The following is a 288,358-nucleotide window of genomic DNA, read 5'->3' as shown; positions in this document are numbered from 1 at the left end:
GGGGTCTTCCACGTTCCAACACTGCGCCTTCCGGTGCGAGGTCACCAGTGCAGCACCTTGGGATATTTCGAACTATGTGCCGGGTGCCTGCCCACTACCAGCTTGCAACTCGTTGGCATATGTCGGTTACTCTCATTCTCCTACGTATCCTTGTATTTCTGATTTGATCACATAAATTGCAAGCATAGTTCTCTCCGTCGTTGAATCGCTGAGTGACTCAGAGTTTTGGGCTCGACAGGACGAAAATCGCTTCTTCAATAAAATTAAGAATTGTGTTATATATTTTAGCGTTTAAACTATCGTGAATGATTTCCATTATATAATATCTCTCAACGGCACGCGTCGCGGTTGAGACTGCGCGCCGCGCGTGCCGTTGCCCGCAGAGCCCGTTGAACTGACTCCCTTGACAAAGGACCCCGGATGGGTCGAAACTGGTCGGGTTAACGTCGACTAAATACGTGAGTATAGCCGTTGAGAGATATTATATATTATAATGTGTTAGGTATATATTATCTTTTCGTCATTTTACCTGGTTCTGCTTCCGCTGGTGTTCCGCGAGTGTCATCGGCCGCTGCACCATGTTGATGCAGACGTTGGGCGCCGAGTTGGATCTGTCTTGCTGGTTCAGCGAGCGCGGGTGTTGCTGCCTACAATGTAGATTATGACATTTGTTGAAGTGAAAACTTCATCAGACGCATTGGTCACCGACATGGTAATATTGATTGCCGACAGATGTAAAAACTTATACAAATTGTGAAATTTTAATTTTTGACACTTCAGTTATTTTAAAACCCAAAAAAAAACAATTTTTCCAGTATTCAGATCAGTCGGCAGTCCTCACAGACTGGCAATTTTCTTTAGGTGAGTGTCAAGATGCAATTGGCCGCGAATGAATTCACAGAATGCAATAAGTTCAATGTATACTAGGCTTTTTAGGAAAGGAGATCGCCCGTGAACGGGCCCTCTTTTCGTCGTGTCAAAACTTAAATTAATTTTTTTTTAAATGTGTTATTTTTTTACGATTATGTTTTATTACGACTTTTTTTCACTCTATTATTGAAAATATCCACAATTACTGTTAGAATCGTAGACATGCGTTTATTTTGAAGAAGTATTAATTAAATATAACCTTAATATCAGCAATATAAAAAATAACATTTCTTTATAACCAGGGTGAATAAATAGAAATCGTTTGCAGAATATAAAGAGTTAATTATTTGTCTACAAAATAAAATTAAAACCATGGTGACATAACAATTATATTAGGGGGGGCCCAAAGCTCCTAAGAAAATGGGCAATCTCTTTTATAGTAATTGTTATCTTCTTCTATATTATATTAAAAGTGAAATTTGGCATCCAGATAGCTATTATGCCGCATCCGCTAAGAAAGCATTTTTTTTAATTCAACCTCTAAGGGGGTTAAATAGGGGTTCGGAATTTGTTTAGTCCAAGCGGACGAAGTCGCGGGCATAAGCTAGTATATCAGATAATTTCGGATTCGAGTGGGACAGGTGCCTGGAAGGTGAAAAATCGATCACAACACAGACATGCATTTAACTGGCAACTTGTGAGTTGAGACCAAGCGGAACGTTGGAAAATGACGTCACAGTTCACACGCAGTCACTTGACTGTCAGCGGGCCTCGATATTTATGCGAACTAATGCGTGTAAATTTTTATAATTTTTATGATTGTGTTTTTTTTTACCTACACTTCAAGGAAATTACTAAATAATTTTAAATACATATCAAAAATATTATCATTTCGGTAACTGCAAAGTGTCGCTACTAGATGGCATTAAACAGTCCCTTCAGTACTGAGTGAAAAACGTCACTGGCAGTAAGCGAAACCGTGGCCGAGTGGTCAAGGCATCGGGCGCGAACCCAGCAGATGCAGGTTCGATTCCTGCCGGTTACGCAATTTTTGATAATATGTATTTAAAATTATTTAATGCATGTAAAATCATAACTATGTACTTGGTGTTATAAATAAAGAAAAAACTAGTGTCGTATATACAGGGTGTAACCAGAACGCTGGCAAAAACGAAGACAGGTGATAGTACTGATTACTGACATGATACCACAAAAAAAAACGCGAAAAAAATTATTAAAAAATCCTATAATTTTGTAAAAGTTTACGATATATTGCATATAAAACATCTGACTGACGCTACTGGTCAACGAATGTTGCGTAAGTACGCCACTCGGAGTCAATGCCGCGTCGTAGGCGGGGCATTGACCCGAGTTTTGCACGCTACACATTGCGGGTTTGAAAAATAGTAAATCACTAAAAGTACAAAATGAGGCAAATGGTTATTGGTATTGGATTGTGTTTAGGTAGTATAACAATGGCACCGATTCCGTTGTCTTTCTCTAAACTAAATTTAGAGTATCTGCAACCTTTTCTTTTTAACAATGCTAAAAAGGGACAGAACACGAACTTTACATTTAAAGACTAAATTTTAGTGCACGCTACAAATTTAAACAGTAGGCTCGCGACTGTGCGCTAAAATCAAGGGTTTTACCATCTAAAAATTAAATTTAAAACTGTCAAACTGTGTCTGTCCTTTTCATATTACATTAGTAAGAAGAGGATGTGAATACTCTAAAATTTAGTTGTGCACTGAATCAGTACCAATATCGGTAAGTTTTTGCTACAACCTGGTTACAACCTGTATAAAAGCTTTATTGTAACACAGTTTCAAGTGATTTTACATGCCTATCGACATTCCTAATAGGGAAGACAGTGTTTAGGAGGTAGCATATTATTTTAGGGTAGTGCTTGCTATATACAGTACAGTTGGAATGTTAAGGGGTATACGGATATACACAATATTCACCAGTTAACATCAAACTCCTTCATCTTCTTGGCCGGGGAGGCAGACCTGAACATATTCATTTTTATTTTCTTAATAAATATGTTTTTTCGACATAATGCATATTTGAATAAAATTACGTAATTAAACAAACTAAAAACCTGACTGTCAATAAATCATCATCATGACCAACCCATCACCGGCTCTAAGCCATTTAGAAGATGCCTATTCACTCTTGATTTGACGGAAAAAATATAATAACCGACATTGAAAGTTATCAAGTTACTACTAAGGTAGGCAACTTACTTGTTCTGATGATATCCAAAATGCTGGGGTAGGTATATGAACCCGGGGTGGGTTTCTGGATTTTTGGCGAGCAACGCGGCGTAATACGCATCTGTCATTCTGACCTGTAATCAGTACCCATATTATATCGGTAACCATATTATAAATGCAAAAGTATGTTTGTTTGTTGGTTTGTCCTTCAATCACGTCGCAACGGAGCAACCGATTGACGTGATTTTTTTTCATGGGCATAGTTAAAGACCTGGAGAGTGACATAGGCTTTTTATACTGAAAAATCTAAGAGTTCCCACAGGATTTTAAAAACCTAAACCTAATATAAAATTTAGTATCAAATGAAAGGTCCTATTTACAAGGTTTCCAAGATATGTGTAACTAGATGATGCCCGCGACTTCGTCCACGTGGATTTAGGTTTCCAAAAATTCCGTGGGAACTCTTTGATTTCCCAGGATTAAAAGTAGCCTATGTCCTTCCCTGGGATGCAAGCTATCTCTGTACCAAATTTCATCCAAATCGGTTGAACAGATGGGCCGTGAAAGGCTAGCAGACAGACAGACAGACACTTTCGCATTTATAATATTAGTATGGATATATATTTTGATGTAGATAACGGCTACATACTACAACTAATTTGATTGCTCTACCAACCTGATGGCAAATGCTGGGCACTTTGTCGGCGCATCGCTGGTGGAACTTGAAGTTGCACTGGCTGCAGTAGAAGCCGTTGAACAGCAGGCGCCGGCAACACTCGCAGAAGGCCAGCGTGAAGAATGTTTTGCGTGTGAACTGGTGGGACATGTGCGACATCACTGGCAGCTTGTCCAGGATGCGCACTGTCACCTGCAACATATACGATGGCTCCGCTAAGTACCAACTAGCGGCTCTGGATGCTGTTGATCGTGGAGCTAGGAGACTCATAGGCAATGACTCCCCTTTACTGGCGAAACTACAAAGTCTCGATCACCGCCGCAAGGTCACCGGCTTATCAGTGTTTTATAGGATATATTTCAGAGAGTGTGCTCAGGAACTTTTTGATCTTGTCCCCCCTTCAACATTTTACCACCGAACCACAAGACTTTCGTTGGGCGAGTTTCCATCCTTATGTCGTCGATATTCCATCTACACGCACGAAACGTTTTGCGTCATCATTCCTCATACATATGGCTAAGGTTTGGAATACTCTTCCGCGACATGTGTTTCCTACCAATTACAACTCGGGTTTCTTTAAAACAAGAGTGAATAGGCATCTTCTAGGTAAACGCGTCCCATCTTAGGCCACATCATCACTTTCCATCAGGTGTGATTGTGGTCAAGCATATACCTATAATGAATAAAAAACCGGCCAGGTGCGAGTCAGGCTCGCGCAATGAGGGTTCCGTACTACAGTCGTATTTTTTCGACATTTTACACGATAATTCAAAAACTATGATGCATAAAAATAAATAAAAATCTGTTTTAGATTGTACACGTGAAGACCTTTCATATGATACCCCACTTGATATAGTCACTCACTTCGAAAGTTGAAAATACTAATTATTAGTTCATGACCACAATTTAATTTTTTTTGTGTGATCTAACCCTAAATTCACGGTTTTCAGATTTTTCCCCAAATGTCAGCTATACGATCTACTTACCTGCCAAATTTCATGATTCTAGGTCAACGGGAAGTACCCTGTAGGTTTCTTGACAGACAGACAGACAACAAAGTGATCCTATAAGGGTTCTGTTTTTCCTTTTGTGCTACCAGAATGGTAAATCAAATCAGATAATTTATTCAAAATCAGTACCCTTATTATAAATGCGAAAGTGTGTTTGTTTGTTGGTTTATCCTTCAATTACGTCGCAACGGTGCAACGGATTGACGTGCTTTTTTGCATGGGTATAGATAAAGACCTGGGGAGTGACATAGGCTACTTTTTATCCAGGAAAATCAGAGAGTTCCCACAGGAGTTTTAAAAACCTAATTCCACGCGGACGAAGTCGCTGGCATCAGCTAGTAGGTTATAATAGCAGGAAATGCTTGTCTCTAAACAGAGATTTCTTTCAGCTTCCCATTCAAGGTTGTGAGTAAGACATATTAAAAAGTGAATTATCTTACTCTGTGATTTTGTTAACAAGAAAGTTGTTTAAATTAAATTATAATAATGTCCACAGTTTCAATGGAATTTTTACTGTGAAAGTAATCAATTATTCACTGCTTTCCAAACCAATTTATTCTAAATTTATTATAAGTATTGATATAACAATAAATAAAACTCACCATGAATTGTATCAAGGTTCTATGAATTACCTCTTTAACTCTTTAAACTTCTTCCACAATAAATTCAACAAGTCAATCGCTTATCTTTTAAATGCAACAATACCTGCAAAACTACACAGTATCCTAACAAAGCACGGAAATAAAACACTGACCTCCTCTGCATCAATCATAGTAATGTCGATATCCCATGGTACCACTTCGTTATTGCCTGTCCGAACTACTTCACACATTTCACAAGTCAAGTTCCTCAGTTTGAGCGCCTTCATCAGCGCCTCGCGGAGAGTCACGCCTTCCTTCACCTGCACGCTGGTGCGCTGCTGGTTGGGCAAGTGAGCCCGCAGGAACACCTTCGGCTGCCGTGTGAGCGTATCGTACTTCTTTGACTCATCCTGCCAAGGGTACTCCTCCGACCGGTCCGGCGAGTCGCACTGCAACAATTCACGTAAAGTCTGCTCCCTGAGTTCCAAGGTATGCAACTTGGCAGTCAGCTCCTGGTACTCCGACAAGTACAGCGACGGAGGGTGCTGCAGTCCAGCGAACTTCGCGTTCAAAGCATCAATGTTTTCCCGAGTCACATTTATTATACTTTGAATGTTCCTAATTTCATATGTCGGATCCGCTACGTCGTCACTGTCGGTCGAAGTCGACATATTAGCACTGTTGAGCGATAACGCGGGTATATTTCCATTAATTCTTCTTGTACAATTTTCTTTATCTCTAGTAACTGCCATTTCTTTTCTTTTTTTTAATTTTTTCTTAATTTTCTTCGCGCATACTCGCGCATAGCAGATAGACAATGTTTGTTGCCATTTTATCGCGTAATATGTGCAGATTAAACAAAATTTGTTCTTGCATATAAATGACAATGAAATTAATATTACAAATTAACTAAAAAAATACACAATTTTTAAATAAATATTGTAAAATGAATAAAACTTTACTTCGAAACTTTGGGAATCTCAGGCTTAGGAACTAGGAAGTTCAGGAATGTCGACCAAAGAATTTTTTTTAAACTGGTTTTACGGCTCTGGATTCTAGCTCTTTTGAGCCTCCAAAGAATATAATAAAAATGTCAACACAGACGAATAACACAAAACGATGCCCACAGAATAAACACTACACACACAAAGACACACATTCTCTATGATCGGGCGAGCAAACAGCACTATCAAACAATAACGGTGACTCCAAAACCTATTTTTATCGCTACCTACTTTCAAAAAGGAAGAGGTTTCAGCGCGTTTTTTCTACGTTCAGAATAATCGACCCTATTTGGTCAAAAAGTCTGGAATCCAGAGCTGAAATGTAGTGTGATGTTTTTGCTGGTTCGTACGTTCGTAAACTACCTAATGTGATGATTTGTGGATTAACTTCTTGGTAAATTTTTTTATATACATGGTCTATGATACTAGAACCCAGAGCTATAAAAGCATTTGAAAAAATAGTATCAAAGGTCTATGTCACGGCTGTAAAAAAAATGACAATGTCAATTTGTGGTGTGGGTCTGTGGTGTGCACCACAGATCAACAGACCAACAGACGTGTGAACAGCAAGTGAACAGACCACTAAGCATAGACACTAAGGCACTAACCCTATATTCAATGTACTCTGTGGAACAGACGTAATCTGGAAATGTGTTCTGTGAATCTGGCACGCGGTGTGCTGCTGTTTTGGTGTTATTAAAATAAATAATTTAAAAAGAACTTGCTCGTGTTATTACTATCAAGTATCTAAAATAAAGTGAAGGTTTTTTTTCAGAAAATTAGTTCGACACTTGAACGTTATTGATTTTTTTATTTTTAAGTTACATTTGAAAAGAAAAAATGGTGCGAAAATTAAAGTTTCATGAGCAAAAACTGCTCAAAAAAGTAGACTTTATCTCATGGAAAGTTGATAATAATTTAAATGAGGTCAAAGTTATGAAAAGATTCTACATTCAAAAGCGTGAAGATTATACTAAGTACGTATTTCCTAAGTTTTTATCCAGTTTATCTAAATCGGTCTGGTTATTCTACCCAAATCTTTACCCTATTTACAGATATAATAAATTATCTAGAGAGATCAGAGAGCTTACAAACAAAATAAAAGACCTGGATGCTAACACTGAATTTAGAACTGAAGCAAGTGCACAGCTATTGGAAAAGTTGTATCAAATGGGGCTCATTCCGACCAGATGGGATTTGGCACTTGCGAGCAATGTATCAGCCAGTTCTTTTTGTAGGAGAAGACTGCCAGTTGTTATGCAAAGAAGTATGTTTCACTCAGTTAGTATTTTTGTACAATAGGTACCCACTGAGCACGTGATTCCTCTCAGAATGAGAAAGGTTTAGGCCACTATGTTGGCCCAGTGTCAGTGCAGACTAGATTACCACATTCTAGATTGCACAAACATTTGGGAAACTCGAGGCAGTTATGATATATAAGCACGCACAAGCGAAAGCTGCTTAGTCTATTGTAAATAACTAGCTTATGCCCGCGACTGCATGGACTATACAAATTTCAAACCCCTATAGGGGTTAAATTTTGAAAAATCCTGTCTTAGCAGATGCCTAGGTCATAATAGCCATTTGCATGCCAAATTTCAGCCCGATCCGTTCAGTAGGTTGAGCTGTGACATTGATAGATTAGTCAGTCAGTCACATAATAGTATTAATATTTAATAATAATATTCATGATAATAATCCAAACTTTACCTCTTTATAATATCAGTGTAGATGAAATTGGTTATGGCAAAAAAAAAAAATTGGCAATCAGTACCCTTATTATACATGCGAAAGTGTGTTTGTTTGTTGGTTTGTCCTTCAATCACGTCGCAACGGTACAATGGATTGACGTGATTTTTTGCATGGGTATAAATAAAGACCTGGAGAGTGACGTAGGTTACTTTTTATCCTGGAAAATCATTGAGTTCCAACTGGATTTTTAAAAACCTAAATCCACGCGTACGAAGTCGCGGGCATCAGCTAGTGAAGAGTATGATGATGGAAGTGAGACTATTAAACTTTTTACAATTAATGTTGCAGATAAAATGTCAGAGAACTTGAAAGAAGCGACTAAATTCATTGAACAAGGCCACGTCAGGGTGGGGCCAGAAGTTGTAAAGGATCCTGCGTTCTTGGTGACCAGGTCTCTTGAAGACTTCGTCACTTGGGTAGACGGTTCAGCTATCAAGAAACATGTAATGGAGTACAATGAGATGGTATGCACATTTTTTTAAAACTATAACATTTCATATTATGGACTAAGAGCCAGCGCGTGCCAGACCTTCGTTATTTCATAAAAGCTGAAAGTTTCTGAAACTTTTAAACTCAAAGCAGTCTGACTGGGGGTCACCACGACACAAAGTGTCTGGCAATGCATGACGTGATTTCTAATACTATTCCGAAGAAAATATTAAAACAAGTCTACATTATACTTTGATATAAGATTTTGTACACCTTTATTACCTGCTATCTCCCAAATCCTAACTAAACTATAAAAAACTATTTCTATTTCTATTTCTATTTCAAATCCACCATGATCCAAACTTCATTGTCAGCGATTGTTCCTACCTGTGTTAAATGGACATTATTCACAGAAACATTCAGTTTTTATAAAATAACGGAGGTCTCGCACGCGCTGGCTCTCTCTCTCTCTATTACATTGTGTTATAAAATACAAAAGTTAAGTTTTAGTTAATATTTTAAGTAAAGACAAATTCATATGCTTGGCCATGTGACATGGTTTTCACTACACTTATTAGTGTAAAGTTTTAGACCTGTTAGCAAATCTGCATGGCCTAGGCGATCTGGCCCAGGCATGGATGAAATAATGCTTGAACTCCCTCTAGTACCGTAGAGACATGCTTACAGGACACTTATCTATATAGTACAGGATTCAGGATTGATTGATAGATCCTAGACTTACAAAGTTCCTAGGTCAAGGATTCTTAAGGAAAAAAATAAATTAGCAAATCAAAATGTTTATTTCTCTTGTTCCTTTCTTATTTACAATTAAAAGTATTCCTATAATATAATCTGTAAGTTCACTACTTATAATGTTATATTTCTATTGTTACAGAGAGACGATTTTGATATGCTTTGAGTTTAAAACAAATTGGTGTATGGAAGATTCTATGTACATATTATTATTATTAAGGTATTAAATAAATCTTTCTTAAATGAATGTTTTGTTATTTGTAGTATTCTATTTACAGTTTTTGAATAACAATATACTTGTAAGCTATGCAATAAGTTACAGAAGCTATATCAAAACTCAGTCAGGCTGTTAAGTGGCCATAATTTTTTAAATTATTTATTCAGATACAAATTAACCCTTAACTGCAATCGCACTTGGTGGTAAATGATGATGCAATCTAAGATGGAAGCTGTATGGCAGTTTTTATTAAACCCCTTTGGTTTCTACATGGCATCATATCGGAACTATAAATCGCTTGCCGGTAGGGTGGTAACTAGCCACGGCCGAAGCGTCTCACCAGACCAGACCAGAAATTTAGAAACTATAAAATTCCAAACCCCTACCAGGAATCGAACCCGGGACCTCCCACTAATAAGACCACAGTACTTACCACTGTGCAAGGGAGGTCATCAAATAACTGCCTGTTACCAATCGAGGAAGGTCAATCAAATGGGCAAAACATTTTGCCTCTGTGCCCTGGTCTCCATAAGCCCTGCTATTTTAGCAAGTGCCTCCGCCTGCATGACCGCTGCATCAGCTAACTTCTTCAAAGCCTCCGCCTGGACTATCGCAGCCTCACAATTCTTTGCGGCTATATTAGCTCTCCGTTCCTCGGCCTTTGCGCGAGTCAGGTCCGCTTCGGCGCGTTTTTTCTCTATTTCTATCAACCATTTCGGGTATATACCTGTAATATCAGTACCCTTATTTTAATTAACTAGCTGGTGCCCGCGACTTCGTCCGCGTGGATTTAGGTTTTTTAAAATCCCGTGGGAAGTCATTGATTTTCCGGGATAAAAGTAGCCTATGTCACTCTCTACGTCTTTATCTATACCCATGCAAAAAATCACGTCAATCCGTTGCACCGTTGCGACGTGATTGAAGGACAAACCAACAAACAAACACACTTTGCATTTATAATAAGGGTACTACTGTGAAAATGTGTTTGTTTGTTCGCGGGCATCAGCTAGTAAGAAAATATGACCAGAAAAATAAAACACCTCACGATATTGTGGAAAACCCATGGAACTAATTTAAACAAGACCATATATACTTCGTGATCATAGACCATATATACTAGTGGCGCCCCCAGACCAAGTTTTTTATATTTTTTGTCAGGCTTGAATAGGCCCTCACAACTGCCATATAAGCTTTATCTAACAGATAAAAGCATTTTTACAGATTCCCAATACAAAAGTTATCATAATGTCTTTATTTGTTAGATAAAGTTTATCTGGAAGTTGTGAAACAGGCCCTTTAATGTTGATTTCTGGGATAAAATGAAACGTATTAAAGACCATTTCTAAGATAGCAAGCTATTGCTGTGCCAAATAGTCAGGATTTTAGGGATAACATTTTGAAATAAGTTAAAAAGGATAAAAGTTTTTATGTATAAATACTTACTGTGAAGGATGGGCTCACTATCTTCATCTAAGTCATCATTAAATTCATCGGCATCGTCTTCACTATCATTAGTTTCATCTGTGAAAATCGAAATAAACTGTTTCATAGAATCTCAAAAAAAAAGTATTAAAGAAATAGACATAAAATTAAATTAGCTTATGCTAGCGACTTCGCCCGCGTGGACTACACAAATTTCAAACCCCGATTTCACACCATTAGGGGTTGATTTTTCAAAAATCCTTTCTTAGTGGATGTCTACATCATAATATCTATCTGCATTCTGCATGCTAAACATCAGCCTGATCCATCCAGTAGTTTGAGCTGTGCATTGATAGATAAGTCAGTCAGTTATCTGTCCAGCGGCGGTTCTCAATCAGTGTGTCCTGTAGACACATAGGCCTCCGCCAACCTTTTCTAGTCCCGTCTATTTCTCGCAGTCCCCATCCACAGAGGTCCTGCAACCTCTTTCAAGTCAGACCATCTTTTAAGTTGCCTTGCTCTCTTTCTCTTAGTGTTATATCGTGACATCCATTGTGTAATGTGCCTCTCAATTGGCACTCTTAGCATGTGATCTGTCAGAAAAAAATATAGAACCTAAGTAAGAAATGCTTACCTGATTGTCTGTCGCTACTTTCACTGAGATTGTTGCCAAAAGAATTGTGGCCATTTTCATTGTTACCCTCTAGTTTCACTTCCGGTGGATAGTTCTGCAAAAATATATACAATTAATACATATTTATAGCAGCTGTTCAATTACAAAAAATGGCATAATGAAAAAACTGGCCAAGTGCAAGTCGGGCTCACGCACCGAGTGTTCTGTACTACAGTCGTATTTTTTCGACATTTTGCATGTTAAATCAAAAACTATTATGGAGGAACGGATCGACGTGATTTTTTGCATGGGTATAGTTAACGACCTGGAGAGTGAAATAGGCTACTTTTTATCCTGGGAAATCAAAAAGTTCCCATCTTATAATATCGTGGCATCACCAAGGTCTGCACCCATATATAGTCGAAATTCCAAAGATACGTACGAAACGATATGCCTCCTCATTTCTAATCCAAACCGCTTGGTGATGTGTATATAAAAAAGACTGTAATTACTGGCACTGGTATATTTTAAACTAGAGAATGCCCGCGACTTCGTCCGCGTGGATTTAGTTTTTAAAAATCCCGTGGGAACTCTTTGTTTTTCCGGAATAAAAAGTAGCCTATGTCCTTCCCCGGGATGCAAGCTATCTCTGTAACAAATTTCGTCAAAATAGGTTGAAGGGTTGAGCCGTGAAAAGCTAGCAGACAGACAGACACACTTTCGCATTTATAATATTAGTATGGATAACTATGTACAATTTACACATGATTGACAGTGTTCAATGTGTTCGCCCGATGCACCGCGAATGTTTATCGCAGGTGTCGGCTGGCACCCGCACGCCCTGGTTTAGTGCAGTTGCACTAAACACCGCTAAGATTTTGAACACCCTTCCAGCATCAGTTTTCCCCTCCAATTATAATATGGGTACCTTCAAGTTGAGAGTGAATAGGCATCTTCTAGGCAAGTGCGCTCCATCTTAGGCTGCATCGTCACTTGCCAGGTCTGATTGAAGCCAAGGGCTAATCTGTAAATTAAAAAACTAAAATATTACAGACTCTGAAATAGAATCATTATTTAACTCACTGAAATATTACTAGAGGGGTCTGTAGGGACCTTTGAGATCTTCTTTTCAAAATGCGGGCCCAATATAACCAGGGCCCTCTTCTCCAACCTCGTTAGCGGCTTTATGTTTTTATTTGATGATGATCCAGACCTTTTCTTCTTTTTCAGAACAGTTACTTTATTTTTAAGCTTATTTTTGAAGTCACTCCAGTACTGTAAACAAATTCAGAAATAACATAATCAAAAACAGTATTACGTAACTAAATAGACTTATTTTATAATAATTCATACTAATGTTACAAATGTGAAAGTATGTCTGACTCTGTTACCTTTTCATGGCCACGATTTTGGCAAAGTTTGAAACATCAATAAAATTTTAGAGACACACTTTCGCATTTATAATATTAGTATGGATTGGACAAACCTTACTCCAACCATCCGAAGTCTTCTTAGTCCCTGATCGAGAGTTATTTAGCATCCTAGTCAATTCATTCCACAGAGTTTTAGAAGTATGCCGTGCCTCCAAGGAACGTAAACTGCCGGTTGCAAAGTCTACATGTTGCCCCATGAAATCTATTATTGTTTTCACTTGGTCGTAAGAGACGTGGCGTGAAGAACTATTGTCAGTCATGTTGGAATTTTTCTCTCCGTAAGAACGGTAAGAACCATCCCCGTACCTACTTCAAGAAATATTATGAAAAAAGAATTAGCGAAATCGGTTCAGCTGTTCTTGAGATTTGCGATCAGCAACACATTCAGCGATTCATTTTTATATATAGAGATTTAATGCTTGTAGTACATGTTTTTACATACTATACCTAATAAAAAATATAAAAAAATCTTTTTTATTCAAATAAACTTTTACAAGTACTTTCGAATCGCCGGATGCTTTTTGAGTGTACACCACCGACCAGAAATAAAGGTGTACACCACAGAGTACTTTGGTGTACACACAAAAACACGAATTCACTCCAAATAGACAGGTATACATATTAATCTATGAAATAGACTCTAACAGCAATGAGCAAGAGAAAAGAAAAATTTTAGATACCTATGTATAATGGACATTTAAATAACAAATTGTTCAATTTGTAATACAAAACAACTTCAAGATATTTTGATATTTTTCTGTGTTTACGTTTTTTTTAATGTCAATGTCAGTCCCTTGGTCCCTATATAATATTAGTCTGTGGTCCCTGGACTTACCTTCAGAATAAATACCTGTGATTACCATAGTTGTTCGATTTAGTCGGATTATAAATAGGTCCGTGCCACCAAAATGTCGATAATCACGTTTTTTTAGCTATATAAGTTAGCCCTTGACTGCAATCTCACTTGGTGGTAAGTTTAGTGATGATGCAGTCTAGAAGATGGAAGCGGGCTAACCTGGAAAGGGTATGGCAGTTTGTATAAAACCATGCCCCTTTGGTTACTACACGGCATCGTACTGGAACGCTAAAGCGCTTAGTGGCACGGCTTTGCCAGTAGGGAGGTAACTAGCCACGGCCGAAGCCCACCAGACCAAAATCGTTGCAATCGCGATAGCGATATTAAGGATTCAATTTAATTTTTGTTTTATGGCGTGCGGCTGCACCAAACGGGCGCAATGGATTTCGCCACTCGCTCGCCGTTCGCTTTTGATCGGCTCCACACTATTGGCGTTTGTTGGACTGTTGGCCGACTGTGAGGAGCCGGCTTTAGAAAGCTTTTTAGAAAATAGTATTATGTCTGTGGTCAAGGGCCAAGGCTTTAATCTTTGGTCCCGATATTGATTTTTGTTTCGCGATTTAGAATTTTAGATTCTTGTAAATTCCGGACAAATTTTTCATTCTAGTGGTTGATAATATTGATATTTCTCTGATTAGCTTGTTTAGATTCCAGACAATTGCTGCAAGTGAAAATGAGTGTACACAAAAACAACACCGAAGCATTATCTCAATATCTCCAGTCAATGGTCAAACTGGAGGAGCTTCAAAAAATGACTGAGGATCTGGACAAGGAACTAGAAGACTCCCAGAGGTTGATGTTGGAGATCAAAAGTATTTTCAGCAACATTCCAAACGGGGAGAATCGGGCGCCGGTTAACGTCGAGTTGAGACGGGAGCAATTGGGACAGTATCTTGCTGCGGATGGGCCCCGGCTGTTAATGCCGGATATGGTAGAAGAGGTTAACGTTGACATCGAAGCGGAATTAATCGGTTTAAAAAAGGAGGCGGAAGAGTTAAGAAAAAATATAGCCGCACCCTCAGAAAATCAATATGAGCATTCTGATAGGCGAAATGAGAATTTAAATTTGGAACAGTATGCTGCAAGCTTGGATGAATTCTCAAAGCGTTTGGCGAATATTAAATTAAATAGAGCAAATGGTAATAACAGAAATACAGTATTAGAAATGAAGTTGGCCCAACTATGTGAGGATGTCAATAATTTTACACAGGTAAGTAATTCATTAAATTTTAAAAATAACATTTTAAACAAGACTTATATTGAGATCCTTTGCTATTAATCTGCCCTAAGATTTTGTCCCTTAATTTTTTTTTAAATGTAACTTACTATTTTCCACTATGTGTATAGAAGTTGGGCTATCCCTGCATTCTGCAACAAATTTTTAAAAATCACAAATCCAATCTAAGATCTTTTGCAATCCAGTAATTTATGTTAATATGCAACTTACAATAATTTCATACGAATTCCAAAAATAATCCATACTTTTGTTTTAGGTGGTACAAAGTAAGACAAAGCTGGCAAAGGTAAACAATAAAGGGATGGCAAACCAGTTGGACAACAGCACTGCCATGCTCTATGATAATCTGATCAATAAGTTGATTAGCAGTGTCAATGAAGCTATTTACTTATTACAAAATAGAACTTAAGATGAATCCCGACTAATATTATAAAGGCGAAAGTTTGTATGTGTGTGTGTATGTTTGTTTGTTACTCCTTCACGCAAAAACTACTAGAGGGATTTGGCTGAAATTTGGAATGAAGATAGATTATACCCTGGATTAACACAGAGGCTACTTTTTATCCCGGAAAATTCCCGAAAGAGTTCCCGTGGGATTTTGAAAAACGTAAATCCACGCAGACGAAGTCGCGGGCATCCGCTAGTCTCTTATATTCCTTAACATGTAGGAAATAGTCTGTAATTCAATTAAATATGTGTAGGCTATATTACTATTTCTAAGATTTACCTAAATCTAAATATACCTACCTTACTTAATTCTAAATTTAAATAATACAGTCAGGTGTATATTTTTTGTTCTAGTTAAGGCTGGGGTTTTTTAACTGGTTTTATGGCTCTGGGTTCTAGCCCTTTTGAGCCTGTTAAGTTCCACTAGGATAGCTGAGCAGTCAAATAAATTCACCACCTGTTTATTATAGAACACATTGTGCCTAATTCTGCTGTACATCTAAACTAAATTAATGGGTGTAAATCTTGTGCTAACCCTTTCCCCAGGGAGCATTATGAAAGAGAGCATATTTAGACCTGTCATTTTAGAGATCTTTCTACAACAGAATTAGCCACAAGTTTATAGCATACCTACTGTCTCAATTTAACTAAAATACTAACTTATCAACAGATTACATAAAGATTGAAATTATTTTCGACCATTAGGGAATCCCCTGCTGTGATATTCTCATATTTTGAATTAGCAAGTTGTAATTCATGTTTTATAATAGTATAATTACTTGAATGTTTAAGTAAGATAGAGTAGTACATAATATTTAATTACTTATTATATTAGAAATGTTGAATGGGTAAAATAGGAAATAATAAAGCCAGTTTTAATTTTAAACTATTTTATTTATTTATTACTTACTTATCAATGATTAGTTTAATTACTATGATAAAAATGATAACTTGATGAGATACCTAACAAAAAATCATTAAGAAAAGTTAACATAATGCAATTGGAGAAAACAAAGATAAATAAAGGTGTGAAGTTTTTTTTTAATAAATTATTGAAAACAATTGTAGTCCTGCACACAAGTCTAGTAAACAATTTATTAAGTCTTAAGTCTACTTATAAGATCAAGGGTCTCAGTCATCAAGTTTCATTCGCTTGCTGTCCATATCATAGTCAGTATTCTGGTCACCTGATTCAGCAACCCTCTCGTCTTTCCCTGGCTTTTCATCGGCTTCTATAACTTTTAGTCGAATACCACTCACTATAGCACCGTTTAAGGTATTTATGGCCTCTCGTGCCGATTTCTCTGAAGCATACTTAACAAATCCAAAAGTCTTATTAGGAATGGTGGAAACTTGAATGAGATCTCCAAACCGGCAAAATACATCCTGCAATATGGATATGGGGGGAGGTTGAGGCTTGCAAATAATGAACAACCTTTGAGCAACCTTGCTGTTGAAGTCTGCCATTGGCATAGGTGGGGGCAATGTGACATTGCAGTCCAAGTCATTAGACCGTGCAACATGCGACTCCGAGTGACCTGTGGTCAGAGTCACAGATTTGATCAGAGAAGATGCACGAGCAATGACATTAGCCAACTGCATCAAATCTGGAGTACCAGAATCAACAGCATTTTTAAAGCTATTGACCATATCTGTTAGATCGTCAGCAGCCTTGCTCAAAGGGTTCTTATCTGGCTTTACGGTGATAATCTCCCCAGATGGAAACTCAAAGTTGTTTAATTTTTCCAATGCATAAGCAGCTGAATTGGATGTTTCATATGTGATCAAGGCTTTGGATATCCCATTGTATGTGTCCACCGAGTACTGGCATTGCGCCATTCCTGGCACAATTGAAAATAATTTGCTGATGTACTTCTGTGGCACTTGAGGACTGCACACTACAGCGATGTTGTTAAATTCTTGCAAGTCAGTAGACAGGGAGTTATTTCGAATATCTTGAGCGATACAATCTGTTCTAGACATAATGTTCCTGTCATTATTTTGGGCATACTTAGGTCCATTGAAGTTATTAAAATTGTCATTGTTTTCGTTCCACATTTCAACACTGTTTCGACTACGTTTCAAGTCTTCACGGGGTGTAGCAAATACAGGTTTATATTTTCTATCACATTCTTCAAAAGCTTTGGCAGCATCATAAAATGATGCATACTGCACATAGGCGAACCCTTTGCATGCATCTGTCACCTTGTCTCTCTGCAAGCGAACGTGGTCAACGTGACCAAAAGCTGAAAAGTGTTGTCTCACTTCCGACTCTGTGATGTCTCTGGGAACTTTTATGAAGAGACGTCTGTACTTGTCCTCATTCTCGCTCTGCGAAGGGCTCTCATTCTTATTAACTGCTATCATGACTTTCATGGGCTTGTTATCCGGACTAAACACTTTCTGATGCAAGTCTTGGATAGCTGCAGCTGCTGAAGAGGTTTTAAGATATTTGACGTATGCAACACCTTTGGACTCCCCCGTGTTGCGATCTTTCGGTATATACAGATCTTCGATAGCACCAAAGGTCTCAAATCTTTCTCTCAGGTCGTCTTTTTTCAATTGTTTACTACATACCACGAATAACCTCGAGTATGGGGGTGTTTCTTCCTTGCGTTCGACACCACGCATATTATTCATATTCATCATTTTGCTGTAAATAATTCAGATAAGTTCGGTCTGGTCAGCGTTCTAGTCAAACAACACGGTCAATCGTCACGCTCGTTTCATAATTTCCACCTAGTCCTCTAGTCGTGTACAGTTAAAAATTACAATATTGGTCGATTTTAATTTAGTCTAGTTAAGTATTAGTATTTAATTCTTGTCTTAATATATATGAAATTATCCAATCCGTCGTCCTGAAATACAACATAAATTCCAATTCTTTTTAAAATAATTAAAAACTGCAAACACGGTCACACGATATATTGCACTGCACCACACTGCACCGATATGTTATTGGTCTGTGCACTGCACCACAGATTAATAGGGATACAGGATACCTACTGCACTTGGCAAATGCTTGGTACAGAACACCGACCAGAAATAAAAGGTAGGTACAGAATACATTTGGGCACTTGGCGGCAGCCATTTTTTTGCCAAAGAGCACAGCACAGCAAGAGCCTCAGAGCGTAGATAGAGTAATAAAGGTAGATGCAGGAACGTTTGCTTTCTCATTCGCATTCGCATTTAATTGTATTTCTCGTGAGTTATTTACTTGTTTTTACATAAAAAACGTTTAATACAAATATTGTTGATCGGTTAATACAAATTGACTACTAAACAATGGTAATAATTATTGTCGTGTTATTCATCGTTACGTCGTGCTATCGCTATCTCATACGCGGTTACACAGTACTTACATCTACCTATTATTCTATCTACGCTCACAGCACACTTCAATCTTTTTTTTTTTTTTTTTTTGAACGGCTCTGGCTTTCTTTTCTAGTCGTAACCACAGACTGAAAAGAGTTCGACAAGTATAATTTTATGAATGGCCAAGTTATGACCAGTAAAGCCATAAGAAGAAAAAAAAAAAAAAAAAAAAAAGGTTATGACCAAGTTCTTCATATCCAGCCCAACTCTATCTAACCTTGTCTATGACAGTCTATGTGGAGTCTGTGGTCGGTCTATCTATCACTATCACACGCTATCACATTCACACAAGTCTTTGGTTTATTTTTCCCAGCTGGCACACCTAAAAGCCAATAATTGGGAATTGAATTGGTTTATTTTTTGTAAACAAGGTGCATTGAATTTTAATTTTCTCATTTTCTTGTAAAATAAAGTTTGATAAAACTTGTAAATCAAGTTGAAAACGAAAGAATGATATCAATAACATGTGTGTATTATATTTCTGAAGAATACTTACTAAGTACTAGTGGACAGTGTCAAAAATTTAATTAAAAAAATTAAAACGTAATATTCTTCTCACTCGAGTACTTTTCCGTTTGAAGATGTTTCACAAAACTGAAAGTATGTTTTCCCGTCAAAAGTTCTATAGAAGCGACGAATTCGACGACGAACTAAACGATTTGTTCAATAAAAAATACCAGTTTCGTTTTAACAGCGAATGGAAGATGCCGGATCGGGAGTCGTGGTTTTCCGCACCGCCTTGGAAAGTTAAAGCTTTGGAATCATTAAAAACGAGGCTTAATTTCCACAAGAGTCAATTGAATGATTTCAGTATTGAGGAGTGGAGTAGTCACACCCGTAGACGGAACCCAGCAGGCGAGGTCGGTTGGAAGGTTAGATGTTTAATCAACCCGGAGTTTCTGACGCAGGCATGGACAAAGTTCTACGAATGCGCATGTACATACAGTATAGTGCCAAAAGAAGCGAGTGCTGCAAAGGAGATAGTCTCACTGCACCTTTGTGAAGCACCTGGAGCTTTCATAACATCTCTTAATCATTATTTGAAATTAAATCATCGGGATATACAGGTAAAAATAAACATCATATTTTTTTATTACCTAACCTCCTATTACCTACCTTATAAATTACCTTGACTGCAATCAATTTCACCTGGTGCTAAGTAATGATGCAGTCTAAGATGGAAGCTGCCTTACCGGGACGGGGGTATAGAAATTAAACTCGTACCTCTCTGGTTTCTACACAGTATCATACCTTAACGCTAAATTGCTTGGTGGCACGGCTTTGTCAGTCATGTGGTAACTAGCCACCACGGCCAAAGCCTCCTATGAGACAATATGTTATCATTTTTTATATAAGATGAAGCCTGCAACTTGGTCTCAAGCGGGTTCTCAAGTGATTAACCAAGTTTTACTTAAAGAAGACAAAGACATCAGAAATTCCACACAGACAGAACAAACTAAGATTTATTTTCTAGTGGACATGGCTTGCCAATACGCTGAATCCATATTATGAAGGCAATTCTCCGTCAAACATGATCAGCGATGACCGTTTCATGTACCACACATTGGATAACTGGCACTTTGGTGTGGATAGCACCGGGAATCTGATGGACTGGGAAAATTCACAAGCCATCGTCAATAAAGCCAAGAGCTTGGGAAAGGTATGCGATGAACATTTAGAAAATTTCCTATAAAAATTGAAAGTTAAATGAGTTCACATTTGCTGATAGTCGGAAGACTGATTGCTACAACATTCCGACCCAGTGGTTAATTAACTAGTTGACGATTCAAAAGCCCTTGTAAAAAGTTTACTTGAATAAAAATATATTCTTTACTATTCTATTCTATATGAAAAAAAAAGATAAAAAATGCACTTCACATACAGTATGGGTGAAATGTTCAGAAAACTATACGTAAGAGAATGAGACAAATACTGAGTATCAGAAGAAGGATAATTGTATGGTTTATGTTTCACAATATTGTTATAAAGTTTAAAAAAATATATTTTAAAATTTTGAACCGAACACTTACCGAAAATCTGACTATAGCTACGAAAGATAGCAGATAAATTTATATAGAAAAAGAACCATTTAATTTTACAGTATAATATTTATAGAGACTCCAAGTTTTATATTTCAACAAATGACACGGGAGGCTTATATGTAAAGTATGAAGTAATATTATGATACACCACAAATCACTATATTAATTTTCTAAAGCAATATTAAAAATGTCTCTTCTAAAATGTCCTTTACACCAATTAATAATTGTGTCTATGTCCTTTACATCAATTGTGAATTTTAATTTGCTTTTATTTAGCAGGTAATGCTTGTCACAGCAGATGGATCTATAGATTGTCTTCAGAAGCCTGATGCTCAGGAGGAAGTCACATCTCCATTACACTATTGTGAAATTGTGACCGCATTGCAAACTCTGAGTCCAGGTACAATAACACCAAATATGTATTGTTTTTTTACCATTTTTAAGTGGAGGTTACAGTACAAAAATCTACATGCAAAATCACATGTTTCTAAACCCAGCTAAACTTTGCGCTAAACGTTGATAATTAGGGGTTGAAATTTCAAAAATCCTATCTTAGCGGATGCCTAGTCATAATAGCTATTTGCATGCCACATTCCAGCCCGATCCATTCAGTAGTTTGAGCTCTGCGTTGATAGATCAGTCAGTCACCTTTTCCTTTTATATATTTAGATATTCTCTAGAATAATTTCTAGATCTTTTACTTATAAATTGTATATTACTTATTTGGCAGGTGGAACCTTAATATTCAAGCTATTCACAATATTTGAACACTCAACAGTCAATCTAATGTACCTGCTCAACCACCTATTCAAAGAAGTCAATATATACAAACCTGTGACATCTCGACAAGGAAATTCCGAAGTCTACGCGATATGTCTCCGATACAAAGACAATATCAACTTGGACGAGTATATACCTATCCTCAAATCCACTTATGGTACAGAACTTTATTCCAAAACATCTCTATTTCCACTAGAAGTTATCCCAGAATCTTTCTTAAAGCAAGTAGAGGAATGTGCTTATTACTTTTATTCAATCCAATGTCATGTGATAAACAATAATCTTCAAGCATACTTGATGCAAAATAATATCGCATTGCACAGAGACATGAAGAAAATAAGAGCAATCGTGGCTTCTGAATATATTTGGAAATATGACTTGAAACCCATTGAATATGATCAGGAGATTTTAAAGGGTGCTTTACATGAAGAGAATAAAATTAACACGAATCCACGTTACCATCGCGGCTCATACACGGAGCGGCAGTTGTATTCCAAAATGTCATTGAAAGAAAAATTGAAAAATTTGAATGCTTTTTTGCAAGCTGAACTGTTATCAAATCCTCTAATTTTAATAAATGAACCTATCCGATGGATGTTCAAAGACTATACTTTAAAACTGAACATCGTTTTTACGTATGGGCAGCCTTTACAAAAGGTGAACAGCTCAAAATTCATATTTGTCCCGATTTTTAAGCTGTATCAGCAAATATTAGCTGAAGAGGAGTTCAAAGAAATTATCCTCTACAAACAATCAAGGGGGCAAGTTAATGTAAAGGAGACTGATAGTGAGATTTCAAAGGTTCTTTTACTGCCTGAGTATCAATACAAGGATAGTTACAATGTATATGAGAAAAATTGCTTCAAGACATTGCTCAGCTTATTAAAGCAATTTGAAAAAGGAGAGACTCTTTTACTTAAGAATTTTAACACACTTACTCATTTTAATGTAAGCACTTTATACATTCTTTCTAAGTTGTGTTTTGAGAAGACTGGATTTGCATCATGCGGGAGCATAATTTTAAGTAATTTTCAAGATAAATCTTTGTTACATCATCTAGATATTATAGATGTTGAATGTGATAAAGTCAGATGTGACAAATCAAAGGACGTTTTGAATAATCAACCAGTTCAAGTAACAAACGATGGCGAGTTTTTTAACAACATTGTTTTTTACAATAATACATTCTATCGAAATAAATGCATGGAATATTTGTTTACAATCGAACAGTCTCTTAAATAAGTAAGTATGTTATCAATTTTGAAAATGCATTTGTGGTATCGATAAGATATATTTTTTTAAGTAATTTATTCTTGTGAACAAAATAATTAATGTATCTTGTTGTTCTCTTGTCATCTTGGATTAATAAAATATTTCTGAATGTTGTTTTGAATTTATCTTGCTTGTTACTTTTAATACCTTGCTTTATTACATACTAATGTAAATCTTTTTTAAACTAGAACAATTTTATTTGTATTAACAACAGCAGCTATCCTAAAAATATAGGTAGAGGGAAATAAGTACTATGCTACTACCTACTACATACATAGCTCTTCTCAGTCGAATCTGCTTTCCGAACTGGTGGTAAAGTCTTAACATATTGTGATAAGTAGCATGAGCTTGAATTTTTTTATTAAATAACCGACTTCAAAAACCACTAAAAAGTAAAAAAATAAATTGATTCTACACGTGTATGTATGTATGTTGAATTCGGGCGAGCTTGGAGTCTAAGCATGAAGTCGTTACTATCTACAACATTAACTCACTATGAACACTTCCTGAATCTCGACAACATCGGCAGGCAGTAACCCTGCAGCATTAGAATTAAGGAGTTGGACCCAGAAATTTTTATGGGACCACCATGGAAATTTCTGCTGTTGATTAAAAAAAATTGCAAATCGGTCCAGAAACCTTGAAAAAATCAGTATACATAGGTACATACATAAAAACTTCTTGTACACTACGACTGTAAACACATGAGTCACATCACTAAATCTTAAGCCATAGACAATGTTTTGAATATAGACTTACACAGTACTACCTACCAACTTTCCAATTTCTGAAAGATATTTTTTTTTCTCTATCAAAAATGTGTCAAAGTCGGCGTTCAAAATACTTTGATAATTTTATTCATTTTATTGTTTAAAATCGTATTTTTCACTGTAACGTGGACCTATAATTTTAAGGAAATAATTTTATAGCTGATTTTGTTTCATTTACAATGGATATTAACGAAGGTAAGCGATTATTTACAGTAATTCAGATATAACCTAGCACTTTGGCGGTTACATGTATTTCTTCTTTAATACTAGGCTACAAGACTTGAATTTGTTAGTCAATCAAAAAGCGCCATGAAAAATACGTTTAAATACTATTATAAGAATATAATATTCGCAAAAAAGTGAACAAAAAACTTGCTACCTAAGCTGCATAGGTGACTTATTTAGATGGCCTGGTGCTTCGGATATACGATCATATCAGCCTGTAGATGTCAACTGTTGATCACAGATCTTCCCTAATAAGCGTTGCCACATTTTACCGTACACCTTCATCCAGCTGTCTCCTGCCGCCCTCTTCATATTACCAGTACACCATGACAGTGGAAGCCCAACTTTGTGGCGTCATAAGGTGACACGCTAGTCGATTTAAAGATATATAGCAAGTATTAACCCACTTGACACTGGCAAAGCCTGTGTGCCTGGTACCCCTGAACTATCAAATCTAACCTAACCCTTCTCTTTCTGAGAGAAATCCAGTGCTCAGAAATGGGCTGGCAGTACATTGAGATGATGATAATGATGATGGATATTGATGATTGAGTTTGTTGTGGGCTCTTCTCAGACCTGGGCGCGTTTGGAACCCTCATAGCTTTAGTTTTAAGTGCGCATTAATTCATCTTCTTACAAATTAATAATTTTGACCATCAGTAAGCATAACATTTTACCTATTCTGTATAAATAATTTGAGTTTTGGATAGCAAGTATTTATGTGTGAACATATTTGCAGGGACAACTACAGAAGACCTATGGACCCCCTACAGGGAGCTAGCGGCCGTGGTAGAGAGCTACCTTACAAATGAGAGCAGCGGAGCACCATATGCGGTTCACACATTTGAATCAGTATTGAGAAGACACAAACAGACTTTTTTATCACTTTTGAAGAATCCTGTAAGATTTTATTGAACACAAAAAATTTTTTGAATAAGTTATTTTATTTTACCTTGATTTTTCATGATAAAAAGCCTATGTAGAGTAGAACAGAATAGAAATACATTTATTTAGGTCATCCAACACACGTTAAACACAAATATATGTCAGTCTCCGGAATGTAAGCTAATAATCTGTGTGCCAAATTTTGTCAAAATTAATTTAGCTTATGGGCAGTGAAAAGGTTGTGAACATATAGATACACTTTCACATTTAGCATATTATAGTTGAGCCATTATGAACGTGCGAACTGGGTCATAAATTATTACGATCATAAGGTTGAGAGAATGCTGAAGTTGTTATCAATAAAGGGATATCTTGGACGCAGCTTAGCTAGCTGCGTCCAAGCAAGTAGCTAATTTAATATCTGTTATTAACTATCGTCAAATCCTTTTTCTTACTAATACACAAAACACTAGAGCGTCATGATACAATTCCATAAGGCCTGTAAGTGCAAGTGAGAGGTCTGCCCTCCAATTGTGACAACAAATTCTGCCCTTTGATTGGCTGTGAAAAAATGTAAACAGCGAATCAACCAATCAAAGGGCAGAATTTTTCGACGATTACGATAACGATGAATACGTTTTTCTTACACAATCGGGGGCTGATAAAAATGATTTATGACCCAGTTCGCACGTTTGTAATGGCTCAACTATAATACGGGTGTATGTCTTTGTTATAGGCAAAGAATCCAGCAAGCAGGGAAGAGATAAAAAGAGGTATAACTGAAGGAGTGAACCTGCCCAGTGTGGGACGTACGGTCCTATCCAAAGAACTAGTAGATGAGGCTATCATTATATCAGGTATATGAATACTAACCTGGATAACAAACAGTTTGAGGAATCTGGCTATTTCTTGCTTATCAAAGTTCATCTCTCATTTGTAAAGGTTAAAGTTACAAATACATATAAAGTTATAAGTTAAAGTTAACCTTATATTTGTTAAAAAAAATATATTATATAAGATTCTTTATTCTTCTTTATTCTTATTTCTTTCTTTGTTTGCCTGCATATGCACTCCCTCTTATACAAGGTGTTAGATAATTGTCTGTAACATCAAGATGTTTGATGTCTGTGCCAAAAAAATATAATAGCATGATACCTGTGGGAGATATGAGGACTTAAAAAACTTGTCTAAAACTCCCAAAGTTTTTTAATTCTACCCAGTGGTAACTTTTTCCAGATATGTACAATGCAAATGAATTTGCCTGCCTGGAGTTGCTGCATACAGCTCAAAGACAGAGCTCGCGGCGTCCCGGGCTGGCACGGGGCTTGATTGCTGTGTTCTTGTACTACGACGGCAGGAGGGCCCTAGTGCAGGCCCTACGAGAGCTTATCATGGCTAGAGATGGTGTATCGTGGTAAGTTTAAAGAAAGGACAGAAAAAACGTTTATTTTGTTAACTGTTGAACACATCACATGTACCTAAGGCAGTGGTCTGACCGCCGACGTCGATCAGCGGGAAGCGAGTGTGTAGTTTCGATAGTTTTGTCGCCGGGCTATAAGCGAGTGTCCAAGTGCGACGAGCGATTACTCGCGCCATTCGCCCGCGCTCACTCAGTCCTGCGCGCGCTTTACACGTGTCCAAGCAAGCGAGCATCGCTGAACGAATATCGCTGAGTGACTTTATTTTTGAAAGCTCGTCGCTTAGTGACAAAACTAGTAAAGCGAGTCGTCGCCGGCAGTGTGAACAGTCAGAGAGCAACTTTTGATATATATGCATCTTTTTCGTTTACACGGAATGTACATTTATTGTACGTTTCTTTTTAAAAAAAAACAAATAAACACTTTTTCTTTGTTTCTTTCATTTCATCCCCCAGGTCAATAAACGCTCGCGAGGAAATAGTGTCATATGTGTCCCGCTACGTAGGGCAGTTGATCTCAGACGGGTTGCTGGGCGGAGTTTTAGACGCGTTGCGGCGCTGCGACCTGGACACCGAGCTCGACCTTCTGCGACGCAATAGGGCTCTGCCGCCTAGGAAGTACCACGTCAAGCTCGTCAGCACTATACAGAACACAAGGTATGTGAAGTGGTGTTGTATGAACGTGTGTAACACGCTTTGGTTGTTAAACCCTAATTGTATGTGAGAAAGAGAGAAGAGAACGATATCTATGTACACTACGCGGCAGAAAATAATGTACATCGGCCTTTAGAAAGAGGTAGCGGTTTCGTAGGGCATTGTCTCTGTCATTGAGACCGAAAAAACGTCCCATAGGCATGAGTGATAGAGACAACGCTCTACAAAGCCGAAGAAGCCGAGTAACACATTAGATTGGTTGTTTGAAACGTACATTTCTTAAAAAATTTGTGTAAGAAGTGAGTGTGAGACAGTATGAGTGACTGAGACAACGCTCTACATTGTCATTCTAAAGGCCGATGTACATTACTTTCTGCCGCGTACTGTAATAATTTATTAAATCAGGATATGTATTATACAGACCCAGTAAGAGTGGGAACATACGGGCAATGTCATGCCTGGCTTTTAAATAGCTGCCTCAATTTATTATACAAAATTGTATGTCAGAATTGACATTTTGTTTTATTTTCCTAAACAGAATTTTTAATTTTGCAGAAAACTCCTCGCCGGCGTAGTGTTCGCGGCGTCGGCTCAGCGTGGCTTAGAAAGGGACAGTCTGCTCAGGCTTTTATCTGAGGTATGTTTAATGCTCAATCCATACTGATACTAATATTAGAAACTAGATAATGCCCGCGGTTTCGCCCGCGTTCCGGAGAGCGCGCCACAACACGCGGTCCTCCGCCTTTCTCATCCACACACTAGCCGCAGTGGCGTGCACAGGAGTTCAAGCCAGGGTATGCATTTAGGTATGAACTTATTTTACGGCAGGTTAAAATGAAAAATAAGCATTGATTTATTACAATGAGGGTAAGCAGTGCGTTTATGCCTCTATGAGCTGCACGCCACTGACTAGCCGCCATCTTCTCAGGCCAGGTTTTATATCAAGACATCCGAGGTATCCCACCGCTGCCACCGTGTAATGAAACGAGGCTGATTGACCCACACCTGACTTTATTTTATGAATTTAGTGTTTGTTTGTTGGTTTATTGGTTTGTCCTTCAATCACGTCGCAACGGTGTAACGGATCAACGTAGTTTTTTACAAGGGTATAGTTAAGACCTGGAGAGTGACATAGGCTACTTTTTATCCTGGAAAATCTAAGAGTTCCCACGGGATTTTTGAAAATCTTGATCCACGTGAACGAAGTTGCGGGCATCAGCTAGTATAATATAAAACTTCTAAACAAAAAAACATTATTTTTTGCAGCAAATGATGTCGCCTTCGAAAGGGGCGACCGGTGCTCTAGATGAAATATCACTGGCTTTACAAATGGCTTTATTGTATGCCTTGGATCTGTCTGTCTTGCATAGGTAAGTGGAATTCTTTTGATAATGTCTATAATGTTATGTAATGTAAGGTTTTATCCTAATCCTAATCCATACTAATATCATAAATGCGAAAGTGTATCTGTCTGTCTGCTAGCTTTTCACGGCCCAACGGTTTATCCGATTTTGATTAAATTTGGTACAGAGTTAGCTTACATCCCGGGGAAGGACATAGGCTTCTTTTTATACCGGAAAATTAAAGCGTTCCCACGGGATTTTTAAAAACCTAAATCCACGCGGACGAAGTCGCGGGCATCATCTAGTATCTAGTCTAGTAATATTATAAATGTGAAAGTGTGGATGTTTGGATGTTTGTTACTCAATCACGCAAAAACGGCTGAACGGATTTGAATGAAATTTGGAATGGAGATAGATTATACCCTGGATTAACACATAGGCTAATTTTCATCCCGGAAAATCAAAGAATTCCCGCGGGATTTTGAAAAATGTAAATCCACACGGACGAAGTCGCGGGCATCAGTTAGTAATGTTATAATTCTAATAAATTACTACTTCTGTTGCAACGTTTTTTTAACCCCCATGTAAAAGAAAAATGCTTAAAGATATTTAACTTTAGTTATTTCCTAATTCCTCATTAATCATTTTAGGAGAGAAGACGGCGAAGAACTAGCCAAAAAGCTACCCCTAATCCTGGATCCAGACTTAATATCAGTATTACTTGACCAGCTCTCCCCGCCCTCCCAGCCCAACCAAAGTCAGAACCAGGAAGATAACAAGAACAGTTCGGGGTTGAGAGCTTTATGTCAGTTGTCATTGGGCTTGGCTCTAGCGGCGCTGAAGAGGGCGCCAGTGTCGCTGTTGAGAAGAACCGAGCCGAAGACTGAGCTGCTGGATCAGGATGAGATGTTAGTTGATGCGGCTATTGATGGCGGGGTAAGTTACGCACGTATACAGATTACACACACGCACTCATACTCACACGTACGCACGTATGTAGACACGCACGCACGTATGTAGACACGCACGCACTGATACTTTTACATACACGCAAAAGTCCAAGCAAACAGATTGGGGAATGCACGTAAACTGTGGATATATTTATGATTCGAATATTTAATTTAAAACATTTTTTATAGTGTTGACGAATATCTAAGATGTCATTTTTTCCTTTAGTGTGTATTTGGTTACCTTTTGACATATTTTGTATTAAGTACTATCTTGTTTTTTTATTCTTTTGTGACTAAGAATTAAATTTGGCAAATTTTATCAAAACTATGTACACGTTTGTTAGGAATATCATATTGCATGCTAATAGGCAGAATTTGGCTGTACCTTTTTGTTTTGTAACATCTCCACTGTTTACCCAGATTCGCAATAAAGAAATTTGTATTTGTATTTGTATTTGATGGGATGGGTACTGTATTCTTACACTGCGCGCTTAAAACAGTCAGAACCAGGAAGATATCAGGTACAGTTCTGGGTTGAAGGCACTATGAACTATCTCGAGTGATTTTAAGTTTATATTTGTCGATATTTCAAATATCGGGTTGAAATATCGACAAATAAAAACTTCAAAATAATCGTGGTATCTACATAAAAATATATCTCAAGTAACTAGGTACAACTGGTAATGTGTGGCATAGCTTTAAAAAACAAACGTTTTTCTTTCTTTTCTTTTTAAGCACATGTACAAAATCTGTGAACGAAGTAATTCATGAGTGTGATCTGCATTTCAAAAATATGTTTTGAAAAATGTTTTTGTTTCAGGTGTTTGAATATCTAGATGAGGCCATTCTGTCGACCAACCTGGTGGCTTCGGAGGAATACTACCAGAGGCGCATACATTCCCTTATTACGGACTTCATTGTTCTCATGCATTCCAAACTCATGGAGATGAGGGTCAAGTGAGTCGATTTTATTTTTAGCGATCATTGGATTGAATCATACTTATCAAATTTTTTTTAGTGCACGTTTACATATCCTTTTTATTTATTTACTAGCTTATGCTCGCGACTTCGTCCACGTGGACTACACAAATTTCAAACCCCTACTTCACCCCCTTAGGAGTTGAATTTTCGAAAATCCTTTCTTAGCGGATGCCTACGTCACAATAGCTATCTGCATGCAAAATTTCAGCCCGATCGGTCCAGTAGTTTGAGCTGTGCGTTGATAGATCAGTCAGTCAGTCAGTCAGTCAGTCAGTCAGTCAGTCAGTCAGTCAGTCAGTCACCTTTTCCTTTTATATATTTAGATTACTAGCTTATGCTTGCGACTGACGTGATTTTTTGCATGGGTATAGATAAAGACCTGGAGACTGACATAGGCTACTTTTTATCCCGGACAATCAAAGAGTTCCCACGGGATTTTTAAAAACCTAATTTCACGCAGACGAAGTCGCGGGCATCAGCTAGTAAATAAGTAAAATTGATTTATTTCAGGTTAACATACCCATAATTTCAAGTCAAAATTAATATTTAAAAAATACTAATGCATAAAATAAACGCAAAAACGTGGATTAGATCTCTACCACAAGCATGCTGACTTTCATGGTTTCTTAACGTTTAAACTACCGTGAGTGATTTCCATTATAAATAATATCTGTCCCGGCTGTACTCACGTGTTTAGTCGACGTTAGGCCGACTAGTTTCGAACCCATCCGGGGTCCTTTTTCAAGGGAGTCAGTTCGCTTACGCGCCGCGGTTTTGACTGCGGGCCGCGCGTGCTGCTGCCCGTAGAGTCCGTTGTGAGGGTGGCTGGGGGGGGGAGGCGACAGCTGCCGATCGTCTCCCAACAGTTCTTGCTGATCTTCATCGCAACTCCGAACGAACTGACTCCCTTGAAAAAGGACCCCGGATGGGTTCGAAACTAGTCAGGCTAACGTCGACTAAACACGTGAGTACAGCCGGGACAGATATTATTTTCTTGGTTGTTACATATCCTAACGATAACCTAGTTCAAATCACTTACGCAGCAAACCATCTTTGAAGGCTAAGTCACTAGGTCATAAGTCCAGCGCTCCGTCAGCAAGAAACTACCTCATTGCCATACGTGACTCCGCAACGAATTGGGATTTAGCTATATTTTAACATTAAGGTATTTAAACCAAGTGAGAGATGTGAAGAGGGGCAGTCTGTCGTCACACCTCGACGCAGTCTCTTAGTTAGGTTAGATTAGATTTAGGTCGTCACCATGTAAAACTCTGCATCTAACCTCGGTGCAGAGTGCAGACGTTAGGTTAAGTTAAAATGTAAAGATTTAAGAATATAAATTTAGTAAAAGCCTATCTTCGTTTCCTTCAAAAATCCTTCTGGTTGCCGCTTACGTAACTTGGTTTCTCGCTGAAATGTTTGTTTATTCAGAGCCGAGGAAGCGGCCAGAGCAGCACAGATGTACATGGCCGAAGGACTGACAGCGCCGGGCGGGGCCACGAGATCTCGCCTTGAAGCGTTGCTGCGCTGCGTGGAGCGCTTGTACGCGCGCGACCCGCTGCAGTTGCGGCGCGACTACTGGCTGGCGTGTGACACATCTTCACATAACTACAGGTCGGTAAAGCACTGAAACACTCACAACTTACCTTTTTTTTTTTTTTTTTTTTTAATTGATCACGTAAATTTCAATAATACATTTTAAAATAAACAGTTCGCCATCCTCTAGAAACTATTAAAGTTTATGTGAGGATGGCGAGTTCGCGTTATACAAATTTAATTAAATCTAGGTAAAAAACTGTTATAAAAATTAAAAGCTGTTAATTAGTGCATATTTGTACATATAAAATATCGTTACATGAAACACTTCCTAGACCTAGACTAGGCATCCAAAGAGGCACCTAGATCCAGGAAGTGCCTCTTACAATTTCTTATAAAAATCGCTCTTTTACTGTAGGTATTTTGCAGAGTTAAAGGTAAGTTATTCATTATATTTGCTAAGATATATGAACATGTTCTAGTTCCATGCTTATAATAACTAGCTACTATAAATAACTAGCTTATGCTCCACGTGGACTACACAAATTTCGAACTCTTATTTCACCCCTTAGGGGTTGAATTTTCAAAAATCCTTTCTTAGCGGATGCCTACGTCTTAATAGCTATCGGCATGCCAAACTTCAGCACGATCCGTCTAGTAGTTTGAGCTGTGCGTTAATAGATCAGTCAGTCAGTTAGTCAGTCAGTCACCTTTTCCTTTTATATATTTAGATTTCTGACAGAAACTTGTAGTGCAATTATATTATACAAAATGGTATTCATAAAATAAAGTCCGTTGTGGGTCAACCAGCCTCGTTTCATTTACCGGCCTCAGAAGATGGCGGCTAATGGGTGGATGAGAAAGTTCCGCCTTTCTCATCCACCCGCTAGCCGCCATCTTCTTCTCTTCTTCGAGTTCGCGTGTGGTAGCGTGCGCCCCGAAAGACGAATGACCAGCAGTGGAGACTAACAGGCTGATTGATTGATTGATTGTTTAGTAAAGTCGCGTCATAAAAATATATATGATAGACGCTCCACAGTCCACGTCTATCATATATATATTTTTCCCCCGAGAAACCCCCCGATATTTATACTTCAGGGTCTATATCGTATATGTGATGTGATATCTTTGGAAACCATGTATCATATCTTGTCTTTGGCCCAGGGCTGGCGGTAGGGCAGCCACGTTATACAAGTTCGTGCGTCTGTCGGGCGAGGTGGTAGTGGCAGCACTGTTGCCCGCGTACTTGCGCGCGCTCGCTGCGCTCGCGGTTCCCAAGCACACGTGGGCGTTGCTAGCACGCAGGGACGCACTGTCGGCGCATCATCTGCTCACTGCACTGTCATTGTACCACCGGTAAATACCAGCTTGTATCAGTACAAATTACCAATATCAAAACATAATACAGCCTGTTTGTGAATAAACATAAAATCGGTCAAGTGTGAGTCGGATTCACACACGATGTGTTCCGTACCATCGTGTAGGAAACAACAGTTTTATTTTTTTAAATTTTCATGGGGGCCATTTCGGAATTTTTACTATTTGTTGTAATAGCGGCATTAGAAATACACATTTTGCGAAAATTTCAAATCTCTACCTATTGCTGTTCGTGAGAAACAGCGCGCTGACAGACAGACGAATGGACGGGCAACCAGTGTCTTAGTTATAGGGTCCCGTTGGTACCCTTCGGGTACGGAACCCTAAAAATTTCAAGCCTTTCTACCCTACGTAATACTTGTGGACTCCTTTTAGTAAAATTATTTTCTTTGATCCAGCTCTATCTTTGATCCAGTAACAACTACCAATTGTGTATTTGGATATCGTACACGATTGATTGTTATAGAAATCTTCGAGCCGACCCAGCGCCTTTCTCCGACCACCTGCACTCGTCATCTCTAGGAGCGTCTGCTATAGTGACCCCAGCGGCAAGACCCAGTCGATTACTTGTTAGACAAGAGGAGGTCAGTATTAACTACAATAAATTGTGATATAGAATGCTATGTGTGAAATTAGCTTGTGACTGAGCACATACATTTATCAGAATGGCTGTATCACTCAATATATCAGAATGTCTGTATCGTCCAATATATAACTAGCTGATGCCCGCGACTTCGTCCGCGTGGAATTAGGTTTTTGAAAATCCCGTGGGAACTCTTTGATTTTCCGGGATAAAAAGTAGCCTATGTCACTCTCCATGTCTTTATATATACCCGTGCAAAAAATCACATCAATCCGTTGCACCGTTGCGACGTGATTGAAGGACAAACCAATAAACCAACACACTTTCGCATTTATAATAAGGGTACTGATGGCTGTTTCACGCAATATATCACAATGGCCGTATCGGAAATTAGTCTTCGGTCGTTTTCAGGTAGAAGCAATGATAGCAGCATTAAAACTGATAGCGGCCGTGGCTCACGCAGACGAAGCGGCCTGCATAAGCATATGTGAAAATCTGCAGTGGGATGCGGTTAACTGCATGTTTGGTAAGTAATTCAACTTTTCCAATGTTTTATTATGAATTTTAATGTAAATTCGATTTTAAAAGTATGTTTCTTAGTATCTTTTTACAGAAATTTGGAAAACCAGACATCTATATTAATAATCATAATCGTTTATTTATTTTGTTCAGATATGGTACATGAATATTATTTACATGGTCTCTTAAAAATTAAGTAATCACGTATCCTGCCAAGCAGTGGCGTGCAACTCATAGAGGCATAAAAGCGCTGCTTACCCAAGAAATAGTTAACTCGGTTGAAATTGCTCAATGCTCATTATTCTTTGACTGGCTAACCTAACTACTGCTTACCCTGGCTTTAAACCCTATGCACGCCACTGCTGCCAAGCATGGCGTGCAAAATTATTGAACCCAGCATCTCATCTCACCTTCTAATTTCTAGAATAAATCTATAAAATATAAATAATATAAGTCTTATAAAGTCTATAAAATTTCATTGTCATTCAAAAGAGAACCAAACTATGTATGAGCGCGCCACGAATAAACTATATATATAAATAAATTTCCTAGGACTGATCTGCTGCCACGTACCATTACAACTAAAAGCAGAGTTGTGTTTGACGCTCGCGGCGTTGGGCGGTACACCGGGCACGGCGGGGCGTGTTTGGGCCGCGCTCGAGGCCGCACAGTTGGTTTCCATATCAAAGGATAAAAGGGCACTTAATGTTGAGTTGCAAGAGGTAAGTCAGTTGTTTGTAGGTTTAAAAATGATTTGAGAAATCGCTTATTTTACAGGTCGCAAATGAGGGTATTTGCTGATATTCTTTCACTGAAGTCTAAACTCAAGTATTTTCAAGGGCTGAGAAACAATCAGTTATAAAATTTTCTGATTGAATATTACTTAATTTATTCTTAAAAAAGCCAAAACTTGGTCATTTAATTAAAGGTCCTAAAGACATTGAACATTTACAAACATAGCAGAGTAAAATTGGTGACCCCGAGATCCTCGAAATATTACACAGAATAATGTTACAAAAAACCTGCATAGACAAAAAAACCGTTTTTTACCATTTCACCTGGAGTCTTTCACGCTTTTGAGAGCGTTGTTTTTGAGCGATAGAAAGGGACAGAGATATCTAAAGAAATGTATTTTTCGCCCAGGTGGAATGTCGGGTAGAAGAGTACCCGCTATCCCGCGCATTCCTCACGTTACTAGACTCGTTGTGTGCCGCGGCGCCGCTGCCGCGCACACTGGGCGCCGGTACCAGACCGCCCGGTCTGGATCCGTATGTGGACCACGCGCTCAACCGCCTGGCGCTCCCGGCCCCGCACAGACCTTACTCGAGACCTTACGAGAAGTGGCAGGTATGTACCATGTCGGGTAGAAGAGTACCCGCTATCCCGCGCATTCCTCACGTTACTAGACTCGTTGTGTGCCGCGGCGCCGCTGCCGCGCACACTGGGCGCCGGTACCAGACCGCCCGGTCTGGATCCGTATGTGGACCACGCGCTCAACCGCCTGGCGCTCCCGGCCCCGCACAGACCTTACTCGAGACCTCACGAGAAGTGGCAGGTATGTTAACATTATGACATTATTTGGCTGATGGGACCTCAAAGCTTTACATACTCCTAGTACAAGCTTAATGCTTAGTTGGAGGGAAAAAGGCAGTGATAATTGAAAGGGAATGAGGATCATTCTTCTTTACTAAACTTAAGATACCTGGTTTCCTGGATGGGGGGGGGGGGGGATAGATAGTTCTATGACTCCGGACACCCCCATAGAAGTCGGCCAACGCCGTTCGTCAGCCATGCCATCTCGACCTGTCGCGTACTATATACTATATATTATCTATACATACATACCGATTATTATTTATTCGAAAAACCTTTCTCAGGTGCTATCGACCAGTTTCCGGCTGTTCGCGCGTTGGCTCGACCAGTACGAGCCGTCGTCGTCGGACTTCCCACCACCGAACCGAGAGCCGGACGTGAACCCGCCGCCAGGGTTCCGTCTCTTGCTGCAGCTGCACACCAAGTCGGAGTTCCTGCGGCTGGTGCTCACCACCTTGGACGAGGCCCACGAGTTGATGGACCGACAGACTGCGCCCGAACACGTGAGTGATTACCTTTACGTTTTTGTACTGTAGTTTTTAAACTATAATATATGCATTTGACTGCAATAATATCAGATAAAACATTGCAGTTTTAGTTTTAAGTTCGCGTAAAAATTATTACCTATCATCTTACAACTCCAACAACCGATCAAAAAGTGTAATTTATTACTTATCTTGAATCTTGAATAAATCTAAATATATAAAAGGAAAAGGTGACTGACTGACTGACTGACTGACTGACTGACTGACTGACTGATCTATCAACGCACAGCTCAAACTACTGGACCGATTGGGCTGAAATTTGGCATGCAGATAGCTATTATGACGTAGGCATCCGCTAAGAAAGGATTTTTGAAAATTCAACCCCTAAGGGGGTGAAATAGGGGTTTAAAGTTTGTGTAGTCCACGCGTACGAAGTCGCGAGCATAAGCTAGTTCTAAATAATATCTGTCCCGGCTTTATTCACGGGACAGATATTATTTAGAATGGAAATCACTCACGGTAGTTTAAACGCTTGAATAAATTATTTGACTTTGACTTTGAATGGTAAGTGATGATGCAGCTTAAGCTGAAGCGCTTTTGTATGTACTATTTAGGTTTTGTAGGTGTGGGTTCTTTTGTAGCACCAATGCAATGTCATAATTGTCGTCAAGCGCAAGCTTATCTAAATATATAAAAGGAAAAGGTGACTGACTGACTGATTGACTGATTGACTGACTGACTGACTGACTGACTGACTGATCTATCAACGCACAGCTCAAATTACTGGACGGATCGGGCTGAAATTTGGCATGCAGATAGCTATTATGGCGTAGGCATCCGCTAAGAAAGGGTTTTTGAAAACTCAACCCCTAAGGTGGTAAAATAGGGGTTTGAAATTTGTGTAGTCCACGCGGACGAAGTCGCGAGCATAAGCTAATTTAACGCAATAAAAAAGGTACAAAAATATTTAATAGCTAGCGGGGAAAACACGGGTCGAATACAGAACCTCCTTTTTTTGAAGTCGGTTAAAAAGTGTTTTACATTTCATTCGTACGTGAAAACAGAAATAGTGACTGCGTGTAACGATTCGCATTTCATGAACCCTCTCACACAGGTATTCGTTCAAGAAACGCTCATAAGTTCGCTGAGTATCCTGGAGCGAGCCCTGGCGCTCGAGCGGCCCCTCAACGCGGCCGCGGCCGAGGCGGGCCGGGGCGTGCTGGTAGTTGGACTGTCCAAGCTTATTCTAGGTATGTATGCATCGATATAAATGACAAGATATGCCCAAGCGAACAAATTTTTGACGGTTTTAGAACCAAATTAATCAGCGCCACCTCTTAGATACTAATGAAAAAAAATGAAATGAAAAAATATTTATTTACCATAGTTCAATCAATTATAACATTGTGTCGTGGGTACCTAATAAATTAACCTAAATGAACGACCCGTTTGAAATCCAGACGTCACTGAGGTTGCATTGGTGCTAAAGCACCACTGAGTCGGTGCCATTATATTTGTTCAATAGCCCTGTCCATACGAAGTATAGATAGTTCAACTCAGTTGTGCGCGCGGCCCTATGTGTGCGTGGCCTTGTAAATATACAACTTTCATTCGTGTGGCAGTGACGCGGCAGTCGTCGTCCGAGCAAGACGTGTTCTTATCGCTTTTTCTTACGGGTACAGTCGTTTACGAAAATGTCTAGGTCTTCACGGAGAAAATGTGGCACGGCATGACATCCAAAAACTACAATTTTCCTACCTAAAAAAATTACTCAGATACCGTCAAGAAAATCGGTGAAAATTATACAGATGAGAGCTACATCTTAACTAATCATGTGCAAAACAAAGGATGGGGTAATAAAGATGGACCACCTTTAAAGAGCAATCTCTCTTCGAAAGGACAAAGAATTATCATTGTGCATTGTCGACTTGTACAAAAGAAAGAAGAAGAATATTATAGACATTTTGACATGGAGTCAGAAATCCTATTTAACCTTGGTGAGAGCAGCGAATCCGAAAATTCATCATTTGATTTTTCAAGTAGCGATTCAGAATAATGTTCAATAAATAAACATTAAATTACGAAATAACTGTTTTTTTTTAAAACCCGTGTATAACCCGTAAATAACTATATTTGTATTTGTACCCGACTGTACCTCTTGTCACGCACACAAAGTCACTGTATATGTACAAGGTGTACACACACATAGGGCCGCGCGCACAACTGAGTTGAACTATCTGTAATATATAAGTCAATGTATTATTGTTCTTCTTATTCTTTGGAGCTATGCAAGTTCTTGTATATCCTGTATCACTTCGACCGTCTTCGATCTATTGTGGTGTATGTAATTTATACTTTTACACGCAATCACGCACGCACGTCGCACCCAATCGATTTCCATGTTCTTAACCATACATTCTACTCTTGACACTATAAAAAACACAATTTTGTGAGGCGTATGCTTTAGAAAGTAAATTTTCTAACAGCTCCAGAAGGCCCTGATAACACCGATCGTCTGGTAACATGCTGCAAGGTGCTGGAACACGGCGCGGTGTTGCCAGAGGCTGCAGCGAAGGCCGTCGCTCTGTTGTGCCGGGCCTTACAGTCTCCCTCTTGTGCTCGACATTTGCTCGCCTCGGTGCTACATCGGCATGAACTCTCCGTGGAGATCCGGTTAGTATATGTCGGGATAGGCCTGCTGCCTTCATAAAGATGATGATGATGATGATGATCGGAAAAAGTCAGGATTACAACATTGTAGATTAACGGAGCCTACGTGGACGCACAAATGATATTCTTGCACTACGAGTAAACATGCACACACAGACACACATACACACACACATGCATATGTTGTGAATCACCTATCACAATCTTCACGGTATTTTTACTAGTTAATTGACTTTTATATTTTCATATTATTATATTGTAAAGCTTGCTTAAATTATTTGGTCTCTTTAAACGTACTGTTATAAATTTATAATTAATAACTATTTAAGTAATCTGCAAAACAAAATTGTAATCCTATTTGGCCTTATTTTCAGTCTGTTATTATGTAAAATTATATTGTATGTATCGCTGTTGATTGCAAATAAAATAAAAAAATAAAATAAAACATGAGCTAACTACCCTCAACTACAATCATGGTAACTCTCACTTATCGCACGTAATAAGTACTAGCGAAAGGTAACTAGATAAACCTAATCTACCCCTACCTAGGTCGCCTCCACATCACCCCTTTTAGCGACACCCATTCCGACCAGCTAACCTAGATATTACAACCTCAAGTAGTTCAATCAACATGAACTACAACAATCACGTTTGCCAAATGCAAATTGGAACAATACAGGAGGACTTACCAAATAAACAGCTAGTCGCACACATTATCCACTCACTAAAACAATCACATCACTTTTCACAACTTTCAGACCTTTCTAGTGTTGATAACCAAAAAATGTGGTTTTTGGTGATTGTCAGGCACGGATTCGTGGAGTGCCTGGAAGCGGAAGAGTGGGCAGCGGGGGAGGTGTGTGCGGGAGGGGCGGAGCACGCGCGCGCGGCCAAGGAGGGGGTTGTTTTGCTCCTTTTGCAGCTTTTGCCCACCGCGCCTCACAGCCTCGCGCACTTTCTACTAGGATATAACCTCCACGATGACGTAAGTAGCTAATATTTTACAGTTACTCGTGTTTCATGGTTTAGCGACATAATCAGAGTAAATGAAGTAAGGGAACTCTCGATTTGATCCTGAATCGACGACGTCAAATATTAGGCATAATATCACAGATGTCCAGATATTTTTTTTTTTTTTTTTTTAAAAGAATATTAGCCATTTTCTTAAATGACTAATATTCCCCTTTCCTCTCCAACTAAGCGTCAAGCTTGTGCTAGGAGTAGGTACGACAATAGTGCAACGGGCGGGGTTTGAACCGTCGACCTTTCGGTTTTCAGTCCACTCCTATACCGGTTGAGCTATTGAGGCTCAAATTTTAATCCAGATTGCGCATTAACGCATATGCAACTAGCGTGGCCCCCTCAGTCCCTCTTGCTCAAGCAGAGGTACTTGTGAAATGTTATTCCGTCTATTTTACGTTCGCTTCGGCTATTGTAGCTTAGTGTACTGCAACCCAACATTGTACAATAACTTCAAAAACAACAAAACAAATTAATTATTTCTTTAAAATACTTGAGTCAACATAACCTCACTTCGCGTTGTTTGCTAAAGTCTCACATAAAAATACATTTTGCCAAACAAAAAAAAGTGGCCACGGTGATAAGGACAAAACATAATCATTTTGTCACGTTCTAATAAGAGCTTAAATGCATTTAGCTATCTCGCTCTAACAGTAAGTGTCATAATAAGGCTACTTCTAATAGTCCTTGTTCTGAGCATAATATGGTGACGCGAAATCAAAGAAAATTAACGCTATCTGTGTCAAATGTACTAATATTGTCGCCTGCCAGTGATACGTCTAAGCCTCGACGTTTAGTTAGAAGTTCCCTAACTGTAAATTCCAACTACAATGGCACCGATTCTCTAGTCTCTCTCTAAACTAAATTTAGAGTATCTGCGTCCTTTTCTTTTTACTAATGCTAAAAAAGGAACGGAACATGACTTTCACATTTAAAGATTCTAAATTTTAGTGCACAATACAATTTTAAACAGTAGGTTCGCGACTGCGCGCTAAAATCAAGGGTTTTACCATCTAAAAATTAAATTTAGAACTGTCAAACTGTGTCTGCCCTTTTCATATTACATTTGTAAGAAGAGCATGCGAATACTCTAAAATTAGGTTGTGCTCAGAATCGGTGCCATTATTACTTATGGTTTTTCTGTGGCCAATTAAAAAAAGTGAGATAACGAATTTCGGCATATAGACCCCAAGTCGCAAGAGATAAATAATATTTTGTATTACAGATATCAAAGAGTGTACTCCAAGAAGCGGGTAGTGCGGGCGCGCCTCGAACGTGCTTTCACTCCATACTGGACATACTCGAAGCTTATATAGCACCCAGCGGGAACACACAGAAGTAAGACACAAACTGGCATCTACTCTGTATGAAATGAAATATTTTCACATTGTCTTTTGGGTTTTAATAAATATTTTTTCAAAAATAAAAATCCCGAGGACATCCGATGGAAGCAAAGCGAAGCTGCACTTTGTCCTTCGAAACCTGAAGAGTGTAATAAGAACCGATATTAGGAATGAGATTTTGGAATACATATTAAATCCATACTTAATATTATAAATGCAAAAGTCTGTCTGCTAGCCTTTCACGGCCCATCCGTTCAACCGACTTTGACGAAAAATGGTACAGAGATAGCTTGCATTCTGGGTTTAACAAAGTCGCGGGCATCATCTAGTAATAAATATTTATTAATCTTTGTAAGGAAATGTCTCAAATTCTAATTATTGTACACTAGCTGACCCGCCCCGGCTTCGCTCGGGTGGAGTATTTCGGACTGGGAGTGTCATCGTGAAGCCGTTGCTTGATAGCTAAAATATCAATTCACTATCAGAAATTCTAAAATCCCCATGATTTAGGACTTTAGTACTTTGCAGCATCAGGATTGAGGAGTTAGGATCCGAAGTTCAATGATGTAGCCTATGCTTGGTACCTAAATTAATTTTGCATCATCCGCAGTTACTGAAACATTATAGTTTAGGAGTGCTGTACCCTACATCATCAGGGTTGAGGAGTTGGGACTTGAAGTCTGAGAATAAAGTCGTTGCTTGGTACCTACAATATGAATTCACTATGAACACTTCCTGAATCTTGATAACTCAGGCGGGCAGTAACCCTGCAGCATCAGGATTAAGGAGTTGAATCCAGAATTTTTTATGTGACCACCACGAAAACTTTTTTTGTTGATTTAAAAAAAAAGTTGCAAATCGGTCCAGAAACCTCGAAAAAATCGATGTAGAAAAAAGAACCACCTCCTTTTTGACAGTCGGTTAAAAACCGATGACCTTGAAATATTTACGGAACAATCTTTCAAATATCCCCTTTCTAACAAAAAAAGAATGAATGAAATCGGACTACGCGTTAATGAATTACAACTCAGTAAACATTTTAACTTTCATCCCCTCTCCTACGGGAACCATGCTGAATTTCGGGATAAAAAGTATCCTATATTGTTCCTCATAGTATGACCTCAAATCGTACCAAGTTTCATTGGTATCCATTCAGTAGTTTCAGCGTGATGCGCGGCCGTGATACAGACAGACAGACAGACAGACAGACAAAAATGAAAAAATTTACAGTTTTGGGTTCAGTATCGATTGTAGAGTGCCCTCGAAAAAAAATTTTCAAAATATTTTCAATGTACAGAATTTGACCTGTTACAGTTTTATTATAAGTATTGATGATGATTTCTAATCGCCAGGGAAGCAACAACGTTAATAGAGAGTTGTTACCGACTCCTGTACTGGATCTGCGCTCGCCCAGCCACTTCGCCGCCCGCCCTACGTTTCCTGAGAGCTAGGGACTACTTACTCGCTAGACACGTCAAAGCCACCGTTAATCTTGAGGTAAGTTTGTCTTTTGACCACTAATGTCCAAGAAGAAGGAACACCAGTTCAAGACGAGGAATTATAATACTTTTGAATACCTGAGTATTAGAAAGAAAGAAAAAGTGTATATCTAAATATTTAAAAGGAAAAGCTGACTGACTGGCTGATTGATCTAACGTACAACTCAAACTGACGGTCAGCTCAACAGGACGGATCGGGCTGAAATTTGGTATGCAGATAGCTATTATGACGTAAGAAATGATTTTTGAAAATTAAATTCCTAAGGCCTAATTAAATAGGGCTTTGATATTGGTGTAGTCCACGCGGACGGAGTCGCGGGCATAAGCTATTTTTATAATAAGAAACCTTTTGTTAAGTCATTAGAGCGCGGACCGAAATCCGAAAGGTCGGCAGTTCAAACCCCACCCGTTGCACTATTGTCGTACCTACTCCTAGCACAAGCTTTACGCTTAGTTGGAGGGAAAACGGGAATATTATTCATGATTAGCATGGCTGATATTCTTTTAACTAAAAAAAAATAAAAATTTTAAAATGGACGTCTGGGTGCGTTTAATCAACTCCAGACACCCGTATTTATAAAAATAGTTCAATTTCGCTTCTGAAACAGAAATAAGCTTGCAGCTCCTGCCTTCCGCCTCAGGAAAGTCTAAAAGTCATTTGTGGGTATGGGTATTACCTTTTATAATAAAATCCCGCAAACTATTTTGGACTTACCTTTGCACAAGTTTAAAAATCTATTAAAAATATGCTCCTGAAAAAAGCATATTACACAATTGAAGATCTATATCTAAATGATAAAAGAGCGTGGATTTGACCTGCAGCTCGTTCCAGCAACGCACAAGACTGCAAATACTATTTTATACATGGCATAATCTTGTACCTATATAAAATAATTGAAAAGAGCAACCGCCGAGTTTCTTGCTGGTTCTTCTCGGTAGGAAAGGCATTCCGAACTATCCATCCGACTATTCGAAAGTACTTGTAAAAGTTTATTCGAATAAAACAGATTTTTATTTTATTTTATTTATAACATATCGGCATTGCCCCCAGACCGCAACTCCGGCGACGATATCGTCTCGCTCGTGGGCGATCCGCGCGTGCGCGTGCGAAGCGGGCGCGGCGGGCGCGGGCCGCCACCACGCGGCGCTGCAAGCGCTGCTGACAGCTTTGACGCATTCGCCGCAACGGAACGCACAGGTTCGCATCTTTGATGTCCTCTTTTACATAGTGTTTATATCATGTACGATGGTGCGGAATTTTTTATCCGACCGATCCGAACTTCAGCGAGTCGGACTCGATTTTGACTGGTTTTTTGTCATTTATCTTTTCATCCACACATTTTCTAATGAGTATTGAATATTTGCATGCTAGATATGTAGTAGAATATGAAGGTCGCTTATACTTACATAGTTATAATTTGTTCTAATAATTATGTTTAACTAAGTGGGTATGTTACAATTTACAAAACTAATAATCTATATATATAAAAGGAAAAGGTGACTGACTGACTGACTGACTGACTGATCTATCAACGCACAGCTCAAACTACTGGACGGATCGGGCTGAAATTTGGCATGCAGATAGGTATTATGACGTAGACATCCGCTAAGAAAGGATTTTTGAAAATTCAACTCCTCTAAGGGGGTGAAATAAGGGTTTGAAATTTTGTAGTCCACGCGGACGAAGTCGCGAGCATAAGCTAGTGTGAACATAAAATGTCAGTTCCCATCAAGTGCTCGTTTGATTCACAACATGGTGACAGCGGTGGGATACGAACCCACGCCCTTTCGGGCTGGTTTCGAAATGCATACCTATAACTAATATCAGTCTAATTTATTCAATCGATTAATAATAATATTGTAAGAATATTATGTACTCTTAGCTTTTAAAAATAAGGGGAAAGATGTTGTAATAATTTTATGTTTAACACACACACAGACACACATACACTCACACATACACACACTCATACATATGTTGTGAATCACCTACTAGGTATTTTTACTAGTTAATTGACTTTTATATTTTCATATTATTATATTATTGTAAAGCTTGTTTAAATTATCAAACGTACTGTTATAAATAATTTATATTTCATATCTATTTAAGTAATCTGTAAAAAATTGTAATCCTATTTGGCCTTATTTTCAGTCTGTTATTATGTAAAATTATATTGTATATATCGCTGTTGATTGCAAAAAAACAATAAAATAAATAAATAAATAAAAAAAACTAAGTAGGTATGTTACAAAACTAATAATAAAGTGTCAGTTCCCATCAAGTGCTCGTTTGATTCACAACATAATTTATTGGAAACATCCTGTGTACACATATTCAGCAAATAAATTCTATTCTATTACACTATTAGGTACTCTGAACACTGATTTCTGAAGACCACAGATTATAGACGTCAACTTTCTCCATAGGTGTGGGAGTGGTGCGTGATCCGTCGTTCGCTAGAGTCATTGCCAGTGACGGTGGAGGCTGTGCCAGAGCCGCGCTGGGAGTTGTTCCACGCGCACCAGTTGCGACAAGCCATTGCAGACTGCGATCTCCCTACAGGTGAGACGTTTTGCTAGCCATGACCCGGCGAACTTCGTACCGCCTAACAGTCGATTCTTTTTCAGGCAATTTTTAAATTTTTTCTCTCGTACTTCATTATATTATAAAAAAAGTATTAGCGAAATTGGTTCAGCTGTTCTCAAGATTTGCGATCAGCAACACATTCAGTGATTCATTTTTATGTTCTTCATATTAATGTTTTATTCATAAATTCAACTTAAATATTGTGCTTTTTCGTGTTAAGATTTGCCATCCTATCCCACTTCTGATCTGAAGATGGTAGAGAACATGATAAATGATAAGAAATATATTTTTCTACACTAGAAGGAAGCTAATATAAAATTTTGTGCAGGTCTCGGCGGAAAGCGTATCAGCGTTTCGCGCGTCAACGCGCTGCTGACGCGCGAACTCGCGTCGCTGCGCGCTTCCACTCAAAGGGAACTCGTCGTTTTAGAAATACAAAAGGTATGTTCTAGAAATCGGAAAGCTTTTAAATACCAGCTGTTGCCCGCGACTTCAATCGACCGACCGACTTCGACTGGTCTTAAATTTATACAAAATCCCGTGGGAACTTTTTGACTTCCTGAGATAAAAGTAGTCTATGGTACTGATTCTGAGCACAACCTAATTTTAGATTATTCGCATCCTCTTCTTACTAATGTAATATAAAAAGGACAGATGCAGTTTGACAGTTTTAAATTTAATTTTTGGATGGTAAAACCCGTGATTTTAGCGCACAGTCTCGAGCCTACTGTTTAAATTTGTGGCGTGCACTAAAATTTAGAGTCTTTAAATGTAAAGTTCATGTTCTGTCCATCTTTAGCATTGTTAAAAAGAAAAAGATGCAGATACTCTAAATTTAGTTTAGAGAAAGACAACGGAATCGGTGCCTATGTCACTCTCCAGGTCTTTAATTTTTCTGAAATGCTTCCCTAAGCTGGGGCAGGTCAGCTGATTTAAAATAATTCTGGTTTACTTAATGTTTGTGACTTTTGTCTTTTCCCCTAGGTCCTGGACTACGTAACAGAAGTGAACAAACAACGAAACCTCGCAGCCACACTATCACACTACTACGACTCGTGGCGACAACTCACAGAAATACTATTCTGTGTCGCGCCCCAAGACTTACTCAACGTCGAATCCCGAAAAAATCTTATCCTAAACATACTTCAAGACCTTCTCAACAAAATACCCCCAGCAGAAGTTCTACCGCAAATCGGAAATCTAGCTTCTGGGACAGTTTTACTATTACTAGTCAATCTCCGACATTGCTACATACTCCAAAAACGAGAATCGTCGTTAAAATCCGCTGATTTCGAAACCAGTTTTTTTGGTCCTTCGAACCAGATAATGCAAACGAAGTCCCTAACTTTGAAATTCATATTACACAAAATTTTAAGTTGGATTTTGGTATCAGGTGTTTCGACTCCGAAAATTCGGGTTAACTTATACGGGGCATTGTTAAACTTTTTGAATATTGTGAATTTGAAGCAAAGTCCAGCGGATCCGGAAGAGGAAGGGAATACGACTTATGTTAGTCGATTGGACAGTTCGAAAGCGAGGCCGAGTCGAGAAGAATCGAATTTAAAATCGATGGCAATCGATGTTATAAACGGGTTTGGGGATAATCTGTGCTCGATTGTGTGCAGCGATTGTATCGGAGGGGGGCACGATGTGTGTCGTATGGTTGCGTTATCGTGTCTTGATACGTTGATCGAAATAAATCCGTGCACTGATTGGATGAATACATTGACCAATCAGGGGTATTTGAGAAGCTTGATTGATAGTTTGCTGCAAGATGACGAAGGATTGAGAGAAGTGAGTATATATTGTTAAAAAAATTTATATGTCACTTTGTTTACTCTTCATGCATGCTTAGATCTTCCATACCATACCATAAAAAAAATTACTGAGTTACCCCAAAGCCAAATTCTACAAAATTCTGCCTTAGGTGCACTTGAATTTTCCTAAGATTAATTTTTAATATTAGAAAAATTTGCGCTTTGTACATATCAATTTAACTTCACTGAATTTTCAATCAAAAAGACGTGTAGTATTGACAAGTTTGGAAACAAATTTTACCTGCTTCTTCTGTAAAGTCTGACCAGAAAAATAAAACACCTCACCATATTGCGGAAAACCCGTGGAACTAATTTAAACAAGACCAAACACTTAGCGACCATAGACCATACACTAGTGGCGCCCCCAGACCAAGTTTTTTATATTTCTGGTCAGGCTTTAGTTGCTTTATTTTCAGAGCTTTACTTAGTACATGAAATATTCATTGTTTATATTTTGATTTCAAATAAAATGAATTAATTTCTAAGCTTTTCATCACTATTATAATTTTCATTGCTCATATAATTATACTTTAATTGCAAATTAATTCAAGACACCGTTTTATGCAGGCACTCGAACCGAACCCAAAATCGCTCCGAGTATTATACGTCTACGAATCCAAAATGGCGTTGCTAATCAAAATAGCGGGAACCCGCCTGGGAGCCGAAACTATATTGGCCCAAGGTGCTTTGTCATGTTTGGCCAACATGCGCGTATTGGACTGCCACCCCGATATACACACGGGGTATGGAAACCACCAAGACACGGAATTTGTCCCTTCTGTAGCCAATAGGTAAGTCCAATAGTTTGTGGTGACAAGTGTCATAAGTTTGCTCTTTAATTTCTTAAGTGGGCTCAGTTCGGCGCTTTCTTCATACAAACGTAGGAGGGTAATTACTACATTATTTGATATTGTATGCTCAAAACTAAGTATTATATCGATTAATCTCGTCATTATCTAGGTTTATTGATATATGAAACATTAAAAAAAAATATGTTTTAAAGTTACGAGCCTCAAAAGATTCCTATTTTATGACAAAAATTATGACAACTTTGGGCGTTAATAAATAAGATTAGGGGTATGAAAATTGTAAAGGAATTTAACATTAGACATAGTTTATTTATTCATTAGTTGAAATAACTATACTTTGTAGATATAAAGCTAGTAGTTTTTTCTCAAAAATACTTTTCCTAAACCCTTGATTTCGGTGAAAATCATCGTGCCTCTCACCTTTCTCATACAATGTCAAGTGAAAAGCAAACAGGTTCGGTCGATCGTACTGCGTCACCTTAAGATCAAGTGTTGAATAATTTCTGAGTGTCCTTAATATTTTTGGGACATTTTCGGACCTTCAAACCGGCGGGGTGATTACGTATCTCGCGATCATTGCTGTCAAACGTCACACGTAACAGCGGCTAGAGAGAAACAGCAGTAGCAACAAAGCAAAATAAGAAAAAGAGAGACAGCAAATGAACTGTCGCGTTGCTGTCGCTACTGCAACGTTTTACGTTATCACCCCGCAGAGATGAACCCGCATTAAAACGTTATTTCAAACACTTGCTACGTCCAGAAACTCTTTTTTTATTGAAAAGTAGCTGCCCTGGCGAACTTCGTACCGCCTAACAGTCGATTCAAATTTTTTTAATTTTTTTCTCCGTAAGAACCATGCTCGTACTTCAAGGAATATTATAAAAAAAGAATTAGCGAAATCGGTTCAGCTGTTCTCGAGATTTGTGATGACCAACACATTTAGTGATTCATTTTTATATTATAGATGTTACAGTAAAATTTAAAGCTAGCCTTGTCCTATTACTGTAGAAATCATGCCTGCATGGAATGGTACTGTAGAAATCATGCCTGCATGGAATGGTACTGTAGAAATCATGCCTGCATGGAATGGTACTGTAGAAATCATGCCTGCATGGAATGGTACTGTAGAAATCATGCGTGCATGGAATGGTACCAAAAATACTGGTTGTATTTCCGCGTTAGACAAACAGGGTGATACTTTGTGCAAAACTCAGGGTTGTGGATTTTAAACTAACTCTTGAAACTACGCCACATTGGGTGCAGGCATCGATATAAATGACAAGATATGCCCGAACAAAATTTTTCACGGTTTTGGAACCAATAAATCAGCGCCACTTAGATACTAATGAACGACCCGTTTGAAATCCAGACGTTTATCAGAATCCAGAGGTTTAAAGCACTAAGCTGCTAAAGCACTAATGAGTCGGTGCCATTTTGTTTGTTCAATGGCCCTGTCCATACGAAGTAATATATAAGTCAATGGGTGCAGGTTTCGAGACATATTGGTCCCAGCGTTGGCCCTGTGCGACGCGTTGCTGACCACGCTGGGCGCAGACAACCACAGCTGCGTGCTGCACGTCACACACCTTCTGCTCAGCCATCTCGAGTGCGTCGATATGGTGCTCCGGTAAACCACACTTCAAGTTATTATTTTATATTTGTATTTTACTAACTGACCTGGCGAACTTCGCACCGCCTAACAGTCGATTCTTTAATATATTTTTTTAATACTTACAATTTTTTAAATTCTTCTCCGTAAGAACCATCCTCGTACTTCAAGGAACATTATATAAAAAGAATTAGCGAAATCGCTTTAGCTGTTTTCGAGATTTGCGATCAGCAACACCTTTAGCGATTCATTTTTGTATAAAGAGATTTATCGTTTAAACGAAACGTCAGATTGGTATGAGTGACAGAGACAACGCCCTCCAAAGCCGAATCATTCTAAAGGTCGATTGTACATTATTTTCTGCCGCGTTCTGTACGCGTGCACACACACAAACATAGCCAAACGGTCATAGGGTTTTTTTTTTTTTTTAAGAATATTAGCCATGTTAAATGACTAATATTCCCCTTTCCTCTCCAACTAAGCGTCAGGCTTGTGCTAGGAGTAGGTACGACAATAGTGCAACGGGCGGGGTTTGAACCGTCGACCTATCGGTTTTCAGTCCACTCCTTTACCAGTTGAGCTATTGAGGCTCAAATTAAAACATCTGTACCTACTACCTACATTTTCCTTTGTCCCCAGAGCGGCCCACCCAAACTCCCCGCAAGGATTACTTATAGAACTAGAAGCGTTAACATCAGTGATAGCTCGCACGTCCAACCGGGAGGTATTCGGTTCAGTCGCGGCTGACACAGCGCTGCAGCACAGCGCTGCGGGCGTGCAGAGGGTCCAGTATCTGATGCTGGCTCTGTTGCCGCGGTTCCAACAGCCGCCGCCCGAGTCGCCGGACTACGATGCCAGGATTTACTACAAAGTGAGTTATTTGTATTTGTATTTGTATTTATTTATTTCGATTTAGACTCATTAGAGCCCTCGCCCACGGCGACTTTTTGTAGCGATGCTGTCGCGCGTTTACTAAACGCACGCCAGCATCACTACTAACGCGTGTTAGTCGGATTATCAACGCGCTACTGCATCGCGACTGTATCGATGCAAACGCGCGACCGTGTCGGACGACATCGGGGAAAGAACGGAGGGAGGGTGGCGCATGAATAGAGAACCAAGCATCAGTGCAACATTTTTTTCTCGTTTGCATCGAGACAGAAGCGCGACAGTATCGCGTTTGCAGCGCGACTGAATCTAAGACCGTGGGCGAGGGCACACAGCTAGCGATCGCTTCGCGACTGTATCGATGCGGAAGCGCGACAGCATCGCTACTGTATCGCTACAAAAAGTCGCCGTGGGCGAGGGCCCTTACAAGCGTTTACGAAAGTCACATGAGAACAAAACAATAATAAAATGATTGTACAAAATATGGCATATTATAATCTAGATAATACTAGTTAAAGATGGCATAAAAATTATTAAGTTACTCAAGCACCTTGTCGTATTTTGTAAAAAAATGACATAAATGCACTATAAAAAAAGAAAAAGATAAAGTACTCAAGCAAGTACATAATCTTCATGTCAACATAATCATAAAATGTAATCAAATGTTATATTACAAGTACACAAGTACATATTTATAATCCTAGCTCATTGAATAGCGTGTGCAGTGCTATATTTTTTCCATGCGTTTTTATCATCAATATAATCATTAATTTTGTAATAACTTTTTTAAATTAAAATTTCTTTTATTTTATTTTTAAATTGCCTATCAGAAAGTTCGGTTATATACTAGGAACGGCTTCGCTCGAGTGGAATTTTTGAAAATCGGTGAGGAGGTAGTTTTCAAAAATCCTAAAACACGTACGCTTTTAAACTGAAAGTTCATAGTTCAAGTAACATTGCCACTATCTGATGTATAGTTGCGACTCGTGTGGTGTAGAAAGGTCATTTAAAACAAAGTTGTTACAGTATTTTTTTTTTTTTAAGAATATTAGCCATGTTAAATGACTAATATTCCCCTTTCCTCTCCAATTAAGCGTCAGGCTTGTGCTAGGAGTAGGTACGACAATAGTGCAACGGGCAGGGTTTGAACCGTCGACCTTTCGGTTTTCAGTCCACTCCTATACCGGTTGAGCTATTGAGGCTCCAAATCCATGATTAGAATAGAATAGAATGTTTTTTATTCATGTAAACTTTTTACAAGTGTTTATGAATAGTCAGGTAGTTTTAATTTACCACTTCTTAGTTTCTTAGTTTAACTAATTTTGGATGATAGAGATGTGGCGGCACGAATCCAACCTTGGTTTTGGGATCCCTTGACGTCACATCTGTGTTCGGAATCCTAGTTTGGAAATCGGTAATTCCGTCGTTATAAGACCTAAAGGTTCGCTCGTTCTTGTAATTTGGCTAGAACACAACAACGGTTACTTACGTATTAGTTATCAGGGATGGAGGATAAAGCTTGTATGGCGTATTTCCAGGTGGCTTGCTGGCAAGGCGTCGACGTCGACAGATGGCTGAGTAATTCGGCCGTTGCACTTGATAACACTGCACTGAGCACTTCAACTCTTGGTCACCGCGGTGCCGACTAGTATTAACTAAAGAGATAGAATTAGTTGTCCGGTTGATTTTAACGAAATTGTAGCCCGGTTTTAATGGCGTCGATGGTCGACTGCCAACTCTTCTACTGAACTAAAATTAATTAAACTAAACTCAGACTAAGCTGTTAAATAAACTAAGAATAAAGAATAAATCAATAAACTAAGATCAGAAGTGTCTCACAGATCGTATGGAACCTGCTAATGTTCGCGCGCAACACGCTCGAGGAAGCAGGCGCATCGGGCGCGGTGGGGTCTGAAGGGATAAGACGCGCCGGTCGCGTCGCGTTGGTACTGCTGCAAGTGCTGCTGCGACGGTCGCACACTCACGCCAAGCTGCTGGATACAGTGCATCATCAGCTGCCCAAAGTGCACTCCATGACGCTCAGCGGTAAGTCTTCAATAAAAAAAAACATTGGAAGTCAGTTTTATAAACAAATCAAAATTACAAACAAAAAACACTTTATTCTATTAGAAATATAGTTGAATTTTTTGGTAAGTTATCGAATCATGGATTTTTTAACAGTGTCTTATGCGAACTTAATATTTTTGAACTTTATTTCTCAATAGTTAACATTAATTTTTCATAATGATGGTGATATTTGGACAGATATGAAAAAGCTATTGGGTGAGGACGTAACACCCGCATCTCCAGTGGAGGCGCGCGCAAGCGTGGTGCACACCCTCCGTGCTCGCGCGCGCGCTCGGCGTCTCGAGCTGGAGTGCTGCGAGCAAGCCGCGCACGCCGCTCTGCACCTACTGTGGGCGCACGCCAGGCTGTACCTGCGCGCTGCTGTGCCTGTGACAAACGGGGACACGGGTAAGACGACTGTAACTTATAACGTATTTTTCGTACGGATCTCTTAATTTTTTAAAATTAGAATAGAATAGAATAGAAATCATTTTATTGGTTGATCCAACACACTATAAACACAAACACAAATATTTACAAAAAAAAAAACATTCCTTAAAATCTAATTCAAACAAAATATAGGTACCTAGTGTCTAAAATGTGTCGTGCCAACGAAAAGGCCCGAACTCAGCTGAATGTTGTGGTTACACGATGTAACCACAACGCTGGTTTTCAGTTCGAGCCCAAACGCCCTAAGTCCTAGTTATTAGCAACATTATTTATTATGTACTTAAAATTAAACTTAAAATAAAATAAAAATAATAAAAATAGGTCAAAATTGTGTTCTTTATTTGTATGTTACTGCTATTATAGATTTATCAAGTGAAATAGTTTTTTTAGGTGTGTGGTTTTTTAGGGGTGATGTTGTTGTTTGGACTGCCACAAACTAGCTTACCGACTTTTGACGATTAAATATAGCCTATGTCACTCAGGAATAATGTAGCTCTCTACTGGTGAAAGAATTTCAATAGTTCCAGAGATTAATTCTTACAAACTGACTTACAAACTTTACGAGAGGCGAGAGTCGACTGCTTCTCAGGGTGATGTTCAGTTAGTCCTCTAACTGAAGACTTGTGTTCAGTAGTGGACCGGCGATGGGTTGATCATGATAGGGTTTTAGAAATTAAACGACAATATTCAAAAAATAGGCTACTTGACTCATATCTAATTTCGTCCAATAAATGATTATTTATTATAGTATTTTGCTTAAGACAACGAAATATATCAATAACAATTATTAAAAACGCGGGATGGATATATAAATCCAATTTAAAAAAATACAGTTTTTATTTTTATTTGAAACGCAGAAAACGCTGTCAGCCATGATGTGACGTCATTAAATATGTAAACAAAGAAATGTCATCCCGATGTGACGCGGGGACTAACGTAGTATCCATATATATAAAATTTAGAGTCGTGACTAACTTATATATCAACGCACAGCCTAAACATCTAAACAGCTGATCCTAGATACATGAAATTTGGTGGGTGTGTTCTTTGTAGGTAAAGAGAAGGTATCCACTAGGAAAGGATTTTTTGAAATTCCACCTCTGGGTTAAATGGAGGTTTGAAATTTATGAAGTCCACGCGGGCGAAGTCACGAGCATAAGCTAGTTTTTATATATTTCTAAAAACTCATAGTAAACGTAAAAAATTATCGTTTTCTCTTTATAAATTGAATAAGTTATTAGTAGTATAAGTAAGACTTACAACAAAGTGATCTTTGCAAAAATAAATTTGGGTTGAAGTCGTTAGTCATATAGGATCCCTTTAAGCAAGTCTTCGCGTGTTACGTATATTTATTTCACTGGGCACTCTAATCCACAAATTTCCTGTGGTCTTTATCGATGCGTTTTTTACATTCTCGGATGATACAATAACGATAATTACTATATTTTTCATGTAAACTAGTATAATAGAAGTCATGTTTATTAACTTTGGGAGGTTATGCTGTTGTTTACAAATGCATGACGTCAGAGCACAGATAATCTATCGGCCAAACATGGCCGACAGTGTTTTCACCTGTCTAAGAAAAATATATTTTTAAATTAAAGTTTTATGGTTTTTAGGGCGCAAAAAAATATAGTGTTAATTTTTTTGATATAATAGGACAAATATTAACCATTTAAGACCAACTTTAAAAAAGTGTCAAGTAGCCTATTCAATTGAATCTCAATTTTTTGCCACGTAGCGATATCGCGGTCGGCCGCCATCCACGGCGCGGCGGGCGACGAGCCGACGGAACTCCGCAAGGAGCTACTATCCGTATTCAACGAGCGATTCGTTGACGAGCTGTTAGACACTGCTAAGGTACGTAGGACTTCGCAACGTTTCAGCTTGGAGCGCTGGCTGTAGATGTATATACAAACTTGAGCTTTAAAACAAGGAAGTTAAGATCCAGCTTACGCTGAAGTGTTTCGACACTCGAAAACTATCAATAATGAATATGAGTGTGGTTTTTTTACTTGATTTTTTCTTCCCTGAATCTTTATTGTCCTGACATTAAATCGCAACCATTTTTTTTATTTAGACCATTGTTAATTGCATAAATTATTATTTGAAAAGTGCGCGAAATTTACATTTGCGAAATGCATCACCATTGGTCGAAACGGAACGTGACGTCACGATTCACGTTTTCAAATTTTTCTTTTATAGTAATACTTGTCACTTGTTCTAGAATCAGCCGCCCGTCCAACGCGGCTTCCTCGAGGTACTTGTAAAAGACATCAAGATCATGATCCAGTTTTCGCCGCTCTAGCGTTACGTTAACTATCAATATCATGTACAGTACCTACCACTTTTATAAGGCGCATCGGCGAGATTCGATTGCGCAAGCGCAACCTCGCCGAATAAAACCGAATGTACACCAATGAAATACCGACCTTATTACTTGACGTTAAGATTTTAAACACAAGAACAACAGAGACTCGTGCTATCTCGCTCATAATTCGCGCGTACAAAACATGGCGCGTAAGAAACAACCAATAGCGGACGGACGCGCGCTATGATTGGCTAAGATATTTTCGCGCCATTCAAAACTAATATTTCTGCGCAGGTACATCGGCGTAACTTATAAAAGTGGTAGCATAACGCGTAAAATTTAACTACACACGCGCTATTTTAATTTTTTGTGTCAAATTTCATGTCAAAAGTACGATTTTAGTCCTTATTGTAAAGGTGAACCGTAATTTTGACATGACAGTTGACCCATAGAGTTAAAATGGCGCGTGAAGACTCATTTTTTACGGACTATACTAGAGTCTGTCTAACAAAAGCTGAGAATGAAATTTTAGCGTTTTTAGAAACCTGCGACCTGTGACTTGTTTTTATAACCTCACCTAATTTTGATATTAGATTAATTTAAGATTATATTTTTTATTCAATAAAATTCTGCTGAATTTATATTTATTGTGCTTACCTGATTTTCCAATATAACAATTTTAAATGCAGTATGTAAAATACAATCAAAATAAAAAAAAGTAAAGTATCAAATAATATGTTTATTCCTAGATAAACACAGGCATATACGACCTATAAATCGCAGCGATTTTTCACACAGCTTTTACGAGGCAGACTATTAATGTAACTGTCAAATCACCTATTTTATAAGTTTTTAAATTAATACATATTTTTATAAAGTAAAATGTTGTTATGCTTGAACATCATCATTTCCTTCCTTCCTTATTTTAGGATTCCTTACCTCAAAAGGAAAACAAGGAACCCTTAAGATCATTTTGTTGCCTGTCTGTCAGTCGTGTCTGTCAAGAAAACTTATAGGGTACTTCCCATGGACCTAAAATTTGGCAGGTACCTAGGTCTTATAGCACAAGTAAATGAAAAATCCGGAAACCATGAATTTGTGGTCACATCATTAAAGAAAAATTAAAATGTGTTGGATTTTTAATTTATTTTCCGCACCTCAAAACGAAAAACTTATAGGGATCACTTTGTTGTCTGTCTGTCTGTCAGTCTGTCAAGAAACCTACAGGGTAGGTACTTCACGTTGACCTAGAATCATGAAATTTGGCAGGTAGGTAGGTCTTATAGCAGACATTTGGGGAAAAATCTGAAAACCGTAAATTTGTGGTTACATCACACAAAAAAATTAAATTGTGGTCATGAACTAAAAATTAGTATTTTAAATTCGAAGTAAGATCACTATATCAATTGGGGTATCGTAATATAGGGCTTTACCTGTGCATTCTAAAACAGATTTTTATTTATTTTTATGCATCATAGTTTTTGAATTGTCGTGTAAAATTGTCGAAAAAATACGACTGTAGTACCTACGGAACCCTCGTTGCGCAAGCCTGACTCGCACTTGGCCGATTTTTTTCTGTATAGCCAACGTCACTCGAAATGATGTAAGAACTTTAACGATTGCCTATTGGTATACGATACATCCAATTTTGTTCAAGCATTTTAGAAGTTATGGAAATAAAGAAACTTGCATAGGTACATATCCAGGTGCATCCTGAAAACATTACTCTCCTTTGTTTGGGCAGTCGGGTAAAAATAGCGGCAACATACATAACACAAACACACGCGACGGAAACTGCACTGCATAAGTATTCCCCCTAAAACTGGCTCCGAGTTCAATCCGGTTTTCCTTATCCTAATGAAAAGGTAAAAAGCTGTGATCGGGGGTTCGATCCCGGGCACGCATCTCTAACTTTTCGGAGTTATGTTCCTTTTAAGTAATTAAATATAACTTGCTTTAACGGTGAAGGAAAACATCCAGGAAGGAAGGGAAACCTGCATGCCTGAGAGTTCTCCATAATGTTCTTAAAGGTGTGGGAAGTCTACCAATCTGCATATGGCCGACGTGGTAGACTATGGCCAAGACCCGTGCTCTGTAGTGAGCCGGCGATGGGTTGATCGTGATGATCATGATGAATGAAAAGGTAGGTAAACCAGTAGGTATAGGTGCCATAGGTACGACCTTGTCACCCCGAACTGACAATGATATCATAATAATACGATACGATCTGATACGAGTGAAAAATCTGACTCCAGAAGGTCTAAAGTGCCGGGAAAATCGTGTCGTTTACCTGCGCGTTTCTCCGACTAAGGTTCCTGCGATTTCTTTTCTTTGCAAATTAGGGAAAACAACTATTTAGGTATGGGTAAGTAGGTATTTCTATTACTGTAGATGTGAAAAAAATACGTACCTACTTCAATAGGTACCTAGATATAAGTAGATACATGTCAGGCTACTCACAAAACCAGGAATTTTCGAAGTTATCAACGCAAAAGAGTTAAAGTAGATAACAAATGCAAATGTGTGACTGTTTGTTGGTTTGTCCTTCAATTACGCCGTACCTTAATTCAGCAAGCAACAGTTCCATGTGATATTTTGCATGGATTTTTATGCCGGTAAACGAAATAATTTCCACGGAATTTTTATCATTGTATTGTAACGGGGATTACCGACCTAAGAGTTTTTAAAAATCCCATGGAAAGTGTTTCATTTTCCGGCATAAAAATTAGCCTATGTCAGTCTCCAGGGTTTTAAACTATACTTTTCGGTATCTTTACTTACCTCACGGATACGAACATCAGTTTCCCCGCATTGTGGCGTGATTGAAGGACAAACTAACAAAGAAACTCACTTTTGCATAAACTATAATGTAATAATACTTATTACTTAGTAAGATTTATCTTGCACAAGTACGATATAAGTATAATTGGAGCATAAATAATAAATAATCAATTAATTTGTATGAAGCTTGCCGACACCTTAATTAGATCATTACGGGAGTAATCGAGCGCTTCACTTATAAAGCAGAGCATAAATATTTCCCGCAAAAGAAAAACAAGCAGTAAAGCTATATCAATTGCGAGCTGGCCTCTCGACACGCAACTATCAATTTAATTGGGGATCCGGGCAGCCTCTTTACCTCGCTTAACTTTTCGATTTACATTCAAAACGGTCTTTTAAAAACCAACTCAATAACCATGGCTCTAAACCCTCGATTCAATGCGTACTTTACAAATCATTCGCCTGGAAAACTTTGCGGCTGGTAGCTGATTGGTTAAACCGATATGGGAGGAGTCGCAAGCCCCGCCCACTGAAAGCTGCGCATGCTAAACGCGTTTTAAACCCCGTTTAAGCGGTATTTTGGGTGAAAACCGCAAGAAAATGTACGTAACGTCGGTTAGGGGTAGGGCGTTGCTAAATGAAAAGATTTTCCCGCTCGAGCGATTTGAACATGGCTGACAGGTTGACAGTCATCCCGGATGCGCGGCAAAGTGCAGCTGTCATTAATTTCGCGTTTTTCGAATGACATACTGTCAATCGATTTTTATCGTTTCCCGGCTGAATGTCGTTTAGTAACCCTTTACTAATTAGAATCATTAATAATAATCTAAATCAACTATTTTGAAAACTTACCTAGTTTATCAAATATTTTACGTACCGTTACGTAGTTACCTAAGTACTTTGTTATTGTTAAAAAAAATTTTTTTTTGATTTGGGTTCTTCAAGTTTCGAAATCGTTATCTGATTCAAAAAGTTGTTATGTTCAATCGGTGGGAAAAGTTTTGATGTAATCGAGAATGCAGGACAGTCACAAGTCGTTCCTTATAAAGGACCTCCTGGGCGATGTTTTGAGACCTGGCGTGCGAGTCCCAGGTACGTGCTAGGCACTTAGATATCCACATTTTAATAACACTAATGAATACCTGTAATGAATGTAATGAATACGGGTTGCAAAGCTGAAGTGGCAGAGCACATAGTTCGTACCTACAACCGATAGACGTTGGGGTCCCAAAGTGCTTGAATGGCGACCTCGCACCGGAAGATGCAGCGTTGGAAGACTCCCCACTAGGTGGACGGACGACATCAGACGAGTCGCAGGGAGCCGCTGGATCCACGGAGGAGCAAGACCGTGGCGTATGGAAGTCCCTACAAGACACCTACCTATGTCCAGCAGTGGACGTCTATTGGTTGATGATGATGAATGAATTCCTACTGTTTAAAACTATTAAGCTCTTTGTACATTAGGAGAGGAGCTGCCATCGTCGATAGATATGTATAGTTTTTTTTTAATCTTTATTGCGTGATAGACTTACGCTAGAGCAATGATGAGGTCTATCGTCTATGTAGGTTGCAGTGCGCTTGCCAAGAAGATGCCTATTCACTCTTGCTTTGAAGGAATCGACCACTTATAAGGATGGCATGTCAACGTCAGTTACGTTGGTACATAGGTAGCTACAAGTTTTTCTGTATTGAAAATGAGAAATAACGCTAGAAGCATGCGACGACGTCATCATCATCATCATCATCAACCCATCACCGGCCCGCTACTGAGCACGGATCTCTCCTCAGAATAAGGAGGGTTTAGGCCATAGTCTACCACGCTAGCCAAGTGCGGATTCGCAGGTGATGATGATGATGATTGTGTAGAAATGACAAAAAATATGTTTTAGATAAATTAGCTAAAAGTTCTCGATTAATGCCTTGAAGGTAGAATTCCGACGCATCCTACGCCAAGCGTAGCTGCTACGAGTTAGTTCGTAGAGCCACGCTACAACGCTACAGCCTTCGTAGCATCAGAACCCTTTTTCTGTAATTTTTTTCTTATTTTTTTGGATTTCTATTTTAATTACGATGGATTTGTCCCGTATTCCCCTCCCCCTTTTCCCAGAAATTTAAACCGATTCGTAAAAATTCGTTGACATCAACTTTGTTGAACGGATCATTCTTGTGCAGTGATTTGCGCCTTTGCGCCTGGCAGGTTCCAGTTTCGATTCACGGCTGGCTCAATTTAGTAATCAATTATTTCAAAAACTGATCAAGCGCGAGTCAGACTCGCATACGAAGGGTTCCGTGAGTACAAGAAATAACACTTTTGTTGTGATGTAACCACAAATTCACGGTTTCCGGATTTTTCCCTTTGCTTGAGCTATAACACATTGCTGCCTGCCAAGTTTCCGAAACCTCAATCCATACCGCCCTTAGCGCCCTTCCATTAACTTACGTCCTCTTTCTATTTTCTTTAAAAAAATCTTTTTGGTCTAGTGGAATTAGTCATTTGTGGGTATGGGTATTACCTTTTATAATAAAATCCCGCAAACTATTTTGGACTTACCTTTGCACAGGTTTAAAAAATCTATTAAAAATATGCTCCTGAAAAAAGCATATTACACAATTGAAGATCTATATCTAAATGATAAAAGAGCGTGGATTTGACCCGCAGCTCGTTCCAGCAACGCACAAGACTGCAAATACTATTTTATACATGGCATAATCTTGTACCTACTTATATCAAATATTTGAAAAGAGCAACCGCCGAGTTCTTGCTGGTTCTTCTCGGTAGGAAAGGCATTCCGAACCAGTGGTAGATGCATCCGACTATTCGAAAGTACTTGTAAAAGTTTATTCGAATAAAAAAGATTTTATTTTTATTTTTTATTAGCATATTCGACTACGGATGACGAGATCTTGAGTTTGATTCCTGGGTAGGGGCAAAAATAGTTAAGTATTGGGTTTTTAGGTTAAGAAATTCTAGTACTGGCACGGAGTTGGCAGTGTTTCACACGCGTGTCTCGGAGAGCACATAAAGCCGTCAGTCCAACTCCTGATCCCTCTCCGTTCGTGTCAGATTTCCGTCCCGTCGGGTTATGAGACTGAGGGGATAGAGAGTAGGTATTGTGTTTGCGTACACACTTGTGCCCTAAAATATCTCCCTTGCAGTTGGCTAATTTCCATGGAGATTGGCCATCGCCGTAGCCGAAATTCGGCCGGGAGGGTTTTCACTTTTCTTTAATCTATATTTTATAGGTGAGTGTGCATACTTAAAGCTAGCGCGCACCACGGAAAATTTCCATACGTTTTTTTCCCCGCAGTAAATCATCCAAGATAGAGTTAGATTACCTACCCTTAACAACAAAATTATCATAGTACGCTGTACTCTTTCAAGTCAGTGACCTTTCAACGTACCTAGATTTTTAGGGTTCCGTACCTCAAAAGGAAAAACGGAACCCTTATAGGATCACTTTTTTGTCTGTCTGTCAGAAATCTAGAATCATGAAATTTGGCAGGTAGGTAGGTCTTATAGCAGACATTAGGGGAAAAATCTGAAAACCGTGAATTTGTGGTTACATCACACAAAAATCTCATAAATGCATCATTTAGACTAAGACATGTACCTGAGTTATGGAAAGTTGCTGAAGTTATTATGATCGCTAAACCGGGGAAACCACCCCATGAAACAACATCATACAGACCAATCTCTTTATTACCAGTTATTTCAAAATTATTTGAAAAACTGTTACTCAAGAGAATAAAACCTATACTAGAGGAGAGAAAATTAATACCAGATCACCAATTTGGATTCCGTGAAAAACACTCAACGATAGATCAAGTCCACAGAATTACTGACATAATAGAGAAATCATTAGAAAATAAGAAAGTGTGTTCTACAGTCTTTTTAGACGTAGCGCAAGCTTTCGATAAAGTGTGGCACGAAGGGCTTATCTATAAACTCAGAAATATGCTACCAAAGTCATTTGCAGATATTCTTGTATCATACATCTCAAATAGATGGTTTAGAGTTCGTCAAGAAGATGCGTATTCTGAACTCAAGGAAATTAAAGCTGGGGTACCACAAGGAAGTGTCTTAGGTCCGGTCCTGTACTTATTATACACCTGTGATATTCCAGCACTAGAAAATAACACTATTGCAACATTCGCTGATGATACTGCCATAATAGCAACTGGAGAAAGTCACGAAGAAGCAGTAGAAAAAGTTCAAGCTGCCATAAATAAAGTCAACGATTGGACTATAAAGTGGCGAATTAAGCTAAACGAGTCAAAATCTATGCATATAGATTTTACCAATAAGTTACCAAAATATCACCCAATTTATCTAAATCGGCAACTTATTCCCTACGTAAATACAGCGAAGTACTTGGGTATGACGCTTGACGCAAAGCTTCGATGGAAAGCTCATGTTAAAAAGAAACGTGAGGAGTTAGAATTACGCTACAAAAAAATGTATTGGCTGCTTGGAAGGCATTCCACGCTCTCATTACATAATAAACTTATGCTATACAAGCAAGTTCTGATGCCTGTATGGACGTATGGTATACAACTCTGGGGGTGTACTAAACCGACCAATGTTCAAGTAATACAGAGATTCCAGAACAAAGTACTCAGGGAAATAACAAATGCACCCTGGTATGTAAGAAATCACGATCTCCACAGGGACCTTAAGATAGAGTTCGTAAACGAAATCATCCAAAAGTACGCAGAAGCTCACCAACATCGACTTCGCCATCATGTTAATTTGGAGGCTGTGAAGCTTCTAGATAACATGGATATCAAAAGGAGGCTCAAAAGAACCAAACCGTTCGAATTAGTGTTAAAAAGTACATAAGTGCAGCGTTTGTGTAATAGTGCTTGTGCTACTTTATTTTTCTAGGTCACAAGAACATAGTGAACTGTAAGTACGTGTTAGAATAAACTAAGGACAGTTATTGGACTGTAAATTAGATTTAAAAATTAATCATAAGTAGAAGTTTAAGCTAGAATAATATTACTTATTAGCCCATAGGCTAGATGGTAGTAGTAATAAAGCTGCCATTTTATAATGGTGCTTTATGGTAGAAAAAAAAAAAAAAAAAAAAAAAAACATCACAAAAAAAATTAAATTGTGGTCATGAACTAAAAATAAGTATTTTCCATTTTGAAGTAAGATAACTATATCAAGTGGGGTATCATATGAAAGGGCTTCACTTATGCATTTCAAAACAGATTTTTATTTATTTTTATGCATCATAGTTTTTAAATTATCGTGCAAAATGTCGAAAAATACGACTGTAGTACGGAACGCTCGTTGCGCGAGCCTGACTCGCACTTCGCCACTTTTTTTTCCTGAAAGATACGTTGGCATTTGTGCTGTAGGTACAGCTCTGCATTACCATATTGGATAGGGAATATACTTGAAAACTACTTACTATTTAGCTCTCATCTCATCAGAGGATATTCCATGCGTATTCTCAAAAGAAATTAATGCAATAGGATGCAAATAATTTCAGAGTACACTAACTATCAAGTGTACCATACCTTGATATACCCAATTTTAAAGAAAAAACGCATCTACTAGTTGGTGTACTTACAAATGTATAAATAATTTGTTTAATGAAAAATTCATTAAAACACTTACATAACTAATTAAAATACAAGGTACAAAATTAGGTCCTAATGTATTCACCCGCATGTAAGGGCGGGCACACACTTGCAAATTACCTGCTTATTAGTGTCGCTTGCGGAGGCTCACTTAGGCACGCGCTGGAATGTGTACGAGCCCTAAAACCTTTATTGTTATAAAGTTACAAGGATAAGTACGTGCAAGACACTTTGTGTGCGACATTTGGTCAGAATGAAAAAGGTATGTAGTGTTTTACTAAAAAGTACACCTTACAAATTAAAATAAAAAATACCAGTCAAGTGCAAGTCAAACTCGCGCACCGAGTGTGCCTACCTGTACCTACTATAGTTGTAGTTTTTCGACATTTTGCACGATAAATCAAAAACATGTCATTCAAAACGTCATGTCAAAAGTACTTACGGTTCACCTTTATAGATTAGGGGGTCAAAACTTTGGTAACCATCACCGATATGGATTTTGTTGTGTTCAGAGGATTGAGGGCAACTCTCTGAAGACAAATATGCGACTCTGCCGGCCCCGAGTGGTCGATATAAGTATTTATGGCGCCTGAAACATGCGTGATCGTTACCAAAAATGACATGTAATGGATATGGCTGGTAATGGTATAGAAAGTAAGTACTAGTTGTGCTCATGCAAGGACTGATCACGATTCGGTTGCGTTTTCGAGCTATGCCCTTCCAAAGTACAAACAAAAATAAAAACGACGAGCAAAATGGCTGTTGCTCATGTAGAAAGTAAGTGCTAGCCTTACACAATGCAAATTATGTAAAAACTTACCAAAAATTTGGTTGCGTTTAGGAGCAATGCTGATTCAAAAAATCTACTCATATGGAGCTCAAAAAATGGCTTGAATGGATGTGGCTGTTGATGGTGTTATAAGTAAGCTCTAGTTATGTTAACATAAACCCCGTAAAGGATAGTCTAAGATTTGGTAGCGTTTTGGAGCTATGTCTGTTCAAACATAATTATTGTTAAAATAAAAATTATGAGGAATATGGCTGCTGGTGGTATAGATATAAAGTACTAGCTTTACACATACAAATTGTGTAAAAAGTAATCAGAAATTCGGTTACTGACTCGTATGAGTTCTAAATGAGACATGGCGCGTTTACGCGCCATGTCTCATTTATTACTCATTTAGAGTCATTTAGAACTAATTTTTACGCATTATACATATTTTGACGCTAGGTAGGCTACGAAACGACTAGGTATCTTTATACACTAGGTTATCACCCCTAGCCTAATATTTGACTTAGTATGCTTATGTCGATTCAGGATCAAACACAGGATGTTTACAATCTAAATATATAAAAGAGAAATACCACTCACTGACTGACTGACTGACTAATCACGAAATCTCAGAAACTATAAAGCCTACAAACTTGAAATTTGGAAGGTAGGTTCTTTTTAGGGGGTAAATATCAGATAAGAAAGGATCTTACTAAATCACCCCCCCCCCCCCCCCCCCCCCCCCCAAGGGAGTGAAAGGGAGGGTCGTAGGTTGTATGAAAGTCCTATGTTTTTGGAGTTAGAAACGTGAAAATCGACATTTAGGATATTAGCTTTAAAGAGACTGAGTGAGTAGGTAAGTGAGGCCTTTTGCAGCGGGAAAATTTCAGATCTCATGAGAAACCAGAAATTTTACGCGGACGAAGTCGCGGGCATCTGCTAGTACATTATAACTAAGTATAAGCGACCTTCATATTCTACTATATATCTAGCATGCAAATATTCAATACTCATCGCGTCGAGTAAGTAGATATTTTCACTTTTTTTACGTGCGACGGCAACCGGTTACCGGACCCTTATTTCTTTGAGAGCAATAAAACTTACGGACACTAACAAGGCGCCCGTTTCGTGACCACTTCCAAAACTGCAGTTAGGGAAACGTTCGTTTTGACGATTTATTTGAAAAACTGTGTAACATGTAATAAATAACATGTAATAGCCAAGTTATTTATGAAAGGTGGATTGCGTGTAAGGTGTATTTTAATGTATATAATATAACGGGTACATACCTACCACAATTATTTTTTGTTTTTATATGTCGATATTTCAACCCAATTGCACGGGTCGTGGTCACGACGGCACTGCGGTGCTGCGAGAGATGAATTTCTAGCTGTCAAGGGCAGTAGCGAACTACCCTTTTTCTTGTTCTTTTCACTGGAACTTCACGAGCTGTCTGGCAAAATAGACTCACAACGTCACTATTAACTTTCGATGTCGTATGATGCTGTCTTGGTTTGCATAATTCTACCACTGGATTCCACATACTTGCTAGTTTAAAACCATCCTCACGATTGAAATTCTGATGTTTGCGATTTTCAATCGCTTCGCGCACTAGTCTAGTGGTGGTCTGTGGATTCTCTGGAACTCCAGGATTGTGGAGTTCAATCCAATGTTTTGTGCCTGGCTGTAGAATATGCTCCGCGATCGCAGACTTCTGAGGATCGTAAGGTGGACTATGTTTCTTGCTGATTTTTCTTCTAGCTGAGCTGGGTTGGAGACTTGAGAGCTTGGACTATAATATCATTAATAGCACCATGTCGATATAAGCGGCCTGCACTCCGAATGCAACTGAGTCCATGATGAAGATCAAACTCATCTGTTAATCATCTTATTAAGGTGATAGTGCGTTCGTGCCTAAAATTAGTCTATGGTTAGCGAATAGTATATAAGAAGTGTCAAATAAATCGTTAAACACTCCGCTGCAGAATACGCTTGTTTAATTACCTTCTCCGTACCTGAAAAATAGAAGATCTGCCAATAGGATCTTCGGTGTTAGTTTCTATAACTAACACCATCACCATCACGCGGCTGCCGCAAGGACAATAATATGAGGCTCGGCATACCTTGATTCCCAAGCGTACTGAAGGCTACACGAAGCGCTGTCTGGTCAAGCTATGAGATGGCAGAGCGTGTAGCCAGTGATCTGACTCCTTTTCGGATACCGCGAAAATTCGGGCTTTATCCGTAGCCGAGGTACACTATGCTACTAGGTCCGCTTGTATCAGGATAACACGCGGTTTGTCCCAAAACCCTGACATTTCACAGCCATAGGAACATTTGAAAATTTCCTCAGTTTGATTTTCCTGCCAAATATTTTACAAAGTAGGTAGATAACGCGTTCCATCAAAGGTCAAGACGCGATCGAGCGCTAAACCAATAAACATACAGGAAACAATAAAAACCGCATTCTTTATGAAGTTTTTTATTCACAAGTGATAATTATTCAGCAACACACGCATATGCTCTTCAGAACAGCATGTCGGCCCTTACTCGCGCACGCGGCGTGCACGCGCCATCTTTGATTGACGATTGTCGATGCATTCAATACAGATTATACTAAACTTTTGACTCTGACCATCGACAATCATTTGTTTTTTTTTAGTTATTGAATTGTTACGGGTGGTTAAGGCTTTTGTTTGTAAGAGTTGTTGATTTTGCATAGTTCATTATTATTTTATTTATTTCTTACATTTAAGGGCCGAGTTTAAAGTGAAGGTTGGTACACTTCATACGCGTTTCTCCATATTACCCCTATTATTCTATTATGTGAGGTTTTAGATCTAAACTAAGCAAATTATCGATTTATCTCTTCGTTATTAAGTATGCCCGACAACAATAAATATAGCAAAGTTATTTATATTAATTTTGAAAATTGACCCTTGAAAAATTTTTTTTTCTAGATCTAGTACTTATCTACATACAATTCCGGTGACGTGAATGAAGCAATCAACTAATAAGTAACGTCCGCAACTAGGCCACTCATCCCTCAAAGTACTTTAATCCCAAATTAGACCTCATTCAGCATACAAATCCGGCAAGCATTCCGTATAATCGAGAGATGTCCCGGCATAATGCCAGCGGCGTCCCGCGGCGATCTGAATTGCAAATAACAGCGCTCATTTAGGAGACCCACCCATTGCGAACAAAACACAAAAGTGCCATTTGACCTCGAGCTTGTTTCACTCACTTTTCGATTAAAATTAAAATTTCGATTAAACCCTGACACTGGCGAAGTGAATTGTGCTGGTTTGGCACTACGAAAAGCCACAAAACACGAAAAGAAGAATTTATTTCTGACCGGGTAAAGTACACGACAGGTCGAGATGGCATCGGGGTGGGGACGCCCCGCACACCCGCACAGTCCCGCACTTATCCGATGCGGGATAGCGTGGGTGACGTGCGGCCGCCTCTTGCCCCGATTTCCATCTCGAACTGTCGAGACTTACCCATTGCGAACAAAACACAAAAGTGCCCTTTGACCTCGAGCTTGTTTATCTCACTTTTCGATTAAATTAAAATTTCGATTAAACCCTGACCAGAAATTTAGAAATTATAAATTCCAAATCCTTGCCGGGAATCGAAGCCGGGACCTCCCACTAACAAGACCACAGCGCTTACCTCTGTGCCAGGGAGGTCGTCAAAAATTCAAAACTGAAGCCTCATTCTCTTTTCGTTTTGACCTTAGATGCGGATGACTTTTGTGGATCCTGGATAGGGTAGTTTCGAAGGTACCTACATTGTACCTCTTGGAGGAAGACTTTATCATTTCAAAAAATAAAACCTCAAAATGATTTCTAACGACTAACGAGCGTATAAAAATAGAGTATAATGATGACAAAAAGATTACGCCACCAATCCCGCGAGCTACACAACAAAGTTAAGCATCGCTTCAAACTAAGACTTGACACTTACGCCCACAAACGGGAAGGTGCACAAAAGCCCCGTTCATAAAGACGTCAGTTTTAAAAAAGGAACGGCCATAGAGTTTCTGCTCTAATTAATGCCTCGGGGCGTTCCGTTTCGCTCTCGAGCAATTGAATACGGGGTTTTGAATGGTGTGTTTTAGCGCGCGCGGGAATCTTGTCTATGACTGCGTTTGTGTCTTTTAATTTGCATGAAAATGGTGAAGAGTGGGCATTCAGCTTTCAGTATGCTTAGTATGAGATTTTACATCCCACCAACGATGAAAGAATTCGAGCGCCGAAATGCGTCACAGTAAAATGGACCTGAAAATCTTTGGTCTTAAATTCAAAAATTCAGTAGGTACCACGATTTAATTTTTACAATGGTTCCGCTGGAGCGCTGGTCGTAGATTTATGGACGAACATCAGCTTTACAATAAGGCTGTTATAGTCCATTTTACTTCAAAGCCAAAGTATAGGATTTCAGTATAATAATATTATAGTTCTTGCAATTCACGAGCGCACGTGGCTCATGGTTGTGTCTAAGTCGTATCGGTATAAGACTATAGGCACAGAAGATAATTATAATAGTAGGTACGTTTATTCTTTTTTTTCTTCAGATACAAGTTAGCCCTTGGCGGCACGGCTTTGCCAGACCAGACCAGAAATTTAGAAATTATATAATTCCCCTGCCAGGAATCGAACCCGGGACCTCCCACTAATAAGACCACAGTGCTTACCACTGCGCCAGGGAGGTCGTCAACATCCATGTATACCAACGTAAACAAGTAAAGGTTCACACGAGTTATGTTTAAAAAAAAAAAAGAAGAATATTAGCCATGTTAAATGACTAATATTCCCCTTTCCTCTCCAACTAAGGATCAAGCTTGTGCTAGGAGTAGGTACGACAATAGTGCAACGGGCGGGGTTTGAACCGTCGACCTTTCGGTTTTCAGTCCACTCCTTTACCGGTTGAGCTATTGAGGCTCTATTGCCTCTATTGCCTACTGGCTGAGGATTATACCGGTATCATAAAAATCCAGGCACCACCGGGGGAGCTAGCATGTCTAACACACTATACGTGTGTTATTTTTTTTGTTAAAAAGAATATTAGCCATGTTAAATGACTAATACTCCCCTTTCCTCTCCAACTAAGCATCAAGCCTGTGCTAGGAGTAAGTACGACAATTAAATAGTGCAACGGGCGGGGTTTGAACCGTCGACCTTTCGGTTTTCAGTCCACTCCTTTACCTGTTGAGCTATTGAGGCTCAATTGTAAGAACTAAGTATATATCTACTCGTGTGACTATACTAAGCATACGGAGCTAGTCGCTTTTCATACAGCTCCATGCAGGCTCCACAGACCACAGCTAAACATTCGTAGGCGCATAATGGCGGCTGGCGATTACTCGTTATTTTGCGGGAGGTGAAGAGGCCGGAATTCGAGTGTTTCTCTCGTTATAATTTCTGCATAAATATGCTTTAGCGAGCGATACTCGGCCGGGGCTCGGGGGATGTCGAGAACATCTTAATTTTCGCATGGATTCCTCCAGCCAAAACATCGTTATATTCCATCGTTCTTTATCGTTCCGCCTTTATAACGGTCGCTCGTTCAAAATGGAAACTTTATACTTAGACTAGCTTATGCTCGCGTCTTCGTCCGCGTGGACTACACAAATGTCAAACCCCTGTTTCACCCCGTTAGAGGTTAAATTTTCAAAAATCCTTTCTTAGCGGATGCGTCTCTATGCCGAATTTCAGCCCGATCCGTCCAGTAGTTTGAGCTGTGCGTTGATAGATCAGTCAGTCACCTTTTCCTTTTATATATTTAGATTTCAAATATTATTTTACTTTTTTCACCGTTGCACGACCAACATAATAATTGTATAATTACTAACTAATTAACTATCACTACCAATACCTATTCTAAATGCGAAAGTGTGTTTGTTTGTCGGTTTGTCCTTCAATCATGTTGCAATGGAGCAACGGATCGACGTCATTAGGGTTCCGTACCTCAAAAGGAAAAACGGAACCCTTATAGGATCACTTTGTTGTATGTCTGTCTGTCCGTCTGTCTGTCAAGAAACCTATAGGGTACTTCCCGTTGACCTAGAATCATGAAATTTGGCAGGTAGGTAGATCTTATAGTTGACATTTGAGGAAAAATCTGAAAACCGTGAATTTAGGGTTAGATCACACAAAAAAAAAAATTGTGGTCATGAACTAATAATTAGTATTTTCAACTTTCGAAGTGAGTGACTATATCAAGTGGGGTATCATATGAAAGGTCTTCACCTGTACATGCTAAAACAGATTTTTATTAATTTTTATGCATCATAGTTTTTTAATTATCGTGCAAAATGTCGAAAAAATACGACTGTAGTACGGAACCCTCATTGCGCGAGCCTGACTCGCACTTGGCCGGTTTTTTTTGTATGGGTATAGTTAGACCTGGAGAGTGGACATAGGCTGCCTTTTATCACACGAGTAGATATTTGTGTTTTTATCCCGGAAAATCAAAGGGTTCGCACGGGATTTTGAAAAACCTAAATCCACGCGAATGAAATCGCGGGCATCAGCTAGTCTTTGATAAAGGTACACAATAAGATAGAATATAATAAGCTGATACTCTGTTCTGTGAAAGGAATGATCTCTATTTACATTCATTTCAATGTTTGCAAGCTATTGTACAAGTTGGTATTATAATGCCACAGAAGCACAGAAGTACATTTAGTAAGTAATATTTTCAGAATTAAGTTTTTTTTTTAAATGTATTAGTGTAAGTAGCCGTTAGTTAATTTAATAAATAAAATAAAATAAAAATAAAATGCATACCTACTTACGCTACTTAGTTCTTACCATTGAACTATTATTGCTATTATACTGTACCCACCCAATAGATTATACTTTCATTCAATATCGATTTTATCCATAAAGATGCTCATAATTCAATTACATTCAAATCAAATTAACTCGAGAGGAAAACAATAATTTTATCTGTATAAACATTGAACAGCCTATTGTTTGCGCAATTTTAAAAACTACCGTATCACAATATTATATCATAATTTCTTGTTCGCTAATTTATTACTTAACTAGCTTATGCTCACGACTTCTACCGCGTGGACCACATAAATTTCAAACCCCTATTTCACCCCCTTAGGGGTTGAACTTTCAAAAATCCTTTCTTAGCGGATGCCTACGTCATAATGAAGCCTCAATAGCTCAACCGGTAAAGGAGTGGACTGAAAACCGAAAGGTCGACGGTTCAAACCCCGCCCGTTGCACTATTGTCGTACCTACTCCTAGCACAAGCTTGACGCTTAGTTGGAGAGGTAAAGGGAATATTAGTCATTTAACATGGCTAATATTCTTTATTTAAAAAAAAACTATCTGCATGCCAAATTTCAGTCCGATCCATGCATTAGTTTGAGCCATTGATGTTGGAATCCCATTTATTATTCTAGGGTTTGAGCTGTGCGTTGATAGATTAGTTAGTCAGTCAGTCAGTCACCTTTTCCTCTTTTTATTTATTTTTTTATTTATTATTTAGATACAAGTAAGCCCTTGACTGCAATCTCACCTGGTGGTAAGTGATGATGCAGTCTAAGATGATAGCGGGCTAACCTGGAAGGGGTATGGCAGTTTTTATTAAACCCATACCCCTTTGGTTTCTACACGGCATCGTACCGGAACGCTAAATCGCTTGGCGGCACGGCTTTGCCGGTAGGGTGGTAACTAGCCACGGCCGAAGCCTCCCACCAGACAAATATATTTAGATAATTACTCTTCTGATGTAAAGCTTTTATGATTACGATATTACCTAGTGGTAAGGTAGGTGATAATATTCGAGATGTATTCTTGTCCAAAATTCCTCAGTGCTTGTAGACTAAAATCTTCGAACAGTGCGTGTTGCCAGTGATGACATATGGATCCGAGACATGGTCGCTAACTATGGACCTCATAAGAAAGCTCAGAGTGACTCAGCGGGCGATGGAGAGAGCTATGCTTGGAGTTTCTCTACGTGATCAAATCAGAAATGAGGAGATCCGTAGGAGAACCAGAGTAACCGACATAGGCACATAATTTGAAGAACTGATAGTTGTGACATTTTATTGCTTAAAAGTAAAACACATATTAACTCCGAAAAGTAAGAAGTGCGTGCCCGGGATTAAACCCCCAACCTCCTGAATATAAGGCAGACGTTTAAACCACTAGGCTATTAAGGCTCACTAGGCTATCACGACTTCTCCAAACGGATGTTATGTCATTATCATCATCATCATCAACAACCAATAGACGTCTACAGCTGGACATAGGTCTGTTGTAAAGACTTCCACACGCCACGGTCTTGTGCGGCCTGAATCCAGGCCAGCGGCTCGCAACGCCTGTGCCCTTCAGTGCGAGGTCACCATTTCTAGCATCTTGGGATCCTAATGTCTAACGGTTTTTACAGTTTTGTTTCTAAAGTAATTTTTATCCATAGGAACAGCTCATGAGGCTGAAGAATCAGGAGCCCGATGCGACTCCGCCGCCACCCACAACCCTGAGGATTCGGATATCGAGGATGATATATCGGTGGGCGACAATCGCTCAGACACATCTTCGCCGAAGAAGCTACAAGTTTCTTACGAGAATGACAATGATAATGGAATGTAAGTGTAATATTCATCACTTTATCCATACCTCAAAAGGAAAAACGGAACTCTTATAGGATCACTTTGTTATCTGTCTGTCAAGAAACCTACAGGGTACTTCCCGTTGACCTAGAATCATGAAATTTGGCAAGAAGGTAGGTCTTATAGCAGACATTAGGGGAAAAATCTGATAACCGTGAATTTGTGTTTACATCACAAGAAAAAAATTAAAATGTGTTCATGAACAAATATTGCTATTTTCAACTTAAGGAGTAAGATTAATATACCAAGTGGGGTATCATATAAAAGGCCTTTACTTGTACATTCTAAAACAGTTTTTATTTAGTTTTAGGCATATTAGTTTCTGATTTATCGTGCAAAATGTTGAAAAAATACGATTGTAATACGGAAACCTCAGTGCGCGAGTCTGACTCGCACCTGGCCGGTTTTTATACACCTGTTATGCAACGTGCTTGCGTAGGCAAAGGTACTGGCACTGGTACTGGCAGCGGTACTGGTAGAACGTAGTCTTCTTGTTGAACTTCTAAATATATAAAAGGATTGACTGACTGACTGATCTATCAACGCACAGCTCAAACTACTGGACGGATCGGGCTGTGGCATGCAGGTAGCTATTATAGCATCCGTTAATAAAGGATTTTTGAAAATTCAGCCCCTAAGGGGGTGAAATAGGGGTTTGAAATTTGTGTAGTCCACGCGGACGAAGTCGCGAGCATAAATGTTAGTAATTAAATAATTGTGTCTTTCCAATACATTATTATTAATTTAAAAATATATATTATTACTAGGAAAGCAGATGAGAAAAGAGCAGAGTCTGAGAATGAACGGGCGTCACCGACGGAATTTTCCAACCGAATATCAAATTCTGAATATTCTTCTCCTTTCAAAGAAGATGATCACGAATTCGAGAGGCCAGACGAATCTATGAAGTTGTACGAGGGATCTCTATTTCAATTATACAGGTATATTAAAGAGATATACGAAAATTTGTCTTCCGTGTCCTTTGTTTTTTTTTTCAATAAATCGGCCTTACATAAAAATTACATTAAAATGTAGCTGACATCAAGTTTAGTCTGGTCAACCTAACCGTGTCATATCAGGAAGACAGCATCAAGACCGGGAGCCGCAGCAGAAACAGCTGAAAACGGCAAGCGGCGCAAGTATGCCTCTCTTATAGAGAGTTACATTTTTGTGCCGTTTGCCGTGGAGACCCTGGGGCCATGGAGTCTTAGTGCTAAAAATTTTTTACGAGACATTTCACCGCGATTAATAGCCTCAACTGGTGACAGAAGGGCTGGCTCATTTTTTGCGCAGCGGATCAGCCTGGCTGTCCAGCGCGGAAATGCAGCCAGTATTCTTGGCACCATTCCACGCGGTCATGATTTATATAGTAATTAGATAAGGCTAGCTTTAAATTTTATTGTATTAAAAAAAAAAAAAAAAAAAAAATTAAAAACCTAACCTGAATATTCCTGGAGAAAAATCAGCATATTAGATTTCAATATGACTTTATTCAAGACGAACGCATTGGCTCCTTTGGTTTGGTGCTGCAAATGTTCATCAGGTGATCCGCCTGCTCGTTTGCTCGCTATTTTTATTTTAAAAAAGAATGGTTTCGTGCTGTATAGTATAAACTGTTGTGTACTTTTTATACTTGCATTTATGTGTAGAAGGTACAAATAAAGCAAGATTTTAAATACTCACCTCACTTTATACAGGCACACAGACAGAGAAGGGCACAAAGATGGAGAAGGTGAGAGAAGTGCGTTCGAGATCGCTGGATCTCTGTCTGACAGCATCTATGGGAGGTCGATGGACTTAACCAAGAGCTCGTTCCAGTCGCAGCTGCTGGCTGGCTTCGCGTCTGTCATGGCGGGAGGCTCGCAGAGAGATTCGCAAGACCCAAACGGTATTTATATAAATGGTTTATAAAATGAACCAAAAGCTTAATTTGCTATAATCCGCTGAAACAGGTCGAATCTGTATGGTGCAACATGCAGCATGCGAAATGCACCGCCCGTCCTCCCACTACTAAACATGCAGGAAGAAGCAGCCACCAGGTAAGCAATACGCACCACCACCACGCAGCACCACACAAATCCCAAACACACTCGACGCACGTTTCGCCCCGACAACGGAGAACCCTCAGGAGATGTAGACCTTACAATGCACAATTGCATCTTATGCGCCTGCTTCTATACAACATTTAAATGGTTTATATTATGTATTTTTATTACAGGGTAGGCTTGCGCTTGGCTACAGTCATACCTTAAAAAACAATGCGATGAGTTCTAAGTTGGAGCGCGCTTACCTAGAAAATGCCCATTCACTCTTGTCTTGAAGCTACGCATAAGTGGCAGAAAACATGGGCGGTGTAAGGGCATTCCAAACCTTAACTGTTTGTATCAGAAACGTTGAGCAAAAATGTGTCATGTGAGTAGATTGGATGTCGAACACATGAGTATGCTAACGCTGACGATGTTCTATGATAGAACGGTGAAGAAGGAACAAGTTTGTGAGTTCTTAAGCACACTGTCCAATATGTACGATAGAAGGTCGATAGGCAGGTGTGAGGTGACATTGCGACGGTTTTGTAGAATTCCATTGAGTTTGATTGGTTAATATTCAAATGAGACCCAAACTCATTTGTTTTGGAACGTACATACTACAAAAATAAACTCATCTTAACCAGATCGTCAATCCTCAAATCGCACGGGTGGCACGCCAACCTCTGGTCGCAAGCCTCGCCGTCGCAGAACTGCCTTCACTCACGCGCAGTTGGCATACCTGGAGCGCAAGTTCCGCTGCCAGAAGTACCTGAGCGTGGCTGATAGAGGAGACGTCGCTGATGCGCTCAACCTGAGCGAAACACAGGTCAAGACTTGGTATCAAAATAGAAGGTGACTATCATTACCATAGTATGGTACATAATAATTCGGGTAGAGGTGGGTGCAAAGCTAGCAAACAAATAGTTGTGAAGAAAAAAACGTGTGCAGTTCTCACGGCGCGGTAGAAGTGAAACCTTCAGAAAACTACATTTCGAGAAATGAATCAAATGGAGAGTATCAGGAGTAGGATAGTTGCCTAAACTTTTCTCATTCAGGGAAGACTCGTGCTAAGTTAGGGCCGCAGATGGATTGATCATGATGATGATGATGATGCAAAACTAGCCTGTAGCAGTCAAACCGCTCGTAGGTAGGTATATGGCCGCTCTAAAAATCTAAGACAAAAAAATTTAGTAAGTATCACAAAGTCTTCTTTTCCTCTAGAACAAAATGGAAGCGTCAAAACCAGCTCCGCTTGGAACAGCTACGCGCGCAAGCGGCGAGCGGCGAGCGCGAACTTTCCGCTCATGCGCTTCCACTCGCTTGCGCGTTACTGCCACCATATCCCGCGTACATGCACTGCCATCTATGAAGAGGATAAACAGAGATATACCTGCAGTACGCGTCTCAAAACTAGCTCTGCTTGAAACAGAGCGAGCTGCGAGCGGGAACTCTCCGCCCATGCGTTTCCATTCGTCGTCGTCGTTTAAACAAATAGAGATAGGTAAGTGGGCTCTACACTCGCGGCGCGAACGGCCGCGATAGCCCGCGACAACTGCGAATCACGAGTGTAGATGTTGTTCACGCCTTCGCGTGCGCGCTTCGCGCCTTTCCCCGATCAGTGTCGGTTTTTTGGTCCGCGACAAAGGATTTGCAGCGCGCGAACGTGAACGCATCTATACAAGATGATGAACAAGACTGTGAAGATTTGCGAGTGTGGAGGGACACAGTTCACGCGTGGATCGCGGCATACATTCACGGCGTGAAATAACGGCGCGACTTCACGTGCGAGTGTAGAGCCGGCTTAAGAAAGCTAGGATTTCCTTGGAAAGCGTTGCCGCGGCCGCCATATAGCGGCCGCAATCTAGCATTTATTGCTGGCACTAACTCTGTTTATCTCAAATTGTAAATAATTATTGTATAGAAAACTAGTCACGATTAGCATATAGTTTTGTTATGGTGATTAAAAAAAATTGTCCGTAGAACAAAGAATTAGTATGCACTTTAAAAAAAATTATCAACTGGCCTGTGGTATTAAGGGATAATAATAACCTACTTACCTTTATTATCATTTAATATCATATTTTCTTTTAAATACCTCCTAAACTGTCTATACTAATATAATAAACTAATATCTAAACTTCGATTTAAGGTGGTTTGATAGATCCAGCCGCGAAAATTCAAATTTTAGTTAGTTTTTCGAAAAACTAACTAAAATTTGAATTTTCGCGGCTGGATGTAGAGGTTATTTCTGTTTATACAAAACTAGCTTATGCCCATGACTTTGTCCGCGTGGACAGCCAAATTTCAAACCCTTGTTTTACCCCATTAAGGATTGAATTATCAAAAATCCTTTCTTAGCGGATGTCTACGTTATAAATTATAATAGCTATCTGCATGCTAAATTTCGGACCGATCCGTCCTGTAATTTGAGCTGTGCATTGATAGCTCAGTCAATCAGTCAGTCAGTCAGCTTTTAATTTTATATAATCTTTCTTCAGCCCGATCCGTCCAGTGGTTTGAGCTGTGCGTTAATAGAATCAGTCAGTCAGTCAGCTTTTCCTTTTATACATATATACATAATATATAAAAGATAAGTAGATATTTTATAAATTCAGTTTCCATGATAGATTAGACACATAGATTCTTGTAGATTTTCTTATAAAACGTGCAATAATTAATTAATACTTCGTTAGCAAATAAAATTTCGTTAGTAGTTAACATTATTTACCTACCTACTGTAGACTGTAGAGTAGTGTAGGTAACTGTCGATAGTTACTACGAATCGCATTGTAAATAGTTATGCATTTAGTCAACTTGTACTTACGCTTCTGTAAACTACCTATCGTTTTATATAAATCAGTTACTGTAACTACTATGATTGTACCTAAGTAATAATTATAATACGTAATGACTGTTCTTTTTTGTTTAATAAAATCCACCCAGAGTTTTATTGTTTGGTTTTAGTATAACAATACCGATTGGACATTATTGCAGGTAGGGTTGACAGGTCGCCAAACCTAATAGCCGGACAGACCAGCCAGTTTGGCCGGACATTTGGGTAGAAAGGCCGGACACCCTACATTATTGAGGATTTTGTGTCTTAGTATTAATAGGTACGACAATTTTTTTTAATGTAAAATCAAGCTTTTTTATTATTGTCATAAATCTTGTGGTCGGAAACGACCGGCAGTCGACTCGCCTGCGCTCGGCCACGCGTGTTTGCGAAATGTCAAAAGCCGGACATGCCGGACACCGGTTATTTTGGCCGGACACGCAATCAAAAAGCCTACCTATGTCCGGCTTTATCCGGACGCCTGGCAACCCTAATTGTAGGTATAAGTGCTGGAACCATGTCTTATTAACATCGAAATGACGTCATTTCGACATCAGCCGTAATAAAAATATACCTACCATCAGCTCAAAACTTCAGTCTAGTGCTGACGTCACTATGACGGCCACGCTTATTAGCAATTTGCGGGACTTATAACATAAAACTACACCCTTAACAAGTGATAGGTAGGTACCTAATACGAAAAATCAAAAGCCATTAGAGCCGAATCTCAGCAAAACGCCGCTAGAAAATTACGCAGCGTTCCAATCAACCAGCGATCCTTTGAATTGAAACTGAATATTTCCATTCGCAACAAATTATGCAAATATTTTTGGCGCCATTTCGAATCACCGGCACCGCTGCCAACCGCTGTCAATTTGCATCTTTTAGTGACTTGTTAACATCTGTGACGATCGTGCAGCGCTCGTAGCGCTTTATACTTTTCACCCATTTGTTAGGGTTCCGTACCCAAAGGTAAAACGGAGCCCTCTCAATGTCACTCTGCTGTTTGTCTGTCTGTCTTTTTGTTCGTCCGCGTGTTACGGGTCTCTAGCTCGTAGACGAAATAAGTTACAAACCGAAAGTTTTGTCTAGAACTTATTGAGTAAAGTACGAATATACTTAGTATTTTTTTCATCTCACTCGCTCGGAAAAAATCCGTTGAAATCTGAGTGGAAAGTGGTCATTTTGCTCGCTAGGCTATTTTCAATTTTCAAATATACTAAGTGGGATATCATATTAAAGGGCTTTACATTTAAATTCTGAAACAGATTTTTATTTATTTTTATGCGAAACAGTTTTTGATTTATCGTTCAAAATGTCGAAAAAAATACCCGAGTACGGAACTCTCGGTGCGCGTGTCTGACTCACACTTGGCCGCTTTTTTGTTTACTGAACTTTGAGTTTTTAGTAAGCGATGTTTTGGCTGGGTTGGGGATACATAGCAAAGTTTGTGCGGGTCTCGATGTCAAATTATTATCTGTCAATTTATTCAAAAGAGATGCTAATTTCAGGGCGCTCGCAAATTGTGATTATTTATCCGACTTTATTTCAGTTTTGAGCAAAGGAGGGTTTATTAAAGGGGTCGCTGCGAGGTAATTGGGCTGTTTTGATCGTGTGGGGGCCTAATTGAAGTATTTTCTAGTGTTTGAGGGGTGGTCCGAGTTGAATGGATTAGTTAGATGGAAGATAACGATCTGCGAGGCCGTGGTGGGCGGTTATTCTTCTCTTAAGTCGTGTTATTAAGTTGTTATTGCTGCGTTCTGCACTGATTTAATTTACTTCACTTGTTGTTTGAGTTATTGTTGTTTATTGTAGTCGACGGTGGGTTATATAACTTTGTTATGGCATTAAACTAATTTGCCTATAAAACTTAACTAAAAACTTTTTAAAAACCTGTGGGAACTTTTTGATTTTCTGGGATAAAAAGTAGTCAATCCCTGGAGTGTTGAGTGCTACCTCTGTACGAAATAAATGCACGTGAGTTTGTCCGGGTAGATTTAGGTTTTTTATAATTTCGTGGAAACTTTTTGATTTTCCGTGACAAAAAGTAGCCAATGTCTGTCCATGGGATGCATGCTATCTTTTAAACTGATGAACCGTGAAAAGCTAGCAGACAGACGGACACACTTTCGCATTTATAATATTATTAGTAGGTATGGAAGTATGGTTTAGTATGGATTTATTTACCAATATTTAGTTGGATTACACATAAATATTAAGCTAACCATAATTATAAATCTTTAAATTATGGTAACTTTGTTCTCCGATATGTTTCCCAGCATCGACTCCGTTTTTAATTAATGTTACGTATTTAATTCACGCTTTTTGAACCTTAAATAAACATTTTCTCATTTCGATGATTTGATTTCACTTGAATGCACTGACTGTAAGCTGAAATGTTATTTCGTAACTTAGTTTGCGTTATTTACTTGTTAACAATTTTAATTTTTATGTTAGTTTTAGTACTTGATAATGTGAATGGGGAACCTAAGAATAATGAAAATAAAGACCACATACATGATAACAATGAGGAAATATTTTTAAATGAACATCAACGCAGAGTTCTAGATGCTATAGATGATAAAGAATGGCACGTGTCCCATTTAAAAGACATGGATTTTGAAACAACTTGTGAAACGGAAACTTTTAGTGACAAAGTGAAAAAGTATCGTAACACTCTAAGAAATGATGGCGCATTGGTAAAATTTGTGTCCGCGCAAGCTTTACCTGTTAAAAAACCAGATTTAGAAACAAATAAATGCAAGAGTAATTTAACTCTACGTTTAAAAAGTAAGAAGGAAAGTAAGGCTTATATATTTACTAATATTGGTGGTAAAGAGAAATCTGTTAACGCCCGCGATGATATCAAACCAGCTACCGCAAGCGTTAAAGATAAGGATTCTGGAGATAGGATTGAAAATATGACTAAACAAAGACGAAGCGAGTACCAGTTCAGTTCTGTAGAATACTACGATGAAGTTCAGGACTTCAGTGCTGATATTTGTCCGGATGATGTTGAAGTTATAGAACTAGAATTGGACACTTTACGGTCTTATGACGTTGTGTGTGAAGCCACGTTGGAATGGAGAAGCTTGGAGTGACTAAGTAGGTATACCTATGAAGGTATACCGAGATAGATGAAGAGATAACAATGACTAAAAATAATAATATTTTTTATTTATTTAAACTTTTACAAGTAGGTACCTACTTTTGCATCGTCAACTGCATCTACCACTGGTTCGGAATGATTTTCCTACCGAGAAGAACCAGCAAGAAACTCGGCGGTTGCTCTTTTCAAAGATTTGATATATAACTCTAAGTCTAAATTAAAAATTAAAAAAAACATTAAATTAAAACTAAAATAAATTTAATTAAATCCAAAACCACATCGAGACCACCGCAGCGAGGCATTGTACCCAAGATGCTGGCAGCATTACCCCTTTGGATGGCCAAACTAATTCTTTGACCAAGGTAGCTGCCAGCTCTCGGGTCCCCGATTGACTCGATAACCCTTTTCGAAATATCCTCAAAAAGAGCTCTAACCCCCAGGCTCCACGGCCCCAAGGTCTCCACACCAAAAGGCACTAAGAAAGAATTTTTGAAAATGTAACCTTTAAGGGGGTGAAATAGGGGTTTGAATACATCTTTTCTTTCTATATTTAAAAATGAATCACTGAATGTGTTGCTGATCGCGAATCTCGAGAACAGCTGAACCGATTTCGCTAATTCTTTTTTTATAATATTCCTTGAAGTACGAGGATGGTTCTTACGGAGAGAAAAATTAAAAAAAAGCCTGATAAAGAATCGACTGTTAGGCGATACGAAGCTCGCTGGGTCAGCTAGTAGGTAATTGATAGGAATGGCGCCCGAAATGGGACAAAATGTAAGTTGGCGCCCAAAATTATAAACTGTCTCATATTTTTGAGAGTAACTTAAATACGCCCCGCATACCCGCCCGTCACCCACGCTCACCCCCGATTGCCATCTAGACCTGTCGCGTACTTATATGTGGTATGAACTGAGTATTATGACTACTTACGCCATCTTACGACATTAACTTATACGAATGGTAGTTACAACAGATGGCGTCCTTGTACGATAAGTTCACTCATAAATAAACCCATGGAGGGTGCAGGGTTTTGATATCGCACCCAAGTAGTGCTACAGTTTATTGATAGATGCCGTTTCTTTTGTATTCAGAGGTTTTGTAACAACCTGTAAACTGCGAAGTAATTTTTAAAATCGACGAAAGATGGCACCACTTTAAGAAAATCACATGTAAGTACGTAGGTAGAAATAAAGATGTCGCTTAGTATATTTTTTACAATTTGAAAAATATTCTTGTTACAACTTTCTTATAGTTTTCAACTGCCAGGCCGGTTTCAAGAGTTTTGGACATTTTTTTGCAAATCCTGCATATTCGTATAAAATTCGTATGAAAAAAAAAATATTATACCTAACTGTCTTGCTATGTTGTCCCCAGCTTCTGGAATAGCTGCAACAGGTAGTTTTAGTTGTTCAATCTTCTATGAGGTTTTGTCAGCCTGGTACAGACTTCACGTTATTGTGTCACTTCGATGTTATTGTGTTTCGATTCTCGAATTCTAGCAACGTTTGGTGAGACGTAAAATCTTATGCTTACGGGTACAGGGCGACGTGAAACAGGTGCTATTGTAGCCGAGTTACCAAGAACACATAAAGTTGCAACAGCTATGCAAATTGCACTTGTTGATTCAAAGGTTGCACAGCCATTGATGTTGGAAGAGCCACCCCTTTGCAGCAAAGGAAGGGTTAGTAAACTGCACACAAAATAATGTACCGCCATCGCAAACGTGCTTCGTACTGCAGTGCTATTCTCTAAACGTAGGTGCAGCCTCGTCATCAACGTTGACCTAGCAATGAATTATAGTACGCGGCCGAAAGTAATGTACATCGGCCTTTAGAATGACATTTCGGCTTTGTACAGCGTTGTCTCCGTCACTCATACCTATATGACGTTTTGTCGGTCTCAACCACAGAGACAACGCTCTACAAATCTGCTATCTCCTTCTAAAAGTCGATGTACATTACTTTCGGCCGCGAACTGTAATTAGGTGATTAATTTTTCGAAGCCTTATGAATTTTGAGATTCTAATCCCGTGGGAACTCTGATTTACTGCGATAAAAATTGACATAAATCCGTCTTAGGATGCAAACTATCCCTGTAGGTATCAAATACTATAATACCTGCGACTTCGTCTCCGTAGAATTAGCTAATTTTTGTCTGTACCCAATCCATCTCTACCAAATTTCATCATAATCGAATGTATGATGGATATGTAAATGTAGCGATTTATCTGATGCAATTACACTATACTTTAGTTTTTCTTAGCTGACTTATAAGTTAAAACATAAACAAATAGCAGAAAACTTCTCGGAGAAACGCGTAAACGATCCGATACGTAAACGCGAACGCAGCAGAAAATAATATATATATCGACCTTTAAAAAGAGATAGTGGTTTTGTAGAGCATTGTGTCTGTCGTCGAGACGAGAAATGCGTAAGCAACCCGATTTGTCATGGTTTCATTATCAGTTCGCGGTAACAAGATCGTAATCCGAATAGGCCGCATATAATAGTAAAGACGCGGCAGAAAATAATGTAGATCGACCTTTAGAAAGAGATAGCGATTTTGTAGAGCATTGTCTCTATCATTGAGACTATTGACTGACATACTTAACTATATATTGATGCTACTTGTTTACGTTTTAAGTTACCTAGTTAAGGAAAAATTGATTATAGAAGTATATGCATGAGAAAGAAATGCGGTAGGCTGTCTTTCTTTGTTATTCATTGTTGGTGAGTCTGTCTGTAACACCTATTATTACGATTTAACGCACATCACCGAACACCTTATAAATACGTACCGCTCAATCAGCTGTGTTGATCACCTTCAACGACGAACTCAACGACGAATACAAAGTTAAGAATGACTCCAACGTGCATTAACCAACGTATGCGGTGCACTGTACTCTAAAGTGTAGAGTTTAAAATGTAAGTGCAACCATAAACCTACAGTTTGGTGCATTGCGGTTACTGGCATTAACTATTCACTGTACTGTTTAAGGTGTTACGTTTTAACAAAATATTTGTCTGCCTTTTCCAAGCTAGGTAGGAATCTTAGATCAGGAATCGTGGAATATCTAGGTACGTATTTAAAGATATCTTTAATTTTAATTTTTTTAATTTTATTCGTTTATTTGCAATCAACAGCGATACATACAATATAATTTTACATAATAACAGACTGAAAATAAGGCCAAATAGGATTAATTTTTTTTACAGATTATTAAATAGTTATTAATTATAAATTTATAACAGTACATGTTTTGATAATTTAAACAAGCTTTACAATAATATAATAATATGAAAATATAAAAGTCAATTAACTAGTAAAAATACCTAGTAGGTGATTCACAACATATTATGTATGTGTGTGTATGTGTGAGTGTATGTGTGTATGTATGTTTGTGTGTGTGTGGGTGTGTGTTTGTGTGTGGGAGAGAGAGAATACGTGAGAGAGTTTTTATTTTTATTTTTTTTACTTGCTTATGCCCGCGACTTCGTCCGCGTGGACTACACAAATTTCAACCTTTAGGGATTGAATTTTCAAAAATCGTTTCTTAGCGGATGTCTACGTCAGCGTAGCTATCTGCATGCTAAATTTCAGCCCGATCCATGCAGTAGTTTGAGCTGTGCGTTGATAGATTAGTTAGTCAGTCAGCTTTTCCCTTTATATATATATATAGGTTCCAATACAAGTTTGCCCTTGACTGCGATCTCACGGGCTAACTTAGAAGGGGTACTTTCTTTCTTTCTTTCTTCACTCTGGCTGGTTTCCGCACTTAAACGTTTCCGTCTGTTGTGCGTGCATCGCCTCTCCCCGCCGAAGTCTTCACTCCAGCCATCCAAGCTTGCTCCAGAAACCGAATAGACAGAAGGGGTACTTATTGCAGGTTTATTAAACCCATACCCATCATCGATTTCTACAAGGCGTCGTAGGGACCCAAATGCTTAGTCGCTTGGCCGGCCCAGTTGCAGCTTTGTTGAAGTTTAATAATTCAATGAATAAAATAAAACAGAGACTACAAACCACAGTCTTTTCTATTGTACAGTACCCGTAATACAAGATTTTACGTCTCACCAAACCAAACCAAATTCGAAAGTCGAAATACTTCCGCGTTACAGAAATGGACCTAAACAGCCTTGAATTGAAGTCAAATATTCAATGCCACTGATTTTAATTTCGTCATGTTTCCGCTTGGAGCGCTGGCTGTAGAAGTGTAGACAAACTTGAGCTTTAAAACAAGGCTATTAAGATCCAGTTTACTGTAACGCGGAAGTATTTCGACTCTCGAATTTGGTTTGGTTTGGTGAGACGTAAAATCTTGTACTACGGGTACTGAAGCTATGTAGTTTCACACTTTGACGAGGTAAAAGTCAGACGTATCAGTTTAACAGTAGAGTACAATTTCCATTGTCACGTTTTTCGGTATTCTAGAAAAGCAACAGGTGGGGTTCAATAATTTTTCGCCGAATCTCCTATCTAGTTTTGCATGCCTGGTACGAGGGACACGTGGTTGAATCACAGCTTCACGCACTGAAAAACTGTCGGTGTCCCCCCGAGGTCGTGTGATATGGTAGTAGTCGTGTTGTTCTTGAGACTGACTACTAGTCATTGAACATCTGTGTGCGTATGATCGCCTAGTACGTGTGTCACAAAATACACGTGGTTTTTAGTTAGGTTCTCACGATAGAAATTAACCGTTAAAAACGGCTGTTTTGGACTGTTTTTTTCGACTACTACTAATTTCACACCGTTCACACGTATTTAAAAAAAATATAAAATTCATAATAACATGAAAAATATGTAGCTTGATGTTTATTGACGAATTGTGTAATTGAATTTATTTGATGTGATTTTTTCGTAGATTTAGGTTATAAAAATTCTGTAGAAACCCTTTGATTTTCCGGGATAAAAATCTAAGCTAGTAAGCAGTGTAAGCTATTCCCGTACATTTTGTCAAAAAGTAAAAAAACGGTAACAGACAGACAGACGCACTCTATCTACTGTTTTAGGAGCACTCTAGTTTAAAGCGTCGATTACTGAAGGTCTAAAAAAGTGCCTGTAGCATCTGTAAATTCCGTAGGGTAGAAAATCGCAAAAGCCTACCTATTCTTTCGTCTATTTCGGAGAACAAAAAGCTTCTCTAAGGTGGTGATTGCCTGGTACATGTACCGCAACATACACGTGTCTTAAACAAAGGGGTGCGCTGGTTGGCTGATATTTTGCCCCAAAGCTTTTTTTTTTAAACCATTCCGCCCCATCCGTTCAGCCGATTTTGACTAAATTTAGTACAAAGAGAGCTTGCATACCGGGAACGGACATAGTTTTTATCCCGGAAAATCAATCAACTCACCTAAATCCATGCGGACGAAGTCGCGGGATCATCTGGTAATTCACAATACTTAATCGAAATAGCTCGTAAGGGTCTGTTTCACAATTAACATCCGACAAATAAACTTTATCTGACAAATAAATTTGACATTTTAAAAGGTTCTTAATGCAAAAGAGATGCAAAAAGTGCCAAAATGACAAATTTATTTGTCAGTTTATTTGTCAGATAAAGTTTATTTGGCAGTTGTGAGACAGGTCTTAAAAGTAAATGAAAAAGATGTGGTGGTCCATTTAGCAGTACCTAAGTATAGTCGACGGTAGTAGTATATTGGACGGACGACATCAGACGAGTCGCAGGGAACCGCTGGATTCAGGTGGTGCAAGACCGTGGCGTGTGAATAGATTTAAGTCCAGCAGTGGACGTCTATCGGTTGATGATGATAATGATGATGATGAAATATAGCCGACAAGAGTCGAGACCCATATGCCCCTAAATCTAGTTGCCGAAGCTATAGAATTCAGGCAAATATTAAGATTTTGCCCATGTTGCCCTTTACAAAATACAGATCACAGATACAACAAAATAACAGGACCCAGAGCATACATTAATTGTACCATTTTCAACGGGTTTTAGGCAAATCAGATAATATTTCCTACCCTTTCTACCTACATCAAACTTGTAACAGTCTATCTCTTTTGCGCAAACACATTTCACTTCAACCCCTGGAATTGCCTGGAATGCAATAAAAAATATTTACGTTCAAATAGCATTAAAGAACACGTGATGCGATATTTAAAAAAGATCTCTAAAATTTACTAAATAAGATTGATTTTTCTTAGTAATATAGGGATTGGGGATATAATGTTACCGCCTGTAGAGTGTGGTTACCGCGATCGGATTTTAAATTTGTAGGAGCTGATAGATTAGCCGAATTAGAATCTTAAACATGTACGATAAGGTGTATTTTTCTTTGTAAAATCATGGGTGCAGTATCTTTTTGGCTACCAACTCACGGGAATCTAAGGTCTAACTCTGTTGCATAGGGTTTAGAATACAAAAGAGTGATAAGCAGGTGAACTCTGGCTGACTTCTGCTAGCCTGGTAGCATTTGCCCTTTAACACGTGACGTCACCCTAATTATCCATTGAAAACTTTTTGAAAGCTTTTTTGCGCTGCTTTACTTTTAGGTTAGTTTGTAGATTTGATGAGACGAGTTTTTGAAGCAACTTTGACTGAAGTCTATTTAAATTGGATTGGTCATTGGACCTACTTTTACAAGGCTGCACAAAAAAGGAGTACCTATAATGTTTTCAGGGTTCATGTAACGTAGGTACCTACCTACCTATGTGAGTTTTTTATTCCACCATAACTTTTAAATGCTTTTTTAAAAATTCAATATGACGACGTGTATGGTAATCATTCATCTAAGGTGTATGGCGTCAATAAAAAAAACTTCAATTATTATTATTTATTTGTTTCATCTATTATTACAAAGAGGTAAAGTTTGTAAGTTTGAAAATTCTGTCACCTGTAGAAAGCTACATTAATTCCCGAGTAATTAATGTAACTGCATATAATAACTGTATATGACGGCTGAAGAGTTTCAGAGCCATTTTTTTAAAAGAGTGACGTCAGTATTACTGACGTCACTGTATCTTCATCCATTATGAATGAAACCATAATACTCGTTTGAACTTTACTTTCATTGCAAATCTCGAGAGGTTCGAGCAGCACGACGCGCGACGTCTCAAGCAATAATGTATCCTGAGACGTCGCGTCGCCCGCCTGTATTTATACCAAAACATGCGTAATCACTCGCTTACAATAACAATTCGTCATCACTTTCAATTGTTCACTATGATAATTCAACTTTACAAACTCTGAGGCTATTTTAGTACTTGGTTAACAAGGTAATATTTAACTTTTGATTGACTACGATTAACTATTAACGCCTTCGCGCCGACATATATTATTTTCAAACAATTAGAGACCCCTGCGAAAATTGTAATAAGCTACCCGTGCGAAGCCGGGGCGGGTCACTAGTATTTAATAAACACAATAACATGATACACATTACACATGAACAGCATCAGTGCAAACTGCAAACAGAAGTCAGGTATGTTAACTTGAAATCGAATCCAAGCTCTTTTACCACTGTGCCAGAGGGATCAAACAGCGGACAATAAACTCAGAAGACTCGTGATGCTGGCGTGCCAACTAACAATAGGCATTTCTTCTCGTAATGACGCGTTTCCGTTTAGCTGCGTTCATTTTTGCAATAGCAAGAACTTCACTTATCTTTCACCGGAATACGAAAAACGAGGTTATGATTTTAGCAGTCAGTTTGCAACTTTGCACGTTTATCTATTTCTTTGTATTTTATTACTAGATGATGCCCGCAACTTCGTCCGCGTGGATTTAGGTTTTTTAAAATCCCGAGGGAACTCTTCAATTTTCGGATAATAAGTAGCCTATGTCCTTTCCCGGGATATAAGCTAACTCTGTACCTCATCAAAATCGGTTGAACGGATGGGCCGTGAACGGCTAGCAGACAGACAGACAATCAGACAGACAGACACACTTTCTCATTTAAAATATTACTATGGATAATAATTAGGGTGCCGTACCTACCCGAAGCACACGAGTAGGGTGCCAAACGGGACTCTTGAAGAAAACTGAATGAAGTAAAATCAATGAAAGCCATTAAGAGTTTGATGCTATTGTCTCTTGGCACACGAGTGTTGGCTGCGGAAAGCCGGAGTGGCTTTATATCACCATTATTTATGTGTCTGTCCTTTTTCTTGCCAAAGATTGTACCTCGTAAACTAGTTCCCCAAGAACCAATCAAGTCTGACACATGAATTGACAAAATCCTTGTGAATAATGAAAAGGAACAAATGGACAATAGTTCCATTTTCTGTAAGTGTAATACTGAGAGTTTTTTTTAAACTTTGTATTTAGGTCTCCTCTCAGAGTGAGAAGGGTTTTGGCCATAGTCTACCAGGCTGGCCATGTGCGGATTGGTAGACTTCACACACCTTTGAGAACATTATGAAGAACTCTCAGGCATGCAGGTTTCCTCACGATGTTTTCCTTCACCGTTAAAGCAAGTGATATTAATTAATTAATTAAAATCCCTGACCTTTGATTAGAAGGCGGACGTCCTAACCACTAGGCTATCACAGCTTATTCAAATTTTCATCAAAGGATTCAAATTTTTCAGATTCAAAGAAATAGATTTTTTTAAATAATTTCTTTTTCTTTATTTTCCTGTAAGGAAGTCCAATTATATTTTATTTGCAAAAAAAAAACTAGCTAAGGCTAAAATAAGATATGGGGTACCTGGATTTAATTAAAATGCCTCACCTCTTCCAAGTTAGCTCATTTCAATCTTAAACTGCATCACTTACCATCAGGAGAGACAGCAGTCAAGAGCTTACTTGTATTCGAATAATAAAAAAAGCTTCCCGGTTCTCGTTCACACCTATGCATCCGAAATTCAGAACTTTAGTATTAGTAGACCGTCTAGTACTAGTATGCGTCATCGAATCCTGAACCACCCAACGTGTTGCAATAAGCTATGACCACTTTTTAAGGTCCTCTTTCTTCTATATTGTATGTAAGTCAATATTGCAATTATCACGGACGCAGTAAGTCTAAAGTGAAGGCAAGAAATGGCGGCATTGTCTCCAACTACTGTTGGCGGGACGCCGAGAAGGGAAGAAGCTTTGTCTCAATGTTTCTATAGACCTATTTTATTCTCCCATTCCTCCCTGAAGTGATAAGCTGCTCCTTTATTATTTGAAGACAACAAGACAAACCCTTAACTGCGATCTCGCCTTACTAAGTACCCACTCTTAGTGGTGATACTGATGATGTTAAGTAACTAAGATAGTGGCGGACTAATCTGGTAGGGGTAAGTATAATATATACCTAAACCTCTCTATAAGGCTTTTTATGCACTGCGACCGATCCGAATCCGAGAACATTTGGATCGGATGCAGTGTAAAAAGTCTAATATACGTCCTTTACCTTGGCTAAACCAAATCATACAATGATCAACAGAGACGTGTAGCTAGACATGAGCTAGACAATGCAATTATTCTAAAGGGGTGACCCGAGGAAGGGAACTGAAGTGGGCAGAACTTTGTCGAACAACTACACATTATTTTTCTTAGTTCACGACAGTTAAGAAACTTGTAACAAAACGTCGAGGCTTTGACGTCACTGGCTGGCGTCAAAATATTCCTACATTTCACGCTAGGTAGCCTATATTATTATTAATTATTAAAATAAAAATATTAATAAAGAATGCAAGGTCAACTCGTCCGCAATTCAAAAACTTCATAGTTGTTGTCTTACTGATCGTATTCATGCTGTGGCTCAACTAAGCTTAGCTTCTAAGTTCTGCTGACCTGCCAACTCTACCCCCTGAACTGTCCTCTATCTAGGTATATCTGGTGAAACGACTGAAGGCATACAGTCTATCGTCCAACATGTCCTAACATTTTAATTCATTAAAATTGGACGTAGCGCAAAACTCTTCGAGCCATAAGAAAGTTATGGGTCATACAATACAAATTGTGGCCTATAACAGCATTTCCGGCTCTTAAGTGCTTGCGGCGGTGCACTGCGCGCCAAACTCTTGTGCAGATTCGTATCTTTTCTTAACAACCGTTCCGCTTAACTGTACCCATGCGCTATCCAGTGCAATTGCACTTATTAAGCAAAAACTTGAAGAGCTGTGATAGCCTACTGGTTAAGATGTATTGGTGTGACATTGTCGGTTGATGGTTCGATTTCGGGCACGCACGCACATATCTATCAACGCACAGCTCAAACTACCGGATGGATCGGGCTGAAATTTGGCATGCAGATAGCTAACCAACTCCCATCGGCGGTGTTCCCACTTGATTACAACATGGGGTTATTCAAGGGGCGGACCAACAAATTCCTAAAAGACCGGCAACGCATCGGCCATCGTTCATGGGCGGCGGTAATCACTTAACATCAGGTGACCCGCCTGCTCGTTTGCTTGCTATATCTATTAAAAAAAAAGCGGTGTTTTCAATGGTTGTGCGATGAATCGTTCTACTCTGTATCAGATTACCTCAATTATATACCATGGAAGTCATAGTGATAATTTAAGATGTATAATTAATTAGTTGTAATTTTATAAAATAAGTTTGAATAATATACCCTACATCGTTTGTCATTGTACAAATTACCTTTAGGTGTAGATATATTATTATTAATATTTGCATGCTGAAGTATCAGTAAATATGCGGGGACTATTTAGATTATAAGTAATATATTAAGACCTTTGTAAACTACCCATATTTAGCAAATAAAAATTATTTATTTATTTATTTATTTAAGCTATTATGACTAGCGCTTAGAAAGGATTTCACCCCTAAGGGGTTAAAATAGGGGTTCGTCAATATGCACATAACACCGAATAGGGGGCAGAAGTTACCACTATCACCGCTGTTTTAGAGATAGATATCTTAAATACAGTGCGACAAGGCTCTCTTGGCACTTGAATGACATTGACAGGGGGGCGCTGTTGGAGAACAAAGGCTTAGACAAAGGGGACACTTGACGGTAACGTTAGTTCCGATTTTCACCACGCGCCAATATAGCCTTGTCGCACTGTATGCCGTAGCCCGTAGGTATAGTTCGATGAAGAATGCCAAGTGGATATCTTTTTATTCGAGTGCGTAGCACGGGGCTGCCGTGTGTTGTGTGTTGTGGGAGATTTACGCTCAGCGATAACGCGGCATTGCTCTGCACACTCGCAGGGGATACGAGGGTACCCTTTAAAGGTCATACTTAGTCATAATCCGCCAAGCTGGCCTGGAATCGACAGACACACCTTTTGACACTATGATGGGGAAGTCTCAGCTATACAATTTCCTCACGATTTTCTTGACCATTGAAGTACAGTACGCGGCAGAAAGTAATGTACATCGACCTTTAGAAGGAGATAGCAGATTTGTAGAGCATTGTCTCTGTCGTTGAGAGCGACAAAGCGTCATTGTGACAGAGACAACGCTCTACAAAACCAAAATGTACTTACATAACTTTCTACCGCGTACTGTAAGTTATATTTGATTACTCAAAATGCACATAACTTCAAATAGGAGGCAGACGTTTTAACCACTAGTCTATCACCACTGTTTTAGGGATAGATATTCTAAATATGCCGTTGTATCGTTTGAGGAAGAATGCCAAGTGGATATCTTTTTATTCGAGTGCGTAGCGCGGCTGCCGTGTGTTGTGTGTTGTGGTAAATTTACGCTCAGCGATAACGCGGCATTGCTCTGCACACTCGCAGGGGATACCACTTACGAGGGTACCCGTTAAAAGTCATACTTAGTCATAATCCGCCACGCTCTGGCCCAGTGCTAATTGGTAGACTTCACACATCTTTTGACACAACTAGGTAGAACTCTCAGGTATAGGATTTCCTACGGACGAGAGAAGTAAGGGATTTCCTCACGATTTTCTTGACCGTTGAAGTAAGTTATATTTGACTGCTTACTACGTACATAACTCCAAATAGGAGGCAGACGTCTTAAATCTACTCGTGTCTTAACCACTAGCGCTGTTTTAGAGATAGATTTAGAGGAAGAATGCCAAGTGGATATCTTTTTATTCGAGTGCGTAGCGAGATAAGATAATCACATCACTGGTAGAGCGGCTGCCGTGTGTTGTGTGTTGTGGGAGATTTACGCTCAGCGATAACGCGGCATTGCTCTGCACACTCGCAGGGGATATTTTGAGGGTATACTTTTAAAGGTTCCGTATCTTTTTAATTTTATCGTTGTGTACCTAAATAAATTCGTCATGGAGAAGATAGGAGGAGAAATGGCGGAGGGTTAACAGCTTTTAAATAATAAAGGTACCGTAATACCAGTATTTTTTGTGTAAACGAATCTCTACACATCCACACATATAAATGCGAAAGTGTTGTTTGTTTGTTAGCTTATTAGTTTTTGGTTTTCCCTTCAGTAACCTTACTACCATTGAAATTAGCTACTGGAAAAATTGTTATTATTCGCAGGCTTACATATTAAAAACTAACGGCTTATTTGCGCCACTGGCTTTGGTCACATGATTCGCATAAAATAGTATACCTTTGACCTACCTATTGATTAATTTTACAGTTATAGAGATAGTTAACAAGAAAAAATGTGCTGTAGAATGCTGTAAAAATGGGTAAAAGAAAACTGATGGTGGAATCACATAATTTAAAACCCAAAATATACAAATTCGACGATTTACACTAACTCAAGTATATATAGGTACACTATAGATTTCAAATCTCCCTAAACATTGTTAGGAAATTCCCCTGTGGGTGTACCTACAGACCTACGTCTCAAAGTTCTATAATATATACGTACTATATTCGACAGTAGCTACGTATGCTCGTAAAATGATAGACACATGCGTATATTTATAATAGGTACCTGTGCTACGCGTAACAGATAATATTGAAAAACGTGCCGCCATAACTCTCTGTACAGATAAATAATATCGAATAATATTTGCATATTCTTTGCGCGTTATGATTTATTTGATGGCCTTCATTAATAGTAATGTGGATGTATTATATTATTATTTATTATGGCGTAATTAATTAGCTATGGTGTAAATCATCACTACCCATATTATAAATGAGAAAGTATGTTTGTTTGTTGGTTTTGTTGGTTCTTCAATAACGTCGCAACGGAGCAAGTGATCGACGTGTTATCTTGCACGGATACCTGGATACCATAGTATAATACTTTTGACGATTTAACACCACTTGTAAAAGTTTATTTGAGTAAAAAATCTATTGTATTCTATTATATAAAATATGCGCCATAACATTTCCAGCATGCTTTCAGCAAAAACGACGTGCAAATCACGAGTAATAAAACGAACAATAAAACTCGAACGAAAGACAACGAAATCATGTGTAGGGCGATTTATTAATAGCTGACCTACTATATACTGTCCACCGATTACTACATGATTCGATTTACAAGAAAAACTGTGAAATACGAAAATTCGCAGCGACACCTACACTCCTTCAGTCGCCCTTACAACATTTCGCGCGTTAGTCGGCCTTTACGCGCAGTTCGAACCCGACCTGATTAACAACCTTTTGTTAATCAAATTACCGAACTGAACGAATTAATAACCTAATTAAAAAAGCAAAACATACCTACTAACATAAAATGATTTAAAATTAAAACACCTCTTTACAATGTTGAACAACCTTTTTTAATAATTAAATTAAACAGAACATAAAACGAATCCAATTAAAAAAAATAGTAACCCTACCTAATCTAACACGATAAAAAACCTTTATCAGACTCTTTTTAAACCAACCGACATTGTAATAACCACTGATTAAAAAAAAAACAAAGGCATACGTTCAGGATTTTAGTGATTTGTGTTTCAAGAACAATGCTCACGTGTGAATGGTGTCTACTGAATGGAGGGTTTTGGCGGCAAACTGAGACGTCATCGAAATTGACAGATGAGCTTCGCGCGCTTTCTCTTCAGCAGGTGCGTTCAAGTAACACAGATAACAAACAATTTTGATTAATGACTGCTTCCTTTGTACCTGGGAACTTTAGTTTTTAAAAGTATTTCAACCTTTTCAACTCTGGCATCTTCGAGTTCTCTATTTTCGATGTGCAATAGATTAGCTGATTCGCCCCGGCTTTGCTCAAGTGGAATTTTTGCGAGATTGTTAGAACTTCCAAAAGTCGTGAAACGTGTATCTTTTTATTCATTTTTATCCAACAATTTTCATGGATATAACTTTAAAAATTTACGGACTTTTATATAAATTTTCATTCTAGTGGATAAAGTTTTATTTTTCAGCGTAGGTATATCCTGAACTTGAAAAGCGTGAGTTGAAAAAATTGTTTTTTATTTATCTACCCTTCGATCTCGAACTGCATTCCGAAACGGTGCGCGGTGGTAGTCACAAACGTATAGCATAAGGGACTAGTTGTCCTAGTACAAGTCATGATATAAACATCACTGCTGAAACAATTTTTGGAAAAACTACCAAATAGTGATCGTCAAAGATTTACGCGACTACTCGTAGCACGGTTTCGGTTCTGAAACGTACCCAGTTTTTTAGAGAGAAGGCTCTAACCAGTGGATAGTTAATAGGCTATTGCTTTTTGAACGATGATTGGCATTTCTGAAATCAAAATTGATTGCTAGTTAACGTTGACATCTATGTTAGGCCCCGATCCCACTGCCAGAGGTCTTTCGGCGTTCGGCGTTCGGCATTCACTGTTGTGTGATAGCTTGGTCTTGATGATGATCTTCACCTTTAAACATATTTTAATAGTAGGTACGCGACAGGTTGAAATGGCAACGCGCGCGCGAGCGCGCGTGACGTGCGGCTGCGCGGGGCATCCCCCCGCCTCATACCCTGATTGCCATCTCAACTTGTCGTGGACTATAGGTATAGTAGGCAACCCTGATAATGTGAACCTAGTTAATTTGAATATTTTGTAGTCATAGTTGTTGGTGTAAATAAATAAATAAATAGGTAAAAGGTTGTGAAGTCTGCCACTCCGCACTTGGCGAGCGTGGTGAACAATTGACATTCCTTTCTCATTCTGAGAGGAGACTCTCGCAAAGTGTCCAATACAGTAAATATTAGCTACTTACCGTAAACAGACAGATGTTTATGTGAGATATAGATTTGTCTCGTTTTAACTAAACTTAAGTAACGATTAAGCGACTCTGAGTACGGCTGTTAGTAGTAGGTAGTGCTAATAGTTCTATGGCAACTCCGGAACGTATTTTCACGGATTCGGACCGGATGAGTGCGTAACCGTCGTACCTGTGAAATGGTCCGGCCCTAGTGTAAACGCCAAACACTTACGTTTAATTTACCGTGCCCTTTAGTAGGGGAGCCCAAGATGCTAAATAGGGATTTACTCGAGCGTCTTGGGGACCTATTGGATTGTGAAGATTAGGTGCTAAAAAGAAATAAAGGTCATATTATGATGTAAACCCTTTTACTGGTAGGGAGAGCGCGTACAGGTTTTCAAAAATGAAAAAAAAACACAAAAAAATCTCGAGCGCTTTAGATATTAATAGTATAATATAATGCGCCCCATGTGTTTTTATCGCATAAATATTTATCTGCCGGTTTGCATGGTGGGGGTGGTCGTACGAAGTTGTAGAAGGGGGTGCTCTATCTTAGGCTGAATTATCACTTCCCACCAGGTCTAATTGCAGCCAAGCGCGACTCTATGAATTTAAAAAAAGAAAAGAAAATAGATCCAAAAATATTTATCGTGCGCGCCAGATATTGAGAAGGGATGTTAAGTGAATCTTCAAGTAGCTCCTATTCAAGAAACTGACGATTTGGACGCAACCAAAAGTCATGGCCGATGTTTGAAACTTTGTGACTGCTCATTTCCTTAAGTTACGCTCAAATTGTCAGATCAATGAAATGAACACTTTTCTGCATTTAATTAACTTACCTTATCTGAATCTGACGCGCTCGAGTAAATCCCAAAATCCCCTCTTGGGCTCCCCTACCACATGGAATCCAGGTCGGCGGAGTTTATTTTTTGTAACGACAATGTAACAAAAAACAGACGATGTCATTAATACGTTTTTATTTACTCACTCTGTTGTCGGTATGTTTGTTTGTTTGTCTGTTCGGCACAAATTTTGCAATGGATTTTTTATTGTTATTTTACGTCATTATCATCATCAACCCATCGCCCGGCCTACTAGGTACTGAGAACGGGTTTCTTCTCACAGTATTTGGTTTTGGGCCATAGTCCACCACGCTGGCCAAGTGCAGATTAGCAAACTTCGCTCACTTATGAAAACATGATGGAGAATACTCAAACATATAAGTTTCATAGGCTACTTTTTATCGCGGAAAATCTAAGAGTTCCCACGGGATTTTATAGACCTAAATCTACACAGGCGAAGTCGCGGGCATCAGCTAGTAGGTTACATTGTCACCGCTTTAAAAAATCTATCAATTCGGAATTTACTTTTTTGTTAGAATGTACCATTTAGATATGATGGCGGAACTCGTCAATAGTAAATCACTCGCAAATAGAAATATTGGTACCCGCGACTTACGTACGCGTGGATTTAGGTTTTTAAAATCCCGTGGGAACTCTTTGATTTTCCGGGATAAACAGTAGCCTATGTCACTCTCCAGGTCTTTAATTATACCCATGCAAAAAATCACGTCAATCCGTTGCTCCGTTGCGACGTGATTGAAGGACATACCAACAAACCAATAAACCAACAAACAAACACTTTCGCCTTTATAATATGGATAATGATTGATAACTATATTTTTCAACCATGTATTACTACTACATTATTAGTGGTGATAGCGTGGTGGTTAAGACGTCAATCTCCTATTCGGGAGGTCGGGGGTTCCATCCCGAACACGCACTTCTAACTTTTCTAAGAAATCATATTTTTGCTTTAACGGCAAAGGAAAATATCGTGAGGAAACCTGCATGCCTGAGTGTCTCCATAATGTCCTCAAATGTGTGTGAAGTCTGACCGCAATTGGCTAGCGTGGTGGACTGTGCCCTAAACCATTTTCGTTCTGAGAGGAAACTCGTGCTCAGTAGTGAGCCAGCGATGGATTGATGATGATACTACAGCATTACATAAACATTGAAGTCGGCCTGTCTTGTCAAAAATCGTATTATTTTGTATGGAGTGTTTTTTTTGCGTTAGTTATGATTGGTTTAGTGCCGAGAACACACGTGGCTGACGCTGCTACTGAAATGTGTGTATTTGTGTATTTCTGTGACATCTAATATCGAGGTTTCCTCATGTTACGTGCTTTTATGTGTATTTAATATTTGCGATGAATATATTTATAGCAATGCGCGATACAAAATTTTATACGTTTCGACTTTTGACTACAATTTACCAGTGTTTAATAAATTTTCGACTTTAAATCGCGTAGTTTTAAAACTTTTGCAATGATTTTAGTAAAGAAAGGCACTAGGAAAAGACGTTTGTTAGACCAATTGTAGCGAAAACGGATGGATGACTGAGTTACTGCTATCCTCTAAGATCTGGTAAGTAAGTAATCTGGCAATAGGCTGAATCCATTACGACCTTTGCCCCACTATTTTTCTTAATCAGCACCATAATTTTTTCCAGTTTTTATTCTGAGTAAATATTAAGTAGGTACAAACGTTTGCAAATAGAAATTGTTCATACAATTTGTTGAATGATGGTACCTATTTAAAATTCGTCTTATTAGTAAAAATTTAAACTATAAAGGTTCCAAAAGCGCCCTAGTTTATGAGGAAGCCCACAGAAAACTTAGTTTTTGAATGCAGTAAAGAGGTTTCATAGTAATTTTTTTATACTTATTTATTACCAGACACACGTTCGTAATCGTAGGTCAGCCAATATAATCAAATTACTTATACAAGAATAGTTAATACGTGTGTTCTAGCCATCTATGTGCGTTCTTATTACTATTTACATATGGTTCATTATGCGATACAATATTATGTTACTTTTTAATTAGCATCCACAGACATGCCAACTTCCTACTCCAACGTTTGTCGGCAATCAATATTTTCAAAGATTCAAAGATTCTTTATTTGCGGAAACATTTAACAATGAGATGTTATTACATAAAATTGTCCAGTAGAAATGTTTCGCCTTACATATTAGGCATGCAAAATAATTAGTAAAACCTAGTAAAATAATAACTATAAGTAATTTGACGCATGTTGTCTTTGTGTTTTATACTTACGTCTCTAGATATCAAGTCAGATCAAAGTCGGCCGATTTTATTAGTTGAAGCCTCGCTATAGTTCCTCTTTTAAATTTTATTTAGTACGCGGCACTATTTCAGAACATAAAACTGTTGGAGGCATTATGGTTTTGCCAATAGAGTATTAAAAACCGGCCAAGTGCGAGTCAAACTCGCTCACTGAGGGTTCCGTACTACAATCGTATTGTATCGACATTTTGCACGATAAATCAAAAACTATTATGCCTAAAAATAAATAAAAATCTGTTTTAGAATGTCCAAGCCCTTTCATATGATGCCCCACTTGATATAGTCATATAGTTATCTTACTTCGAAAATTGAAAATATGTACTAATTATTAGATCATGACCACAATTTAATTTTTTTTGTGTGATGTAACCACAAATTCACGGTTTCTAGATTTTTCCCCGAATGTCTGCTATAAGACCTACCTACCTGCCAAATTTCATGATTCTAGGTCAACGGGAAGTACCCTGTAGGTTTCTTGACAGACACTTGTCGAAAAAGTCGACTGTAGTACAGACAGAACCCTCATTGCGCAAGCCTGACTCGCACTTGGCCGTTTTTTTTAATTTGTTTTTAACGGCTGACTAATCTAAATAGGTACGTCAACAGGAACTGAAAAGTTTCGGCAGTCAACCTGCCTCAAGATGCTTAATCTGTAACTTTTTATGATACTGAGGTGTTTGAGGATGTTAACGACTCGCGTGTTGTCACGTTTCATTACAAGTGACGATAAGTCTATCATCTTTTCACTTTCAGTGATGTTTCATCTTCATATCACATCCGGTATAGTGGTGTCTGATTGGGCATTTATTGTTTTTAGGGTTCCGTACCTCAAAAGGAAAAACGGAACCCTTATTTTTTTTTTTTTTTTTTTAGATACAAGTTAGCCCTTGACTGCAATCTCACCTGGTGGTAAGTGATGATGCAGTCTAAGATGATAGCGGGCTAACCTGGAAGGGGTATGGCAGTTTTTATTAAACCCTTTGGTTTCTACACGGCATCGTACCGGAACGCTAAATCGCTTGGCGGCACGGCTTTGCCGGTAGGGTGGTAACTAGCCACGGCCGAAGCCTCCCACCAGACCAGACCAGAAATTTAGAAATTATAAAATTCCAAACCCCTGCCAGGAATCGAACCCGGGACCTCCCACTATTAAGACCACAGCGCTCACCACTGCGCCAGGGAGGTCGTCAACCCTTAGAGGATCACTTTGTTGTCTGTCTGTCTGTCTGTCTGTCAAGAAACCTACAGGGTACTTCCCGTAGACCTAGAATCATGAAATTTGGCAGGTAGGTGGGTCTTATAGCTGGTTTTAGGGGAAAAATCTGAAAACCGTGAATTCAGGGTTAGATCAGGGACAATGTGGCTAATTCCGTTGTACATAATCTCTAAACTAAACTAAAATGATATGTCTAAATCTATTGCTATCCCTTTCATAATGTTGCTTGCAGAAAAGGATAGCACTAGATTTAAACCTGTTAATTTAGTTTAGGTTTAGAAATTGTGTACAGGAGAATTGGCCCCATTGTAGCTGTCATTCTACCACAATCGCGTTGCTGGTTGGACGTGTCGCTGACATGTTCGCACGTCTGTAGACGCTTTATCTGTGGCAATTTTTTTCTATTGGGGTGGGTGGTAACGACCCGCGGTGTTCTCACCTCATTATACGGTTCGTTAGCTCTATCAGCTGTTTCACCGACGTACTGTCTTTATTGATGCCCGTATTCGTTTTTATTGTCACTTATTCTGATGTTAGAGCTAAAGCGCACCACGGTTTTCCGTACCGTGTTTTCGCAAAAGGGCTCGAGTCTTTTTTTACGACTGAACCCTTTTTTAGGAATAAAGGGCTAAAGTGCTCGAGCCCTTTGGATTACTAGCTGGGGCATGGGGATAGCGTATCGTCGTTTTTGAGTTACTCTATAATATTAAATTATGATCTACTAACAACCAGCGTGGACTGCAACAAATTTCAAACCCCTATTTAACCCCCCCCTCACGGATTAAATTTTCAAAAATCCTTTCTTCATAGCTATCTGCATGCCAAATTTCAGCCCGATCCGTACCTACAGTAGTTTGAGCTGTGCGTTGATAGATCTGTCAGTCAATCAGTCAGTCAGTCAGTCACCTTTTCCTTTTATATATTTAGACTAGCTTATGCTCGCGACTTCGTCCGCGTGGACTGCACAAATTTCAAACCGCTATTTCATCCCCTTAGGGGTTGAATTTTCGAAAATCCTTTCTTAGCGGATGCATACGTCATAATAGCTATCTGCATGCCAAATTTCAGCCCGATCCGTCCAGTAGTTTGAGCTGTGCGTTGATAGATCAGTCAGTCAGTCAGTCACCTTTTCCTTTTATATATTTAGATGTAGATTACTTACCTACCCCGTATTCTATCAGCTGTGGACTAATTACCAATCGCATCAGGCTGCCAAACACACCGTTTATGCTTCCCTTATCATCATGAGGCAGTAACGCAAGATCTAGATAAGAAGCCGAACTGGATGAGAAGTTAATATACGGCTTTTACAGACGACCCAACTTGATTGACCCAAATTGGCTGGCTATCCGACCTAACTTTTGAACAAACCTCATCATTCATTCATTTTTTTGCTCAGATATCGTAAGTACATGTATTATTTACATCGGGTCTTAAAAATTAAGTAATCAGTCACATATCCTGCCAAGCATGGCGTGCAAAACTAATTGAACAGCATCTAATTTCACCTTCTTAAAATATTGTTATGTCATCATGTCAAAATTATTAATAACTAGCGTATGCTCGCGACTTCGTCCGCGTGGACTACACAAATTTCAAACCCCTATTTCACCCTCTTAGGGGTTGAATTTTCAAAAATCCTTTCTTAGCGGATAATACGTCATAATAGCTATCTGCATGCCAAATTTCAGCCCAATCCGTCCAGTAGTTTGAGCTGTGCGTTGATAGATCAGTCAGTCAGTCAGTCAGTCACCTTTTCCTTTTATATATTTAGATTCAAATGTCCTCATCTATCCAATGCATCTAGCCTCAATAGCTCAACCGGTATAGGAGTGGACTGAAAACCGAAAGGTCGACGGTTCAAACCCCGCCCGTTGCACTATTGTCGTACCTACTCCAAGCACAAGCCTGACGCTTAATTGGAGAGGAAAGGGGAATATTAGTCATTTAACATGGCTAATATTCTTTAAAAAAAAAATCTAGTGCCAACGCCTCTTACCTACGCAGTTCAACGAGAAGCTACAAACTAAGGAAAACTTAAGTATACGGATCTCTTGTATAGAAACAGGCGTTATTTTGCGGAAATCCATGATATACAATGAACCAGAAGCCTAATTTGCTACAATCCGCTGAAACAGATCAAATCCGTATGGTGCAACATTCAGCAAGCAATATGCACTGCCCGCCCTCCCACTGTTACCCATGAAAGAAAAGCCAGCCACCAAACAAGCTTGCTTTTGATTTGATTTTATGGTCTTGCGAGGTGTGAAAAGTAGAGTATTGAACTTGGGGGTAATACTGTCTTAGTCTTGGGTGCCCCTAAACCCCACGCTTCACTCAAGATTCTAGATGCAACACCCTCGCTACGCTCGGGAGCTACTTTAAATTACCTGGTTACGCTTGGGATTTATTCCGGCACTCGTGACCCCATTACCCCCATGTTGAATAATCTACTATTAATGTCACTCAGTGAAGCAGTAATGTACTGCTTCATAATCATCATCATCATGATCAACTCATTACCGGCTCACTACAGAGCACGGGTCTCCTCTCAGAGTGAGAGGGGTTTTGGCCATAGTCTACCACGCTGGCCATGTACGGATTGGTAGACTTCATACACCTTTAAGAACATTATGTAGAACTCTCAGGCATGCAGGTTTCCTCACGATGTTTTCCTTCACCGTTAAAGCAAGTGATATTTAATTAATTAAAACGCACATAACTCCGAAACGTTAGAGGTGCGTGCCCGGGATCGAACCCCCGACCTGCGATTAGAAGGCGGACGTCCTAACCACTAGGCTAGCACAGCTACTCGTATGTATTGCTTCACTGACATTAAAATATTTTTTCAGTCAGTCAGCGAATCACCCTGCTGATCTACTTACGACTAGTCCAAGTACCCAAGTACATAAGTGGCAGAAAATAATGTACATCGACCTTTAGGAGATAGCGGATTTGTAGAGCATTGTCTCTGTCGTTGAGACCGACAAAACCTCATATAGGTATGAGTGACAGAGACAATGCTCTACAAAGCCGAAATGTCATTCTAAAGGCCGATGTACACCATAATTGTTCAATGGATGTAAAAACCAACCAACCTAAGAACGTGCGAAAATCAGCTGCCGACTTATGGCGGTTATTGTAAACTAGATGATGCCCGCGACTTTGTCCGTGTGGATTTAAGTTTTTTAAAAAGTCCTTCCCCGGGATGTAAGCTACCTCTGTACCAAATTTCATCAGAATCGGTTAAACCGTTGGGCAGTGAAAAGCTAGCAGACAGACAGATAGACAGACAGACAGACACACTTTCGCATTTTTAATATTAGTATGGAGTATGGATTGGCATGTCTATGTAGATGCTATATCACTGTTATGCCTGCAAACTTCCTACACCCCCCTTCATCACCCCCAGCGGAAGATAAACCAAAGACGTTTTGGCTCTACTCCCATAACGCGTAAAGATGAAAAAGTATTACTGAATCTTTAAAATTAACGGCCCATTATGGGATGTGGGCTTTATTTGCAACAACTTAGTTTTTACTAGGTTTTTACCCATTTCACAAAAGTTATGGTCGTTATATTTGGCTTGTGGGTAAATAATTCAACGAAAATTCGTCTCTATATTCGATTTTTTATCAACATTTAACAGTTCGTTTTCAATAGGTAGATTTTAAATACGACTTTGTAGGTAGGTCTTAGTCCCGCAAATTGCTAATGCGCGTGGCCGCCATTTTAGTGACGTCAGCACTAGACTGAAGTTTCGAGCATCGTTTCATGAAATTCAACCAAGGTTGTATAAATTAATCTCTGAAAATTCATTAAACAATAATTTAATATAACTCATGAATATTCCGAGCCAGTGGTTCATTATTTAGCGAAGAACATCTTCAACGTTCGAAATTAGCTTATAAAATGAAAATGAAAACGCTAAGTATTATGAAATGTAAAATGAAATGTATAATTTACTAACTAATGCCCGCGATTTCGTACGCGTGGATTTAGGTTTTTAAAAATCACGTGGGAAATCTTTGATTTCGGGATAAAAAGTGGCCTAATGTCACTCTCCAGGTACCTATAGGTATCTATAGGTACCTATGCAAAAAATATGTCAATCCGTTGCACCGTTGCGACGTGATTGAAAGACAAACCAATAAACCAACAAACAAACACACTTATGCATTTATAGTAAGGGTACTGATGGGTAGTGATTTTAAATGATAAATAATTACCTGTGAAGTTTCTAACACTGAATGATAGCCGCTGAGGTTATTTGATTGGTTGGTTCTACATTGCTGCTTCATTGAGCGATATCAAAATATTTTTTCATAGAAAACCTTCAATGGTTTAAAAATAAATGTCACTGAGTTAGCGAATCAGTAAGTTAGTGCACAAATTCATGTTCGTTAAGCGAAGACATGCGTCCGGGGCGTGAACCCGGGAGAAATCTTAGTTTTCATTATGTCGGGGCACGCGTCAACTTTTTTAGGTTATACGGGCAGACGTGGTTACGTAATGGCTGTATTATGTCAATGAATGACCTGTTGATTGATGACTTCGGTCGCGGGTAGTGCTTAACTCCATTAGACTACTATCAGTATCAATCAGCCTGTTTGCGGTTTTCTTGACGACGGACAGACGGACAGACAGACAGACAACAAAGTGATCCTACAAGGGTTCCTTTTTTCCTTTTGTGGTACGGAACGCTAAAAAACAACAAACAAACACACTTTCGCATTCAAATATGGGTAGTGACAACAGATTCAGGAGCTTAATGAAGACTATTATTTTCACAATGGTGTTCAGACAGAGGTCAGCTCTCTCAGTCACAGCTCGCTAATGAACTATGGCAGAGTGAACTAACTGTGGTGAAACTTCATTGAATAACTACTTTGCATGAATAGTGTCGCAAACTTCATACAATAACTACATTCGCGTGTCTGCTTCACAATGCATTCAATCAAACTTCAGTTGTTTATTTAAAACTTGGCTGACAGATTTGTTTTATTTGATTGATATACATGAAAAGTCGGAAAATTAACATAAACAAAAATCTGCTTTTCCAGGTCAAATGAAATTTTTTATAGTAAAGAAACATGTACCTACCTACTTTAGTTACGAAACGCTTAAATACAACCAAACCTTTAAAGTTTGATAGTAGGTAATAATAGATTCTCATCATCATCAACCCATCGCCGGCCAACTACTGAGAACGGGCCTCCTCTCAGAATGATAAGAGTTCAGGGCGAGGCCACAACACTGCGGTGCGACATCGCATCGCAAAAACGATGCCGCATCACAATGCGATGCGTTGACGCAACGCAAAAAATTCCACCCCTTACGGCATCGTATGAGAAAACTCTGACTCTCTCGAGAAGGTTTCTGCAATTTGTTTATCTTTAAAATTCGGTCAAAGAAAACTAAGGTATAGATGATGACGGGAATTTGTGGAATGTGGCAACCCTAATCGAACGGGAATCACTCGGCTTATATGAACCGAAATTGTAATTAAATAGTACATTTACAGCCTCGTATAACTTTTATGATAAGGAATAAACTTCCTCCCCGGTTATCTTGATGTAGCCGAGAGTGGGGACTTAGTTTGGTATCACTCTTGCAAAGTTTTTGGATGATTATTTTGATATTCATAGGTAAGCAAGCAGTTACACGATTTATAGATTTTTAGACTTAAAAAAAATCAAATTCTAATCTCCAAAAGATTATCTTATCTCTAATTCAATTAGATGCATATGCATATGGCATTATAAAAAGACTTATCTTGACTGATCTGAAAAATACATGTGTTTTCAACTTATCATGTATGAAATTTTCGGGCAAAAACGAGGAAATACCTATTGTGTTTAAGGAGTTTTGGAAATTCTACCCCCTCACTGATTTTCAAAAATTCCACTCGAGAGAAGCCGTGGCGAGCAAGCTAGTTATAAAGAATAATATACCATCTACCAGTTAAATTTAGGTTTTGAAACATGCAAGTTAGACAAGTGACAGTGATTAAATGTGGCCACTGCATACATTAGTATTTCCTTATCTCACGAACGCACCCAATCTGTCAAACTGACGTGACGGGAGCGCGCCAAAATCACCCCGCAAGATGGCCGCCGCAAATCATGTATCCCATTAGTAACGGGATACATGAAGTCGATTTCAGTTGTATTTGGTTACTAGCTGATGCTCGCGACTTCGTACGCGTGGATTTAGGTTTTTAAAATCCCGTGGGAACTCTTTAATTTTCCGGGATAAAAATATAGTAGGGTAGTCTATGTCACTCCAGGTCTTAAACTATACCCATGCAAGAAACCACTATTTAAACTTCAAACTCTTATTTTATCCCCTTGGGGGTGGATTTTTCAAAAATCCAGCAAAGCCGTGCCGCCAAGTGATTTAGCGTTCCGGTACGATGCCGTGTAGAAACCAAAGGGGTATGGGTTTAATAAAAACTGCCATACCCCTTCCAGGTTAGCCCGCTATCATCTTAGGCTGCATCATCACTTACCACAAGGTGAGATTGCAGTCAAGGGCTAACTTGTATCTGAATTTAAAAAAAATCCTTTCTTAGCGGATGTCCACGTCATAATAGCTATCTGCATGCAAAATTTCAGCCCGATCCGTCCAGTAGTTTGAGCTGTGCGTTGATAGATCAGTCAGTCAGTTAGTTAGTCCTAAAGCTTTTCCTTTTATGTATTTAGACTAAGTACGAGTATCTTAATGATATTATAAATGCAAAAGTATGTACGTCTGTTTGCTGGCTTTTCACGGCCCATCCATTTGACTGATTTTGACGTATCAAAAAATAAAAAAATTCCCAGGGGATTTTCAAAAATCATGCTTCAGTAGTGGGCCTGTGATGGGTTGATGAATTATGATCAAGAGACAAAAAATTATAAAAAAAAATTCAAACTCACAATATTTATAAGTTTGAAATAATAAAAATCGTATTCTAAGAAGTTCTCAAAAGGCATTTGGCATTAAGTTGTAAGCAAAAACGAGTTGTACCCGCAAAAACTATTGTTTGGGAATACCTACCCATCTTCAGGAATTTCTAGTACTAGACACATAAAATACAGAACTTAATATTATTTTATCAAAATGAATTTCAGTGGCACTATCAGCACAGTGCACAATGCAAGACGTATGAAGTGAATCGAAATATGAAGCTGTCAGTTTGGTCAACTGTGTTGCTGATAGAGCGGACAGTGTAAGCTGCTGAATATTATGTATTTAACATTTCAAGCATACCTACTTACTTAAATATATTATGAAGGTTGACTTGTTATATTATTGAGTTTAAAAAACCGGCCAAGTGCGTGGCAATTGTAAAATATGATGTTTTAAAATTAGCACTTTAAAACATCAAATTTTACAAACGGATCTAGAAATCGAAAAATGATGTTCCCACACCCACAGTATTTTTAAAAGTAGGTTAGACGAGAAAAAAAATTCATACCCCCTTTACATGTAGGGGAGCTACCTTTAAAAAATATTTATAACAATTTTATTTCACCACTTTGTCGGCGTGATTAATATTTATATCCATGCCAAATTACAGATTTCTAGCATTAATTGTCTCTGAGATTAACCGATGACGGACGGACGAACGGACGGACGGACGGACATGGCGAAACTATAAGGGTTCCTTGTCCACTACGGAACCCTAAAAATGCATTTTATCGTGAATAAAGAAATAGTTCTTCTATAGCTACGCATAACATATTATAGGACATATTTGGTTTAATGGAACTGGGTTTATGCTGGAATTTCCAATTTTAAACCTCTACGTAAAAATCTGAAGTTTTGATATCGGAATTCTGAATCAAACATGACGGACCGGTTTAATGTGTTTTTAAATAATTCAAAGGCGGGTTTTGATAGGTACGGGTCCTAATATCCCTACCTCGTTTAATATTTCACATGGGGCATAGATAGATAGAACAGCGAAGACCAATATTTTATCTATGGTTAGGGGTTATTTTAATTTATAATTTACTCTAAGCTCTTTTTCAATCAAGACCTATAGGGTAGCTACTTCCCGTAGACCCAGAATACTTAAAATTTGGTAGCAGGTAGCAATGTCTTATAGCACAAATAAAGAGGAAAATCTGAAAACAGTGAATTTGTGGTGACATCACAAAAAAAAAATAGGACCAAAAAATTATTTTCATATTTTCAATCATAGATGACGCTGTAAGTCATTAACTTGCAGTGATGTGCAGCACTGCTGTTGGAAAGTGTTATTTTCTTATACGATGGTATGGAACACTTTTTGTGCAAGTCCGACTCCCACTTGACTGATTTTTAGGGTTCCGTACCTCAAAAGGAAAAACGGAACCCTTATAGGATCACTTTGTTGTCTGTCTGTCTGTCGGTCTGTCAAGAAACCTAATACAGGGTACTTCCCGTTGACCTAGAATCATGAAATTTGGCAGGTAGGTAGGTCTTATAGCAGACATTCGGAGAAATCTAAAACTGTAAATTTAGGGTTAGATCACACAAAACAATTAAATTGTGGTCATGAACTAATAATTAGTATTTTCAATTTTCGATGTAAGACAACTATATCAAGTGGGGTATCATATGAAAGGGCTTCACTTGTACATTCTAAAGCAGATTTTTATTTATTTTTATGCATCATAGTTTTTGAATTATCGTGCAAAATGTCAAAAAAATACGACTGTAGTACGGAATCCTCGTTGCGCGAGCCTGACTGGCACTTGGCCGATTTTTCACGGTGTTCACACTGACGCGTTGCAATCGCGCTGTTACCTTTTGTGCTCATCACAACAAAGCGCGCTTGACCAAACTGAAAACTTCATTGTAGCAACCGCATTGTGTGACGTCACAACTTGCTGTGATAAAAATTGTCCCTTGTGTTCTGTTATAAATAACGTTACAAGCAGGTGTTTAAAGGTTCGTACGCACCTGAGCGTCGCGGCGCGGCGCTTCAGTCCGACTGCAGAACGCGTCACCTCAGGCCGCTCGACGGTGCCTACCGCACTACAACTTCAGTACGCGGCACCTCGCGTCACTTGCGCGTCACTTTTATACCCGTTCGCGTACGAGCGCGAAGCGCCGCGCCGCGCCGCTGGGTATGTCGCACTAGCGTCACTGCACTGCGCGTCGCTTCGCTGCGCTTCAAAATATTCTCTCCAGCCGTGCCGCGCGGCAACGCGCGGTGAAGCGCTGTGCAGCGCCGCTCTAGTGCGATATGCGCCATACAAAATGATAGAAATGATATTTTGAAGCTCTGTGCCGCGACGTGCAGCTCGCTGAAGCGCCGCGCCGCGCCGCTCAGGTGCGTACGAACCTTTACGATGCGTGTTTTTTTGTGATCAAACAGATTTTGTGATCAAATAAATAAAGTTTTCTTCTTTTTAATCGACTTCCAAAAAGGAGGTGATTCTCATTTCGGCCCGTTTTTTTTTCCGACTTTTCTTTATGTAGGTACGTACATCGATTTTTTCCAGGTTTCTGGACCGATTTGCAAATTTTTTTTAATCAACAGTAGATGTTTTCGGTGGTGGTCCCATAAAAATTTCTGGATCCAACTCCTCAATCCTGATGCTGCGGGGTTACTGCCTGCCTAAGCTATCAAGATTCAGGAAGTGTTCCTAGTGAATTAATGTTGTAGGTACCAAGCAACGACTTTATACTTGAACTCCAAGTCCCAATTCCTCAACTCTGATGATGTAGGGTACAGCACTCCTAAACTATAGTGATTCAGGAACTGCGGATGACGCAATATTAATTTTGGTGCCAAGCATAGACTACACCATTGAACTTGGTATCCCAACTCTTCAATGCTGATGCTGCAAGTACTTGCCGTGGGTATTCGGGAATTTCTGTACGGTTTTGGAAGTCGGTTTTTTTAATTAATTTTTCTATCTCTACCAAGCTTGCAGGTAAAACATCTTAGGGACCCAGCATAACTTCACATGTTTAGGTAGGTACAAAAGGTTTTTATGTTACGTCCACAGTTTAGCGAAATCTTATGAAAGAAACCCACATTAATGAATGCCTTAATTCCTCTAAATGTTTTTAAAGCCATCTAATTTTTCGTTGGCTTTTCTAATGTATTTTTTACAGGGCATTACACCGGCTTACACACATAAAACAGTAAAATAAAATAAAACCGGTCATGTGCGAGTCAGGCTAGCGCAACGAGGGTTCCGTACTACGGTCGTCGGTCATATTTTTTCGACATTTTGAACGATAATTCAAAAACTATGATGCATAAACATAAATAAAAATCTGTTTTAGGATGCACAGGTGAAGACCTTTCATATGATACCCCACTTGATATAGTTATTCTTACTTCAAAAATTCAAAATACTAATTATTAGTTCATGACCACAATTTAATTTTTTTTGTGTGATGTAACCACAAATTCACGGGTTTCAGATTTTTCCCCAAATGTCAGATATACGACCTACCTACCTGCTAAATTTCATGATTCTAGGTCAACAGGAAGTACCCTGTAGGTTTCTTGACAGACCGACAGACAGACAGACATACAACAAAGTGATCCTATAAGGGTTCCGTTTTTCCTTTTGAGGTACGGAACCCTAAAAAAACCGGTCAAGTGCGAGTCGGACTCGCACATGAGTGATTCCGTACCATTGTACAAGAAATAATACTTTTTTTTGTGATTTAACAACAAATTCACGGTTTTTGGATCTTGTCCTGTACCTACTTGTGCTAAAAGACATTGCTATCAGCTAAATGTTACGATTCTAGGCGTTTGGAACTCCCTACGACAGACCTATGTCCAGCAGTGGGCGTCCATCGGTTGACGGTGATGATGATGATAATGATTCAACGAGAGCAAGAGGGAGCAAATATATTTTTTTCGGTTCTCTATTTTCATGTTTATAAAATCTCTATTTTTGAAAATATTTCTCTATGTCGCGGTATAACAGACTCACAGAGAGACTTCTATAATTATTGTGCTAAACTTTAATTTTACAGCAACTCCTACATTTTTTTTAAAATAACAGACAGACAACCGTCTCTCTGTAACAGACTTACAGAGAGACGAATGAACAAACTATAAAGGTCAAACTCAAACTCAAATTATTTGTTCAGAACAGGTAAAATTTTACGCTTACTGATGGTCAAAATTGTTAATTTGTAAGAAGATATAGTGTTCATAATTAATACGTACTTAAAACTAAAGCTACGAGGGTTCCAAATGCGCCCAGGTCTGAGAAGAGCCCACAACAAACTCAGCCGGGTATTCTTTTTATTATCACCACTTTACAAAATCACTTATTAGAACTAACACAAAGCTGATAAGCAACTCATTCCCAAGCTTTCCTATCATTCCAATAATCCTTTACATTGTAATAGGATTTTTCAATAAGTTTACGTTTTATGAAAACTTTGAACTTATTGAGAGACATCCAAAATGTCCAATATGTCCCTTGTTTTCCTACGGATCTCTAAAAAGACATTCGAAAAAATATGTCCATTTATTTGGAATCTGCGCTGATAGATCAGTCAGTTAAAGAACTCTTTTATTGATATCCTGGGTAGATTTACAGCGGTGGCCAACAATGACAAACAGGCGAGTTTATCCGCCCTCAGCGGTCCGGCTCGCGGAGTCAGCAGGCATAAATTCCGGGATCTTATTTAGAGCTCTCACAGACTACAAAACGTCCCGCGACGTTTTGTCCTCGTTGGTTTCCTCGCAAGGATTAAGACTTTTAAATTTGAATACAATATGTTTTAATCTGTAGGGTAAGTATAAGATTTTTACATGCCGCTGATATTGTTAGAATTGGAGTGCCAAAACACTATCAGTACCCTTATTATAAATGCCAAAGTGTGTTTGTTTGTTGGTTTGTCCTTCAATCACATCGCAACAGAGCAATGGATCGACGTGATTTTTTGCATAGTTAGGTATAGTTAAAGACCTGGAGAGTGACATAGGCTACTTTTTATCCCGGGAAATCAAAGAGTTCCCGCGAGATTTTAAAAAATCTGAATCCACGCGTACGAAGTAGCGGGCATCAGCTAATATGTTAATAAGGAGAAATGGACCTTGATTGCCTCGATTTAAAACTCAAGTTTATCTGTACGTCTACTGCCAGTGTCCAAGAGCGAAAACCTTGCGAAAAAAAAAAACGGTGGTACTGAATGCATCAATTTAAAACGAGAATTTTACGTCAATTTTACTCTGTACTGTACTAAGTCAAATATTCAATGCCACTGATTTTAATTTCGCAATGTTTCCGCTTGGAGCGCTGGCTGTAGAAGTGTAGACAAACTTGAGCTTTAAAACAAGGCTTTTAAGATCCAGTTTACTGTAACACGGAAGTATTTCGACTCTCGATTTTGGTTTGGTTTGGTGAGACGTAAAATCTTGTACTACGGGTACTGATGTTATTGAATTTCGATGCTAAAATATATTATATCGTTGTCGAGATGTAAAACCTTATCTTTTTCTTATACTATACCTTTGCGAATAGGGCCGGTTTGTCAGGACTCAAGTCAGCTTAGCTATAGTCGACGCATTTTAAACTGAGTCGTCGAGTTATCTGTCTGTTTCGCTCGCTCTTACCTACGACCTGTAAGTGCGAGCGAAACAGACAGATAACTCGACGACTCAGTTTAAAATGCGTCGACTATAGTCTGTTTTATCCGCCGGACACGTCCGTAGTGTGTGTGAGGTCTTATAAAGAGAAATGGCCGGCTCACAGGTCCGCGCCTTACAAATGCACTGAGGGAATTAAAATATGCCTGCGAATGGCCGGTCGGACTTTGGAGATCAATGGTATATGGGATATAGGATATAGGGAGCAAATAATGTTTGTGTTTGAGAACGTACCTCCTAGTCAATTTACGAGTATGTTTGTTGAGGGAAACAGGCTTGGAAGTTATGTAAGGCAATTACCATTTCTTAACAATAAAACCATAGATACCATATCTGTTGAGGTACATGGGGGCCAGTGAAAAGGTAGTATAACATAGGTAACCAACCCATATTATAAACCAGCTTATGCTCGCGACAACGTCCGCGTGGAGTACACAAATTTCAAACCCCTATGTCACCCCCTTATGGGTTGAATTTTCAAAAATCCTTTTTTAACGGATGCCTAGCCTAGGTTATATTAGCTATCTGTATGCCAAATTTCAGCCCGATCCGTCGAGTAGTTTGAGCTGTGCGTTGATAGATTAGTCAGTCAGTCACCTTTTCCTTTTATATTTAGATGCACAAGTGTGTCTGCTTGTTGGTTTGTCCTTCAATCACGCTACAACGGAGGAACGGATCAACGTGATTTTTTGCATGGGTATATTTAAAGATTTAGGACTTCCGTCTCCTAATTGGAGGTCGGGAGTTCGATATCAGGCACGCACCTCTAACTTTTTGAAGTTATGTGCGTTTTAAGTTTTAAATATCTATTATTTGCTTTAACGGCGTAGGAAAACATGCATGCCTGAGAGTTTTCTATAATGTTCTCAACGGTGTGTGAAGTCTGCCGATCCGCACTTGGCATGGTATGACCTGGTAGACTACAGCCAAAACCCTTCTCACTCTGAGAGGATACCCGTGCTCTGTAGTGAGCCGGTGATGGGATGATGATTTAAAGATCAGTAGGGCGATTGTCTAAAACGAGCTGCGCGATTGCTGTAGAATGACAGGTTTTAGACAATTGGCCTACTGCATCAATCGTTATTACAATCTCAATTGTTCTGATTGGCTGAATTAGTGCGATTCTTGTTGCAACAATGCATTGTAGCCAATAGTGAGCGAGCGTCAACCAATCAGAGATGATTGCGATCGTGACATTGTAGCTGTCATTCTCAGCTGGAGAGTGATAGAGGCTACTTCCAATCCCGAAAACATGAGGGATTTTTCACGAAAAATTTAAAGTTCCCACAGTATTTTTGAAAAACCTAAATCCACGCGGATGAAGTCCCGGTTATTATTATGTTGTCGCGAGCTATCGATCAGTTTGTATGTCATAGTAACAATAGTACCGGCAAGGGCTTCTCAGGTGGAAAAGGTTTAGCCCAGATACTCGGCGCGCAATCGATCGTGACACTGAACTGATTTATGGTCCGGCTGCTACTCATTAGTTGCTCTACGGAGTTTTGTATCACTGGGATGTTGTGTTCATTTTGTCCTTTCGATTAATCCCACTTCTGATGAGAAAGTTTTGAATGCTTACGAGTAATAGGTACCTACTTGAAATAATATATCTATATATCTTGAATATGAAAGGAAAAGGTGACTAACTGACTGACTGATTGACTGACTGATCTCTCTACCTACAGCTACAGCTCAAACTACTGGACGGATCGGGCTGAAATTTGGCATGCAGATAGCTATTATGACGTAGTACAGTACAGTCGTAGCACTCTGAGAGGAGACCCGTGCTCTGTAGTAAGCCGGCGATGGGTTGATCATGATGATGATGAATTACCTGCTTACCATTCTATCGCACTCAAGTTGAAGTCAATAAGGGGGGGTGTGTTATTTTTTAATTTATGAAATCTAGATCTCCGCCTTATATTTTATTTAGAGCCTTATTATTTAGAGCCTCAATAGCTCAACCGGTATAGGAGTGGACTGAAAACCGAAAGGTCGACGGTTCAAATCCCGCCCGTTACACTATTGTCGTACCTACTCCTAGCACGAGAGGAAAGGGGAATATTAGTCATTTAATATGGCTAATATTATTTAAAAAAAATAAAATGTTTTCATAATTATACGTAAAAATTGGTAGAACGAAATTTAATATTGTAAGAAATCAGTGCGGTCGTAACGTGGGTCGTAAATCGCGCACAGCGTAATGCGCGTGCGCCTCTATTATGATTGTATATGAGAAGGGGCTATAAAACTAGCGGAGAGAAAAAGGACTGGCCATTAATTCTCAAAATCTATTATTCTGTACCCATTTTATGACTGACTGATATCTATCAACGCATACAACTGCTACAGCTACAGCTGAAATTTGGCATGCAACGGCCGGCAACGCATCGGCGGTTCCTCTGGTGCTGCAAATGTTCATGGGCGGCGGTAATCACTTAACATCAGGTGACCCGCCTGCTCGTTTGCTCGCTATCTTTTATATTATATACTAGCTTATGCTCGCGACTTCGTCGGCGTGGACTACAAAATTTCAAAACCCTATTTCACCCCCTTAGGAGTTGAATTTTCAAAAATCCTTTCTTAGCAGATGCCTACGTCATAATAGCTATCTGCATGCCAAATTTCAGCCCGATCCGTCCAGTAGTTTGAGCTGTGCGTTGATAGATCAGTCAGTCAGTCAGTCACCTTTCCCTTTTATATTAAACTAGCTTATGCTCGCGACTTCGTCCGCGTGGACTACACAAATTTCAAACCCCTATTTCACCCCCTTAGGGGTTGAATTTTCAAAAACCCCTAAGGGGGTACAATAGCGATTTGTAAAAGTTTACTTGAATAAAATTCTATTCTTTTCTATTCTTTGAAATTTGTGTAGTCCACACGGACGAAGGTGCGGGCATAAGATAGTTAACCAATAAATTTTGAAATGGAAGACAATTGTGAAATAAGTTTATAATAAACTAGCTTATGCTCGCGACTTTGTCCGCGTGGACTACACAAATTTCAAACCCCTATTTCACCCCCTTAGGGGTTGAATTTTCAAAAATCCTTTCTTAGCGGATGCCTATGTCATGATACCTATCTGCATGCCAAATTTCAGCCCGATCCGTCCAGTAATTCATAATTCATAATTCATAATTTTTTATTGCAAAAAATATACGTGAAATGGTGTTACAATATTTTTTTGGAAACAGTGTATTACCAAGTATGGCGTGCAATGTTATTATATATACCTAATTTAAATAAGTCATCAATAATTAGTATTTAAAGGAGAATACGAAACAAAATAAAATATTACGGTCAGTCAGTCAGTCACCTTTTCATTTTATATATTTAGATATTGATTTCCAGCCGCTTATTGCGTAGCCCTACAAATATGAATATCAAGCCTAACAGCAATTCACGTTTTATAGTCTATAAATCTGGTTTGTCTAATAAAAAGTTATGCGTACACGCACGCGGTACGACGTACCTTCCTACGTGTAACCTTTTTGTCGTATATAGACAAACTAGCGTCCTGGCCCGGCTTCACACTGGTAACTTATTACAATCGTAGGGATCTCAATTTTTTTTGAAAATAAATATAGCCTCATAGTCATAGTCAATCAGTAGGGCGATTGTCTAAAACCTGCATCAATGATTATTACAATCTCAATTGTTCTGATTGGCTGAATTTGTGCGATTCTTGTTGCAACAATGAGCAACAATGCATTGTGGCCAATAGTGAGCGAGCATTAACCAATCAGAGATGATTGCGATCGTGACATTGTAGCTGTCAAACAACCGCGGTAGGGCCACAGGAATTATGTAGCTTTCTAGTGGTGAAAGAATTTTCAAAATCGGTTCAGCAGTTCCAGAGATTACTCCCTATAAACAAACTTACAAACTTTACTTCTTTATAATATTTATAAAATAATAAAACGAGCAAAAAAATCTCGTTTGTTGTATGGTTAAATTTTATTCTGTTTTTTTTTTTTGTATTTGCAGCAACAGAAATACATCATCTGTGAAAATTTCAACTGTCTAACTATCACGGTTCATGAGATACAGTATGGTGACAGATGGACAGACAGACAGACGGACGGACGGACGGACAGAGTCTTAGTAATAGGGTCCCTTTGGCACACTTCGGGTACGGAACCCTAAAACATCCAAAACTTCTCATCAAAAGTGAGATTAATCGATTACCTCTGGGTAGGTACGGTCTACGGAACCCTAAAAATAAAGGAAATGTCCTCTATTCAAGCAGTGCATGTTGAGTATTTCACAAATCTGCATAAGATGATCAGTTGAACAGCCACCAGGCAATCGCAGAGCTAACTTTCAAAGGGAGATCGACCTCAAAGACCTTTGACTCCTTGCAGTTTTCTAGTAGCTGGGCGCTCGCCAAACATAGGGAATAACCGACGATATATAGATGTTCCACTAGATGTGGCACTTCGTACTTTTATGAATTAAAACTCAGAGACATCACATTACTAAGACTTTATTGCTTATCTAACTTAATTTGCTTATGATACTAACATCATCATCATGATCAACCCATCGCCGGCTCACTACAGAGCACGGGTCTCCTCTCAGAGTGAGAAGGGTTTGGCCATAGTCTACCACGCTGGCCAAGTGCAGATTGGTAGACTTCACACACCTTTGAGAACATTATGAAGAACTCTCTGGCATGCAGGTTTCCTCACGATGTTTTCCTTCACCGTTAAAGCAAGTGATCTATTCATAAGCACTTTTAAAAAGTTTACATGAATAAAAAAACATTCTATTCTATTCTATTCTATTCTTAGACTTAAGACAGAGTTAAAACGAGACAGAGCTATATCTCTCACTTAAATCTGTCTCGTTTTAACTCAATCTTAAGTCTGAGCAAAATCAAAGTGCGCTCTATAGATCTCAACCTTAGAAACGGACTGTGTCGCGGATTACGATTGACCTAGGAGTGCGGATACCGATGTACGTTGGAACATGTTGTTACTAAGAAGCGGCGCATCCAGTGGAACATTTATATATCGCTGGTAATATCAAATTTGCATATTGTATGCCCCCTTCTTTGCCCGGCTCGACGAAACGCCGAATATAATATTAAACTGGCTTTCAAATACGTTTATTGTGCTGTAGATTGCACGTTTTCAACATTCGGGAATGGCAAAGAGAATTTTTGGTTTAATATGTAAATCGGAGTGGTTTCCTAGTTTTGTAAAGCGAGAGCTTGCAATCAAAGAGGTTATAGCTAGTAGGCAGTGGCTAGTAGTGAAGTGGTGATAGCCCAGTGGTTAAGATGTCGGCTTCCTAGTCGGAGATCCCTTTACTTGTATAAATATGAACCGACCAAGTGCGAGTCAGACTCACGTACCGAGGGTTCCGTACTACAGTCGTATTTTTTCGACATTTTGCACGATAAATCAAAACTATTAGATAAGCATAAAAATAAATAAAAATTTGTTTTAGAATGTACAAGTAAAGATCTTTCATATGATACCCCATTTGGTATAATCTTACTTCGAAAATTGAAAATACTAATTATTAGTTCATGACCACAATTTAATTTTTTTTGTGTGATGTAACCACAAATTCACGGTTTTCAGATTTTTCCCCACATGTCAGCTATAAGATCTACCTACCTGCCAAATTTCATGATTCTAGGTCAACGGGAAGTACCCTGTAGGTTTCTTGACAGACCGACAGACAGACAGACAGACAAACAGACAGATAGACAGACAGACAGAAACAAAGTGATCCACATTTTAATTTTTTTACTTTTCAACAAGTTAAAAGCGAGTTTTGGAGAGTGGGCTCGAATTTTGAATTAATCATTATTCTTACAAAACTTATTAATAATGCGAGTTTGAAATAAAAAGTCGTCTGATTTCAAGGCTATTTATTATTAACAATACCTAGCCAAGTAGGTGGACAGGTGTCCTTAAATGCTGGACTGGAATGTGCTAAATGTATGTCCAGCAGTTCGGCGACCGGCAGCAGTCTGGACGCCAAGGCTTTCAGCATGTCGATGACTTGAGGACCAACCATTTGCGGTTTAGTGGCCAGCACTTCTAGTGCTTTTGCTCGGATTGCAAAGTTAGCTGTGTTTCGCAGGTGATACTGTAAATTGAAAATTAAAAATTACAAACTACAAGCATCGATATTTAAATGACAAGATATGGTCAAGAGAACAAAATTTTTCACGGTTTTGGAACCAAATAAATCAGCGCCACCTCTTAGACACTAATGAACGACCCGTTTGAAATCCAGACGTCACTGATGTTGCATTGGTGCTAAAGCACCACTGAGTCGGTGCCTTGTTTGTTCAATGGCCCTGTCCGAAGTCCGAACGAAAGAATTACTAGCTGCCCTGGCGAACTTCGTTCCGCCTAACAGTCGATTCAAATTTTTAAAGTTTTTCTCTCCGTAAGAACTAGCCTCGTACTTCAAGGAGTATTATAAAAAAAAATTAGTGAAATTGGTTCAGCTGTTCTCGAGATTTGCGATAACCAACACATTTAGTGATTTATTTTTATATTATAGATATTCAAAGTGTAAATTCGTATGCAAAAAAATTGCAAGCAGCTAAATGTACCCAATCGTATACATGCATGATGCATCTTAACTAAGATGCACCTTTACTTTGATGTAATGATTAACATAATATATGGGAAGAATATGCAAGAAAATTAACATAAGAGCAAAGTAGAGTGCAATTGAAAGTGTTTCTAGGAAGAGGGCATAATATTTAAATTAATTATTCTGTGTACTGATTATGGCCTGGTCCACATACATTTGGGACTGGTCCACATAATTCCTAAATTAGCTTTGGTCTGGTTTGGTTTTACTTTAGCCGTGGCTCGTTACAACCCACCTGCAAATTACCACCAAGTGCCACCAAGCGATTAGGTGTTCCGGTTGAGGTGATTCTCTAACTCAGTGTCTAACACTAAATGATAGCCACCGAGTTTGTTTACAGTTCTACATTGCTGCTTCACTGGGTGATATTAAAATATTGTTTCGTAGAAAACCTTCAACGGATTAAAAAATGAGCTCTGTTGCTATCATTTAGTGTTAGAAACTGAGTTAGCGAATCACCCTACAGCACGGCTAGCATGGGCCGAAGATAAAAATTATATCCCCCGATTTTATCCACTGGACAGGAGACAACATTAACTTCTCCACCCCTCAGAGCACGGCAACAGGGGAGAGGAGAAGTTTATCCCCGTTTGACATTTCACGGGGACTCGGGGGACTATTTATCCACCGTCTATAGCATGGGGCCAAATAAAAGAAGATAAACTGTCCTTTTTTGACATTTGAGAGGGATAATTTTATCATCGAGATTAGAGGTGGGTATAATGCTCATAGAACTTTAACTCAATTATTAAAAGATCAAAAAACATGTTTCGCGCTTTCTTTATTAGTTTGAAATAGAGAATTTAGAACGAAAATAACATGAGCACGTAATTAGTGATGGAAGTAATCCCTTTGAATTTCCCGACGCTGAGTTCCGACACTTGTTTCGGATGGACAAATATTATGTGCTGTACTTATGCGAGCAGCTTAATGAAGCACTAAAGCCGATTAATTCGGTGGATGGATTCATAAAAGTAAGTAAGTACTTACCTATTACCTAAAACCATCTTGTGCAAACGAATAGGTACCTAATTTAGGATACCTACTTAGGTAGGTAGTAGGTACCTACAAATAGGTCCTACATGCGGCTATTATCTATTTATTCTACGTCCTCACATCTATAAGACTCTTGGCAGATGGTAGTTACCAGTGAGATACAAGTCAAGATCATGGGATGACTATTGCCCGCGACTTCATCTGTGTGGATTTAGGTTTTGAAAATCCTGTGAGAACTATTTGATTTTCCAGAATAAAAAGTAGCCTGTGTCCATCCTCGGGATGTAAGCTAACTCTGTAGGTACTAAATTTCATCTAAATCGGTTAGACTGTTGGGCTGTGAAAAGCTAGCAGACAGACAGGCAGACGCACTTTCGCATTTATAATATTAGTATGGATTATTGGAAATATAAAATAACACAATGTCTCATTAGGTATAATAAAATCATTTATTTGAACAAAATAGGCAGGAGTCTAATTTAACAAAACAATTCTTAAATTAAAATACCTAACATATTAACTGAAACAAGTTACACACCTATATCATAGTTCAATACATATTGATACACAAACACAATAACACTTTACAAATTATAATGGTTCATCATAAGTGTTTTGTAAGAGTAAATATGTTAGCCTATTATACTTTATAGACCATTTCAGTATATCCTCTTACTTTTAATTTATTTTTATTGAAAATCATTAATGTATAAATTGTATATTTCAGAATTCCAATGGAACAACCAAAGGACAGACTAGAAAATGTAACAAATAAAGAAGTCTCACATATCTATGGATCAAACCAGACTGCTAACTGTTGCCCGACAATAAAAGGGAAAAAGGGATGGAATAATAAATACATATTTGCATTAAAATATATTTCTTTAACTACCTATTACCTAAAACCACCTTGTGCAAACCCATCCTTATATCTACTACTACTACTAGGGTTCTGAAGGTACCAATGGGACCCTATTACAGTCTCAGCTCTCCGTCTGTCTGTCTCTCCTGAAACGGAACAGGTTAAAGTTGAAATTTTGTATTTCTATTGCTGCTATAACAAAAAATAACAGTTTCAAAATGAACCCTACAAATTTTGCTTTAAGTACTCTTTCTGTGTGATTGAGTAACAAACACAAACTTTTAGGCATAATATTAGGAATACCAATTAAAACAATGCTTATTTGGGTGTACACAAATCTCTGATGTTAACTTAACAGATCTAAAAGTAGTGCTATTATCCTTAAGAAAAGGAAGTAACAAGTTTAATGTTCAATCAAACCACACTGCCATAGAATAACTTCCTATATTCATAACTATTTACAAATTACAAAAATGTACTTATGCTCTACTTTTTATTCATTTATTGGCATTTATAGGCAAACAACTCGGGGCTATTGGTTTTATAAAGTACCCACTGTGTACAAAGTGGGTAAAAGGACAGTCTCACCATAGTCCACCACCGACACTTCAAAGATTTCCTGCCATAAGATAAAAAACATGATCTTGACATGCTTATAAAGAAATTAGGTTAGTTTAATAGCTCAAACTATACTAGCTTAGCCAATTTTAAGTGATATTGAACTCTTCTCAGTGCAGTGTGCAGAACTGTTAGTTTTATCATCATCTCAAACAAAAATGAAAATATTTTATGTTGATAAGATGTGTACCTAACTTACCTATTCCAATAGGCACCTAAAGTTATTTTGATTTTGTTATACAAGACACACATTTAATAGAACTAAATTAATACACGCATCTCTCTGGCTGGCCCATTATGAAGTCTTCAGGTCCAATTCCTGTTGAGCATTCATGCCCAACAGTGATAATTATGTGCTCATATATGTGCCCGACGGCACTATTGAGACATTCCCGGTGGGCTTACATCCCGAGCTGCCTCATCATACTTAGTATGTGTCAGTCAGTGCCCTTCTTCAAGTACATATTTCCATGTCTGCAAATAAAACAACAATTTATGCATTTCTTTGTCGCTAACAATATCAATATATTATCATTTCAATTTTGTGTACTGACTAACACAAATTGTCTTTGTGATACTTACTGTGATAACTAAGAATTTCAACTATTCGATTATTTTTTAATTTGGATAATTTAAAAGTGGAGTTAGGTTAAGTAAACACAATAACAATACAATTGTACATGCATAATCTTCTGTGAATGTTTTTTAAACTATTTTACGGCTCCGGGTTCTAGCTCTTTTAAAATAAAAAGCAGCCACAGACGAGTTACGAGTTGGTTACGAGTAACGAAAACGCGCAAAATCAAAAGCACAGATAAAAAATAATAACACTTTGACATTAGCCGAGGACTAGTCTTTCCCCGCCTTATCACCGGGGATAATTATATCCAACCCTGTGCCCATGCTCGGAGAGTGGAAATAACTATCGGAGGGGATAAAATTTTTATCCTTTCCTCGGGGAGAAAATTTCCCGGCCCATGCTAGGCCTGCAGGGGTAGCTATATGGGTATGAAACTGCCATACCTCTTTCAAATTCATTTATTATTCATGCATTCCAATATAAATTATATATAAATTATTAAACAATTATTTTTATAATTACAATATTGAAACCCCCTTGGGGCACAGCAAGTTTAGCAGGGAGACGGCGTTTATTAATCGTCAAGTAGATAGTCATTTATTTTGTAGTAGGCTTTTTCGATTAGGATTTTTTTAATGCATCGATGAACGCTATATTATTCTCAATTATTTGATATGGTCAGGAATTTTATTATAAATTTTCGAACACATCGAGTTGGAACACCCGTGTATCGGAATGAAAAAAAAGGGTTTACCTGAATAAGTAAGGCAACACCAAGATGCACAGGTTTGATTTCCATGACTTTCAGTTTCTTCACAAGAATTCTTGGCGTTAAGTCGTCTAAGTTGCCTAGATCTGATATTATTCGCGGAGCCTGAAATCAAAACACAAGTAATGCACACTAATATTATAGTTATAATATAATATTATTATATATAATATAATATTATAGTTATAATATTAGTATTATAGTATTAGTACCTATGTCGCTTTGCCTGTTACGACGAAATCTGATACAGAGATAGCTTGCATTCCAAGGTAAGGAAATCGGCAATTTGTTTTCTTTTTATTTATTATCCTTACCTGTTTCTTTTCTTGGGTCAACCTGGGACTCGAATACGAAACGAAATTTATGAATTCAAGATGCCCAGTAAAATAAGCCACTAGACCAATGGGTAACGACCTTTATGTAATGTATAAATGACAAGATATGTCCAAGCCAACAAAATTTTTCACGGTTTTGGAACCAAATAAATCAGCGCCACCTCTTAGATACTAATGAACGACCCGTTTGAAATCCAGACGTCATTGAGGTTGCATTGGTGCTATTAGCACCCCTAAGTCGGTGCCATTTCGTTTGTTCAATGGCCCTGTCCATACGAAGTAATATATAAGTCAATGGTGAGTAGGCATTTGTTTGGTGCGCTGTACCTGTGTACATAGAGATCAGCAGGGCGATTGTCTAAAACCTGCATCAATCATTATTACAATCTCAATTGTTCTGATTGGCTGAATTTGTGCGATTCTTGTTGCAACAATGCATTGTGGCCAATAGTGAGCGAGCATTAACCAATCAGAGATGATTGCGATCGTGACATTGTAGCTGTCAAACAACCGCGGTAGAGCCACAGTGTACAAGACAGTCAAAGGATTATTATTAAATGTCTTTAGTCAAAGGCTTATGAATAGACGTTTAGTTGTCTATGACTTAACCAATAGGTTATGTTAGGCTAGGATTGACTAGTTAACCCAAACCCTCAGCACTGACAAGAGCTCTAGTCTAGCTTTTAGGTTCAGTTGCATATCAAGCGGCTAAAGATAGGTCGCATAACGAAATCTGGTTTGTTGTTGTGCTGGGTTTGTTAACTTCTGACTCTTTCTTTAATCATGGATGTACGAAGCCTTATGCATTTGTTGTCAAACACTGATAACCCTATCATAAATTGTTGTATAATAAACTTCCTAAAAATATTAAAGATTGCAAAAGTGTAAACATTTTTAAAAAACTACTCAAAGCCCATTTTAGCAGTAAAACTTAAACATAAATAATCTTATGAAATTAATTGCTAACTTATCAAGTACAAACAATATTTTTTGTTGCCACATCTAGTAACTAGTTTTGAATGAATCTATGTAATCTTTGCAGTGAATCAGCCGTGGCTCGCGTCGTCCGTCGATCGACCCGCGATGCGTCGGTATAATTTTGTTATGATGGTGCTTTAAAATTTTAACACTACCTACTACTGTAATTATTATAAAATAATATCATACTTAACATGTACCTACTAGAAATTAGAAATGTATATAACCTATGATTACCTACTTAACCTAATTTAATTCGGTACCTAGTACCTACCATGTATTCACTGTGCGCTTTAAGATACAATTTTGTAACCCACTTTTTAATAGCCTGTAAGTTCCATGTAAGTGGAAATTTCTTTATGGAACAATAAATGTCTTAAACCATATAAATTTAACCTACAATCACCTAAGCAATTAATCCGTTGTCAATCTTAGGCTCTTTACGCACTGCATCTGATCCGAATCCGAGAAGTCCGCTTAGAATTACTATAATATTCGATGTTATAGAGGCGTGCACACGCGTGGAAGATCTGCACGTCGTCGGTCGGCCATTTGGCCGTCAATGTCGCGTGTCCCTACCGACATGACGTAGTAGCAATACGCGCTAGTACGCGTCTACGCGTAGTATTCTTATCACTCGGTGGTCTTATATCTTACAGTGTACATGACGTCATAGAGGCGTGCACACGCGTGGAAGACTTGCACGTCTGCCATTTGGTCGTGCATGTCGCGTGACTCCACCGACATGTAGTAGCGGTGCGCTGTGTCGATGCGACTCGCTGCGGTGGAGTTGCGGGGTAGATCCTGTAAAAAATTTTTTTTTTTTTAAAAGAACAATAATTTGGGATACATTTTGTAGTGTTACGTCACTCTGTTCTTCCCTTTCTACTAGTCCAGCCAATGCAATGTCAAGAAAAACTTACGTAAAAAAAAATAAGGAACACAGCAGAACAAAAGAACACGAATTCATTCGCGTGGATTAAGCTTTTAGGAATCCCGTGATAACTCTTTGATTTTCAGAGATAAAAAGTAGCCTGTCACTTTCCAGGTCTTTAATTATATCCAATATCCATGCCAAAAATTACGTCGATCTACCACACCTTGTACCACACACATTTTCGCATTTATAATGTGTTTTTTTTTTAAATCGATCGCTATGTTGATCTCTGACATGGTAATCAGAGTCTTTGGTATTGAGTTTTAATTGTTTTTAAATGAAATAAAATCTAAGATTTAGTTCTTATGATTCTTTATTCGTTATATGTAGTTGGTCTTTTTACTTTCATATTATTATAACATGAAGTAATGAGCCTTTGCTTAATAAAAAGGTACAAATATTTATGTATGTTATATTTTATTTTATATATTAAAAAAATATACAAATATTATAATGTGGTTAGGTAGTGTATTCACTAAATGAAATGTATTAAAAATTTGAAATAGTTGCCGTTATGCAGTTAAAAATTCATACCTTGGCTATGTCTATCAATTTCATGATGAGTGAGGAGTAGACGCGGCGGCTGATCGCGTCAGTACGTCTTGACCGGTAATTGTCTACTTCCCTGGAAATATGTAATTGTAGACCATGAGAAATATAATGAAAATATGTAATTGAAGAGCATGAGAAATAAGCCTTAATAGCTCGACGGCTAAAGGAGTGGACTGAAAACCGAAAGGTCGACGGTTCAAATGCCGCCCGTTGCACTATTGTCGTACCTACTCCTAGCACGAGCTTGACGCTTAGTTGGAGAGGAAAAGGGAATATTAGTCATTTAACATGGCTAATATTCCTTATAAAAATAATAATAATAGAAGATATAAATAAAAAAAAAAAAAAAAAAAAAAAGATATCTATTCTGCCTGCTGGTCGATTCCGGAAAACCTGCATCAATCGTTATTACAATCGTAGTATACAAAGAATCATAATCTTAATTTGCTATAACCCACTGAAACAGACTTTGTATTGTGCAAAATGCAGCATGCGATACGCATTGCCCACCCTCCCACTGCTAAATATGCAGGAAAAGCCAGCCAGCCACCAAGCACCACGCAAATTCACGAATTTGTGAATGACTGATCAACACTCAGCTCAAACTACAGGATAGATCGGGCTGGCCATGAAGATAGCTATTATAACGTAGATATCTGCCAAGAAAGGATTTTTGGAAATTCAACCCTTAAGGGGGTAAAATAGGGGTTTTTAATTTGTGTAATCCACACGCACGCAGTCGCGCGCTTAAGCTAGTAAGTACTCTTAATTATTTAAATCGCTTTAAAAAATTCCTTAAACGGGTCGGTAGATAATACCGGCATTTACCTTATTTAATAAAAACAAAACAAATAAAAAATGTAAGGGCCGATAAAAAAGTTCCAACTGTTCAATATACTCGTACGAAGCGATTCACTTCCTCGTTCCTAATATGCACTGCTAGAATATGGAATACCTTACGTTTTTACCGCTAGCTATAACAAAAGTTACCACGATGGTGTTTTATCCCACTGAAATAATTTGGATCTTTCATTATCATCATCTATGTCCAGCAGTGAACGTCTATCGGTTGATGATGATGATCATCAGCATTGTCAACCGATAGACGTCCACTGGTCTCTTGTAGGGACTTCCATACGCCATGATCTTGCCCCATCTGAATCCAGCCCCTTCCTGCGACTCGTTGGATGTCGTCTGTTTACCTTGTGGGAGGTCTTCCAACGCTGCGCTATCCGGTGCGAAGTCGCCATTCTAGCACCTTGGGACCCTAACGTCTAACGGTTTTTCGAACTATGTGCCCTACCCATTGCTACTTCAGCTTCGCAACCCATTGAGCTATGTCGGCTACTCTGGTTCTCCCGCGAATCTCCTCATTTTCGATTTGATCACGTAGAGAAACTCCAAGCATAGCTCGCTCCATCGCCCACTGGATGACTCTGAGCCTTTTTAGTTAGCGACCATACTGCAACTTCTGCGGGGAGGAAGATACCCCGAGACATGCAATCTTTGAATGTCCTGGTTGTGCCGACCTTAGGTCAGAAGCGCAAGGATCGCGCAAGGAGAGTGTGAATGACCAAAATTTTATAGCGCGAATGCTGTGAAGCGAAGATGCCTGGCCAAGATATAGCCAAATGTTGAGGGCTATAACAATAAGACGAGAAGAGTGAAAAAAGAAGAAGATAGAGATTTAGAATGTCAGCTGAAGTAATGCCACACAGTTCCATGCTCATATTGGAAGACACGGGGAGGTTATTTTAGTCCATGCGAGTCAGACACACCCTGCCAGCAGGCAGAAGTCCGTAGGGAGCTTTTCCTCCCCCGAAGTTAGCTAATAAAAAGTTAGCGACCATGTCTCGGATGCATATGTGGCAACACGCACTGTTCGAAGACTTTGGTCTTCAAAACTGAGATATTTACCGTTTCACAATATACTTGATGAGCAGTGACATGGTGCGATTGAGGTACACCTGGTTCTCCTTCTTCAGCTCGAAGAGCAGTTCCTGATCAAAGTTGGTATCTTGCAACGCCTCTACGATAGCTTTTGATAGGCGGCGGTTTTCTTGGAAGATATTCTTAAAACAAATGTAACTTAAGATTGGTAAAAGTAACGAAATAAATTACTTATCATTATCATTATCATTTTTAGGGTTCCGTACCTCTATAGGAAAAACGGAACCCTTATAGGATCACTTTGTTGTCTGTCTGTCGGTCTGTAAAGAAACCTACAGGGTAGTTCCCGTTGACCTAGAATCATGAGATTTGGTAGGTACGTAGGTATTATAGCAGACATTCGGAGAAAAATCTGAAAACCGTGAATTTAGGGTTACATCACACAAAAAAAAAATGTGGTCATGAACTAATAATTAGTATTTTCAATTTTCGAAGTAAGATATGATATACATATGAAGTGGGGTATCATACGAAAGGCTTTACTTGTACATTCTAAAAAATATTTTTATTTAATTTTATACACCGTAGTTTTTGAATTATCGTGCAAAATGTCGAAAAAATACGACTGTAGTACGGAACTCTCGTTGCGCGAGCCTGGCTCGTACTTGGCCGGTTTTTTTACGATAGTGTGCCCTTAGGACTATTATTAGGTCGTGGTATGTCGTATCCACCCTCACAGTCACATGTCATAGTACTCGCAGCGCATTGTGAACGTGGCCCGAAGTGGCCCGTCAGCCACTCGTGCCCCATTGACACTTCGAGACGCCGCTCAGTGCCTCAGACACCACTACTTACAGTGACGGTTATTTCTGCCACGCGTTTCTTTCACTTGCGAAAATAATATGTTGAGGACACAGGAGGATATCATCATCATCATCATCATCAGCCGATAGACGTCCACTGCTGGATATAGGTCTCTTGTAGGGACTTCCATACACCACGGACTTGCGCCGCCTGAATCCAGCGGCTCCCTACGATTCGTCTGATGTCGTCCGTCCACCTAGTGGGGGGTCTTCCAACGCTGCGTCTTCCGGTGCGAGGTCGCCATTCTAGCACCTTGGGACCCCAACGTCTATCGGTTGACGGTTGTACGAACTATGTGCCCTGCCCATTGCCACTTCAGCTTCGCAACCCGTTGAGCTATGTCGGTTACCTACTCTATTTCTCCTACGGATCTCCTCATTTCTGATTTGATCACGTAGAGAACTCCAAGCATACTCCATCGCCCGCTGAGTGACTCTGAGCTTTCTTATGGGGCCCATAGTTGCCCATAGATAAGGGGTATGGGTTTAATCAAACTGCCATAGTTACCGACTCCAAGTTTATCCGCTTTTATCTTACATCATCACTTACCAGCAGGTAATATCGCAGTCAAGTGCTAACAACAACAAGTATTGTAAATTGGAATAAAAAAATGTCAGGGGTCATTTAAAAGTTTTGTAACTTACATTTGCTCGAATGTTTATGAAATGGAGTAAAATTAAAAGGACATTTTACGCAGATTGTACAAAAAAATATACCTGGAAGCCAAAACCGTAATTACCTCATCTCCGTATGCAAAAATTACACAAAAAACACAAAGTGTCAACACCTTTTTGAACACACTCATTTTGCAAAATGTCCACATTAACTGCCTATATCCATGTCATTTCCGTAACACGTATACCTACTTAAAGCGTCTATAGACGTGCCAATAGGTCTGTTTCTGACACCTTAGAAATCATTTGATCCTCTCTAGGTACTACATTTTATAAAGCTTCGTTAAATTTCAGTACATGTAATATTTATTAAAGTAATTTATATTTGTAAGTTACCTCGAAATAGTTGAGTATAGAATCACAAATCACAATACATACTATAAACGCGAAAGTGTTTGTTAGTTTGTCCTTCAATCACGTCGCAACGGAGCAACGTGACGTGATTTTTGCATAGGTAGTTAAAGACATGGAGATGATAGGTTACTTTTTATCCCGGAAAATCAAAGAGTTCTCACGGGATTTTTAAAATTCACGAAATACTTGGGTGATCGACTCGAATTTTACGGGAATAGACTAGCGACTAGCGTTTATCTAAAAAAAGTGTCCGACTAAAAACGTACCTAAGTGAGACTGCCTATTATGTACTAAATAATTATTAATTAACTTTATTAGTTAAGTTAGGGCTGACTTATTTTTCACACTAAAGATGTGCTCAAAAGGCTGTCACTTGATATAAAATATTTACATTTCAATGCGTTTTTTAAATTCAGCTATATTCAGCTGTAGGAGCCTAGATGAAAATATACGTAGGCAGTTGCACAAAAAGGTCAGTTGCCAATTTACATTGAAATTTGAAGTTGGCACGTCTATAGACGCTTTACAGCAGTTCCAACAAATTCCACTTTAAAATTCCACTCGGATAGCTCTTACACGTAAATGGAGCCAAAAATTTGAAAACGTGTTTCAGTTACCTCTCGTTTCGAAATAGTTTCCGAAACTACACTACTATTCTACATTCTATAAATTGAATGTTTGAATTTAATAATGCAGACTTTACTACTTATACAGAAAATCTGAACTTGTGTTCGACGTCTGTGCATTAAAGTTTTTTTTTTTAGTAAACGCAATGATTTTTGTTCTAACTTTTTAAACTCTACAATTTTTTAATCGTTTGGTCGATGGAAAGCTCGCGACGAAAGAAAATATATATAAACAAATACAGAATATAGAGATTAAAAAAATATACATATATTTAAACTAGCTGACCCGGCAAACTTCGTACCGCCAGTCGATTCTTTTTCAGGCAATTTTTTAATTTTTCTCTCCGTAAGAACCATCTCCGTACTTCAAGGAATATTATAAAAAAAGAATTAGCGAAATCGGTTCAGCTGTACTCGAGATTTGCGATCAGCAACACATTCAGCGATTCATTTGTATATATAGAGATTAGAGATACATAGGGGATAATAATTTTCTCTACAACTACTCTACGTTGAATTTTACAGTAGATTGTATCTTTGAAAATTACTAGTTTTCTGTACTATGAACCGCTGAGATCTATAGTGCAGTTTTTAAACGTAGCTTGAATTTTCTTTGCAATGATATGGACCCCTCTATGCAAGCCTGGTCCAACACACGCGCCTTCACACACGTCAAACACAGCCTTAGAATAAAACTAGTATAATCTTATATATATAAAATTCAAAGTCCAGACTGACTGACTGATTGACTGACAGACTGACTTATATATCAACGCACAGCCTAAACCACTTGTCCTAGAGAAATGAAATTTGGAGGGTGTGTTCTTTGTAAAGAAAAGGAAGACCACTAAGAAAGCTTCATTAGAAAGTCCACCCTTAAGTGGGTGAAATAGAGTATGAAAGTTTGTACGAAAGTCTGTCATTTTTCAAGTTATTTGTATGCAAATTGGTATTGGTATTGGGGTTTCGGTCACAAATGAAGAAATACGTGTTCCAGGATTTTTGGAAATTCAATCCCCGGCTCGATTTTCTAAATTCCACCTGAGCGAAGCCGGGGCGGGTCAGCTAGTAAATATTAAAACAAAATTTCAGGTTAGCTCTGCGAGTAATAAAACGAGATTGTTTGATGTCGCCATTTTGTTTCGCGGCCGTGTTATGACGGTTTCGATGGAGCAGTTTATGTTTCCGCGGCGCGGGAAATCTGTTTGTTTTATTGTACAAATATTTCCCTTTTTTGTAAACTTTAGACTTTACACTTTGGTGTAAATATAATATGCAGTATATTTATTCCATAATATTATGTTTTGGACAAAATTATCTGAGAAGAAAAATGAAACACTTAAGTTTTTTGTGCATAGAGAGTTATTTAACTAACAAAAAAACTTACAACGATACTATCATCGATGATTTTGCCAATAAAAATAGCTATCTATTACAAGAAACTTCCAAAGCCAGTGTTTAAGAACTCTATTATTATTATTATTATTAGCACCTAGAAGATAAAAAAATCAGACAAAAGAAAACTTAGGTAAAAATCATCTTCAACCGCAGTCGTTGCTAATGCCTTGATGCTTCTATGAATCCAGCTCGCCCTACATTACTTGGGAATAAAAAGATAATCTCTTTGCCTTTCAATTCTTTAAATGCAATAATACAGCATGGTAACAGCATAACTATTAGAATTCTATTTCTGGTAAAAAAGCTTAATTGGACAGCTAAAATTAGCCCACTGTGTCAATTTCCCAATCCGCGAATTTGAAATTTGCCTTTACCGTTGCAACTACCCATTATACTTAGACAGTTTGACTAAATATATTATTGTACACAATTTCTAAACTAAATTAAGAGGTCTGAATGTATTGCTATCTCTTTCCTAACGCCTCTTGCAGAAAAGGACGTTTCCTGGGCGTTCAGCTTTTCCGGAAATAAATGCGTTGGGTCAAAAGGTATAAGATGGTAATTAACCACAGCCAAAGCCAAGCCAGGCCGGGAATCGAACTCAGAACCTCGGACTTATGGGTTGATGAGCATGAGCACTTATGGGTTGATGAGGATGAGCACTTATGGGTTGATGAGGATGAGCACTTATGGGTTGATGTTGATAATAATGATCCGATTAGTTATAAACAACTTTTGCTAAGTACCTATAGGTACAAACAATCTGGTTTTATTTTCAAAAGAATTTAAGTCAATTATAATCCGGGTATCTTTAAAACAAGAGTGAATAGGCACCTTCTAGGCAAATGCGTCCTATGTTAGGCCACATCATCACTTCCCATCAGGTGTGATCGTAGTCAAGCGTGCGCCTATAATGAATAAAAAAAACAAGTCAAATGTAAATAGGTAGACATCTTGTAGCCAAGCGCGCTCCATAAACTTTCTTCATAAACTCCATCATGATCACCATCATCATCATGATCATGAGTAAAAAGCAAATATGTCATTTCTCGTTCGAAGAGCTTCATAGTAATATGGGCCTTTGAAAGTAGTTTCGATAACTGCAAAGTATCGCTACTAGATGGCATTAACAGTTGCTTCAGTACTGAGTGAACATACATATATCACTAATTTCAGTGGCAGCAAGCGAGCTGTAGCTTAGTGGTTAGAACGTCGGGCGCGATCCCAGGAGACGTAGGTTCGGCCGGTCCGCAATTTTTGATATGACGTATTTAAAATTATTTAGATATTTCCTTGAAGTGTAGGTAAAAACACTATAAAATTACAAAAATCATCATCACAATCATCATCATGATGCTAAACTCTATAAAGTTTATATGAAAAAAAAAAAATTAAAAAATTTAGAAATACCTATTGCATTTCAAAAATAACAAGAAACGAAAGCATAGAGCTATAATGAGATATTTTAACAGAACTTTTTTTCGCCTTTTTCCGCGTCAACATATAAACTGGTGGAAACGAAATCGTTGTGGCGGAAAAGAGGCGGAAATTGAATCGAGTTCGTTGCGGAGATGCGATACCATGCGTCGATTGTGGATACTGTTATTTTTTATTGATACATGAAAACCCCTTTTTTACCCCGCTATCATCATCATCATCATCAACTCGTCGCCAGCTCACTGATAAACACGGGTTTCTTCTCAGAATGAGAGGAGTTGACTATATAGTCTACCACGCTGGCCAAGTGCGGATTGGCACAAGAGAGGAGCTACGATGAGTTGTTGTGGATGATGATGATGATATTTTGTTCATGATAATTTGTAGCCGGTCAAGTGTGACTCAGACTCGCACACAAAGGTTCCGTACAAATATCAAGAAATCACACTTCTTTCTTTGGGTATACGGAACCTTAAAAACTAGTCTCCATAGTTCAAACGTGAACAAATTAAAAAAACCGGCCAAGTGCGAGTCAGGCTCGCGCACCGAGGGTTCCGTAGTACAATCGTATTTTTTCGACATTTTGCACGATAAATCATAAATTATGATTCATGAAAAGAAATAAAAATCTGTTTTAGAATTCACAGGTGAAGCCCTTTCATAGGATACCCCACTTGATACAGTTATCTTACTTTGATAAATACTAATTATTTCATGACCACAATTTAATTTTTTTTGTGTGATGTGACCACAAATTCACGGTTTTCAGATTTTTCCCCTAAAGCCAGCTATAAGACCTGCCAAATTTCATGATTCTAGGTCAACGGGAAGTATCCTGTAGGTTTCTTGACAGACAGACAGACAGGACAGACAGACAACAAAGTGATCCTATAAGGGTTCCGTTTTTCCTTTTGAGGTACGGAACCCTAAAGAAGTCGGTTAAAAACAGTATTTACCAAAAAATCAATCATTCCCAAACTGGGTCAGATACAGCTAATCTGATTCAATATTTGATAGCATGAATTATTGTGGAACAAATAAAATATAGATCATTCGTATTGAAAGTTTTGTGCTCGTAAAAACTATGTTATAGGTACCCCAAGTACGTGATAACTGTGCCATCAAATATCAAGTTTTACTACTTTACAAACACCAAGTATATCCGTATGCTAATCTAAATATATAAAAGAGAAATACCACTCACTCACTGACTGACTAATCACGAAATCTCAGAAACTATAAAGCCTACAAACTTGAAATTTGGAAGGTAGGTTCTTTCTAGGACGTAGGTGTCAGCTAAGAAACGGTATTGAAAAATTCCCCCCCTAAGGGTGCGAAAGGGGGGGTCGAAGGTTGTATGAAAGTCCTATGTTTTTGGAGTTAGAGACGTGAAAATCGACATTTAGGTTATTAGCTTAAAATAATAAAAATCTGTATAATTCAATTTGGGAAATTCCCCCTTTAAGGGTGGTAAAATAGGGGGGGGGGGGGGGGGGCAATGTTTTTATAGAAAAGTTTTAACAAATGTTATTTTTACTTGAAATTTGAAATGTAGGCTATTTCTAGGGGGTAGGTACCTATCAGATAAAAAAGGATCTAACTAAAGGGAGTAAAATGGGAGTGGAAGGGTTATATGAAAATCCTATTATTCCTATGTTTTTGAAGTTAGAGATATGAAAATTGGCATTTAGGTATTCCGGGTTCCGTGTCTTAAGGTGGACTGAGTGAGTAGGTAAGTGAGGCCTTTTCTTTTTTTTTTTCTCTTTCCTTAATGTTGAGTGCCAATAAGCTACTCAATTATATTACGATCTAGCCTAATATATTATCCCTCTAACAAATAAACCTGGAATAGCGGTGGAATAGTTATACTCTGTTTTGTCTTTTTCCTTCAAATGTCAAATTACTGATGACAGAGAAAGACAAAACAGAGTATAACTATTCCACCGCTATTCCAGGTTTATTTGTTAGAGGGTATGACTAATAAGTAATTTTATTTTAACCTAAACTTATAAATTATCTTATGTACTAAGAAATTGTCCACTGACGCATCTTAGTCTTTCTTGATTAGAGATACACTTTGTTCACGTGTTCTTTCAGCACATTACACTATGTACACTATCACTTATCACTATACACTAACTCAAAAGGTTTGGTCCTTTTTGGTGAGGCCTTTTGCAGCGGGAAAATTTCAGATCTCATGAGAAACCAGTACGCGGACGAAGTCGCGGGCATCTGCTAGTTCACTATAAGATTATGAAAATAATTTATGACTATACAGGGTGTAACCAGAACGCTGGCAAAAACGAAGACAGGTGATACTACTGATTATTATTAATCAGTACCCTTATTATAAATGCGAAAGTGTGTTTGGTTGTTGGTTTGTTGGTTTGTCCTTCAATCGCGTCGCAACGGTGCAACGGATTGACGTGATTTTTTGCATGGGTATAGAGAAAGACGGAGAGTGACAAAGGCTACTTTTTATCTTGTAAAATTAAAGAGTTACCACGGGATTTTTAAAAAACCTAATTCAACGCGGACGAAGGCGCGGGCATCAGCTAGTAAATACCAAGTGGGATATCATACGAAAGGGCTTTACCTGTACATTCTAAAATAGATTTTATTTATTTTAAGCATAACAGTTTTTGATTTAGCGTGAAAAATGTCGAAAAATACGATTGTTGTACGGAACCCTCGGTGCGTGAGTCCACCTCGCACTTGACCGGGATTTTTTAGGGTTCCGTACCTCAAAAGGAAAAACGGAACCCTTATAGGATCACTTTGTTGTCTGTCTGTCTGTCTGTCTGTCTGTCTGTCCGTCTGTCTGTCAAGAAACCTACAGGGTACCTACTTCCCGTTGACCTAGAATCATGAAATTTGGCAGGTAGGTAGATCTTATAGCTGACATTTAGGGAAAAATCTGAAAACCGTGAATTTAGGGTTAGATCACACAAACAAAATTAAATTGTGGTCATGAACTAATAATTAGTATTTTCAACTTTCGAAGTGAGTGACTATATCAAGTGGGGGTATCATATGAAAGGTCTTTATCTGTGCATTCTAAAACAGATTTTTATTTATTTTTATATATCATAGTTTTTGAATTATCCTGCAAAATGTCGAGAAAATACGACTGTAGTACGGAACCCTCATTGCGCGAGCCTGACTCGCACTTGGCCGGTTTTTATTTTGATAAAGATAGAAGATAGACAATAATAGCACCCAATATTACCTTTGAATTTTCCTGCCCACTTTATGTACTTGGCTTATGACCTTTTGACACTTATACCATATTGAGGCTTCAAGTTATCCTATGTAACGCAATGTAGAGGTTACCTACTTACTGTAAATGTACAACTACAGTAGTTATAATACTCGCAAGTAAATCCGCATACCTAATGTTCTTACACGGCCGTAGGTACTAGATTTTTCAATCGATAGCTGTATACTAGTTACCGCGTGTCGGTCAGTTGGCCGTGTCGGTGTGTCGGGACAATGATGCGAATAATATTTGGTGTGAGCGATGTGTGTTGGTGTGTGTGTTTGTGTGCGCTAGTGCGACATGTTGGTGTGGGCAATGGTGCTGTTCCTGCTGTTTCTGTTTCTTTCCGGACATATTCAGGGGCTTGCATGGAGACATAGCTTCAGGTACTTACTAGCCTTTTAAAAATAAAATTTATTGATTTCCTGTATAGGACAACTAGTGTATCGTAGGGCTTATGCTACGTATCCGATAGGAGGCTTCAGCCGTGGCTAGTTACCACCCTACCGACAAAGTCGTGCCGCCAAGCGATTCAATACGTCGTTGCCCCCGCATTAGCCCGCTTCTATCTTAGACTAACTACATCATCAATTACCACCAGGTGAGATTGTAGTCAATGGAATAAAAAAAAGTCTGTGACTCTACCACCGGTTCGGAATGTAGATTCTACTGAGAAGAACCGGCAAGAAACTCAACAGTTGCAGTAGGTGTAAGATTTTTCAATCGATAGCTGTATATTAGTTACCGCGTGTCAGTCAGTCGACCGTGTCGGTGTGTTGGAATACTTCACGTACCTTTCAGAACATTATGGAGAATTTTCAGGCATGCAAGTTTCCTCACGATATTTTCCTTCACCGATAAAGCAAGTGATATAAAATGCTTGAAATGCCCATAACTCCGAAAAGTTAGAGGAATATGCCCGGGATAAAACCCGCGACCTCCCGAATATGAGGCGAGCGTCTTAACCACTAGGCTATCACGACTCTGGCAAATGATATTGCCCTAATATTAATGGTTTCTTAAACGTCGTATTGGATCACCATTGCTAATATTTAGTATATTCGGAGACGATTGTTCGGTCTAATTGTTGTTATTTATAAGGCCATTAACCCAATTGGAAGACACGACTTACTCAACGCTTTAATTCTCTGCCAGAACGCGGCGAAATCTTTTGCACATTTTGTGTAAAATGTGTCATTTTGTCATTTGCTTGCTTATACCCGCGACTTTCAAACCCCTATAAGTGTTGAATTTTCAAAAATCCTTTCTTAGCGGATGCCTACGTCATAATAACTATCTGCTTGCCAAATTTTAGCCCGATCCGTCCAGTAGTTTGAGCTGGGCGATGATAGTTTTACTCCTTACTAGGCCTCAATCATCATCATCATCATGATCAACCCATCACCGGCTCACTACAGAGCGCGGGTCTCCTCTCAGAGTGAGAAGGGTTTTGGCCATAGTCTACCACGCTGGCCATGTGCGGATTGGTAGACACACCTTTGAGAACATTATTAAGAACTCTCAGGCATGCAGGTTTCCTCACGATGTTTTCCTTCACCGTTAAAGCAAGTGATATTTAATTACTTAATCAAAACGCACATAATTCCGAAAAGTTAGAGGTGCGTGCCCGGGATCGAACCCCCGACCTCCGGACGGAAGGCGGACGTCCTAACCACTAGGCTATCACTGCTTAGGCCTCAATAGTCATAAGAAAATCTTTTCATTACTTAGCCTGTAACTTAGTCAGTATGATATCATTGGCTGCAATGGTCAGTGGTAACCGCGCCGGCTAAGCTAATTGTGCAACCGTCATTTCTACAGCTTCAACCATAGACGATACGCTAAATGTATCTAAGGCACTTGTCCCACCGCCGATGAGGAAGCGACTATAGCTTTCGAGTATTTTCTCGCTCAAGAAACGCACAATCACTAAGTACCTATATCCATATTATAAATGCGATAGTGTGTTTGTTGGTTTGACCTTCAATTCAACAACGCCGCGTTCAACGCATTACAGTAAACTGGATCTTAACTGCCTTGTTTTAAAGCTCAAGTTTGTTTACACTTCTACAGCCAGCGCTCCAAGCGGAAACATTACATTGCGAAATTAAAATCAGTGGCATTGAATATTTGACTTCAATTCAAGGCTGTTTAGGTCCATTTTACTGTAACGCGGAAGTATTTCGACTCTCGAATTTGGTTTGGTTTGGTGAGACGTAAAATCTTGTACTACGGGTACTGATCAGCGTGTTTTGTTTCATGGATAAAGTTTTAAACCTGCCATCTGGAAAGTGACACAGGCTACTTTTTATCCTGGAAAATCAAAGAGTTCCCATGGGATTTTGAATACCTAAATTTGAGAGCCTCAATAGCTCAACGGGTAAAGGAGTGGACTGAAAACCGAAAGGTTGACGGTTCAAACCCCGCCCGTTGCACTATTGTCGTACCTACTCGTAGCACAAGCCTGACGCTTAGTTGGAGAGGGAAGGGGAATATTAGTCATCTAACATGGCTTTAAAAAAATTAAAAAAAAAAAAAAAAAAAAAAAAAAAAAAAAAAAAAAAAAAAAAAAAAAAAACCTAAATCCACGCGGTCGAAGTCGCGGGCATCAACTTGTCGATGTATAATTCCATGTCAATGAAAGATATAAAGTGTTGACTCTGCACACTGTCACCAAGATATGTAATCGCCCTTCACACTCACACTGCTCATAGGTCAGTGACAAAGTCAAAGTCAAATAGTTTTAAGAAAAACTTCTCTCTAAACCTCTAAAAACCTCTAATAATTTGTATGATGGTACTTATAGTGGTGATAATTTTTACGCGAACTTAAAACTAAAGCTACGAGGGTTCCAAACGCGCCCAAGTCTGAGAAAGCCCACAACAAACTCAGCCGGGTATTCTTTTTAGTATCACCACATTCAAAATCACTTAAACTTATTAGAACTATCATAAATCTGTTAAGCAACTCATTCCCAAGCTTTCTTATCCATACTTCCATACTTAATATTATAAATGCGAAAGTGTGTCTATCTGTCTTCACGGTTTTTAGATTTTTCCCCTCATGTCTGCTATAAGACCTAACTTCCTGCCAAATTTCATGGTTCTAGCTCAACGGAAAGTACCCTATAGGTTTCTTGACAGACAGACAGACAACAAAGTGATCCTAAAAGGGTTCCGTTTTTCCTTTTGAGGTACGGAACCCTAAAAATAAAACGTGATCTATGTGAAGCCACGTGCAGCGACTATGTGACGTAATTGGCTTATATCTAGCGCAGTCATTCAGTGGGACAAGTTCACAGGAATTACCTATTTGCTCCACAGGTTCCTATTTTAACCACATTATTGATGTTAACAATCATTTCTCCCTTTTAGGGTTCCGTAACTCAAAAGGAAAAAAGGAATCCTTATAGTATCACTTCGTTGTCTGTCTGTCCTTAACCTGTAGAGGGCTTAACTTGTACATTCTAAAACAGATTTTTATTTATTTTTATGCATAAACGCATTATATTTATGCATTATATTTATCGTGCAAAATGTCGAAAAAAACAACTGTAGTACAGAATTCTCGGTGCGCGAGTCTGACGCGCACTTCGCCGGTTTTTTTTGAAATCGATAATTTATAAAGAAACTAGGTAGATGATGTCCGTTTCGTCTAAGAGTTTTTAGTAATCCTCTGGTTACCTTTTGATTTGATGATGATGGTAAATGATGCAGTCTAAGATAAAGGGCTAACTTTGAAAGAGTATTGCAGTTTTATTCAACTCAGACTAAAAAAAAATCAATCAGTGGAAATGTAGAAAATGTATGGAAAAATCCAAGGACTGTTCTAGTAGTACCATCTGTAAGAAACTTTATACCTACGACGATTCGTGAATAAAAGATAGATATCCTTTGGCAGGGTCAGTCCTTTTTTATGCACTATAGGCACACGTTTGACCACGATCATATCTGATGGGAAGTGATAATGTGGCCTAAAATCATTTAACTATTACGTACTATGCCTAAGATGGGACGCGTTTGCCTAGAAGATGCCTATTGAGATATCCGGATTATAATTGGTAGGAAACACTGCACCCAAGAATCTTTTACCTTTATCTACTTACTTATCTACCCGTAGGAAGCTTGTAAGATTACCCTCAAATTGACCGATATCTCTTGTCCAGTTGTCGTAGGTTCACGTTAGATGGCGCTGTCCGGATAACGTAGGTAGGCGCTAAGCTGACAGTAGTGCGACGACCGTCCGATGGGAAAGACGTCTGGTGGTCGGCCCGAGCCAGCAGTACGCTCACACTCTCACAGAACAAATAATCGCAGGTGATTTCGATGATTATAAAAGGGCATGACGCATAAAAGCTAATAAACCATTATTATGTAAAATAAAATATTGGCAGCTTTCTGTACTGCACGCATGACGTATCGCTTTCCAGCTGCATCTAATTTTTGCATAATACTTACCTACCTGTTTGTAAGGAAAAATGCAAATCGTAGGTATATCTACTGATTTCAACTCTTAGGGCCGATTTCACCAACGTCCAGTGACGTTTAACCGAGAAATAAATTGGACGTAATGACAGCTTTTGTATAGAAAACCTGCCAAAATGTCAAATTTACTCTCGGATGAGACATATCTTACGTTGGTGAAATTGGCCCTTAATATATATTTCTTTTGTTTTTTACTAATAAACGTACTTTATAATGCTGCCATTACGCTTTCAATTCTACTTTATTAAAATTGCTGGCAAATTCTTTTGATGATTCAGAAGCACTTGTAAAAGTTTATTTGAATAAACACAATGAGCTTTCGAGTAACTTTTTTTTGATACAGTAATTTGACAGGCTTGCGCTTGAAGACATTAAAGCAAGGACGAGATCTAGGTTGCCTTATATCTTGCCAAGTAAAGGACGAGCGGATATTTTCAAATGTTTTCAACAAAATGATTCTTTAGTTAAACAATAAACAAATCCAATTCATTTGTAGAGGTGGATCGTAAACATAATTATACGCTTTTTAATTAAAATCTCACAGCTAATGAAATGTACTGGAGGGCGGTAATTGCGACTTTATATACGCTGATTACAACATGGCGGAAAATTAAATTAATGGGCAAGTATGTAGACTACAATACCTGCCCCCCAATTGTGTAAGAATAACCATTTCATGGCTATCGCAATCGTCAAGAAATTCTGCCCTTTGATTGGTTGATTCGCTGTTTACATTTTTTCACAGCCAATCAAAGGGCAGAATTCTTGACGATTGCGATAGCCATGAAATGGTTATTCTTACACAATTGGGGGGCTGATCGTTTGTTGAATAAAGATTGTAACAAACAGAGCGCGTGACGCCAGCGTACCCGACGTGGCTCCTGAAACTAAGTAAGTAATACAAAGAACTGGATGATCGGGCTGACATTGGTTTTTTTTATTCGATGTCAAGTTAGTCCTTGACTAACTTGGGAAGGAACTGAAACTTTCTAGAGTTCTTTAGGTACCTCAAAAGGAAAATAAGTAAGCCTCATAAAATTACTTCATTGTTTTGTCTGTGTATCTGTCAAGACTCTCGTTCTCAAGAACGCGTGGAAAGTTTTTTTATTCCATTGCAAGCTAGCCCTTCACTGCGATCTCACTTGGCAGTAAGTGATGATGCAGTCTAAGATGGAAGCGGACTAACTTGGTTATCGGGTAGGTATACGGAAATGGGACGGCAAGTTTTCCCTCCCTTTCCCGTCCTTACTAAATGACAGATCTACACAAAGGTGAAAAAAAAATCACTAAGGCCTCTGTTACTCGTATTACAAACCATGTTTATAGTAATACGTACTACGTGACCGTGCTGTTCCCTTCGATACCACAGCCGCTACGCGTTGTGTGTGTTCGCTGTTATACTTAATGTGAAAATTTTATTATAAAATTATGTATGCTGTTAACCGGCTTCAAAGTCCACCAAATGGTTTGCAATTATCAGAAACTAGCTGATACCCGCGACGACCGTTGCGACGTGATTGAAGGACAAACCAACAAACAAACACACTTTCGCACTAACAATAAGGGTACTGATTGATTCACACTTGAATCTATTTACGGTGAACAATTAATTAAAAGAAAGATTTGTCTATGGAATAGGTATCCGATCCCCGTGTAAAGCTGGGACGGGTCAACTAATTTAAATATACACTAGCCGGCAAGATATACATATTGTACATCGGCCTTTAGAATGAAATTTCGGCTATGTAGAGCGTTGTCTCTGTTACTCATACCTATGTGACGTTTTGTCGGTCTCTACGACATAGACAACGCTCTACGAAACCGCCGCTCTTTTTAAAGGTCGATGTACAATATTTTCTGCCACGTCCTGTACCTATATGTAAGACTGGCTAAACTCACTTCTTTGTCGGAGTATGCCCGACTAGTGTCGAACCCATGCGAACTCCTTATTCCTACTTTTATGATTTTAGAATAATTTACACAGAGGTAAAATACACTTGATACTTGATCTTACAGTACGCTGCAGGAAATAATTGCACATCGAGTTTTAGAAAGAGATTTCGGCTTCGTAGAGCGCCGTCTCTGTAACTCATACCTGTGTGACGTTTTGACGGTCTCAAAGACGGAGACAACGCTGTACGAAATCGTTATCTCATTCGAATTTTCGATGTGCTATATTTCCTGCCGGTTACGGTACAATAGTACCTAATTACCTAAGAACTTCTATGATTTCGCTTGATCTTGAAAATGATCTATAATGCGTACAAAGTAACAATGGAATCGCCATATTTGCTCTATCTGTTAACACTGTTATTACTATAATATGTTACTGAAAAATACGGTTTGCAAGAAAATTATTTGGCTTACAAAACTTTTTAAAACAGTATTTAATTATATTATATTAATAATAGCCTCAATAGGTCAACCGTTAATGAGCGAACTGAATTCCGAAAGATCGGTGGTTCAAATCTCACCCGTTGCACTATTGTTGTACCTACTCCTAGCACAAGATTTTTGCTAAGTTGGAGGAGAAAGGGGAATATTAGTCATGTAGCCAATAGTGAGCGATAATCAACCAATCAGAGGTGATTGCGATCGTGACATTGTAGCTGTCATTCTACCGCAATCGAGCTATAATGTCACAATATGGCGGCCACGGTAGTCCTTTCTTACATTGTACGCGTTATAAGCATTTTTAAAATCAATACAATAAGCCTGTCAAGGATATTATGAACACATTTCTTATATAAAAGAGGTAACTAGCTAAGATTGTTATGACGTAGATAATGCTGTTAGTTCCTATGACTGAAATAGAGTTACTTTTTAGGGTTCCGTACCTCAAAAGGAAAAACGCATTCCTTATAGGATCACTTTGACAGAACAGATCTGTCTGTCTGTATTTCAAGAAACGAGATAGGCACGTCCCGTTGACCAAGAATCATGAAATTCGGCAAGAAGGTAGGTCTTATAGCAGACATGAGGGAAAAAATCTGAGAACCGTAAATTTGTGGTAACATCACAAGAAAAAAATTAAAATGTGTTCATGAACAAATATTGCTATTTTCAACTTTCAAAATAAGATAACTATACCAAGTGGGGTATCATATGAAAGGGCTTTACTTGTACATTTTAAAACAGATTTTTAATTATTTAGGCATAATAGTTTTTGATTTATCGTGAAAAATGTAGATAAAAATAGATTGTAGTACGGAACTCTCAGTGCGCGAGTCTGACTCGTACTTGGCCGGTTTTATTTTTAGCACATTATTCATTAGTGAATTATTTCTAGTTCAAGGCCTAGTATAAGTTGACGAGTGTTTACTTTAAACTAAATCTATTCAGGGTGAATCTGGTATAACTATGTATAAATAGAATTATGAGATTACAATATCGTCTAAAATGTAACGACGACGTCGAATAGAAAAAGAAATCTAGCTGGCTTTGCAGACAAACAGATTAAAAATTAAAAAATACAGTTTTGGGTTCTATATCGATAATAATGCTTGCTCTGATTAAAATTTTCAATTTTCAACATATATTATTTACTGTACAAAAATTGTCCAGTTAGTTTTTTTATAAGTATTATATGATTTCTTACTTAAGAAATAAGTAGTTATTTTTTGTGTTAAAATAAAATAGATAAAAATATGACAAAATTAAGTATGCTGAATTTTTAAATTATAATACGTCTTCATAATAAGTACTTACTTAAATATTTTTAGTTTTTAGTTTTTGGAATATAGGACATCTTAGCTGAATTTTTTTCTCTAGTTACGTACATCAATGACGTAACTCTATCCATACTAATATTATAAATGCGAAAGTGGGTCTGTCTGCTAGCCTTTCATAGCCCATCCGTTCAACTGATTTTGATGAAATTTGGTACAGAGATATGCTTGCATCCCGAGGAAGGACATAGGCTACTTTTTATCCCGGAAAATCAAAGAATACCCAAGGGATTTTTCAAAACCTAATTCCACGCGGCGATGTCGCGGAAATCATCTAATATAAGGTCCATTTGACTCTCACGTTATTTTGTTTTGACGTTCGAATTCTATCAGCGTTGGTGAGATGTAAAATCTCATACTAAGCTTACTGATTTATATTATTGTCGCAAACAACGACTTGCCTGAACAACGACCACAGTTGCTAGACAACATACCTAATTACTGTACGCCGTCAATCTTATTCATTCGCTGACATGTTGGCAGCGTTTGACAGAGTCAATCATCTGTTTTATACCTACTAGCTACTATAGGTATATCTCTGAATAATGAATGGTGCAAGGAGTGATTTTAGGTCCCTGTGTGTAAATCATTTTGCTTCTATATTTTTAGTACCTCAAAAGGAAAAACGGAACCCTTATAGGATCACTTTGTTGTCTGTCGGTCTTTCAAGAAACCTACAGGATACTTCCCGTTGACTTAGAAGAAATTTGGCCGGTAGTTAGGTCTTATAGCAGACATAAGGGGAGAAATCTGAAAACCGTGAATTTAGGGTTACATCACACAAAAAAAATTAAATTGTGCTCATGAACTAATAATTAGTATTTTCAATGTTCGAAATAAGATAACTATATCAAGTCGGGTATCACATGAAAGGTCTTCACCTGTGCATTCTAAAACAGATTTTTATTTATTTTTATGCATATTAGTTTTTAATTTATCGTGCAAAATGACGAAAAAATACGACTGTAATACGGAACTCTCGGTGCGCGAGTCTGACTCGCATTTGGTCGGTTTTTTATCAACATTTTCATCATCTAGTTATGTATAGAATATGAATGAGGTAAAGAGAGATCTCGCCTCAATGACGTACTATAATACGACCACGATGTTTATTTATTGTTGTATGCAAGCATAATAGTAAATTACGTAGATAGAAAGATTTTTTGTGAGTTTTAATTTTCCTGAAATTTGACGTAAGATACATACAAAATCAAAGCTGTGATAGCCTAATGGTTAGGACGTCCGCCTTCTAATCGGAGGTCGGGGGTTCGATCCTGGGCATGCACCTCTAACTTTTTCGGAGTTATGTGCGTTTTAATTAATTAAATATCACTTGTTTTAACGGTGAAGGAAAACATCGTGAGGAAACCTGCAAGCGTGAGAGTTCTCCATAATGTTCTCAAAGGTGTGTGAAGTCTACCAATTCGCACATGACCAGCGTGGTAGACTAATGGCCAAAAGCCTTCTCAAACTGAGAGGAGACCCGTGCTCTATAGTGAGCCGGTGATGGGTTGGCCATGATGACCAGTGGCGTGCACAGCGTTTGAAGCCAGGGTAGGCATTAGTTAGGTAGGAACCTGTTTACTGGCAGATCATAATGAAAAATATGCATTGAGCTATTACAACTGGGGTAAGCAGTGCATTTATACCTCTATGACCTGCACGCCACTGATGATGACATATAAAATGGTGCTCAGTTTCCATCGTGTTAATATTTTAAAACAATTGGACGGTTAGGTGAATTTATTTTTAATTGCATGATTTATGTTAACTAGGATTATGTGTAGGACCACTCAAAAGTCCATTTATCAACGCTCAACGGACCATTTGGAGGGTGTCCAAATTTAATTTTTGCTCGTTTTTCGTTTAAATGAGGACCAATGCGACTTGGGGTTTAGGTTCGTCGCATTTATCATTTCTTGAAGTCAGTTAACGAGACAAAACTCAATAAGTTACGACGGCAAATTTATGGTTATCTGACATGAAAGTTTCATTTCCATAAATCATACGTAATTTGCAGATTTACATCGATTTCATGTTTAAAGTTTAGGAACAGTGAATTATCGGTTTCTATAAAAAGTAATTTCTTGAAATGAACGATTATAATCAGTTAGAAGTTTAGCTGCAATTTTTGTTTAACCGAGTTAACGTGGTGTGTATGTCTGTCTGTCTGTTTGTAAATCATAAGTCATAATTTTACAAAATTGTGTGACTGCAAGTACTGTAATAGTTAGACCCGAACACAACCTATTGCCGCAGACAGTGTGTGATGTGTCTGTCAGTTGTCTGGCCGTCTGTCAAAAATAGGGAATTTGTCTGTCTGTGAGATATGTTGTGACCGTATGGTAATAATTAAATGCGGCAACGGTGGAAGATGTTTACTGAGAGCCGGCTTATGATCTACTCCCGCTTATGGACTAACAATACTAATAAAGAAATCTTACATACTATTGTTTAAATCTTATTGCTTAACTACCTAACCTACATAATTTTGCATCACCTCTCTTTCAATCCGATGTGCAGGCAACCTAATTCGATATATTGAGGAGTTGCATTTTTATGTTACTTAAACTGACAATTCGTACATATTACAACTCCCCTGAAAATGTATGCGGTTACCCCTCCCCTTAAAAGAAAAAAAATGTTAGACGCTACATCGAATCAGAAGAAAAGATGATGACAATCACAAAAATAAAATCTAATGCTAAATAAAATTAAAATTATGTAAGGAAACATTTTTTTTTAATCGTTACTTCCTGTGCTTAAAGTGCAATTTATCTTATCTCTTACTTCGTATGGGCATACTTTCAACCTTACTTATAAATAGAAAAATCGTAATCTATTAAGTGCACAGTCAAGGATTTAACTTTTACAAAAGTTTCGAAAAATCTCATCATAATTAAATAATCTCAAAATACCATCATAGGTATTAGATATTATGTATAAGCTGAGGTACCGATTTCACTAATCGACTTAGTTGTCTCAAAAGATTCTTTGACCTATCAAATCGTCCTCATCATCAGTATACAGCTGTCGTATAGCATCGTCGTAAGACGGTAAATATAAGGTTTCTATTCTAAAACCCATAATAATACCTATTATTAAGTAAACATCTCAGGTATTCATATTTCCTGGACAGTCAAAATAAACCTCTCCTAGTCTTCATCTTCCTTTCAAGTTACTTCTTCACATAATACAAATAAATAAACAAATCAACAAACGCGGCGCGTACTCTCCTAATAAATATTTAACATAACATGCTTGCGAGCATTTTTCATAACACTTATAATCTTCATCAAACTTATTTCTTTCAATAAGTATTTCAATAACATTCAACTTTTCATAAAAATTCTAGGTCTTTCACTAACACCAGCGCGGTAGATAATGATCAAGAGTCTAGACAAATATATAGTTGAATGAGGAGGTACTAAATATGCGCAAAACATCGCGTCCAAATAAATAAATAATAATCATCTTCCTACGTCAGTATGTCTCAATCCCAAAATAAATATTGTATATTTTATACCTATAGCACTTCTACAGCCGAAGGGTGATCAAGCCTTTGGTTTGCAGAGTCCTAATTTGTCAAAGCCGGGTATAGTCTTACATCGTCAAAACTTGCACGAAACTAGACGAAAAACGTCTGTAGGGGAAAAAATTCTCCTTATTTCATATTCATTTCCTTGTATTTGCAAATTGCATCTCGAGCAAAACCATTGTCTCGTATAACAATACAAAATGTTCGGGTACGCGTGTGTCGTTGACCACGCGATGACACCGTTATAATTCTCTGAATTATTATACCTATTTCGATTTTAAGACCGAATATTTACGAAATAATTAAGGACCTATTCATTTATTAATTATCTATTATTATTTTAAACTATCCTACACACTATATAAAATCTTACAAATAAAGCACGAATGGAACTTATTAGTAGATAGTGGAGCAAGTATTATTTGTTATTAAAAAACCAATATTCACCTAACCTACGTACAAAATTAAATTATTTATCCAAAAAAAAATTACAATTCCTACACATTCTACCTATTTGCCCATTACGAGAGATAAATTGCACTTACTTTAACTGTTAGCGACGCATTTCAATAGTCAATTTCGTGACCGCCGTGTAGTCGCCGTCGTCATCAGGACAGGTTTTGGTCATCAGGTCCGGAGGTCTGGAGTCTGCGCCTCTTCTTTACTGCATCTTAATGGGCCGGGATAACCCTGGACTCCTCGAACTGGGCCGGGAATACCCTGGACACCTCCTAGTTTTGGCCGGGATAACCCTGGACGCACGATGATGCTGGGCCGATCAATGAAGCTTGAGATGTCTTCTGTTCATAAGCGATTCATTTTTGAACTTATTTCTTGATGTTAGTGTTTTTTGATTTTTAATACAGGACGTGGAATTATTTTCTTCTTTTTTTTCTAATTGAGTCTTGAATCTTGATATTCTTTAGAAAATTGTGTAGTCTTCTTCTTGATCGGTGCCCAGCCGGTGCACGCACTTAGATTAGGCATGCACCGACTGGCAAGGGTCGCCATGAGATATGTTGTGGCCGTATGGTAATAATTAAATGCGGCAACGGTGGAAGATGTTTACTGAGAGCCGGCTTATGATCTACTCCCGCTTATGGACTAACAATACTAATAAAGAAATCTTACATACTATTGTTTAAATCTTATTGCTTAACTACCTAACCTACATAATTTTGCATCACCTCTCTTTCAATCCGATGTGCAGGCAACCTAATTCGATATATTGAGGAGTTGCATTTTTATGTTACTTAAACTGACAATTCGTACATATTACATCTGTTTGTCAAGAAAAGGAAATCAAAACCAATAGGGTACTTCCTGTTTACCTAGAATCATGAAATGTTGCAGGTCTTATAGCAAAAGTAAATGAAAAAATCTGAAAACCGTGAATTTGTTGGTTACATCACAAAAAATTTTTAATGTGTCCATGAACAAATAAATAATTTTTTGCTCCAGTTAAAACAATTTTTATTTTATTTTATAGACCTACCAGTTGAGCGTGTTTCCATCCTAAGTCCTAACACTATGTCATCAAGTAATAGTTCTATCAATAGCTTCATAAACATTTATGTATTTGGTGACACAAACGGTTTTTTATCACGTGTTTTTTCTCGTAAAACTAGTTGACGACCATCAACATTTCACTGTCAGTGATTACTGAAAATTTATACGTCTTCGATCTTTTATGCGTCATAGCGTTTTTCGTTTTCATTCAAAATTAGTAGACAGAGAGCCAGCGCGTGCCAGACCTTCGTTATTGTGTAAAGAGCCTCGATAGCTCAACGGTTAAAGGAGCAGACTGTAAACCGAATGGTCGCCGGTTCAAATCCCACCCGTTGCACTATTGTCGTACCTACTCCTAGCATAAGCTTTACGCTTAATTGGAGGGGAAAGGTTAGGTTTAGTCAGCAATTAACTTGGCTAATATTCTTAAAAAAACAGACACCCTTAAACTTAAAGGGTGTCTGGCAGAAATACGCAAGAAACTTTAAGGGCGTCTGGCAGAGGGTTGCTACGATACTAAGTGTCTGGCAATGCATAACGTGATTTCTAATTTTATTCCGAGGAAAATATAAAAAAAAATCTTATACCCGCAACTTCGTTCACGTGGAATTAGGTTTTTAAAAACGGGCCAAATTAAGAACCACCTCCTTTTTTGAAGTCGGTCAAAAATTCCGCGAGAACTCTTTGATTTTCCGGGAAAAGTAGCGTAGTCACTCTCCAGGTCTTCAAAGCTATACCCATTCAAAAAAAACTGTCAGACTCGCGCACTGAGGGTTCCGTAGTACAGTCGTATTTTGCGACATTTTGCACGATAATTCAAAAACTATGATGCTTTATGCATCATAGTTTTAAATAAATACATATAAATAAAAATCTGTTTTAGAATGCGCAGGTGAAGACCTTTCATATGATACCCCACTTGATATAGTTATCTTACTTTGATAATTGAAAATACTAATTATTAGTTCATGACCACAATTTAACTTTTTTGTGTGATGTGACCACAAATTCACGGTTTTCAGATTGTTCCCCTAAAGCCAGCTATAAGACCTACCTACCTGCCAAATTTCATGATTCTAGGTCAACGGGAAGTACCCTGTAGGTTTCTTGACAGACAGACGGACAGACGAATAGACAGAGAGACAGACAACAAAGTGATAGTCTTTATAAAGCCACCATAATCCAAACTTCATAGTCGCTGATCGTTCCTCCCCGTGTTGGGGACAATACACAGAGAAACTTTCAGCTTTTATAAAATAACGAAGGTCTGGCACGCGCTGGCTCTCTCTATTAGGTTTAGTTAATAGCAAGCTGTAAAAGCACCGCTGCGGACGTTGGATGCGTAAATTTATTTTCGGTTTCCAACTTCCCACGGGCGCTGTCTAGTGTACATTTGGCGGTTTGCTAGTAAACGTAGATTTTCTCTTTATTGGTAAGTTTCTGTCTTTAATATTGCTTGGTTTTGTATTGCTGTTTTATTATTTACTTGCTTTATCTATTGTTTTATGCTGCTGGCTATGATTTTCTTTATAATTGCAACGATTTTGCTATCAAATTTTTATGCTTCGCTTTAGAAGGACGTCTGAATTATTCTTATATTTTGTAATGATGAATAATGAAAAGGAATGTTTTTTTGAAGTTCGTAACTATAGGTTTGACCGTATCTGCTCTGATCATGAACCTCTCCTATAAATTGTAAATCAATTAATTGATTATATTGAAGAAATTATACTAGGCTATATTTCAGCGTTCTCATGAAAAAATGTACTACATAATCTGCGGGGACATTCGCTAACTCAGTGTCTAACACTGACTAATAGCTACTGAGATCATTTGACATTGGTTGGCTCTACATTACTGCTTCATTGAGTGATATCAAAATATGTAACTAGCTTTTGCTATGCCGCGACCAGAATCTCATTGTGAATAGGCATAGGCAAATTTTCGGCATAGTCACGAAATTTATGTATTTAAAAAAAAAAACCGACCAAGTGCGAGTCAGGCAAGCGCACCGAGGGTTCCGAAGTAAAGTAGTTTTTTTCAACACTTTGCACGATACATCAAAAACTATGATTCATAAGAATAAATGAAAATCTGTTTTAGAATCCACAGGTGAAGCTCTTTCATATAATACCAAACTTGATATAGTTATCTTACTTTGATAATTGAAAATACTAATTATTAGTTCCTGACCAAAAATTTTTTTTCGTGTGATGTAACCACAAATACACGGTTTTCAGATTTTTCCCCTAATGTCTGCTATAAGACCTACCTACCTGCCAAATTTCATGATTCTAAGTCAACAGGAAGTACCCTGTAGGTTTCTTGATAGACCGACAGTCAGACAGACAGACAATAAAGTGATCCTATAAGGGTTCCGTTTTTCCTTTTGAGGTACGGAACCCTAAAAACAAATAATTTTCACTTTGTCACTGAGTAACAAACAATATTCACCACAAAGTATTATATAGGTACATAGGAAATTCACAGAGTACAGTGTTGCTAACTTTTAAAATTCATTTTCGTATTTTTCATGAGATTCTGCTCTACATATACCATGTCTCAAAATAAGGATGTAGTCTGCCAGCACGCACTGGACCATCCTATTGGGCCTATTGAAAGATACAGCCCATAAACGGTCTATGCTCCGTATATTACCCAGTAGTCAGTAAGGCAGACGGATGATGATGATGATGATGGTGATGGTGATGTCGTGTGTTGTCAGGGAGTCGGGCGTGTCGTGGGGTCGCCGCGGGCGCGGGGTCGGCGGGGGGCGCGGCGCGAGCGGCGCGAGCGCGTGGCGGCGGCGCGAGCGCCTCGCGCAGTCTCGAAGGCCCATGGAGATCCTCACCAGCCTCTATGCGCTGCTTTCTGGCGGGGTAAGTCACATGACATGGTCGCTTATAACAAAGCTCAGAGTCACTCAGCGGGCGATCGGGAGGGCTATGCTTGGAGTTTCTCTACGTGATCAAATCAGAAATGAGGAGATCCGACTAGGAGAACTATATAGAGTAACCGACATAGCTTAGCGGGTTGCGAAGCTGATGTGGCAATGGGCTCATAGTTCTTAAAATCGGTAGACGTTGGGGTCCCAAGGTGCTAAAATGGCGACCTCGCACCAGAAGACGCAGCGCTGGAAGACCCCCCACTAGGTGGACAGACGACATCAGACGAGTCGCAGGGAGCCGCTGGATTCAGGCGGCGCAAGACCGTGGCGTGTGGAAGTCCCTACAAGAGACCTATGTCCAGCAGTGGACGTCTATCGGCTGATGATAATAATGACGATGAAGTCACATCATCACAAGTTTCATTGAACTTGACGATTTAACTTGAGTTCTCCACAGGGACGATGCGCGTCCAATGTTGCCAACCTAATGCGATTAATAGCCTCATCTGATGACAGTAGGGCTGGCTCATTTTTTGCGCTACGGATCAGCCTGGCTGTCCAGCGCGGAAATGCAGCCAGTATTCTTGGCACCATTCCACGCGGGCATGATTTGTATAGTAATTAAATAAGACCATCGATCTCCTGTGGATCTCGAATCTTGAGATTTTCCATGTAGGTTAGACTAAGAAAGGATTTTGAAAGATCCTTAAAAAATTTACCCACGTGAAAGAAGACGCGGGAAAACTAGTATAGAGAATCAGTACCCTTATTATAAATGCGAAAGTGTGTTTGTTTTTGTTTGTTGCTTTATTGGTTTGTTGGTTTGTCCTTCAATCACGACGCAACGGAGCAACGGATGGACGTGATTTTTTGCATGGGTATAGTTTAAGACCTCGAGAGTGAAAAAGGCTACTTTTTATCCCGGAAAATCAAGGAGTTCCCACGGGATTTTTAAAAACCTAAATCCACGCGGACGCATCTAAAGCAGAAATTTTCAACAGCAAGGTGTTAACCCGAAGATAGACTCCGTCGCTTTCCGGCTGCACTGCGGGGCCACGACTGCGGCGCTCCTGGCGGCGAGCGCGGCGCTCACCACGCGCCACCTGGTGGGCAACCCGATAGACTGTATACACACCAGGTGGGTGGCTGCTTGCTGTTGCTTCTTTTGGCTGACCTAGTGCGACAGTTTTTACATAGATGGCGCTAAAACGGTCCGCCATATTTCCACTCAATGCTTCAACTCTTATGAGAAAAGTTAGGCACCTTTTTCATGGCGCTGAAAAATTTAGAGGATTTTTGTTTCGTTTTTAAAATTATAGGTATTAAAAAATTTAAATACAGGCAATATTTTTGAGGAGTTTATTAATATAAAGTAGGATCAAAAAGAAGAGCGATTCCAGTCATTGAATAATAATACCTAATTATAGAACGCGACAGGTCGAGATAGCAATCGGGGAGGGAACGCCCTGCACACCCGCATAGCCCCCGCGCTAACCGGGTGCGGGCGAGCGTGGGTGACGTGCGGGTGTCCCCCCCGCCTTAAACCCCGATTGCCATCTCAACCTGCTACGTACAATACAGTACCTTGTGATGCAATCGATGTATTTTGTACACAATCAATCAATCAATCTTTGATATAATTTAATATTAAGTACCTACTCAGTACCCGTAGTACAAGATTTTACGTCTCACCAAACCAAACCAAATTCGACAGTCGAAATACTTCCGCGTTACAGTAAACTGGATCTTCAATGCCTTGTTTTAAAGCTCAAGTTTGTCTACACTTCTACAGCCAGCGCTCCAAGCGGAAACATTGCGAAATTAAAATCAGTGGCATTGAATATTTGACTTCAATTCAAGGCTGTTTAGGTCCATTTTACTGTAACGCGTAAATATTTCGACTCTCGAGTTTGGTTTCGTTTGGTGAGACGTAAAATCTTGTACTACGGGTACAGGTAGTATTTTCTACTAGTCTACCGTAATAGCCTAATAGCTACGACGTCCGCCCCCTATTCACGAGGTCGGGAGTTCGATCCCGGGCACGCACCTCTAATAACTTTTCGGAGTTATGTGCGTTTTAAGACAACATCGTGAGGAAACCTGCATGCTTGAGAGTTCTCCATAATGTTCTCAGCCAATCTAAACTTTACCAGCGTGGTGGACAACACATCGTGTAGCTTTACTCTAATTCCTGTACTTGTACCCCAGGGACATTCCAGAAGACGTCCTGAACACCTACTGCTGGATTCACTCCACGTTCACCGTGGCAGGCGAAGCGGGCGCCTACCCAGGCGTGCGCGGCGCCGGCACCTCCCCGCGCCGCTACGGCAAGTACTACCAGTGGGTCGCCTTCATGCTGTTCCTGCAGGTCAGTCAGTCAGTCAGCTTATTTTACTTTTCCCCACCAGGATCTCGTTGGCTCGGCAGAAAGCTTCGGGAAGCTACAGGAGTTCGTGCGTTTTTAAAAAAACATGTGAAAGTTGTTTCAATTTGTAATTTTACCTACATTACCTCTTTCTTATTATTTTATTCCAGCACTCTTTTTAAGATCATCTTTGCGTTCAATTACCTACTGACAAAAAGGGATACATTTCTGAAGTGTTCTAGTGCGGGATTATCAGTTAAGTTCCTAGCTAAAAATACAATTATATGAAACTAGCTGATGCCCGCGACTTCGTCCGCGTGGAATTAGGTTTTTAAAAATCCCGTGGGAACTCTTTGATTTTCCGGGATAAAAAGTATGTCACTCTCCAGGTCTTTATCTATACCCATGCAAAAAATCATGTCAATCTGTTGCACCGTTGCGACGTGATTGAAGGACAAACCAACAAACCAACAAACAAACACACTTTTGCATTTATAATAAGGGTACTGATTTTGACATCATAAAAAAATGTAGCGAAAGAAATGAAAAACTTAACTTTAGTCGCATAGTGTGGCTAATTCCGTTGTACACAATCTCTAAACTAAACTAAAAAGGGCACGTATAAATCTATTGCTATCCCTTTCATAATGTTGCTTGCGGAAAAGGATAGCACTAAATTTAGACCTGTTCATTTAGTTTAGTTTAAAGATTGTACATTAGCCTAACTAATTAGAATTTTTAGTGTAATTAGAAGATTTAACATTAGCCTAAGCTCAACACAAGCTACCATCTTAAACTGCATCATCACTTATTGCATTCAAGAGCTACTTAACCAGTAAGTATCTAAATAAAAAAAATCATTGCCGTAATTTGTAATAATACTCTGTCGAACTACTGAGAATTTTGCACCTTTAATTCCATCCGATTACCTCCAAGAAACTATCGTGAACTAACGACATCCATGCGGGCGTTGTCTTCAGCGCTAATTTCGATGTTTACTAAAAAAATCTTCACTGATTGGGCTCTCATATTTTCCCCTTCAAAAATAGATTGTTTTACGGGTATAATATTATATAATATATCCATTTAAGACGAAGGATACTTTTGATTGGTAACAGAACTACTACTATCACTTACCAGTAACACGTTATATCCGGTTGCGAGGCAGTGCATCCTATACATATCCTATACAACCGCTCCTCGACCGAGGCAAAATAACTATCGATTCACGCATTCGAGGCAGAGCGGCAGCACGTTTGCTAAGACGTCAGCCTCGGGCCTCCTAGTCGGAGGATCTGGAGTTCGATTATGGGAACTAATAATAATCTAATACTAATAATCCTGAAATTTTTCGGTGTCATGTGCGTTGTAACAAATTAATTAAGTTTTTTTTTTCCCACCATAAAGCACCATTAAAAAAAATTGTTAGCTTTTTTTTTTTTTTTAATTTATTCAGATACAAGTTAGCCCTTGACTGCAATCTCACCTGGTGGTAAGTGATGATGCAGTCTAAGATGATAGCGGGCTAACCTGGAAGGGGTATGGCAGTTTTTATTAAACCCATACCCCTTTATTGCTACTACCATCTAGCCTATGGGCTAATAAGTAATATTATTCTAGCTTAAACTTCTACTTATGATTAATTTTTAAAAACTTATTAACAGTCCAATAACTGTCCTTAGTTTATTCTAGCACGTACTTACAGTTCACTATGTTCTTGTGACCTAAATTAATTAAGTAATATCATTGGCTTTAACGGTAAAGGAAAACATCGTAAGAAACCTGCATGCTTGAGGGTTTATTATTGACATTTATATCATTGACACAATATTATATACCTATCTAATCTATTAGCTTTATGGAAAATGTACTACCGACTTTGTCAAAAAAAGCTTAACTCTATATTGTAAACACCTTGTCTTCCCATATTCATACAAATAAATTGTTTCATTTCATTTCATGTCATAACGCTCTCAGAGACGTGTGAAGTCTGGCAATCCACATTTGACCAGCGTGGTAGACATTCTGAGAGGTGCCCGTCTCAGTGGTGAGTCAGCGATGAGTTGAGGCGTTGTTAATGATGATGAGAGTAAATAAATATCTTATTAATTTCTGTTTAGGAATTAAATCTGTACATTTTGGTGTGTAAACAAACAATCAAATAATGCGATATAGCTCTTCTAAACCACATTTGATTATGATTCATTTACCGCTATTGATGATTGATACTACTATTTGCTGATAAGTAATCACTTACCCCTTTAATCTTATACCATAAACTAGCCATATTAGCTCTACGTTCAATTTTAACTTCTATTGCAAGGGAATAGATGATAATTTCGATTGAGACTGAACGTGGCATAATAAAAATGGCATTATTACCGTGCGTTTGCGGAATACACGTCCTTTGATTGGCCTCTTGGTTATAGATAGATCACGCTACTGAAGGTATAGTGAGACTCTCTTGTATTGGTACTGATTCTGAGCGCATCTTTAGAGTATTCGCATCTTTTTCTTACGAATGATGGATTAAGAAAAGACAAACCTAATTTAATTTAGAACTGTCAAACCTCGTGACTTAGGTGCCGCAGTATTGTGAGTCTAGGTCTATTGTTTTGTAGAGTGCACTAAAATTCAGAGTGTTTAGGCGTATGAGGCGTCCTTCCGCCTCATACCCCGATTGCCATCTCGACCTGTCACCAACTAAACATGTATGAACCGTGAAAACATAAATTTTTGGGCCAGTCGTGTAGAAACAAATGTGGATAGTATGAATTAAACAAATACAAAACAAATACAAGTGTCTACATTCTACAGTGACCGTCTACGTTGACGGCTACGTGCTACGGCGTAGCGATACGACCACGGACGTTGTAATTTAAATGTGGAATAATAAGTCAATGGCACGAATGGTGGAAAAATGTTATTTTTATCAATTACTAGATGATGCCCGCGACTTCGCCTGCGTGGGTTTAGGTTTTTAAAAATCCCGTGGGAACTGTTCGATTTTCCGGGATCTTCTAGTCTTTATGTCCTTCCCCAGGATACAAGCTATCTCTGTACTAATTTTGTTGAAATCGGTTGAATGGATTGACCGTGAAAGGCTAGCAGACAGATGGACTGACAGACAGACACACTTTCGCATTTATCTAAATATATAAGAAAAGGTGACTGACTGACTGACTGACTGATCTATCAACACATAGCTCAAACTACTGGACGGATCGGGCTGAAATTTGGCAGGCAGATAACCATCATGACGTTGGCAGCCGCTAAGAAAGGATTTATGAAAAATCAACCCCTAAGGGGGTGAAATAGGGGTTTAAAATTCGTGTAGTCCACGCGGACGAAGTCGTGGGGATAAGCTAGTAATAATATAAAGTATGGATTGTTCTGCAAACGAGGAAAGATAAAGTTACAACAACCAACACTAACTGCTACGACTATACCGTTCCTGATAGATAAGTGGCAAATGGCAGATGATAGCAAAATCACTTGGCTTCCAGTGAACCACACTACCTGGCTTCCCCTGCACGTAAACCTCTCAGCCCTACAAAATCCGTACTCTAAATATATAAAAGGAAAAGGTGACTGACTGACTGACAGACTGACTGATCTATCACACACTCAAACTACTGGACGGATCGGGCTAAAATTTGGCATGCAGATAGCTATTATGACTTGGCAGATTTCGTCACAATATTTTTCTTCACCGTTAAAGCAAGGTATATTAATGCTTAAATCGCACGTTACTACAAAAACTTATATGTGCATGCCCGGGATTGAACCTCCGACCTCTCGAACAGGAGGCGAACGTCTTAACCTCTATCACGGCTCTTAACTTCTCAAAACTTGATTCTCTTTAAAAGTAAAATTCCTTTAGTTACCTACCTAAACAAGCCTCAATAGCTCAACGGGTGAAGGAGTGGACTGAAAACCGAAAGGTTGACGGTTCAAACCCCGCCCGTTGCACTATTGTCGTGCACTCCTAGCACAAGCTTGACGCTTAGTTGGAGAGGAAAGGGGAATATTAGTCATTTAATCAGTGATATTTAACATGGCCAATATTCTTTAAAAAAAATTGACGATTGACACATCAGACCTTTTTAAACTAATTTTAAAGATCCTTATTAGAAAATGTGTGTCGCAAAGAAAAAACATGCTGAAGCCGCATCATCAGAGTTCTGAGGACAGGTGGAGAGTGGAGACTCTCGATACCGGATGAGGTCGTGACCTATTTGACTGTGCATTATTATGCAGCAACATCTTGCTCAATCAGCTTCGGGCCTTAACCTACCTTAGGGACTAACTACACTTATTCAGCTAAATTCGGCTTGAGCCCACAGAGAACACAAGTTTTGTATGGAGATGCATACGCATTCGTTCAGCTTACCGCGTCTATTCAGCTTTCGCAGCAAACAGGCATGAAATGAGGACAAGTGTATTTTTATCATGCGCATGCTAACGCCAGTGTTAAGCGCCGTTTCTGCAGTTGCAGCGCTGTTCTGCCGCATTCAGTACTATCTAGTCTACTACTAGATAGTCCGCGTACAGCGCTGAATGCGACAGAACAGCGCTGAACACTGGTGTTAGCATACTAGCAGGCGTATGATGACATATGCGTAATGTGACTGATAGAAGCGAAACTGTATAAGTGTGTGGCGGTTGCCACTATAGAAACTAGATGGCGCTGTTCAATCGATGACATAGTCCCGAACAAATGTACCGCCGACAGTACTCGCACTAACAGAGTGTTCTGCAATCTGGACTATATATAGCAGTTTCAAGATACAACCGTCGGCCCAGCTGGCGCTACCGAGCACAACCAACCGCTCGCGCGGTGGGAGATCTCCCCTTTGGTACGGTCGAGCCTGCACACCGCTCCCGTACAAGTGTAACTAAAATCGTACAGCGAAACGCGAATGGATCTGAATAAATGTAGTGAGTCTCTTAGTAGCCTTTTGTTGGCTTTCTATTTTAGATCTAAGAGGGATTCTTACATCCTTGCAACAAAGTAAAAGTCTGTAGAGTTCTTTAGAATCTTGGTTACATTGCAAATAAGAAGCACTACTTAACTTGAACGGAACAGATTTATCTGTGTAATTCATTTTGTGTAATTAATAAGCTGTGATAGCCTAGTAGTTAAGACGTCCGCCTTCTAATCGGAGGTCGGGGGTTCGATCCCGGGCACGCACCTCTAACTTTTCGGAGTTATAAGCGTTTTAATTAATTAAATATCACTTGCTTTAACGGTGAAGGAAAACATCGTGAGGAAACCTGCATGCCTGAGAGTTCTCCATAATGTTCATAAAGGTGTGTGAAGTCTAACAAACCGCACATGGCCAGCGTGGTAGACTATGGCCAAACCCTTCTCACTCTGAGAGGAGACCCGTGCTCTGTAGTGAGCCGGTGATGGGTCTATCGTGATGATGAATCAATTTTGGAAGGTTCTTTAAAGGTTAGTTACGAAAACTTAAAAAAAAAATTATACTTATATTTAGATATCGTCGATTCAGGATCAAACCGAGAGTTTTCTCACTCTAGTTCACTATACCACGTCGTCACAAATTGATGAAAATCTGGCTACAGTTTTCATGATAATTAATTTGAGCGCTATAAATACAGTAAACACGTAATGGCCACTGCAAATCGTTATGATGTGCGTAAGGCGCGGAAACGTAACTATGTTAATGGTTTACGTTAGCGACTCTGTCACAGCTGACTACAAGTTTATAGTCTTCGCACATGTGCTGACAATTGGGAGAGGACAGGGTTCAAGAGATAGACTGGAAGAGATATCCGTGATTCCAAGATTCTTAATTCCATCTCTATTCCGTGATTGTGACACCACATGACTCATGACATGACCTCATGACATGATTGTGACCTCGCCTCTCCGCTCCGCATAGGTGGATACCAGGCATAACCAGCGGGCCAATTTAGAACACTTGGACCGATAACGCTTAACGTTGCATAATATACAGGGTGTAACCAGAACGCTAGCAAAAACTTAGCGTTATTGTTATATCTATTACCTAAACACAATCCAATACCAATAACCATTTGCCTCATTTTGTAGTTTTAGTGATTTAGTATTTTTCAAACCCGCAATGTATAGCGTGCAAAACTCGGGTCAATGCCCCACCTACGATGCGGCATTGACTCCGAGTGGCCTACTTACGCAAGGTTCGTTTACAAAATTATAGGATTTTAATTATTTTTTCGCGTTTTTTTGGTGGTATCATATCAGTAATCATCAGTAGGTAGTGTCACCTGTCTTTGTTTTTGCCAGCGTTCTAGTTACACTCTGTATAGATAGGTATATACACATTATCGTAAGCGCATGTCATACGCACAATACCTACGCGATACTTGATACAGATATATTATTAACAATGTCGGTGACGCGACCTTAAATTTTTTAGCCATCCCAAAATCGCCCAACGCGCTTAAAAACTTCACTTCAAAGTTCAAACAAGTACAGCTACTTGTTGACAAAATTACGGGTGCTTACAGCTTACATACAAAATTTCATTCCTATAGACTGCCGGAATCCCGATGGGTTTCAAATCCACGGCCCTTTATCATTGAAATGGCACCCAATTCACCTTTCTTTTAAGTTTAAGCTCCCAAGGTGCCGGGATTTACCACCACTTGGACTTAAGCTCTCTGAAGTTAAAAGAAAAGAAGTTGCCCTAGATATCTATTCATAGATTTCTATATCGACGTTACTTGTTTAAAAAGTAAAAATCTGCCTATGGAGGAGTATAGACTGAGGTCATCGCAAATCTATTTAAATGTAGGAAGTGTCTAGACGGGCACAAGCGGTCGTTCGATAATCCATACTAATCCATAGTCAAAGTCAAAGTCAAATGATTTATTCAAAATAGATGGTCTTGGATAATATATGGATTCAAAATAGATGGATTTTGATGGTCAGATGTTGGATTTCTAAGATATATTGGTGATAATCTACTCATAATCTTACTATCCATACTAATATTATAAATGCGAAAGTGTGTCTGTCTGTCTGTCTGCTAGCCTATCACGGTCTATCCATTCAACCGCTTTTGACGAAATTTGGTACAGAGATAGCTTGCATCCCGGGGCATAGGCTACTTTTCATCATCTATTTAGTACAAAGATATCTTGCACCATAGAGACGGACATATGCTACTTTAATCTCAAAAATCAATCAGTTTTTTCGGGATTTTGAAAAAACCGAAATCTACGCAGACGAAATCACGGGCGGTTTCAAACCACGGAGTTTCTTGCTGGTTCTTCTCGGTAGGTATGGCATTCCGAACCCGTGGTAAATTATTTTGACGATTCAAACTAAGTAGTAAAAGTTTATTTGAATAAAATCTATTCTATTCTATTATATTCTAAAACTAGCATATGCTTGAGACTTCATCCGCGTGGACTACACAAATTTCAAAACCCTGTTTTCACCCCCTTAGGGGTTGAATTTTCAAAAATCCTTTCTTAGCGGATGCCTACGTAATAATAACTATCTGCATGCCAAATTTCAGGCCGATCCGTTCGGTAGTTTGAGCTGAGCGTTGATAGATCAGTCAATCAGTCAGTCAGTCACCTTTTTATTTTATATATTTAGACATGAAACTGTGCTAAGGACACTGATTGCATTGACTTTTACAAAAAAAGAAGAAATAAATTAATTCGTGTTGTGGGATAACCTTTCTGATGTAACTCATGTAAAATTACTGAAACAATTTGCAGTCAACATTGCGACCCGTTCTGTCCAGTTGTAGTAAATAAAATACTAACTATAGTTCCTTTAGGGTTGTCCGCATATTTTTTTAAATAATTTACTAGCTTTTCCTCGCGACTGCAGCACACTATTTAATTTATAGCTTCTTGGTAAAAGAATTTTTTAATGGTGAAGAAATTATTAAAATCGGTTCTCTAGTTTCAGAGTTTATCGATTATAAATAAACCAATCTTTCCTCTTTAAGATATTGTAGCATAGTTAAAAAAAGTCTTTTATTACCCAAAAGTATAAGAGTGTTTTCCGTTTTTTCCCGCGATTTCAACTGCGTGATTTCAGGTTTTCAAAGATTTCCGGAAGCTCAAATTTCTAAGCTCAGTATTTTATGCTGTATGTTAATTATGTTAGTAATTCTGTCTAAGTATCCTTCTTTTAAATAAATATTAATTTAGATTTAACCTGCAATACAGTTTACTTCCGCTATTTTAGGCAAGCCAAGAATAACTTGAATTGCTTCTTTAAACGATTACTTTATAAAAAGCAAAATGTATGAAAATTAAAACATCAAAATCGTTGCAATTGGCTGCTTTTGTCGAGCTTTTTATCACAGCCCTGCTTATAACTGGTAGGTCCCGGGTTCGATTCCGTAGTGTGAATTTTACGCTCATCAGTTTGTTTCTTGCTCCAAGACCATTTTACCAAAAAGTCCACCTGAGTATTTAGGTCGATTACCGTGAATATGACGTATTTGCAGATGGCAATGGGCAGAGCACATAAAATAAAAAATAAAATAAAAATATTTTTTATTTAATTAAACTTTTTGAAGTACTTTTGAATCGTCAAATGTCAAAATCAAACCACTGGTTCGGAATGCTTTTCCTACCGAGAAGAACCAGCAGGAAACTCGGCGGTTGCTCTTTTCAAAGATAGCTCGAAAAACCGACAGACGTTGGGGTCCCTAGGGGAATGGCGACCTCCCACCATGGAAGACCTCCCACTAGGTGCACAGACGACATCATACAAGTCTTAGGAAGCCGCTGGATGGCGCTGCAAGACCCTGGGTGTGGAAGTCTCCACAAGAGACTATGTCCCGCTGTGGACGTCTATCGGCTGATAATGATGATGTGTGCACTCGCCTCTATTGTTAGACTAGCTGATGCCCGCGACTGCGTCCGCGTGGAATTAGGTTTTTAAAAATCCCATGGGAAATCTTTGATTTTCCGGGATAAAAAGTAGCCTATGTCACTCTCCAGGTCTTCATCTCTACCCATGCAAAAAATCACGTCAATCCGTTGCACCGTTGCGACGTGATTGAAGGACAAACCAACAAACCAACAAACCAATAAACCAACAAGCCAACAAACAAACACACTTTCGCATTTAATAAGGGTACTGATGATGAAACCATGTGTGAACGCGGCCTTATGCGAACAGGCCTTGAGTGCTTACGGACTTCCGATGATTCACTTGTGGGAATGAGAATTCATCATACACAGAGATTTTAGCCAATTAGCGTCAATCCTCGGAAATACTTATTTAGATCATCGAGAGTAACTTTTGTGCAATGCATTAGATATCAGATTCAGATCGCTGATATTAAATTACATTTAAATATTATAAGTCTCGCAAATTGCTATTGCGCTGGAACCATGTCTCATTAACATCGAAATGATGTCATTTGGGCGTCAGCCGAAATAAAAAATAATAAAAAATCAGCTCATCATCAGCTCGAAACTTCAGTCAAGCAGACTTTGCGGGACCTACACATAGATGTATTATAATTTATACTATATACTAGTAAGTGAATATGTTATATACTAGTGAGTGAATAATTTACTTAAAGCAAAAGTTTTGCTTAATTTACATAAAGATTCATTCTTTTTAAAAAAAATTACACGAAAAAATTCGCACAATACAAATTATTTCTTTGAAACTATTAAATAGAGGGTCTTACAAAATTTGTAAAATCCACGTCCGCAGGACACAGGTACATTTTCGTGATTATAATAAATGATATAATAAGTATCCTCATTGGAAGAAAATTAGTTCGTAAATAGAAGGCGATGCAAAAATATAATGCAAGTCGAGTCTGGCAAAGTTAAAAATACCTTTAGGCATTTCATTAAGTGCTCTTTCCTCTCGGGATGCACTGAGATCGATGCTCTATGTAGGTATTCCAAGTGAACTGTGTGCTTAGTATGAGATCTTACATCTCACCCAATGTTGATAGAAATCGAACGAAGAAACAACAACGTCGTCAAATTTTTTTTTTTCACATGAAAGTGGTCATGAAATACATCTGCCATGTTGAATTTTTCCAAAAATATTATAGCCAGTGCCACTCGGGATGATGTAAAGATTCTCTGTTCTATTCAGGCATTTAGAAGTTATGGTGGAGTAAAGAACCTCACATACATACATACATACATCCATGAACCCTGAAAGCATTACACTTCTTCACTACTACCGATTTTACTTTCACGAAACAACGTTTCCGCTTGGAGTGCTGGCTATAAATGTATGGATAAGTTTTAGCTTTAAACAAGACTATTAAGCTCTATTTTACTTTAACGCTGAAGTGTTTAGATGCTCGAATGCGATCAACGTTGGTGTGATGTAAAATCTCATACTAAGCATACTGAAATACAGACGAATTCAATACTCTAATGCACCTTGTAAATATTTCTGTGTCAAAGTATTAGGCTGGCCAGAGTTTCTGAAAATTTACGGTTTTCTAAACAACAAATTTACTTAGTTTTCAAATTATCGGAAAAAACATGGGATTAACAAAAAAAACTAAGGTTTCTACTTTCTACAAAAATAAAAGCTAACTAAGAGGTAACTAACGTCGTTCCTATGCGGTAGGTACCTTGGTTCTACGTAGCATAGCATATTACTTTATAGAATTTCGTAACCGAAGAGTGCCAATGGGACCCTATTACTAGCCTCCGCTGTCCGTCTGGCTGTCAGCGGTCTGTATCTCAAGAACCGTAATGGGTACTTGAAATTTTCACCGAGTGTTGTATTGCCGCTATAACAAACAAAAATTAAATTTTTTAAAATGGCCGCCATGCAAATTAAATAATATAATTCACAGTGTTATAATCTCGTACCTTGGTACGGAACCCTTCGTGTGCGAGTCCGACTTGCACTTGACCGGTTTTTTACTATTTAAATATAATTTTTTGTGCCAATAATTGTCAGTCATATTATTATGTTTCTATAAATTATTATTCGAAGAATAAAATAATGAAAAAAAGTGATCCTATAAGGGTCCCGTTTTTCCTTTTGAGGTACGGAACCATAAAAAGACCAGCATCTACTAGTTAGTGGATGATGCCCGCGAATCCGTCCGCTTGGATTTCAGTTTTTTAAAAATCCTTTGGGAAATATTCGATTTTCCGGCATAAAAAGTAGCCTATGTCACTCTCCAGGTCTTCAACTATACCCATACAAAAAATAACGTCAGCCCGTTGCTCCGTTGCAACGTGATTGGAGAACAAACCAACAAAAAACACATTTTTGTACCGTAAAATGCTGCAACTTTGCCTGGATTTTGCCGTTTTTGGTTTGTGTCTCTGAACCTATTTATTTTTATTGCTATTAATGAGTTTTAGAAGAAAAATAGATCTTATACCTTGCCAGATAAGACCCAAATCTTTTTAAATTATGCAGTTTTTACAAATTACAAGCACTCAAAGTCATAGGCAAAGATGTAGGTTAAAGACTCAACTTTGCCTAGAAGGATATCTCAATAAATAAAATGTTGATCCTTTCAATACTTTTTTCCCATATGTATGAGATACCGCGCTTGTCCCTGGCAGTCAAATTATTGCTATTAAAGTGATATTTTTTTATTCACAGCGAATAGGCAAAGTTGTAGGTGGTACCATAAGCATTCCATACAAAAATATGGTTAACACCAGGGCTGGGCCAAAAAAAATACAGATTAAACAAATAAACTTTTATTGACTTTTCAAATAATGTTGTGTTAGAAAAATGTTTTAAGTACCTAGGTACTTGTTTCGAAGACAAAATACTATCTTTAAATAAGATTATAAAACAAAAATATCGTTAATTATAAAGGTAATATGTAATTCAACAACACAACATAGTAACTTAAAAAAACTTATATAACGTCAAGAACTGTAGGAACAAAATACAAAATTTTGGTATTAAAAACATCAATATAAAAATAAATTATGTAACAAAAAATACTAATACTCGTTTATCTTAAATCATGTCCTCCGTTTCTAGAGACAATGTAAAAAAAAAGAAATACGTATAAAACTACACATTTTTTTGTTACAAAAAATATGATTTGGTAGGTATACCTATTCATCCTGTTAGGTTTCATATAATTTTTTTTTTTTTATTTTTTTATTTTATTAGATATGCCAACGATAAATTGTAACAACATTCACAAATATTAAAAACATGTCACAAACAATTCCAGTCCTACTACAATCATCAATTATAGGCATATACAGCATTACATAAGTCTCCGATTGTGTTAACAATAAGCTACCTACATTACAAACTTTTAACATTAACCACTAATTAATAAATATAATCTACAGCTAAATTAATAGATACAATTGCTTAATTAATTAAATTAGATAAGAGTCAGATAACGATAACAATTTAAGGATTAAAGATTACGACAATGTCAGCTCATTCATGGAGTACAATTTTTTCTTAAATTTAATTAGAGAATCGTGGAAGATATCAATGTCAGTGTATGTTAAGTTATTGTAAGAGTTCATTAATCGATTTGAAGGGGCAAATTTTCCTAGATTACTTTTGGAAAAATGGGGCAAGAAAGTTTTATTTACAGGAAGTCTAGGAGGTCGTCGTGGGACATGGATGTTTATCAGGTTCAATAGGTCAGGGGAATCCAGAGTGTTGTGGACAATTTTGTGCAGAGTTATTAAGTCCGACATAAGCCTGCGTTTTTCCAGGGATTGGATTTTAAAGTGTTTCATTCGTATTTCGTAATCGGCGCGATATGGACATGACTTATCTTTGAAGGCCAGGTACCTTGTGAAGGAACGCTGAATTCGCTCTATTCTTGCCGTATGAGTTTTGTAATGCGGATTCCATGCTGGGACTGCATATTCTAAGATACTGCGGGTCAGTGCATTAAATATTTTTATAATGCAATTGGTACTTCTGAGATCGTTGGTATTGCGTTTAATGAAACCCAGCAACTTCCACGCTCGGGTTGTTATGCGGTCAAAATGTTCTTTGAGTGTAAGCTTACTATCGATCATGACACCGAGATCACGGATGACTGCAACCTCTTCAAGCTGTTGCTTATGGATAAAATAATGAGTTCTTACAGTGTTCTTTTTGCGCGTGAATTTAATGTGTGCGCATTTTGAGACGTTTAGAGTCATTCTATTCTTAGTACACCAGTCCTCAATAGAGTTCAGATCCTTTTGTAGTAGGTGACTATCTTCGATAGAGTAGATTTCTCGATAAAGCTTAAGATCATCGGCAAATATAGAGCACTTACTATAGCGTATAATATTGGTTATATCGTTAATAAATAACAAAAACAGTAATGGTCCCAAGTGTGAACCTTGGGGCACTCCGGATGTTGCAGTGAAGGGATCAGAGGTGAAACCCTTCACTACTACCCTCAAGACTCTATTAGCAAGGTAAGATCTAAACCAAGATAGCAAGGGGTCGTGGATCCCGTACCCACATAGTTTTAAAATAAGGATGTTGTGGTCTACTTTATCAAATGCACTGCTGAAATCGGTATATATTGAGTCGACTTGTTGTTTGTTATCCACACACTTGGAAATGTACGAAATATAACCGACCAGATTGGAAACTGTGGACCTGTTTCGGCTAATTATGGCTTTAATCTACTGACTGACTGACTGATCTATCAACGCAAGTTTTCTCCTGCTTCGTTTTTCAGTGTTTCCCATATTTTTAAATAGCTGCAATAGAATTAAGATTACTTAAATACATTGACAAAATTACTAAGTTGGCTATGAAAATGCTTATGAACTGTCCTAACGTCTGGAAGGCATATTAAATAAGAAGAAAACAGGCTCTATTCTATTAAATAATATTTTAAAAACTGGTCAAGTTCGCATTAGACTCGCGTATCAAGGTGCTGGAATGGCGACTTCGGACCAGAAGACGCTGTGTTGGAAGACCCCCACTAGGTGGACGGACGACATCAGACGAGTCGCAGGGAGCCACTGGATTCAGGCAGCGCAAGACCGTGGCGTGTGGAAGTCCCTACAAGAGACCTATGTCCAGCAGTGGTCGTCTATCGGTCGATGATGATGATGATTAAGGGTTTCACCACCAAAGCTGTTAGTTTATCTTCTTGAGCTGTTAAAGTTGATAGTTTATCTTCTTGCTATTATTTGACATGATAGTAAGTAGCACATATTCTGTGAATATTTCAATATAAACTATGTAAGTATTATATGGTACACAAGATTCAGCTTGTGACAGACAGACAGGCAGCTAGACAGCATGTTGGAGACGTCTTTTAAATTAATAAAAATGCGACTAGTGACAACCCTAGACCCAGGCAAAGTTGTGTCACTCAAGTTTCCATAACACTGTGCAACATTGCCTACTAATTTATTTTAACGAAGTCGGCTCCTTTTCATAAAAATATCAAACCGTGCGGAAAATAAACAGTATTTTCTTACCCTGGGACGTTATCACTGCACGAAAACACCTTATTTCTGGATAAAAATGTAAAAGTTGTAGGACACTAAAAATTAACGCACGCTCGCGCTGACTGTGTTTGCTCTACTGACGGAGCCACCATAGAGCTACCATTTTAAAAAATAAAAAATATGTTGCTATAATGATGTAAAATACTACCAAAGGGTAGAAAATAAGACAAAAACTAAACAAATGGGAGATATCGTAATTGAAAAGAAATAGGCAAATTTGAGCTTAGTTTGCAAAGTTGCAGCAGTTTACGGTATTTATAATATGGGTATAATGATAATATGGGTAATGATTACAGAGTTAATTATAGACCGATTTAAAAAAAAAAATTCACGTTAAAAATGAACAAAGAATGAAATGTTCTGCAATCTACAATCTCGTACAAATGAAATCAAATACTTTTATACTTTTAACTTTGCTGAGTCGTTGGCTCAAAAGTTGGGGCCAGTATTTGCATTGGCAACTTTTCCGCTAAGCTATGACGATTGATCGAGTTTCGTTTCAGGCTACTGTGTTAACCCGAGTGCCCGACAGTAAAGAAAGGTTATGTTTTAATTTTTTTTTAATAATGTCTATAATCCTATCTACCATCGGCTTTCTAGCCATAATAACATTTTGGGTAAGTGTGTAAAACTTGTAAAAAAAATAGAAATATTTTTATTTTTAGGGTTCCGTATCTCAAGGGGGTAAAATAAGAGTTTGGTGTAGTCCACGCGGACGAAGTCGCGGGAATAAGCTAGTAAAGACTAAAATCGTACTTTTGACATGAAATTTGACACAAAAAGTTAAAATGGCGCGTGAGGGGTTAAATTTTACGCGTTATAAGCGCTTTCATGTCAGCTTAGTGTCAGCTAGTATAGAAATGAAAATATGACAGCTTTTGACAGACGGCCATGATTAACAGAGGCGGCATTTAGTGAAAACACTCCACACATAAAAACTGTTAACTTTTATTGGCCATACATCAAACAATCCATAAATTCAGTCCCTGGCGGCTCCAATAGTAGGGGAGTCCAAGAGGCTAAATAGGGATTTACTCGAGCGTCGTGGGGACCTATTGGATTGTGAAGATTTGGTGCTAAAAAAAGAAAGCTTATATGATATAACCCCTTTCACTGAAGGGGAGAGCGCGTGCAGGTTTTCAAAAATGTAAAAAAACATATTCAAAAAGAAATACTCGAGCGCTTTAGATATTAATAGTAGTAGTAAAAAATATGTATATGCCAGTTTGCTGGTGGGGGTGGTCGTACGAAGGTGTAGAAGGGGGCGCTCCATCTTAGACTGCATTATCACTTCCCACCAGGTCTAATTGCAGCCAAGCGTGAGTCTATAAATTTGAAAAAAAAGAAAAGGAAAAAATATTTATCGAGCGCGTCAGATATTGAGAAGAGATGTTAAGTGAATCCTCAAGTAGCTCCTATTAAAAAAACTGCCACTCTAATTAACTTACCTTGTCTTAATCTGACGCGCTCGAGTAAATCCCAAAATCCCCTCTTGGGCTCCCCTACCACAATATTTATCGACGCTATGATAGGCGCAGGGTTTCATGGCTGTTATTTTTGGTGTCAAAACTGTTCGCGATCATAATAAAGTTAACACCTTTAGTTACTGGTATTACTGGTAGGTATCTAGATTATCTTTATCTTATCTTTCTATCTTTATCTTTATTATTATCTTTGGAGTACTTTCAAAAGAAGCATTCAAGATAAACTTGAAAACTAAAACCCGACTATTATAATGATCGTCTTAATTAAATGAACGCTGAAATATAATAGTAAAATTGGTTATTAATGTAATGTTGTAGTACTTATAATTATATTTTATATTTATGATATCAGAATTTTCTCCTCTTCCATATTTTGTACCCACCTATTGTACCTGCATTTTATTGAACAATTAAATCATTCATTTATTCATTCATTCACCCTCGATACGATAGCAAAAAAATTCAAATACCCCTACTTTTTCGGGTGCCACTTACGCCATATTGATTTTGTTCATTTAAAATGTAGCCTTTGTCACCCGGACCATAATAACGATTGCTAACGAACGATATAACACCTCATTTCTAATACTTAACGTACCCAAAAAGGTGTGTTTAGTCAGTAGACTAAACCACCGAACTTAGCCAGCGTGGTGGACTATGGCCTAAATAGTTCGACCCGGGATCGAACTATCACCACTTTATTATGATTATGTTCTCAGAGGTGTGTGAAGTCTTCCTATCCGCACTTGGCCAGTGTGGTAGTCTATGGTCAAACCCATGGCCAGGGATTTGATAGGATAGGTTTATCATGATGGTATATAATAGAGAACGGGAGCCATTGAGCGGTGCTGCACCCACTGAGGTAGATTAGTACATAATACTTAATTCAATGGCTGCCCGCTGTACCCAGGCCTCCGACGAGCTTAGTCCGCAGCTGGTATAAGACCATGCTACATCTTAAGGTAGTATACTAGTACCTAACTGAACATCACGAAGCATCGACCTCCTTATCAAGTCGCTAGCGCGAGGGCCGACGAAGGATTTAGGGAGGCGATTGCAATTATCTTTATTGTACAGAATATAAACAGCGCATGTTTCACCAGCGGCCGACCCAATAACTTCAAATATTATGATGTTAATGTTTCAGGCGACGTGTACTGCACGCGCCGCACTCCAACTTAACTTTATAAATAGATTGCACATCGCTTCTCTATGTGTTTAGTGTAAGGAGCTTTTTCAGTGAAGCCGGCGATCGGCCAGTCGACGCGAACGCTTCGCCGCGCCGCCCGGCCGCTCGCGCTCTCCCGCCCAAGCGAGCCGTGAAACTTTTTTTTCGATTCAACTTTTTGATACGCGAAAGTTTTCGACGAATCGCATCCGATCCGACAGTGGGCCAGAGCTCGGGCCGGCGACGCACGCGACCCTAGTGAGTGCAGTCAAAACCGAACGTGTTTAAACGTCCAGTAATCGCCGCGGCGCGTAACCGAGTTTCAAAAATAAAACGTTGCCGATTCGAAACCGGAGCACCTCGAAGGTTAATGACAAAATAAAAAGCGTGCATTAAATTGTGTGTTGGAGTCGTCGTCACTAGATGTGCGTCGGACTCGTGGCCACGTGAGTGTATTGTCAGGCGTATTTCTGTAGGTTACCTACTACTAGAGGTTTGTTGTGATGTTTCGGTTCAAATATGTGAAATTAACAGCCCATAACCTATATATCGGTCAGTCGTAAAGGAGTTATTCGAATCGAATACCGAAATCTCGAAATCATAGCGATTCCGTTCGGTAGCATCGAGTCACGTAAACTCGTCTATGGGCCATAAAACAGAGTAAAGCACCTACTTTGAACAATGAAAACATATTTTATAACCCTATTCCTTAACCGTCATATAATCTGTCTTTACGGTTGCGTGGAGAAAAGTTCTGATTTCGGCGGACGCGGGAGTCAGGTTGGTAATTTACGCGGTGTTGCGAAACGTACATCGTCGTACTGCGATAATTCTCATAGTTCATCGCACGGGGCGTTTGGACAATGTCGACCCATATCGGCGGAGTAGGACGGCCGAATTACAATGTACTACATTAAACACTCACTAATCATGTTTTTCAGGCTACGTCGACGTCCGGCCGTCCGAATTGTCTTTGCATATGAAAATAAACAGGGCTTATTGCACGATAGAGCGGTTTATAGCCTAGTGATTAACACTGGAGTTCGCAGTCAAGATAGGGACTTATTTAGCTTTTTTGTCGACCTTACTGGCGCAGTGGTAAGCGCTGTGGTCTTATTAGTAAGAGCTCACTACAGAGTACGGGTCCCCTCTCAGAGTGAGAAAGGTTTTGGCCTCTACCGCGCTGGCCATGTATTGGTAGACTTCACACACCTTTGAGAACATTATGGAGAACTCTCAGGCATGCAGGTTTCCTCACGATGTTTTTCTTCACCGTTAAAGCAAGTAATATTAAATTAATAAAAACGTACATAACTCCAAAAAGTTAGAGGTGCGTGCCCGGGATCGAACCCCCGACCTCCGATTAGAAGGCGGACGTCCTAACCACTAAACTGTCACGGCTATGTGCCTTTTAAGCAAATAGATATCACTGGCTTTAACAGTGAAAGTAACATCGTGGAAACCGGCATGCTGGAGATAGCATAATGATCTCAAAGGTGTGTGAAGTCTGCCCAACTCTGGACCAACGTTAAGGACAATGACCTAAACCCTTCTTATTCTGAAAGGAGACCATTCATCTGGAGGTCTCAATGGGTTGATCATGATGATGATGATTGCCTGATAACATCTACACTTAAATGCGAAAGTGTATCTATCTATTAACTACCATTTTACAATTTTCCGGGTGATCCCTTGTTTTGGCATAAGGACACATTTCCATATTAATTTTTTTCAAAACTAAACTTTCGTTTGTGCCCTCATCCGTATTCGGTTCGTGTCCGTGATTCTTCGAAGTGCCCGTCATACAAATACGTACTCATTCGCTTCGTATTTTTACGGAATCCGTTATTTCATTGATGAGTGCACAAACCCCCACTGCTGAGTTTTACTTTTACTTTTTTGTTATTTTTTTTTATTCAGATACAAGTTAGCCCTTGACTGCAATTTCACCTGGTGGTAAGTGACGATGCAGTCTAAGATGATAGCGGGCTAACCTGGAAGGGGTATGGCAGTTTTTATTAAACCCATACCCCTTTGGTTTCTACACGTGGTTTCTATGTAACATAATATTAATAATATGTGCAGCTTTCTTACGATAGTCAACTATAAACAACTGGACATTTCATAAGACCCAAGGCTTTCCCGAAAAACAAGTTAATTTTTAATTTAGAGAAGGGTATAGGGCTACTTGTACCCGCGGGAAAATACCTTAGTCTTAGGAAAACTGAATTTCCACGCATGATATCGCAGGAAACAGCTAGTCGCGGTTGTAGTAAATAACTCGACGCGTTTATTAGACTTTATTATAATGCATCAAACCCATTCTTCCTGACATTAAAGACTACTAAAAGAAATATACTATTATATCTACTCTATACCACTATCTACTTATATTGGTAGAGTATAGGTATAATATATCTTAAAAGGCATTCCGAACCAGTGGTAGATGCATCTAACGATTCAAAAATACTTGTAAAAGTTTAATTCAATAAAAAATATTTTTATTTTATTTATTTACTAGCTGATGCCCGCGACTTCGCACGCGTGGATTTAGGTTTTTAAAAACTCTTTGATTTCCCGGGATAAAGAGTAGCGTCACTCTCCCAGGTCTTTATCTATACCTATGCCAAAAATCACGTCGATCCGTTGCTCTGTTGCGACATGATTGAAGGACAAACCAACAAACAAACAAACTTTCGCGTTTATAATATGGGTCCTGATTTATTTACTTACCTATCTATACCTATGTACATTCACGCATTGTTCATCCAGGGATTTTTTTAAATTTTTCAATTAATAATCATCTTTCTAAGCGTATAAAGTTTCTGCTAAGAGTAGGTTCGACAATTAGTGCAACGGGTGGGGTTTGAACCGCCAACTTTTCGGAATTCAGTCCGCTCCTTAACCTTAAGCTATTGAGGGTTTTGGAGTTGAAACTTGTACAGTTGTTGTCGGCGCTGGCGTGAAGATTTCTGACATATCATATTGTATGCATGATGCGTTAGAAAATGTTTCAATTTCACCGTAAAAGGACAAAGGCATATTTATGTCTTTTTAAACTTCAGCGTAGGGAAAGTCGCTGAAAGTACTTATTTTAAATCATATATACCTCAACGTGTTTATAAAACTTTATTATAATGTATCTAGCCATTCTTACTGACGTTAAAGACTGTTATCCGAAATGTTTTATTGCGAAGTCACTCGTAGGAACTGTTTCCTCACAATTTTTCACGCGCGGTGGGGAAATGTGGACGAAATTAGTCACTAATATTTTCTCTCGTAATTTATTTATGGGGACATACAATTGTTTGTATGCCTGTTCATTATCTGTGCGTTCGTGCAAGGTTCATCCCTTTAGTTTCTCTAAACTGTGGTTCATCCGAACTGAAACTTTGAACAGTTGTTGTTCAGCACTTGCGTGAAGGTTTCAGATGTAGTAGCACCAATATACACATTAGTTGCACAGCAAAGCATGTCGGATATTAACATAATTTTATATTATACAACATAAAAATATATTATTATGATATTATCTAACAGCAGTGGCGTGCAGCTCATAGAGGCATAAACACACTGCTTACCCTCATTGTAAGAAATCAATGCTTATTTTTTCATTATAACCTGCCGTAAAATAAGTTTATACCGAAATGCATACCCTGGCTTGAACTCCTGTGCACGCCACTGTCTAACAGTCATATTATATCTACAGATATTACAGCGCCCAATATAGAGACAAGATTTCATAATTATATTATACGATTTATACATATATACCTTAACGTATTTATAAAACTTTATTCTAATGTATCTAGCCATTCTTCCTGACGTGAAAGACTGCTAAATGATATATTTTATTGCGGAGTCACTCATGGGAACTGTTTCCTCACTATTTTTCACGCACGATGGGGAAATGTGGACGGAATTAGTCACTAATCTTTTCTCTCGTATTTTATTTATGGGGATATAAAATTGTTTAAAATGTCGTTAAGGACCTCCTTGATGTGATCTGTCGACGTTATGCCCTCGTTTGGCTGTTTGCGGACGCGGTATTCGAGGATATTTCTGTCAAATAGATATCCATACTGATATTATAAAATAATGTGAAAGTGTGTCTGTGTGTCTACAAGCTTTACATACATACACGGACAAAGGACATACATAGGCTACTTTTGGTCCCGAAAATCAAAGTAATTTTCGGAGGTAACGTGTGTTTTAATTAATTAAATATCACTTGCTTTAACGGTGAAGGAAAACATCGTGAGGAAACCTGCATGTCTGAGAGTTCTCCATAATGTTCTCAAAGGTGTATGAAGTCTACCAATCCGCACATGGCCAGCGTAGTAGACTACGGCCAAAACCCTTCTCACCCTGAGAAGTGAGCCAGCGATGGGTTGATCATGATAATGATGACTATTACTATTCTATTATAAATTAACAAAAATATCATCATCATCATCATCATCAACCCTTCGACAGCTCACTACTGAGCACGGGTCTCTTTTCATTATGATGATGATGCAAAAACATCTCGTTGATCAGTTGCTCTATGCGGTATGATTTTTTAAAAAGAATATTAGCCAAGTTTATTATGCTGACTAATATTCCCCTTTCCCCTCCAACTAAGAGTAAAGCTTGTGCTAGGAGTAGGTACGACAATAGTGCAACGGGTGGGGCTTGAACCGGCGACCTTTCGGTTTTCAGTCCACTCCTTTAACCGTTGAGCTATCGAGGCTCTTTAAAGTATATTCCTCATGATTGAAGTATATTCCGTAGTCGAGCAGTAACATATCTAACATAGTTACATAGTTAATAATAATTTGAACATATTTAAAAAACATATTTATCAACATTTTGCATCTTCTCCACTTTAAGTATATTTTTCATAGTTAATTTTCTTGTATTTCTTTTTTCTGTGTTTTTATAAATTGTATCTTATCAGTTAGTTAGTGCATTTATTTATTTAAGAATTGTTGTGTACACATATTAAGGGTTACCGCTTAGATCTTAATCTATTGTTTTTTATTTTTATTTGGACCATTTATAGCTGAAACCTGTTTTGTGTGCCTTTATAATAAAACTAGCTTATGCTCGCGACTTTGTCCGCGTGGACTACAAAATTTCAAAACCCTATTTCACCCCCTTAGGAGTTGAATTTTCAAAAATCCTTTCTTAGCGGATGCCTACGTCATAATAGCTATCTGCATGCCAAATTTCAGCCCGATCCGTCCAGTAGTTTGAGCTGTGCGTTGATAGATCAGTCAGTCAGTCAGTCAGTCATTCAGTCAGTCAGTCAGTCAGTCACCTTTTCCTTTTATATATATAGATAAAATAAAATAAAATAAACATATCAATGCCCCAAAGATTCGGTTCAATTAGGCGGAAGCAGGCCGCCCCGGCCAGCGGTACTTACAGATTACTTAGCGCTCCTGCATTTGAATTATTGCCAATAATTTAGCTCCGATTCAATTCCTTGCCCTGGGAATTAGTTTGCTGCTGTCAGGGAGACTGTGCATAATTTACTTTACTGCATCGTCGCGCCGGGATAAGGAACTATGAACCCATTGTTAATATCACTAATCATATTATTAATTTCAAACCCCTATTTCACCCCCTTAGGGGTTGAATTTTTCAAAAATCCTTTCTTAGCGGATGCCTATGTCATAATAGCTATCTGCATGCCTTTCCTTCTTTTGCCTTTTGATCCGTCCAGTAGTTTGAGCTGTACATTGATAGATAAGTCAGTCAGCCAGTCACCTTTTCCTTTTATATGATTCTCTTATTTATTAACATGTCTCACTGTTATCATATTTCTAACAAAGGTTTACAAAAATTACATAACAGGAATAACAAAAGCAAACAATAAAAATTAACAGAAATAACAGAAAAATAAACTAACAGAAACAACAGTAAAATAAAATAACAGAAACAACAGAAAAACAAAATAACAGAAACAACAGAAAAATAAAGTAACACCATCAAAAAAAACATTAACTATAAATAATACTATAAAATGGGTTATTATCTTAATATATAAAACGAAAAGGTGACTGACTGACTGACTAACTGATCTATCAATGCACATCATCACCCAGTCTAATTATTATTTCTAATGATGATTGTAGAAAAAAATATCTTAATGCTTGGTCATCAGATAAATATGAAAACATATGCACCAGTCTTGGTCTTTGTTTTTACAAGTCCCGAACGTTATCCCGATATATGATTCGTAAATACCATCAATATTTTCCCGTCTCGTCCAGCTTGTTAGAGCTTGCAACAATGTATCGATATATTGTGAAAACACCGAAGAAAAAAGTGGGTATATCGATATATTTTGTATCGATAAAAAATTCAACTTTAAAAATTCAATAAATACAAATTATGTAATTATTTACCTTCGTACGTGTAGTTCTGTTGGTGGTTCTAATAATAAAATTAAAATATTTGTATGCTCCAATTTATAACGGCCAAAGTGTTTAGGTACTTTAATGTGTCTAGAGATTTTATACTAGCGTCATCTTTGATTTGGATTAGTAATACAAAATTATCTGAAAATATTATTCAAAATACTTCTCATTCTGAGAGGAGACCTGTGCTCACCTGGAAGTCTTAACCACTAGACTAATCCATGTAACTGGATCGAAATATCGATTTCAACAAACATTGTATATTTATCAAACGTACGTACTCGGTATTTACATTATTATGTATTTGAACTACGAAATAAGCCTCAAATCATTATTAATGTATTATGTAATTTTTATTTTTTACTTACATATTTACTTAAATACAGAGTTATTTCAGCTTTCCATAGCACGTTATTAATAAATAAAATAAATAAAATATTTTTTACTTAAACTTTTGCAAGTATGTATTTTGGAATCATCAGATGCATCTGCCACTGAACGATATTATTATTAGAATAGTATAACAATTATCGATACACTGCATAGCTCAGATAAGTACATCACTAGACATAATGTTCTGAGAACGGGTTGATACAACGGAATGAATCGGTTATCTAGCGGATTTTATTACAGTTTGGTTTTTTATAACGTTTCCTACAACTGGGCCTCGGGAACTTTATTGTCCATGTTTTGGTCATTTGAAACAAAAATAGAAGATGGGGGAAATTGATTTAACTGGAGAAAAATGGAAATTTTGAACACAATAGGATATTTTTTTATAAGTAGGTAGGACCTCCACAAAACTTAAAAATATATTTTTGTTTACTGACAGGCTATTTTTATCCCGGAAAACCAAAGAGTTTCCACGGGATTTTTAAAAACCTAAATCCACGCGGACGAAGTCGCGGGCATCAGCTACTTTATTAATAAAATTTAAAGCAGTAATTATCTACTTTTGAAGCACGTGCAAGCTAAGGGGGGGGGGGGGGGGTTTGGGGGACATTAGTGAATTTTTGTATGAGTGAGCATTTCATTAAAGTGAAAGCGAGCAATTATTTAAATAAAGGTCTCTAATGAATACCTATAGTTTGATAAAAAGTATCGATAACTATATATTTTTACAAATTAAATTTTATTTTGTCACGTTATTAAAATAATCTGCAAATAGTACAGTAACAATAATTAGTTTATTAGATAAGGATAACTATTATATTAACATACCTAATATTACTATTTATTAACAAAGAAGAAACTTATTGACATTATAAGAGATAAGAGTTACGCGAATTTTCAAAGCGAAAAGACTTTTCATCCAACTTCAGAACTATTTTACTAATTTTTTAAATAGATATACGATTTGAAATACTTAATTCGATTTGGCTTTATCTAGTAGATTAATTTGACTAGATCTATAGGTACTATAATAAATAAAATCGGAGTGTCTTTCTGTAATTTCGAAATAACTACCTTATTATTAGAACTGTACCGTACATAACAAAATCACACGTTTTGAATTTTTTGTCTGTCTATTTAAACGGACTAATCTTCAGAACGGCTGAACCTATTTAGTCCATGCGGACGAAGTCGTGGGAAAAAGCTAGTAGATTTATAAATTCACCCATAAAAACATTTACAACTACGAAATTTTGAGGAAAATATGACAGTGTTCTAGATCCTATGAAATAAATAATATCTCATTTACTACCATCGAAATATAAATTGTTTCAATGACTTATACCTAGTAGTAAGGTAATTAAATATAAACTAAAATATTTTCATTAATTCATTCATTCATGATCAACCCATCGCCGGCTCACTAAGAGCACGGGTCTCCTCTCAGAAAGAGAAGGGCTTGGCCATAAGCTGTGATAGCCTAGTGGTTAGGACGTCCGCCTTCTAATCGGAGGTCGGGGGTTCGATCCCGGGCACGCACCTCTAACTTTTTGGAGTTATGTGCGTTTTAATTAAATAAATATCACTTGCTTTTAACGGTGATGGAAAACATCGTGAGGAAACCTGCATGCCTGAGAGTTCTCTATAAATGTTCTCAAAGCCCAAAGGTGTGTGAAATCTGCCAATCCGTACTTGGCCAGCGTGGTAGACTATGGCCAAAACAAGTTTCGCATTCTGAGAGGAGACTGCTCTGTAGTGAGATCTTACTTTGAAAATTGAAAATATTAATTATTAGTTCATGACCACAATTTAATTTTTTTTTGTGTGATGTAACCACAAATTCACGGTTTTCTGATTTTTTCCCTCATGTCTGCTATAACATCTATCTTCCTGGCAAATTACATGATTCTAGGTCAAAGGGAAGTACCCTGTAGGTTTCTTGACGGACAGACAGACAACAAAGTGATCCTATAAGGGTTCCGTTTTTCCTTTTGAGGTACGAACCCTAAAAATGTTTGTCTTTGAGAACAAAGTATCTGTAGAAAAGAGTACCTACCTAGATAGCACCTGAGCTTACGTCACACGGGTCATAAAATCCGTCCCGAGCATAGAGCAGAAACAAAGAGGAGTTGGCCTAAGCAACTGTGCACTGTGATTTTCAACTAGGTCCTGACGTCATCACTGTGGGCGGGGCCTTAGTTAGTATGCTGTCTGCGTTCGTCAGGTTCACATATATTGAGACTCGTATTATCGGTGTGTTTTCGCGTTTTTAAGAACAAAAGGATGAAGTGTTGTGTTTTATCGTGTCAAAGTTATTCAGACAGACGTTCTGATGCTATGAATGGTATCACATTTCATTTGTAAGTAATTTTATACGTAATTATTAAATTGTTTCTACACTTATTGACATCTAGTGTGAGATAGCTGAACTATGTAGTGACATCAATATATCGATGTTAGGTCGCTAAGCGAGTAGTTTTGCTACTAACCCGCAGATGGAAAATTGAGAAGTGGGCGGCGTTCCACAACCCCTCACCCCGCAAAATGTCACTCGATATTTCATAGGGAAATCTTAATACAACATCTCCTCTTTGTTTCTGCTCTATGGTCCCGAGCCTTTACTGCCGATACATCGATTGATTTATAGGATTCCAATCGCATCTTTACCTACCGCGGTATTTTTGTTACCTTGGTTGAAGCATTGTGTTACAAATATAGAGTTCGGGTCTAGGTAGTTACATATTTTAACGTATGTACTTAACGGGTACAAACCACGATTAATTTTTGTTTTTATTTGTCGATATTTCAACCCAATTGTTAAGAGAAAGAGGGTAGTTCGTTACTGCCCTTGACAGCTCGAACTTCATCTCTCGCAGCACCGCAGTGCCGTCGTGACCACGACCCGTGCAATCGGGTTGAAATATCGACAAATAAAAACAATAATTTAATTGTGGTATGTACCCATTATAAAGATTAAAAACCGGCCAAGTGCGAGTCAGGCGCGCGCCATGAGGGTTCCGTACTACAGTCGTATTTTTTCGACATTTTGCACGATAATTCAAAAACTATGATGCATAAAAATAAATAAAAATCTGTTTTAGAATATACAAGTGAAGACCTTTCATATGATACCCTACTTGATATAGTCACTCACTTCGAAAGTTGAAAATACTAATTATTAGTTCATGACCACAATTAAATTTTTTTTGTGTGTACTAACCCTAAATTCACGGTTTTCAGATTTCCCCCCAAATGTCAGCTATAAGATCTACCTACCTGCCAAATTTCATGATTCTAGGTCAACGGGAAGTACCCTGTAGGTTTCTTGACAGACAGACAGACAGACAACAAAGTGATCCTATAAGGGTTCCGTTTTTCCTTTTGAGGGACGGAACCCTAAAAACCACGAAATAAGCTTAAAATCACTAGGTAGGTACATATAGTTGCGTTGTAGATTCATAATCCTACTTAGACGAGACTGTTATCCGACTCTTTCCGATTCCGATATCGATTGACAGTGTCAATGTGATCGATTCAGAGTTCCAGATTTTTAGATGATTCCAGAACAGGTGTTCCTAAGTGTATGGAAGCAACAATAGCTCAACCTCGATACCTCAACGGTTAAAGGAGCGAACTGAAATCCGGAAGGTCGCCGGTTCAAATCCCATCCGTTGATCGTCGTATATACCTACTTCTAGTACAAGCTTTACGCTTAGTAGGATAAACTTGGCTTATCTTTTTTTTAACTACAATTTTACATAGCATACTGTAAGTACTGGACCTCTATTTCCACAACATATTTTGTTACTTGGATTCGCTTGAACTCTTTGTAAATCAACCCTTAGATTACTATGAATTGATGTGGATGTGTGTCAAATGACCTATCTACCAGGGATATAGACGAGACAATTTCCTATTCAGCACACCCTTGAATAAGTTATAGCTGGGGCACTCCAGGGAAATCCCTGGGGTCTTGGGTCCAATCCTGTATTTACTCTATACAACTGTACTTCTCATAAAAAGAAATCTTAGCCATCTCTAAACAAAAGTAATAAAATATTTTTGAATAGACAAATGGCCTATCTACCAGGGATATAGACGAGACGGTTCCCAATATTATATACTAGCTGATGCCCGCGACTTCGTCCACGTGGAATTAGGTTTTTTAAAAATCGCGTGGGAAATCTTTGATTTTCCGGGTTGAAAAGTATATATGTCACTCTCCAGGTCTTTATCTATACCCATGCAAAAAATCACGTCACTACGTTGCACCGTTGCGACGTGATTGAAGGACAAACCAACAAACAAACACACTTTCGCATTTATAATAAGGTTACTGATCTTTTAATATTATATATCTTTCAATAAATTATAGCTGAAGGAAGCCAGGGAATTGTCTTCGACCGGTTCTGTACTAACTCTATACAATAATTGTACCTACTTCTCATAAAAAGATATCTTGGCTATTTCTAAAAAAAGAAATAAAATATTTCTGAATAGTCAAATGACCTACCTACCAAGTACATTCTCTATTCAGACCCTTGAATAAATTTTAGATGGGATACCCCATGGAATTGTCTTAGGTCCAATCCTGTACTAACTCTATACTACTGTACTTCTAATAAAAAGAAATCTTGGCTATCTCTAAACAAAAGAAATAAAATATTAATATGTTTAGAGGAACATAAAAGCAATCCCAGACGTTTACAGCGCGGTACATCAGCTGATTTATGTGCTTCTAATCGCATCTACGCGGACCGTGGGCCGTACGCCCTGTACGCTGTGGGATTGAGCTATTTCGAGAGTTGTGCTCGTATTTTATGCTCTTAGGAGTTTGCTCGTAAATATTGATACATATCTATATTCATCTATAAATTATATATTTAAAAATATAAGTAAATAATATAATCGTTCAAATGAAAATATTTTAAGCTGTGGTAGCCTAGTGGTAAAGACGTCGACGGGGGTTCGATACTCGGCACGCACCTCTAACTTTTCGGAGTTATGTGCGTTTTTAAGTAATTAAAATATCACTTGCTTTAACGGTGAAGGAAAACATCGTGAGGAAACCTGCCTGAGAGTTTTTCATAATGTTCTCAAAGGTGTGTGAAGTCTGCCAATCCGCACTTGACCAGCGAGCGTGGTAGAGTATGGCCAAAACCCTTCTCACTCTGAGAGGAGACCCGTACTCTGCAGTGAGCCGGCGATGCGTTGATCATGATGAAACAATACTTCATATTTAAGTTCGAGTTAGGTTCATGTAACAGACATGTTACACCAATGGAAATACCAAAATAATTATTTATAACTTATGCAAGCACGGAGAAAAATAGTACGCAGGGTAGTAATCACGTAAATATTTTAGAATGCAGCAAACGGATGTTACGCATAAAATTACATGTAGAGCAAATTGAGAGGAAATGTTAGATTAAACAACGCACGGAAATAAAACGTGTGATAGTAATTAGATTTCTTGTGATTTTTAGTTCATCTGATATTTGTCTGTTTTACATTAGAACACTATTGAAGGCCGTCACGCATTGCCGTCGTAATATTATGATGCGGCAAAATGTAGACACATCTTGCGATGAATCTAAATTTATAAAAGGAAAAGGTGACTGACTGACTGACTGATCTATCAACAGGCAACAGGCATGTAGATAACTAGATAGCTATTATGACGTAGGCATCCGCTAAGAAAGGATTTTTGAAATTTATGTAGCCCACGCGGATGAAGTCGCGGGAATAAGCTAGTTAATAATAATAGAACAAGCTATTTTCTAGTTATGCATGCCTATCTCTGTATCTTTCATCAAAAGTCATTGTAATAGATATGGCCTCAAAAGTCCCGTGGGAACTCTTCGATTTTCCGAGATAAAATTAAACAGGGGTGGATACCTCACTTGGTATAATAATCTTACTTTGAAAGTGGAAAATAAAGATTAGAAAATACTAATTATTTGACCATGAACACAATTAAATTTTTTTTTGTGATGTAACCACAAATTGTGCTAGGTAGGTGCCTGCCAAACTTCATGATTCTAGGTCAATGAGAAGAACCCTATAGGTTTCTTGGCAGACACGACAGACAGACAGACAATGAAGTGATCCTATAAGAGTTCCTTTTTCCTTTTGAGGTACGTAACCCTAAAAAGTACAAATATTATGTAGAAAGGTGTAGTGTTTTGATTAAAAATTTATTTAGGAATTTCCTGGTAAATACAGGTAAATATGTACTTTTAAAACAATTACCTACTTGAGGCTTTTTTTTTTATTCAGATACAAATTAACCCTTGACTGCAATCTCACCTGGTGGTAAGTGATGATGCAGTCTAAGATGATAGCGGGCTAACCTGGAAGGGGTATGGCAGTTTTTATTAAACCCATACCCCTTTGGTTTCTACACGGCAGCGTACCGGAACGCTAAATCGCTTGGCGGCACGGCTTTGCCGGTAGGGTGGGAACTAGCCACGGCCGAAGCCTCCCACCAGACCAGATCAGAAATTTAGAAATTATAAAATTCCAAACCCCTCCCAGGAATCGAACCCGGGACCTCCCACTTTAAGACCACAGCGCTCACCACTGCGCCAGGGAGGTCGTCAGGGAGGCTTCAGGAATTGTGACTTTGAAAAGGCTTTACAACATGCAAATAGAATAAACGTTTCCAAAATAGACTAAGGCAAGAGGGCCAAGTGTTGCCTGGTGGAATTTGTCGATAAGGAGCGGGACTGCGATGCGGTTTGGCGCCGCGGCCTAGCTCCTACATATTTAAGCTTCTTCGTGATGTTTTCTGCGAGACATTAAATATTAAGCCCGCAGGCTCAAAGGAGGACTCCTGTTTGAACAAACTGGAAGTCGGTAACCTCTGACTTGCATAGTAATACCACTTGAACTTGTAGTTTGTAATCAGTACCTTCATTATAAATGCTAAAGTGTGTTTGTTTGTTGGTTTGTACTTTAATCACGTCGCAACGGTCCAACGGATTGACGTGATTTTTTGCTTAAGTATAGATGAAGACCTGGAGAGTAACAGAGCCTACTTTTTATCCCGGAAAATCATAGAGTTGAAACGGGATTTTAAAAACCTAAATCCACGCGTACGAAGTCGCGGGCATCAGCTAGTAACAATATAAACCTACTCACTATAAAGACAAGTTCAGAATAAAAATATATACACACATAGTATACCTATTTAAAACAGTGTAGGTAGTGTTTTGATTAAAAATTTAATTCGGAATTTTCTTTTACTAAAGGTAGGTAAATACTTTAAAAACATTAGGTACCAGGAATTGTGACTTTGAAAAGGCTTTACAACATGCAAATAGAATAAACGTTTCCAAAATAGACTAAGGCAAGAGGGCCAAGTGCTGCCTGGTGGAATTTGTCGATAAGGAGCGGGACTGCGATGCGGTTTGGCCCGCGCCGCCGCCGCGGCCCAGCTCCTACATATTTAAGCTTGCTCGTGATGTTTTCTGCGAGACATTAAATATTAAGCCCACAGGCTCAAAGAAGGACTCCTGTTTGAACAAACTGGAAGTCGGTAACCTCTGACTTGCATAGTAATACCACTTGAACTTGTAGTTTGTAATTTTTAGGGTTCCGTACCTCAAAAGGAAAAACGGAACCCTTATAGGATCACTTTGTTGTCTGTCTGTCTATCTGTTTGTCTGTCAAGAAACCTACAGGGTACTTCCCGTTGACCTAGAATCATGAAATTTGGCAGGTAGGTAGATCTTATAGCTGACATTTGGGGAAAAATCTGAAAAACGTGAATTTAGGGTTAGATCACACAAAAAAAAAATTAAAATATCTCGAACTAATAATTAATATTTTCAACTTTCAAAGTGAGTGACTATATCAAGTGGGGTATCATATGTAAGGTCTTCACCTGTATATTCTAAAACAGATTTTTATTTATTTTTATGCATCATAGTTTTTTAATTATCGTGCAAAATGTCGAAAAAGTACGACTGTAGTACGGAACCCTCATTGCGCGAGCCTGACTCGCACTTGGCCGGTTTTTAAATTTTTTGATAAATGTGCTTTTTAACCGACTTCAAAAAAGGAGGAGGTTCTCATTAAACTAAAAGTACTTAGGCGTGTTTGTTGTTATACTCGAACTGGCTTTTGAAGATTTTTTGAAGTACGTGCAGGCTGACTGACTAAGCGATCAATTTCAATTTCAATTTAATTTTCATTTCAATTATTCCAACTAGACTATCGCTTCCCGACCAAAGAATTATATAAGAAAACTGATCAACTATCTATTAGTCAATCATACAAATACAAAACATGCATACTAGTTAGAAAAATACTCTTAGAGTCCGTACATACACAAATCACTTTCTCATAGACATGGTACACGAAACAAACATAAACTACAATTAACTAAAGCTAGGACTAATTGTGGGGTGAAAACTATACAGTTTGAGGGAGTGCTACTATATAATGACTTGCCGAAAGACATATTTCACGAAAAATCTTTTCCAAAATTTAAAGAAAAATTAAAAAAACATTGTCAAACACTATAGTTTTAAAATATATATACGTTTTATTATTGTATAAATTCACCGCATCTTAAATAATGTTTTCTTCTATATTTGTGTTTAAAATTGTTCTCATGTAAGTGAACTTTTGTTCTTTTTTGAGAAAATAAAGTCTTTAAACCTAATTTATTGCAATTCCATAAACTATGTACAAGGTAGGATTATGGATACCCAGTTTGGGTGTTGAAATTTGGCCTCAACAATCAACGCACAGCTCAAACTACTGGACGGATCATCCGCTAATAAAGGATTTTCGATAATTCCACCCATGAGGGGGTAATATAGGGATTTGAAATTTGTGTAGTCCACGCGGAAGAAGTCGCGAGCATAAGCTAGCCTCTAATAATTATTATAAAGTCTCCCAAAAAACACTCAGTACTTATAGGAAATGGTCAGAAAAACTGACCATGCAATGAATTTTCCTTCATTTAAATTTACCTGAATTATCTTTGAGGATAAATATATACTTTTGTTCACCAGTTCAACTTGTCTAGTTTAGATAACTCCTATTTAGGTAAACTTGGCAATGTTTCCCCCTCTATCTTGTGTTGATTTGTAATAGCTACTCGTATCTTACATTGTGTTTGATCTTCCTGGCGCAGTGATTAGCACTGCAGTCTTGTAAATAGGAGATCCCGGGTTCGTCCCGGTACGGCGGGATCAATTTGTTCAACCTTTTTCAAACCTCTCGGTTATATGGGCCGAATCGCGGGAGGGCGCCCGTTCGGTACTTGCTCTTGGCATTTCCCGGGGCGCCTTCTTGACTCCCTACAAATTATTTTTGTCTCTTCCTTGTCCCTTATGGTCACTCTCCCCCCTTGGGGGCTAGACGTCACTAACACAGCTGTGATCTCCGCTGCTGCTCCTCCGTGGTGCCGGCCTGGCACCTGTACGCTCCGAGCTGCTTCGCCTCTTATGCCATCAATTTGGAAAGTTTCAATTTACAAATTGTCGCTGGTCTTGTCTGGTGAAAGGCTGCAGCCGTGGCTAGTGTCCACCCTACTAGCGAGGATATGCCGCCAGGAAATTTAGCGTTCCGGCACGATGCTGCATAGAAAATAGGTACTCCCTACAATATTGTCGAATCTATTCGATATAGATTCGACACATAAATCGATTCACAAGTTACGAGTAATGAATCGACTTCAGTAATGTGGTTTTGATGGTGCTTATGTTGGTATACTGCCGCGGAACGTCCCGTCGTTTGACTAATGTGCGCATATTTTGGCACAAATTAGCTTCGTGAAAACCATTTTAAACGATTTGATATTTAAATAAATTAAATGTGAAAAAATCAGTATCCTTATAATAAATGCGAAAGTGTGTTTGTTTGTTGGTTTGTCCTTCAATCACGTCGCAACGGTGCAACGGATTGACGTGACTTTTTGCATGGGTATAGATAAAGACCTGGAGAGTGACATAGACTACTTTTTATCCCGAAAAATCAAAAAGTTCCCACGGGATGCCGGGATGACGGGTAGAAACCTAATTCCACGCGGACGAAGTCGCGGGCATCAACTAGTATCTATATAAAAGTCCTGACTGACTGACTGACTCATATATCAACACTCAGCACAAACCGCTGGTCCTAGAGATATGAAATTTGGAGCGTGTGTTCTTTCTAAAGAGTAGGTATCCAGTAAGAAAAGATTTTTCGAAATTTCACCACTAAGTGAGTCAAATGAAGTTTAAAATGTACTTACTTACCTAGTCGACGCGGACGAAGTTGCGAGCATAAGCTAGTAATTAAAATCATTTTTTTTAAATCAATAGTGACATGAGGTACTTTTTATCCCAGACTGTCCAAAAGTTCCCACGGGATTTCTAAAAACCTAAATCCACGCGGACGAAGTCACGAGCATCAGCTAACATTATAAATACGAAAGTGTGTTTGCTTGTTGGTTTGTCCTTCATTCATGTCGCAACGAAGCAAGGGATAGACGTGAATTTTACCATGGGTATACCTATTTAAAGGCATGGACAGTGATATAGGTTACTTTTTTTATTTTTTTTTATTTTGTTTATTTGAAAGTAATCAACAGCGTAAATACATAATTATTATTTAAATTTAAATCTAGGTATAACAGAAGGCCAAAAGAGATTACTTAAAATTATAATTAAAACTATTTTAACACAATAGATTTAGAATAAATGTAGGTATATACAATAATTAAATTACAACAGTGTGTGTATGCTTGTGTGTATGCGTGTGTGAGTGTGCGTGTGTATTATCCCGGAAAATCAAAGAGTTCACACTCAATTGAAAAACAAGCCAACAAATAAACACATTTTCGCATTTATATTAAGGGAAAGTGATGCAAGAACAAGACAAAAAAGAGAATATTGGCTAATGTGTAAAAATATCTCTAGCTTAGTAGAAATAGTAACCAATTTCGCGGTAGAAATAGCTAAGTCATGAATATTCGTAGCTGGTGACCCGTGGTGGATAGGTCAAATATTTTATGCTAATCCAGCCCTCGTGGTCGTCTCCGGGCAATTTGCATATGCCAATGGGGCAGAAATTTTTTAGCCTACAGATAAGCGTAAAATGAAGTACCGCCAGCTTCGGCAGATTTGATCTCCGCAGTGCTCGTAGTAAAAGGGTCCAGTTGCACTTATTCGCTAGTGCCACCCGGCATAAGGAACGGAACGTTCCGGCTAGTCGGAATCCATATGCCGGTGACAAAGAAAAAAAACCCGCCAAGTGCGAATCAGGCTCGCGCGACGAGAGTTTCGTACTACAGTCCTGTTTTTTCGACATTTTGCACGACAATTCAAAAACTAAAAAATGAATAAAAATAAATAAAAATCTGTTTTAGAATGTACAGGTGAAGACTTTTCAAATGATACCCCACTTGATATAGTTATCTTACTTCCAAAATTGAAAATACTAATTATTAGTTCATGACTTTTTTTGTGTAATGTAACCACAAATTCACGGTTTTCAGATTTTTCCCCGAATGTCTGCTATAAGATCTACCTACCTGCCAAATTTCATTATTCTAGATCAACGGGAAGTACCCTGTAGGTTTCTTGACAGACCAACAGACAGACAGACAACAAAGTGATCCTATAAGGGTTCCGTTTTTCCTTTACGGAACCCTAAAAATATTAATAGAAAAGAAAAAAAATTAATAGTAGGTAAGTATTATAAGGTCAGCCTGTAGTACAAAACCCGGAATGTCTGATAACTATTCTAGAGGTAAAATAGATACAATTACTATGTAGCCCAAAACTTTCTTTAATGCCACAATTTGAGCCTAATCGTTCACACCGAGTTGCTTGCCTAATTCTATTATATAAACATCTTAAATAGTATCCTTAAATTATCCTAAATTACTACAGGATTCTCCTTTAATATCACAATTGGTAAGATTTTACTTTTTTTTTAGTCGTAGAGTTGAGGTTCATAGAAAACGGATAATACTGGATAATTGGTTGACACATTTAGGGTTTTGTCAGAGTGCGCTAGAGTGAGGGAGCTCTCGGTTTGACCCTAAATCGACATATCTGTCAAATATTAGGTACTAGATTATGTTTTTTGAAAATCCCGTGGTAACTCTTTGATTTTCCGGGATAAAAATTAGCCTATGTCCTTCCCCGAGATGCAAGATATCTCTGTACCAAATTTCGTCAAAATCGGTTAAACGGATGGGCTGTGAAAGGCTAGCAGACAGACAGACAGACAGATAGACAGACAGACAGACTATAGCATTTATAATATTAGTATGGATGTGAGCATTAGGTGGCGTGAAATCAAAGATTAAAAATATTATAACTCTTTGTCACACTACCACGACGGCCCATGTCACATACCTAGACGTTCTTTCGGGTAAAATAAAGAAGTACATATAATGCGTAAAAAGTGACTCCTCACGCGCCATTTTAACATGTGTCAAATTACATGTCAAAAGTAAGATTTTAATCCTTATTTTTAAGATGAACCGTACCTTTGACACGCGTAGAGTTGAAATGGCGCGTGAGGAGTCATTTTGTACCTACGGACTGAATTTCAGAATTTTTGTGAAATTCCACACCCTCACCGATTTTCTAAGAGTTCATTCGAGCTGAACCGGGCCGGGTCAGCTAGTAAAGTATAATTACGGAATGATTCTGACAAGTGTGAAGAGCCCCAAAGCAGTTATAGTGCCTTTTGGCGAAGCGACTGGGGTTTGATTTATCGTAACTGCTACACAGGAGCGGAATAATAATTACGTGTGCTATGAATTATACCGTTTGGCATACTTTCAACGTTTTACGCGAAAAACTTCATTCCCAGTCCTTTAATCTATTTTACGAATTTTTGAGTTTAAGTGCATAATTGATGATTTATCTTTTTAAGGTTCCGTACTCGAAGAGTGCCAACGGAACCCTATTACCCTATTTTGTCAACCTTAGCTTAGAGGTTAGCGCAGTAATAATCGCTGTGGTCTTGTTAGTGGGAGGTTCCGAGTTCGGTTCCCGGCAGGGGTTTGGAATTTTATTATTTCTAAATTTCTGGTCTGGTGGGAGGCTTCGGCCGTGGCTAGTTACCACATTACCAGCTAAGCCGCGCCGCCAAGCGATTTAGCGCTCCGGTACGATGCCACGTAGAAACCAAAGGGGGGTTTCGACTTTAGTACAAATTGCCTAACACTAAATGATAGCCACCGAGGTTGATTGGTTCTACATTGCTGCTTCACTGAGCGATAATAAAATATTTTTTGTAGAAAACCTTCAACGGATTAAAAATGAAAAGAAACTGAGTTAGCGAATCACACCGCAGGTTATCCCGCTTCATCTTAGTTAGACGGCATCATCACTTACCACCAGGGGAGATTGGTGACTAACTTGTACATGAATAAAAAAAATACTAAGCGACCGCTGTCCGTCCGTCTGTCCGCCTGTCTGACAAGCGGGATGTATCTCATGAACCGTAATAGGTAGAGGGTTGAATTTTTCATAGTGTGTATTTCTACTGATTTTTGAAAACGCAAACCCTAAGGTGGCATAATAGGAGTTTGAAATTTGTATAGTCCACGCGGACGAAGTCGCGAGCAGAATCTAGTCACAGTATAAAATTAATTAATTATAATATTTATCAGCATACAAAAGCCAAAGTGACAACTTTTGGAGACAATAAAACAAAAATAGACACCCGTTTGTGAACAGCGCGAAGCTACAACTTTGTCCCGAACATGCTGCAGCTTAACAGCTTACATTTTAATCCACTGCTTGCCTTGCCGTGGGACGTCAGCTGCCATAAAATCAATATAATATTATAGCTAACTTTTTATGATTTTATAAGTCTACTTTGATTACTATTCCGTGAAACACGTGCCATTTCTCTCAACATCTTTTTTTATTTTTATTCCGATACAAGTTAGCCCTTGACTGCAATCTCACCTGGTGGTAAGTGGTGATGCAGTCTAAGATGGAAGCGGGCTAACCTGAAAGGGGTATGGTTTTAATAAACCCATGCCCCTTTGGTTTTTACACGGCATCGTACCGAAATGCTAAATCGCTTGGCGGCACGGTTTGCTGGTAGGGTAACAACTAGCCACGACCAAAACCTCCCACCAGACCACACCAGAAATTTAGAAATTATGAAATTCCAAATGCCTGCCAGGAATCGAACCCGGGACCTCCCACTAATAAGACCACAGCGTTTACCACTGCGCCAGGGAGGTCGTCGGATCTTTTAAAGCTTCAACAAATGAAATATTTGTATAATTTACACGAAATTAAATATCACTCGCTTTAACGGTGAAGGAAAACATCGTGAGGAAACCTACATGCCTGAGAGTTCTTCATAATGTTCTCAAAGGTGCGTGAAGTCTGCCTATCCGCACTTGGTTAGAGCTTAAAAAATTTAGCTATAAATTTAAAAAAAATCGGCGGTGGCGGCTGTAGGTATGGCGCCATTTTCAAATGTGATTTTTTTACTTCTTTAATTCTTTTATTAATTTTTTACCTACGACTTTTTAAAGTTAACAAAACATCACATCATTTTATTACTACAGTCGAAGACCCTATTAAATCGTCTCATTTCATTCAATATTTTTTTTATTCATTCACTCCAATATTGATTATACAAATTCTTAAAAAAAAAATTTTTTGTGTTTGTAGTAAAAATATTATATTCAAATTAAAAGTTAATTAATTAATAATTTAAACTAAAACTAAAACCTTAAAAAATATAATATAATAACTAAAATATATTATTAAAAGGAGTCCCTTTAGGCAAGGTTCCGAAGACACTGGCAGCGTTCCCCCTTTGGATAGCTAGGCTAATTCTTTGTCCGAGGTAGCTGCCAGCTCTTCGGTCTCCTGTGATGTCGACTAACTTTTTGCTATTTTTTATTTTAAACAATTATTTTTATAATTACAATATTGAAACCCCGTTGGGGCACCGCAATTTTAGCAGGAAGACGGCGCTTATTAATCGTCAAGTAGATAGCCTATTAGGATTTTTTTTAAAGCATCGATGCACGCTATATTATTCTCAATTTTTTTTGATATGGTTTGTAATTTTATTATTTTTCGAACACATCGAGTTGGGACCCGTACTGCGTATTTTTAGTTTCTTTCATACTTTACATAACGTGTCGTCGTATTTTAATACCGACCTAATCGTCGCGCCATTGATTTAGTCTTTTGTTGGAAGATACAGCCACAAAAGGGAAACGCCAAGTAATTGACTCTACAATTAAGATGAAGGGCACTTCGGCCGGATCAAAACGGCGACCGGGGAGCCATCAACCGGCTCAAACTCAACACTGTACCAGATATTGTACGGATTTTGTGTATTTTACGTCTCTTATATTAGGCATGCCGTGATAGCCTAGTGGTTAGGACGTCCGCCTTCTATTCGGGGGTCAGGGGTTCGATCCCGGGCACGCACCTCTAACTTTTCGTACCTATGTGCGTTTAAAGAAATTAAATATAACTCGCTTTAACGGCAAAGGAAACATCGTGCATCGTGAGGAAAGCACGCCTGAGAGTTCTCTATAATGTTCGCGTGTGAAGTCTACCAATCCACACTGGGCAAGTGTGGTGGATTATGGCTAAAACCTTCTCATACTGAGAGGAGACCCGTGTTCTGTAATGAGCTGGCGACGGGGTGATCATGATGATGATGACGATGATATTAGGTAAGTATATACAAATATTTGAAAAGAGCAACCGCCGAGTTTCTTGCTGGTTCTTCTCGGTAGGAAAGCAATTCCGAACCAGTGGTAGATGCATTATGCAAATATGACGACTATTTGTAAGTGCTTGTAAAAGTTTATACGAATAAAAAAGATTTTTATCTTTTTATTTTATTTTAGAAGCAGAGTAACGTTCATTTTTGATATTATTTGCATTAATTTGAAAATCCACAAAAACACTGTTATTGTATAGTTATAAGTTTTCACCTTATCGGCGGTCCCCACTGACTGCCAGAGTTTTTTTTTTGTTTTTGCACGACGTTTATAAAGTTGATAAAGAGCTGCAATAGATAAAAATGTGTTAACGCAGTCCTACTCCACGACTTTTATTGATCGACTAAATATGACCTAAAGTCTCAGGCTGAGATCTATAGAGCGCACTTTGACTTTGCTCAGACTTAAGATTGAGTTAAGACGAGACAGATTTATGTGAGAGATATAGCTCTGTCTCGTTTTAACTCTGTCTTAAGTCTAAGCAAAGTCAGAGTGCGCTCTATAGATCTCACCATCAGACTATCAATAACGAAGTATCAATTCTTACACAATCGGCGCTCTATCGATTTGGTCTTTTGGTCGAAGATTCTATAAAGGGAAACGACGAAGTAATTGACTCTTGCACAATTAAGGCGGAGAATGCCCCAGCCGGCTCAGGGCGGGCGGGCGGCGTCGGGTATTAGCCGGATTTTGTATCTTTTATAGCTCGACAGCTGAATTATGAGCTTGAACAATGCTATAAGATCTCCGGGGAAGACTTTCCGCAACTACGAGTGAAATTTTCACAATCTATAGTAAATCTCTTGTAAAAGTAAGTAGTAATATTGAAAATCATGTAACTATTCACACTTTAGATAGGTTTTTCAAAATCGTTTGAAGAAATCAAATGAATATCCATAGTAATATTATAAATGCGAAAGTGTGACTGTCTGTCTGTCTGTCTGCTAGCTTTTCACGGGCCATCCGTTCAACCGATTTTGACGAAATTTGGCACAGAGATAGCTTGCATCCCGGGGAAGGACATATGCTACTTTTTATCCCGGAAAATCAAAGAGTTCCCACGGGATTTTTAAAAACCTAAATCCACGCGGACGAAGTCGCGGGCATCATCTAGTATGTAATATTTATTTCATGTAATAGGTACTTCGTCCTCGTGCATTTAGGGATTATAAAATATTTTGATTTTTCATACTCAAAAATTAATTTTTCATCATTGCCAAAGGCTTTTATGTGAAAGGACTCGCCATATTTGCTCCTTGCTTTATGTGTCAACTGCCATGTCAAAATTACAATTTAGTACGGTAAACCCCCGTCGTAAACCGTACTTTTGACATGACAGTTTATACAAAAAGGAAACATGGCGAGTCTTTTCTCAAAATTTACATATTATTTACATTTACATACTAATTTACATTTTCCTATTTGTTTATTTTCTTTGTGAGCATTGGTTTATATATTACTTGGTATAGACACGAATGGCACCGACTCGGTGGTGCTTTAGCACCAATGCAACCTCAGTGACGTCTGGATTTCAAACGGGTCGTTCATTAGTATCTAAGAGGTGGCGCTGATTTATTTGGTCCCAAAACCGTGAAAATTTTTGTTTGCTTGGGCATATCTTGTCATTTATATCGATGTTTGTAACCAATGTTTTGTGTTGGCAATCTATTTATCCAATATTTGTCGCGTAAAACATTGTTAAAATGTCTCCGTCAGTTTAACAATTTGCGCTATATTTTAGCTGCAACGTCGGAACTATCTGGAAACCGCAGTTATGGTGTCTTTTTGGCGCGCTGACCACCAGCTGATTTATGTGCCGTTTCGCCACTGAGCAGGATACGATGAAAAATAGAATCACTAAAGCCACATGTACCGTGAAATCTTTAGACATTTTTATTTATTTAATCAGACAACAATAGATCCATAAATAAATACTTAATAACTATGTTAATACTTAAACACTAAGGAGTTAGTAACAAAATACTTAATAACTAAAAGGGATTTAGTCCTCTGCACGAGTTTCTCCATCAGAGGACTATCCATTTTGTCCGCTATCATGCGCAGGATTCTGTTGCTGCTTCCTGGGACTCTGGACAATAGTGAGGCTGTTTTCTTGCGCCAGATGGCATCGAAGCCATCTGTCCAAGCCACAGTAAACATAGCTGATGCACTATAGAACCGAGGTTGCCGCAACAAAATCCTGAACGCATTATTACATTGGACTCGCAGCGCAATGTTATCCCTTTGCACAGTGTTTCATTTGACCAAAAAAATTTCCCTCTTCTGTTTTCAGTATTAATCGATTAAGGGATGCATTTTAAATGCACGAGTAGAACACCCACGTGTCAATTTCAAATACTTTTTTTTATAAAAAATGTTAAAGTTTGAGTGACCTTTTCATGAAAAAAAATTAAAAATATTCCTGAAACTTAACTATCCAAGATATTTATTTCCGATGATTTTAGGCTGATGAAACATCTTTAGGCGCATGTTTTCCACTTTTTAATTTTGGAAAATCACCTCTGGATACCGAGTAATTAATTTTTTTCAGATTTTCGTTTTCATTTTTTTTCTCCTTAAAAACTCAAAAGTGGGACTTGTGACTAGCACTGTAAGATAGCTCTTAATAAGGCCTATCACTGATAAAAAAACCACGTTCCACTATTGCGGCCCTTGGGAGGAATATATCATTTTATTCTAAGGTCAAATAATACAACATAGGGTTGTCGCTAAAGGTTAACTTCTTTTTGTATGAATAAATATTGATATTAATAAATAAGCTGTCGAGAAATAACGGGCAGTCTTCATCATCATACGATGGATCATCATCATCATCATCATTGATAATATAAGTAGGTAAAATTAAATTTTTTCTTCAGATATTCTAGAGGAAACTTGTGATGTTTGAAATTTAACATTAATTTGTAGGTTGAAAATGCTATCTCTACCTCAACTGACGTTACTGGACCTCTATATGCACAGTTTAACCGGTGATGTTGTAAATGCGTTAAGTTACTTTATTCCTTCAAGACCTGGACCTTTTTATATGGAACAGCATTTAATTTTCCACGGACCTTTTCCGATATAATATGATACTGAAATATGCACTATCAATGAAAAAGCACTAAAATATGCAATAACGCTATGAAAATAGCTTTATATGCATTTGCATATGCAAACATGCAAATGCATATATTTCGATGTTTAGTAGTTAGGTTCTAAATGAGATAAAATATTGTAATATCGGAAAAATATAGTCCAAAAATAAAGCGAGAAAAGGTCAAATAGAGTGACAACCCTAACACAATTTTTTGAAGTGTAATTACTCCCAAAGGCCGCAATAGTGGAACGTGGGTTTTTTATCAGTGATAGGCCTTATTAAGAGCTATCTTTTAGTGCTAGTCACAAGTCCCACTTTTGAGTTTTTAAGGAGAAAAAAAATGAAAACGAAAATCTGAAAAAAATTAATTACTCGGTATCCAGAGGTGATTTTCCAAAATTAAAAAGTGGAAAACATGCGCCTAAAGATGTTTCATCAGCCTAAAATCATCGGAAATAAATATCTTGGATAGTTAAGTTTCAGGAATATTTTTAATTTTTTTTCATGAAAAGGTCACTCAAACTTTAACATTTTTTATAAAAAAAAGTATTTGAAATTGACACGTGGGTGTTCTACTCGTGCATTTAAAATGCATCCCTTAATCGATTAATACTGAAAACAGAAGAGGGAAATTTTTTTGGTCAAATGAAACACTGTGCTTTGCGTGTAATGAAACCACAAGCAAGGATGTACAGTATGCTTTGAACAGTGTGACTTTCACAGCATCTTGGAAATGTAAATAATAATACCTAATACAATAAATTTTTCCCAAATTCCTAGACTAGACAAATACCCAATTAGAACCCAAACGAATATATACACTAAAAATAAAGCTTTCGAATACCTAATTGGAATCACGCATACAGTTTTGCCCACGAGGCACGTTTCAGTACGGTGGGCGCATACCACCCCCCATTGCATTCTCACCCTTACCTAGTACGTAATAAGGGTGACATCTAATAAGGGACGGTGTAAGATCTGGAGGGTGCTTGTGTTATCGAAGTGAACGGTATCACGGTTTGAGAGCCACTGGATTTCCTTGAATGTCAAGATGTATACTTGCAGTTTTAGAACCTGTTTCGTGGGCGGGCGGCTTTGAGGCGGTATTAGCATATATAGTACGCGACAGGTTGAGATGGCAATCGGGGAGGGAACGCCCCGCACACCCGCTCAACCTCCGCGGTAACCCGGTGCGGGCGAGCGCGGGTGACGTGTGGATATGCGGGGCGTCCCTCCCGCCTCATACCCCGATTGCCATCTCAACTTGTCATGGACTATACTTTGTACTGTCGTGACGATAGATAGTCGTCCAGTTTAAAGCGTCATGGTTTGTAAATATATTTGAATGGAAGTGTTTATCTGTAGGACGGCTTGATTAACTTGTCGTCTACAACTTTTTTTGCAGTGACGACAGATTGTCAAGACAATGAGTACGGCTAGCACGACAGTCATAAAATGGTAAAAAATAATGTAAATTCTATTCTACTCCCTCTGCAACCTCTCGCACTGCCTAGGGTCACTGGTGGAGATCTCTCATAGAGATAAGAGTATTCGCATCCTCTTCTTACTAATGTAATTAAGGCATTCCGAACCAGTGGTAGATGCATCCGACTATTCGTAAGTACTTGTAAAAGTTTATACGAATAACTATGACTGGTTAAAAGTCTACTGTTTACTAAGCTATTACACTGATCGCGAGCAATTTACTCTTATCCGTTGAGGAGTTCAATGTTTTGTGTATCAGTATCTATCTTCGAAGATGTTCATCAGATCTTCACCAAATTGAAATGGGACCAACTTTGAAGTATACCCTTTCAAACAAAAAAAGAATTTTCAAAATCGGTCTAGGCGTTTTCGAGTAATCGGGGAACATACATAAAAAATAAAAAAAAATAAAAAAAAAGATCCTCCTTTTTTTGAAGTCGGTTAAAAAAGATTTTTATTTTTATTTTATTTTAATATGAAAAGGACAGACGCAGTAAAACATTTTTAAATTTAATTTTTAGATGGTAAAACCCGTGATTTTAGCGCACAGTCGCGAGCCTACTGTTTAAATTTGTAGCGTGCACTAAAATTTAGAGTCTTTAAATGTAAAGTTCTGTCCCTTTTTAGCATTGTTAAAAAGAAAAGGATGCAGGTACTCTAAATTTAGTTTAGAGAAAGACAACGGAATCGGTGCCATTCTCTTTCTCAAAGTTAAAATTGCTAAAGCCTAGTAACATGATGCATAAGGATGGAAAATGTAAACGGGGTCACGTCGTAGGAGGCAATATTCCGTGTCCTATCTCATACTGTCCGTGAGCGTCTTTTGTTTGCAGGCACACGGTCAAATTAGCTTGCCTAGGCTTTGACGACCCGGCGACGAAGGACTACACCATTGAAGTCTTGAAGTACTTCGATCCGTTAATTATTGCACCGTCCTTTGTTTTACCATGTGCTTAGAAAACTATGTAGTTTATCATTGAAGCGTTCAACTTACGCTAGAAATAGAGTTTTATTCAATTCTACCTATTATGTAGATCGCTCCAGCAACCCTGCAATTTCTTATATAATACTTTGTAATTTTTTTTATAGACTTAATGAAAAGTGAACAATTTACATCACACTTTTAGACTAAATGACTAGATAAAAAATGGAGACTGGTGTTTGCAATTTGCAGCCCAAATAGACCGCAGTCTGTGCTAGGGCTGACTTTACAAGATTTATAGATTTTTAGACGAAAAATATTTAAAAAACCCACTTCCAAAACCATTACAAACTAGAAAAAAACTTTTGTTTCTACACGTGTATGTATGTTGAAGTCGGGCGAGCATAATAAAAGAAACTAGAATTCAAAGCTCGCAAGTATTAAAAAAAAAGTTAATATGTAAATGTTAATCTTTGTTATTTGCTTTGCTATAATGGTGCTATAATTATAAATACAAAAATAAATTTAATCAACAGTATTAGTGCATACTGAGTTTCAATATAATTTAAAGACATAGGATAAATTGTATTAAAATAAATCATTCGTTTGTTTCAACAGATCTTGTCATAAAGACGTTTAAAATTTTCAAAAGAGGATTCTAGGAGAAATTTCTTTAAATAAATAAATAAATAAATAAATAAAAGTTTATTCAGCTCACAAAACAAGAAAATACAAAAAACATACAAACCAAATGTTACAAATTAAAAGAATTAAAACTAGGTAAGCTTAAAACTACGAGCTCGACAGTACTAAAAAGAAAAATGATGTCTTGTTTGAGCTGAAAAGGCTACTGCCTCAGCATGATGCTGCAGTATTTGACTACTGCAGCGCTGATTTTCAGGCAGAGCCCTAGTGTCACGACCCGACAACGAAAGTGTTCTCTATAATATAAAAATCAACTAAAATAAAAAAAAAAAAGACTTCATTATTAGTGGAGTAATAAATATAATATATATATATATACATATAGGATATTACATATATACTTAAACACATGTAAACTTATACACATACAAAATGTAGGTACGACATGTTTTTGATGTATGGAATGCCATTATTCTGTTTGTGTAGACTACCTGCAGGGAACTAAAAAATCTTTTGGTTGACCACTTGACCACCATAATATAGAATAAGTAGTATATTATAATATGACATAGTATAGTATAGTCAGAGATAAGTATCGTGTGTTGTAGTGCGTGTAAGATCTGGAATAGTCGTTTAACCCTGTGATTTTTGGCTTTCTAAAACATATTTTTTAAAGTTTTTTTAAAAGAAATTGTAGATTTTAGCATTCTGATGGGGGGGTGGGAGATCATTCCAGATCTTACAGGCTGCGTGTTTAAATGTACCTCGAAATGCAGCAGTTTTATGCCTTGCCATAGCGATTCGGGGTACAGCCCTCACAGTCCTCACACTATATTTACTTCTTTCAGGTACCCATTTTATTTTAGCGTGCAAATAAGCTGGTTTTCCTGTAGAAATGATGCCAAACAACAAAGTGGCTAAGTGGAGCTTACGCCGCGATTCCATATTTAGCATGTTTGCGTTATTGATATGTGGGCTGACATGTGATCGAGGCGCTATGGAGAGACAAAATCTTGCACAGGCGTTCTGAACCCTCTGTACTAACTTTGCTAACCTGGCTAGCAAACACGGCCCATATACAGTGTCGGCATAGTTCAATTTTGACAAGATCAAAGCTTCACATAAACGTATTCTAACCTCAGTGCTAAGATAGGGGCGCATTTTATAAATGACTTTCAACCTATAGAAACAATTTTTAACAATGTTTCGGAGGTGTTTTTCAAAACGTAAGTTAGGGTCAAAAATAACTCCTAAATTACGTGCTTCATAAACTCTTTCCACCGCATCATTTCCAATTCGAATGGTGGGGCTATAAGATTCAATTTTCGCGATAGTTCCTTTTGTACCTAGAATCATTAGTTTTGTTTTTTGAGGATTAAGATTGAGAGAGTTTAAGTCTGACCAGTGTGCTATGCTTGCGAGATCCTGACTAATTTTTGTAACAGCTTCAGTTGTGTCCGGTGGCTGGAAGGAAAAATAAAGTTGGACGTCATCCGCGTATAGGTGATAAGTGCAATGTTTGATACAGTGAATCATATCTGCAGTGTATAATGCGAACAGTATGGGGCTTAAAATTGACCCCTGAGGAACTCCCTTAGGGACTGGCAAGGTCGGAGAGGCTAACAGGCTGCCATTCGTTTGGCTTATTTGGACTAACTGTTCTCTGTTTTTAAAATAGCTGTCAAACCACTTAACAGTGTTGTAAGTGAAACCATAATAGGATAGTTTGGAAAGGAGTAAGGAAGTATTAATGGAGTCGAATGCCCTAGAATAGTCTAGCAGGACTAATATAGTCCCCATGCCCTGATCTTGTGCTGTAAGTATATTATCTACTACATCCATGATTGCTGTCGTTGTGCTGTGACTTTTACGAAAGCCAGATTGAAAAATGGGTAGTATATTTTTTTCCTCAATGTATTTGGTCACTTGACTACATATCACCTTTTCTAAAATTTTCGAGATACATGGGAGGATACTAATTGGTCTGAGGTCTTTTAAGTTTGTAGGGTTGTCAACTTTAGGGAGAGGCTTAACAACGGCTGTTTTCCATGATTGAAATTGAGTTTTTTTTTTGTCAAGAGCAGACTAAGTATTTGAAAAGAGCAACCCCTAAGTTTCTTGCTGGTTATTCTTGGGAGGAAGTTCATTCCGAGCCAGCGGTAGATTCACTTGACGATTCAAAAGCAATTGTAAAAGTTTATTTGAAGGAAATTTTTGTCTATTTTTAGTATTTCCATTCTGTCGGTGTGCACTGCGCCCAACCACTGCGCCTAGCATAGGGCTGCCATACGTCCATATGCATAAAAATAGATAAAAAAATATCGTGCAAAAGTCGAAAAAATACGACTGTGGTACGGAACCCTCGTTGCGTGAGCCTGGCTCGCACTTGGCCGGTTTTTTTTATTGTTATATTCTATCTCGTTACAAGACGAGCAAAAGTTTTTTTCTCATAAGAAATCAATTCCTGACTTACAGCCTTGCGTGAAAACGTAACAAACAGACAGACTGACACTTTCGAACTTACAGTATCAGTATCAGTATGCATATGGACGGATGTCCCGGTCGTCCTTTCAGCATTTATGGCAGCCCTAGCCTAGCATTAAGTCCAGTCTTATACACAATGCGTGAATTCGCAAACACTGAGCTCTAGTTTTAAATTTCGTCCGAATGACGTAAACTGGAGCTTAAATGTTTAAAAAAGGACGAAAATACTCCATTACAGTCGACACTGTTTATTCAAACTCGAAACAAAGAGAAATTGTACTTCCGTTATGTTTATTTTTAGTTGCTGAGGTCCTGAACTGTTGCCTGAAACTTTATTATGTGACTGCGACTTTATTAATATGTATTACTAGCTTATGCTCGCGACTTCGTCCGCGTGGACTATTTGGCATGCAGATAGCTATTATGACGTAGGCATCCGGCTAAGAAAGGATTTTTGAAAATTTAACCCCTAAGGAGTTTGAAATTTGTGTAGTCCACGCGGACGAAGTTGCGAGCATAAGTTAGTCAACCCATAAAATTACGATTGAAGACCTTGAATTTCCCGAAAGCCTTGGTAGTAACAGAAACCTGTTGTGCGTATCACAATTATTTACAATCGTAAATCGCCCCAACATTTGCCGGGCGGTGTTTATTCTTACAGCGAGTAACATTGATCAAGTTCTGAATTAAATGGAGAGAATATGTGGTCTCTGTTGATGAAAACATATCGCCAGACCGTCTATTTGCAGTCTAGGAAGTGTCGGGAAGTATCGATGATTCGAATCGAATGAAGATTCGATATTGAATATTGAAGGTTATTTCTGAAATGGGGGTAGGGTTCTCGACTTCTCGATGTATTTTGGGAATATATTTATTTAGATCGCTGATAAGGGTGGTTTGAAGTTATCTGAGGAACACTTGACTCTGCTTTAGTGTTAGATTTCGTTACATCGAAGTTGTAGTGACAAGTGCTTAAGTTATCATCGTCATCGTCAAACTATGGACGTCCACTGCTGGACATAGGTAAGGATTTCCACACGCCACGGTCCTGCGCCTCCTGAATCTAGCGGCTTTCTGCGACTCGTTTGATGTCGTCTGTCCACCTAGTGGGGGGGGGGGGGGGGGGGGGGGGGGTTAGGGGATGGGGTGAGGTCTACCAAAACTGTGCCTTCCGGTGCGAAGTTGTCATTCCAGCACCCCCAACTTCTATCGGTTTTTCGAACTACCTATGTGCCTTGTCATTGCCACTACAACTTCGCAACCCGTTGAGCTATGTGGGAACTACTCTGGTTCTCCTACGTATCTCCTCATTTCTGATTAGATCACGTAGAGAGACTCCAATCATAGCTCTCTCCATCGCTCGCTGAGTGACTCTGAGCCGGTTTGTTATTGATACCTTAGAGCTTTCTTATAAGGCCCATAGTTAGCAACCATGTATCAGATCTATGCCAACTAAAATGTCACGGTTACTTTATCCTACTGTACCTACTGTACTCCAGAAATAAGTTCTAGAAGAAGTTAGAGACCCTCGCAGTGACAAACGTGGCTTTAGCACTGCAAAAACGTGACTTCTTCATAGTCCTACTATTTGAAATCTAGCCCGCCCTTTCTATTTACCTTTGCACCATTGAAGCTGTGCAAATGTTTGATTTTCGATATAAGTTATTACCTCCATGTTACGGCTATTCAGAGCGGACGTTAAAAAGTATTTTTGTGTGAAATTCAAAATGTTAGAACAAAAAGTGATGCATAAAATTTGAGATTTAGGTTGATTTTAACATGAAATATCACTATTCTGATTGTGCAAATGAAAATTCGGATGAAAATCGTTCACATCCGCATCTTTGTTACAATGGAACCTTTCTATTTGACGAACATTTTTTTGTTCGATTGTTTACACAAAAATATTTATTGTTAAAGCTTGTATTTCTTTCCATTGTCAGCGAAAATATTTTTTTCGATTTATATATACCTACATACTGATACAGTGTTCGATACAGCTTTCAATTTTTCTGTTCTATTTGGAGTTACACATTCATCATTATCATCATCTACTGAGTACGGGTTCTCAGATTGAGAAGGGTTTTGGCTATAGTCTACCACGCTGGCCAGGATTGAACTCTGGACCTCCGATTACGGGCGGACGTCTTAACCACTAGGCTATCACAGCTATACGATAGGCATTTTAAAGATATTGTGTTCATCTTAATAAGGTTACTGGTAGAGGTTTCTATGGCATCAATAAGTTAACAAAATTATGCCAAAGTATATGTCTATTATTTATGTCAATTATTTTCGATCTTTATTTTCGCAATACTTGTAGAGAAATCTTGCCTGATTTATTTTTAAACCATAGTAGAAAATGATTAATACTTAATTAATTATCCGAATTATACTAATTACAAATATACTGCCCGCAATATAGAATCATAATGCTATATGTACCTATTATAAATACAGATAGGTCCTGATGATACGCCGAATTGACAATGAAGATGCCAACTCTAAGATTAGCGCACTAAAATTAGTGTATTGTCTAAATTTAGTGAATTATACTTAGCTTTGACATTTGTACCGCGGTTAGTGTCTGGCATGAGTGATAATAATTAATTGACTGTGATAGTTATTTTTTTTTAAATTTGTTTATTTGGACCAAATAATAAGTGTACATTGGTGCTGTTCTGAGCACACCTAAAATTTAGAGTATTTGCGTCCTCTTCTTAATAATGCAATATGATAAGGACGGACACAGTTTGACAGTTTTAAATTTAATTTAGAGCCTTCAAACCTCGTGACTTTAGCTGCCAGTCGCGAGCCTATGGTTTAAATTCGTAGCGTGCACTAAAATTTAGAGTCTTTAAATGAAAAGAAAAAGATCCAGATACCTACTCTAAATTTAGTTTAGAAAAAGACAAGAGAATCGGTGCCATTGATCAACTTAACATTCTGAAACTCTCTTGAGTTTATGTGGATGATGCACATTCATGCAGATAGCTATTATGTCATAGTAGAATACACGCTTAGAAAGGATTTCAGAAAATTCTACCCCTAATGGGGTTAAATTAGGGGGTTGAAATTTGTGTAGTCCACGCGGACGAAGTCGTGGGATTAAGGTAGTATTATAAGTTGAATCATGCAGTATTGTATGTATTGCATTGAATAAAGATTTTTCTTTCTTTCTCTCTTAGTTTTTAATTAAATCTTAGTTTTAAAGGAAAAATCTTACAGCTCTACATTTTTGTTTAGTTACAAGATTTATTTAGCCTTTTTATGCCCCAGGGCCAACTTTACTATAAATCTTTTATCTTCTGCAATACATTTAAATTAAAAATCTAAAACGAGTAACAAATTTATTAGCCTTAAAGAATCCAAGAGATTTATCCACGATGCATAGAACGATTTCTTTCAATTTTGCTTTTTTCCTGGAGTTTTTTGGTTTAATTAGGCAAAATAGAAGTCACTGTGATTGGACATGTACATTGTACATCTATTCTGAAAATCTATTTATAATAAATTTGATACATATACCTAGCCATATTATACATACCCGTGTTATAAATGCGAAAGTGTATTTGTTTGTTGGTTTGTCCTTCAATCACGCCACGGATCGACGTGTTTTTTTGCATGGATATACCTAGTTAATAACCTGGAGAGTGACACAGGCTACTTTTATCCTGAGAAATCCATCCCATACAAATCCTATGGGGGGCGCCACCATGATGTTCTAGTGAGATATTGACCTAATGCTGCGTTACACACGGGAAAAATTAACATTGCCCACGTTTCGAAGTTTACCTACAACAGACTCACCGAGTTTATAAATATAGCGGAAAATAAATCGGGAAACGTTTGTTTCCATTATTTTAAATATAGAAACACCATTTTTCCGTTAAACCGTTCAAACAAGTTGAGAATAGCCACTACCAAATAAATAATGATAAATATAGGAATCGAGTGTAAATAAATAAGTGCTTAACATTGAATAGAACACGTCAGTGTACCAGAGATACTCGTATATGTCCAGATCGAACTTGAGCTTACCGCATTCGATGTTGTAACAGTTTACAATTTTATAAACTGTTTTTATTCCAGTGTGCTAACCATCAACTGTGAGTCAATTTAACACCTAATTTAATTATTTTTTTCAACACAGTTTTCGTCGGTTGGTTCGGTATGTAGGTCGAGTTTGCTTACAGTTTTCGGCACTTATAATAATGATGTTGCTTAGTAACTCAATTTGGTAGTGTTAGAGTGCATAAAAACCAACTCAGTGTTGTAATGCGCTGAATTTAGCGGATAGCAAATTAAGTTTTGTAAAGTAACCTATATGTTAATTCAGGATTACATAATATACTCAAGCTATTTATGCTAAATTCCAGCAAAATTAAATCATTGTGCTCGAAGGAGTAACAAACACCCAAACATCCAAACTTTCATATAAATATTATTACTAGATCAGGATTAATAAGAAATCCATTTTGGCTTTATTTTGTAACTAAGAAAACTCTTATTAATTAAATTACTCTTTTATATGCTGTTAATTACAAATAAATAAATAAAGGCCTGTTTCAAGCTCCTCCTGATAAACTTTATCTAACAAATAAATTTGATGTTATGACAGTATTGGGAATCGGTCAAAATGACAAATTTATTCGTCAGATAACGTTTATTTGGCGGTTGTGTATCAGCCCGTATCAATACAGTTGCCGGCAGGAAATATTGTACATCGAACTTTAGTAAGAGATTTCGGTTTCGTAGTGTTGTCTGTGTTATTCATAACTATAGGACGTTTTGTCGGTCTCAACGACAGAGACAACGCTCTACGAAACCGCTTACTCTTTCTAAAGGCCGATGTTATATATTTCTTGCCGGGTACTGTACTTAATTTTTATATTAACAGTTCGGGTTGCACCTTTCTTTCTGTATTTTTTTTTGCAAATTTTCGCATTGACAAAAGTGGTCCGTGTGCGCCCACCCTAAAAAATATTAAGGCTTTCAGGGTCAAATGGAAGCAATATAAATGAAAATTCTTTGTCCTCGAACAATATTGGCGTGTTAAAAGAATTGATTAAATTCGCTGATTTATGCCAATTAAACGATTAAAACAAAACGAGAATGCGGCGCCGCCATGAGTTATCGAAGGCATTCAAATGACGGTGCAATGCAAATCTCTGAAATATTGGAATCATTAAAGGCAGGGACGAATTATTATTATGCATAAAGAATTTCATAATAAGAATCCAAATCCATACTAATATTACAAATTCGAAAGTGTGTCTGTCTGCCTGTCTGTCTGTCTGCTAGCCTTTCACGGCTCATCCGCTCAACCGATTTTGACGAAATTTGGTACAGCGATAGCTTGCATCCCGGGGAAGGACATAGGCTACTTTTAATCCCGGGAAATCAAAGAGTTCCCGCGGGATTTTCAAAAACCTAAAACCACGCGGACGAAGTCGCGAGCATCATCTAGTATATTATAAAAGGAAAAGGTGACTGACTGACTGATCTATCAACGCACAGCTCAAACTACTAAATGGATCGGGCTGAAATTTGGCATGCAGATAGCTATTATGACGTAGAAGAAAGGAGTCTTGAAAATTCAATCGCTGAGAGTGAAATATTGGTTTGAAAATTGTGTAGTCCACGCGGATGAAGTCGCGAGTATAAGCTAGTATAATATTTGTCTGTTATTATTACCCGAAAATTATACCAACCAAAGTGTTACCTAGTTATCTTACCAAACTGAATAGCCAAGCATTTTTCAATTTTCGAAGTAAGTTAACTATACCAAGTGGGGTATCATATGAAAGGGGTATATTCTAAAACAGATTTTCATTTATTTTCATGCATAATAGTTTTTGATTTATCGTGCAAAATGTCGAAAAATACGAATGTAGTACGGAATCCTCGGTGCGCGAGCCTGACTCGCACTTGGCCGGTTTTTTTCTCATCTTTAGAATCTTTTTAGATTCTTAGTTGTCTCAATTTCCATACACTTTCAATCTTCTATTCCCGAGTCCCGTTCAATTTGCGATAGAACAAGTGATACTAATTTACATTAAACTAATTTTATCGCTAATAATCGAAATACTAATCGAGACATTACTCGATTCTAAGTAATAAAATAAATATAAACGTATTATGAAATGTGTACATCGGCTATTGGTCCGACGGTCTCGACGCACGTATGACCGCGCGTTTATTATTATTCATAGAGCACTCGGAATCCAGGCAATATAGATTTATAACGTAAACTGTTAGCTTATACATAAACTATTTAGTGGCAATTGAGTCGTATTAAATCGAGTTTATAGAAAAAACATAGCTTTTATTACGGTTTCGAACAAAAAATGATGCATCCAAACCTTACTTTTTTGTTTGAAGTCTTTTAGACTGAAGTATAAAATTATTCTAAAATTTTACAGAATTATCTAGACTTTGAATATCTAGGTTTTATAGATGTCTAAAGTAAACTGTTAGACGAACCAAAATATATATAGTGGAAATTCTTAGAAAAATTAATTAATAAAGAAGTTTTAAACATACCTAAAAGCTAATCTCTATATTCTAGTTTTTAATGTTATAGCAGTCTTTTTATTTCAAATACATTATTATTAGGTATACCTATATATTTTATATTAGAATATGATGCCCCGTGCCCGCGATTTCATCTGATCTGTCTTGGATTTAAGTTTATATAAACCCGTTTTCGGTTTTCAGTCCACTCCTTTACCCGTTGAGCTATTGAGGCTCTAAACACACACTTGTACACTTCTCCACCTTATCATAACCACAGTAAATATAAAAATAACTACAGGAAATGCTTTCGTAAAACCATCATCCAAACACGATTTATCGATTCATATATCGATTTCCTTATTCCCGCAACGCATAAAGGGCTAAAAACTCTTCATCGCTTCACTCTCAGCCAAAGTTGTCGGAAACATCCGAAACCAGACATCGTCCGCAATAAAACGATCGATTTATTCCATCGAGATAAAACCGAGCGATCCATTTGCGATACATCGATACAAACGATGATGTATCGGGATCGCATTATGCGCGTGAGCATAAATAGCTATCTGGGTTAATACCCGACGGCTTTTTTTGCGCCACGCCAGACTTGTAGTGTTTTTGTGTTATGTACAGTCATGAAGGTGGGCGATCCCAGTTTCCTAATATTAGTACATGTAGTTTTATAATACGCCTCATAAAGAAGAAGGCATCGAAAAAAAACCGGCCAAGTGCGAGTCAGGCTCGCGCAATGAGGGTTCCGTACTACAGTCGTATTTTTTCGACATTTTGCACGATAATTCAAAAACTATGATGCATAAAAATAAATAAAAATCTGTTTGAGAATGCACAAGTGAAGACCTCTTATATGATACCCCACTTGATATAGTCACTCACTTCGAAAGTTGAAAATACTATATTGAATATACAAAATCAATTGTAGTGATTACATTTAATCACTCTTGAATTTGACACTGATGAGTTAATTATATTTCATGAGAAAATAAAACGCCATCAATATAAACTGCCGCCTTTATTTCATCTCAGACAGACAGATGTTAGATAGCCTCATTTAGTTCAATATGACTAGGAATAAGCTGTGGTAGCCTAGTGGTTAGGACGTCCGCCTTCCAATCGGAGGTCGGGGGTTCGATCCCGGGTACGCACCTCTAACTTTTCGGAGTAATGTGCGTTTTTAAGTAATTAAAATATCACTTACTTTAACGGTGAAGGAAAACATCGTGAGGAAACCTGCATGCCTGAGAGTTCTCCATAATGTTCTCAAAGGTGTGTGAACTCTGCTAATCCGCACTTGGCCAGCGTGGTAGACTATGGCCAAAACCCTTCTCACTCTGAGAGGAGACCCGTGCTCTGTAGTGAGCCGGCGATGGGTTGATCATGATGATGATGGCTAGGTAGAAAGTAAATACAACCTCAACTGGATGTACGTCTCGGCGTCAGTGCAGATCCGTGTCAGCTGCGTGTGCGCATCTTGGCAAACGATCTGACGAGAGCATCTGCCAAATCCGTCATAAGCTGTCGGATCGCCTTTGTTGTCCATCTCACTGATAAGCGGCTCCTTTTGTACCTATTTTGCGCAAATTCAATATTGATTTTGATTATGCCTATTTAGAAATATTGGATGGACGACCTTCCTGGCGCAGTGGTAAGCGCTGTGGTCTTATTAGTGGGAGGTACCGGGTTCCATTCCTGACAGGGATTAAGAATCCAATACCACCCTACCGATAAAGCCGTGCCGCCAAGCGATTTAGCGTTCCGGTACGATGCCGTGTAGAAACCAAAGGGGCATGGGTTTATGAAAAAAAACTGCCATACCCCTTCCAGGTTAGTCCGCTTCGATCTTAGACTGCATCGTCACTTACCACCAGGTGAGATTGCAGTCAAGGGCTAACTTGTATCTGAGTAAAAAAAAATACTTATAATTTAATATCACGGATATTGAACTAAAAAGTAAAAGTAGGGTTATTTCAAACAAACATCGTGTTCTATAAAGCTGTATTTTTCAAGGCAACTAAAATAGATTATTGCAACAATTAAGTATAACCTTTTTAGATTAGGTTAGGTAATCAAGATTAGGTTACCCGACATCTATTTATTGTAATTTTCAATTAATAGTATATAATACGTATGGGTAGGTACCTTTTTTTTATCGCTCGGAATTACGTTTTCGCATCCTTTAAGCCAGGGAGCTACCCAACCAGCCAGCCAACTGGAAGGAAGGTATGTGGGACTCGCCGGCCGAGAGCTCCGGAATACCTACTAAAACCCAGCGGCGCTCCTGCGCGTCGTCTGGCGGTTACGGGAACACCGAAGCAATCAACCGCGACCCAGCCAGCAACGTCCGCCGAGGCGGACCCTGTACCGGGGACCCACTCACGAGATCCCCCACCACACGTCCGAGGCGCACCAACGATGTGTGCCCACCTCCGTGGACCCAACGGGCGACAACGCGATCCCGCGCACGTTGCCCGCGTCCCATCCTTCGCCTCGTCCACTAGTGTCCTCTGCTAGTCAGAGGAAGACGCGGAGAAACCTCCTCCGTGCCAGGTCATTAGCCATAGCCAACAATATCGCCGACAATAAATTATTGGCCATGTTACCGGGGTGCACTGCACCGGTCCGAATACTGCTTTTCCGCTCTGACGTATCCAAAAGGGACCAGCAGCACCCAGGCATACTGGGAGGTTACCTGGCTGGCAGGCCTACGTATAGGTACCTACTTAACCGTGACCCTTTCTAGTCAAGGCTCTAGCACTATATATCCCCTAACTGCGACGAGAGTTAAAAAGATATGTACTAAATGGCTTTTAACTCTTTCTTACGATCAATCAGAACAACTTATAAAGTATTGGCATTGTAATTAAATCTAATTACATAATATAACATTTCCACACACACACACACACACACACACACACGCGCGCGCGCGCGCACTCAATTGTCATATTGTATGAGGAGGGGGAAGATCACTGCAACACAGTATACTTCTGCAGGATCATCGTTCCCATCTGTTATTGTTTGTGAAATTATGTGTGAAAAATAAAGATTATTATTTATTTATTTATTTACTTCTAACAAGCGACCTTTAGAACACGTACATTAAAATTAAATACCATTCGATAAAATTCACGTCATTTCTCATCCGCTTATTCTAGTATCTAGAACTCTAGAAGGTAATCTAAAGTTAAGGTAATCCAGGGTCTCGCAGCTCGCTGAGCTGTCAGTAGGTACGATTATTGTCAATTAATCCTTTAGACCCTGAGTTTCAAGATGAAGGAGCACTGTCATTGACAAGCAACCGATACTAAGCCGCACTGGTAGGGCATCTTAGGTATTACAAGAAAATACTAACTATACCTAAGTACTTAGTAGGTAGGTATGCACAAACAAAGATCACCGATGCAAGCAGAAAGTCGCAAGTTTGATTTATATAGGAAGTAATATTATGATCCCGCGCAATTCGACATTTTTGTTAAGAAGTTTTGATTAAAAAAGGTTCTTAATAAAACCTGTCAAGAGCGTGAGCGCGTGCATTTTTCAAAAATAGCAGTTTTTAGTTATGCCTTTTTTTAAATCATATTATATAGGACTAGCTTATGCTCGCGACTTCGTCCGCGTGGACTACACAAATTTGAAACCCCTATTTCACCCCCTTAGGAGTTAAATTTTCAAAAATCCTTTCTTAGCGGATGCCTACGTCATAATACCTATCTGCATGCCAAATTTCAGCCCGATACGTCCAATAGTTTGAGCTGTGCGTTGATAGATCAGTCAGTCAGTCAGTCACCTTTTCCTTTTATATTATGTAGGACTAGCTTATGCTCGCGACTTCGTTCGCGTGGACTACACAAACTTCAAACCCCTATTTTACCCCCTTAGGGGTTGAATTTTCAAAAATCCTTTCTTAGCGGATGCCTACGTCATAATACCTATCTGCATGCCAAGTTTCAGCCCGATACGTCCAATAGTTTGAGCTGTGCGTTGATAGACCAGTCAGTCAGTCAGTCACCTTTTCCTTTTATATTATGTAGGTATTCATTCGTAATAGGAGTTCTATACAACCGACACGACAAACGCGCAACATTTGAGCGTTCGTCGTGCCGATCGCGAGCATCGGACGTTGCTAGATTGTGGGGAGTCTTTCTATCTTGGAGTGCCGCCTCTTCTTTAAAATGGCAAAGTGTCAAGTGATGTTTTTCACTCGTTCACATAATGGTATCATACCAACTACCAGCTATGCCTCGTTTTTTCGTACTTTGTATTTTTAGGGTTCCGTACCTCAAAAGGAAAAAAGGAACCCTTATAGGATCACTTTGTTGTCTGTCTGTCTGTCGGTCTGTCAAGAAACCTACGGGGTACTTTCCGTTGACCTAAAATCATGAAATTTGGCAGGTAGGTAGGTCTTATAGCAGACATTCGGGGAAAAATCTGAAAAAAAAACTAAATTGTGGTCATGAATTAATAATTAGTATTTTGAATTTTCAATTATCAAAGTAAGATAACTATATCAAGTGGGGTATCATATGAAAGGTCTTCACCTGTACATTCTAAAACAGATTTTTATTTATTTTTATGGATCATAGTTTTTGAATTATCGTGCAAAATGTCGAAAAAATACGACTGTAGTACGGAACCCTCATTGCGCGGACCTGACTCGCACTTGGCCAGTTTTTTTTTAATATGGCTGCTAGAGGGGTGCCTGTATGAGGTGCTTGCTTAGGGCGCTCTCGACATTTAATCCGCCTTTGCCTTTGACTTAACAATCCGCCCTTTCTAACCATTGAACCATTGAGGCATAAAGACACATGTTTCTCCATAATTACACACAAAGCAACACAATGTTCAAGACCTGTAATGCTATTAGTGTCTTCCGGTAGAACATTCTAAGCGGACATGCGATATGACTTTTTATCCTTCCGGGTGTTGGGACTTAGGGCTTATACAATATCTAACAAAGGTCTTGCACTCCAAGGCATGATTTATGCTAGAGTCTAGCTAATGAGAGACTGACTAGATAAACTAACTGGAAGTATGGCCTAATGTCTTCATTTGTCTGTTAAAGTTTATAATGGATAAGGAAGATTTCATACGATTTATGACATTTTAGCCTTTATAGTGGTTTTTAAATGTTGATTTCTCGATTGTCGTAGCCTCACGGGAATGCCCTTCTTGGACCCTGACCTTTACAAACCCTGAATACAGCTAGCCGAGGTCTGGTTTTGGCAGAGTTCCGGTACAAAATTAGTAAAAAACTCTCCTGGCGCCTAAAATCTAGGATAAGACTTAGCCTAAGTGCATGCTTGTGTAATAAATAATTAGTTTAAACAGTTTTGTGTAGCATTATTGAAGGCAACCCGTAACAAGTTATAGTCAAAATTAATATTTTGAGATGGAAAAATCAGGCCCAGCTAAATATTTATGTAGGTTTTCTTGTTTTCAGATTCCGCGAATTTTGCCAGTGTGTGTAATATACAAACATTCAGATTCTGATCCATTTTTACTCTCATAACTGACTCGCTGTCCAAACTTCAAGACTTCAGCTCCGTTTGTTCCGTTTTATTACAAACAATGCGACTTCACTCAGTACGCTTAGTATAAGATTGTACGTCTCACCAAACGTTGCTAGAATTCGAGAGTCGAAACACAATACCGTCAAAGTAAAATGGACCTAAAGAGCCTTGAATTGAAGTCAAAAATTCAATACCACTGATTTTAATTTCGCAACTTTTCCGCTTGGACCGCTGGCTGTAGATGTGTGAACAAACTTTGAGCTTTAAAACAAGGCAGTTATGATCCAGTGTACTGTAATGCGGAAGATTTTCGACACTTGAATACTATCAACGTTGGTGTAACATAAAATCTCGTACTAAGCGTACAGAACATCATCGCCCACGTAGCGTGAACGTCTTTGTCTAACAGCCACCGAGTTTCGTGCTGGTTCTTCTCGGTAGGAACGGCATTCCGAACCAGTGGTAGATTATATTCACGATTCAAAAGCACTTGTAAAAGTTTACTAGAATAAAAATATATTCTACTAGATGATGCCCGCAACGCCATCCGCGTGGATTTAGGTTTTTAAAAATCCCGTGGAAACTCTGATTTTCCAGGATCAACAATAGCTATGCCCTTTTTTTCTTTACCAATTTTCATCAAAATTGGTTATGCTCGCGACTTCGTCCGCGTGGACTCCACAAATTTCAGACCCCTATTTCACCCTCTTAGGTGTTGAATTTTCAAAAATCCTTTCTTAGCGGATGCCTTCGTCATAATAGCTATCTGCATGCCAAATTTCAGCCCGATCCGTCCAGTAGTTTGAGCTGTGCACTCTGCACTTAGCCAGCATGGCGAGCTATGGCCAAATCCTTCTCATTCTGAGAGTAGACAATGGTCTCAGGCTGGGCTGATGATGGGTTAATCATGATAGTTACACTGGTAAGGTACAAAGCTACAAAGCACCATAATAGAGAGAAATAAAGCTATGTTTGTATATAGTTGAAAGGAAACCATGATCACACATAGATGTCCGCTTTAAGACCAACATAGTGTTTTATGTGGACATTTCGAACGCTTCTTAACATATTGCTATCTACAGAATGCGGTGACTACTAGTTGTTCCGGAAGTCAAGGTATTTAGGAGACAAGATGGAAATAGATCAGTGAATATTTGAGTTGGTTTTAGTCTTTTGATCTAATTATACATTGAAATTCTTTTAGCTACAGAAAAATTCGCGATTTTATCCCGGAAAATCAAAGAGTTCCCACGGGATTTTTAAAAAACCAAATTGGACGCGGACGAAGTCGCGGGCAGCAGCTAGTCAATGGCGTGCACAGGGTTTGAAGCCAGGGTAGGCATTAGTTAGGTAGGAACCTGTTTACTGGCAGGTCATAATGAAAAATATGGTCATAATGATAAATAGCTTACAACTGGGGTAAGCAGTGCATTTATGCCTCTATGACCTGCACGCCACTGCAGCTAGTAGTCTCATAATTCATCATCATCATGATCAACCATCACCGGCTCACTACAGAGCACGGGTCTCCTCTCATAGTGAGAAGGGTTTTGGCCATAGTCTACCACGCTGGCCATGTGCGGATTGGTAGACTTCACACACCTTTGAGAACATTATGGAGAACTCTCAGACATGCAGGTTTCCTCACGATGTTTTCCTTCACCGTTAAAGCAAGTGATATTTAATTAATTAAAACGCACATAACTCCGAAAAGTTAGAGGGCGGACGATTAGAAGGCGGACGTCCTAACCACTAGGCTATCACAGCTTATAATTAGAGTCATTTAGTCTCATGATTAGATGATATGAAATGATCTAATAAAACTAGGTAAGTTTATCTGTTTTGGAACCGAAACGCAGGCTATCTCTCGTCGATGGAAGCACATCACAGATTGCAATAATCGAGATATCTACTGTTTACAATTATCCTATATCTTGGCTCTTTTATCTCGCGCCCGATGCTAAATAAATGGTTGTAAATTATTATAATCATCTTTGAACTCAAAATATTATGGTCTATTCATATAAATACAGAGCTTGACGTCAAGCACGTAGATTTTTAGGGTTCCGTACCTAAAAAGGAAAAACGGAACCCTTATAGGATCACTTTGTTGTCTGTCTGTCTGTCTGTCAAGAAACCTACAGGGTACTTCCCGTTGACCTAGAATCATGAAATTTGTCAGGTAGGTAGATCTTATGGCTGACATTTGGGAAAAAATCTGAAAACCGTGAATTTAGGGTTAGATCACACAAAAAAAATTAAATAGTGGTCATGAACTAATAATTAGTATTTCCAACTTTCGAAGTGAGTGACTATATCAAGTGGGGTATCATATGAAAGGTACCTGTACATTCTAAAACAGATTTTTATTTATTTTTATGCGTCATAGTTTTTGAATTATCGTGAAAAATGTCGAAAAAATACGACTGTAGTACGGAACCCTTATTGCGCGAGCCTGACTCGCACTTGGCCGGTTTTTATTGTAGAAGCATGTTGACCGTTTACACTGTTTACTTGATGCTTGAGTCAAGCATTTACTTTGCATTCCTTGACGCGTGATTGACGCCAATTTTATTTATATTTTTGCTTGACCCGAGCGACGGACAGTTAAGTTTAGTTTGCTTTATCAAGCCGCTTGTCAAGCCTGATTGACGTCAAGTTAATTCAAATGAGAATCAAACTACGATTGTATGGAGTAAATGACGGAGAGACTCCAATTAAGAAAAGAAAAGAAGACGTATCACTTTTAAAAAACGGGGTAATTATTGCTATTGCTTAAAACACTTTATAACGTAAGTTAAATGTAATTTTTCATTATAAAAATTCTACACAGATTTTAGAAGTCAAAACAAATAAAATAGGTATAATTGTAAAATCCAAGATTTATGTCGTCATATAGATTTCCGGTACACTGGGCATTCGCATGAATTTTGCGTTTTCATTGCAAAATGCAGTGTAGATAAATTTTCCATATTTTCATGTGATTTTTCTATTATTGTTTTTTATTGCTCACTCGTTATCTTATGTAAAATATTATGACTTTTTTAACAAAATATATATGCCTATCAAAAGCCGTGATAGCCTAGTGGTTAGGACGTACACCTTCTAATTGGAGGTCGGGGATTCGATTCCGGGCATGCACCTCTAACTTTTCGGATTTATGTGCGTTTCAAGTAATTAAATATCACTAGCTTTAACGGTGAAGGAAAACATCTTGATGAAACCTGCATGCCTAAGAGTTCTCCATAATATTTTCAAAGGTATGCAAAGTCTACAAATCTGGCCTGCGTGGTAGACTATGGCCAAACCCCCTTCTCTCTGAGAGGAGACCCGTGCTCCGTACTGAGCCGGTGAAGGGTTGATCATGATGATGATATGCCTATTGCAAAGAATATTACTAGATAATACCGCGACTTCATCCGCGTGGATTAATTTTTTTAATCCCGTGGCAACTCTTCGATTTTTCGGGACAAAAAGTATTTAGCCTATATTTTAGGGATATAAAGTAGCCTGTATCCGTCCCCGGATGCAACTTTCTCTGTACCTACCAAATTTCGTCAAAATTAATTAAGCGGATGGGCCGTGAAAGGTAGCAGACAGACAGAGAAACAAACAGCCAGACACACTTTCGTATTTATAATATGGGTTCATGGACAAATCTGAGAACCCCTCCCCCCCCCCCTCCCGGATGGGTTCGAAACTAGTCGGGCTAACGTCGACTAAACACGTGAGTAAAGCCGGGGCAGAAATTATGTATAATGAAAATCACTCACGGTAGTTTAAACGCTAAAATAATCTGAGAAAAACTGTACAACATCAGGTATCGATTTGTAATCAATTGATGGTGGCACTAAATCTAAAGTTCCGAAGGTCGTAGGGCCAATTGAGTTAATTTAGCTACAGAGATATGTAAACAGTGCTATCTACCAACTATTTAAAGTGCTTGATCCATAGTTCTGTTCTATATAATAATATAAAATGTGAAAGTGTGTCTGTCTGCTCGCTTTTCATGGCCAATCCGTTAAATCGATTTTACGAAATTCGATACAGAGATAGGGATAGGATACATATACTATTTTGGTCCCGGAAAATTAAAGAGTTCCCATGGTCGGAAACTATGTACCTCAAGTCATAAGAAAGCTCAGAGTCACTGAACGGGCGATGGAGAGTTTCTCTACGTAATCAAATCAAAAATTTGGAGATCCGTAGAAGAGCTAGTGTAGCCGACATAGCTCAATGGGTTGTGAAGCTGAAGAGACAATGGACAGGGCACATAGTTCGAAATAAACCGGCCAAGTGCGAGTCAGGCTCGCGCACCGAGGGTTCCGTACTACAGTCGTATTTTTTCGACATTTTGCACGATAATTGCAACATCCATACAAACTCAACTGAGTTTTAGGATGTCAAGCGTAAAATTGTATAATTATTATTTGGCTAAATAAAGAAAAAAAAAAAAAAGAAAAAAAAATCAAAACTATGATGCATAAAAATAAATAATAGAATGCACAGGTAAAGCCCTTTCATATGATACTCCACTTGATATAGTTATCTTTCTTCGAAAATTGAAAATACTAATTAATTAGTTTATGACCACAATTTAATTTTTTTTTGTGTGATGTAACCTTAAATTCACGGTTTTCAGATTTTTCCCAAATGTCAGCTATAAGATCTACCTACTTGCCAACATTCATGATTCTAGGTCAACGGGAAGTACCCTGTAGGTTTCTTGACAGACAGACAGACAGACAGACAAACAGACAGACAACAAAGCGATCCTATAAGGGTTCCGTTTTTCCTTTTGAGGTACGGAACCCTAAAAACTGATAGACGCTAGGGTCCTAACTCCTAAGGCGCTAGAATGGCAACCTTGCACCAGAAAGCACAGCGTTGGAAGACCACCCCTCCAGGTAGGTGAACAGATGACATCAAACAAGTTGCAGTCAGCCGCAGTCCCTACAAGAGACTTATGTCCAGCAGTGGACTTCCATTGCGAATTAACGAATGATTCCACGCGAATGAAGTCGTGGGAATCATGTAGGTCGTAATATTTTAAAACATTATCGAAAGTCCGTCTCAATTGGCCCGCGAAGGTTATCCCGACAGAAAACAGTTGCGTTGCACGTACTAGTAATGGCGGCATTATTTCATTTATCAATTAAATCTGTATCTCTCCGCAATACATAAAACAGACGCTTGTATATCTGTTACAACCGCCCGTGAAGTTTGGCGGCGTGACGAGCGAAGCGGCAAGCGGAGTTTAGCGACACGCAAAGTCACTATACATTACAACAGTAAAAGCTTTGCAAAAAAACTGTGAAAATCGGTTCAGAGATCTTATCATTTAAAAATTTTGATCCCGTATACCGAATTATCCTTATTGTTTTTCGGCATAAATACTATCCCGCAATATTAACTATAAGTATGTCAATTTTTATTCAAATATGTGTAACAGTTTCAGCGTGAAGCGTGCACAACAGACAAACAATGAATAATTAAAAAAAAAAAATTAGACTCTATAAATATCGAACTAGCTTATCCTTGTGCGTCTATGCTATCTGCGTGGACTACATACATTTCAAACCCCTATTTCACCCCCTTAGGGATTGAATTTTCAAAAATCCTTTCTTAGCGGATGCCTACGTCATAATAGCTATCTCCATGACAAATTTCAGCCGGATCCTTAAAGCAGTTTGAGCTGTGCGTTGATAGATCAGTCAGTCAGTTAGTCAGTCATTCAGTCAGTCATTCACCTTTTCCTTTTATATATTTAGATGAAAAGCTTCCTCCGACTATATTTTTCACAGGAATCGTCCAATCACAGTTTTATTATAAGTAGGTACATTTAGCTGAACAAAGTATTATGTATAGTCAACATTTGTTCAGGCGTTCCTAACATTCATTCCTCATTTTAATAGACACGAGAATTAAGGATAAAAATACCATTACTCCGAATCGCAGATGATAAAGCATGCTTTAAACACGATTAGCATCTCCTCATGTGGGCCAAGGCCGGTGAAAACAATAGTGTTGTATCTTTTAACAAATAACACAGTAAATCACCGTTATTATGAGGGGTTCATTCGAAGCGCGCCCCAAACAAACTTACTTTGGCTTTCACTTACGGGAAACTCTCCTAATTCGTACCCCCCTAAGAACAAAGGCATGTATTTTAAATACATTAAAATAAAGTCATTTTGTGTTTGGGTAAATAAACTTTATTCTATGACTAATTAAAAAGTAAAACAATTTAAATGCAAACATTATAAACTTCAGAAAAAAATTAAATAAAAAAAAGTACAATTTAAGACCAATGATCCGTACTATCTCATGCCTAAATCGTACTTTGAGATTTTAGGTTAGGAAGAAAGCCATGCCCTAGTAATATTAAATATGCATGTGGAAGCAAAAAAGAGGAGAGGACGACCAAAAAAAGGTGGATAAGATTGCGTGAAAGAGGATATGCGTGTAAAAGGGGTGAATAATACGTTGACGGATGACAGAAGTGAGTGGAAGAAAAATACATGTTGTGCCGACCCCACGTAGCGTGGGATAAGGTACGGAAGAAGAATTAAGATCGTGTCTATAAAATGACATCGACTTTGATTGGTAAATATTAGAAAAGAATAGAATATATTTTTATTCAAGTAAACTTGGTTCAGAATCTCATCATCTCAGTTCAGAAAACACTGGTTCAGAATGCCCTTCCTACCGAGAAGAACCAGCAAGAAACTCTGTTCAAATGAGAACCATAACTACGTTTGTATGGTGCGAGTGACGGTGGAGTCCCCTGTTAAATAATTTTTCGGCTGTCACCCGTTCGGCCAAGTTGGCATCCTCCCGAAAATCTTTAATTAGCACAGTTATTCATTCACAAAGTTCGTCACTGGGCCTTTTCGCGTGGCGCGGTGGGTGTCGCCCGGTCGGCCGGTTAATTTTGTTTACGATATATTTGCCACAAACATTTGCCACTATCTGTGAGAAATGGGCTTTTTATAAAAGCTCATTTATTAAATTAGATAGGTAGCTATATTTTTATGTGTGAAACAATGAGTTAAGAAAATCTGCCAAGTGCGAGTCAGCCTCGCGCACCGAGGGTTCCGTACAACAGTCATATTTTTTCGATATTTTGATATGCATAAAAATAAATAAAAATCTGTTTTAGAATGTACATGAAGCCCTTTCATATGATATCCCACTTGTACTTAGTTATTTTACTTTGAAAATTGAAAGAACTATTTGTTCATGAACACATTTTAAATTTTTTTTGGTGACTTAAAACAAATTTAGGGTTTTCAGATTTATTTATTTACTTGTGCTATAAGACCTACCTACCAAGTTTCATGATTCTAGGTCAACGGGAAATACCCTTTAGGTTTTCTTGACAGAAGCGACGGACAGACGGACAGACAGACAGACATACATACAACCAAAGTGATCCTATAAGGGTTCCTTTTTCCTTTTGAGGTACGGAACCCTAAAAACTAATAATTTGTCCTGTTCATCATTATAGTCCGTACAAAATGACTTTTCATGCGCCATTATAACTCTACGGGTCAACTGTCATGTCAAAAGTACGGTTCACCTTTAAAATTAGGACTAAAATCGCCGACATGAACATGAACTAAAGAATTTACTTATTAGTTACTAGTTGTTTTGTATATTGTGCTATGTAGGTACCTATATGTAGTAAGATACCTACACACCACAATGTAACAAAAATGCATCAGATTAAGAATGATACATTGTACCTACAAATGAGTATTCCAGAAGAGGTGATTACCCTCTGCTCTCTAATACACAATCTAATTAAAACTCTAAAGCTGTACAATAAAGTTCAATTTCGTGTAAAATATTACAAATTAAATTATTATGTATTATGGTTTAGCATAAATTGTGTAATTTCCTTTGGTGAAATAATTAGTTTGGCGTTCTTCTCGCTTGGTGCGTGTAATGGGATTATAAATAAACTCTTGCGAGTTATGTTACCTTAGTAGGTACGTAGTAGGTACTCACAATTCGCGGACTTAAAATATATTAGGAAAAATGAATCTGCCCCCCAATTGTGTAAGAATAACCATTTCATGGCTATCGCAATCGTCAAGAAATTTTGCCCTTTGAATGGCTGTGAAAAAATGTAAACAGCGAATCAACCAATCAAAGGGCAGAATTTCTTGACGATTGCGATAGCCATGAAATGGTTATTCTTACACAATCGGGGGGCAGAATACCATTAATTCTAATTTTTTAGGGAATCACAAACTTACAATAGGTAACACCCACTGTTCAGTTGCCCACAAGAAATGGGCAACTGAAAGCTTCCAAACAGTTTTGTCACTAAACAATTCATCAATAATCTTAATCTAAATATATAAAAGGCAAAGGTGACTGACTGATCTATCAACGCACAGCTCAAACTACTGGACGGATCGGGCTTAAATTTGGCATGCAGATAGCTATTTATGGCGTACGCATCCGCTAAGAAAGGATTTTTGAAAATTCAACCCCTAAGGGGGTGAAATAGGGGTTTGAAATTTGTGTAGTCCACGCGGACGAAGTCGCAAGCATAAGCTAGTCCTTTTATATATTTAAAGAAGATTATGTCCATTTCAGTGCACCGCATGAAATTCTTGTAGCTTTGTATAATTTTATTGGTATAAATATATTATATTGAATGAATGAATGAATGAATGAATGAATTACTTATTCAATAAAAGTTTATATTCAGGTTTATACAACGACTGGTTAGGTATATATACAACGACCTCTATGTATATAGGTACTATTTTATTATTTTACTATAGCTATCTGCATGCAAAATTTCAGCCCGATCTGTCCAGTATTTTGAGCTGTGCGTTGATAGATCAGTCAGTCAGTCACCTTTTCCTTTTATATATTTAGATAGTAGTACAGAAGCCCACCCGTATAGCTTCCAAGTTTGCCCGAGTGCCAAAAGTTTGTCGGAGGTGGACTTAACAACTTTTTGCGGTAGTATTCGTTTTAAGGCTGTTTGGCCGTTTGGCGCGCCGCCACCGCCTGTACTAAAGTCCACCGTTTCTCGTTCTTTTTACGGTGATTTATTTCTAAATAGCACTTATATTATTTATATCTCTGGCTTATGCCCGTCGCACTTCCTGTTGAACTACAATTTTGAAAGGCACGAAAGAAGCCTTGTGGCACAGTAAAATAACAAGTTAAGTAAAGGAAAAAAGTTAAAAGAATTCACGCGACAAAATTATATAATATGCCGTATTGACAGTAATATAATTATGACAATATTTGCACTCACGCCCTGAGTTCCAATTTGAATAATAAACTTATGTATTAATAATATAATATAATACAGGCTTAACATTTCCCAATTTAATTTGTAAACTGACATATTGTACTCGTAAATGCCACAGTTTACAAATTAAATTAAAAAATGTCGCATTTATGTCGTTTTTATTAAAACATGAGATAGGTTATAGGTACGTTTATATATATACGTAATAAACAATAACCATCGTATTAATGATGATACACTGGTGTTGAATGAGGCGTTATTAGTCTATTTTATCATTCGGACTTCAAAGAAAAAGCAAAAATCGAGCGAAACGATTCGAGAAATTGTTCGAGCAAAAGAAATTACCGCTAATATATTAGCGTTATATCGTGAAAAAAATTGCCAACCAAACTAAGAATGTCGAACACTTTCCGACTCGTCATTTTATTTGTGTTCAAACTTCAAAGTGGACGTCGTAACACAACTGGACGGGGGCAGGTGACTTGCATCTCTTCTGTGAAACGCTTCGAATAGCTCAAAGAGCTTGTTCAACACGTAAATAATATGATAAATCGGCGCTGTCATAATACCATGAATCACACCGTGATTGCCGACTGTCAAAATCTTCAAAAAATATTTCATTTCAGCAATCGTTTTCTAACAAGTTTATAGCTACTCTGGGGTCAAGGTTTTTTGACGCAAAGTAGAAGCGATGCGTATCTCTTTAGTAGCCATTATACAAAGGAAAGACGGGTAAATGGGCGAACAGCTTATGAGTCAAATGTAATTAGTGATTTTTAATTAATTTTTATGTTAAAACCAAGAAGAGTAAGTACCTAGTATTGCTAGGGTATTTTGATGTAGGATAGCTCAAAGAGTTTGTTGAACACATAAATAATATGATAAATCGGCGCTGTCATAATACCATGAATCACACCGTGATTGCCGACTGTCAAAAACTTCAAAAAATATTTCATTTCAGCAATCGTTTTCTAACAAGTTTATAGCTACTCTTGGGTCAAGGTTTTTTGACGTAAAGTAGAAGCGATGCGTCTCTCTTTAGTAGCCATTATACAAAGGAAAGACGGGTAAATGGGCGAACAGCTTTTGAGTCAAATGTAATTTTTTTTTAATGAATGTTAGCCATGTTAAATGACTAATATTCCCTTTTCCTCTCCAATTAAGCGTCAGGCTTGTGCTAGGAGTAGGTACGACAATAGTGCAACGGGCGGGGTTTGAACCGTCGACCTTTCGGTTTTCAGTCCACTCCTATACCGGTTGAGCTATGGAGGCTCTAAAAAAATTAGTGATTTTCAATTCATTTTTTTTACAACTGGTATGTTAAAAGAAAACCAAGAAACGTAAGTAGTAGTATTGCTAGGGTTTTTTGATGTAGGATAGCTCGAAGAGTTTGTTGAACACGTAAATAATATGACAACTCGGCCCTGTTTAATAGTTTTTCATTTAGCGTGCAAAATGTCGATAAAATACGATTATAGTACGGAACCTTCAGTGCACGAGTCTGACTTGCACTTGGCGGTTTTTCCATTTGAGGTATGGAACCGAAAAAAACAGCTAAATGAGCGTGAAAAATAAAAAAAATATTTGCCTAATACCTACTTACATAAAAAAATGTTGAAAAATTTGCTCTAAAACGCCATGAAAACGCCGTCATATTTTCCATAGTCGGCAACCTCTATAAAATCAAAGGAGATTCGTGTCTAAAGTGAGTTGTGACTCTCATCATGGCTACCATAATGCGTCCTCGTTAAGTAGCGTTCCTAACCACTCATATTTTATAAGGGCCCTCTTAAATAAAGGATAAATTTCGCAAGCGTTTTATGAAAAAATCCTATGGGAATATTTCAATAAAGCTGAAAGGTAGAGTTAGCTACTACTTAGATTTATTTTATTGGAACCGCCAGTAGAATTAGGCACACATAATATTATTATGATCGTTTCGATCGATGCTTCTGGTGGGAGCCTTCGGTCGTGGCTAGTTAATAGTAGTAGCAAAGCCGTGCCGCCAAGCGATTTAGCGTTCCGGTACGATGCCGTGTAGAAACCAAAGGGGAATGTGGGTTTAATAAAACTGCCATACTCCTTCCAGGTTAGCCCGCATCCATCTTAGATTGAATCATCACTTACCACTTACCACCAGATGAGATTGCAGTCAAGAGCTTGTATCTGAATAATTTTTTTTTTTTAAAAATCGACATCAAACGAGTCGCAGGGAGCCGCTGGATTCAGGCGGCGCAAGACCGTGGCGTGTGGAAGTCCCTACAAAGAGACCTATCTATGTCCAGCAGTGGAGGTCTATCGGTTGATGAGGATGATGATGATGATTATTATTATGATTATGAAGCGGTGGTCGTCTAGTGGTGGTTCGATCCCGAACGTGCACCTCACGCGGACGAAGTTATGAGCATAAGCTAGTTATTAATAAAAAATCTAAATATTGTTTTTTCAAAAGTATGATTTTGTAAAATTCTATTTAAATTTTTGACGCGGTAGACAAAGTCGCGGTATACTAGCAGTTGTAGTGTTGAAATAAATTCCAACAATTAAGTCCCTGACACATACAGCCATTGGCCACTTTATTTTATTTACAAAACGACACATTTCTTTGATCTTTTGTCTGAACCATTATAATCCGTCTGAGGATTTTCCGAGACGGACGTACGACCTGAAATTCTGACCTTTTCATTTTTTTTTGTGTGAGATCGTTCATAACTTTGTTGACCTCCCGGGGTACTCGTAAGTATGTGCTATTAATTTTTATACTAAAAGTCTTATTTATATAAATAATCTAAGTATATTTAGAAAATAATAAGTCGTAGTTTTGTAAATAAGCATTTGTTTTGAAAACTTAAGAAAGAATTATTTATTCTATTAATTTATTTTATAATTTATTATTATTTTTAATCCAATAAAAAATAATGGAAAAATGATAGGTGGAAAATAAAAAAGATTAACTTTAAAAATCCATTTAAATAAAATTGATTGTTAAAGTTGCGCGCGGGACAGAGAGGGAACAAATCTGTTTACCGCGCAGAATTGAACCGAATGATTGGGCCGAATATTTCGGTTCTGTACATTTTGGACCGAATATTCGGCCGAATATTCGTATTCGGTTGAACCTACATTCGGCGCATCTCTAATAGAAATACTTAACGTTACCCGAACGGGAAGTAGGTAACTGAAGTCTGTACGTTCAAGTGGTACTTTACATCGTGAATAAAGCCAAGCTGGGCTTATATTTATTTATTCACAGACCTGAATAGCTCACTCGTATGATTGTACTGCTTACTGCTCAGTTGGGGGAAGATTTTTGAATAAGTAATAGTGACGATGAAGTAAATGGACCATACATTATTTTTTATTTTAAGGGATCCGTATCTCAAACGGAAAAAAGGAACTCTCATAGGATTACTTTGTTATTTGTCTGTCTGCCCGTCGCGTCGTCAAGAAAACCTATAGGGTACTTCCAGTTAACCTAGAGTCTTGAAATTTGGGAGATAAGTAGGTCTTATGGTACACTTATTCAAAAACCGTGAAAAATCACAAAATATGTGTTTATAATTAGAATTTTCAATTTTTAAAGTAAGCTTGCTATACCAAGTGGGGTATCATAAATGAAAGGGACCTGTACATTCTAAAATAAAGCAAATTTTCATTTATTTTTATGCATAATAGTTTTTGATTTATCGTACAAAATGTCGAAAAATATGACTGTAGTACGGAACTCTCGGTGCGCATTACCATTTTAGATTTAGCGGGACATAATTTAACAAACAAGCATATAAACAATAGCTAGTAGACTAATCTCTGCTAAATTAATCCGAGTAATCGAGGTTTTAGGTCATTTAGATTCGATAGTCTGGATGAATAAACACGAGAAATATCCTAGAATAGCACCGTTTGTGGGAAATTATTGTGTGTTGATAGACAAAATACAAACAAGGATTATTATGATAAAATTTAACGCAAGTATTTATTAAGTCTTCTAAATAAGCTGACGGTATTATACCATAGAAATGCATTAATTTAGACCGTTATTGGCCCCGATTCTCTAGTCTCTCTCTAAACTAAATTTAAAGTATCTGCATCCTTTTCTTTGTACTAATGCTAAAAAAGGAACGGAACATGACTTTCACATTTAAAGACTCTAAATTTTAGTGCACAATACAAATTTAAACAGTAGGTTCGCGAGTGCGTGCTAAAATCACGGGTTTTACCATCTAAAAATTAAATTTAGAAATGTCAAACTGCTTCTGTCCTTTTCATATTACAATAGTAAGAAGAGGGTGCGAATACTCTAAAATTAGGTTGTGCTTAGAATCGGTGCCATTAAGAGCCCATAAATCAAAGAATCTTGCTTTTATACAATTTTAAAAAGCACCCAAAATAGCATAGTTCAAAATAGCCTTATTCATCATAATATTTTAATACCAGAGCTGCATACTTTGTAAAATGTAGGTCATTCTTTATAAGCTTACTAATATTAAAATTTTGACAAACATAACCTTAATAATAATAATAATAATAATAAATATGCTTTATTGTTTACATTATTGCTAGTAACTAGTATGTAGGTACAATGTTATATCTAATATACTATCTAAACTAAAAACTAACAATAAACAACCTTATGATATGTAACTATAGGTAGGTGTAATGATACTTAGCTCTTCACGACTGACCAATATATTCGCTTAAACCACTTTCCAGATTAGCCCGCTACCATCTTAGACTGCATCATCACTTACCACCAGGTTAGATCGAAGCCAAGGGCTAACTTGTGTTTGAATTAAAAAAAAAAAAAAGTATCAAAAAATTTTACGTTCAACATTGCCTCCCGTGCTCCGGTGAACGATTGGTTCCAAATATATTATAACAGAGACTTAAGAAAAAGTTGTACTTTAGGTAAACATTTTTCTTCAAGTCTTACGTTCAGTATTATTTTACAGTTTGAATAAAATCAACATAAGATCGTCCGATGAATAAGCACTGTTCGTCGAGATAAAATCAAAATGCACACGTCCGACTTGAATCAAAAACAATAACAATTATGAAACGTAGAAAATATGACACAATGGTATCGTTTCTCAAGTTCATAAAAATACCAAAAAAAGTACACCAGCACAAACGAGGCGTATGATGTACGAACGTCTCACTGCCATTAAAAGTGCCTTACAAACAACGAACTGAAAAACTTAAAAAAATCAAACAAATGTGACCTAAAAAATGTTAATTAATTAAAAAATAACTGGTGCTTCAAAACAATAAATAGACTATCGAAATAATGTTAGTGAAGGAGACTGAACAAAAACTGTGCGAGTTCGGACCGAAACGTTTAAGATGTTAGACGTTTTTCGTGGGTTAAAGAATCTTATCAAAGTGAACTATGTACACATTGATTCTCCAGTGTTTAGGCTGCACTACTCTATAACGGTTATCCTGCTGATAGCATTTAGTTTGATTGTGACCACGAGGCAATACGTCGGGAACCCGATAGACTGTATCCACACTAAAGACATCCCCGAGGACGTGTTGAACACGTATTGCTGGATCCACTCCACGTACACCCTGAAGAGCTTCTTCACCAAGAAGGTGGGTGTCGAGGTGCCGTACCCTGGGATCGGGAACAGCCGGGAGAAAGGGAAGGAAGATATGAGTGACAGGAAGATTTACAAGTACTACCAATGGGTCTGCTTCTGCCTGTTCTTTCAGGTAAGTCCTTTTATTATCTCTTGTAGTATTTACGGTCTCTATTTCTTTCTAGTACAAGCGATGTAAGACGTCTACGATTTATTTTGTATCATATTTTAGCCGATGTTTTAATCCTACTGAGTCTAAAAATGATTTCCACACAGATTACCTATGTAACTAAGTATTATATCGGGTTGCCTTGCCATTATCTCGGTTTAATGATATACATAATATAAAACATTGAATAAAATATATATTTAAAAGTTACGAGCCTCGAAGTATTTCTATTTTAACTCTAAATTTATGACAACTTTGGGCGTAAATAAAAGATTAGGAGTGTGAAAATTTTAAAACAATTTAACGTTAGACATATTTTGTAAACATACATTTAAGTAGTATTTTTTTCTCTATAACACTTTTCCTAGACCTTTTTCGCGCGCTTGATTTCGGTGGAAATCATCGTGCCTCTCACCTTTCTCATACAATGTGAGGTGAAAAGCAAATAGGTTACCCACGTGCATTGGCAATAGGCTACTTGACAATTTTTTTAAGTTGGTCTTAAATGGTTAATATTTGTCCTATTATATCAAAAAAATTAACACTATATTTTTTTGCGCCCTAAAAACCGTAAAACTTTAATTTAAAAATATATTTTTCTTAGACAGGTGAAAACACTGTCGGCCAAACATGGCCGACAGTGTTTTCACCTGTCTAAGAAAAATATTTTTTTAAATTAAAGTTTTACGGTTTTTAGGGCGCAAAAAAATATAGTGTTAATTTTTTTGATATAATAGGACAAATATTAACCATTTAAGACCAACTTAAAAAAATTGTCAAGTAGCCTATTTCGATCGATCGTACTGCGTCATCTTAAGTACTAGACTCAATCAATTGTCTTCTAATACATTGAGCATTTCCGCCGGTTTTCCATGGAAATGGCTCAGTTCGGTTTGCTTTATCGGATCAATGAATAAACAGAGGCGATTCGTGTCCGTAATGTTCGCGGAGATCCATTAAGATGACGTATCAATTCCGTTAAGCACCTGCGTGTAATCTCTGTTCGAACAGAAATAACTTATTGGAATTCAACTCTGTCCGATTCATGACTAATGCAAATATGATTTAAGGGAATCTATATTAAATTCTCTATAGCCACAGAGCTCCCTTAGGTATAACTAGCTTTTTTTTCTTTTTTTTAAAAGAATATTAGCTATGTTAAATGACTAATATTCCCCTTTCCTCTCCAACTAAGCGTCAGGTTTGTGCTAGGAGTAGGTACGACAATAGTGCAACGGGCGAGGTTTGAACCGTCGTCGACCTTTCGGTTTTCAGTCCACTCCTTTACCGGTTGAGCTATTGAGGCTCTGAGCTTATTCTCACGACTTCGTCCGCGTGGACTACACAAATTTCAAACCCCTATTTCACCCCCTTAGGAGTTGAATTTTCAAAAATCCTTTCTTAGCGGATGCCTACGTCATGATAGCTATCTGCATGCCAAATTTAAGCCCGATTCGTCCAGTAGTTTGAGCTGTGCGTTGATAGATCATTCAGTCAGTCAGTCACCTTTTCCTTTTATATATATAGATATTTCTTTTTTCTTTTACTCCATTCACTCTATCTACGCACCATTTCTATAACTCTGGCGCTATTACTTACCAAAGGTTAACTATCTTATCTAAATATATAAAAGGAAAAGGTGACTGACTGATCTATCAACGCACTGCTCAAACTACTGGACGGATCGGGCTGGAATTTGGCAGGCTGATAGGTATTATGACGTAGGCATCCGCTAAGAAAGGATTTTTGAAAATTCAACCCCTAAGGGGGTGAAATAGGGGGTTGGAATTTGTGTAGTCCACGTTCACGAAGTTGCGAGCAATGCTATCTCTTTATAATACTAGAGATGACGTTTGCTTCATCCGCGTGGATTTACGTTTTTAAAAATCTTGTTGGAACTTTTTAATTTTCCCAGATGAAAAGTAGCCTTATGTTATTCTCCAGGTCTTTAACTATATCCATGCGAAAATTCACGTCGACCCGTTGTATCGTTGTAGCGTGAATGAAGGACAAACCAAGAAACAACAGACTTTCCTATTGATTATATGGGTAGTGATTAGATAAATCTATTTTCAAACACGTACCCAGATATAGGGAAAGGAGAAATTCAGGTCAACACGAAATGAGCTCGATAAGGCAGGTAGCTGATGTCGCAAGCTCACCAGACGGCTTCAACTATAACAAAGGCTGGACTGTTTACATCAAAACCGGCTCAAATATTTTTATTATCCGTTCAACTTTCAGTAGCATTCTAAACTAGGACGTTAAGATTGCGACTCATCGATATAAATGACAAGATATGCCCAAGCGAACAAAATTTTTCACGGTTTTGGAACCAAATAAACCAGCGCCTCCTCTTAGATACTAATGAACGACCCGTTTGAATTCCAGACGTCACTGAGGTTGCATTGGTGCTAAGGCACCACTGAGTCGGTGCCATTTTGTTTGTTCAATAGCCCTGTCTATACGAAGTAATATATAAGTCAATGTTGCGAGTATAATTATGTAACAGACAGACAGACAGACAACAAAGTGATCCTATAAGGGTTCCGTTTTTCCTTTTGAGGTACGGAACCCTAAAAATAGACTATAGTTTAAATTATTTATAGTAGCGCAGTGTGTACGCGCACTTAACTTTTTGTCTTTGTCATTTGTATGGGATTACGTAGAGAGAGTCCTATATAACTTCTCTATGCGAATAGAGTATATCTCCGCAGCAACACCACGTGGTGTCTACGTGATGCATCATAGAAGATAACTCTCGGATTAGTTCAAAACCAGGTCGCTCTCATTAGAGTGAGGTGGTAAGCACACTTAAGGATTTGCTTATCAATGTATTGTGCTAATTAAATCACACTGACCTGCCGGCTGCCGCGGCCGGTTCTTGAACTATGGGTTTTCTAAGTAGGTCATACCTTGTGACCAAAAAAAAAAATTTTTATGAAAAAATAGTTTAAAAATAAAATTGTCCTTCTCGCGCGTCTTCATTTGCTCGGCTGCTCGGTACATTCGTATAATGATATATTAATAATTTCTTATCCTACTAAAACCTGATTTTTCACAGATTTCCAATAAAAAAATTGACGTTTGGCAATTAAAAATTTTACGTACCCACTCCTTTAGGCTTCCATGTAAAATTATGATTATTTTTTATTTCATTTCTATGTCATTTCTGTCTGTCCATAGTCATGTCCCCATCTGTCTGTGCGTCACAAACATATTTTTATTTTTACTTAATTGTACAAAATATAAATAAATCATACATTCATTCATTCATTCAAAAATAAAAAATACAAAAGAAATCTTAATGATCTAGAAAACCATCTTAAAAATATTTAAACTCATTTGTATTTTATTTACCAAATTGACAGTAATATTTTAGTAAGCACTTACTATTATCGTTAACTTCAAGAGCAAAATGGAGCATAAAAGACATTAACTAATTTGAACTGTAGCATAGGAATTCGGGTTAAGCGAATGCCACCTTAAGCGAACGACCATCAGTATAAAAATGTGCGTAAACGAAGCGAAAATCACCTTAATACCGCGCTTTGCATTCGACCGACAGACGCCGCCGCCCGCCCCTGAACAAATACAATGCACAGAGAGCTGCTAACAAAAAGCCATAAGTAAAAAAAAAACAATGAAGTATATCATTTTTACTTCATAAAAAGAGAAAACTTTGTCCATACTTTTCTAGTAGTTCAGGCATTTCTAGAGTCTTTAATAAGTTTGAAAAATCTAGGCAAATCCTAATTTCTCCTTTTACGTTTCTTTTTTGTAAGAAAAGAGATGACGACTACTAGTCAAATCAGCGACTTTTCATCAAACGTCAAAACGCTTGCTTGGTATGAATACATGAATACATAGATGTGACGTCATAAACAATTGACGTAATTTGACGAACTTATTTAGTTAAATTAGTAATTTAAAATGGTTAGCAAACTTAAAACTAACAGCAGACGTGAATTTTACGAATAGTGGAAGACCCTTTTAGGAATCATAAAATAGAATTCAATGAATCCTTAGAAATAATTTATTTTTGAGATAAGCATCATCCCAATTATAAAAATAGATAGTGCAAATAAAGCAGATATTTCAGAGATTTTTTTAAAATTTAGTTAATTAAATTAAATTTTACAAGGGAAGCAAAATACTGCAAGAAAGCTCCTGAAACATTGCTGTAATTATTATGCTGAGGTTTGATTGAAATCAAAACTTTGGTCTCAATTTCAGCACAGTTTTAAGTTTCGTTTGGAAATGACTTTAAAGTTGTATTCTATGATTGAACTTACGAATATTGGAAGTTTAGCACAGTCTTAGGCCATTTTGCTTGTATTCAGTGAGCCAGTAACATCCGTATAAAAATAATTTTGATCACAGTTAATTACACCGTTTTATTCGCTAGCTCCTCAATTAATATGTCGTTAAAGCACGAAAAAAGTCTAAATTTATTTATTTATTTTTAGGTATTGTTATAGTTAGCACTACCAAGCTCAAGCCCGTTTTTAGGGTTCCGTACCTCAAAAGGAAAAACGGAACCCTTATAGGATCACTTTGTTGTCTGTCTGTCTGTCTAACTGTCTGTCTGTATGTCTGTCTGTCTGTCTGTCTGTCTGTCCGTCTGTCTGTCAAGAAACCTACAGGGTACTTCCCGTTGACCTAGAATCATGAAATTTGGCAGGTAGGTAGATCTTATAGCTGACATTTAGGGAAAATTCTGAAAACCGTGAATTTAGGGTTAGATCACACAAAAAAAATTAAATTGTGGTCATGAACTAATAATTAGTATTTTCAACTTTCGAAGTGAGTGACTATATCAAGTGGGGTATCATATGAAAGGCTTCACCTGTACATTCTAAAACAGATTTTTATTTATTTTTATGCATCATAGTTTTTGAATTATCGTGCAAAATGTCGAAAAAATACGACTGTAGTACGGAACCCTCATTGCGCGAGCCTGACTCGCACTTGGCCAGTTTTTCACTTATTAATATAAATAAATCTTATATTACAATTATTATCTTAAAAAACTTGGTTTAATTTTTTATAAGAAAAACCTTAGGTAAGTAATCATTTAGCTCCTTGACTACGGGTGCGACCTAATTTTCGCATTATTCCTTCCCATAATAAGCTCCTTTATTTTTAAACTTCCGAAAGGAGGGTTTTGAACTGCAAGACCAACAATGGCATGTGATTATTTTTACTGTTCCGTTAGAAATGGTAACGTTTTGAATTTTAATGCTCTTTGTTAATCTGTCTGTCCGCCTAGTCAATGTCATCATCAGCAGCATTGGAAGACCTCTCACTAGGCCCTAGTGAGAGGTCTTCCAATGCAGCTGATGATGATTATTAGCTATTATGGTTTTTTTTTTTTTTTATTTTTTATTCAGATACAAGTTAGCCCTTGACTGCAATCTCACCTGGTGGTAAGTGATGATGCAGTCTAAGATGATAGCGGGCTAACCTGGAAGGGGTATGGCAGTTTTTGTTAAACCCATACCCCTTTGGTTTCTACACGGCATCGTACCGGAACGCTAAATCGCTTGGCGGCACGGCTTTGCCGGTAGGGTGGTAACTAGCCACGGCCGAAGCCTCCCACCAGACCAGACCAGAAATTTAGAAATTATAAAATTCCAAACCCCTGCCAGGAATCGAACCCGGGACCTCCCACTATTAAGACCACAGCGCTCACCACTGCGCCAGGGAGGTCGTCGGGAGGTTGATGAAATTATTGTATAACTAGCTGATGCCCACGACTTCGTTCGCATGGTTTTAATAATCCCGTGGGAACTTGTTTATTCTCCGGGATAAAAAGTAGCCTATGTCAATCTCCAGGTCTTCATCTATACCCAGGCAAAAAATCACGTCAATCCGTTGCTTCGTTGCGACGTGATTCAATCACAAACCAACAAACAAACACACTTTCATTTATAATAAGGGTACTGATATTGACTAGGTTCCTAGTCAGATTTAGTTTTAGAACTTACTGATATTTCATACCAATTATCAAATCATCTAATCACTTGCTCAAACTAGACTATGTACATTGTACGAACTATAATTATTTCACATCCAATCCAATAGTGTGGACGTGCTAACTAGAACTCGTTTATTTTTTTATCATTAAAACTCCAATTGAAGAAATTGAATTGATAATTGAAGAAATTAGTAAGAAGTAAAATTAATTTTTACTTCTTACAAATATTCTTCACTGGTAAATTAATTAGTTTTATTGCCCTCTTGTTAGATAATAATTGTTCGTTTTTTCATAAGTTTAAAATCACTCGCGCGTAAAATATAACAAACAAGTATAGAGGCCCGTTTGGTATAGTTATCTTACGTTGAAAATTGAAAATACTAATAATTATTTGTTCATGAACACGTTTTAATTATTTTTTTACGATGTAACCACAAATTCGTGGTTTTTGGATTTGTTCCCTTTCTTGTTGTTCGTGTTATATAAGACCTACCTATCAACCAAATTTCATGATTCTAGGTCAACGGGAAGTACAGACATGACGGACGGACAGACAGACAACAAAGTGATCCACAAAGGCGGCCGCATCTAAGCGAACAGACTTTACTTTAACCGCCCGATATATTTTTTCTGCCCTTGTATCATTTATCATCATCATCAACAACCAATAGACATCCTAAATATATACCAGGTTGGATAGGTCCAATTTCGAGAAAGAGGTCAACCGCCGAATCCAACTCGGTTGGGCAGCGTTCAGGAAGCTTCGAGATGTATCATTTATAGTAGAAAGAAATTTTTAGCTAAAAGTTAACGAATTTAACTGCGGCAGCAGTCAGTCAATTTTACTTTCGCAAAAAGGACTGAAACAAATCCTAGAAAACATCGAAACACAGCCTAGACAAATTCGCTTAATGAAATATGTTTCTCTCCGTATAATACAAAAGTCAATAAGCACCGAAATACGAGCGATCCCCTTGAGGGCACTAGGCGCTGCTTCGCCAAATTGGCTACAGACAAAGCCGGGTGTTATATCATAGCAATTTACTACACGTATTTTGGCTACGATATTATCTAGGCTGGGTGTTTGGAGCTAATAGGTTTTATTAAGTTTTAGGAAACAAATTAAAGCCTGCGACTTTTCTTTGTCTCTTTGTTCTACATCTAGGCAGGTTTCCGCACTAACGTTTTCGTCTATGGTACATACAGCAGTGGTGGGCGATTGTTGCAAAAAAAACAATCGAATGAATCGAACAAATTAAATAAGTAATCGATTGTCAATTTTTTCATCTTCACAAATAACAATCGAATAAAAATCGATAATCGACTGTGTGTGTGTGTGTGTGTGTGTGTGTGTGTGTGTGTGCTATTTTTTTTATTGATACAAAATGCCCATGACTTCGTCCGCGTAAAAGGAGTTTTATTAAATATCCGTTGATTTAAGTGTTTCCGGCTTCCGCGCTTAGACCCATCTAAACCATTAGAAAACTAAAGATTTATGATTTTCTAAAATATTTCACATCACTTGCATTGTCCGACGTAAAGAAACGGGTCAACGTTGTAAAGCAGTAAAAATATTGACGTTCGACGTAAACGCGTTTTTGTTTCGTACGTCCCGAATGTTTGGACGAGCCGTGATTTACTCTCTGTAATTATAAACAGACTGACAATAAAAACACACACAAACAAACATGTCCGAACATCAATACCTACGTTAATATGAAAATAAACGGATGTGCGAATAATTGGAGAAATACTACATTTATTTTGTAATTATATTTTAAATCGCTTCGTCCACAAGTGAAAAAATCTCATAAAGTTCGACAACTTCTTATTTTTTGCATGGATATGGGATGGGATTTATATTCCGAGCGGCGCTCCTGCGCGTCGCCTGGTGACTGGGTCACGGGAACACCGAAGCAAACCACCGCGACCCAGCCCGCGACATCCGCCGAAGCGGGCCCTCCACCGGGGACCCCACTCACGAGGTCCCCGCACCGCACGTCGCGCACCGACGAAGTGAGTGCGCCTCCCGACCCGGGGACCCAACGGGCGACAACTGCAGACTCCGCGCACGTCGCCCGCGTCCCATCCTCCGCCTCGTCCACTGTGCCCTCTGCTAGTCAGAGGGACACGCGGGCCTTTAGACATGGTTAACAATATCCCCGATGAGAGATTATTAGTCATGTTACCGGGGTGCACCGGCCCGAATACTGCTCTTCCCCTCGGATGTCCGATGCATCCAAAAGGGACCAGCAGCACCCAGGCACACTGGGAGATTACCTGGCTGGCACCCCAGAGGTGCGTGCCCGGGTTGAAACCCCCGACCTTGCGAAACAAAAGGCTGCCGTCCTAACCACTAGGCTATCACCGGGCGCGTATAATAAGGCCAGATTTTTTGAAATTCCCACGGGATAGGACATAAAAAGTATTTATGTTTTCGCCGAGCGAAGCCGCGGGCGGTTGCAAGTCTGCGACGTAAGTCCAGGAAAATATTACTTCAACCTAGAAACTCGCTTAAGTCTTATGTTGGTTTTATCTTGAGGATGCCCACTACACTGCATCTGCTGTAGCTCAGATAAAGCCGGGATATTCTCGTTATAGCGCGAGATGCGCTTACGTGAATTAGATCAATGCGCGCGCGCCGGTGAAAGATATGCGAGGCCTGGCTTTGATAGTCTCATAGCTGAGTGTTATTGCCATAGGTATGATATTATGAATACCAGCTAAAACACTCCAGTTTCGCTCCGGTGGAATTTCTTATTAAGGTTCCGTCAACAAATAGTTTCGCCATGTCTGTCTGTCCATCCGTCCGGCCGCGGTTTAGCTCAGAGACTCTAAGTACCTACTAGAAAGGTGATTTGGCATGGCTATTTATACAATTTTATTTTTATTTTTTATTTTTTATTTGGAACACATACCATACATAAATTTTACATAATATACTACGTCACTGTTAATCAATACAATGTTAATCACGCCGACAAAGTAGTAAAGTCTTGAAAAAAAAAATCTTTTTAAGGGGGTACCTACCCTTAAAAAAAAATTTATATACCTATCACCCTACATGTAAAGTGGGGATGAATTTCTTTTCGTCTAATGATGGTGGGGGTGTCGATGGATAGGTCTTTCAAAAATATTAGGTACGGGTGTGTAAATACCATTGGAGATCCACGTTATACTTAGAGAAAACCTAAGCAGCAATAGCTAAAATAATTAGAGTCTAGACCCAGCATTTTGTGCTGTAGATACGTTGCCAACAATTTTATATGTCACCAAGTCAGTTTCTTTTTTTTGTATATCATACAGATTACCAGTGGTAGATGCTGTTGACGATTCAAAAATACTTGTAAAAGTTTAATTGATAGATAGATAGATAGATAGATAGAAATACTTCATTGCATACAAAAAATATTACATAACATGACAAAAAACAAAGAAACTAATACTAAAAAATAATTGTATGCAAAGGCGGCCTTATTGCTCACAGCAATCTCTACCAGGCAACCTTTGGTGAAAGGAGAAATGAGGTGTGTTGGATAGTACTTACACGCAATACAGAGACATGTAGTACCTAGTATTATATTATATAATATAATTAATTGATTTTTTTTAATTACATTCAAGCTTCGTGCTCAGACAAGCCGCCAAGCGCTTACGAGCACGAAGAAACCAATATTGTGTTTTTTCTGTTTGTGTGGAAAATAAAAAATAAATAAAAAAAAACATATATCTTATTGGATAACTAGCTTTTCGTGCAACTTCTTCCCCATGGATATCCGGTCTAAATATTATTCAAGTAGCTATTTGAAGCGTTGTAGGTATAAATAAAGCATCTGGGAATACATTATATACCCATGTAATACAATCTTAGCACTATAAGCGATGAGGTATTGGTTCCCAAGTCACTCGGCGCGCTAATGAAGCGGTAAATAATTTGCGATTCGTATTTTGTACAGTAATGGTCGTGGGAAACGTGAAATGGTGACTTTCGCATTGATTGTTTCTATTTTCAATGCTATTTGGTCAAAGTTTACTGCGTTAATTTGTATAACAAGGGACTTTGTTACACGAATGCACAAAAATGTTTTCAGGGTTAATGTTTATGTAGCTGCTCGATATAGGTATGTGAGTTACTTTATTCACAGTATTGAATAGGGTATTGGACTTTGTAATAAAATGACGTGATTTTTTTGTATAGCGGCAGTTTATGAGGCTAGAAAGAGAATGATTAAAAAACCGGCCAAGTGCGAGTCAGGCTCTCGCAATGAGGGTTCCGTGCTACAGTCGTATTTTTTCGACATTTTGCACGATAACTCAAAAACTATGATGCATAAAAATATATAAAAATCTGTTTTGAAATGCACAGGTGAAAACCTTTCATAAGTCACGGGCATCATCTAATAGAAAAATAACTATTGCAACAGAACAGCCGGCTGTTTTAGAATACACAGGTGAAGACCTTTCGTATGCTACCCCACTTAATATAGTTATCTTACTTCGAAAATTGAAAATACTAATTATTAGTTCATGACCACAATTTAATTTTTTTTGTGTGATGTAACCACAAATTCACGGTTTTCAGATTTTTTACCGAATGTCTGCTATAAGACCTACCTACCTGCCAAATTTCATGATTCTTGGTCAACGGGAAGTACCCTGTAGGTTTTACACCAGGAGAAACGTGTATAAATAAAAACCGTGAAGGCAGAAGGGAATTTTCCAGGATTTCACTTGTAACCCACTTCCAACACGTGAGCACTGATCCTCGAGGCGCGCCGCAACTTCATCACGTCCACGTCGGCCGGCGAGTGCTCCGCTCTTTACCGTGGGCTACTTGCTCAAGTGCGGGAATCTAGTACTTAATATTCAGAGATAGAGAACCGCCCGCCCCACCGAATCTATTCAGTCGCCCGCCCGAACTTCGCATGGGTAGTGCTGCAAATTACTTTCAATAGGGCATTGGACTGTAGTAATATAATGATGTGATGTTTTGCATAGCGGTAGTTTATGGGGCTAGAATTCACGATTAAAGAGAATATTTAAAAAAAATAGATTTTTCGTCATTTTTAAGATACTTATTTATTAACTTCACGCTGTACGGAAGGCAATTAATGACGTCACAAGGCGTAAACGACAAATATTTTTCAGATTTTTAACATAAAAAATAGTTCCCCGCAGAAATTGCTCTATCCGAAAAACTCGTCAAAATTCAAAAGAATCGTCAACTAGTTTTTCGGAATGCCGTTCCTACCGAGAAGAATCAGCAAGAAGCTCGGCGGTTGCTCTTTTCAAGTGATAGCAGTCGGGGTATGAGGCGGGGGAACGCCCCGCACATCCGCACGTCACCCACGCTCGCCTGCACCGGGTTAGCGCGGGGCTGTGTCTCCACCCCGATTGCCATCTCGCCCTGTTGCGTACTATAAGTCACATGCCTTGAATACACACCGTTTAAAAACCATGTATATAATAGGTAGCTCACGGTTCACTTTGTACCACTCCTCCAGAGGGCCCTTGCGCGGCGACGCTACGTGACGAAGAAGCCCCTGTGCTTCGTTGCATGTAGTTTATTGAGAGAAAAGTCCTGGCAACTGTTAACAAGCTTTTTTATTTACCTTTAGAATACTTGCAAACAACATTTTAACCAACAAGTTGTACCTACTTAAACCTGTGAGAATGTGGGAATTGTTAGGTAAATGCAAATGAGTCTTCAAGTTTTTCATAGCTTTTAGATATCTGAATATTTATTAAAACTTAAAGTATTTCTAAATTGTCTCTGGTCTGCCTCCGATTGTATAAGAAAAACGACATTCTTCGTTATCGTAATCGGCAAAAAAATTTGCCCTTTGATTGGTTGATTCGCTGCTTACATTTTTTCACAACCCAGAATTTGTTTGACGATTAGGATAACGATGAATACGTTTTTCTTACACAATTGGGGGGCTGGTTGGGTGGGAGGCTTCGGCCGTGGCTAGTAACCACCCTATCGGTAAAGCCGTGTCGCCAAGCGATTTAGCGTTTCAGTACGATGCCGCGTAGAAACCGATAACGACTCATATCCTTCCAAGTTAGCCTGCTTCCATGATCATAATGCGGTCTAAGCATCATCATTTAGCGCCAGGTGATCTCGCAGTAAACTGTGGTAGCCTAGTAGTTAGGACGTCCGCCTTCTAGTTAGAGGTCAGCGGTTCGATCCCGGGCACGCACCTCTAACTTGTCGGAGTTATGTGCGTTTTTAAGTAATTAAAATATCACTTGCTTTAACGGTGAAGGAAAACATCGTAAGGAAACCTGCATGCTTGAGAGTTCTCCATAATGTTTTGACTATGGCCAAAACCCTTTTCACTCTGAGAGGAGACTGTCTTGGGTTGATCTTGATGATCTCGCAGTAAATGGATAACTTGTAACGGAATAAAAACATTTTTTTGTGTGTAAAGTTTTCAAACTCGGTAAACACGTGTTGAAACCCTTATCACTTGTGTGGTGCCGGCTTAATATTAGTCGAACGTGAAGCGGACGGACGTATCCATCACACGCAAACTTCAGCAACATATCGCCCGTGCCGCTAGTGCCAACATTTCCGACTGCCAGAGTTATAACTGCGACACAACTCAAGCTACGAACACACTCCACATGAATATACAGGGTGTAAACAGAACGCTAGCAAAAACATAGCGCTATTGTCAGGGCCCTCTTTCCCACTGGGCACTATGGGCACGTGCCCAGTGCATACGATCGATAGGGGCCCACTAGTCCCTGCCAGATCACCAAACTATAACCGACCGACCGATAGTTTGTTACCGAAAATCTAGAACGTGACTTATCTTCTTTCTTTGCCTATTCTAAGAAAATAGTACCTACTCTTTCAAGATCATAGGGGCCCCATTATTCTAATGTGCCCAGGGCCTCCAATAGGTTAAAGATGGCTCTGGTTTTTGTTATACTACCTAAACACAATCCAATAACCATTTTGCCTCATTTTGTAGTTTTAGTTGATTTAGTATTTTTCAAACCCGCAATGTAAAGCGTGCAAACTCGTGTCAATGCCCCGTCTACGACGCGGCATTGACTCCGAGTGGCCTACTTACGCAACGTTCGTTGACAATAGCTATAATTTTTTGGAATAAATTCAACACAGCGGTTGCATGGCGCCATTTTTAGGTGTGAATTTTTTTTACTTTTTAGTTCGTTTTTTGATCCGGGTAGTGGGGATTTTTTTTTAATTATTTAACACTTGTTAAAATCTGGTTGATTGGGGCTAAGGATTTCAGAGATCCAGTTTTAAAGTTAATGGGTAATTACGATATTTTGGCTTGAATTTGATATCTAAATCGTGACTTTTCACGGTCACACAGTCATAAAGCAGTGTGCAGTAGTAACTCGCGAATGTGGCAGTAAATTATGAGCAGTCGCCGTTTATTAGTAGTGCAGATTTATTGCGAGCTGCCTCGATTGAATGGCGCGAGATATATGACGCGGATGTTAAGTAACTACTCAAATTTTAATACGATTTCCGCTGGTATGCGATTGTATTTACTACTCCTCTAATGCCGGCTCCAGACAGTCGACCAACACTCCAACTGTTCGTACAACCTTCCACGTGTCTTGACACGCCATCATCATCATCATCATCAACCGATAGACGTCCACTGCTGGACATAGGTCTCCTGTAGGGACTGCCACACGCCACGGCCTTGCGCCGCCTGAATCCAGCGGTTCCCTGCGACTCGTCTTCTGTTGTCCGTCCACCTAGTGGGGAGTCTTCCAACGCTACGTCTTCCGGTGCAAGGTCTCCATTCCAGCACCTTCAGACCCCAACGTCTATCGGTTTTACGATTATTTTACGAATTTCATCAAAATCGGTTGAACTGTTGGGCCGTGAAAGGCTAGTAGACAGACAGACACATTTTCGCATTTATAATATTAGTATGGAAGTATGGATGGTAAAAAATTCATTGTTCGCTCGTAAGCAGCTTAGCATCTCTTCGTGAAAGCCTGAACACAGCATTTTCATATGTTATCTTTCCGGCCGGCTGCGTGTTCCGTCCCAGTGAGTCACTTCACTTGTTGCATTCGCCAATACGACAACTTGTGCTCAATACCACGTTTAGGGTAGAGTTATATCCACACTTAGATTGATATAAGAATAAAATAGTGAAATTTTATTGTTCGTTTGCAATTAGTTTAGTATCTTTTTGTGAAAGCGTGAACGTAGCATTTTCCCGGTAGTGTCATATGTGTTATCTTTCCGGTCGGCTGCCTGTTCCGTCCCAGTGAGTCACTTCAATTGTTGCATTCGCCAATACGACAACTTGTGCTCAATACCACGTTTAGGGTAGAGGTATATCCACACTTAGATTGATATAAGAATAAAATAGTGAAATTTTATTGTTCGTTTGCAAGTAGTTTAGTATTTTTGGGAAAGCGTGAACGTAGCATTTTCCCGGTAGTGTCATATGTGTTATCTTTCCGGTCGGCTGCCTGTTCCGTCCCAGTGAGTCACTTCAATTGTTGCATTCGCCAATACGACAACTTGTGCTCAATACCGCGTTTAGGGTAGAGGTATATCCACACCTAGATTGATATAAGAATCAGTTTCAAACGTTGAATAGAAGCAAGCGTTACTTTGCGCAAGTACACAAGGAACAACAGGCTTGGGATGGCAATGTTCACGGTTCTTGGTGTTCTGTGTAGGGCAGTGAAGCAGAAACAAGGCTGTGAAGTTCCTGAGCAGTGAGCACACTCTCCAAAATATATCCAACTAGCGACCCACCCAGGCTTCGCACGGGTAGCTTATTAGAATCTCTAATTTTTTGAAATAAAATATAGCTGATGTCTATTCACGGTTATCAGATTTTTACCCTGTCTGCAATAAGACCTACCTACCTGCCAAATTTCATGATTCTAAGTCAACGGGAAGTACCCTGTAGGTTTCTTGACAGACAGACTCCTATAAGGGTTCCGGTTTTCCTTTTGAGGTACGGAACCCCAAAAAAATGGAATTTGTAAGTTTTGTTTTGTTCTGACGATTTCATGAATAACATAATTCGATGGCTACTCCGCGTAGTGTGTCGCGACACTAACACGCAACTAGTGGGGGATGGGGATGAAGCTATAAAGATTTCCACGCCACCTCATATAGGTTCATGCTCTTCCACAATACGGATGAGTCAGGGACACGTTGTCTGATTGTGTTCGTTTGTAGTTTCTATACCCTACTTTGTTTCCACATAGTGTTCATTCACTGTTACGTGAACCATATTTTTTGATGCCTTCCTAAATCTTACATCATCAACATCATGATCAACCCAAAACCGGCTCACTACAGAGCACGGGTCTCCTTTCAGAGTGAGAAGGGGTTTGGCCATATTCTACCACGCTGGCCATGTGCGGATTGGTAGACTTCACACACCTTCGAGAACATTATGGAGAACTCTCGGGCATGCAGGTTTCCTCACGATGTTTTCCTTCACCGTTAAAGCAAGTGATATTTAATTAATAAAAACGCACATAACTCCGAAAAGTTAGAGGTGCGTGCCCGGGATTGAACCCCCGACCTCCGATTAGAAGGCGGACATCCTAACCACTAGGCTACCACTGCTCATAAATCTTACATACCTATACTAATATTGTAATTGCGAAAATTGTCTGTTTGTCTGCGAGCATTTCATGGCCCCCGCACAGTTCCTGCGCTCACCCGGTGCGGAATACCGTGGGTGACAGGCTGGGAATCCCCCCGCCTCATACCCCGATTGCAATCTTGACCTGTCGCGTACTATACGTTTGTATCGAAAGCGCTGGGAAGTGCGCTAGCTGCTCGATAGAATATAAACACAGAGAATGTAACAGGGTTTTGCAAGAAAACAAAATGTTGGCGGGGGACAGGGGAGAATGCTCAAAATCAGCGTTTGGGGTGGTGTCACAGATGAAAATGTTACATTTGTACTTTGTTTTTATCTGTGACACCAACAATAAATTAATGCATTTTCTTTCTTCTTTCTTTCTTTCTTTCTTTCTTTCTTTGTTGTGACTCAAAAGTCACGTAATCAAGGCAACGTGCGGAATGAGGGTACCGAACGGGCGTGGACCGACTTTTATGCTAAGCAACTGGCTAAGCTTGGCGATCGGGTGTGTCCAGCTATTAAACGTCTATGCGTCTTAATAGGTGATAGTCTGTGAATAAAAACAAAACACGGAGTACACTCAATGAGCACGCGCCGCAGAATGTTTTCTTAATCGTAATTTTTGTCTCCAGGCGATGTTATTCTACGCACCGCGGTGGCTGTGGAAGTCCTGGGAAGGAGGAAAGATCCGCGCCCTCATGATGGACCTGGACGTCGGCGTCTGCACTGAGATAGAGAAGAAGACGAAGAAGAAGCTCATTCTGGACTACCTGTGGGAGAACCTGCGGTATCACAACTGGTGGGCCTACCGCTACTACTTGTGTGAGGGGCTCGCTCTTATTAACGTTATAGGTAAGTCAAATAGCTTCTCAGTTTATTCGTCCCACTTTTGAACAGATAAATTAGAGATGAAGAAGAAGACTGTGGGAGAACCTGCAGTATTAGCTCTGTTAGCTTTTCACGGCCCATCCGTTTAACCGATTTCGATGAAATTTGGTACAGAGATAACTTGCATCCCGGGGGAGGACATAGGCTACTCTTTCTGTCCCGGAAAAATTAAAGAGTTCCCTCGGGATTTTTAAAAACCTTAATCCACGCGGACGAAGTCCTCATCTCTATATATAAAAATGAATCGCAAAATGTGTTGCTGATCGCAAATCTCGAGAACAGCTAAACCGATTTCGCTAATTCTTTTTTTATAATATTCCTTGAAGTACGGGGATGGTTCTTACGGAGAAATTTTTTAAAAAATCCTGAAAAAGAATCGACTGTTAGGCGGTACGAAGTTCGCCAGGGCAGCTAGTTTCATATAAATCTCAAGACAGACATTTAGGACTCTCTAATGTCCTTGTATGTCTTGTAAGGTAAGGCTAAGGGCAGCCGCCGGCTGTCTACTACTAATATCTTGATATTGTTTTGATTTACAATCGCGCCTCTAGTTGACGATTCAGAGCAACGCACGCGGCAGATGCTGCGCTGATATTTCACTTTGTGAAAACATGTGACCACGAAACAAGCGGGAAATCTGATAATAAATCTGAATAATAAATCCGGCTGAGTTTGTTGTGGGCTCTTCTCAGACCTGGGCGCGTTTGGGACCCTTGTAGCTTTATTTTTTAAGTTCGCGTAAAAATTATCACCACTATACGTATCATCTTGCAAATGCAACAACCGACCTTCAAAAAGTGTAATTTATTACCTATTTTGAATAAACCATATTTTGATTTGATTTGAATAAAATAATCAGATTTGTACGAAATTGTCCAAATAATATAGCATACAGTACGCGGCCGAAAGTGATGAAAATCGGCCTTTAGAATGACATTTCAGGTATGTAGAGCGTTGTCTCTGTCACTCATACCCATATGATGTTTTGTCGGTCTCAAAAACCGAGACTGCTCTACAAATCTGTTATCTCCTTCTAAAGATCGATGTTCATCACTTTTGGCCGTACAAATAGGTACATCTTGACAATCAAAAGTGGCCACGGTGATAAGGACAAAAATAATCATTTTGTCACGTTCTAATAAGAGCTTAAATGCATTTAGCTATCTCGCTTTAACAGTAAGAGTCACATTAGGGCTACTTCTACAGGAATACCTTCTAACTGCTTCTACCTGTCTTTGATCTGCGACATCGGCGTGAAGATTATGCAACTTTTAACACCGAGCGTGACGTTCGGTTTCGGACGAGCGGACGACCGAAAAAATAACGTTGAGTTTCCAGGGTTGATAAAATAGTACAAAAATATTTTTCAATTTTCGTGTATTTATTAACCGCTACGTTCGTGGCTCCAATTGTCTAGGGATTGCATGGCCAGCAAATTTGGCCTCACCGTAGGGGGCCGTATTTGTTATTGGAACAGCGGAAGTTGGCTTCAGAGGCATACATACATGGAATAATAATCTTGAAGGCCTTTTGGAACACCTCTCCCGATATTAAATGCACTTATATTGGCTACGTCATGAGTTAGGAGCTGTTTGTCTGAGACTTATTTACTTTGGACGCTGATAAGTTGGTATACATTCAACAGCAGTGACGATAGCCTAGGGGTCGGCCTCCAATTTGGGATCTCCTTTGAGAATGAGAAGGGTTTAAGGGTCCCCCATACTGGCTAACTTCACACATCGCATTATCGTGATTAGGTATGCAAATAATATATTAATAAATAAATAATAGAGGTGCTTGTTCGGGATCGAACCCTGAATCTTTCCATTATGAGTCGCAATCAGTGTCATCTTACCAGTTCTATAAAATTTTAAATAAAAACATTTTTGTGATGATATTCTCCCTTCTAGTTCTATCTGATACTGAGAATATAACGCTGTTCTAAATTATTCAATGTTAAATCAATGTGCGATCAATAAATAAAAATAGTTTCGATTCAAAATGAATGCCCTATATAATTACGTGATAAAATCTATTATAAAATAATGTAACACGTAGTTTGCATGTAATTGTATAATAATTATATATTTAGCATGTATGTATTGTTAATGTACCTAACTTTGCAATGCCCTAACGGGGCTTCATGTAACCATGAAAGCAAATGAATAAATAAATAAATAAATAAATAAATAAATAAATAAATAAATAAATAAAAAAATGAGAAACTCAGTTACTCATTTGTTTTTATCTGTACTACAGGGCAAATGTTCCTCATGAACCGCTTCTTCGACGGCGAGTTCATGACATTCGGGCTGGACGTCATCGCGTACATGGAGTCTGACCAGGAGGACCGGATCGATCCGATGATCTATATATTTCCAAGGTAACCATCAATTTTTTTTGTTTATCAGTACCCTTATTATAAATGCGAAAGTGTGTTTGTTTGTTGGTTTGTTGGTTTATTGGTTTGTTGGTTTGTCCTTCAATCACTTCGCAACGGAGCAGCGGCTTGACATGATTTTTTGCGTGGGTATAGTTAAAGACCTGGAGAGTGACATAGGCTACTTTTTATCCCGGAAAATCATAGAGTTCTCCCGGGATTTTAAGAACCTAGATCCACGCGTACGAAGTCGCGGGCATCAGCTAGTAAAGAATATTAGCCATGTTAAATGACTAATATTCCCCTTTTCTCTCCAACTAAGCGTCAAGCTTGTGCTAGGAGTGGGAACGACAATAATGCAACGGGCGGGGTTTGAACCATCGACCTTTCGGTTTTCAGTCCACTCCTTTACCCGTTGAGCTATTGAGTCTCTAACTCTACCACATTTTAATTATTTTTTGTGATATACCCACAAATTCACGGTTTCCGGATTTTTACACTTACGTGTCCAATAAAAACTACTTACCCGCCAAATTTCATGATTCTAGGTCAAAGAGAAGTACCCTGTAGATTTCTTGACACAGATTTCGTTTTCGATTACCTCTTTCTTTAACTAATATTAAACAATATGGAATGAACTAACTGAACTTTTTGTTATCATTGCAGGATGGTCAAATGCACACTATTCAATAAATTCGGGTCATCAGGCGAGGTTGAGCGACACGACGCACTCTGCATCTTGCCACTCAACGTCGTCAACGAGAAGATTTACGTCTTTCTCTGGTTCTGGTTCGTCATACTCGGGATCCTCACATTCATCACCCTTATATACCGAATAGTTATTATCTTCTCGCCACGTATGCGCGTGTATATGATGAGGATGCGCTTCAGGCTAGTGCGGCGAGACAATGTCGACACGATCGTCAGAAGAAGTAAAATGGGTGACTGGTACCTCCTCTACATCCTCGGAGAGAACCTAGACTCCGTGATATTCAGAGATATAATGCACGAGTTTGCTAACAAGCTGAATCACAACTACCAGCACCACATTCACGGAGTTCCAGACGCGTGACCTCCGATCCCGGGTTGGGTATTCCACACGTGACTGACGTCGTTGCAGCGCGACATGGACCCGCCCGTCTAAAGAGCGCTGAAACTCATCAGAAGTCTGCAGACTTCAACGGGAACAATCTCATTGTTCGTACGTAAGAGAAAGTAAATCGGGCCAAGTCAGCTGCCTCGCGGCGCTCCAATGCCGCCGCCGGCCGGACTGCTACGCGGAGTGTAAAATACATGTCAAAGACTTGAATTGACGATAATGTAATCGTTACAGTGCAATTCTAAATATGCAATAATAGATTGTACTTAATGTTTAAGAATGTGATCTCAGGATGAATCCTATTGAAAGCCTTATCGAAGTCGACAGTGACGGCTATCCCGTTAGAAATATCTAGTGTTCAACTTTTAGAAGTATTTTTACTTATAGTTTCGCTGCTCGTAGTAATGTTTGTCAGGATCGCTTCGTTTTTTTCTACTCTAGCTAATATTCGAGAAAAAGCACAGATGGCACATCGTTTAACTTTTACACGATTTCTCACTTGCAAGGATTTGACAGACCAAAAAGGAAAATAAAGCAATAATTAAAGGAACTAATAAGTAATGTAGGCTTAGTAATCGTAATTGGGGTTTAAATCAATAATAATAACATAATAATATACCTAGATACGTTATCCAAAGCGAGTGCTTACAAATCGGGCGTTCCTATTGGGCATGCATCACTGACGTACTTACCTTTTGCGCGCCAAAAGACATTTTACGTTAAACTCTAGACAAATAAATGAACATAGTTGTACTTGTAATGCAATATTATCAGCATCAATAATATGATAGATATAATAATTTACTATTGAAATAAGTTCCTTTAAAGTTTAACATACGTGTTCAGAGTAGTAAGTACGTTTTCGAAAACGACTGAAATTTTGGAAATGGTAACAATAAATTAAACGTAACTCAAAGCTATGACTCTTAGATTTATTTTGGATCGTTTAGTGCTGGAATTAGATGATTCATCGGAAGTGGATCATTTAGTGAAAGACGATGAATGATGACTAGAATGAATTAGACTATGATGAATTCATCAGAAATGGAGCAATAAAAAATATTAAAATAAGTATTTCGACGCTTTAAATACGATTGTGCATAATTGAAAGTAAAAATAATGATATGATGATTTAAAGGAGTACAAAATATCATCTAATTCCGGAACTAAAATGTATGTTAACTATTCCAAAATGATGTAGAATTTAGACGCGAACCTGAAGAGGGACTAGTTGTGACTAATACATTGGATCGTATTAGGAGATGTAAAGTTGTTGGAGAGCTGTTGTGTTTGTTGGTAGAGAAAATTGTTGTGTCGATTGCTTGACTGAAACAAATTAAACAATAATATAATTTTTGTATACCTACTTCGCTGGTTCAGAGACCAAAAGAGTTGGTTGTCATCACTAGAATATGCCTCGCGCCTATCTTGAATTTTCGTAATTAGTGTACTTCCAAAAATTAAGAATTTATTTCGTGTAAGACAACATGTTTATGCTGTCTCAGATTCAACGACCGGTTTGGAAAGCAGATTCTACTGACAAGAGCCGCCAAAAACTTTATACCTATCGGCTTTTATGAGGGCTTGTATAGCTCTACGTTGATTAAGTCATACATAAGGCGTCCTTAATAGGTATGTAATTCTCACTACATGGTTTACTTCTTTCTCATTTTGTGTCTAAGCCAGCGAAGTCCATCCGGTTTTATTTTCATCTTCCAGAACAAAAATTATATTTTTTATTTTTATTCATTCAATTTATTTATTATTTTTGATCTTCAAAACCATTTAAGTCAGCAAGACGCGACGTGCAGAGTTAAATAAATTGTATCTTAAATCTTAATACATTCATATAACACATGGTCCTCGTATGATGATGATGTATGATACTTAAAATATAATAATTATTGTTAATAGCAATAACGTGTTCACTGAATAAATTGTTTTTAATTATTTATTCAGCATAGGTAAATTATAATTATTATTTATTTTATATATTATAATATTATATATTCCGATAAGATAAATTGTTGCTAAATATAATGATAGCCAGTAGACAACAGTCAATACTAAATTACGAGACTTTGAAATTGGTATATTCAATGAAGTAACATCAGAATTAAAAAAAAAAATAGTGAATAAATGTGACTTTTAAGAAAAGAAATATTGTGAGTAATAAAAACCTAAGAACTTCAAAATTGATTACTATCAATAAAATATAGAACCTAAAGAGGCCTCTAAAGACAAAACACCAAATGAAATAAGAGAACGAATCAGACGAATTAATTCATGATTCATTGTATTGCATAAAGGTTGAGAATAATACTGAAAGCTACAAAGCAAAATAAGAAGAAGAAGAAGATTGAGTATGACAACGGTCCTCTAAAGACGCCTTTATCTTAATTATGAATTCCAGTGTTAATGACACAGCAGTTTAAACGCTAAGAAATTAAAATTCTGATATTATATCTGTAAATAACCCAATTTTATCGTAATATCTTTAAGACGTAAGCTTTTATGATTGCATTTATTTAATTCCACGGTAATTGGCTCTTGTCTACGCGGCTTAAACAATCACCCATTTATCTAGTCATTAAATTAATGGCATGAATGCAAACGATTGTCTAAGGGCCTGAACAAACACGATACTTTTAGAAAGGGCTGTTGACCATTAAAGTCTCTTGTAGCAGCGACTGAACGCTTTACTCCACAGAGCATATTTTTAGTGAAGCTTTGATGCTTGCCAAAATACGAATGCACATTATCTTCATTTTGGCGACTCTCTTCATCTCAAAATCTTAGTTTTGCTACGATTGTTAGATGCTTTTTGTTCGGATAAATTTTTTCATAATCCTTTATGGTGGGTTATGTTATAAACTAAACTAATATGCAAAATTACAAGTTTTTAAACCTAGCGGTTAAAGCTTCTTCTTCTTCCGCGGGCACACCCTCGGTTTAGGAAGCGAAACAGGGAACCAGGGAAAGCCAAACAAAATAACTCCGGACCGTCATCGAGCCAATTCCAAAAAAGAGACAGACTTGAGCGGTTAGAGCTGTACGTCGATGTATTACTCAGTCAGTTTTTCCTTTTAGCTATACCGATAGATGTGAACTTTTGTACAAATACAAAGATTATTACGCTGTGACTGTATTGCATTCTGCAGCTCATTTTAACTGTCTACATTCTGATGCACTTTGATTGTGGATGAAAAAAAGTTTGAAAAATCGCTTGTCGCTGTTGTTGAAAGTATCGCGTGTGCTAAGGCCTTAAATAAACATGAAATAAATAATGTTGGAATCGTTTTATGATTAGTTGTTTACATTCATTGCCTTTTAGATTCGAAGTAAATCATCGCTTAAGAAACATCACCGTATATTTTATTCTGTTTACTCTATGGATTGAAATATCCATTAGGGTTGAACCATTGATTAACGGTTTTTTATAATGACGTTATTTATTTTCATTTTATTATTTTTAAACGCTGGTATTATGACTGCATTCTATGTTTTAAAAATATTGTTACTTTTCGTGTCTTTTTAACTTTTAAGATTTTTTAAATAAAATAATTTTCGTTTAACTATGATGATGGAATATAATATGCCTTTTGTTTGTATGTAGACACTACTGCTAGCTTTCCGCTAAGGGTGAGTTTCCACTGAGACAGAGTGGAGTGGAGACGTGTTCGACCCATCAGATATTGTTAAATCACGTAATAATTTGATCAAAACGTCTCTCAATAATATGATTGTTCAAAAAAGTTTCCGTTCGACTCTACACCATTAGGAACGCACCCTTAAGATACCTGTCCAATGAAGTGGAGCGAATCGGAAGGGAAATGTGTTAAACCGATCACTATGATGAACCGTTATAGTATCAGTATTATGGAATCAGATTTTTGAGAGGTCTCTCAAAGATCTGATTGGTCGACTAAACACAACTCCGCTCTACTTCAGTTGAGAGACACTGGTACTGATTCTGAGCACAACCTAACATCCTCTTCTTACTAATGTAATTTGAAAAGGACAGACGCAGTTTAACAGTTTTAAATTTATTTTTTGGTGGTAAAACCCGTGATTTTAGCGCACAGTCGCGAGCCTACTGTTTAAATTTGTAGCGTGCACTAAAATTTAGTCTTTAAATGTAAAGTTCATGTTCTGTCCCTTTTTAGCATTGTTAAAAAGAAAAGGATGTAGATACTCTAAATTTAGTTTAGAGAAAGACAACGGAATCGGTGCCACTGACAGGCTAACGAAGCATTGTTTTGCGTGTTAGCATGGCCAGTATGGACCCGTCTTGATTGAGGCAAAATCATATCCTTCAAGGTAGCGTAGCGCGCTCTGTTGAGCAAACCATAGTGTTGTGAGCAAAGTAAAGCTTGCCGTGGTTAGTAGGAACTTTGTTATTGTCTTGAATTCACTTGTGAAAAGATATTTAATTCAACAAATAGAAACATTTTTAAGTCGCCCTTTGATTCGTACCTACTAATGTGATATACTTTTATTTCAACCTGCTTTACGGCTATGGGTTCTAGCCCTTTTGAGTTTTAATGTAATATTATACTTAGTCATTATTGATAAACGATGATGTTTCTTAAGCGACAAATAAAATTGCTGATCTGAGCCTCGAGTGTCTGTTTTTAATTAGATGATGATAAAGAAAACTTACCACTAAAGTTGACGCTGTCAGTTTGTAGCTAACAAAGCTTTTTAAGGAGGATCCACATCTGCGAGCTGAGCTGCTCATGAAAAGTGGTGTACGTGGATCAAAGTGAAGTTGCTGCTTGTTTTGCGCGGGGCAGAATGAGCTGTTCAACTTTATCCACTCACATATCTGTGACCTGAGCGGCTCACGAGCCACTCAGCTCGTAGGTGTGGATCCTCCTTTAAAACTATTCTTCCAGGGTAAGTGTTTTCCATTCTACCACACAGCAACAGTTCAGATTTTAACTGTAGTGGTGAGTTTTGTTTTCAACAAAACTTAATACTAAGGGTACCCGTCAACCGAAGCTGAGTAGAGGAGATATGTTCAGCGGAGAAATCAGACTATTGATGATCACGTGATAATTTTACTTTGTCATCTTTTAATAACGTTATTGATCTGCTAAACACATCTCCACTCCACTCCGCTTCAGTGAAAAGGCATCCTAAGGGCTCCTTCATAAAATGAACTGCTTAAATGACAACTCTCATCGATTAAGTAAGTACTAGTAGTAAGATTTTATGAATAACTAGACTGAGATATCTTCTTACCTCACTTAACTGGCGAAAGTGCAGTCTAAGATGGAAGTAGGCTAAATTGGGAGGAAAATGGTAGATTAAGAAAACCAATACTCAAAATCGATTCCATACTCCTTGACGGAAGTTATCGACTTACAAATTTCTACTTTAGAGAATCGAACCTGAGGCCCACTTAAAGACCTCAGCATTCACCGCTGCCAGGGAGGTCAAAAATACCCTTGTCAAGATCTGACATCGTGGTTATGATTAAATATCTCTACTTGGTTTACTCAAGAGATGAGTGATGTCCAGGCTTTCAACAAACAAAACATTTGGATCAGTCGTCTGTATTTGGATTGATCTGACAGTTACTTCAAAGCAGATTGATTAAGCCAGTCATATAAGGCCCTAATAGTATAATAGGCTAAGGGTGCTTGTCAACTAAAGTGGAGCTGACCAATCAGATTATTGATAGTTGACGTAAAAAAATTAATGTGATTGATCTTTACTCCGCTCCGCTTAAGTGGGCAGGCACCCTTAACGACAAAATGTCATCCAAAAGTCTTAGACTGAAGTCGAAACAAAAACAAATGAGCGCGATTGCTACTTAAATTTGCCGAATAAAACTTTGTAGTTTATGGAGAAAGAGGTTTATTTTAATTAGAAGGAGCCCTCGAGGCCTTAATATAATGCCAAAAGGAAAGCAAATCAGTATTGTATCGTAGAGACATGTTAAAATAAATGCCAAATATCGTGCCAAAGTTATAATATACTACCCGATCAAGCTAAGTTTGCACCTCGCGTCGATTAGAAATTTAAAAAAAAATTAAAAACTCAAGTGGCAGACAAAAATTCCTAGTACGTGTATCAGTTACAAAGATGCGATCATACACGTACTACGTACTTTTGTCTGCCACTTGTTGAGTTGTTGAATTTTTTTTAATTTTTTATCGACGCGAGGTGCAAACTTAGCTTGACCGGGTTATACCTAATAATAAAATACTCGTAATAGTGAAGAACGACTTTGTAATGGAGAAGAAGGTTACCAAGGAACGAATAAATTATGAAAAATATTTTCTGTATTTTTATTTGAATCTATAAATCGATTGTTTCGAGTCGTTTCAACGTCTGAAATTCAGTGAAACTCGCTATACACTATACGCTATGTATAAAAGAAAAAGGTGACTAACTGACTGACTAATCTATCAATGCACAGCTCAAACTACTGGATCGATCGGGCAGAAAATTGGCATGCAGGTTGCTATAAAATAGGGGTTTCAAATTTGTAAAGTTGCGGGAATAAGCTAGTTGGATATAATAACTAAATTACATTCACTTGACGACTGATTTCTCTTTGGAAATATTGGGTAGGTACTCATATATTTGGAAGCATTTCTCATACTTTATCACCATTGAGATATTAATTGAGAACCACCTCCTTTTAGGAGGTTCAAAAGATTTAACCTCCTAAAAGGAGGTGGTTCTCAATTCGGCCCTTTTTTAATGTATGTTCACCGATTTTTTCGAGGTTTCTGGACCGATTTTCTTTTAAATAACAACAGCGAGCAAACGAGCAGGCGGGTCTCCTAATGTTAGACCACTACCCATGAACATTTGCATTACATTTTCCCCCTACTGGTTCAGTCAGGTAAAAAATATTGTTATCATAATAATAAGTATAATGATTGTAATAGGTTCATATTGGATATTTTGTATCTTATTTACCTATTTAAGTGACACCTAAATAAATATAGATTCAAATGTTTTTCGGTTCTTCGTTAGTTCTTTGTTTCGACTATATTATCTTAACCATATTTCTGTGCGCGTAGATGGTTCGTAGCCTTCGTAGCAAATGTGCTACGCGCGATGCGTCCACACTGGCCCAGTGCGGTTTGACCATCGATGGGTTTGACAGACTTCGCAGACCTTTAAGAACACTATGGAGAACTATTTATTTTAATGTAGATAACGGGTACATATAATGATTAATTTGATGTTTTTATTTGTCGACTAGCTGATACCCGCAACTTCGTCCGCATAGATTTAGGTTTTTTAAAAATCCCCTGGGTACTCTTTGATTTTCCGGTATAAAAGAAGTTTATGTCACTCTCCAGGTCTTTAACTATATCCACGCAAAAACTCACGTCGATCCGTTGCAATATCAATGACCATTTGCCTCATTTTGTAGTTTTCAAACCCGCAATGTAAGTATAGCGCGCAAACCTCGTTTCAATGACCCGCCTACGACGCGGCATTGACTCCGAGTGGCCTACTTACGCAACGTTTGTTGACCTCTATCGTCAGTCAGATGTCTTAATTGCAATATATCATGAACTTTTATAAAATATAGGATTTTTTGCGTTTTTTTGGTGGAATGTCCTCTTCGATTTTGCTAGCGTTCTCGTTACGCCCTGTATAAGTCGCGGCTGTCACCCGCGTCCGTCAGCCGCATCCTATTATTTTGTTTCCGTTACGTACGTTTAAGACGTAGGGCGGAAACAAAAAAATAAACAAAATAAAGAAGTATGTAGTAGGTACCTAGCATCAGTAAAGGATTATTTGAATGATAAAAAAGCTTGGGAATGAGTTGCTTAATAGCTTTGTGATAGTTCTCATAAGTTTAAGCGATTGTGTAAAGTGGTGACAGTAAAAAGAATACCCGGCTGAGTTTGTTGTGGGCTCTTCTCAGACCGGCGTGTTTGGAACCCTCATAGCTTTAGTTTTAAATAAGTTATCACCACTATAGCATCTTACAAATTAACAACTTTGACCATCAGTAAGCGTAACATTTTACCTATTCTGAATAAATAATTTGAGTTTAAGTTTGAGTTTGCATAATATCGCACCAGACTGTACAAACACAGCAGGAAAAAAAGAAAATAATTTCAATAATTTACTTAAAACTTCAAGGTCATACCATACGCACAGTAACATAATATGTTTAGGGGTCCGTACCCGAAGGGTTATCTCTCTGATTCTCCACTAACTGTCCGGACGTCCATTCATCAGTCTGTCTGTCAGCGGGCTGCGCCTATCTCATAAACCGTAATAGGAGAGTTAAAATTTTCTCAGAGTGTGTAATTCTATTGCCGCTAAACAACAGATAATACAAATTTCCCTAAATACGAGATTAGTGCTAACTATATGTATGATAGTACAGAACCCTCCGTGTGCGAGTCCGACTCGCACTTGACCAGTTTTTGCCACTTGTATGAACTATTAATATTTTTTTTAATATACTTAATTATTAGTATAATCAAAGATGTTAAAGGAAACAGTCGTATTCTTAGCGTTGGTTGGCGTCGCCTGCGCCGCTGTATCTAGGGCCCCTCTAGAACAGAAGCCTAAGGAATTGGGTAAGTATTCTTCTTCTTCTTCGCCCTGGGCCGGTTTCTGCATTTAAACGTTTCCGCCTGTTGTGCGTGCATTGCACCTCCCCGCTGAAGTCTTCACTAAAGCCAGCCAAGCTCGCTCCAGAAGCCGAGTATAGACCGCCCAGGTTGCCGAGGGCTTCATGGCGTGAGGTCGGGGAACCCAAATGGCGTTGGCGTTGTTCTGCTACGCCCGTGCACTCGAATCACGTATTATATTAAGTATAAGTGTTCCCCCTATTATCCCCCCTGATCTTATTCGGGTTCTCCCCTATGTTTAGGTATTAATCCCGCGGGAACTCTTTGGTTATTCAGTATAAAAAGTAGCCTATATGTCACTCCCCAGGTCTTTAACTATACCCATGCGAAAATCACGTCAATCCGTTGCTCCGTTGCGACATGATTGAAGGACAAACCAACAAACAACACACTTTCGCATCTGTACCCTTATTATAAATGCGAATGTGTGTTTGTTTGTCCTTCAATCACGTCGCAACGGAGCAACGGCATGACGTGATTTTTTTGCGTGGGTATAGTTAAAAACCTGGAGAGTGACATAGGCTACTTTTTATCCCGGAAAATCATAGAGTTCCCCGGGATTTTAAAAACCTAAATCCACGCGTACGAAGTCGCGGGCATCAGCTAGTTTATAATAAGGGTACTGATGTTTTTTAGAAGGTGTCAAAGGATGTTACATCTCGGAGCTGGGCATCGTGATACCGACTGGTGCAAGAATAACCTCCACGAAGTCGTGCCGAGAGTACATCTGTGGAGACACCATGGTGCAGATATTGGAGTATGTCTAAAATTATATTTTAATCAATCATCATCATGATCAACCCATCGCCGGATCACTACAGAGCACAGGTCTCCTCTCAGAGAATAGAATAGAATAGAATGTTTTTTTATTCTTGTAAACTTTTTAAAAGTGCTTATGAATAGTCAGGTAGTTTTAATTTACCAAGAGGGTTTTGACCATAGTCTACCACGCTGGCCATGTACGGATTGGTAGACTTCACACACCTTTGAGAACATTATGGAGAACTCTCAAGCATGTTTTCCTTCACCGTTAAAGCAAGTGATATTTTAATTACTTAAAACGTACATAACTCCGAAAAGTTAGAGGTGCGTGACCCCGATCTCCGATTAAAAGGCGGACGTCCTAACCACTAGGCTATCACAGCTTTTAATCAATACCTATGATTTAATCAATATCTAAAAGTAGGATACGAGGAAATACGCAGAAGAACAAAAGCGACCGACATAGCTCAAAGGATTAGCAAGCTGAAGTGGCAATGAACATGTCTGTCGCAGAGCGACGACCGATGTGAGGGGACGTGTTCTCGAGTGGAGGCCACGCACGTACAGTGTGACTAGGCTCTCTTGGCACTTGAATGACATTGACAGGGGGGCGCTGTTGGAAAACAAAGGCTTAGAATATTCAAACAAAAACAAAGGGGACACTTGACGGCCACGTTATTTCCGATTTTCGCCACGCGCCAAGATAGCCTTGTCTCACTGTACCGGTTGTAACGTTGTAAGGCGTTACATGTTTTTTTTCGATAAATAATTTAACTGGCTAGCGGCCGGCCATCGTGTACCAACCAGCGCGCATTCCATCTCACCTGAAGACCACCTCGCCGAGTTCCCGCTACCTCTGGGACGTCACCGCACGGCGTAACAGGAAAGTACCGCCTACTGCAAGCCTAGAGATTGTAGTGACACCAGCTAAACGATCCTACTTACCACTAAAATAAATTCTTGTGTTGACTTGTGGGTTTAATTCTCATCACCTCTAAACCCATACGTCACACGGTAAGCGCAGTGCAGACGACCTCGAGCCCGTTGGACCAATAACCTGAAGGTGGCGGAGAGCGGATGGATGAGAAAGGCGGAGGACCGTGTTTGGTTGCGCTCTCTTAAAATGCCTGTGTCCAGTTGTGGACGCAATACAGGCTGATGGATTGGATTGGATGGCGTACGTACAGAAAAGGCTGATTGATGCTTTTTTTTAATTATGAAGCAATTTCGGAGCAAGTAGGAGAAAAATATTTTATTTCTCTTCATTTCAGACACAGTTTACGACAGTTAGGTAACTTCTAACAAAACGTCGAGGCTTCGCACGCGTGGATTTAGGTTTTAAAAATCCCATGGGAACTCTTTGATTTTCCGGGATACAAAGTAGCCTTTGTCACTCTTCAGGTCTTTAACTCTATACCCATGCAAATAATCACGTCGATCTGTTGCTCCGTTGTGATTGAAGGACAAACCAATAAACCAACAAACAAACACACTTTCGCATATATAATAATATGGGTAGTGATTAGACATTTTTTTTTATATTTTTTTATATATTTATTTATTTATTAGGACTATCAATGTATACTCACTTACAGGCTAACTCAACATGCTTAACTAGAACTTCTAAATAGTTAAACTTATTTGCGTAAAATCTATAACAATTGAATTAATTACTCAATAAGTTAAAAGTACAATAATTCTTACAACTAACAATAAAAACTACAACTAAGAACCCTACAATTTCAAAATGAATTTTGTGGTTGTTAATTTTGCTTTTAAATAATGAAGCGGAGTGTTGAAATATATCTAGGTTAGCTTTTCTGAACACATTGTTATAGGATATGACAATTCTATTAAGAGGAGCAGCACTACCAAGGTTACTTTTACATATTCTAGCCCTAATTATCGTCGATTCAGGATCAAAGCGAGAATTCGCTTACTCTAGTCCACTCTGTTTCAGGTGCGGGAGCGTCGGGGTGAAGCCTTCGTGCCGTGCAGTATATGACTATACCAAACAGTACCCAGAATGCTGCAATCCCACTGTGGAATGTGATCAACAACACTGAAGAAAGGATCACTGATCGATATTAATTTTGTTTTACAAAATTCTAATAAACATGTTACCTAATTATTTTATTGAGATATTTTTTTCTAGACATTAAGAATATCTACTTTTTTAAAGATTTTTTTTAAAGAATGTGTTCAACGATAAATGATAGCCACCGAGCTCATTTCGCATTTATTTTTAACCCATTGAAGGTTTTTACGAAAAATAAATTTCATATCACTCAGTGAAGCAGCAATGGAGAACCAAACAATGTTAAAAGAGCTCATTGGCTATCATTCATCTTTGAACACTGAGTTAGCGAATTACCTAGCCCATTGCCACTTCAGCTTCGCAACCCGTTGAGCTATGTTAGTTACCTACTCTGGTTCCCCCACGGATCTCCTCTTTTCTGATTTGATCACGTAGAGAAACTAAGCGTAAAGGTCACGCTTTTGAAACTTGTAGACTCTGGGTTCTAGACCTTCCTGCAGTATGAGCTGGTTGGGATTGGTCTGTCATGACTTATGAAAAGATTTAAAGATAAAATCTACGGCTAGAACTGGTACGAAATCTATTGCAGGGGTTGTATGCCCTCAGTTGTCCCCATTTCCTGCCAAAGTTGCATCATTAACACCCACTGAGTTTTTTGGCTCTGTCATTTGTATGGAATTGCTTAACAGAGAGAGCGCTAAACTATTCTTTCCGTATATAATATTATTCTTAGAATTAAGATTCTGAAGCCTGCACTCGTGAATAAAATATAATACCTATTGTTATCAGAATAAAAACACCCGACATGTCTGGCTCAGTTATTACAGAATCTAAGAAATGAGTTACCTCGATCGCGCTTCTCTGCCAAACAGCCAAATTATTATTGTGATATCGTGTATATTTCCGATCAACAATTCATATACTTACCCAAATATGCCTGCAAAAGTTCTTGATCCTGTGATTCTGCCTCAATACCAGAGTGAATTAGGGCGAGGGAACTCTCGGTTTGATCCTGAATCGACTAGGTATATGACAAATGTTAGGGGGTTTTTAGAGGGTTTGTAAATTTTAGGGCTGACGTACACATATCTGACACCTGCCTGTGACGTCGATGATACGATGTTAATGAGACATGGTTCCAGCGCAATAACAATTTGCGGGACTTATACCGGTAGGGTGGTAACTAGCCACGGCCGAAACCTGCTACCAGACCAGACTGCAAAGGCAATTTAGAAATTATAAGTTGCAGAATTGCCCCTGCCAGGAATCGAACCTTGAACCACCCGCTTATAAAGACAGCGCTCATCATTGCGCCAGAAAGGTCATCTTTTTTGTAACGTAAATATTCTGATCACGAGGTCAGACAGAGCAGAAATCGTATTATATCAACAACATATCTAGTAGGTACATAATATTATATAGGTAGAAGTTATTAATTATATAATTTTATTAATATCAAACATGTTGAAGGAAACAGTCGTCTTGTTGTCGCTGGTTTGCGTCGCTTTCGGGGCCGTTGGTTTGGCACCCTTGGAGGAAAAGCCTAAGAGATTCGGTAAGTTTAAATATAACTATTGCGGTGTGTATAGTATACGACAGGTTGAGCTAGCAATCGAGGTGAAAACGCCCCGCACACTTGCACAACCCCCGCGCTAACCCGGTGCGGGTGTGGGTGCGGGGGTTTTCTTGCTGCTAACCGTACTTCTATTATAAAGTAATATCAATATTATTAGCACAAAAAAGTATCCCAAAAAGTATTTTTTTAATGACTTAACTCAAACCGGTTATGCAGTTATTTTCTTTGTTATTAGTACCGTTTTCGGCCACTTCGTATTTTTTCGCACGCTTTAGTTTTAATTTAATACAGTCACTTGAAATTTTTATTAAAAGATTTCCCACTTTTATCAGTTCATTTTGCTTACTTCTGGTAGTCCATATGTTAATTTTTCGCAAACATATTTGAACACCGCTCGCTCTAATATTAACCTATCCTATTAGCAGTCACCAACTTATTTGTTTTCTTGACTTGACACTTTGCTATATTAAAGAAGAGGCGGTCACTCCAAGATTTTGCATAGAAACGAATATATCTGAAGCGCAGACGCCCCCCCCTCCCCCCTAATCCCCCCTCTCCCCCTCCCCCTATGCCTAGAGCCCCTCCGTAATCTCGCACCTCTAGGCATGTGCCTAGTTTTTCTTTGGGATAATCCGCCTCTGGTCGTAACGAGAGTATACTTCCGCACGATTTATTATATCCCATCGTTAAATTCCAGAGGGCATCGAAGGATGTTACATCGAGGAACTGGACTCGGTGATACCGTTCGGTAAAGCAGCGCCCTCGAAGGAGGGCTGTATGGAGTATCGTTGCGGGAAGAGCCTGGTGGAGTTTGTGACGTAAGTTTTTCTTTTATACCAGCTCATTATCGCCTTTTTTGGGTTCCGTACCTAAAAAGGAAAAACGGAACCCTTATAAGATCACTTTGTTGTCTGTCTGTTTGTCCGTCTATCTGTCAAGAAAACTACAGGGTACTTCCCTTTGACCTAGAATCATGAAATTCGGCAGGTAGGTAGGTCTTATAGCAGACATTAGGGGAAAAATCTGAAAACCGTGAATTTGTGGTTACATCACACACAAAAAAATTAAATTGTGGTCATGAACTAATAATTAGTATTTTCAATTTTCTAAGTAAGATAACTATATCAAGTGGGGTATCATATGAAAGGGCTTCACCTGTGGATTCTAAAACAGATTTTTATTTATTTTTATACATCATAGTTTTTGAATTATCGGGAAAAATGTCGAAAAAATACGACTGTATTACGGAATCCTCGTTGCGCGAGCCTGACTTCACTTAACCGGTTTTTTAAGTAAAACGATGTACCTACTTGTTTCAGTTGCGGTTCTGTAGGGGCAGTTCCCCCATGCTACGTGGTGCGAGACGAGAGCAAGACGTACCCTGCATGTTGTCCCTCTATACGATGTGACGAGAAGCAGTGATCCAAGCGTATCAGTTATTTCGTTACTATACCTATGATTATGTAAATATATCTATGTTATAAAAATAAATAGATACATAAATAAAATTTCTTTATTTCAGGTCATGGCCCGTACCTATAGTATTAGTAGGTAGGTATACTCACGTTTTTTGTGGGACTATGTGACTTGATGCCCCATTGACAAGTGCGATACTTGTGGTATGGCAGATGATGTCCAGCACGTACTAGTGGAGTGTAGCAGATATAACTTGCGGAGGGAGATGCTGGTGCAGAAATATAACATGAATAAATATGACATAGGTGGTTTTACGAGTCTTCTCAGTGTACCGGCAACAGAAAGTTTTAAATCAATTATTGAAATATTCCTGCATAAGCAGTAATATCTCTTTGGGTCTATCTGTTGCACTCCATTATGAAATTTAGATTGTAATTTAGGTTACGATGGGGCTGGCGTGTCCGTGTCGGGCAAAAGTACCTACCATAAAAATAAAGATTTAAAAAAAAAAAAACCCCTTCACATTCCTTGGCCCCACCAACCTCTCGCTTCGGACTGAATCGCAGGAGAGCCCCCAGTATAAGTCCCGCAAATTGCTAATGCGCGTGGCCGCCATTTTAGTAACGTCAGCACTAGACTGAAGTTTCAAGCTGATGGCATATTTTTACTTAAATATACGTCAAATGACGTAATTTCGATGTTAATGAGACATGGTTCCAACGCAATAGCAATTTGCGGGACTTATAAGCAAGATATTATTATAGTCCGTACAAAATGACTTTCACGCGCCATTTTAACTCTATGGGTTGGCATGACAAAACTATGGTATGGGTTCACCTTTAGAATTATATTTCACCTTTATAATAATTTTATAATAAACTAGCTTATGCTCGCGACTTCGTCCGCGTGGACTACAAAATTTCAAACCCCTATTTAACCCCCTTAGGAGTTGAATTTTCAAAAATCGTTTCTTAGTGGATGTCATAATAGCTATCTGCATGCCAAATTTCAGCCCGATCCGTCCAGTAGTTTGAGCTGTGCGTTGATAGATCAGTCAGTCAGTCACCTTCTCCTTTTATATATATAGACTAGCTTATGCTCGCGACTTCGTCCGCGTGAACTACACAAATTTCAAACCCCTATTTCACCCCCTTAGGAGTTGAATTTTCAAAAATCCTTTCTTAGCGAATGCCTACGACATAACAGCTATCTGCATGCCAAATTTCAGCCGGATCCGTTCAGTAGTTTGAGCTGTGCGTTGATAGATCAGTCAGTCAGTCAGTCAGTCACCTTTTCCTTTTATATATTTAGATAAGAATTAAAATCGTACTTTTAACATAACAATTGAGTATGACACCTAAAGTTAAAATGACGCGTGAGAAGACATTTTGTACGCATTATACAAACTTATTAGTAACAAACTCAAATATCTTCTTTATTATATAAATATTTCTGATAGTAAGGTCGTGCTATGACCAGTAATGCCGTAATGTGTTGTAGATACGACCAGTCGTATCTACAACATAGTAGGTAGGTCTAAATAGGCACATAGGAATTATACAAAAGTCATTATTTTATTAATATCAAACATGTTGAAAGAAACAGTCGTCTTGTTGTCGCTGGTTTGCGTCGCTTTCGCGGCCGTTGCTTTGGCACCCTTGGAGGAAAAGCCGAAGAGATTCGGTAAATAATTTTATACCTATTTAAATCAAGTTTTGTGCTTCTTTTTTAAATTCTAATACAAGTTAGCCCTTGACAGCGATCTCACCTGTCTGATTATCGCCTGTGATGATGAAGTCTATGAATGGAAGCGGGGTAACTTGAAAGGGGCTTCACAGTTTCATTAAAGTTATACTTACCTACCCCCAGTGGCGTGCACAGGAGTTCAAGCCAGAGTATGCATTTAGGTATGAACTCATTTTACGGCAGGTTATAATGAAAAATAAGCATTCATTTATTACAATGAGGGTAAGCAGTGTGTTTATGCTTCTATGAGCTGCACGCCACTGTCTACCCCTGATAGGTTTCTACACAGCATCGTGCCGCTAAAATCACTTTTTTAATTTATTATTTTTGAATTTATTTACTTACTCAATCAATAGGCATTATACGCCATGATCTTTAGTACTCTCACCTACCTATACCTAGTACGTGACAGGTCGAGATGGCAATCAGCAGTGGCGTGCAGGTCATAGAGGCATAAATTCACTGCTTACCCCAGTTGTAATAAGCTCAATGCATATTTTTCATTATGACCTGCATGTAAACAGGTTCCTACCTAACTAATGCCTACCCTGGCTTCGAACACTGTGCACGCCACTGGCAATCAGGGTGGGTGCGCCCCGCTTCATACCCTGATTGCCATCTCGACCTGTCTCGTACGATATACTATATTATATTATTATCAAGTCAAGTCATGCAAACTGTGGAATCAACTCCCATCGGCGGTGTTCCCACTAGATTACAACATGGGGTTATTCAAGGGGCGGAACAACAAATTCCTGTAAGGCCGACAACGCATCTTCAGTTCCTCTGGTACTGCAAATGTTCATGGGCGGCGGTAATCACTAAGCATAAGGTGACCCGCCTGCTCGTTTGCTCGCTATCTCTGTTAAAAAAAAGTCAAAAGTCAACACAGATTACAATACCTATTTAAGTCAAGGCAAGGAGATTCTAAATACGCCTACCTACTACCTACTTATCTAATTTTTTTTGTCTGTTTGGTTTGGCGCCGACTTAGGTCGAATTTTACCGAACTAGTTCAATAATCTAAATATATAAAAAGAAAAGGTGACTGACTGACTGACTGATCTATCAACTAGAGGTGTCAAAAAATAATGTACCTAATAAATTTATTAAATATATAAATGTATTCAAGATATTCGTGTTTAGATTAAAACAAAATTGAATACAATATATAATAAGTAGTGAAAATTTGAGAAAATCCTTCCTAAAAAATAACTCAGGCGCGCGGCGTATCAAAGATCGAACGATCTTTGATACGCCGCGCGCGGCGCGACCGAGCGACGATATTAGAATAAAATATATTAGGTAGGTACAGCTGAATACAAATATCGTCGCGATTCGACGGTGAATAATTATTACATCGAATTTTCGTATTGGCCTGTTACATGTTGACTGTGATGATACGAGTATGCGGCTAGTATTTTTATCATTTTGTTTGTTTCGTAATAAATTTTGAATGCAGTTTTATTTATTTGTGAACTTGAGTGTCGATAAATATTTAATGCGAATAATTGTAATGTAGATTAGGCAAAATAATGTAGATTAGGTACATTTTTGTGTTGTGATAGATGTGTGTCGCGCGTTAATAATACCTATTATAGTAGATTTGTTCTTTTTGGAAATACTTGCGTCATTTTATAAATCGTATGAGAAAATGTTTTTCAAAGTGTAGGTATTATCATACATTTAAGTATTATAGGTAATAAGGTTAGGTACGTGAAGTGGTATTGTTCTTTTTAGAAATCATCATCATCATTTTATAATTCGTATGATAATAAATATGTAGAAATGTATGATAATAAATATAGTAGTTACCTACTAAAAAGATTTTTTTATAGGTACCTAGGTAAACTTACCTACCTATTGTATTGTAGGTATCTACTTGACATTGCTTTATCGTTCTACTTGTTTTTATTTTTACATACATAGGTAGGTACTAGGTACTGTATTCCGCGACAGGTTGAGATGGCAATCGGGGTATGAGGCGGGGGTGACACCCCGCACACCCGCACGTCACCCTCGCTCGCCCGCACTGGGTTAGCACAGGGGCCGTGCGGGTGTGCGGGGCATTCCCTCCCCGATTGCCATTTCGACCTGTCGCGAAGGTATGCATTGGGTACCTATTAAGAGTAAAATTTAAAATTTAAATCAATCGAGTTAAATACAAGCTATACCCTAGTTCTCGACCTTATTGACGGTTATGAGAAAGTTGTTTTTTGTCATATTCTTGTTCAGTAGGTATCATTCATAGATTGTTAAAATGTTGTTCCCTATGTCAATAAGGTCGGAAATCGTTTGCACCCATTTATCTGCTTGCGCCTCATGGTGAAATCGGTGCAAGCAAATCTCGACCTTATTGACGGTTACGAGAAAGTTGTTTTTTGTCATATTCTTGCTCAGTATAATTCATAGATTGCTAAAATGCTGTTTTCTGACGTATGTCAATAAGGTCGAAAATCGATTGCACCCATTTTTCTGCTTGCGCCTCACGGTTCAAGCAATTTTTTTTTTTGTAACAAAATAATGTAACGTTAATAATTATTAAATATTTGTCTGTAACACGTGATAATATTGTGATACACACATGAACCTGTATTTGACACCTCTACTATCAACGCACAGTTCAAACTACTGGGCGGATCGGGCTGAAATTTGGCATGAAGATAGCTATTATGATGTAGGCATCCGCTAAGAAAGGATTTTTAAAAATTCAACCCCTAAGGGGGTGAAATAGGGGTTTGAAATTTGTGTACTCCACGCGGACGAAGTCGCGAGCATAAGCTAATTGTTGTATAGAAGCAGGCGTTACTTTGCGGAAGTCTATGATATAAAATGAACCAACAGCTTAATTTGCTATAATCCGTTGAAACAGGTCGAATCTGTATGGTGCAACATGCAGCATGCGAAATGCACCGCCCGCGCTCCCACTGCTAACCATGCAGGAAAAAGCAGCCACCACGCAGCACCACACAAATCCCAAAACACACTCGAGGCACGACGACGTGCGTCGAGTGTGTTTTGCATGATACAGATTCGACCTGTTTCAGCGGATTATAGGAAATTAGGCTTTTGGTTCAGTGTAGTTCAATAATTGGGTATTTTTCTACTTTTGAATTTGATAAATATTATTACTTTATTATAAACGAGGATAAAAATAATGACGTACGCTGAAAAAATATTAAAATCCAACAAAGATTTACAAAGTTACAGGCATTTTAATTTTGGAGTGGGAGGGTCTTCTATCCCTTTCTCGCAAAACGAAAATTTGTATGAAACCGCACGAAGCTACTATGGCATTAGTAAGGTGTGACGTCAAAATTCTATATTGATAACTCTGTCTAACCAGAAATATTTAAATGCTTATAACTTTTTTGTTATTTGATCGATTTAATTAGTTTTTTCAGTTTACGTCATTATTTTTATCATAGTTTATAATAAAGTAATTAAAAAATTGGAGTCAAATACCCAATTGTTATAATTCCAGAGGGTATAGAAGGATGTTACATCTCGAAACTGGATGCGGTGATACCGTTCGGTAAAGCGGCACCCTCAAAGGACAGCTGCATAGAGTATCGTTGCGGGAAGACGCATGTGCAGTTTGTCACGTAAGTTTTCTTTTACTATGATCAAAATCAAAATCAAAAATCGAAATCTATTTATTTGTTGAAATAGATATGTTTGTAAGGTACAATTTAAATGTCACACTATTTCATGCCTATGTAAGGCGTACAAATTTTAGCCAAACTATAATACAATTGCGTCGACTTAAGATGCGCTAACAATCAACTATAATAATATGATTATAACGGTGACCGATCAATTGACAAAAAACAAATGACAAAGTTTCATTTCCCAAACAAATTTTGGCAAAATTATGAATCGTTTTATGATCGTTATAAAACTTATGTTTCTACAAATACTTCATTTGATAAAACAAATTACCAGACAAATTGTTATTTCATAAAATATCATTTGAGAAACAATTGATTTCTTTAATCGTGTTAATTAGTAAAACAATATATCGCACTTTTTTTTTGATAAAATGAATTGTTTGATAAAATGAACTGTTTGATAAATACTTTAAGAATTCACTCAAATCTTTTATGTGTCGACCGGGCCGACGGAAGAGACCGCTTACTATAATGGGGGGTCTCTTTCAACCCAGAAAAACGGAGCCCCTCCTCCGCTCCGTCAACGGGCCCCGGTCGCCGAGAAGAGACCACCACTATGGTGGGAGGTCTCTTTCCTCCCCCCCCGCTCCCACCGTCAAGAGCGAGCGAAGCGAGCTCGGGACTTGGGGCACTCCGACTCGGAACGGTTAGGTTAGAAGAGGATGGCGGGGTCTGAGACCCCGCCATCCCCTTCGTGGGTTATTTCTTTTTTCGCACCCAGAAAAAAGGAGCCCCTTGATATTATTGATGCGTTGCATAGGGGTTTGCATATGTATGCAAAACAGACTTTTTGTATGTTTTTTGTTAATTAGTTATTTTATCAAATAATAAATTTATCATCTATTATTTTGTGAAATCGCGAATTTGAAAAACAAATTATTTGGTGAAATAATAAATTTTTAAAAATTTGGAAAGTTAAACATTTGTGAATAGAATATTTGTCAAATGATCTTTTGTAAAATGATATGTTTGCGGTATACGACGTTTGTGATTTGATTAGTTTTTCAAAAGTTTTTGGTGAACTGATAATTTGTCATACGTTTTTTGTCATTCATTAGTGAACCGATTATAACATCTAACGGCTAACCTGTAAGCTTACATTCTAGATAATATCTGTCCCGGCTGTACTCAGGTGTTTAGTCGACGTTAGCCCGACTAGTTTCGAACCCATCCGGGGTCCTTTTTCAAGGGAGTCCGTTCGCGCACGCGCCGCGATTTTGACTGCGGGTCGCGACTCGCGCGTGCCGCTGCCCGTAGAACCCGTTGTGAGGGTGGCTGGGGTGGGGGGGGGAGACAACTTCCGATCGTCTCCCGACAGTTCTTGCTGATCTTCATCGCTGGAACCGTCACCGAAATCCAGGCACGCGAAGCTAATGGTGTCCTGTCCCACGACTGATGCCCTTGTCTTAGCGTCAAAAAGCGGTTTCCACGCTGAGGGTAGATCCATCCATTGTCACGATTGAAATTCGGGTGGCGACTAATTTCGATCGCTTCCCGTATCTTCCGCGGTACTAGAAACTTTTCCCGGGACATTTATTTAGAATCAAAATCACTCACGGTAGTTTAAACGCTGTAAGCTTACATTAGTTTTAAATTAATTTTAACTATATTACTTAATTATTTACTTACTTACACTAATTTTAACCACTGATTTAAAGTTATAAAAAGTGGCAATGGCCTGAAGGTTAAGACGTCAGCCTCCTGTTGCGAGGGTCCGGAGTTCGATCTCGGCAACCAACATCAGCTTTGCGGAGTCATGCGCAGAACGACAAAAGCGACCGACATAGCTCAAAGATTAACAAGCTGACTTGGCAATGAGCAGGTCCGACCAGAACTGCAAAAAGATTGTGAGATGAAAATAACTAAGTAAGTATTATTCCTCTTCATTTCAGGTGCGGAACTGTCATGGTGCAGCCTCCGTGCCGTGCAGTTTTTGACAAGACCAAACCGTACCCAGGATGCTGCAAGCCCACTGTGGAATGCGATTAACAACATAGAAGAAAGGATCACTGATCGATATTAATTTTACTCTTGTTTAACAAAACTCTAATAAACATATTGTTAATTATTTTATAGCGATATTTTTTCTAGATATTAACATTTATTTTCTTCGGTTTAAAGACATTTTATTTTCTCAAAAAGAACACAAATAGTTCACTTACAATGAGAAATACATATTTGTTGTAGAAACATAATTGTTTACAATTGGGTATTTTTCTACTTTTGAATTTGATAAATATTATTACTTTATTATAAACTAGGATAAAAATAATGACGTACGCTGAAAAAAATATTAAAATCCAACAAAGATTTACAAAGTTACAGGCATTTTAATTTTGGAGGGTCTTCTATCCCTTTCTCGCAAAATGAAAATTTGTATGAAACCGCACGAAGCTACTAAGGCATTAGTAGGGTGTGACGTCAAAATGATATATCGCTATCTCTGTCTAATCAGAAATATTTAAATACTTATAACTTTTTTGTTATTTGATCGATTTAATTAGTTTTTCAGTTTATCTCATTATTTTTAGCGTAGTTTATAATCAAGCAATAAAAAAATTGGAGTCAAATACCCAATTATGTTACTACAAGTTATAATTATATGAGTCTGATTTCTTACAGAATATTTTAGGAGCTATCGGCTTTCAAGCTACCTGCTCTGCCCCTTGCCACTGAGACGACAGTGCAGTGTTTTGAATGTAGTACATGTGTTAGTATGAATGTAAGTTTGTATGTGTTATTTGCCTGTATGCTACACATCTGAATAATAATTATGGAGAACTTTTAATTATTCATAACCAAAAAAATGTTATAAGACGTGCCTGGCTCAGTTATACAGAATCTAATAATCGAGTTAGCTCGATCGCGCCTCTCTGCCAAACAGCCAAATTATTGTGATATCGTGTAGGTACATTTCCGATCTATAATGCATACCTACCCCAATATGCCTGCAAAAGTTCTTAATGCCGGCATATTCTGTGATTTCGCCTAGTTATTTAAGTGCTTAACCTTAAGTGTACTTAATCAAAAGAAAAGAAAAAGAAAAAAAAGAAAATTCAAGCAGCGTGATAATAAATAAATAAATAAATAAGCCTTTATTTTTCTGAGGGTTCACAATAATTTACAATTTGTTAATTTAGAAACAACTGACATATTATTTTAATATTAAGTAAGTATCTATAACAAGTTGCGTCTTCGGTAGCCGTTTTAACACCTCAGTGTCTTCCGACATAGGCCTCCTCCATTGCCTTCCAAATTGTTCTGTCTCTGGCTTTTCTCTGCCTTGTAGCCCCTGCGACAGACAATGTCATCTGCCTCAGATGCTCTCAGATGAGAGCAGCGTGAAGCTCTTCTCAATTATAGCGCATAAGTAATAGGTACTTACAAACATAACATGTTGTAGGGAATTAATCCAAATACATCATTGCACCGTACAAGCGGATACAAGCTTGGCAAAAACGAATTAAAATAATCTTCTTTATTATTTAAATATGTCTGACTAGCTGATTTAGACATTTAAAAATCCCGTGGGAACTCTTTGATTTCCCGGGATAAAAAGTAGCCTATGTCACTCTCCAGGTCTTTAACTATAACCATGCAAAAAATCACGTTGATCAGTTGCTCTGTTGCAACGTGATTGAAGGACAAACCAACAGACAAACACACTTTTACATTTATAATATGGGTACAGTACGCTTAGTATAAGATTTTACGTCTCACCCATAGAGCAGCTCTGTGGTCTCACCAAACGTTGCTAGAATTCGAGAGTCGAAGCACAATACCGCCAAAGTAAAAGTGACCTAAAGAGCGTCACAAAAATCAAAAATTGGGCGTTGGAGTCAAAAATTCAATGCCTCTGATTTAATTTCGCAACGTTTCCGCTTGGAGCGCTGGTTGTGGATGTGTAGACAAACTTGAGCTTTAAAACAAGGCAGTGAAGATCCAGTTTAATATAATGCAGAAGGTTTTAGACACTCGAATACTATAAACGTTGTTGAGATAAAAAATCTGTACCCGTAGTACAAGATTTTACGTCTCACCAAACGAAACCAAATTCGAGAGTCGAAATACATCTGCGTTACAGTAAAATGGACCTAAACAGCCTTGAATTGAAGTCAAATATTCAATGCCACTGATTTTAATTTCGCAATGTTTCCGCTTGGAGCGCTGGCTGTAGAAGTGTAGACAAACTTGAGCTTTAAAACAAGACAGTGAAGATTAATATAATGCAGAAGGTTTTCGACACTCGAATACTATAAACGTTGTTGAGATAAAAATCTGGTACTAAGCGTACTGATAGTAAGGTCAGTATGACCAGTACCTACAACATAGTAGGTCTATGTAGGCACATAATCTACAGAAGCTGTTAATAATTATTTTATCAATATAAAAAAACATGTTGAAGGAAACACTTGTATTCTTGTCGATGGCTTGCATCGCTTTCGCGGCCGTTGGACTGGCACCTTTAGAGGAAAAGCCTAAGAGATTCGGTAAGTTATAATTTACATTTTCTTCTTCTCAATCGTTCACTCTTGACAGAGTGGTCGCGTGGCTATGAATTTTTCACTGCTGCTCGTGCGATCTCCCTCCAGCACAATCCATACTAATATTATAAATGCAAAAGTGTGTCTGTCTGTCTGTTTGCTAGCTTTTCACTTTCCTTGAAGTACGAGGATGGTTCTTACGGAGAGAAAAATTTAAAAAATTTGAATCGACTGTTAGGCGGTACGAAGTTCGCCGGGGCAGCTAGTATTAGATATAATTAAATTTTTAGTAACGGTAGGTACCTACATGGTTCTTAACAAAACAAAATGTTATTTTGTTTTATAGCAAGTTTCATATTTTGTAGGTACCTACTAGGTACTACTACCTAGGTACACACCTACACGCACGAAACGTTTTGCGTCATCATTCCTCATACGTATGGCTAAGGTTTGGAATACTCTTCCGCGATATGTGTTTCCTACCAATTACAACCCGGGTATCTTTAAGACAAGAGTGAATAGGCATCTTCTAGGTAAAGGCGTCCCATCTTAGGCCACATCATCACTTCCCATCAGGTGTGATTGTGGTCAAGCGTATACCTATAATGAATTTAAAAAAAATACTTACTTAGTAAGTAGGTACTTACATATTTTATTTACTCAATCAATAGGCATCACGCCATGATCTTTAGTTTATCCTACTTATATTATCAAGTCAAGTCAAAAGTCAACACAGATTAGAATATTTAAGTCAAGGAGATTCTCAATACCATAATACGAATACCTACCTATTATCTGATTTTTTTGTCTGTTTGAATTTACAAAACGAAAACATTACAACTTAATTATAATATGTATAAAGAAAAGCTACAACACAATTGCCACGGTTTGGTTTATATACCTATACTTACTACACTAACTGCCGTACTCAGAGTCGCATGTGAGAGATATAGCTCTGAGTCTAACTCTAAAAGAAACTTCTAAAGAACTCTATTAAATTAATTAATTGTTACAATTCCAGAGGGCGTCGAAGGATGTTACATCTCGAAACTGGACGCGGTGATACCGTTAGGTAAAGCGGCGCCGTCCAAGGACAGCTGCATGGAATATCGTTGCAGGAAGACGCATGTGCAGTTTGCCACGTAAGTTTTCTTTTACTATGATGGTTTAAAGTTTTTAAAACAGGCAATGGCCTGAAGGTTATGACGTCAGCATCCTATTCGAAGGGCCCGGGGTTCGATCCCGGGCATGCACCACTAGTTTTTCGGAGTTGTGTGCGTTTTAAGTCTAAATCTACAAAATTTCAATGAGTTTGATTGAATGATATTGAAATGAGAGCTATATTACGTTTGTTAGAAGCGCACTAAGAACATCTTATTGCTTGTTAAAAGTTTAACAAGCAATAAGATGTTCTTAGTGTTAAAAGTTTAACAAGCAATAAGATGTTCTTAGTGCGCTTCTAACAAACGTAATATAGCTCTCATTTCAATATCATTCAATCAAACTCATTGAAATTTTGTAGATTTAGGGATAAAATATTTGTATTTATTTACTTTTAAATAACCGAGGGAGAGGGCTGGCTATCCTTAACACAGATCTTAAAATCTAGCTAGGATAGCCAGTTCTTGATCTTGTAACATTCTTAATATTGTATATGCTTATTCCAACAAGCACGCAAATTGTTCAAGATCAAATCCATGTATGTGTGTAACTAGATAACTAGATGATTGAAAAATAAATGTTTTATTTATTTATAAAATAACGTGAGGAAACTTGCATGCCTGAGAGTTTTCCATAATGTTCGCAAAAGTGTAGGTATGAAGTTTGGCAACCCGCACTTGGACAGCATGGTGGACTATGGCCATACCCTTCTCATTCTGAGAGTAGAGTCGGCGATGGATTTTGATAATGATGACGATTAATCCAAATTTATTAATCTAAAGAAGAGAGTAAATCCGTTAAAATATCCTACACGTTCTCAAGAATTTGCACACAAATCTTTAAACCCGTGTACCTAACTATAAAACTAGTTATTTTTACGGAAATCTTACAGAACAGACATAAATACCTATACCTAACTTTAACAAATCACACTCAATGAAATTTTTGTAGACAAAAATTACATCGAGTGTGATTGGTTAAATATTCAAATGAGAAGTGTGGAACGAGTTACGGAGAAATGCCGCCAAGCATTTTCTTTGTACTTTCGTAGAACTTGCGTAAATAAATTTAAAATATAAGCTAAAATCATATTATATTAACAAATTGTAATGATCCCCATTTTTGTATAAAATGTAATGTAATTAAGAAGTAGACGGAATGACACACTTTTTAAACCTTCGTGGTTTTTTGCAGTGTTGGATTTGTTAAACATTCTTTATGTTGGTAATTTTAAAAAAAAATGCTCTTGTAAATAAGTACGTATTTATTTCAGTTGCGGAATCGTAGTGGTGACACCCCCATGCTACACGGTGCAAGACTTTAGCAAGCCGTACCCTGAGTGCTGCCCCCAATTGCGATGTAATAACAGACATTAATACACTCTAAGAGCGATTACACACTTATCCGATCCGAATCCGTGAAAATACGGATATAAACAATAGCTGCGTCATATTATGTCATAAGCTACCATACAAATAGTTCTATGACAACTTCGGAACGTATTTTCACGGACTTGGATCGGATGAGTGCGTAACCACCGTTATAATACAGGGTGTAACCAGAACGCTAGCAAAAACGAAGAAAGGTGATAGTATGATTGCTGGTATGATACCACAAAAAAGACGCAATTTTTTTTTAAAAAATCTTATATTTTGTAAAAGTTCACGATATATTGCAAATAAAACATCTTACTGATGCAAGAGGTCAAACACCGTTGCGTAAGTAGGCCACTCGGAGGCAATGCCTTGTCGTAGGCGGGACATTGACCCTAGTTTTGCGCGCTATGCATTGCGGGTTTGAAAGATATTAAATCACTAAAACTACAAAATGAGGCAAATGGTTATTGGTATTAGATTGATAGGTAAACAATAACGCTAAGTTTTTGCTACCATTCTGGTAACACCCTGTATAAGCTATCTTATTTCTATACTTAGGATGATATTCGGTTGATAATTTTAATAAAACTATGTTACTTTAATTTATTTTATTTTAAACTCAAACCAAAATAACTCAAAAATGAGGAGATCCGTAGTCTCGAGTAACCGACATAGCTCAGTGGGTTACGAAGCTGAAGTGGCAATGAGCAGGGCACATACATCGAAAAACCGACAGTTGTTGGGACGCCGAGGTGCCAGAATGGCGACCTCGCATCTGAAAACGCAGCGTGCGAAGACCCCCCAACTAGGTGGACAGACGACAGGGAGCCGCTGGATTCAGGTGGCATAGCCGTGGCGTGTGGAAATCCCTACAAGAGACCTATGTCCAGCTGTAGTCGTCTATCGGTTGATGATGATGATGATAATAAAGTTATCTTGACTGACTTGCTAGATTGATTGTGCAGGAGGATCGTGAAGTCCATCGCATTACCTACTTTTTCAAGAAAAAGCAATACTAAGTATTTTAATTATTAGAAAGATGTCACGACCCTAAGAGAGACAGATGGACGGACAGCAGATGCCTAACTAGGAGGCACCTGACTAAAAAAAGCTTGCTAAAGTTAAAAAGTTGTCACTCTGCTACTTTTTTGCACTAAGTATTTTGCTTGAAGCTATGATAGCCTAGTGGTTAGGATGTCCGCCTTCTAATCGGAGGTCAATGGTTCGATCCCGGGCACGCACCTCTAACTTTTCGGAGTTATGTGCGTTTTATTAATAAAATTTCATTTGCTTTAACGGTGAAGGAAAACATCGTGAGGAAACCTGCATACCTGAGAGTTCTCAATAATGTTCTCCAAAGTGTGTGAAGTCTACCAATCCGCACATGGCCTGCGTGGTAGACTATTGCCAAAACCCTTCTCACTCTGAGAGGAGACCTGTGCTCTGTAGTGAGCCGGCGATGGGTTGATCATGATGATGATGATTTTGCTTACACGGATGTACATGCACCAGTAGTAAATACTTAAAATTTGTTATCAGAATAAAAAGAGCAGACGTGCTGGCCCAGTTGCAGTATCGAATAATTGAGTTAGCTGGAACGCGCTTTCTTTGCCAAACGGCCGAATTATTGTCATTTCGTGGACATTTCCGATCAATGAAAACGGTGGATTTTCCTACAGAAAAATTTACACGGCATGGAAGAAATCGGTAGTGTCGAACGTTACTATAGTACAGTTCTAAAAAAAATTTATAGGTGCGAGGCAATAAATATTTCTTAATTAGGACTGCAATTTAGAAAATAATAACGGGAAATAGTAGGTAATAATTGTAAAAAAGCCCCAAATTTACCATTTCTGTAGCTGCCCTCGCAACATTTTCCGCTGTTATTTCCCTCATAAAGCAAAAACTTGGTTATTTCATAGAAAGTAAAGTAGTTTTCTAATAGTGAAATAATTATTAAAGTCTGTGAATTAATTACAAAGAAACAAATCTTTCCTTTCTAATATTATAGCATAGAAGTAATGTAATCCAATGTTTTCAGGTCATAAATATCAAGGAACATCGGAGAACATTACGTACTACGAGCCCGTAAAAACTCCACCATCTACTACTACAAATACGACGACTATAATAAGACGACCTAATATCTATCATCACCACCCAGAACAACGACTGTACACGCCGAGCAGATATCCTACTGTCTACACCGAGAGACCAAGCCATCCAGACAGGCCTCATTACCCAATCTACCCCGATAGAAGTAACGATAGACGATATTACAACACAACTGAAGAGCATCTAAGACGCATCAACCACCATTATCCGAAACCCACGGATACCACAACGCAAGTGACATACCGTCCGCGATACCCTTATGTTCGGCCCGAATACCCTACACGTCCGAGGCTAAATTACCCAAGAGATCCTGGTCAGGACTATCCAGAGAAAAACCCGTATTATCCTGTGGAGACAACGACAATGATGCCTACCCCGCCTCCGGACATACCCGACACTTGTGACACTTCTTACGATGCTGTTACCCTCATACGTGGAGAACTCTTTATTTTCAAAAATACAGTAAGTAATAAAATCTTTATACACAGACAGGAAAATAATACAAGATACAGAAGAAACTATGCAGAAGACTGCAAAAGCGGTCTTATATCTAAAGTATTCTCTTACACAGGGCCGTCTTTACCCGGGGGTTCAAGGGGTGCGGTGCGCCCGGGCGCAGAGTCCTAGGGGGCGCAAGGCGACTGCCATAAATTTCGATAGGTACCTACTACACTGAGACCACGCGAGCGGTGCCGCGGGCACAGCCAGTGGCGTAACAATAAGGTGACAAGCCGGCCAATATGCCACGGGTCCACGGACCAAGGGCCCCACAGTCCTCGAAAGGACGGGACCGAAAGCCCTAGGAACTGTACCAGGACCCCACAAAACTTGGGCTGCGATCCTGCTTGTCCCCTACGCATACCACTGCCTTTTTTGACAGGGGGGCAAGCTAACTTTTGTACCCCGGCGTCGAATATAGGCAACTTTTGATAACAATAAAGTTATGTAGAGTATCGGGTAGATGAAAATGTGAGTACAAACTGCAAACATAACATTTTTTTTATTTTTTTTATCTGTATTTTATATGTAATTTAATATGTAATAATATCCAATTTAATTTAATTCTTTTTTGCAGTATCACTGGAGGATAGGTGCAAACGGTCGCTACCCCGGATATCCGATTGAGATTTCAAGAATGTGGTCCGAGTTGCCACAAAATCTCACTCATGTTGACACGGTTTACGAAAGACCAGACCGTAAAATTGCTTTCTTCATAGGTAACTTGCCTAGAAGATAAAGAAATACATATAAGGCCTACAATTTTCCTTTTTAGGGTTCCGTACCTCAAAAGGATAAACGAATCACTTTGTTGTCTGTCTGTCGCTCTGTCAAGAAACTTACACGGTACTTTCCGTTGATCTAGAATCATGAAATTTGGCAGGTAGGCAGGTCTTATAGCAGACATTAGGGGAAAAATCTGAAAACCGTGAATTTGTGGTCACATCACACAAAAAAAATTAAATTGTGGTCATGAACAAATAATTAAGTAGTATTTTCAATTTTTGAAGTAAGATAACTATATTAAGTGGGGTAGCATATTATGAAAGGTCTTCACCTGTGCATTCTAAAACAGATTTTTATTTATTTTTATGTATAATAGTTTTTGGATTATCGTGCATAATGTCGAAAAAATACGACTGTAGTACGGAACCCTCGTTGAAATATAATGTCTTTTATTTGTTTGGTGGTTAAATGATGGAAGACGGCGTTGGTGCAGACGTGTGTATTGATTGATGTCTTATGATCAATCAACTTATGGACTAACAGTAATTATAACGAAATCTTATTCATAGTTTTTGAATTATCCTACAAAATGTCGAAAAAATACGACTGTAGTACGGAACCCTCATTGCGCGAGCCTGACTCGCACTTGGCCGTTTTTATTCTTTTTAAAACGTTCGCAAAGCTAATATTACATTTTGTTTTCAGGCAAGCAGTTATACTTGTTCGATTCACAACATTTACTGGCAGGGTATCCCAAAAACTTGGTTCAACTTGGTTTACCAGAACATCTGGAAAAATTGGATGCTGCTATGGTTTGGGGGCACAATGGCAAAACATACTTCTTCAATGACACTATGTATTGGATGTATGTATTATTTTTAATTAATGCCAACGATTTTATCCGCGTGAGTTTCGATTCTTCAAAATCCCGTGAGAACTCTTTGATTTTCCGACATAAAAAGTAGCTTATGTCCTTCCCCAGGATGCAAACTATAACTGTACCAATATTTGTCAAAATCGGTTTAACGGATGGGCCGTGAAAAGACAGACAGACAGATCTACGAAAGGACAGAGTGACAAACACACTTTCGCATTTATAATACTTATTACTTAGTGTGGATACGGATTAGTATGGATTAAGACAAACTATTTCTCAATTAAACTGTAAACTAACGCAAATACGCAATAAAGAAAATTTGAATTGAATTTAATTGGACTTATTTTATTATTTTATACTTATCTCGATTTTTTACAGATTCGATGAAAAAGTGGGGCGCGTTGAATTGGACTACCCTCGCGATATGGCGAGGTGGAAAGGAGTTGGTTACAATATTGATACTGTATTCCAATGGAAAGATGGTAAGAAACTCTTACCGCCGTACTCGGAGTCGCTAATCGTTACTTAAGATTGAGTTAAAACAAGACAGAGTTATGTGAGAGATATAGCTCTGTCTCGTTTTAACTAAACTTAAGTAACGATTAAGCGACTCTGAGTACGGCGGTTAGTAACAAATGTTTTCCATAACATGTATTAAAAAAGCAAGATATAGAATAGAATAGAATAGAATAGAATGTTTTTTTATTCATGTAAACTTTTTAAAAGTGCTTATGAATATCATTTATAGTAATCTATTTAATCATCATCATCATGATCAACCCATCACCGCGACCGGCTCAATACAGAGCACGGGTCTCCTGTCAGAGCGAGAAGGGTTTTGGCCATAGTCTACCACGCTGGCCATGTGCGGATTGGTAGACTTCACACACCTTTGAGAACATTATGGAGAACTCTCAGGCATGCAGGTTTCCTCCCGATGTTTTCCTTCACCGTTACAGCAAGTGATATTTAATTACTTAACGCACATAACTCAGAAAAGTTAGAGGTGCGTGCCCGGGATCGAAGCGACCTCCGATTAGAAGGCGGACGTCCTAACCAATAGGCTATCATATCTATTTAATAAGGTTTGTTTATTCACAGGTAGGACCTATTTCTTCAAAGGAAAAGGCTTTTGGAAATTTAACGACCTACAGATGCGCGTTGAACACGAGAGGCAACTGCCCTCTGCACAGTTCTGGATGTCGTGTCCAGCAGAACATGCTGATCGCCACATCCCTAAAAACCTATAAACGACATGACAGACGGACAGACAACAAAATGATCCTATAAGGGTACTTTTTAGGGTTCCGTAGCCAAATGACAAAAAACGGAACCCTTATAGATTCGTCATGTTTGTCTGTCCGTCCGTACCTATGTCACAACCACTTTTTTCGGAAACTATAAGAACTATATAACTATGTTGGAACTTGATGTATTGTGCGAACCGCATTAAGATTTTCACATAAAAAAAAAAAATTTGGGGGTTCCCCATACTTAGAACTGAAACTCAAAAATTTTATTTTCATCAAACCCATACGTGTGGGGTGGGTATCTATATCTATGGTCTTCAAAAATGATATTGAGTTTTACCTACAATATAATTTTTTTCTTAACTGAATAGTTTGCGCGAGAGACACTTCCAAAGTAGTAAAATGTGTCCCCCCCCCCCTTTAACTTCTAAAATAAGAGAATGATAAAACTAAAAAAAAATATATGATGTACCTACATTAATACCATGCAAACTTCCACCGAAAATTGGTTTGAGCGAGATCTAGTAAGTAGTTTTTGATTTATCGTGCAAAATGTCGATAAAATACGATTGTAGTACGGAACACTCAGTGCACGAGTCTGATTCGCACTTGGCCAGTTTTTCCTTGAGGTGCGGAACTGCGGAACGGAATTGTAGTCAAGGGCCACAGACAATCACCTATGCTCTGTGTCAAGGGCTAACTTGTATCTGAATAAAATACACGTCCAGCCCATTATGCCTGTTATTACTTCCTACTTCTGTATAGGAACATTAGAATCGTTGAGTAACAACGTTACGTACGAGTCGTATGATATACTAGCTTATGCCCACGACTTCGTCCGCGTGGACTACACAAATTTTAAACCCCTATTTTACACCCTTAGGGTTGATCTTTAACTATGAGATTTTAACATAATAATTATGAGCTATGTCATACTGTTAATTGCAAAAATATTTACTACAAAACATCTTTATACACTTCAAAACTTTCATACAAACTTCAAACCCCTATTTTACCCCTTCAGGGGTTGCGTTTTGAAGAATCCTTTCATAGCGGATGCCTACGTTATAATAGCTATCTGCATACCGAATTTCAGCCCGATCTGTCCAGTAGTTTGAGCTGTGCGTTGATAGATCAGTCAGTCAGTCACCTTTTCCTTATATATATATATAGATTTTAATGTTGATAACGTGTTGATACCACAATTAATTTGATGTTTTTATTTGTCGATATTTCAACCCACTTGCACGGGTCGTGGTCAGGACGGGACTGCGGTGCTGCGAGAGATGAAGTTCGAGCTGTAAAGGGCCGTAGAGGCAGTACCCGTTATCTACATTAAAATAACGAAATAAGCTTAAAATCATGAGTCGTACGCTCTCTCATAGCTTCTTGCTTCTAGTGTGCGAGTCATCAATGAGACATAATGGTTCTTTAGGTATGAAATGACGGGAATAAAACGACAGAGTAAAAAAAATCAATATTATATAATTCGCTTTCAACTGAAAACCTTATATAAGTTTAAAAATATCATTTTAATTACCTAATACATACAGATAATAGCTTTGTCATAATAAATAAAGTATTACAAAGTCACTAACGCTACAAAATTAAAATCACGGTTTTATTAATAAACGTAGAACAGACATAGACTACATACACATAGACATAGACATAGGCTACCCGATTCATCTGATAAAAAATTTGATTAATATCATGAAAACTGCAATTTCTCTACATTATTTTGTGAGGGCCTCATTTTCTGCACGGGGACCAGCCATCATAATATAAACCACTATAAAGTTGAAAAATCCTATTACAATGTAAAGGATAAGCTTTTGTGATAGTTCTAATAAGTTTAAGTGATTTTGTAAACTGGTGATAATAAAAAGAATACCCGGCTGAATTTGTTGGGGCTCTTCTCAGACCTGGGCGCCCTTGTAGCTTTAGTTTTAAGTTCGCGTTAAAATTATCACCACTATATATCATCATCTTACAAATGCAACAACCGACCATCAAAAAGTGTAATTTATTACCTATTTTGAATAAACCATTTGACTTTGACACCAAAAAATTGTAATAGGCCTCATTTTCGATGAGGCCCCACATAGAGAATGAGGCTAGTTTACACAAAAGAATGAAAAGGTCCTCACATTGTATCGCTACTTCATGACGAACTAAGGTGCAACTAATCCATTGCTAGACCTTTATTAATAAAACCGCTGGAAAACGATAGAAACAATTCGAATTGACGTAATTTATACAGATCACTTCTTAACGGGTGAGATTTCACACGTTTTCGAGAGCCCATTCCTTAAATAAAGTAAATGCGAGCTTTCATTTAACTAACTTATAAACTAATAAAACATAGTGAGCGAATGGATGTTACCTCATCTAATCGCGAATTCTTTCATGACAATTCTATGGGCACTTTAACACCAATAAAAAGGCCCCTTTAAAAAGTGGTACAGTACGCGACAGAAAATAATATACATTGGCATTTAGAATGACACTTCGGCTTAGTAGAGCGTTGTCTCTGTCACTCATACTTATATGACGTTTTGTCGGTCTCAAGGACAGACAATGCTCTACAAATCTGCTTTGTTTTTTTTAAATAGAGATAGCGAGCAAACGAGCAGACGGGTCACCTGATATTGAGTGATTACCGCCGCCCATGAACATTTGCAGCACCAGAGGAACCGCCGATGCGTTGCCGGCCTTCTAGGAATTTGTTGGTCCGCTCCTTGAATAACCCCGTGTCCTTCTAAAGGTCGAAGTACATTAATTTCTGCCGTGTACTGTACCATAAATTCCAAATACATTTGAGCAATATACACAAAAAGAAACGTAAAGAAAATTATAGTAGGTACAAAATAGAAAACCGAAAATACAGGCATCAAGATTGCTGACACTGGAATGACTATTTTATTGGATTTTGCAAACAATTTTCTAAAGCTCACTACAAAATTTGTTTTGCTACATTCTTAACGTAGGTACGTACTACGCAGAAACGTTGAATTCAGAAGAAATCTCTTTCAGTGATATTTAAATAATATAATAATAGTACATCTATAGTTCGCGACAGGTCGAGATAGCATGGTCCACGTCACCCGCGCTATCCCCGCACCGGGTTAGCGCGGGGGCGGTGTGGGTGTGCGGGGCGTCCCCACCCCGCACCCCATGTCGACCTGTCGCGAACTATACTTATCTGATATATCTGGTGCCAATTCGATCTAACCAAGTTGTAAGATCAGTAAAACATACAAGATATTAAGATAAAGAATTAAGGACGTCTATTATATTCAAGAACAGATTTGTGACATCTTTTCATGGCTAGAGTTAATTTGCAGTGGCAAGGAAAGAGTATTGTTTATCTCCGTCACACGCCTATACAATTAATGTTTTACTATCTCGCTCACGCTGAGTTCAGCCGCGAGAACTAATTATAGATTGTGCAATAAACATACCAGCGACCCAAGCAGAATCAGTGCGAATGTTACAGGGCTTTCTCGCGGGACTTTCATCAATAAAGCGTTGTAAAGGCCGCGAGATGTCGCACTGATTATGCTTGGGCCACAAAGGCCACGCGTGAGAAACACGCTCAAAAGTTTTCGCACATCATAAGAAACAATCGACAAACACACAACAATTAATGAGATGAGAAAGCAGCGAGAATTTATTTTTGGAAACTTTTATTTATTTATTTATTTAAACTTTACGCTTAGGCCCAATTCACACCAGGATGGCAGTGGCCGGCAGTGATGCGACGTGGCCGACAGAGCCGGCCGCGGCAGGCTCGCTTCGCTGCAGGCGGTTGCGCGCAGCCTCAAGCCACTAATCGCCTAGTCTCCTCTTGAACAAACTATTTTCTACAGCAGCGGGCATCTCAGCTGTGCTAGTGACGTCTAGCCTCAAAGGGGGGAGAGTGAGCATAAGGGACAATGAAGAGACATAAAATAATTTGTAGGACGTCAAGAAGGCGCCCCGGGAAAACGCCAAGAACAAGTACCAAATGGGCGACCTCCCGCGATTCGGCCCATATAACCGAGAGGTTTGTGGGGCTATGGGAGGTCGAGGGTTGTCCCAGTCTATTTTCTACATTAGGCAAGGAAAATCGTGTACCTATTCGGTTTGTTTCTCTTGTTTTGTGTGCAGCAAAGTTTTGTACCTATCTATCTCAAGCGTTTGATTCGAAATTGATGAAATTGGCTATTATAGCACTTCTTTCTCAAGAATAACATATCCCTTTTTACTTTGTTGGTTTCTACAAAGGAAAAAGGGATATGTGGTGGTGAAAAGACGCGTGCAGCGTTTTTACACTTAAAGTGCTCGCCGCGTCGCTGCCATCACGGTGTGAAGTGAGTCTTAGGAGGGACGAAGTCTTTTCTTTTAGTATTTTTATTTGTGCTTACTATCATGTCTATTCACAATAATCTCGCTGCATTAAGTGAACGATGAAATGAGGACACATGAGAAAACTTAACAAGTTCTCAGTCAACTATCAACGCTTAAAACTGCCTTTAAATGTAAAATATATCCAAAAACCTCAAAATAGGAGGCGCAATTCAAAAATGAACACGTATCAGGCCGATATTTACTTTTATACACTATAATTAATTATATATTACTCAATACAGCCCCGATCGCAGAAATTAAAACAAGTATGAAGTGGTAAGAGTACCTTAAGTAATGCATCAAGTGCGCGAAATCGTAAAAACTAATATTTTCATTTCGTAATTTTATATAAAAGATTATAACAGAACTAGATGATGCTCGCGACTTGGTCCGCGTGGATTTAGGTTTTTAAAAATCCCGTGGGAACTCTTCCGGATTTTCCGTAATAAAAAGTTGCCTATACCCTTCCCCGGGATTAAAGGTATCTCTCGGTAAATTTCATCAAAATCGGTTGAACCGTTGGGCCGTGAAAAGCTAGCAGACAGACATACACACTTTCGCATTTATAATATTAGTATGGAAGTATGGATTAAACACACTGCCCCAATAAAGACAGCAGACCATTTCCATTACCTTATTTTAAATTCTGAGATCACAATAAGGATGCCAATTCAAGTTCAATAAGTCTAATAAGTATAGACTCTACGTAATAGGTACTTATTCATGTCAACTGTCCAGAGCCGTACCCACTTATCTTACATTACGCGGCAGAAAGTAATGTACATCGGCATTTAGAACGACATTGCGGCTTTGTAGAGCGTTTTCTCTGTCACTCATACCTATATGACGTTTTGTCGGTCTCAACGACAGAGACAACGCTCTACAAATCTGCTATTTCCTTCTATAGGTCGATGTAATTACTTTCGGTCGCGTACTCTACATACAGGACCCGATAGGAACGATTACAGATCGAA

General features: G+C 38.3%; 11 protein-coding genes across 28 annotated transcripts in view; 7 read left to right on the top strand and 4 right to left on the bottom strand.

The window, feature by feature from the left end:
- Raf (Raf oncogene) overlaps nucleotides 1-6,378 on the bottom strand; it is a 16,040-nt gene extending 9,662 nt beyond the window's left edge. Inside the window, exons 1-5 of one of the 2 annotated variants that reach the window (XM_034985074.2) lie at nucleotides 5,530-6,378; nucleotides 3,766-3,957; nucleotides 3,120-3,223; nucleotides 2,838-2,882; nucleotides 530-647 (exon numbers count right to left, since the gene is read on the bottom strand). In XM_034985074.2, coding sequence (XP_034840965.1) covers nucleotides 530-647; nucleotides 2,838-2,882; nucleotides 3,120-3,223; nucleotides 3,766-3,957; nucleotides 5,530-6,108 — 1,038 coding nt within the window. In that variant the 5' untranslated portion in view covers nucleotides 6,109-6,378. The remainder of the gene's footprint in view (nucleotides 1-529; nucleotides 648-2,837; nucleotides 2,883-3,119; nucleotides 3,224-3,765; nucleotides 3,958-5,529) is intronic. The other variant, XM_034985075.2, reaches the window with a different exon arrangement.
- A 649-nt stretch (nucleotides 6,379-7,027) lies between these two features.
- LOC117996934 (U3 small nucleolar ribonucleoprotein protein IMP3) lies at nucleotides 7,028-9,541 on the top strand. Its single transcript, XM_034985078.2, has 4 exons — nucleotides 7,028-7,337; nucleotides 7,416-7,627; nucleotides 8,401-8,576; nucleotides 9,437-9,541. Exons 1-4 carry the CDS (start codon nucleotides 7,201-7,203, stop codon nucleotides 9,458-9,460), a joined length of 549 nt encoding a protein of 182 aa, XP_034840969.1. The 5' UTR covers nucleotides 7,028-7,200; the 3' UTR covers nucleotides 9,461-9,541.
- LOC117996933 (uncharacterized) lies at nucleotides 9,323-13,513 on the bottom strand. Of its 2 annotated transcripts, none has more exons than XM_069498420.1 (5): nucleotides 13,033-13,513; nucleotides 12,660-12,821; nucleotides 11,568-11,661; nucleotides 10,955-11,032; nucleotides 9,323-10,238 (listed from the first exon to the last, which is right to left on the bottom strand). In XM_069498420.1, the coding sequence occupies exons 1-5, from the start codon at nucleotides 13,237-13,239 to the stop codon at nucleotides 10,000-10,002; spliced, it is 780 nt and encodes a 259-aa protein (XP_069354521.1). In that variant the 5' UTR covers nucleotides 13,240-13,513; the 3' UTR covers nucleotides 9,323-9,999. The 2 variants fall into 2 exon arrangements, with proteins under 2 accessions (XP_069354521.1, XP_034840967.1); XM_034985076.2 differs by having other exon boundaries at nucleotides 12,630-12,821; nucleotides 13,033-13,512.
- An 841-nt stretch (nucleotides 13,514-14,354) lies between these two features.
- Nucleotides 14,355-16,405, top strand: LOC117996825 (uncharacterized). The gene is made up of 2 exons (XM_069498419.1): nucleotides 14,355-15,045; nucleotides 15,329-16,405. The coding sequence occupies exons 1-2, from the start codon at nucleotides 14,509-14,511 to the stop codon at nucleotides 15,479-15,481; spliced, it is 690 nt and encodes a 229-aa protein (XP_069354520.1). The 5' UTR covers nucleotides 14,355-14,508; the 3' UTR covers nucleotides 15,482-16,405.
- On the bottom strand, nucleotides 16,399-18,470 carry LOC117997112 (RNA-binding protein 45-like). The gene has a single exon (XM_034985279.2). It carries the CDS (start codon nucleotides 18,166-18,168, stop codon nucleotides 16,651-16,653), a length of 1,518 nt encoding a protein of 505 aa, XP_034841170.1. The 5' UTR covers nucleotides 18,169-18,470; the 3' UTR covers nucleotides 16,399-16,650.
- A 778-nt stretch (nucleotides 18,471-19,248) lies between these two features.
- Nucleotides 19,249-56,259, top strand: LOC117997110 (nuclear pore complex protein Nup205-like). Its single transcript, XM_069498088.1, has 35 exons — nucleotides 19,249-19,961; nucleotides 20,369-20,554; nucleotides 21,216-21,336; nucleotides 21,667-22,608; nucleotides 24,714-24,883; nucleotides 25,605-25,725; nucleotides 26,105-26,282; nucleotides 26,742-26,942; nucleotides 27,495-27,576; nucleotides 28,206-28,309; nucleotides 28,933-29,218; nucleotides 30,053-30,189; nucleotides 31,645-31,827; nucleotides 32,914-33,105; nucleotides 33,593-33,710; nucleotides 34,121-34,235; nucleotides 34,781-34,950; nucleotides 35,372-35,575; nucleotides 36,106-36,324; nucleotides 37,421-37,556; nucleotides 38,793-38,979; nucleotides 39,784-39,961; nucleotides 41,222-41,334; nucleotides 42,692-42,836; nucleotides 43,890-44,036; nucleotides 45,266-45,401; nucleotides 45,754-45,866; nucleotides 46,410-47,219; nucleotides 47,810-48,033; nucleotides 49,541-49,678; nucleotides 50,300-50,531; nucleotides 52,390-52,594; nucleotides 52,814-53,023; nucleotides 54,807-54,925; nucleotides 55,293-56,259. The coding sequence occupies exons 1-35, from the start codon at nucleotides 19,476-19,478 to the stop codon at nucleotides 55,371-55,373; spliced, it is 7,389 nt and encodes a 2,462-aa protein (XP_069354189.1). The 5' UTR covers nucleotides 19,249-19,475; the 3' UTR covers nucleotides 55,374-56,259.
- A 2,598-nt stretch (nucleotides 56,260-58,857) lies between these two features.
- Nucleotides 58,858-77,351, top strand: LOC117996843 (homeobox protein slou-like). Its single transcript, XM_069498106.1, has 6 exons — nucleotides 58,858-59,249; nucleotides 72,970-73,138; nucleotides 73,930-74,103; nucleotides 74,860-75,050; nucleotides 75,834-76,041; nucleotides 76,411-77,351. The coding sequence occupies exons 1-6, from the start codon at nucleotides 59,174-59,176 to the stop codon at nucleotides 76,556-76,558; spliced, it is 966 nt and encodes a 321-aa protein (XP_069354207.1). The 5' UTR covers nucleotides 58,858-59,173; the 3' UTR covers nucleotides 76,559-77,351.
- Nucleotides 77,352-80,472: 3,121 nt separating this feature from the next.
- LOC138402306 (uncharacterized) lies at nucleotides 80,473-81,123 on the top strand. Its single transcript, XM_069498454.1, has one exon. The coding sequence runs from the start codon at nucleotides 80,473-80,475 to the stop codon at nucleotides 81,121-81,123; it is 651 nt and encodes a 216-aa protein (XP_069354555.1).
- A 17,109-nt stretch (nucleotides 81,124-98,232) lies between these two features.
- Nucleotides 98,233-256,693, top strand: shakB (shaking B). Of its 8 annotated transcripts, none has more exons than XM_069498017.1 (8): nucleotides 98,233-98,558; nucleotides 141,022-141,172; nucleotides 152,841-152,994; nucleotides 154,004-154,140; nucleotides 155,211-155,370; nucleotides 246,938-247,157; nucleotides 249,453-249,576; nucleotides 250,240-256,693. In XM_069498017.1, the coding sequence occupies exons 2-8, from the start codon at nucleotides 141,102-141,104 to the stop codon at nucleotides 250,643-250,645; spliced, it is 1,272 nt and encodes a 423-aa protein (XP_069354118.1). In that variant the 5' UTR covers nucleotides 98,233-98,558; nucleotides 141,022-141,101; the 3' UTR covers nucleotides 250,646-256,693. The 8 variants fall into 8 exon arrangements, with proteins under 8 accessions (XP_069354118.1, XP_069354120.1, XP_069354117.1 ...); XM_069498016.1 differs by lacking the exon at nucleotides 98,233-98,558 and adding an exon at nucleotides 137,050-137,242; XM_069498019.1 differs by lacking the exon at nucleotides 141,022-141,172.
- On the bottom strand, nucleotides 118,976-141,010 carry LOC117996842 (uncharacterized). 6 transcript variants are annotated; one of them, XM_069498052.1, is made up of 7 exons: nucleotides 130,754-130,807; nucleotides 129,848-130,009; nucleotides 128,272-128,426; nucleotides 126,337-126,427; nucleotides 125,523-125,669; nucleotides 123,538-123,657; nucleotides 118,976-119,208 (listed from the first exon to the last, which is right to left on the bottom strand). In XM_069498052.1, exons 2-7 carry the CDS (start codon nucleotides 129,929-129,931, stop codon nucleotides 118,984-118,986), a joined length of 822 nt encoding a protein of 273 aa, XP_069354153.1. In that variant the 5' UTR covers nucleotides 129,932-130,009; nucleotides 130,754-130,807; the 3' UTR covers nucleotides 118,976-118,983. The 6 variants fall into 6 exon arrangements, with proteins under 6 accessions (XP_069354153.1, XP_034840870.1, XP_069354155.1 ...); XM_034984979.2 differs by having other exon boundaries at nucleotides 129,848-129,938; nucleotides 130,754-130,793; XM_069498054.1 differs by having other exon boundaries at nucleotides 129,848-129,973; nucleotides 130,754-130,771.
- A 6,841-nt stretch (nucleotides 256,694-263,534) lies between the features above and the next one.
- LOC117997129 (matrix metalloproteinase-14-like) lies at nucleotides 263,535-283,724 on the top strand. 4 transcript variants are annotated; one of them, XM_034985306.2, is made up of 8 exons: nucleotides 263,535-263,651; nucleotides 264,370-264,490; nucleotides 277,424-277,509; nucleotides 279,568-280,103; nucleotides 280,717-280,858; nucleotides 281,571-281,730; nucleotides 282,121-282,224; nucleotides 282,844-283,724. In XM_034985306.2, the coding sequence occupies exons 1-8, from the start codon at nucleotides 263,558-263,560 to the stop codon at nucleotides 282,990-282,992; spliced, it is 1,392 nt and encodes a 463-aa protein (XP_034841197.2). In that variant the 5' UTR covers nucleotides 263,535-263,557; the 3' UTR covers nucleotides 282,993-283,724. The 4 variants fall into 4 exon arrangements, with proteins under 4 accessions (XP_034841197.2, XP_034841201.2, XP_034841196.2 ...); XM_034985310.2 differs by lacking the exons at nucleotides 263,535-263,651; nucleotides 264,370-264,490 and adding exons at nucleotides 266,573-266,771; nucleotides 276,011-276,131; XM_034985305.2 differs by lacking the exons at nucleotides 263,535-263,651; nucleotides 264,370-264,490 and adding exons at nucleotides 266,574-266,771; nucleotides 270,319-270,439.
- The last annotated feature ends 4,634 nt before the right edge of the window (nucleotides 283,725-288,358 follow it).

Source organism: Maniola hyperantus, chromosome 4 (assembly GCF_902806685.2).
Source record: "Maniola hyperantus chromosome 4, iAphHyp1.2, whole genome shotgun sequence".
Lineage (NCBI taxonomy): Eukaryota > Metazoa > Arthropoda > Insecta > Lepidoptera > Nymphalidae > Maniola > Maniola hyperantus.
Note: the sequence above shows the minus strand (reverse complement) of the source record. Positions and strands in the feature narration are given on the sequence as shown.

What these genes read in the sequence shown, in the direction of transcription:
- LOC117996934 (XM_034985078.2), top strand. Translation starts at nt 7,201, where the DNA reads ATGGTGCGAAAATTAAAGTTTCATGAGCAAAAACTGCTCAAAAAAGTA. An exon ending in AAGCGTGAAGATTATACTAA is followed by an intron (nt 7,338 to 7,415) that starts GTACGTATTTCC and finishes CCCTATTTACAG; the next exon opens with ATATAATAAATTATCTAGAG. An exon ending in TAATGGAGTACAATGAGATG is followed by an intron (nt 8,577 to 9,436) that starts GTATGCACATTT and finishes CTATTGTTACAG; the next exon opens with AGAGACGATTTTGATATGCT.
- LOC117996933 (XM_034985076.2), bottom strand. Translation starts at nt 13,239, where the DNA reads ATGACTGACAATAGTTCTTCACGCCACGTCTCTTACGACCAAGTGAAA. An exon ending in AAGTAGCGACAGACAATCAG is followed by an intron (nt 11,033 to 11,567) that starts GTAAGCATTTCT and finishes CGATTTTCACAG; the next exon opens with ATGAAACTAATGATAGTGAA. An exon ending in TAGTGAGCCCATCCTTCACA is followed by an intron (nt 10,239 to 10,954) that starts GTAAGTATTTAT and finishes CTGATATTACAG; the next exon opens with GTATATACCCGAAATGGTTG.
- LOC117996825 (XM_069498419.1), top strand. Translation starts at nt 14,509, where the DNA reads ATGAGTGTACACAAAAACAACACCGAAGCATTATCTCAATATCTCCAG. An exon ending in ATGTCAATAATTTTACACAG is followed by an intron (nt 15,046 to 15,328) that starts GTAAGTAATTCA and finishes CTTTTGTTTTAG; the next exon opens with GTGGTACAAAGTAAGACAAA.
- LOC117997112 (XM_034985279.2), bottom strand. Translation starts at nt 18,168, where the DNA reads ATGATGAATATGAATAATATGCGTGGTGTCGAACGCAAGGAAGAAACA.
- LOC117997110 (XM_069498088.1), top strand. Translation starts at nt 19,476, where the DNA reads ATGTTTCACAAAACTGAAAGTATGTTTTCCCGTCAAAAGTTCTATAGA. An exon ending in AGCACTATACAGAACACAAG is followed by an intron (nt 26,943 to 27,494) that starts GTATGTGAAGTG and finishes TTAATTTTGCAG; the next exon opens with AAAACTCCTCGCCGGCGTAG. An exon ending in ACTGTCCAAGCTTATTCTAG is followed by an intron (nt 37,557 to 38,792) that starts GTATGTATGCAT and finishes ATTTTCTAACAG; the next exon opens with CTCCAGAAGGCCCTGATAAC.
- LOC117996843 (XM_069498106.1), top strand. Translation starts at nt 59,174, where the DNA reads ATGCAGGACAGTCACAAGTCGTTCCTTATAAAGGACCTCCTGGGCGAT. An exon ending in ACCTGGCGTGCGAGTCCCAG is followed by an intron (nt 59,250 to 72,969) that starts GTACGTGCTAGG and finishes TTTTATCCATAG; the next exon opens with GAACAGCTCATGAGGCTGAA. An exon ending in TCTCTATTTCAATTATACAG is followed by an intron (nt 74,104 to 74,859) that starts GTATATTAAAGA and finishes CACTTTATACAG; the next exon opens with GCACACAGACAGAGAAGGGC.
- LOC138402306 (XM_069498454.1), top strand. Translation starts at nt 80,473, where the DNA reads ATGTTAGTTTTAGTACTTGATAATGTGAATGGGGAACCTAAGAATAAT.
- LOC117996842 (XM_069498052.1), bottom strand. Translation starts at nt 129,931, where the DNA reads ATGTGGACATTTTGCAAAATGAGTGTGTTCAAAAAGGTGTTGACACTT. An exon ending in AATTGATAGACATAGCCAAG is followed by an intron (nt 125,670 to 126,336) that starts GTATGAATTTTT and finishes AATTTTTTACAG; the next exon opens with GATCTACCCCGCAACTCCAC. An exon ending in TCTATGACGTCATGTACACT is followed by an intron (nt 123,658 to 125,522) that starts GTAAGATATAAG and finishes TTTTGATTTCAG; the next exon opens with GCTCCGCGAATAATATCAGA.
- shakB (XM_069498015.1), top strand. Translation starts at nt 137,157, where the DNA reads ATGTTGGTGTGGGCAATGGTGCTGTTCCTGCTGTTTCTGTTTCTTTCC. An exon ending in ATGCGCTGCTTTCTGGCGGG is followed by an intron (nt 152,995 to 154,003) that starts GTAAGTCACATG and finishes AATTTTCAACAG; the next exon opens with CAAGGTGTTAACCCGAAGAT. An exon ending in ATGATCTATATATTTCCAAG is followed by an intron (nt 249,577 to 250,239) that starts GTAACCATCAAT and finishes TTATCATTGCAG; the next exon opens with GATGGTCAAATGCACACTAT.
- LOC117997129 (XM_034985306.2), top strand. Translation starts at nt 263,558, where the DNA reads ATGTTGAAGGAAACAGTCGTCTTGTTGTCGCTGGTTTGCGTCGCTTTC. An exon ending in AGCCTGGTGGAGTTTGTGAC is followed by an intron (nt 264,491 to 277,423) that starts GTAAGTTTTTCT and finishes TATTTATTTCAG; the next exon opens with TTGCGGAATCGTAGTGGTGA. An exon ending in TGTATTCCAATGGAAAGATG is followed by an intron (nt 282,225 to 282,843) that starts GTAAGAAACTCT and finishes GTTTATTCACAG; the next exon opens with GTAGGACCTATTTCTTCAAA.